The 270,116-nt window shown below is 43.4% G+C and overlaps 1 protein-coding gene across 1 annotated transcript; it reads right to left on the bottom strand.

Annotated features, from left to right (window-relative positions):
* Positions 1 to 58,077: 58,077 nt before the first annotated feature.
* LOC143982681 (bile acid receptor-like) lies at positions 58,078 to 190,141 on the bottom strand. The gene is made up of 12 exons (XM_077481607.1): positions 189,987 to 190,141; positions 102,109 to 102,238; positions 93,119 to 93,481; positions 89,941 to 90,081; positions 86,252 to 86,391; positions 83,504 to 83,608; positions 77,677 to 77,776; positions 75,749 to 75,877; positions 73,719 to 73,835; positions 70,513 to 70,626; positions 67,001 to 67,255; positions 58,078 to 58,426 (listed from the first exon to the last, which is right to left on the bottom strand). Exons 2-11 carry the CDS (start codon positions 102,200 to 102,202, stop codon positions 67,017 to 67,019), a joined length of 1,542 nt encoding a protein of 513 aa, XP_077337733.1. The 5' UTR covers positions 102,203 to 102,238; positions 189,987 to 190,141; the 3' UTR covers positions 58,078 to 58,426; positions 67,001 to 67,016.
* Between the last annotated feature and the right edge of the window lie 79,975 nt (positions 190,142 to 270,116).

Here is a 270,116-nt window from a genome sequence, read left to right as displayed (position 1 = left end):
CTAGGTTAGGGAATCAGGAAGTGAAGCGTTGCGGCTTCACTTCCCGGTTCCCTACTGCGCATGCGCGAGTCGCGCAGCACAATAGGAATTGTCCGCGTTGTCTCTGGGACCCGTGTGTGTCCCAGCAGATAGTGCGCAGGGACAGGAAGAGGCATAGACTCCCGTAGGAGTCTATGCCCGGAAGTGGGTGTAAATACCTGTCTTTGACAGGTATCTGCACCCCCCTCCCCCCTGAAAGGTGCCAATTGTGACACCGGAGGGGGGGAGGGTTCCGATGAGCGGAAGTTCCACTTTAGGGTGGAACCCCGCTTTAAGACGATAAGATAAAGAAAAAAAGATAAAAGATAAGAAAAAATACAGTACTTTTCAATTCATTTATTGATATATATAACTATACAATTATATATTTCTTTATATACTGTATATCTCCCTCTCTGTAAATACTGTACCCCCCTCGCTCTCTCTGTATACGGTATCTCCCCTCTCCTCCTGTATATACTGTACCCCCTTGCTCTCTCTCTCTTTATACTGTATCTCCCCCTCTCTCTGTATATACTCAATCCCCCCTCTCTGTATACTGTATCTTCTCTCTCTGTATATACTGTATCTCCCCCTCTCTCCCTCTTTATATACTGTATCCCCCCTCTCGCTTTCTGTATATACTGTACCCCCCTCTATCTGTATATACTGTACTCACTCTCTCTGTGTACATACTGTACCCCCCTCTCTCTGTATATACTGTACCTTATCTTTATATACTGTACCCCTCTGTATATACTGTACCCCTCTCTCTGTATATACTGTACCCCCTCTCTTTTTATATACTATACCCCCTCTCTCTGTATATACTGTACCCCCTCTCTCTCTGTATATACTGTACCCTTTCTCTTTGCATATACGGTACCCCCTCTCTCTATATAATGTACCCCCTCTCTCTCTCTCTGTATATACTGTACACTCTCTCTCTGCATATGCTGTACCCCCCTCTCTCTATATATATATATATACTGCACCCTCTCTCTCTGTATATACTGTAACCCCCTCTCTCAGTATATACTGTACCCCCTCTCTCTCTCTCTCTCTCTGTATATACTGTATCCCCCTCTATGTGTATATACTGAACCCCCTCTCTCTGTATATACTGCACCCCCTCTCTCTCTGTATATACTGTATCCCTCTCTCTGTATATACTGTACCCCCTCTCTGTGTATATACTGAACCCCCTCTCTCTGTATATACTGTACCCCCTCTCTCTCTCTGTATATACTGTATCCCTCTCTCTCTCTCTCTGTATATACTGCACCCCTCTCTCTCTCTCTGTATATACTGCACCCCCTCTCTCTCTGTATTTACTGTATCCCTCTCTCTGTATATACTGTACCCCCTCTCTGTGTATATACTGAACCCCTCTCTCTGTATATACTGTACCCCCTCTCTCTCTGTATATACTGTATCCCTCTCTCTCTGTATATACTGCACCCCTCTCTCTGTATATACTGTAACCCCCTCTCTCTGTATATACTGTACCCCCTCTCTCTCTCTCTCTCTCTGTATATACTGTACCCCCCTCTCTGTGTATATACTGAACCCCCTCTCTATGTATATACTGTACCCCCTCTCTCTCTGTATATACTGTATCCCTCTCTCTGTATATACTGTACCCCCTCTCTGTGTATATACTGTATCCCTCTCTCTGTATATACTGTACCCCCCTCTCTCTCTGTATATACTGTATCCCCACTCTCACTGTATATACTGTACCCCCCTCTCTCTCTGTATATACTGGACCCCCTCTCTCTATGTATACTGGACACTCTCTCTCTCTCTCTCTCTCTCTCTCTCTCTCTCTCTCTCTCTCTCTCTCTCTCTCTCTCTCTCTCTCTCTCTCTCTCTCTCTCTCTCTCTCTCTCTCTCTCTCTCTCTCTATATATACTGTACCACCCACTCTGTATATACTTCACACCCTCTCTGTATATACTGTATCCCCACTCTCACTGTATATACTGTACCCCTCTCTCTCTCTTTCTGTATATACGGTATCCCTCTCTCTCGCTCTCTGTATATACTGTACCCCCTCTCTGTATATACTATACCACCCTCTCTGTGTATATACTGAACCCTGTTAACCTTTAAAATCTATATTTCTGATTTATTAATCAGAAGATATGATATGGGTTTAAAAGAGAATCCTATTGACCAGGAAAAGAAAGGTTTAACATAACACCATTTATTAGAGTAAGTTACAAGTCTATCGGATATACAGAAAATATCTATAGTCTAAGGTCTTACATCAAGGAAGAAAATACTAGGTTGTAATATAATATTTACATGCAGGAATACAAAGTATATTCTCTAAGACAGTATATTTAGTCACAAGCATACAAGCATATTTAGTTACAAGCCACACCTTAACCATAATTACCCATCCTTACAGAGTTCCACTCGTGACCACTGCTTCCCAAAAAGAGACTGTTCCCTCCCCTTGGCTTTGGGTAAATCCCTTCATGCTGATTCCCCATTGGCTGCCTTAGCTTGGATCATGATTGGATGGCTCACTACATAAGTCGGCCCCCTTTCATGCAAATCCTTGTGACTAGGAAGAAGATTTAATTGGCTTTCCCCAGGAACTTAGCAATTGATTATGGTTGCCTCCCTTCATTGCATACCCCAGCATGGGGTCCTTTGAAGTGAGTAGGTGCAGAACAATGGGAGTGGCTCTCCATATGGTGTATACAAATCTCGGCCCCGCATTGTCTGCTCTTATCAAGCCCCTGGGGGGGGAGGCATGTTACCTGGCTTTCATAGATGAAAGCCAAATGAGATCTATTTCTAATTACAATATTTTACAGATATTAATGAAGATTTCACATAAACTCATAAGGCAACAGATGGCCCCTTGTGGCCAGTTGAGAATATGAGACTCGGCCACACATAGAATAATGGTTTAGGTGCAATCTTCTTTAATATTTGGAACGTTTGGCTTTGCCCTCTGAAATGAAATAAAACTCTTTGAGAAGAAGGGAAAAAAAACAAAAAACGTTTAAACTCTCCATCTCTACAGTTCACATTTCTGGATCCTAGTATCGGTAGTCCTCACTTGTTCTGAATGTAATAAGTCCATAATAAAAATCATAGGATACAAAATACAATAAAAAAACAAGAGGGTTAAAAAAAACATGAGGATCCTTGTTCCCAACCGTCCAATAATGTTAGTGCGAAAGTCAATAATGTCAATCTGGTCATGTTGCCCTTGCTTCTGGGACAGCCTTCCATGGTGATTCCCGTTGGATACCGCATACAGTAATGGCCTTTGGATCAGCTTTCCCGGCTAAGATTATACTTTGTTAATGTGGACAGAGGTAGAGAAAGAACACCACAAGTACATTTGAGACACATGCATTCAAATTAATGCTCGTCTGGTAAGTCTGAGCAGTTAGGACCTTTTATTAGAATTACCATAGATATACTGCGACATACTACTGCGACCCCTTTCTTAGTGACATGTGTAACAATTTGGTAACGCCCTTCAGCCAGGTGTCTGATTTCCATCCCCCATCTTTCTTCCTCCGTGGTCATATGCCTGCAAGTAACTTCTGCTGTATACCACTGTGTGTCTGTGTATGACCCTTCAAGTGTGCAGGGGGTTCTTGTTGCCATCGCAACTCACCACTAACTCCTGTTACTGAAGCTATGTTCAGTGCTGGTCCCAAACCTTGGGCACCGTCCTTGGCTACCATGTGTAGCTACTGCACGAGCCCTGCCTTTAGCAGGCTACGGAAGAGGTCATCACTTTAAGAGTTCTCATTGCAGATTAGGCAGTGTCGCCTACGCAGACAAACATGACTGGATTTCAGAATACAGATAGGTGTGATGTCACCAGTCACTAGTGGCTTCTGGAAAAATCTAAATAAAATACTCTTAAGTACAAATGTACTATACTCCCTGCTATTTGCCAATCACTATGAGTCTCACCAGTCCCAGTATATCTATATGATATTGACGCAATGCTCTTTGAACTTATTATGGCACAAAAAGAAAGAAATGAAAAAGAAAAATATATATCAATGACCACATCTGATGACTGCCCAACATTAGAACTGTAGAGAGGATTGTATGTCACATATACACAGAAAATAGTCACATGGCTGTTGCTAAAGCCTTATGTTACTATTGTCATGATAATAGCTACAATGACCTAAAATTATATAAAACAATTATCCAATGTCATAAGAGAAAAACAAAAACTGTTGGATACTCGACCCATCCCCAAAATGCTAAAGGGAAGCTTTTAATATTCTATATCAACATTTGTAATTGCTTTAAATGTTCTCCATATAATGTTCCCCATACTCCCCTCTTTTTTTTTTTTTTTATTTCACCATAGGCAAGCCAAACTGAAGAATCACCCAAAAAATTAAAATAAGGTGATATAGGAAGTAAAGAAAAAAAAAAATAGTTTTCTTTAAGAGAAAAAGTCGAAGGAGAAAAAAACAATAAAGAAAAAAAAACTATTCAGATTGAATGCTGCCTCAACCTTTAATTTGTTAAAGAGCCTTGAATCTGTAATTGTGTTAAACAAAATGATTGAATCTGCTTTCAAACATTGCGCAACACCCTCTCTCGGTGGTGATTAACATATTAATTGACTCTTAGTGCAAAACAATTTGCAAGTCAAGCAGGCCACAAAAATTTGTATTAGAGAGAGCAGGACCTCTGTTTATTGAAACAGACCGCCCTAAAGAAGTTAGAATTTAGTAAGGCCTGACTGTAATTAATTCCATTCAAGGCTTCTCCTTAAAACCAACATAAAATTGTTTTAAGGTCCTCATCTGTGTTTCACAATACTTTGCCCCATCTGCGTCCGATCATCCATCCTTGTTTGGGCAATTACCCTAAAATACAAAACTTAAAAATCATTAATAACACCTCACTGTACCTCTCTGAGAGGTTCATAATGGTCTACATACTAGTGGATTCTTGGAACCGACTTCCAGCCAAGGTAATGAGTCTATACTTTGACAGACCAAATATGGAAAAACTGGGAGGGTTTGTAAATACTTAAATTCTAAAATGACAACATGTAGATCTATAACCTTCACACATGTTAGCATCACATGAGTTAATTTGGAAGGAAAAACAAAACAAAACATAAGACCTACTGAATCCATAAGATGTCACACGGTGCAAAGTAATGTATCATTTAGTTTCCGAGTGTCAGAGTGAAAGAACTTTCACTCTAAGGCACAGGAAAGGAGAAAACAAAGATATACACCACATCCCTACAGTTCCTCATAGTTATAAGGATTGAGATTTCATACAATAGGTTATTTATTCGCAAGTACATTTGAACTTGTAAAAAAAAAATTATAAATTTAAACTGGTACCAGTATTGAGCTCATTTCCAATGAAAAAAAAAAATATAAAATAATCATAAACAGTACAACGCATGCGCATTAGTGTGATCACACATATTTATGGCCATAAAGCAATGTTGAGTACACCCCCTAAGAGAAAAAAAAAAAAAAAAAAAATCTTTGTTTACACATGGACAGTTCATACCCATGCATTCCATCACTCACACATACACATTCATTTCGATTGCATCCCATACATCCTGGATAGCACTTTGGTATTTGCAAATGAATTGTTAGGCGTTTCTGGCCTCTGGGAGAATACAAAGGAAAGTGAGAGGAAGAGAGAAAAAACAAAAACAATGGACTGTTATACCATACCTTTGTTAGGCGTGTATTTACGCATATGTACAGCCAATTTGTATGGACATATACTTTCCTGAATTCACTTAAACCTGAAAACAGATTACTTTGTAGAAGACAGTTATTAATCTTTCCCCCTTTTTTATTTATTTAACCTATTTAAAGCAAAACAAAAAATTTAAAATACATCATTCTTATGTGTACATTGGTAAATGGACAATGCCATTCCCACTTTGATCTAATGAAACTAAAATGCCATAGACCTCTAAAACGAATTTATATGTTGTATTTCATCTCCGCTTTTAGTGTACTGTTTTGGTTTGCGGTGGACGAGTTACTCCCTCCATTTCTCAAATTCAGGGAGTCAATGACGTTTCTTTTAAAAGATTGGAATTCTTTCACAAATTCATCCCTTTCCTGTTTAATTTGCCTAATCTCCTGCTGTAAGGTCTCATTCTCAGCCTTAATAGTTGAGGAAGGGATGTATGATTTTGTATTTTCATATTTATTACTCCTGGGCCCTTCCCCCCAGCGTGGTGAGTACACTTCTATGTCCCGCCTCCTTGTTGTATATTGCTTCTGTTTAAATATCATTTCACCAGAAGACACACAAAATTGAGAAATGTGGCCTAATAACCCACAGGTATAGCACTTTATCTTTTGTAAAGTATTAAAGCGTCTCTTAACAACTGGTGTGGTTTTGGGCTGAGAATTTTCAATGGCTAAAACCTGATGAACTGCTTTTCCTGTCTTCATAATAGATCTAGGGGTACTTACAAAAGAACTCTCACCTTTCAATGAGTTGTTGAAATTAACGCCTACTCTAGGCGGAGCTAGTTTTCTGTTGTCTGTAGGAATACTAAAAATGGTTGCATTACAATCTATGTTATGTGTAGATTGCCCCCACTGCCCTGGGCTGGGAGATGCCTTAACCTGATCACTATGCCATCTCACATCTGAGAGCTCCCCCCTCTGTTGCACATTGGTTGCGTGTGAAATAATGAGTTCATTATTTTTAATTTTGCCAATGTTGGGGAACTTATCTTGCTTCTCATTTGTGGATATCTGGTCCCCATTGTCTGGTGGGTATGTGACCATGGTGCATTCTCGATTTTCTTGTGGCTCTGCGATTTCTCCCATCGCCGTAGGAAAAGTAGAATTAGGATCGATATCCTCCTTTCCCTTATACTTTTCATATTCTTTAATGTCCCCAATTTCATAGGCACAAATAGGTGCCATAGTATTACCATGTTCGCATCTGCTGGCCATAGCTGCCTGTCCTTTAAGGATAGAAATTGTTTGTAGCAACTGTGACATTGTAATATTGTTATTGTAGATTGTAGCTTCAAATTGCTGTATTTTAGCATTCATAGCCATGCATGCTGCATACATGCCTGCCAAGGCTAGACCTTTGAGCTTTTTCTTGTTGTTTGTTTTAGCTTGTTCCTCAAATAACTCCTGGACATAAGTCCAAGGAGATGCTTTTAACTTAGCATCACAGGCAAATTTATTGCTCTTGTGTTTAAAAGTATAAGTTGCTACAAAATTTCCTAGACAAGACATGGCAGACATTATCAAGCTATACAATGCACAATTTGTAAGCTAAATTAAGTTAACTGTTGCCCTGTACTATACAATCACTTTGAGATTACCGTAAAGAAGTAGGGAAAACAAACAGAAACTCCCATTGAATAAAATTCAGAAAATGCAGTAAAGTGGAGAGGATAAATAAAAAAAAAAAAAAAAAAAAAAAATATATATATATATTTTCAGCTCTCACTACAACAATCCTGTTAGATTACTGGAGACACCCCAAATCTACTCACAATAGTTTGTAGTTTACCTTATCTGAGCCTACGCCCGCAGAACAATAGACCCGGGGAACAATAGGAACAATACTAAGGCCACAGGTATCAACTAGGGTGAATAACGCTTTCAGTTTACAATAGAAAGGTACACACAGCCGTGTTTACACCAAAGTTAAACCCAATTCAGTTTAAAATAAGAGAAAAAAAAAAATGAATCTACCACAAACTCGGATTACCAAATTTGTGGTAAGGTTTCATCCTTAAAAGAAATTTCAAGGTATAATACAGTATGCTAGATGCATCTTATTTACCCTATACTAATAATGTTTCTCAGATATTAGCTTCAGCATTCAGCAACAAGACTTCCACAGTTCTGTACTGTAACTGAAAAGCATGAGAATATTACTGCTTGTAAAATTCCACAGCTAAAATAAACAAACTACTCACTTGTAGCTATTTTCACTGTCCTATACACAAATATTATGCCTTTAGTGGACAGACCATGAAAAAAAAAAAAAAAAAAAAAAATCTGTTGAACCTTTTCAACAAAACCAAGACCGCACTCCAATTGGCGTCTTTCCAATGAAACCCATGTGCTCCCCATGCAGCACACTCAAACAATTGTTAGAGAGAGCAATGAACCTCGGCGAGCACCAAGGAATACAATAGAATAAAAATTAAAAATAATAACAAAAACTTTTCCCGCTAAGTTACTTCCTCCCCCTGACATGGACCGGAAATGTCAAGGTACATCCAAATAACTTTTTCAATTATAATTACGGGATATGAAGCAAAACAAAATATGTGGAGTATCCTCCCTCCTTTTTAGAGTTCATCTAATACCCACTGATACAAAAAAACATTTACCTGTATTTTTCCCTATATAGATTGGATAAGCTGACTCAGCTTAAATTCCCCCTAATAACCTTAATCTCTAATACACAAATTGTGGTATTATATTAAATACTTTCAGTCCTGTACTCAACTTCGTGGTCGCCACTGTTAACCTTTAAAATCTATATTTCTGATTTATTAATCAGAAGATATGATATGGGTTTAAAAGAGAATCCTATTGACCAGGAAAAGAAAGGTTTAACATAACACCATTTATTAGAGTAAGTTACAAGTCTATCGGATATACAGAAAATATCTATAGTCTAAGGTCTTACATCAAGGAAGAAAATACTAGGTTGTAATATAATATTTACATGCAGGAATACAAAGTATATTCTCTAAGACAGTATATTTAGTCACAAGCATACAAGCATATTTAGTTACAAGCCACACCTTAACCATAATTACCCATCCTTACAGAGTTCCACTCGTGACCACTGCTTCCCAAAAAGAGACTGTTCCCTCCCCTTGGCTTTGGGTAAATCCCTTCATGCTGATTCCCCATTGGCTGCCTTAGCTTGGATCATGATTGGATGGCTCACTACATAAGTCGGCCCCCTTTCATGCAAATCCTTGTGACTAGGAAGAAGATTTAATTGGCTTTCCCCAGGAACTTAGCAATTGATTATGGTTGCCTCCCTTCATTGCATACCCCAGCATGGGGTCCTTTGAAGTGAGTAGGTGCAGAACAATGGGAGTGGCTCTCCATATGGTGTATACAAATCTCGGCCCCGCATTGTCTGCTCTTATCAAGCCCCTGGGGGGGGAGGCATGTTACCTGGCTTTCATAGATGAAAGCCAAATGAGATCTATTTCTAATTACAATATTTTACAGATATTAATGAAGATTTCACATAAACTCATAAGGCAACAACCCCCTTTCTCTGTATACACTGTACCCCCTCTCTCTGTATATACTGTACCCCCTCTCTCTCTCTGTATATACTGTAACCCCTCTCTCTGTATATACTGTACCCCCTCTCTCTCTGTATATACTGTACACCCCTCTCTCACTCTATATACTGTACCCCCTCACTCTCTCTGTATATACTGTGCCCCCTTTCTCTCTGTAAATACTGTACCCCATCTCTCTCTCTCTCTGTATATACTGTCCCCTCTCTCTCTGTATATACTGTCCCCCCTCTCTCTTTCTCTGTAAATACTGTACCCCATCTCTGTCTCTGTATATATTGTAACCCCCCTCTCTCTGTTTATATACTGTACCCCCTCTCTCTCTCTGTATATACTGTACCCCCTCTCTATATACTGGACCCCCTCTCTCTCTCTCTCTCTCTGTATATACTGTACCGCCCACTCTGTATATACTGCACCCCCTCTCTGTAGATACAGTATCCCCACTCTCACCGTATATACTGTACCCCTTCTCTGTATATACTGTACCCCTTCTCTCTCTCTTTCTGTATATACTGTATCCCCCTCTCTCACTCTCTGTATATACTGTACCCCCTCTCTGTGTATATACTGAACCCCCTTTCTCTGTATATACTGTTCCCCCTCTCTCTATGTATATACTGTACCCCCTCTCTATGTATATACTGTACCCCTCTCTCTCTCTGTATATACTGTAACCCCTCTCTCTGTATATACTGTACCCCCTCTCTCTCTGTATCCCCACTCTCACTGTATATACTGTACCCCCTCTCTCTCTCTCTGTATATGCTGTACCCCCTCTCTCTCTGTATATACTGTAACCCCTCTCTGTATATACTGTACCCCCTCTCCCTCTGTATATACTGTATCCCCACTCTCACTGTATATACTGTACCCCCTCTCTCTCTATCTGTATGTAGCGGGGTCTCTTTAAGAACTATAAAACGACTGTTCCCAGAACCCCGCTGGTTCCCAGGATGCTTTGAGTTATGCCCCAGAGACTTATGGGGGAGGAAATATAAGGAGGGGGAGAGGCCTAGTTCGCTCTTTTTGGACACCCCCCTCTCTTCAAGCAAGAGGAGATCTGTGCTGAACTGCTGAGGCACAAGGCCTGAAGCCTGGGCCTTGTGCTCTTTTCCAAAGAGCTCTCTGCCAGCCTAGTTGCACCTGAGAGACATTTTCTCATTCCTTGCTGCTGTACACCAGAAGGATTGAAGACTCGGAGGTCGGTGGATTCCTGTTCCTAGACGAAAAGGCAGAGAAACCGGACTTGGACTTGTCCGGGTGGTGAGAGCTGTTTAAAGACAGATGCTTTATCTTTATTATTCGTTTGGATTACAAAGTTGTTCTTCAAGTGCACCACCGAAAGATTGCTAGCGAATATTGTTTTACTGAACTTCCATCTAGATCAGTCAGGCCTGACTGCATAGGTAGACAGTGCTGGGTGTTTACCCATGTGGGGAAGTAGCTGAAAAAGGGCAGCGCTAGAGTTGCATAGCAATACTTTATTATGCTGATTACTCTGTTTATCTTTATTACTGGTTACTGCAGGGACCTGATTATGTGTTGCAATCCAAATGTTTGATTCATGTTATTCCTTTTATAAAAACAATAAGTAAAGTCAGTTATATACTTTCAAAGATTGTCTATGAGCTTGAGTTACCCACGCACGCACACACACATATTTAGAGTATAAGTGATTTAATGTGTATTGCTAGATACTAACTGTGCCAGAGTGGGTAGTGCAGATTGCCAGGGGGTTGGCGGAGCTGTGCTCAGGACCCAAACCAAACTTGCGGCCCTCTTAAGTGAGGGTATCGCTATACGTGGGGGCTCGTAAATCCGGGATTTCTGAGACAGCGGTGAACACGCCAGAGGTACCGGCATGGACCCACAGGGAGTCAGAGCATGGTGTGAAGCGGCTAAGGCCGAACCAAGTCAGTCAGTGGTCATTAGCCTCCCAGGGGAGAAATGGTCGACAGAGACCGTAGAGGAGTTAATGAAGTCAGTGTCCCCAGACCATGAACCATGCGTGATGGAGATAAAATCAGACCCAGACATCTCATATCAGTATGCGCTAGTGGAATACTGGGATGGGATGCCGGAGGCTTGCAAGCGCAACCGTGTACGGACACAAGACAACAGATCCTATAGGTTGGCGCACGCAACAAAGGAGGAGCCATCGCCAATGGGATCACCGCAGGCTGCGGCCCGTACCTCACCCGAGAGTCTCAGATCAGCACCGGCCACCCTTAGCGCAGAACTGTGTGCTGTCCTGGGGGAGATTGTGGCCCAGTGCAAGAAGGATCCCACAGATTACCCGATGTCGGGGTACAGAAAACTCCGGATGTTTTCAGGGAGGAAACCTGTACCTTCGGAAGAAGAGGGATTTGAAGATTGGTTAGATAGCGCAACTCAGGCACTAGAGGAATGGGAAGTTCCAGAGAGCAGAAAGAAGCAGAGGATTGTGGAAAGTCTAAAGGGGCCTGCTCTAGAGGCCGTTCGCAACCTGAAGATGAGCAGGACAGACTGTAATGCGCAGGAGTACCTAGATGTACTACAGACTGTGTTTGGTGGGACAGAGAAAATCTCTGAGCTTGCTTATCAGTTAGAGCATTGCTACCAGAAGAAAGGTGAAAAACTATCAGACTACATGGGACGTTTAGATAAAATCCTGCATAGAATGATCCTAAAGAAGGGGATCAGCCCAGGAAAAGTAGATGAGGCCCGTGCTCAACAGGTACTGAGGGGAGCTCAACCCATGGATCCTATTGCATGGACACTGCGTGCCCGACTGGATGGGAAGAATCTGGAGTACACTGACCTCATCCGAATGATCAGAGAGGAAGAGTCCCTACTGGAAGAGAAAAGGGAAGAACATCTCACCGAGCCCGTCAACCAACCGGTAGCAATAGTTACACCGGCCATGACTCCCGCTAGAGATAAGGAGCTGGACACTTTGAAGTTACAGATGTCCCAGGTGATGGAGATGTTGACTGCTATGATGGCAAAAGGTCAAGGGGGAGCCGAGAAACCAAGTCCTAGGAGGGAGTTGTTTCCAGATACACCAACACCAAGCCCCACTCGAGACCGAGAAGAGATGCTATGCTACAACTGCGGGGGCAGTGGCCACTTCGCCAGTAGATGTTCCAGTCCCAAGAAGAAGAAGATAGATAACCGCCAGCCGGCGGGAAACTTCAGAGGGCCCCAGTGAGGGAGTCAACCGGGTGCCCATGCCTTTCAGTGAACTCCAAACTGATTAGAAGGAAGAGAGAGAGAGGAAACCAGACCCCTCAGAAGGAATGTCTACAAATAAGAGACAATAACATCCCTCAGCGGGTTTGTACTCCCATTACTGTGGGGAGGGTCAATGCATACCAGGCTCGAAAAAGAGTAAAGTCAAAAACCAACTGGATGAAGATGGGTCCCCAGAAGAGGGTGGCCTCAACCCGGCCCTTCCCAGAAGAATTGGTCGGCCCGTCCCCCACTGTCTCCATCCAGGTGGAAGGAGTCTACACGAAGGCCCTCCTGGACACTGGAGCTCAAGTGACTTTGTTGTACAGAGACTTCTATGATAGGCACTTGAGCCATTTGCCTATACAGAAGATAGAAGAGCTGGAGATATGGGGCCTTGGAACTCAGAGTTTCCCCTACGATGGTTACCTGCCCATAAAGCTGACCTTCGATCCATCTGTGGCAGGGAAAACGGAGGTGTTTGACACCCTGGCAGTTGTGTGTCCTAGACCAGGGGCCAGCAAGATGTCCCTCATCATAGGGACCAATACGGATCTGGTGCGAAGACTTCTGACCCCTCTAGTGGAGACGAGTAACCATCAAGATCCCAATATCCATCCCATGCTGAAGACAGCCTACCAACGGTTGGTCCTAGAGCAGAAGACCCCAGGAGAGGGGATAGGGAAGGTGTGGAGACTTGGGAGAGAGGGAGTGGTGCTGCAGCCCGGAGAGGTAGCCTGCCTCAGGGCCACGGTGAAGCTTACCTGGGAGCAGCCTGGCCCCTTTGTCATGCTGGAATCCGATCCAAGGGAGGATCACTCAGGCCTGGAAGTGATACCGGAAGTGATTTCAATCAAGGCCCTGAAGAAGGCTCGAGGAAGAGTCCCAGTGAGTGTGAGAAACCCTACGGAGAGACCCATAGAGATCCCTGCCAGAATGCTGTTGGGGCAGGTGAGTCCTGCGGCCCCAGTCAGCTGGTCTGAAGTAAAAGGAACGGGTGAAGGAGGAGATGTTTGGGAAAAACTTTCCATGGAGAACCCGGACCTACCTGGAGCCTGGAAGGAGAGAGCCAAGGCCCAGCTGACTAGATGGGAGAGGATTTTCTCAAAGGATGAGTTTGATGTTGGATGTGCCAGGAGTGCCACCCACCGAATCCGCCTCCAAGAAGACAAACCCTTCAGGGAAAGGGTTAGGCGGGTCCCTCTAGCTGACCTGGAGGATCTGAGGGAGCAGCTTGCGGAGTTGAAGAAGACTGGTGTGATTCGGGAGTCTAGAAGTCCCTATGCCTCCCCCATAGTGGTGGTCAGGAAAAAGAATGGGTCGTTGAGGCTTTGTATTGACTACAGGACTCTCAACAGGAGGACCATCCCTGACCAGTATACCACACCGAGAATAGAGGATGCCCTACAGAGTTTGGCTGGTGCCAAGTGGTTCAGTGTAATGGACCTCAAGAGTGGGTACTACCAAATCCCCATGCACCAGGAAGACCGAGAGAAGACAGCTTTCATAACCCCAGTGGGATTCTTTGAATTCAACAGAATGCCTCAGGGCCTGTCTGGAGCCCCTGCTACCTTTCAACGCCTCATGGAGAAGACCGTTGGAGACATGAACCTCATAGAAGTCCTTGTGTACTTGGACGATGTCATTGTCTTCGGGAAGACTTTGGAAGAACATGAGGCCAGGTTGGAGAAGGTGTTGAGAAGACTCAGCGAAGAGGGACTCAAGCTTTCTCCCGAGAAGTGCCGGTTTTACCAATCCTCTGTGAACTATCTGGGACACATAGTGTCTGAAAAGGGAGTGGCTACAGACCCTGAGAAGTTGGAGGCAGTTACCTCTTGGCCAAGACCGACAACAGTCACAGAGCTCAGATCTTTCCTGGGGTTCTGCTCCTATTATAGAAGATTTGTGGATGGGTTTGCCCGGATTGCCAAGCCACTGAACGAATTGCTCAAGACTGAAGGAGAAGAGGATGGTTTGGGACCCAGGAGGGCCGGTGAGTCGGTTCAAGATCAGTGGAGCCCAAGGTGTGAAGAGGCTTTCCGAACCTTGAAGAGGAGCCTTACCACGGCCCCAGTCCTGGCCTATGCCGACCCCACCAGACCATATGAGCTACATGTCGACGCCAGTCATGAGGGCCTAGGCGGAGTGCTCTATCAAGAGCATGAAGAGCAGCTGCGACCAGTGGCCTATGTGAGCCGGAGCCTGACTCCCTCGGAGAAGAACTACCCCACTCATAAATTGGAGTTCTTGGCCCTCAAATGGGCAGTAGTAGACAAACTGAAGGACTATCTCTATGGGGCGGAGTTTACCGTAAAGACAGATAACAATCCTCTGACCTACCTCTTCACTACTGCAAAGTTAGATGCAACCGGACACAGATGGTTGGCTGCATTATCCGGATTCAACTTCAGTCTAAAATACAGACCAGGGGCTGGAAATAGGGATGCAGATGCCCTGTCCCGAAGATCTCATGTCATGGTCGATGACTGGGAAGACTGGACTCAGGTAGCACCGGAAGGAGTGCGAGCACTCTGTCAGGGTGCTGAGTTTCAAGCAAGAGGGGGCTCCAGAGCAGAGGAGATAGGAGTCACCACAGTGGGAGTCCCTCAACCCTACTGTGGGGTAATTCAACTAGCAGAGGAACTCCTGCCAAAGCTGTCCAGAAAGGAGCTGAGCTATGACCAATTGGAAGACCCCATGGGGAGATTGGTCCTTGAAGCTTTGGAGAATGAGAATCCAGAGGGACTTCGACATCACCCTTCCAAGGAGGCTCGCCTGCTGAGGAAAGAGTTGGATAAGCTACAAGTACATCAGGGAGTGGTCTACCGAAGGGGCCCCTCTGATAACTCAGAAGATAAGTGGCAGTTGTTTCTCCCAGAGAAGCACCGAGAGACGGTACTAATTGCCTTACATGACCAGCATGGCCATCTAGGGGCAGAGAGAACTTTTCAGCTTGTCAGAAGCCGGTTCTATTGGCCCTGTATGAGGGCAGAAGTGGAGGAATATTGCCGTTCTTGTGCACGATGCATCCAGAGGAAGACTCTACCCCATCAAGCTGCCCCAATGGGCCACCTACAGAGTCAGGGTCCAATGGATCTGGTGTGCATTGACTTTCTCTGCCTCGAACCCGATTTGAGTGGATTGGGAAATGTTCTGGTGGTAACCGATCATTTCACCCGTTATGCCCAGGCTTTCCCCACCAAAGACCAAAAGGCCTCCACTGTGGCCAAGGTGCTCATGGAAAAATACTTTGTCCACTATGGATTACCACAGAGAATCCACTCAGATCAAGGAAGGGACTTTGAGAGTCGTCTGATCCGGAACCTACTGGACTCATTGGGAGTAGAGAAGACCAGGACTACACCTTATCATCCACAGGGAGATGCCCAACCTGAGAGGTTTAATCGGACCTTACTAAACATGCTTGGAACTCTAGAGACAGAGAAGAAGCAACACTGGAGCCAACACATATCAGCTCTGGTGCACGCTTACAACTGCACCACAAGTGATGTGACGGGTTACTCCCCCTACCGGCTCATGTTTGGGAGAGAAGCAAGATTGCCGGTGGATCTGGCCTTTGGCATTTCCCTAGACCATGCCTCTGCTACCTCCCACAAGGGATATGTGGACCGACTTAGACACAATTTGAAAGTGGCCCATGAACGAGCTCAGGCGGCCTCGGACCAAAGGGGAGCCCGCAACAAGAGGAACTTCGATCTGAAGGTTCGAGTGCAAGACCTGCAGCCTGGGGACCGTGTACTGCTACGCAATCTGGGGATCCCTGGGAAGCACAAGCTTGCTGATAGATGGAGATCGGAGCCCTATGTCATTTGCAGAAAGCTACCTGGATTGCCTGTGTATAAGCTAAAACCAGAGGGGAAAGTGGGGCCCTTGAAAACTTGGCACAGGAATCATTTGCTCCCGCTTACTGAAGCAGTCAGAATACCTCCAGTGAGAGATCCACCTGAATCTGTTTCCATTCTGGATACCCCAGGACCTAGCACTCGGTCTCAGACCTCCCGGGTTAGAGATGGACAAGATTCCCAACAAGGTGAAGGTGGAAGAGGAGAGCTTGAGTGGCTGTGGCCTTCATCAACTCCAGGAAATTCTGCCATAGATCTCCCACCTACTGAGGATACACAGGATGGGACACTGAACCCAGAAGCTACAGAGTTCATTCCATCTAGTGGTGTGCCTGAAGGCTGGGAAGATATCCCTAGCATTTACTCAGAAGAGGAAGGAACTGATGTTCCAGAACCAGTGATGCTGTCAGAATGTGTTCCTGAAGTAGAGCCTGTGGCACCAGAGCCTGAAGTCCCAAGAGAACAGAGAGCTCGCCGAGTTGTGAGACCCCCCAAGAAGCTAACCTACTCTCAAATGGGAGAGAGCTCTGAGGACTCTGTTGTGACTGCTAGAAGAAGTGCTGAACGCTCTAATCCTTCCACTGACCATTTGGTGGAGGGCAACCCCAGCTCACTCTCTGGCACAGTTAGGCAGGCCACTCATGTCAGTGTGACCTGTGGGACAGGGAATCCCACCTCTGAGTTCTGGTGGAAATTCCCTGTACCAACATCATACTCAGCACTTTCAAAATTGGTACAGGATATGTGTTAAAAGTTTATCTTTGGGGACCAAAGAGTTTAAGTGGTGGGAGTGTGTAGCGGGGTCTCTTTAAGAACTATAAAACTACTGTTCCCAGAACCCCGCTGGTTCCCAGGATGCTTTGAGTTATGCCCCAGAGACTTATGGGGGAGGAAATATAAGGAGGGGGAGAGGCCTAGTTCGCTCTTTTTGGACACCCCCCTCTCTTCAAGCAAGAGGAGATCTGTGCTGAACTGCTGAGGCACAAGGCCTGAAGCCTGGGCCTTGTGCTCTTTTCCAAAGAGCTCTCTGCCAGCCTAGTTGCACCTGAGAGACATTTTCTCATTCCTTGCTGCTGTACACCAGAAGGATTGAAGACTCGGAGGTCGGTGGATTCCTGTTCCTAGACGAAAAGGCAGAGAAACCGGACTTGGACTTGTCCGGGTGGTGAGAGCTGTTTAAAGACAGATGCTTTATCTTTATTATTCGTTTGGATTACAAAGTTGTTCTTCAAGTGCACCACCGAAAGATTGCTAGCGAATATTGTTTTACTGAACTTCCATCTAGATCAGTCAGGCCTGACTGCATAGGTAGACAGTGCTGGGTGTTTACCCATGTGGGGAAGTAGCTGAAAAAGGGCAGCGCTAGAGTTGCATAGCAATACTTTATTATGCTGATTACTCTGTTTATCTTTATTACTGGTTACTGCAGGGACCTGATTATGTGTTGCAATCCAAATGTTTGATTCATGTTATTCCTTTTATAAAAACAATAAGTAAAGTCAGTTATATACTTTCAAAGATTGTCTATGAGCTTGAGTTACCCACGCACGCACACACACATATTTAGAGTATAAGTGATTTAATGTGTATTGCTAGATACTAACTGTGCCAGAGTGGGTAGTGCAGATTGCCAGGGGGTTGGCGGAGCTGTGCTCAGGACCCAAACCAAACTTGCGGCCCTCTTAAGTGAGGGTATCGCTATATGTATATACTGTACTCTCTCTCTCTGTATATACTGTACCCCCTATCTGTATATACTGTACCCCCTCTCTCTCTTTCTGTATATACTGTACCCCCTCTCTCTATATATACCACAACTCCTCTGTTACCCCTATACTGTAACACAGCCCTCTGTATACTGTAACCCCCCCTATCTGTGTATACTGTAACCCCCTCTCTGTATACTGTATTCCCCCTCTCTGTGTAGTGTAACCCCCTCACTGTATACTCTATCTCTAAACTTCGTCCTATCCTTTCTTTTTCTGATGCTGAAAGGTTGATTCATGCCTTTGTCTCCTCCAGGCTGGATTATTGCAACGCACTTCTCATTGGGATTCCGAGAAAGAGCATGCAGAGGTTGCAATACGTTCAAAACTCTGCAGCAAGGATCCTAATGAGAGTGCGGAAGCATGAGCATATCACTCCAATTTTAAAATCTCTTCATTGGCTGCCGGTCTCTACAAGGATTGAGTATAAGGTCTCTCTTCTTGTCCATCAATGCATACATGGACAAGCTCCACATTATCTTAAGGAACTTCTTAGATTGCAAAATCTACCGCGTTCCCTTCGCTCAACTAATTTGAATTGTTTAGAGATTCCAAAAACTAGGTTGAAAACCATGGGAGATAGGGCCTTTTGTGCTGCTGCCCCACGTCTGTGGAATGCTTTGCCTGATAGTTTGAGGGTTTCTCAGTCTACTGAAAATTTTAAAAAGGGGTTGAAGACTTTTCTTTTTAGCAAATATTTTGTAAATTAAGCGGTTTGTTTGTTTTTATTGTAATTATGTAGCACTTTGAGGTCTTTTGATGGAAAGTGCATTATAAATAAAATGTATTATTATTACTGTAACCCCCCTCCCTGTATAATGTATTCCCCCTCTCTGTGTAGTGTAACCCCCTCTCTATGTGTATACTGTAACCCCCCTCTCTTTGTATACTCTAACCTCCCCTCTGTCTATACTCTAACCCCCTCTCTGTGTATACTCTAACCCCCCCTCTGTGTATACTCTAACCCCTCCTCTCTGTGTATATGCTAAGCCCCCCTCTGTGTATACTGTAACCCCCCTCTCTGTGTATACTTTAACCCCCCCTCTGTGTATACTCTAACCCCCCGTGTATACTGTAACCCCCCTCTGCATATACTTTAACCCCTCTGTGTATACTGTAACCCCCCCCCCCCTGTGTATACTCTAACCCCCTGTGTATACTGTAACCCCCCTCTGCATATACTTTAACCCCCCTGTTTATACTGTAACCCCCCTCTGTGTCTACTCTAACCCCCCCCTCTGTGTATACTCTACCCCGCCCCTCTGTCTATACTGTAACCCCCCCTCTCTGTGTATACTCTAACCCCCCTCTCTGTGTATACTCTAACCCCCCCCCCACCTTAACAGTGTGGTTCTGGCTGTCCATCACGTGTAGTCTCTCTGCAGGCTGCAGCCAATGGTCGGGTGTAGTGTGGCCCCTGAACGCTAATCTCCACGAGTGTCAGTCCAGGCCCCGCCCCCTCCCTGCTCCTTCCTCCCATTCAGCAGAGCGGCCAGCACAGCAGTGTGTCTGTGTGCAAACAGCTGTGCGCTGCTGGGGGGAGATCAGGGCTTGATCGGCACTGCAGGTAGAGAAAAGCTGTGACCGCAGCCCAGAGTTGGAACCGGCAGCCCCTGCCTGCGATCCGGGGACAAAACCGGGGACGGTCTTGGACCGGGGACCATGTCCACACTCCGGGGACTGTCCCTGGAAACCGGGAACGTCTGGTCACCGTAACCCGGGTGCGCACTCTCTGCTTAACCGCTTAAAGCGGAGGTCCACCCACTTTTGAGAGGTGTGCTTAACCACTTAAAGTGGTTGTAAACCCTCTGGGACCACTTTAACCTACAGGTAAGCCTAGATCAAAGCTTACCTGTAGGTACAAGAAATATCTCCTTAACCTACACAGTTAAGGAGATATTTTACAAAAACCGGGCACCGCTGTCTACAGCGTATTCACGCCATAGACAAAGGCACAGGCGCACTGAGCACACCGCGAGTGAAGGTGAACGTGCCGTCACTGACGGCTCCCGTGCGCATGTGTCAGAGTGACGTCATCGCGGCTCCAGACAGACATAGCGCCGGAGCCGCGATACCCAGAAGTCACTCTGGGTATCATTAAGATGAGGGTCAATTCGGGGGCTTTGATGCCAACATAGGCTATTCTCCCATATATTCAAATCGTCCTACACAAAGAAACAAAGAGGAATCTTAATTGCGATACGTAACACTGTTGACTTTCAACTCCAACAGTGCATCACAGACACTGAAGGTCGTTGCATCATCTTACTTTGCAAGATCAACAACATAGTGTATACTTTGGTGTCCCTGTATGCTCCAAATCAACGACAGAAGTCCTTCCTCAAGAACCTATGGAAAAAGGTTAAGTCCCTCCAACAAGGGCATATTCTCTGGTGTGGAGACTTTAATCTTGTCCCAGACTCCCACATGGACTCTACAGCAGGGTGTAAGAGACATGCATCGCCACTGAACGGATTTCTCTGTTCCAACGACTTTGACGTGTGGAGGTGTTGTCATGCAAGTGAACGCGACTACACCTACTTATCACCGCGTCACAACACCTACTCACGTATCAACTTTTTTTTAACTGACAAATGTTTGCTTCAAAAAATCTCAGCCTCAGCAATCCACACTACCACCTGGTCAGACCACGCCCCTATCAGTATCACTATTAATGCCAGCTCACACCAACCTGACTCACGTCTATGGAGGCTTAATAGCTACCTCCTTCATAATCCATCCACAGCCAAACTTATTCAGCAACACATAGAATAATTCTTCTCTATCAATTCTCACTCAGTGTCTGACCCGGAGGTGGTGTGGAACGCCCACAAGGCTGTTATCAGGGGTATCTTCATTCAGGTGGGGGCCAGAGAAAGGAAAAAGAGAACACAACAACTAGACAAACTCATGGCCGACCTTGCGGCTGCTGAGTCCCTCAACAAACATAACCCCTCCCCCGCCACCCAAACAAAAATACTCCGCCACGAGCTGCGGTCCTTATTATTAGAGTCATTTGAAAAATCATACACTAAATTAAAAGCAACTACTTATTCCACAGGCAACAAAGCGAGCAGACTGATGGCCTTGAGAGTAAAAGGCCACTAAACCAAATCCAAAATACCCTATGTCTATCACCCCCACACTAAGGAGAAAATACTAAAACCCAACGAGATAGCAGATGCATTTAGTGCATACTACAGCGACCTTTATAATATACAGAAAGATAAAGTCACCATCCAACCCACCCAAGAAGAAATACTTAAGTTCCCAGCACAACTAGACCTTCCCGTAATATCACGAGCCAGCCTCAATGACCCCTTCACTGTCCCTGAAATAGAATACACGATCAATAAACTTCCGAATGCTAAATCCCCTGGCCCGGACGGATTCAATGGGGAATACTACAAAAAATTCCATCAAATATTAGCCCCTACACTCTGCAAAGTATACAACTCAGCGGCAACATCCTCCACTTTCTCCCCAGAAATGCTCAGTGCAATAGTGATAACACTTCCAAAACCCGGAAAAGAACCAAATTCGCCCCAAAACTTCCGCCCCATATCCCTACTTAATGTTGACATCAAAATCTATGCAACAATGATTGCCAACAGACTAATAGACATTCTCCCAGATCTCATACATAAGGACCAATCAGGATTCACGAAAAGCCGTCAAGCCTCTGATGCCACCAGATGAATGATAGACATCATTCACCATGCAACACACACTGGTACCCCCTCTGTACTCCTGTCCTTGAATGCTGAAAAAGCATTCGACAGGGTACATTGGGGGTACCTCTCATCAGTACTGGAGAAGTTCGGATTTGCGGGACCCATTTACAGTTGCATCATGGCATTATACTCCTCCCCCTCCGCCCGAGTTTACTCAGCAGACTCACTCTCATCCCCGTTTGGGATCTCCAACGGCACCAGACAAGGATGCCTACTATCCCCCTTAATATTCAAGCTCATAATGGAACCCCTCGCACAGTCCATCCGAACAAACAAACAAATCACAGGAATATCCATAGGAGAGAGAGAACATAAAATAAGTCTATTCGCAGATGACGTAATACTCATGATTTCTAACTCCAACACCTCCCTCCCGGCAGTCCAGAGGACGTTAACGTGGTTTAGCGGAGTTTCATACTACAAAGTAAATGATACAAAATCTTATATTTTGAACTTGGGTCTTGATGCCCCTACCAGCTTAATCTTACAAAGCCATTTCCCATATTCGCGGGCAGACGAGAGCATCACTTACCTGGGAGTACAATTTACTAAAACTACCGCTGATCTATTCTATCACAATTTCATCCCCCTTCACAATAAACTACAAATAGATCTCAGCAGACTGGCGTCCTTTGAACTGTCGTGGATGGGCCGCCTTGCAGCCTTCAAAATGCTCCACCTACCCCAGGTACTATACCTTTTTAGAACTTTGCCGATCACTATACCTAACAACTTCTTCAGGTCATTACAAACTATCCTTTCCTCCTTCATATGGCAAGGCAAAAAAGCTAGAAGCGCACATAAACATCTAATCAAACTCCGCTTAGCTGGCGGGACGGGCTATATTGACTTTCAGGACTATTACATGGCCTCCATACTCACACAGACAAGGGAATGGATTGCTCCCTCACAACACACTTTATGGGGACAGCTGGAAGCATCACTCACCCCTTGGAAGAACTTATCCGTCTGGCTACTTTCTAATTCACGCCCTCCTACAACAGCTTCACACTTCCCCCCTGCGATGACTGCCACAGTCCGGGTCTGGAACAGATTCCTACGCCTCAATCTAAACTATCCCAACAGAGCCACATTAAAAACACCACTGCTCGTTCTTCAGAATAAAATGGATCTAGTATCCTTCAAAAAAATGGCAGGACAGGGGTATATCACATATTGATGACCTCTTTGCTAATAATCACCTCAAACCCCTCCCTGAACTACAAAAAGAATACCGCCTACCCGGCTCAGACCTCTACTTATACCTTAGGATCAAACATTACCTTCACTCTTCACCTTCCTGGTCATGCAAAATCCCTCATCCTGCTTGGATATTTCTTACAAACCCATCATGTAAACACAAGGGCATCTCCCTCTTTTATACCTTGCTTCAACAGAAAAACGTATTCATCAAATCTGCTTCTATGCTTAAATGGAAAGCGGATCTAGGACACATCTGAACAATGGACCAATGCAATTAAGGCCACCTATCAAACCACTAACTGCTCTACCCTATGGGAATTGGCCATTAAACTAGTCCAAAGGTGGTACTTGACCCCAGAAAGGATGTCAAAATTCTCTGGACAACTAGACGCGCATTGCTGGAGGCAGTGCGGTAAAAAAGGGGACATGCTCCACACTTTCTGGAGCTGCCCTAACTTGACATCCTTCTGGGAATCAACATGTCAACTATTATCTGCAGTATCCCACAATACAATAACTCCACACCCTGATCTAGCATCCCTATCCCTGAACTTGGACCAATATCCGAAACCACTGAGACACACCATATCCCACATTCTGATGGCAGCAAGGCTGTGCATAACTAGAAGGTGGAAAAACCCCACATCACCAACTCTGGCAGAAGTAGCGAGCACAACCCATTTACACTATATATATGAACAAACGATTGCACGCAGCAACAGCAAGAGAATCCATGCTATCCAAATATGGCGCCCATGGTCAACTTGGACCACAGAAACCAATACTCTACCACTAGAAGAATGGATTCCCCCCACCTCTATTTGATGCTAGACTTCCTATTAGAAAGTTATCCTCTCCAATCCCTGTATGTAAATGTGTTGTACTGCCGATACCCTCGTAAAATGGTTTAATAATAGATTGTCTTTCACCAAAAGTGGGCTGAAACAACGAATCGATTACTATTTTCATAATCGATTAATCGGCCAGTAACATAATGGGGTTAAAAAAAAAACCTAAAATGAGCCCTTTATAGTACAAAAAGAGCAAATAATCGCTACTGTAAATATTAAGCCGCGTACACACGGGCGGATTGTATGGCCTACTTAGTCCGTCATACAATCCGATGGACAGTCCGTCATACTTTCGAATGAACGGACTTGACCACACACGGATGCACAAACAGTCCGTCGAAAGCTTGCGCGATGACGTGTACAGCACGTACGACGGGACTATAAATAGCAATACACAGCAATGCAACCTTTCGCCGTGTAAATCCTTTCTGAGCATGCGCCATTCTTAGTCCGTCGAACTAGCCTACTGACGAGCGGATTGTCCGCTGAAACCAAAGTATGACGGACAGTATTACGGAAATTCCGAAATACTTAGTACGCCAGACTGCACGCTGAAAAAGTCCACTGAAGCCCACACACGAGCGGACTGTCCGCTGAAATGTGTTTCAACGGACTAAGTTGGCCTTACAGTCCGCCCGTGTGTACGCGGCTTTACTTTCACTGTTCTACAGTAAAAAAATGAACCCCTTACAGTAGTGATTATCTGCTTTTTTTGTACTATAAAGGGCTAATTTTAGTTTTTTTAACCCCATTATGTTACTAAACTTAGTCTTAGACCTGGTTCACATCTATGTATTTATTGGTGCTTTCTACAGAAATGCACTACAGTTAATTTACATGGATTCCTATGGGACACGTTCATATCTGAAAGGGTCAGACACTTGTAACGCAAAATGGTGCTTTATTGGTTCAATATACTTCAATGGAGAAGCTGCAGAAAAGCATGTAGTGCATTTTTGTAGCAATTTGTGTTTTTTAATCTACCCAAAAAAATGGGCAGATTAAAATTTTTATCTGCCCAAAAAAAAGCAAAAATGCAAATTGCAGTAAAATCACGTGCGCAAAAATCTAAACGCACAGCCTTATGCTGGCCACACAGATCAATTTTCAGATGAGAATATTCAGATGAAAAATCTTTGTACATTCGCTGAATGAAAGAATTTTGTTTGAGATTTTTACTTGTTTTTAACATTCTGTTTTTAAAATTAATGTAATTTCTGAACGAAAACCACAAACACTGTTTGAAAATTCCTTTGACTAAGAAGTTTTCTATTATTTCCAAATTTTCCTGTCACTGTGGTTGAAAATGAACGTCAATTTGACCCACTTTTTTTTTAAAGGTTATTAACCAATTAATCGATTAATCAAAACAATAATCGGCCAACTAATCGATTATGAAAATAATCGTTAGTTGCAGCCCTACACACATCACACTCCAGGGGACTGTTCACCCTCCAGACACAGTATTGATCCCGCAAGGGGTGTCTGGGTGGAGAACAGGACCCTTGTCCCACTTCGGTAGCTCTCTAATGCTCCAATACCCAGGGAGGACCACACAGGGAGGCAACAGAGGGTCGCCACCACCAAGCAATGTACAGCGTTTTTACCGTAACAGAATTTTAGAGGATTTATATATGTCAAGACCGATGTAAAATATTTTTGTCATTGCATTACATTAGTTTCATGTATTATGCTTAAACTCAATAAAAATGTATCTTTTAAAAAAAGAAAAGTAGATTAATATTTGCTTTTCTAAGACTAAACTGCCTCTCCACCAATCAGGAAGCACGGAGAGGTGGTTCAGTCACCTGATTGGCTGAAGGCACGGGCAATCCTATTGGACGCCTAGCAGACTGGAAGAAGAGACGCACGAGAAGCATGGAGGACACAGGAGCCATTGCCTGTCCCACAGCTTGCCACCGTCACCCGCTGCCTGACCCGCCACCAAGATGGGGTAAGTGCCAGTCAGACAGCGGATGGGGCGGTGGGTTCACAGTGAGGCTGCATTTCATGGGGCACAGTGGCTGCATTTGATGGGCACAGTGGCTGCATATGATGGGCACAGTGGCTGCATTTGATGGGCACAGTGGCTGCATATTATGGGCACAGTGGCTGCATTTGATAGGCACAGTGGTTGCATATAATGGGCACAGTGGCTGCATATGATAGGGGACAGTGGCTGCATTTGATGGGAACAGTGGCTGCATATGATGGGCACAGTGGCTGCATATGATGGGGCACAGTGGCCAATTGATGGCACAGTGACTGCATTTGATGGACACAGTGGCTGCATTTGATGGGCACAGTGAGGCTGCAATTGATTTTTTTTTCTCAGAATTTTGCAGTTTGCTCCACCCCAAAAATGTTGAGCATCAGCCGCCACTGCTAGTCTTTTTATTCCAGAGGAACCCTTGAAATTTTTTCCAAATCTCAGGGAACCCCTACTAAATTGATTATATCTGTAGCTCACTATGCATTAGTATAGCCATCACGTTGTAGATATAATATTTATTAAAGAATAAATAATGCTGAGTATTTAGCAAATGTGATACACAGAGGGCATCATTTTTTTAACAACTCCTTGCGCTGTACCCAGTATTATTTTTAGGAAAAGCCTCAAAATGGATAGAACTAGTTCCCCCACAAACGGGGTTTTTAGGCAGCAAGAGACAGTAATAGAAGTCAATAATAGTAGTATAAAAGGTATTTTAATATTAATTGGTAAAAACAAACATGAGCTTCACCTGAATGAACACTTGAATAACAGACAAAATCATGTAAATAAAGTACATATAATGTCACATGGAAGTAAAATAACAGACACAGCTATGTTACACTGTATAGGTAGATAACAGTGAGAGCATAAAACTAACGCGTTTCAACCCCAAAGGGGGTCTTCTTCAGAGATGGTGGTCTGTTAAAAGAAAAACAAGATTACACTGAATAAATGAATCCAGTGTTATACATGTTGGGGATACCCAATATTAATTTAAAATGGTTTACCCAATAATGTACTTCCAGGTAGGTAAGGTGGATTATAGTGCTTCGGATAAGATTCCCCCATAGGGCAATGTCTCAATTTCCTTTACGCATCTTGAGTGGTACCTGGTCCGTATATGTTGCCAAGATGCCAGAGGGAAGAGGAGGCAGCGTCACAAACCCACTGGCGTGACTCGCGGGAGGTCACACTGTTACCTTGCCCCCAGAAAAGGAAACTCCGGGGGGGTAGGTGCGAGTAAGGGTACACCGAAGATATGGTGAGTCACACCTGCAGCGAGAACCCAACAACAGGCAAAAAATTAATTGATTAAAAGCAAGAATTATTTAATATTGGAAACATGGAGTGCATATATGGTATGAGGTTAATAATATCATATCCTCATTATGTATGCCAGAAGTTGTATACATATATATATATATATATATATATGCACCCCCAATTGTCCAAATGTCCATATAGCATGCTTTCTAAAGCCAGGACAAAGAAAGAAAAAAGAGAGGGAGAGGGGGAGCCATGCCTGGGAGTCCAAGGAGCCTGGGAAAGAGGGGAACGACGGAAAAGATGGCCAGAAATGAGCGAGTGGATGTGTGCCGCTGTGTGAGCCATAATACACAAGAGAAAGGGGATGGGGAAAAGAAACAAAAGGAAAAGGGGAAATGAAAAAGTGATAAGGAGTGGACTAGTGGAAACAGTGTGAGTGTAAGCACTCAAGCAAAGAAAGAAAGAATGCGCAAAGGAATAGTAAAAAAGTGAAGAAAAATATAAAAATCATGCAACAAAAAAGACCACATGCGAAGGTGTGCAAAAACAAGATGCGCTGAAATAGGTGACAGTAGTGGGGGACATAATCAATAAAAGTATCAAGTGCATGATGGTATATACATACAAGAAAAGTGTATATGTGTAGTATGTGAGAAAATACCAAACAGATATATTAGCCTCATTAGTAGTGATGGCCGAACGGTTCGCCCGGCGGTCGTTTCGCGGCGAATTTCCGACTTTCGCCGTCCGCGGGTTCGAACGCCTTTTTCCGTCGTTCGCCCCGGCGGACTTACGTGTTTAATGTATACAAGAACTTTAACCTTTCGTGACACGTTTATCATGTGTTACAGGACAACCAATTGAGACATGACAGCTCATGGACACTTGGACATTCCCCCTAACCTATAAATACACCCGATCCGGTGGCCATTTTACATTCTTTCTTCTGTCACTGTAGGGAAAGGATCCTGTGTGGAGTAGGGACAGAGAAAACGCTAGCTATTTGGTACACAAAAGTTCTTTTCAGGACTGGTATAGGTGTTAGGTCAGCAGCCTGAGTTTCTTTTGTCAGTTTAGATAAAGGGACAGAGCGCTGTATGCTGCTATTTTAGGGACAGCTCAGCCAGATTAGTCTTTCTTCATCATCATCATCATCATCATCATTAGCTGTTACTATCAGGTCCACAAAAGAGCTGTTCCAGCTAATCGTTCCAGCCTACTCTTTTTTGCCAATTTGTATAGGGACAGGCAGGAAGCAGTGTGTCAGGCAGTGAGGATAATTTTAAAGACTTGCTGTTACTATTAGTTCCACAAAGGTTCTTTTCAGGACTGGTATCAGTGGTACGGTAATAGGCTTGTACACGTATAATATTCTTTCTTCCAAATATAGAAAGAATATTATACTTGACTGCTGCCCTTCTGCTGCAGTCTGCTAATCATTCACAACTCACTTGTTCCACAAAGCTCTTTATCAGGACTGGTAACTTGGTCTGTCTAGGGTGCTACGGTACATAGGCTTGGGTGCGGTACAGTCTGCTGTTCTGTAAGGACCGCTATCGGTCCACAATACATAGGGTTGCCGTGCACTACTGCTGACCGCTGCCCTATACTGCAGCAGTCCTTCAGCGGTATAGGGACTGACGCACAGTCTGCTAAACACTAATACACAACCTGCTTGGTCCACAAAAGTTCTTATAAGGACTGGTAACTTGGTATAGGGTGCTACGGTACATAGGCCTGAGTGCGTTACAGTCTGCTGTTCTGTAAGGACCGCTATCGGTCCACAATACATAGGGTTGACGTGCACTACTGCTGACCGCTGCCCTATACTGCAGCAGTCCTTCAGCGGTATAGGGACTGACGCACAGTCTGCTAAACACTAACACACAACCTGCTTGGTCCACAAAAGTTCTTATAAGGACTGGTAACTTGGTATAGGGTGCTACGGTACATAGGCCTGAGTGCAGTACAGTCTGCTGTTCTGTAAGGACTGCTATCGGTCCACAATACATAGGGTTGCCGTGCACTACTGCTGACCGCTGCCCTATACTGCAGCAGTCCTTCAGCGGTATAGGGACTGACGCACAGTCTGCTAAACACTAATACACAACCTGCTTGGTCCACAAAAGTTCTTATAAGGACTGGTAACTTGGTATAGGGTGCTACGGTACATAGGCCTGAGTGCAGTACAGTCTGCTGTTCTGTAAGGACCGCTATCGGTCCACAATACATAGGGTTGCCGTGCACTACTGCTGACCGCTGCCCTATACTGCAGCAGTCCTTCATTGGTATAGGGACTGACGTACAGTCTGCTAATCACTAACACACAACCTGCTTGGTCCACAAAAGTTCTTATAAGGACTGGTAACTTGGTATAGGGTGCTACGGTACATAGGCCTGAGTGCGTTACAGTCTGCTGTTCTGTAAGGACCGCTATCGGTCCACAATACATAGGGTTGCCGTGCACTACTGCTGACCGCTGCCCTATACTGCAGCAGTCCTTCAGCGGTATAGGGACTGACGCACAGTCTGCTAAACACTAACACACAACCTGCTTGGTCCACAAAAGTTCTTATAAGGACTGGTAACTTGGTATAGGGTGCTACGGTACATAGGCCTGAGTGCAGTACAGTCTGCTGTTCTGTAAGGACTGCTATCGGTCCACAATACATAGGGTTGCCGTGCACTACTGCTGACCGCTGCCCTATACTGCAGCAGTCCTTCAGCGGTATAGGGACTGACGCACAGTCTGCTAAACACTAATACACAACCTGCTTGGTCCACAAAAGTTCTTATAAGGACTGGTAACTTGGTATAGGGTGCTACGGTACATAGGCCTGAGTGCAGTACAGTCTGCTGTTCTGTAAGGACCGCTATCGGTCCACAATACATAGGGTTGCCGTGCACTACTGCTGACCGCTGCCCTATACTGCAGCAGTCCTTCATTGGTATAGGGACTGACGTACAGTCTGCTAATCACTAACACACAACCTGCTTGGTCCACAAAAGTTCTTATAAGGACTGGTAACTTGGTATAGGGTGCTACGGTACATAGGCCTGAGTGCAGTACAGTCTGCTGTTCTGTAAGGACTGCTATCGGTCCACAATACATAGGGTTGCCGTGCACTACTGCTGACCGCTGCCCTATACTGCAGCAGTCCTTCAGCGGTATAGGGACTGACGCACAGTCTGCTAAACACTAATACACAACCTGCTTGGTCCACAAAAGTTCTTATAAGGACTGGTAACTTGGTATAGGGTGCTACGGTACATAGGCCTGAGTGCAGTACAGTCTGCTGTTCTGTAAGGACCGCTATCGGTCCACAATACATAGGGTTGCCGTGCACTACTGCTGACCGCTGCCCTATACTGCAGCAGTCCTTCAGCGGTATAGGGACTGACGCACAGTCTGCTAAACACTAACACACAACCTGCTTGGTCCACAAAAGTTTTTATAAGGACTGGTAACTTGGTATAGGGTGCTACGGTACATAGGCCTGAGTGCAGTACAGTCTGCTGTTCTGTAAGGACCGCTATCGGTCCACAATACATAGGGTTGACGTGCACTACTGCTGACCGCTGCCCTATACTGCAGCAGTCCTTCAGCGGTATAGGGACTAAGAGTTTTGTCACAGGGTGATTTAAAAAATGACAGGCAGAGGAAGAGGCAGGCCCTTCCGCAGGGGTGGTAGGGGTAGGGCAGGAGCAACAGCCTTGAGCCAAAGTGGGAAGTTGCAGAAGGTGCGTTCAATTACTTTAAAGGACGCACCAGACTTGGTTGAGTGGCTCACTCAGCCTTATTCTTCTGCACCCTCCTCATCCTCTCGATCTGCACCCTCTTCTTCACTCTCTGCTATGTGCACCCCCAAAGACACTACCACCAACAACACCACCACCACCACATACCTTCCGCTTGAGTGCAAATGGGGGCCTTCATGCTCCAGTGTTTTAATAGGGACCCCCGTATAAAAAGCATGAGGGTCAAGGACCAGTACTGGGTGGCAACGTACTTAGATCCCCGGTACAAACACAAAATGGCGGAAATGTTACCGCCGTCGCAGAGGGCTGTCAGAATGCAGCACTTCCAGGCCTTGCTTCGAGAAATGCTGCATTCTGCTTTTGCGTGCGCTGGCAGAGGAGCAATTCCCACTCCCAGAGAAGGATTTGCGGGTACCAATCCAACAGCGCCTGCAAGAAGAGGCCGGTTTGAAGATGTGTTGGTGACTTCGGATATGAGGTCATTCTTTCAGCCGACCCATCGACAGGTGTCATCCGGATCCAGCATCAGGGAACGCCTAGACCGTCAGGTGTCCGACTACATTGGGTTAACGGCCGATGTGGACGCTCTGAGGAGTGATGAACCCCTAGACTACTGGGTGGGCAGGCTTGACCTCTGGCCAGAGCTTGCCCAATTTGCAATCGAACTGTTGGCTTGCCCCTCATCCAGTGTCCTGTCCGAAAGGACGTTCAGCGCAGCAGGGGGGATTGTGACCGATAAGCGTACTCGCCTAGCTCACGACAGTGTTAACTACCTCACATTTCTAAAAATGAATGAGGCATGGATCTCGGAGGAATTCAACACATGTGATCAGTAGACCATGTATATGTCTATAAACAATTTTTGGAATCAAGCACACAGACCTTCTTAATTCATTTGGCTCACTTCCCTGACCCAAAAAAGCACACCGTACTATATGCCCCTACCCTCCTCTTTGAAGAGGTTGAGCGGTGTCATATTTCTACTGGGGCTGCTTATTATGAGGGGTTCCCACCATCCCTGTGCTGTGCTGACTTCCTCCTGGGTGTTCTTATTATGAGGGGCTCCCACCATCCCTGTGCTGTGCTGACTTCCTCCTGGGGGTTCTTATTATGAGGGGATCACACCATCCCTGTGCTGTGCTGACTTCCTCCTGGGGCTGCTTACGGTGCTGCTGTCAGCGCTGTATGTCACGGAGCTGCTGTCAGCGCTGTATGTCACGGAGCTGCTGTCAGCGCTGTATGTCACGGAGCTGCTGTCAGCGCTGTATGTCACGGAGCTGCTGTCAGCGCTGTATGTCACGGAGCTGCTGTCAGCGCTGTATGTCACGGAGCTGCTGTCAGCGCTGTATGTCACGGAGCTGCTGTCAGCGCTGTATGTCACGGAGCTGCTGTCAGCGCTGTATGTCACGGTGCTGCTGTCAGCGCTGTATGTCACGGAGCTGCTGTCAGCGCTGTATGTCACGGAGCTGCTGTCAGTGCTGTATGTCACGGAGCTGCTGTCAGCGCTGTATGTCACGGAGCTGCTGTCAGCGCTGTATGTCACGGAGCTGCTGTCAGCGCTGTATGTCACGGTGCTGCTGTCAGCGCTGTATGTCACGGAGCTGCTGTCAGCGCTGTATGTCACGGAGCTGCTGTCAGTGCTGTATGTCACGGAGCTGCTGTCAGCGCTGTATGTCACGGAGCTGCTGTCAGCGCTGTATGTCACGGAGCTGCTGTCAGCGCTGTATGTCACGGTGCTGCTGTCAGCGCTGTATGTCACGGAGCTGCTGTCAGCGCTGTATGTCACGGAGCTGCTGTCAGCGCTGTATGTCACGGAGCTGCTGTCAGCGCTGTATGTCACGGAGCTGCTGTCAGCGCTGTATGTCACGGAGCTGCTGTCAGCGCTGTATGTCACGGTGCTGATGTCAGTGCTCTGTATTACGGTGCTGCTGTCAGTGCTCTGTATCTCCTGCACCCTCTTGTTTGCCTACCCTGGTCCCTGACCTTCCCTCTCCTCCATTGCCTTCATTAGCTCCATAGTCCTGAATTGTCAGAACAATTTCCCAAATAAAAAAAAAATGCTTGTAGTTATCGATCCCAAATTCACCTCATACATGTATTATGCTATTGTCCAGGTGGTGGGACTACGTGCTACCCCCTAATAATTACCCCGTGGCCGCAAATTCGACCTAAAGGTTTGCGAAATTCGCCTCCCATTGAAGTCAATGGAGCCCGCGGCGAACGGTCGTTTTCGCGAACGTTTGTGTCCGTTCGCGTTTCGCGTTCGCGAAACGTCCCGTCGGAAGTTCGTCCATCACTACTCATTAGAACAGAAAAATCATGTGTCTAACTGTCATGTGTTCTAATTGATGTATATTTTATTATTACAGTTTGCATATTTGCTTTGTTCAGGCTCTTGATAGAGACTTATATTTACATGATAATAGACGCCATTAAACTTTGTAGAGTATTATATAACTATACAACTCGATTGGTGAATTTTACTTGGCTTTTTGTGATGCTATGCCCCGACCTGCCACCTACCTTTCCTTTTCCCCCACCTTTGGATCTTCTCCCACTTCACAAAAACAATTTTAAATTATTATTTATTTATTATTTTTTTTTTTTTCCCCTCTCCTTCTCTTCCTTCATGCTCCTCACTCCCACACTCCCCATCCCTTTCTCAGTCCTGAAGATCCTCGGTGGGTGCTCAGGAGGTACCTGGCTAGTCTCGGCTCTTGACATCGCTTAATTATTATCTTATAATATAATAATTTTTCCTTCCGTTGAGAATATGTCTCTCTTCCCTCGAAATCTATAATGGTCCTTTGCCAATTTACAGTCCAGAGGTGGGGAGGAGACAATCGGATCTGCCCCCTGTTCTGACTCCCCGGCAAGGGTAGGAGTGGCTTCTGTCTGTATTTTACGGACAGACCTCTCCACTAGGTTCCCCCTCCCCCCTTGCTGAGGGATGGTGGACACATATTCCCTTGCCGGCGGCATCCTCGGACACTTCCGGGCGCACACCTCACGCGCGTCCGCTCGTTTGGGCGGACGTGCGTGACATATACCTCGCGTGCGTCCGTTCGATCGAGCGAACGTGCGTGACGTTGTGACGCCACGTGTTTGCGACGGAAGCGACGTCGTTTCGGGGCCGGTTTCCGGCCTTCCAGGACGCCGGGGCGGCCACACGAGGCTGATCCTACTCAGGCAGCCAATGCGTTCGGGATACACCGGTTGATTGGTGGGCGTATGCACCTGTAGCCAATCTCCAGGCTTTATATACAAACCTTCCTTCATAGGAGGTGCACACTCATCCAGGAGGAAAGAAACTTGTACCTGTTGTTTGGTGAGCACTTATTTTTCCTTTGTATTTGACCTATATTTGGTGACGAACTGCACCAAAATAAGCCTTCTCACTGGCTGTTTAGTATGCGGACTGATCTAATTAATTTACAGATCGGACCTCAGAAAACACGTTGTAGGGACTGCGCCAGTTACCCTTTGTGGACTAACGCCTAAGTCGCCGTCCCTCATCTTTACCTTCTGGAACAGTCTCCCATTAGGTCTTACAATCCTGGTAATAATCTCACCACTTGCCTGGCTGTTCTAATGAGGCTAATATATCTGTTTGGTATTTTCTCACATACTACACATATACACTTTTCTTGTATGTATATACCATCATGCACTTGATACTTTTATTGATTATGTCCCCCACTACTGTCACCTATTTCAGCGCATCTTGTTTTTGCACACCTTCGCATGTGGTCTTTTTTGTTGCATGATTTTTATATTTTTCTTCACTTTTTTACTATTCCTTTGCGCATTCTTTCTTTCTTTGCTTGAGTGCTTACACTCACACTGTTTCCACTAGTCCACTCCTCATAACTTTTTCATTTCCCCTTTTCCTTTTTCTTTTGTTTCTTTTCCCCATCCCCTTTCTCTTGTGTGTTATGGCTCACACAGCGGCACACATCCACACACTCACTCAATTCTGGCCATCTTTTCCGTCGTTCCCCTCTTTCCCAGGCTCCTTGGACTCCCAGGCATGGCTCCCCCTCTCCCTCTCTTTTTTCTTTCTTTGTCCTGGCTTTAGAAAGCATGCTATATGGACATTTGGACAATTGGGGGTGCACATATATATATATTGTGAGGGGTTAGCTCGGCAGCGGGTGTGTGTGACCCCCTGGATGGGTTCACAACACAAAGTCAGGCACAGCAGACAGCGGTGTAGGTTCAAAAAACAAAAGATCCGGTTTATTTATGCTCCATGCAGTGATACATATAACAGCCAAACAAAATAAAACAAGAAAATAAATCCTGGTCAGCTTGACCTCTAACTACACACATAGACTCCCTGTCTAACAACTGGGTACAGCCTTGTGCTGTACCAGTCCCTGCCTTTGTTGTAAAGGTTTTGCCACACAGGCGTTAACTCACCGCACAGTACAGGTGACACACTCCCCAGTCTATACAACACAAAACTGGTTCCAGGATGGAGCATCTCCCTATGCATGCTGGGGTTTTTTGTAGAGGCCTTAATGAGCCCACTTGCTTCAGCTGGGCTCATTAACTCTTCCCCTCTAATTGTAAAAGTCTGCATAAAGCCTGAATCTAGGACACACATATTTACCATCCTGGATACAACCAGGTGACTTCACCTGCCTGCTGCCACATACCCCCCCCCTCTTGTTTCAACCTTGGGGTTGTAACACCAGCAGTCAGACACGCATGTATCTGAGACAAAGCATCCACATTCCCCATTTTAACACCAGGGCGATGCTTAACTGTAAAGTTAAATTCCTGTAGGGCTAGGAACCACCTATTTACTCTTCTATTGGTCTCCTTGTTCTGAGCCATCCACTTTAAAGGAGCGTGATCAGTCACCAGGTCAAAGTGCCTACCTAGCAGATAGTACCGAAGGGAATCTAGAGCCCACTTCACTGCTAAACATTCCTTCTCAATCGTGGCGTAATTTACCTCATGGGACTTTAACTTCCTGCTGAGGTAAATGACTGGGTGCTCTTCCCCGTTCCAGACCTGGGATAACACTGCTCCTAACCCAACGTCTGATGCATCAGTTTGTACAACAAAGTCCTTAGAGAAGTCTGGTGAGTACAACACTGGCTGGCTACATAAGGCTGTTTTTAAGGACTGAAATGCTTCCTCAGCCTCTGGGGACCATTTAACCATAACCGACTCTTTCCCTTTTGTCAGGTTGGTGAGGGGCACAGCCTGAGAAGCAAAATGGGGAATGAATCGTCGATAATAGCCAGCGATTCCCAGAAAGGCTCGTACCTGTTTCTTGCTGTTGGGACGTGGCCAACTCTGTATGGCCTCGACTTTATTGACTTGGGGTTTTATCACCCCCCTCCCAATAGTGTACCCAAGATATTTGGCCTCCTCCTGTCCAATGGTACACTTTGGATTGGCCGTAAACCCAGCTTCCCGGATAGAGTCTAGGACTGCTTGTACTTTTGGCAAATGTGAGACCCAGTCTGTGCTATGGATAATCACATCATCCAGGTAAGCTGCAGCATATTTATGATGGGGCCTCAGAATCTTATCCATTTTCCGCTGGAATGTTGCCGGTGCATTCTGTAACCCAAACGGCATTCTCTTATATTGGAATGCCCCATCAGGGGTTACAAACGCAGTTTTCTCCTTGGCCGACTCGGCCAGGGGAATTTGCCAATACCCTTTGGTGAGATCAAGAGTTGTCATATATCGGGCTGTTCCCAGCCGGTCAATCAACTCATCTATACGTGGCATGGGGTAGGTGTCAAATTTTGTAACTTTATTTAATTGTCTAAAATCGTTACAAAACCGCCAGCTCCCATCAGGTTTGGGCACTAGTACGATAGGACTGGACCAGTCACTCTGGGACTCCTCTATCACACCCAATTCCAGCATCCTTTGAACCTCCCCACGTATTGCCTCCCGTCGGGCCTCTGGTATTCTATAAGGTTTTAGTTTTACCCTTTCTCCTGGCGGGGTGATAATGTCATGCTCTACGCCAGATGTTTGTCCTGGAAGCTCAGAGATAATCTCTTTGTTACGAAGTACAAACTCTTTAACCTCCTGTTGTTGGGGTTTCGATAAGGTGTCTGCTATTCCAACCTCAGGAACTAAGCAATCAGGCTGTACTTGTGACAAAGTCTCTGCGACTAGGGATTCCCTATCCCTCCAGGCTTTCAGCAGATTGACGTGATAGATCTGCTCCGGCTTTCGCCTTCCTGGCTGTCTAACCCTGTAGTTCACCTCACTCATTTTTTCAATTACTTCATATGGACCTTGCCATTTGGCCAGAAATTTGCTTTCAACCGTAGGGACTAGCACCAAGACCCTATCCCCCGGGGAAAAAGTACGGGTCTTGGCCCCACGGTTGTACACTCTCTGCTGTGCTAACTGCGCTTGGGTTAAATGTTCCTTTACAATTGGCATTACCTGTGCAATTCTATCTTGCATCAGGGCGACATGCTCAATCACACTCGTGTGAGGAGAACTCTCATTTTCCCAAGTTTCCTTGGCGATATCCAGCAGCCCTCTTGGGTGTCTCCCATAGAGCAACTCGAAGGGTGAGAAACCCGTAGAGGATTGGGGTACCTCCCTAATGGCAAACATCAGATATGGTATTAGACAATCCCAATTCTTTCCATCTCTATCCACCACCTTCTTTAACATTTGTTTTAGGGTTTTGTTGAATCTTTCAACCAACCCATCTGTTTGGGGGTGATACACAGATGTACGCAATTGCTTCACTTTGTACAACTTGCATAATTCTTTCATAACCCGGGACATAAAGGGTGTACCTTGGTCCGTAAGCAGTTCCTTACAAATACCCACGCGGCTAAAAACAAGAGATAGCTCTTTGGCTATGGTTTTGGCCGAGGTATTTCGGAGAGGAATTGCTTCCGGATAACGGGTGGCATAGTCCAAAATAACCAAAATGTACTGATGCCCCCTAGCAGACTTCATTATCGGACCTACCAAATCCATTGCGATCCTCTCAAAGGGGACCTCAATGATAGGAAGAGGTACCAGTGGGTTACGGAAATGTGGCATAGGTGCCGACTTCTGACACACAGGGCAGGAGGAACAATACTTTTCTATTTCCTTCATGACCCCAGGCCAATAGAATCTCTGCAGTACCCTCTCTCTGGTTTTCTCTGTCCCCAGATGACCTCCCAGAATGTGTCCATGAGCCAATTCTAACACCAACTTCCTGTAAGGTTTGGGCACTACAAGTTGCTCAATGGTTTCTTCTGCCCTTTGAGCCACTCGATATAGCAGGTCCCTTTCCATAGTGAAGTAAGGATAAGGGCAAGTCTTATCTGGGTTCACAAACTCGCCATCTATTTTCACCACATTTTCCCGTGCCTTTATTAGGGTGGGGTCTTTTAACTGTTCTGTGGCAAAATTTTCCCTGTGAACCTCAAGATCCGAAAACTCCACAGACGGCATGTTTTCATCTGAGGATGTTGGCTCCTCCCCAGTTTCTCGAGTTTCCCCCGCCAATACCGACAAGGGAAATTCAGGAGAGTCCTCACCACTCCCAGAGGAATTCTGGTCATCTTCCTGGTTTATAGGGGCACCAATGGGGGCCTCAGGACAATCCCAGAGTTCCCAGAATTTTGGAAAATCCCTTCCCACAATAGCATCATGTGGTAAGTGAGCCACTAACCCCACCTGATGAGAGAGGTTACCTTTGGGGGTCTCAAAAACACTGAAGTTACAGGATACTCTCGGGTGTCCCCATGCACACAAATAACAGCCACCCTGTTCTTCCCAGAGACCTCTGTAGTAACTAATTCAGCTTTTATCAATGTTACCAGGCTACCTGAATCCAGCAACACATCAACATGTCTACCATTAATACACATTTTACATAAATGTTTCTCAGGTCCCCGAATGGCAGTGCATGCAACTGTCGCAAACAGCGACTGACGTCTCTCCCTTATAAAGTCACATTGCATAGGCTCATCCACAACTGGGCAATTGGCTGCAATATGTCCCTCTTGCCGGCAGCGGTAGCAAATAATCTTTTTCGCTGCCTCTTGCAGCATGGGCTTCCTGGGCTGCTCCCGCCAGACCTTAGGTAGAACTCCCACCCTCTCACTCTCTCCACCCTCACCCCTTGGAGTCATCTTACCCGCCACTGGGAATGATCTGGTCTTAGGGTGGAAAGTCCGTGAGTCCCTGGAGGAGGTGGTCAAGTTCTCTGTAGCCAAGTACCTCTCAACCAGATCCACAAGTTTATCTGCATTTTCTGGGTCTCCATGGCTTACCCATTTTTGGATGGCAGTAGGAAGAGCTCTCAGGAAACGATCCATAACCACACGTTCCACAATGTTTGGTGCAGTCAAAGTCTCTGGCTGCAGCCACTTCCTGCTCAGGTGAATGAGATCATACATTTGAGACCTGGGAGGTTTTCCAACCTGAAAAGTCCAGTTATGCACACGCTGAGCCCGGACGGCCAGGGTGACACCCAGCCGTGCCAATATTTCTGCTTTTAGCACCACATAGTCTTTTGCTTGGTCAGGCTCTAGGTCATAATAAGCTTTCTGCGATTCCCCAGTTAACAGAGGGGCCACCAGTCCAGCCCATTGCTCCTTAGGCCACTTTTCCCTTTCAGCAGTTCTTTCAAATGTGGTCAAAAACACCTCCGGATCATCCTCTCCAGTCATTTTTGTCAGTAAACGGCTCACACCAAAGGATGCGGTATTATTGTAACCACTTGCTTCATTGGTCTGCGGACGTTGCTGTATTAATGTCTCTATTTTCTGTTGAAAATTCTGCTCTTGCTTCTGCAACAGGTCTATGAAGCGGGCTTCAGATCGCTGCTGGGCTTGTTGCTGAGCATCCAAACTCTGCTGGTGAGCCTTCTGCTGATTTTCCAAACTCTGCTGCAAAGTTGCATTTATCTGCTGCTGGGCTGCAAGGCTCTGTTGTTGAGCTGCAAGGCTCTTTTGTAAACCTGCATTTGTTTGCTGCTGATTTGCATTTGCTTGTTGCTGGGTTGCATTTGCTAGAGCCAGCTGTCTCAGTATCTCCTCCATGCTGGCCTTAACAAAAAAAAAAAAAAAAAAGTGCCAAAATTCTCCACCAACTGTGAGGGGTTAGCTCGGCAGCGGGTGTGTGTGACCCCCTGGATGGGTTCACAACACAAAGTCAGGCACAGCAGACAGCGGTGTAGGTTCAAAAAACAAAAGATCCGGTTTATTTATGCTCCATGCAGTGATACATATAACAGCCAAACAAAATAAAACAAGAAAATAAATCCTGGTCAGCTTGACCTCTAACTACACACATAGACTCCCTGTCTAACAACTGGGTACAGCCTTGTGCTGTACCAGTCCCTGCCTTTGTTGTAAAGGTTTTGCCACACAGGCGTTAACTCACCGCACAGTACAGGTGACACACTCCCCAGTCTATACAACACAAAACTGGTTCCAGGATGGAGCATCTCCCTATGCATGCTGGGGTTTTTTGTAGAGGCCTTAATGAGCCCACTTGCTTCAGCTGGGCTCATTAACTCTTCCCCTCTAATTGTAAAAGTCTGCATAAAGCCTGAATCTAGGACACACATATTTACCATCCTGGATACAACCAGGTGACTTCACCTGCCTGCTGCCACAATATATATATATATATATATATATATATATATATATGTATGTATACAACTTCTGGCATACATAATGAGGATATGATATTATTAACCTCATACCATATATGCACTCCATGTTTCCAATATTAAATAATTCTTGCTTTTAATCAATTAATTTTTTGCCTGTTGTTGGGTTCTCGCTGCAGGTGTGACTCACCATATCTTCGGTGTACCCTTACTCGCACCTACCCCCCCGGAGTTTCCTTTTCTGGGGGCAAGGTAACAGTGTGACCTCCCGCGAGTCACGCCAGTGGGTTTGTGACGCTGCCTCCTCTTCCCTCTGGCATCTTGGCAACATATACGGACCAGGTACCACTCAAGATGCGTAAAGGAAATTGAGACATTGCCCTATGGGGGAATCTTATCCGAAGCACTATAATCCATCTTACCTACCTGGAAGTACATTATTGGGTAAACCATTTTAAATTAATATTGGGTATCCCCAACATGTATAACACCGGATTCATTTATTCAGTGTAATCTTGTTTTTCTTTTAACAGACCACCATCTCTGAAGAAGACCCCCTTTGGGGTTGAAACGCGTTAGTTTTATGCTCTCACTGTTATCTACCCATACAGTGTAACATAGATGTGTCTGTTATTTTACTTCCATGTGACATTATATGTACTTTATTTACATGATTTTGTCTGTTATTCAAGTGTTCAGGTGAAGCTCATGTTTGTTTTTACCAATTAATATTAAAATACCTTTTATACTACTCTTATTGGCTTCTATTACTGTCTCTTGCTGCCTAAAAACCCCGTTTGTGGGGGAACTAGTTCTATTTGTATCTACTTGGGGTGAGCAGCACCCTCCTAGCTCTTTACAGCACTGTGTTCTTCTTTGAAAGCCTCAAAATGATTAATAATAATAATGGCCAAAAGACAGACATAGAGAGCAAAAATTGTGGTGACCCTTTACATTGTGGTTAATATAGTGCACCTTACATTGGTGGTCAGACAGGAGATCTATCCACCATTGCCCAAAGAACCTATAGCAACTTCTGAGAGAACCCTAGTGTTGCACAAAACCCTGGTTGAGAAAGGCTGGTCTAGGCAATGTAGTGTTGACTTCTATGGGCAGAATGACATGAGTATTGATGAACCATGGAGAAAGTCGGGAACAACACAAGAGCATGGAGAGATTAAGTGAATTATGACACTTTTTACTGGTATTGTTAGTATGACTACCTAAAGTCAGTCTTAATTTAATCCTCCCATAATCCCAGAATTAAAACATGGTGGGAACAGAGAACAACAAAAAACAAACATACATACCTACTCACCTCACATCGCATTTGTGTGATGCTGCAGCTGACCCCCAATGGCTCTAAGCCCAAGAACTGTGCGATCACATTATCACTGATCATTCAGTTCTTGGAGCTGAGAGAGGTGACCAGTGGCGTCCCGTCCACTAGGGGTGCACGTGTGCCGCCGCCCCTAATTCATGTGTCCAGCCCCCTGATCTACATGCAGGGGCACCGGATGCATAAATTCCAATGGGGGGGTTTAAGCACATGATTAGAGCCAGAAGCTCTAATCAGCTTTAAAAAAGGGTGGTCTTGGGGCACAGAGCACTGTGCTCTGAGCCCACCCAGCTGTGTTACAATAGCAAATGAATATTCGCTATTGTAACACTGACTCTCCTTCCGGCCAATCAGGAAGTGGGTCATGACCCATCACACGATTGGCCGAAAGGAGAGCCGATCGGATTGGCCAGCTGGAGGTCACGGAGGAGAGGAGGGGGAAGACGCACGCAGGGGAACCGAGCAGCAAACAAGTAGTATACATAGTTTTACATTACTACTTTCCTGTCTTGCAGCCCCACCAATAATTTTTATCATCCTGCATACTTCTGATTAGAGATGGCCTTGCGGTTCGTGACGAATTTTGAGCGTCCACGATACGCTAAACCGGCAGACTTCTGGCGCTGTTCGCCCGGCGGACATATGCGTTTACATTGTGAAAGAACTTTGACCCATGATGACACATCCATCATGGGGTACAGGACAGCCAATTGAGACATTTCAGCACATAGACAATTGGACATTCCCCCTACCTTATAAATAGACCTGATCTGGCGGCCATTTTACATTCTGTCTTATGTCAGTGTAGGGAGAGGTTGCTGTGTGGAGCAGGGACAGACTGTAGTGACACAAATCGCTAGCTATTAGGTCCACAAAAGTCCTTTTAAGGACTGGTATAGGTGTACAGTATATAGGGTTCTGGTGCGCTTCTGCTGACTGCTGTGCTGATGATTGCTGAGTGTACTGCTGACCGATTCTGCAGCTGTCTTTTGTCAGTGTAGGGACAGGACGCTGTGTAGAGCAGGGACAGGACACTGTGTGGAGCAGGGACAGTCAGTTTAATCATTAGCTATTACTATTAGGTCCAAAAAGGTCCTTTTAAGGACTGGTATAGGTGTACAGTATATAGGGTTGTACACATATAATATACTTTCTTTCAAATATAGAAAGAATATTATACTTGACTGCTGACCGATTCTGCAGCTGTCTTTTATCAGTGTTGGGACTGAGGGACAGTCTGGAAATCACTAGCTACTAGGTCCACAAAGGTCCTTTTAAGGACTGGTATAGGTGTACAGTATATAGGGTTCTGGTGCACTGCTGCTGACTGCTGTGCTGCTGATTGCTGAGTGCACTGCTGACTGATTCTGCAGCTGTCTTTTGTCAGTGTAGGGACAGGACACTGTGTGGAGCAGGGACAGTCAGTTTAACCACTAGCTATTACTGTTAGGTCCACAAAGGTCCTTTTAAGGAAAAATATAGGTGTACTATTTGGTGTGCAGTACATAGGGGTGTAATACACGTATAAAATACTTGCACATATAGAAAGCATAGTATAGTGCATTTCCACTGTGCAGCATTGTGACTGCTGAGCGGTTCAGCAGCGATACTACAAAGAGTGACAAACGCAATTAAAAAAGAAGTATTGGGGGGGCGTGGCTTGCCTTGAGAGGAGATGGCCACCTAAATCTTTCACTCCGTCAGACCGTCGCCTCATTATACCTTTTAGGGGATTTTAACCGAACGAAAAGTATCTTCGATTATGGGGAATGCCTCCCGGAATACTTTGGCATCCCGTTCCAGATCACCGAGAGGTAGCAGAGGTCAAAATATTCGACAATTACCGGAATTATCGAGGTCTCTCAGGCCTAATATGACCGCTTCCGCAGCGGCCTCCTCACGTTCTCCTCAGGACATCGTTCTCGCGCCCACTGAAGTCAATATGGCAACTAGTCAGTCAGCGACACAAAAACCAACTATACAGGATCTCCGAGCGGTTGCAACGGACATTAAGGATACACTTACCGCTGCCATAACGGATCTCAGACAAGAATTACAGGCAATTACGAACAGAGTGCTGAAGATAGAACAGCAATCCCACAGACAGCACGATTCAATCGTTCGGATATCCCGCACGGTTGATACTCATACTGCTCAGCTGAGGGAGGCTCAAAGACACGTTGAAGATTTAGATAACCGTGGCAGAAGACATAACCTTCGGGTGAGAGGAATTCCAGAGAGTGTAGAAAATGCACAGCTTACTGTTACGGTGTCCTCTTTATTTAACAAATTACTAGACAGGCCTGAAACTGAACTTATAACAATGGACAGAATTCATAGGGCACTTAAACTTAAAGGAAGGGATTCTGAACTACCCAGAGATATCATTTGCTATGTCAATGATTACCAAATAAAGGAGTCCATTCTTAAGCAAGCCAGAATTAAAGGTAAAATAGATTTTGAAGGCAAGCCAATTTCAATATATCAAGATTTATCTGCAATTACACTTAAGAACAGAAGAGACCTGCGCCCTTTATTAGGGATATTACAAGCCAGGAATATACCTTATCACTGGAAGTTTCCATTTGCACTTTCAGCAACTAACCATGGACACACGGCGCTGCTACGGGTACCAGAAGATTTAGATTCATTTTGTAGAATCCTTGATATCCCATATACTGAAGTTCCTAACTGGTATGCTGAATTTAATAGACAATACATACAGGGACAGCCATATATGGAAGATCATATGGAGACCCAACCTACGCACTTCAGACGCCAAAGATCACCATCCATAGTTAGAATGGGACCAAATCCGACTCAACAACATAATTCTTATAGTCCAACATCTGCCCCTCTACCACGGAGAGCACGCAGAGATCGCCAGTGAAAATTATAATGGATAATTACTATAGATCATCAGAATTCATGGTTACACCTTTACCTAAATTTCTGAAATGATAAATAGAGATTTACCCGGAATGCAATTGATATATTTAAAATACCATTAGTACTGTTTGATTTAAAGGAAAAACCATAAAAGTTATCTTCTCTTATATCTAACTATCCCAGTATATATATACGAATAATATTTCACAAACCTCAACTACTCTTCATATACCCCAGGTACTTATTGCTTTTACATCCTTCTCAAAATGACTAACCTATCTGAATTGCCATTAGAAAAATCAACTATGAGTATCTGCTAGAACAGACGATTAACAGTAATGTACAAATACAGGATTTTGCAGATGAAAAAATCCTATGGATCGCAAGTCTTCAACAGCATATGGGAACTTATTACTGAAGATTTTTGACTTTCACAATATACATTACATATAAATGGTATTAAACACGGCCTTCTGATAACAAGATACTTCAGCAAACTGTAGAAAGTTTCTAGCAACAAAGACCCCCATAAGATACTTTTGATCTCAAGACCTTACCCCCAATGCTATACCACACATCTGAGTAGTTGAGAATATATTACTTTAGGCCGCGTACACACGGGCGGACTGTTCGCTCAACTTTGTCCGCTGAACAGTGTTTCAGCGGACAGTCCGCTCGTGTGTGGGGCTTCAGCGGACAGTTTCAGCGGACAGTTTGACAAACAAAGTTTTTCGGAAATTCCGAAAAACTGTCCGCTGAAACTTGGTTTGAGCGGACAGTCCGCCCGTGTGTAGGCCACTTTCGAAATGAGCAAACTGTTCCCGCTCGGAGGAAAGTCTGCTCATTTCGAGCGCGTCTCCAGGTAGGCGGGGCCCGCGAAGGAGATGTCGCGGGCCCCGCCGCCTGGTATGGACTTAAAGGGGAACCCCAACGCCGAAAAAAATCGGCGTGGGGGTCCCCCCAAAGTTCCCAACAGACCCTTGTCCGAGCACGCTACCCGGCCGGCCAGGAAAGGGGGGCGAGCGAGCGCCCCCCCCCCCTCCTGAGCCGTACCAGACCGCGTGCCCTCAACATGTGGGGTGCCTTGAGGAAGGGGGGGCCGCGCGGCCCCCCCACCCCAAAGCACCTTGTCCCCATGTTGATGAGGACAAGGGCCTCTTCCCGACAACCCTGGCCGTTGGTTGTCGGGGTCTGCGGGCGGGGGGCTTATCGGAATCCGGGAGCCCCCTTTAATAAGGGGGCCCCCGGATACCGGCCCCCCACCCTATGTGAATGAGTATGGGGTACAATGTACCCCTACCCATTCACCTGTAAAATAAAAGTACCCAAAAAAAAACACAACACACGAAATAAAATATTTTATTGCACAGCTCCGGGGGTCTTCCGTCTTCGGGGGTCTTCTCGCCGGACTCCTCCGCTATCTTCTTGTAGCTCTTTTGCTAGCGGAGGAGTCCGGCTTTCTTCCTCCCCGCCGCCGGCCTCTTCTCCCGACTTCGGGGGTCTTGTCCCCCTCTTCGGTTCTTCTGCCGGGCCACCGCGCCTTCTTATAGCTCTTTTACAGGCGGTGGCCCGGTCTTCTGTCGCCGCTGTCGCCTTCCGGTCGCCTTCCGTTCTTCTTCTTGTTCTTCTTCTTCTCCAGGAGATGTTGACACGTCGCTCTCTCCGGCCGGAGAGAGCGACGTGTCAACATCTCCTGGAGAAGAAGAAGAAGAACGGAAGGCGACCGGAAGGCGACAGCGGCGACAGAAGACCGGGCCACCGCCTGTAAAAGAGCTATAAGAAGGCGTGGTGGCCCGGCAGAAGAACCGAAGAGGGGGACAAGACCCCCGAAGTCGGGAGAAGAGGCCGGCGGCGGGGAGGAAGAAAGCCGGACTCCTCCGCTAGCAAAAGAGCTACAAGAAGATAGCGGAGGAGTCCGGCGAGAAGACCCCCGAAGATGGAAGACCCCCGGAGCTGTGCAATAAAATATTTTATCTCGTGTGTTTTTTTTGGGTACTTTTATTTTACAGGTGAATGGGTAGGGGTACATTGTACCCCATACTCATTCACATAGGGTGGGGGGCCGGTATCCGGGGGCCCCCTTATTAAAGGGGGCTCCCGGATTCCGATAAGCCCCCCGCCCGCAGACCCCGACAACCAACGGCCAGGGTTGTCAGGAAGAGGCCCTTGTCCTCATCAACATGGGGACAAGGTGCTTTGGGTTGGGGGGGCCGCGCGGCCCCCCCTTCCCCAAGGCACCCCCCATGTTGAGGGCACGCGGCCTGGTACGGCTCGGAAGGGGGGGCGCGCTCGCTCGCCCCCCTTTCCTGGCCGGCCGGGTAGCGTGCTCGGACAAGGGTCTGTTGTGGACTTTGGGGGGACCCCCACGCCGATTTTTTTCGGCGTTGGGGTTCCCCTTTAAGTCCATTCCAGGCGGCGGAGCCCGCGACGTCTCCGTCGCGGGCCCCGCCTACCTGCACACGCGCTCTAAATGAGCGGACTGTTGCCTCGTGTGTGGGCGAGTCCGTTCATTTCAAAAGTTGCGCGGACTTAGTACGACGAACAAAGTTTGCCTTATTTGTCCGCTCAAAAAGTGCCGTGTGTGGGCGTGTTCGTTCATTCAAAAGTTTGAGCGGACTGTTTGACGAACTTAGTTTCGGCAGACAGTCCGCCCGTGTGTACGCGGCCTCACTTGTTTCTGATGCCCTGATAATTATTATTTTTCTTTTTTTTTTTTTTTTTCTTCAGGTGTACTGTTAGGCAGGTTGCCTTTAATTGATTTTCTTTTAATGATATATAGCATTTATAGTTGTATTAACTATTGTTTAACTAATTAACTCTTTATTAGTTATTGAACAGGTTTTCTTTGAACATACTCCGATGATTACAATCGGAAATTAATACATTAGATATTATTTTAGGGTATTTTTGCTCTCCTATATATAGGTAAACTCTAAACCTATGGAAACTCCTAATTAATTTATATGATTTACATAGTCTTATTTTAGCTGATAGTAATCTTTTTTTTTCCCTTTTCTCTTCTCAGGTTCTCTTCTAATAGCAATTTACTTAGATATTCACTTTTATCTATTGTCATAGACAATTAGTTTTTCATGGTTGACCACTATGCTTCGTTAATTATATACTGGTAGACGGATATATAATGGTCATGGTCTTATACTTCTCGTTTCTCATGATTAATTTAGATATATACCCCGTACTACGGATTATATACCCCCAATACACAATATAATTTGCCATTTTGAGGCTCTTGGTTTGATGGTTCCCCCTGATTCATTAATCTCGAAAGGTAATCACGTACCCCACAAAGTGGATTAGTGTTACATACTTTATTATTTCAATTCCAACTGAGAATATCCAGTGCCCTTCCCCGGCAAATATCTATCCCTCTTGTAAATAGGTGAGCGGGATCTCACCTATAGCCGGATTTCCATACAATCCCCTATACTCTAATCTAATCATATTATAACTTGTACCAATAGTTGTATAATAACAGATTTCTGTCACTCAAGCTCAAAATCGACTCAGGTCAATATACCCATTCATTGTCATAATTAACATATCACTTATAGTAGAATTTTTCTCATTTAATTTTGCGATTCTCTAAACTGTGTCTGCTTTTTCTCTGCCACACTCTATTACAAACAAAACAGCAATGATACCTACCTACTCTTCGTCTACCCCCACTTGCCTTAAATTAATTTCTTTAAATGCAAAAGGTTTAAATTTACCGGAAAAAAGGAGCCAATTGCTCTACACTATGAAACGTGACAAAGCGAATATCATCCTACTACAAGAAACTCACTTCCGTACAGGATCGGTACCTAAACTTGAAAACCTATATTATCCCGAAGTTTATCATTCCACGACACCTGAATCTAAAACCAAAGGTGTATCGATCCTATTGGCCAAAAATTGTCCTATACAAATAATAGATAAACTGATTGATGAAAATGGCAGATTTATTTTTCTGAAAGGAACATGCAATGGTCGAAAAATAACGTTAGCAAATATTTATGCGCCAAATAATAAACAAGTACCCTTCTTTAAGACTCTCATTCAAGATCTCACTTCCTTCCAAGAGGGAACCCTAATTCTGGGTGGTGATTTTAATGTTTCCCTAAACCCCCTTTTGGATACCTCAAATGGGACTTCATCCCTCCCATATTCTGCTCTAAAAAGTATTAAAAATGAAATTCAATCCCTATTATTACATGATACCTGGAGATCTTTATACCCTGATTGTAAAGATTATACATTTTATTCTAAACCACTTGATAAATATTCCAGGATAGATTACTTTTTCTTAACTCAGAATGATTTAACTTTCCTTCAAAAAGCTTCTATTGGTCCCATGTATCTTTTAGATCACCATCCAATAATTATTGAATTATCCTTCCCAGAAATCCATCCACGCTCTCCCATTTGGAGACTTGATCAATCACTATTGACTGATACTGATACTATCAAACATGTAGAACCTAGATTGCAACAATACTTCAAGGAAAATGAGGTAGAAGATACCTCACCCCCTATAATTTGGGAGGCACATAAATGTGTCATAAGGGGAATATTCATTGCAGCAGCGGCTAAATGAAAAAAAGAAAAATTAAAACACTTCCAAGAGTTAACTAACCGGATTCTTCAACTAGAGAAAGTCCATAAACATTCGCAAGCTGTAACAGTAATGAATTCATTAATTGAGACTAGAAAGCAACTTCTTACCTTATTAGATAAACAAACTAAACGAAAATTTATATTGACACAAAAAACATACTACGAATTTGGTAATAAAGCTAGCAAAACTCTGGCAAGGGCTTTACAATCAAAAAAAGCTAAAACGACAGTCCATGCCCTTTCAGATACCCAAGGTCGTAAACTACTTAATACTAATGATATAGCTGATCAGTTCAAAAATTGCTATTCTCAACTGTACAACCTTTCTACCCCGAATTCGCCTTCGAAAGATATGCCGAGATCACAAATGATTGCGGATTTTCTTTCAAAATTTGGACCCACTCCCATCACAGCTACCCAAAATCTAGAATTGGATAGACCACTAGATATGGAAGAAGCAAAATATGCACTATCCATGATGAAACCTGGAAAAAGCCCAGGTCCAGATGGATTGAATGTTGGTTATTATAGAGCCTTTAGTGACTTTCTCACACCTATCTTTCTCAAAACTTTTAATACTTATGACACACTCATCACTCCTCCCAGAGACTTAACATCTGCCCACATAACGGTTATCCCGAAACCTGGGAAAGATACTCTGCTTACTTCTAGCTACAGACCTATATCTCTATTGAATGTAGATCTCAAATGGTATGCAAAAATTCTAGCTAACAGGCTTCTCCCACTAATTCCCCAACTAATACACCTAGATCAGGTGGGTTTTGTTCCTGGTAGGGAGGCCAGGGATAATACCCTTAAGGCTCTTAACATTCAACACTATTTATCCACTTCTAAGGAGAGGGGATTCTTCTTATCATTGGATGCGGAGAGGGCGTTCGATAGAGTGGCCTGGGATTATATGACGCAAGCCTTACAAGCAATTGATCTCCCGCAGCGAATGCTTAACTTTATACACATGCTTTATTCTAATCCCACTGCATCGGTAAGGATAAATGGCCACCTATCGAACGCCTTCTCTATTTCAAACGGAACGAGGCAAGGTTGCCCTCTATCCCCCTTGATCTATATTCTTACATTAGAACCTATGTTGAGATGTATTAGGCAAAACCCTGACATTAAAGGAATAAATATAAAAGGCCGTTCCTACAAATTAGCGGCTTTCGCCGATGACATCCTTTTATTCCTTTCTGCACCTCGTATAACACTACCAAATCTCCTTAAATCACTTACATATTTCCAACAACTATCCAACCTCCAAATCAACTTTGCAAAGTCTACTGCTCTGAATATTTCTCTTACATCAACACAATGCAAACACTGCCAAAAAAATTTCCAGTTTAAATGGAATACACACTCTATTACTTATCTGGGTATCAACTTAACCTCCAAAATCTCAGATTTATATATGGCAAATTATATACCCATACTTCACTCCATAATTTCTGACTTCAAAAAATGGTCAAATAATTAATTTTCCTGGTTTGGTAGAGCGGCCATAGTCAAAATGAATATTTTACCTAGACTGCTATATCTCTTTCAAACAGCTCCAATTCAAATACCCAACACATTTTTCACATCATTTCGCACAGCTTGCACAAAATTTATTTGGGGGTCTATACGCCCACGAATAAACTTTATGAAACTCACTTGTCTGAAATTAAAAGGAGGTATAGGTTTACCTGATATTAAAAAATATCAACAAGCATGTCAGTTGACGAGAATCATTGACTGGAATATACACTCTCCCAATAAAGATTGGGTCCAGTTGGAAAATTCTTTGGATTCCATTCCAATTGCTCAAACTCCATGGTTACCAGTTAAGCATATTCCTAAAGTATATAAACTCCATCCTTTAATTAGTCCGTCACTTAGCGCTTTCAAACAAACATGTTCCAAATACCTGCTCTCATCAAATACAGGGCTTATGACACCACTAAAAATGAATCCAGCATTTTTACCTGGAATGTGTTCTACATTTTTAAATGATATCTGGCCACAGTCAACGGTCAGATCCTTGCTTTTCTTTGAAGGAGATAAAATCATCACCTATTCCAAATTACAAGCTTCTATACATCCTAAGTCTTTTCCTCAGGAGACATATTTACAAGTTAAACAATTTCTAGATATAGCATCTAAACGTCCCGATTGGGCCCGAGTTCTTACCCCTTTCGAAAAGATGTGTCTTAAAAAAGAACCACAAAGACATCTAATTTCTTTTTCATATACGTTACTTTTCTCCGACTTGGAATCCACGATTGATGGTAGAGCTGCCCAATGGGGTAGAGATTTATCCCAAAATATCACAAGCAAAGACTGGGAAACGATTCATAAAATTGCACACAAGGGCTCTCTGAATGTATCTGCACAGGAAAATGCTTATAAAATTATATCGAGATGGTATAATACACCAGTAAAATTAAATCGTATATTTCCAACAGTTTCCCCATTATGCTGGAGATGTGGTACAGAACCTGGTTCTCTCCTTCATATTTGGTGGTCTTGTCACAAAATACAACCTTTCTGGAATAGCATACATAAATTTATCTATCATATCACTACATTCAAACTGGAATACACACCTGCACAATTTATGCTACATCACTCCACTAAGCATTCCAGCAAATATATGGGATCTTTACCCATGTACTTAATCTCAGCAGCAAACATGTGTATACCATGTAAATGGCGTTCTTCTGACCCACCTACCATAAAAGATTGGTTTCTTCGTATCCAAAAGATTGCAGAAATGGAGAATCTCATTCACCAATCCAAAGATACTCCTTCCAAATACACTAAAACGTGGTCAAGCTGGATATGTTTCACGTCAACTGACACTTATAAAGATCTGATCAAGTAACCATTATATGTATTTCAGATTAACTTTAGACGTTATTATTCTGGGATGTTCAGGAAGCTGGCTTCCGTTATTACAAACTCAATATAAGTGTATATTATAAATTCTTGATTCTCTTCCGAAAATATTTATTATTTACCTAATTGGAGCAAACATATTTTTCTTCTGTGCTTACAATTTTTGCTTGTAATTTAACTAATGAGTGACAGGCTAGATGACTTTGATAGTAGACTTTCTAGAAACTACAGATTATATCTTTCTTCAATAAGAGTTAGGGGATTTCCTTTCCCCCCCCCTTTTTTTTTATTTATTTATTTTTTATTTTTTATTCCTATCCCCCCTACCCCAATATTTTCCCCCTTTATGGTGACTCTTATGGTCACTTTATGGTGATAGCATACTGCTCTTAGACATTAAATATATTTTGTTTATTGGATTTTTTCTTTTATCAAGATCATTTTGCAATGTTTATATAATTTTTCTTAATTTCTTGTTTCATGATTGAATGTTTGATTATATAAACTCAATAAAAAAGTTATGACAATAAAAAAGAAGTATTATAACTGGTGTGATAGACCAGTGGCCCCCAAAAACGACAGATTGAAGCGCGGTGTTGTATACCTTCTTCCACATATATACTGCACTTCTCTAGAGACTTTTATCACAGGGTCATTTAAAAAATGAAGGCAGAGGAAGAGGCAGGCCCTTCCGCAGGGGTGGTAGGGGTAGGGCAGGAGCAACAGGCTTGAGCCAAAGTGGCATATTGCAGAAGGTGTGTGCGATTACGTCAAAGGATGCACCAGACTTGGTTGAGTGGCTAACTCAGCCTTACTCTTCTCCACCCTCCTCATCCTCTCGATCTGCACCTCTTCTTCACTCTCTGCTGCGTGCACCCCCAAAGACACCACCACCAACACCACCATATACCTTCCACTTGAGTCACAGGAATTATTTTCCGATCCATCACAAGACATTGCCGATGCGCAGCCACTCTTGGCATTGGATCAGGAAGAGGAGGTAGCAACAACCGCCACTCGGCAGTCTGACAACAGTACCCAGATCAGCCCAAGGAGGAAGGAGGTTGGTCCCCGGTGTTGCTGCCTACTCCGAGATCTCTAATTATAGCGGTGGGGAAGGTGACGCCGATGATGACGTGTCTAGTGATGTCACGTGGGTGCCCACAAGAGAGGAAGAGGAGGCGAGTTCAGAGGGAGATATGGACTAGCAGATAGGGAGGAGAAGCAGGCAGAACTTAGATTGCACAGGAGAGACAAAGCAGGCTGCTAATGTATTAGGAGCGAGGCATCAACCATGTACGGTCACATCTGACGCTCCCAGGAAGCCGGCACATAGCTCCGCAGTGTGGGCTTTTTTAACGTGTCCGCTGCTGACAATAGTGTTGCCATCTGCAGCCTTTGCAGTCAACGCATAAGTCGCGGTAAGCCCAACACTCACCTAGGGACGAACGCCTTAAGAAAGCACATGAGATGCCATCACCGAGCCCAGTGGGAGCAACGGATCACACAAAGCCACACTCCAGGCTCTCACTGTCCAGCCTCATCTTCTATTTCTCCTCTCTCCTCACAATTGTCCTCCACTCCACCTTCCATCATGCCACCCTCACGTTTTTCTGGAAAAAGGCAGACTTCCATGGGCCAAATTTTCGAGTGTAAAAAAAATTATGACGCCGGATAACCCTCTTGCCCAACGGTTGACGGCTGGCTTGTCAGAACTGATAGCCCGCCAACTACTGCCATATAAACTGGTGAACTCGGAGGCCTTTAGAAAATTTGTGGCCATTGGAACACCACAATGGAAGGTCCCAGGAAGGAAGTATTTCTCACAGAAGTGCATCCTAGAGCTATATGGCCATGTTCAAGTGCAAGTGAATGTATCTCTGGCACACAGTGTCGGTGCCAAGATACATCTGACCACAGACATATGGTCTAGCAAACACGGGGAGGGAAGTTATATAACTTTTACTGCCCACTGGGTGAACCTTCTGACGGCCGTCAAGCATGTAACCCGTGGCATCCGTGTAGATTTGGTTTTACCACCACGGATTGCATGCAGGCCTGCCTCTTCTTCTCCTCCTCCTACTCCATCCTCCTCCCTCTCCTCCTCGGCTGACTCCTCCTTTTCCGCTGCTAGCGTCTCTTCTGCTGAGCCACCAAAGCTCCCCAGAACCTATTCGACATGCCAGATGAGACGTTGCCATGCTGTGCTGCGTCTGTCATGCCTGGAAGCCAAGAGCCACACTGGCCCTGCACTCCTTTCAGCTTTGCATTCACAGGCAGATCAGTGGCTAACACCGCTCAATTTGACAGTTGGTAAAGTGGTGTGTGACAATGGTGCCAATCTGCTTAGCGCCTTGTAACAGGGCAAAATTGCACACGTGCCATGCATGGCACACATCTTAAACTTGGTCGTGCAGCGATTCGTTGTCCAATACCCTGGGGTCCAGGACATCTTGCGGCAGGCAAGGAAAATCTCGGCCCATTTCAGAAGATCTTACACGGCCATGGCTCGTCTTGCTGACATTCAACGGCAACACAATCTGACGGTCAGACGCCTTATTTTCGATTGCCCGACGCGATGGAACTCAACCTTCTATATGCTTGATAGGCTGCTCCAGCAGAAACGTGCAGTTAACGACTACTTGTACGAACTCTGCAGCAGAACAGGTTCTGGGGAGCTTGGTTTTTTTTCACCGCGCCAGTGGCTGCTCATGCGCGACACATTCAGACTTCTGCGGCCAAACTGGTCAGTCGCAGCCATGGCGTCATCAGTGACATGGTACCTTATGCCTTCTTTATGGATCGTGCATTGCGTTGTGTCATTGATCAAGCCGTGGAGGAGCAAGAGCAGGAAGATGCTACTCTATCTGAGACAAGTCAACAACAGGAATCTGAAGAGGAGTCAGAGGAGGATCGTGCCGGGGCGGATGAGGAGGAGCAAGAAGAGCATGCTTTAAAGCTTTCTGGGATCTCTGTTGTTGTGCGTGGATGGGGAGATTAGAACGAGGAGGACGACATTATCCTGGATGATGAGCAGGAGCCAGTCCACTACACCGCTTCCAGTTTAGTGCAAATGGGGCCTTCATGCTCCAGTGTTTTAACAGGGACCCCGTATAAAAAGCATAGGGGTCAAGGACCAGTACTGGGTGGAAACGTACTTAGACCCTGGTACAAACACAAAATGGCGGAAATGTTATCACCGTCGCAGAGGGCTGTCAGAATGGAGCATTTCCAGGCCTTGCTTCAAGAAATGCTGCATTCTGCTTTTGCGTGCGCTAGCAGAGGAGGAATTCCCACTCCCAGAGAAAGAGTGGGGTGGGGGGTACCAATCCAACAGTGCCTGCAAGAAGAGGGCGGTTTGAAGATGTGTTGGTGACTTCTGATATGAGATCATTCTTTCAGCTGACCCATCGACAGGTGTCATCAGGGAACGCCTAGGCTGACAGGTGTCCAACTACATCGGGTTAACGGCCGATGTGGATGCTCTGAGGAGTGATGAACCCCTGGACTACTGGGTGGGCAGGCTTGACCTCTTGCCAGAGCTTGCCCAATTTGCAATGGAACTGTTGGAACTGTTGGCTTGCCCCTCGTCCAGTGTCCTGTCCGAAAGGACGCTCAGCGCAGCAGGGGGGATTGTGACCGATAAGCGCACTCGCCTAGCTCACGACAGTGTTGACTACCTGACATTTATAAAAATGAATGAGGCATGGATCTCGGAGGAATTCAACACATGTGACCCGTAGACCATGTATATGCATAACTCTATAAACGATTTATTTAATCGAGCACACGGACCTTTTTTCTACCTTTGGCTCACTTCCTTGTACAAAAAAATCACACCGTACTATATGCCCGTACCCTCCTGTTTGAAGAGGTTGAGTGGTGTCATATTTTTGGGTCCTGCAGCGAGTTGCTGGTATCAGTGCTGCTGTCAGTGCTCTCTATCTCGGTGCTACTGTCAGTGCTGGTGTGGTGTCAGTGCTCTCTATCACGGTGCTGGTGTGGTGTCAGTGCTCTCTATCTTGGTGCTGGTGTCAGTGCTCTCTATCTCGGTCCTGGTGTCAGTGCTCTCTATCTCGGTGCTGGTGTGGTCTCAGTGCTCTCTATCACGGTGCTGGTGTCAGTGCTCTCTATCACAGTGCTGGTGTGGTGTCAGTGTTCTCTATCTCGGTGCTGGTGTGGTTTCAGTGCTCTCTATCACGTGCTGGTGTAGTGTCAGTGCTCTCTATCTCAGTGCTGGTGTCAGTGCTCTCTATCTCGGTGCTGGTGTGGTGTCAGTGCTCTCTATCACGGTGCTGGTGTCAGAGCTCTCACGGTGCTGGTGTTAGTGCTCTCTATCACGGTGCTGGTGTCAGTGCTCTCTATCACGGTGCTGGTGTCAATGCTCTCTATTACAGTACTGGTGTCAGTGCTCTCTATCACGGTGCTGGTGTCAGCGCTCTCTATCACGGTGCTGGTGTCAGTGCTCTCTATCTCGGTGCTGGTGTCAGTGCTCTCACGGTGCTGGTGTCAGTGTTCTCTATCTCGGTGCTGGTGTCAGTGCTCTCACGGTGCTGGTGTCAGTGCTCTCTCACGGTACTGGTGTCAGTGCTCTCTATCACAGTGCTGGTGTCAGTACTCTCTATCATGGTACTGGTGTCAGTGCTCTCTATCTCAGTGCTGGTGTCAGTGCTCTCTATCTCGGTGGTGGTGTCAGTGCTCTCTATCTTGGTGCTGGTATTAGTGCTCAGTCTCTAGTGCAGTGTTGGTGTCAGTGTTCTATCTCAGTGCTGGTGTCAGTGGGGGAGATAGCAGCGGAGAAGCCAATCAGTAGGCAGTGCCAGCACCATGGCTTAGGATCACTGGACTGGCACCTCCACCGCAGTGGAGCCCTGCATAGGTGAGGGTAAGGGCCTGGCAGAGGGAGGGGCTCAAGCACAGGTTGGCACACTGGGACACTGGCACAGGACTGAGCTGCCCTGACTGTGGCACTGATCATCTCCTGCACCCCCTTCATAGCCTGCCCTAACCTTGCCTCTCCTCCATGGCCTTCATGCACTCCTGAGTCCTGAATTGTCAAAATTTCACAGATAAAAAAAGAATGCTTGTCATTGTCGATCCCAGATTCACTTAATACTTTTGTTATGTCAGTGTCCATGTGGTGGGACTATGTGTGCACAGCTAGTAAGTATTTTGTGGCTGAAAATATGACCTGTAGGTTTTTAAAGTTCGTCTGCCATTAAAGTCAATGGGGACCGCCGCAAACTTTGCGGTTTCGTGAACTTTTGGCCACGTTCGCGAAACGTCCCGTCGGAAGTTCGTCCATCAATACTTCTGATATTGGTGGATACCTGGTCCCTCACTGTGCTCTGTGGTTCCTTCTGCTGGCTTCTGCATCACTGCTGTATTCGGTAGGGATGTAGAGGCCAGCTTTTGCAACCAAGGGACGCACAAGGGTTGGATTCAGAAAATGTTTATTTTTTCAAGACAGTGAAATTGGGCTGGGTGGGCAGCAGGGCAGATGGATAAGTATTACTAGTTTATTTTGTAGGGAGTGCATGTCTTGAATTTTTAAATCTAGTGTCAGAGTAATTTTAATGACGTTATCTTTTGTAATGTCTATAAGTCAAAATAGGATATAAGAAATATTCATGGCTTTTAACCCACATTTTTTTTTGCCAAAAAAAAGAATTGCAATGATTTCAAATATTTAGTCATCTTTTTTGTGCAGTTTAAAAAAAAACATATTTATTTTTATTATAGTTTTAGTAATAATTAGCTTTATTCATAGACAACAATTAAAATGACTGACATTGTTAAAGTAGAACTAGAGTCATCATACAAATGAACTAGTACATTTACATAATCTTAGGTTATATACACTTACAAAAGGTTTTTGCTTGACTGTGATCTGCAGCATACCTGAGACAAGAAATATTTTATTTGACAGCTTATTTGAAATTGCAGCAAAACATTTATGAAAAATTGAGGAATATTTCAGTGGTGGCCAAGCTGTGTATTGTGTAAAGTCTACTTGGCTTTGTTTCCTATGACAAGCCCGATACTTTTATTTCTCCTCATTTGATTCTGTCGATCCATGACTTTAGGAAACCTAAAATACAATGACAACATGAATAAAGATGGCCATAGGACACAAAAGTTAGAAATACCCTGGGGCTGAAAAATTACAATTAGTGATTTCTGTTCACAATTTTCTGAAAAGTATGTGAAAATCTGAAAAAAAAGTTCCTTATGATCGGTCAGCCCTGCCAACAGTTGATATTAATATAATGCAGCCTTCCTCAACCTTTTCAAAACAGAGGAAACCTGGAAATACAATTTCTGATATCAGGGAACCACTGCTAAAAATGACTATATTTAAACCTCATGATACATTAGTGTGGTGATCAGTGGTAGGATGCTCCTTACACTTGTGGTCATTGAGAAGAATTACCCCCTTAGAGATTGCTCAAAGAACCCCTAGGAACCTCTGGAGGAAGCCCAGTATTTCAAGGAACCCTGGTTGAGAAACCCTGACCTAATGTGTAAAGACCTATGCATGTCAAGGCAACAGGTTTACTTCAATGATCAACACCACCCCCCCCCCCCCCCTCCATCCCCAAACTGCTCACTCTTTCCTCACACACACAAACACATGTATACTCACCATACCTTCACTCCCCCCCACTGCTCTATTTGCCTGCCTGGATAAAATAAATATGCCTGGTACTTCAGGTTAAAAGAAAGCATGAGAACCACTCCTCTTCCTTGTATGATGCAGCGCTGAGTTTCATAGAGCAGGGGTCTCCAAAGTACGGCCTGTGGGTCACATCTGGTCTGCTGCAAGATTTTAGCTGGCCCACAGTCAGTGGCGTATCCACAGGATTAGTGCATAGACTGAGTATTCAGATCAGTTGGTCTCTGCCTCTGATGGGGGCCCTGATGTGTGTGCGGTGGGCGAGGGGGGGTCAGCACTGATAAGAACCCTGATGAGCCCTGATACGAAAGACTCTGATATGGTGACTCTGATGGAGACCCTGATGTATGGAGGAACTCTGATATTGAGCTTGATATTAGGGGGGCTCTGTTGTGATGGGGGCTTCTGATGTTAAGTTTTTTCTTGCCATCCCTTTATTTGTTCATTTAAAGAGGAAGCAAACTCTCCCACTCTGATTCTTCTATTCATTTAGTCCATTATAATAAGTAATTATCAAATTATAGCCACTGTAATCCAGCCCAAATCGCAAATGACTTAATGTTTAAAGAAACTTTAAAAAACGTATTTCCAGGGGTAAGGCAGCGCCATCTTAAGTATTGTTTTCTGAGTCCACAGTAGAGTGTATTTCCGCCCTTACATTGAGCACTTCCTGTACTGTTAACCAAGCCTTCTTCTTAATCCAACGTTTCTATGGCAACCCTGCTTCCCTGCTCATAGCTGACTTGTTTTATTACATAGTACATAGCCAATTATCTAGTGTTTGTCTATGTCAGTCTTATTAGCTTCAGCTGATAAGACTGCAGTAATGCTTTAAGATGAATGTAAAGAAGTTATTCCTGCGCCTAATCAGGAAGAAATATAGTTTTTGTACCGCTGCACACACTGAAAAAAAGGGTACTTGAACCCCAATTAAGGATCAAAAAAGGCAAACAGTAGTGGTGCGCGGTACTAAAATTCCCTAATCTAGTACCGCGCACCACTACTGTTTGCCTTTTTTAATGCTTTAAGATGCCTTTTTTTTCCACTCCATGTGATGTCACATGGTCACATGGGGTGTAGGAGGAAGCTCTGAGTGATTATGCAGTCTTGTGAGATTTCAGTCTTGTGCCATAGGAAGTACTGATAATAGATAGACAAGCACACAGAGTGTGCCGTAAATCATGGGAGATATGGGCATGCTCTGTGACGTCATTCTAAAGAACAAAAAGTATTACAACAATACTATGCAAGTAAGGAGATATCTACAAGCAGTGTTCATTAGGGTTTTTTATGCTGATTCACATGGGACAAAGTTGTGAGGGAGAGTTTACAACCACTTTAAATTGTATTAATTAATTTATAAATCTGATTTGGAAAAGGGTCCTTTGCTAATTTGGTGCAATTCTGTCCCCACAGAATATGCAAACCACATCCAAATAGCATCCAAGTTGCATCACATAATCATATTGAAAGTCAAATCAAAATCTGATTGCAGCAGTGTGAACCTTGCCTGCATCCTTAGCTCTATGCAAGTTTTGACTAAAACAAACTTCCAAAGGCTTCCTGTGTTTTCTTCTGTGGGATTATGGAATGGCAGAGAAGTGAAGGAACGTTAAAGCGATAGTAAACCGCAGTTAAAGAAAAAAATCCCTCTGCAATGGCAATGTCATAATGTGCTAGTATACATCGCATACTAGCACATTATGAGAGACTTAGCTTAAAACGAAGCCCTCCAGTGGTGCGCTGTCACCGCTGAGAGGGCTTCCACCGTCACCCGAGCTTCCTTCCCGGTTTGCTGCCTCCGGCCAGGGGCGCAATATCATCAGTCGATGGCATCGCAGGAGTCGCTATTTATGGCACAGGCTCTGAAGGTCCGGTATTCAGAGCGCATGCACCGGTGATGTCACCGGCTGCATGCACTCTGAACATCTTTTAAACAGTGCAAGTTTAGGAGATATTCAGAGTACCTACAAGTAAGCCTTATTTTCGGCTTAACCACTTCAATACAGGGCACTTAAACACCTTCCTGCCCAGACCAATTTTGAGCTTTCAGCGCTGTCCCACTTTGAATGACAATTGCGCGGTCATGCTACACTGTACCAAAATTAAATTTTTATAATTTTTTTCCCACAAATATAGCTTTCTTTTGGTGGTATTTGATCACCTCTACGGTTTTTATTTTTTGCGCTACAAATAAAAAAATACCCAAAATTTTTAAAAAAATATGTTTTTTTTGTTTCAGTTTCAAAACTTTGTAAATAAGTAAGTTTTCTCCTTCACTGATGGGCACTGATGGGGCTACACTGATGGGCACTGATAAGGCGGCACTGATGGGCACCAATGAAGTGGCACTGATGAGGTGGCACTGATGGACACTGATATGTGGCACTGATAGGCGGCACTGATGGGCGGCACTGATGGGCGACACGGATGGGCGACACGGATGGGCACTGATAGGTGGCACAAATTGGCACTGATAGCTGGCACAGATTGGCATGGATGGGCGGCACAGATGGGCATGAATGAGCGGCACAGATGGGCATGGGTGGGCACTGATAGGTGGCACGGATGGGCACTGATAGGCGGCACAGGTGGGCACTCATAGGCGGCACAGGTGGGCACTCATAGGCGGCATTGGTGTTATACTGTACTAATGGATGCCAATCAGTGCCAAACAATAATGCATGCCAATCAGTGATGCCCATTGTGGGCACTGATTGGCATCCATTATGGGCACTGATTGGCATCCATTGTGGCACTGACTGGCATCCCTGGTGGTCTAGGGAGGATTACCTTTTGCTGGGCATCCCTGGTGGTCTGGTGGCATCCCTGGTGGTCCAGTGTGGGCATCCTTGGGGGGGCTGTGCTGATAATCGATCAGCACAGACCCCCCCTGTCAGAGGAGCAGCCGATCGGCTCTCCTCTACTCGCGTCTGACAGACGCGAGTGAGGAAAAGCCGATCACAGGCTCTTCCTATTTACACTGTGATCAGCCGTGATTGGACACGGCTGATCACGTGGTAAAGAGTCTCCGTCGGAGACTCTTTACCGAGATCGTAGTTGCTGGGTGTCAGACTGACACCCCGCAACAACGATCGCCGCGATGCGTGCCCCCGGGGGCGCGCAGCGGCTCATAATCCTGATCACGTCATATGACGTCCGATCAGGATTATGCAACCACTTTGCCACCGTCAATTGCCTATAGGGCGGGTGGCAAGTGGTTAATAAAAAAAATCAATATACAGTGCTGCACTCCAAAATTAGAGTGCTACAGTATTAAATATAAAGTGCTATATCTACTAGATCATATTCATGTGGAAATAATCATTAAATACATACATAAAAAGACAATGCATAAAGAATCTACTATGCAAAATAATAAATGAGTGATAAGTATTCCATGTGAAATAGATAAAAAATTCCTTCAATATAGTGCGTGCACCAAAGACAATATAAATCTAAACGTAAAGCACAGCCCGCATACGTGAGCGCAGCGTAGGAGCAGGGCTGGCATGAAGACAGTGGACTGCAGCGATTGGCTGGGGGGCGGAGTCAGCGCAAGGACGTGTGCGCGCTCTACGCCCCGGCGTCAGTGGAAGCTGAGAAGTTAACAGAGGAGGATGGCGTCTTCACTGGGGGACCTTGTCCACCAGCTATGGGCCGCGGCGGCGGCTAACAGGGAGCGGTGGCTCCAAGAACAGGTGGCGGCTGCCCTCGGGGGGGACCCGGACAGTGCAAGAACGGAGGGGGAAGGCTCGGCCCGGGCGCGGCGGTCCCGCCCGCCGGCCAGGTTCTCCCCTGATTACCCCAGGGCTCCAACACTTCGCCATGCGGAGTCCGCTGGCCCCGCCCCCTACGAGCCGCCCGCGAAACGGCCAGCCCGGCGGGCAGTGGAGGCCTCGGGCCGCGGATGGGGGGTTGGGCGCAGCTCAGTGGGGTAGGTGGCCGGTCCGGCGCCGGCCTCCATCAGCGCGGCTGTCCGCCGCGAAGAGGATCCGGGCCTGTCTCGTAGCGCAGCCGCTGCGGGGGCGGGGCTACGCCGGCGGAGGCAGTTCCGTGCTGCCGGAGGGACTGCGTGGGTGACGGAGGACGAGAATCCTGTGGAGCGGCGGCCGCCATGCCACAGTGAGCCCACGGCTGCAGAGGCGCAAGTGAAAGGCCGGGGAAGGCAGTGCTGAAGTCGGCGGTGGGGCGGAGAAGAGGACGGCCCAAGAGCAGTTCTTCGGCTGCCCAGGCGGGGCCCCGTGGACGGATGTCGCCAGGGGATGGAGCAGCTGCCCAGGACCGGTCGGAAGGCGAACTGTCGTCGTAAAGTGCAAGTGCCAAAAAAGTTCACAGTGAATAGTATCTTCAAAGAGGGTGCTGGTGTTCAGAGTGCTGGATTTCAACTAGCGTAAGTGACAATGTGATTTGGGTGATCATTTTCTTCAGTCCCTTTGGGAGTGGTGTGCAGAGAGCGGGAATGCTGAGAGTTCCAGCCCCTTCTTATTAAAAAGAAGAGAAAGAAAACACATATCGATAAGAAGTATCCACCAGGCTCCATACAGATCGTAACTGATAAGGAAATACTTAGGGAGATTGTTTTCAGAACCCTAGAATCTGGATCACTTTTGGCTATTGTTACCTGTTATCTTACAGCGATAAAGTAAGGAGCCACTACACCAGGGGCGGACTGACCATTTGGTCACTCGGGCAGTGCCCGAGGGCCCCGAGCCACTAGGGGCCCCATCAGGGTTGCCAGCTTCAGTAAAACCAGGGACAGTATGTAAAAATCTGTGTTTTTTTTTTTTAATCTGTCTCTGAAATGTCCCTTACCGACATCCCTTTGGTCTAAAAATCCTGAGATTATAGCTGCCCCACCTCTCCAGTACCTTCTCAGCCAATAGAAACATGTCTGTGTATACTTTGTGTACATGTATGTGTATACTGTGTGGGGGGCCCATAATCTCCTATTGCGCGGGGACCTCATGAGTTGTCAGTCGGCCCCTGCACTGCACCTTTAGGTGGAATTGCACTGAAGAAAAGGATCACCCAAGTCACATTGTCACATATGCTAGTTGAAATCCAGCGCTCTAAGAACCAGCACCCTCTTTGAAGATACTATTAACTTTTTTGGCACTTGCGCTTCATTACGTTTAGATTTATATTGTCTTTGGTGCATGCCTAGATTGAAGGAATTTTATCAATTTCACTTGGAATACTTATCACTCATTTATTATTTAGCATAGTAGATTCATTATGCATTGTCTTTTTATGTATGTATTTAATGATTATTTCCGCATGAATATGATCTAGTGTATATAGCACTTTATATTTAATACTGTAGCACTTTAATTTTGGAGCGTAGCACCATATATACATTTTTTATTATATTTTTGTTGGGTGGTGTTTGACCCTGTTGGTGCTTGCTGCAACCAAACAACTTAGGCCCATTTCACACGGGACGGATCAGTAATGATCCGCCCCATGATGATCCGCTTGCTCAGCGGGGATCGCTCCGTTGTCGCCACGGAGCCGGCAGATACAGGGTGATCCCCGCATACTGTGCAGGGACCGCCCTGTCAGCTTGCCGCTCTCCTCTATGGGGGATCGGATGAACACGGACCGTCTGTCCGTGTTCATCCGATCCGCTCTGCAGACGGATAGAAAAATAGGATTTTCCTCTGTCTGCAGAATCGGACAATAGCGGTGGCGGACAATAGCGGGTGTCTGCGGATGTTTATCCGCAGACACCCACTATCCCATAGGAATGCATGTATGTCCGTATTTCATCCGCAAACGGTAGCGCGGGAATACCTATTGTATCTATCTTATTATCAGCTTGCCTTTAGGTATAAGTGGCAAAACTGAGTTTACTACCACTTTAAGTATAACCTGGGGGAGCAGCTTTTGGGTAAACCTGTTGCTTAGCCAGGCATGGGCAAAATATAGATTCAAATTCAAATGGTTATTTCAAGGAATTAATATTTCAGTTATGGGTAGAAAATGGTAAGCTAGTATAGCTACTGGCTTTGTAACTCTAGGGGAATACAGATTTAAATTAGTTAAAGAGTAAGGCCCTATCACTGAAATATTCTCCTATACAAGAAGGGCCGTAGGCATAAGTAATAAGCAAAATAAGCTGCTATGATGTAGAGATATAAGTAAACATTATAAATAGAAACAGCAGTATTAGGCATTAACACGCAGTGAAAAGATACATTATTTTGTACAATAATATGAACACATTCACATACTGTATGTAAGTAAAAAATGAAAATAAAAATACATACAATGGATCCCTATAAGGGTTTTTTCCACTGAGTTTTGACAAAAACTGAATTTTTTATCACTGATATGGTACTATATTTTTTCACAGGGAACATAACAGTCTATTTTAATAGTCATATATTACATGGATGGGTTTTATATCTACTTTAATTCCAATTTCTTTTTTTTTTTCTTCTTTTTCCCATCTCTTAACATCATATTTCGCAGTCAATAAACAACAAATAACAAATATGTAAGTGAGATGTAATGCCTTCTCTTTTAGGAATACTGCCTTCCTAAACACTTAGGGCTCATGCACACAGGACGTTTTTACATAGCTCCCAACTGTCCCTGATCTTGAGGGACTGTCCCTAATTTGGAACAAAGTCGCTCACTGACAGCTATGGCCTTGCGGGCATAGAAGAGAAGTAACCCAACTAGAGTGCATCCTGCTACTGTAGGGATAAGCTGTTCTATCAAGCCCAGCATACAAATTGACATAGAAGGTTATAATGGTATGGTGGTGACCTGGGTTATGAATGTCAATATCTCTTTCCAGTACCCTACAATAGTCGAGCAGGTCTAGAAAATATGGGCAAAAATCTCCAGGAGTCCCCCCTACAACGCCAGCACCCCGGGGGGGGGGGGATAAGGATTAATTTTGTATAGTCTGTGTGGGGTAATAAACAGGCGTTTTTTGCGCTGTTGTAGCGCTGGCGATTTAAAAATGTCCTGTGTTCATGAGAAAAACGGGGGGTAGGGTGCGCTATGGGGACAAAATGTTTTAGGAAAAAATGTACTTAAGTCACTTAAAGTCGCTTAGGATTAGGATTGCGCTCCAGACGACGTCCAATGACGAAATGCGTAGGGATTGGCCTAATGTACACACTCTCTCCCACAAGGCGGCGGCGGTGGTTTGTGATGCTTATGAACGAGTTTTATTCTGTGTTTATGAAACGAGGAATTGAATGCCAACCGGACCAGCACCACACAGCGACACAGGGGCTCACACTGTGAATGCAAGTTAACCCCTGCAGGGGCAGGGGAGCTGGTGAGTGCGGCAATTTGCTTTAGGCACGGAAAAATGCACCGGTTGAGACTCAAAACACACCAGGCACTGGGCACAAGTCACTCCTATTTGAACTTTTGAAAAAATCCTTTAACCAAACTCCTTTTTGCACGAAAGTCATTTTGAACATTTTTGTTTTACTTTGTATTTTTAATTTTTTGCATCTTGTGATTTTCAAAGAAATTTTCCTAATGTGTATATATTTTCTTTGACTTTGAAATGGCTGTTGAAATAAGATGATTTAAAATGTATAGGCTGTAAATGCACGTATCTTGCACTATAGCACGAAAGCACCTTTTTTTGCACTTTTTCGCACAGTTATCAATTTTATTAATTTTCAAATGTTTCCTTTATATTTTCAGTATTTTGAATTTTGACCTAACATATTAGAACATGCAACACTAGCATTTTAAGATAATATTTTAGCATGCTATTTCTTGCATAGCCATAGGAGAGCGCCATAACTATCACCTTGATATTTATATGTCCTGTGTTCATGAGCCCATATTAATATGCACTGTAGCTATATGCAAAAAGGATGTTTACCATAACCCATTTATCTTAAAAAATACCACATAATTTTTCAAAAACATATTTGCCTTAAAATGCCCAACAGTTTAACAAATAGATTTACATAAATTAACAACAATATGAACTAAGTCTAATAGTACATTTTGAATTTGGAGTTCATTGTAGGTCCCAGCCTCCATTGATTAGTGAGGTAAGTTTAGTGTCTCTCATTTTCCATGATATCAGCACTTCTGAGTGGTTGTGATTAAGGGTCCTTAGTTCAGTTAGACGGCCAGTCAAGCGTGCAAAATGCTGAGGATCTTCAGGATGATAAATTTTGGAATACTTGTGTAAAATTGCTAGTAGTGGTTCCTGCAGTTTATCAACACAAATTTTGTTTTTTAGGAATGGACGATCTATAAAAAAAGGAATAGCGATGACAGGAAATTGTGATTGTGAAATAATGATGACAGGAAAAATACAGCTATTTAAAATAAATGCTTTCTTATGGGGAAGAGTTGAATGTTTGTCAGGTTGCTGTCTGGGGAAAACAATCCCCTTACTTCCTGTACCCCATCACTACTTTATGCAGGAATTGACAGAAACCTTCCCATTCCATACACAAGCCGCAAGAAAGACCCCTTCATTTTAGTAGACATGTGCGATTCGTTTCGTACGAATCTCAAATTCGTACGAATTTCCCTAAATGGGTACGTTCGGGAGGATCCGAAATATGAATTGCCATGCGTCCGAATTCTGTACAAAATACGAACTTTTGTTTACGAAATCCGAAGGAGGAAGTCAGCACAGGGATGGTGGGAGCCCCTCATCTAACGAAAATTCGTATTTCGGATAGGAAATTTTTCAATGGAATTTCGTATTTCGGATAAAAACCAAACTTCCATCAGCATCGACTGTCATATTGAGGTATATTTTTGCCGTTAAATTCATCGTAACGAACGTTCGTATAAGTTAACGAGCCTAACGACAATTCGTATTTCATACGAATTGAAACGGATTTTCGGACACGAAATACGAAGTACAAATTAATTTTAATACGAACCATAACGGAACAGAACGAAACAAATTTATTGACGGTGCCCATGTCTATATTTTAGTGGAGTCATAGTATCTGTCAGGTATTTATTGAGGACTGGCATCATTTTAACCAGGTTGGTAAAGCAGTAAGTGTCCATTTTAGGAGTTAATCCTAAAGTCTAAGGCAGGCCATAGATGATGCGATTTTTTAAGGAAAGAAAATTGCTTGATCCACCCATCAATGCAGTCAGTGTTGATAGGGGAATCCGTACCGCAGAGCTATTTTGTTCTCCTGGCGGGGGGAGGGCGCAAGGAGCCATCACTGCTGGGATGACACAGTGATAATTGCTAGCGGCTATAGCCATTGGCAATAATCGCAAGTTCAAATCTGACATGCTGGTTGTACCCAAGGCGATCGATGGATCGACTTGGGTACAATCAACCTGCCTATAGCTGCTTCGAATCTCGGCCGATCCCTGCTGAACCATCTATGACTGGCTTAAAGTGATACTAAAGTCTTTTTTTTTTTTGTTTAAAAATAACTTACCAAGAAGAGGAGGCTCTGGGCTGCTCTGTGCAAAACCACTACACAGAGCAGCCCAGATCCTCCTCTTCTTGGGTCCCTGGCTGGTGCTTCTGGCCCCTCCCTCCTGCCAAGTGCCCCCACTAGTTCATCTAACACTCCCCTCCCCCCAGACTGACAATGCTGCTGTCCAAATGTGCCCCCGTGCCCCTTTATCCAGAGTGGGGGCTTAATACAGGAGGTGTGTTACTGGCCAGATCACCAGGTGAAAACAGAGGGGGTAAAGCCTAAAAATGCAAATGTAGCCACCAAAACTAAGGATTAAAATTACATTTTAGGTTTAATACCACTTTAAGCTTTGAAAATGAATGTTGTAAATTAATTTGTTGCCATGCACAACTGCTCCAGATTCTGGCTGCTCAAGTCTTAGTAAATGTATCTGCTAGGCTTAAAATTTAGGGGTGATGGTATACAGTGCCTTGAAAAGTTTTCATACCCCTTGACATTTTTATTGGGATTTTACGTGATAGACCAACACAAAGTGGCACATAATTGTGAAATGGAAGGAAAATTAAAAATGTTTTTCAAAATTGTTTACAAATAAATCACTGAAAAATGTGGGGGGCATTTGTATTCAACCCCTTTACTCTGATATCCCTAACTAAAATCTAGTGGAATCAATTGCCTTTGGAAGTCACCTAATTAGTAAATAGAGTCCACCTGTGTGTAATTTGATCTCAGTATAAATACAGCTGGTCTGTGAGACCCTCAGAGGTTCGTTAGAGAACCATAGTGAACAAACAGGACCATGAAGGCCAAGAAACACACCAGACAGGTCAGGGATAATGTTGTGGAGCTGTTTAAAGCAGGGATAGGTTATTAAAAAAAATATCCCAAGCTTTGAACTTCTTACAGAGCACTGTTCAATCCATCAACTGAAAATGGTAAGAGTATGGCACTACTGCAAGACATGGCCATCCACCTAAACTGACAGGCTGGGCAAGGTAAGCATTAATCAGAGAAGTAGCCAAGAGGCCCATGGTAACTCTGGAGGAGCAGCAGAGATCCACAGCTCAGGTGGGATAATCTGTTCACAGGACAACTATTAGTCATGCACTCCACAAATCTGACCTTTATGGAAGAGTGGCAAGATTAAAGCCATTATTGAAAGAAAATCATAAGAGGTCCTGTTTGCAGTGTGTGAGAAGCCATGTAGGGGACACAGCAAATGTGGAAGAAGGTGATCTGGTCAGATGAGACCAAAATTGAACTTTTTGGCCTAAAAGCGAAACACCATGTGTGGCGGAAAACTAACACTGCACATCATCCTGAACACACCGTCCCCACCGTGAAACATGGTGGTGGCAACATCATGTTGTGGGAATGCTTTTCTTTGCCAGGGACAGAGAAGATGGTCAGAGTAGATGGGAAGATGGATAGAGCCAAACACAGGGCAATCTTAGAAAAAAACCTGTTAGAGTCAGCAAAAGACTGGAGACTGGGGCAGAGGTTCACCTTCCAGCAGCACAACGATCCTAAACATACAGCCAGAGCTACAATGAAATCGTTTTGATCAAAGCATATTCATGCGTTAGAATGGCCCAATCAAAGTCCAGACCTAAATCCAATTGAGAATCTGTGGCAAGACTTGAAAATTGCTGTTCACAGAGGCTCTCCATCCAATCTGACAGAGTTTGAGCTATTTTGCGAAGAAGAATGAGCAAAAATGTCACTCTCTAGATGTGCAAAGCTGGTAGAAACAACCCTAAAAAAGACTTGCAGCTGTAATTGCAGTGAAAGGTGGTTCTACAAAGTAATGACTCAGGGGGGGTGAATACAAATGCACGCCACACTTTTTTAATTTTTTTTGTAAAAAATGTTGAAAACTATTTATAATTTTCCTTCCACTTCACAATTATGTGTCACTTTGTGTTGGTCTATCACATAAAATCCCAATAAAACACATTTACGTTTTTGGCTGTAACATGACAAAATGTGCAAAATTTCAAGGTATATGAATACTTTTTCAAGGCACTGTACACACACTTACATACACATTTATTTATTTTGTGCTCAGTATAAAATAAGGATTTTCTTTTTTTTTTGGTGTACCTGAAAAGAACACTGTTATTGCAAAAAGTAAAGCATATTCCGTTTCAGTCATGTTAAGAGAGCCCATGCTTCTGAAAAAATTAAACAATGGAGTAATAAATTCATCTGTAATATCTGGAAAATAAACAAAAACATTATGACACATAGATTAACAAATTTTAGCTAGGAATAAATTCTTTACATACAGTATAAATGTGGTAAAATTGTAATTTTACTTTTATTACCTATCTTCCTTAATTGGCTCTGGAAACAGTTCCTATTTTACTAATGTGTAATGCCCTCTCTTCATTTGGTTAGTGCAATACTGATACACAGTGATTGAACATGAAAAAAAATTCTACCAATTAAATTAACTTTTGGATAGGAAGTGTGAAAAAAATAAAAAATAAAATAAAAACACACAAGGTCATAAAATTAGCCACACAGAGAGGCTCCATTCACACTGGACTTAAAAAAAACACCAGTTCCCTTGGCACAATACAAAACACTCATATAGAGTGTTTTTTTTGTACATATTTAGATACGTTTAGGAGATTTTAGCGTTTTTTTTTCTGGCAGAAAGCGCCAAAAAGAAATGCAAACCAGAAGTGTTTTTTTTCCTGCCTCTAAACATTAAGCTTAAAATATGCCTTTAATCGCCCTAATGTGCATGGACACATAGGATAACATTGAGCTTCTACTGTACAGGCAAAGTACAAAACCGTAGAAGCAGCGATTTTTAAGCCAGTGTGCATGGATCCAGAATGTGTTTTGTTTGATTCAAGAAAGAATTCTCATTCTCAGCTCGTTCTCAAAGGAGAACTCTGACTTCCATCCTCCAATCATGTTCAAGCAAAAATGCTTTTTTTTTTTTTTTTCTTGCATGTGATTGGGTTTTCCTTGTAAAGTGAAGCTTTACCTTATTTACTAAGCTTTGGTGCAATTGCAAAAGTGCACAGTCTATTTGCCTTGTAAATCAACACCTGTGTGTCTATAATTAAAAGTTCTAAAGTAGGCGAATAGTCTTGCAATGTGTATTAAACTGTGGCCAGCAGGTGGCACAATTGAGCCTGCAACTGAATGTTTTTCTGCACAGGGTTGAACTGCTTTGTTCTGAGCAGTATGTGAATTGTAATCTTCTACTATTCACAATATGATTCCCTGCCTGCTAGATCACATGGACTGGCTAGATAGATTTTCATGGTATATTTTTACAGTGGCATCATTTCTATGCAGAGTTTTTAAATAACAATATACTTTAGGCATCATAGCTGAAATCTGCATAGAAAAACTCTGCATGCCCCTCGCCCCCATTCTTTAGGTAGCATGCAAAAAATCAGACCTTAGATGCATTGCGGTCCCCTCATTACACTGTCTGAATTTTGGTTTTGCGTGGCACTTTTTCCTTTTCATTTTCTTCCTATAGTCTGCAGTAGAGCACAGACATGACCACATGCTCCATAGAGATGAAAAGAAGAAAGCCTGTAGACATGCTTGTGCTCTAGAACACAGACACAGGGAACAAGATTAAAAGAAATTGCTGCCTGGTACATTTAAAAGCTAGGTTTGAACTGAAAAAGTGGACTGTGCTGCACCTGAGGTCTGATTTCTTGTTTACTCTCTAAAACTGAACAGAGCACCAGGTATGATCTTTTTTGTATATTTATATTGTTTCAGCTTGGACCAATGTAAGCAGTGGCGGTTGGTGGTATATGTTTTGGGGGAGACCGATTGACTGGGGGGTGAGGGGGACCCGACTATCCAATGCCAACCCTTCCCCTGGGAAAGCGGTCGGGTCCCCCACTTCCCCACCCTCTGGGTCAGTCAATCGGTCCCCGCATTTTCCCCATGTAGATTGCAGGCAGCGGGCCTCTGCGTCTTTTCCTTCCCTGGCTTCATAGCGGCACGGCTTCCCCTGCGTCTCCTCCCTCCTCCTCCTCGGTGGCCAATAGGATCGCTTCTCCTCTCGGCCAATTGGGTCGCAGGACCTGCTTCCTGAGGTGGGATTGGCCGGGAGGAGAAGCAGGCAGACAATAGCGTATATTAATTTGCTATTGTCACACAAGTGGGTAGGCTCAGGGTTCAGTGCTCTGTGCCCCGGGCCCACCCTTTTTTGAAGCCAATAAGAGCCTCAGGCTCTAATCACGTGCTTCTAGAAAAAAAAGCTCCCATTGGAATCCATGCGTCTGGCATCCTCCATGTAAATTAGGGGCCAGGCAAACATTGTAGTACTTGGTGCTACTACAGTAATAGTTGCTATCTTCTGGGACCTGTGATGGTTAGACTCTCCTTTGCACACTGACCATAAGGGTTTGCTTGCTCAACACTGCAGCCATTCACAGAACGCCTTTAATTTATTTTTAAGAATATAAGGTATCCTTTGATTGGATGAGAACACCTTGTAATCATTGAAAAAATACAAGATGTTCTATGAATAATGGCAGTACTGGGCAAGTGACTCCTTGTGTTCTAAGCCCACTCAGGATAAGACCCAGAAGGTTGCAACTATCACTGCAGTTGCACCGATTACTACAGTAATTGTCAGCTTCCCCAAAGGACACTCGGGTATATGCATACTTACAATAGTACACACTGGAGCAATATAAATATGGAATAAATATCATACTTTGAGTTCAGTCTTAAAGCGGAGGTCCACCCTAAAGTGGACCTTCCGCTCATCGGAACCCCCCCCCCCCTCTGGCGCCACAATTGGCACCTTTCAGGGGGGAGGGGGTGCAGATACCTGTACAGTACAGGTATCTGCACCCACTTCCGGGATAGCTCTCTGCGGAAAGGGGCGTAGATTAGTGCCCCGCTGCCTGCTGGGAAACACACAGATCCCAGAGGCAGCGGGGACCGTCCTTATTGCGCAGCGCGACTCGCGCATGCGCAGTAGGGAACCGGGAAAAGGAAGCCGAAAGGCTCCATTTCCTTATTCCCATACCCAAGATGGCGGTGGCAGCACCCAAGAGACGATCTAGAGATCGGCTTCGGGTGCCGACATCGCGGGCGCGCTGGACAGGTAAGTGTCACTATTTTAAAAGTCAGCAGCTGCAGTATTTGTAGCTGCTGGCTTTTAAAAAAAAAAAAACCCGGAGTCCCGGCAGACTCCCGCTTTAAAGAGGGGGAAAGGGGAACCCACATAGAGTTTTATGTCTAAAGGTAGACCTGCACAAACACACACACACATCAAATTATATTAAATAGCAAAACAACACATATCAAACCTGGGTTATACTGTGGAATATTTTGGTGAGGAGGCGTTTCTATAGAATACAGGGGACATCTGTCAAAATCCTGAATATGGTAATATTCTGTTGAATGGCTTTGGTATCTGAGAAGTCCTGTAAGAAAAGTTGTACTTACAATTAGTCTATCAGATGGGTCAAATGTGTTAAATTCTTTAGACTATTTTTTGTATATGTAAAATGTATTATACTATATTCATATTTTATTAAAAAACATAGTTTGGTATGTTATTGAACTAAATGGTTTTGATGAAGCCATTGACGCAGAAAGTTAGGTCAGGCCTTTTAAAGAAATTGTCATGTATCAGGTGGGACCAGAACCGCATGGACAGCAACAGAGGAAACCAAACGTATATTAAGTGAAAATATTGTGATTTATTTAAGATAAGTGAAAATATGAACACAATCACCTCCAAATATAACACAGTGCACAACAAACCAATTCATAGACAGAGACCCACAAATAACAATAATCAGACAGGTATATATATAATAATGGGGAATACCGGAATCATAAATGTAGCTACACCAGGGTCACCAACGGGAGATCAGCAGATGGGAACAGGGAACAAACAGGACAAAGAGAGGATGGATGGATAAGGCTGTAGCGCAAGGGTAAAGGTAACAGGGTCAAAGGAGGGACATGTTCAGGTACAGGGCACAGGGTTCAGGTACAGAGACAGGATCAGCTACAGAGCTCTCAGGTTCAGGTCAGGGCTCAAGGAAGATATCAAGGCAACTATGTGTGTGTGTTGCTGGGTATTTATACACATCTTCTGCAATCAGGCTCAGTTGATGACTGATTGCAGGAGTTGATGTCGGCTCCACACTGCCAAGAATCACCCGCTGGTGGACGCCAGTACTGCAGCCCAAGGATCAAATAGTGCCACCAGCAGGAGAAAGCTCCCCTCACAATTCCAGACTGCCAGGAGACACCTACTGGTGGACATCAGTACTGCATGCCAAATGTCTGCCAGTGCCACTAGCAGGTGGAACCTTTTCTGACAGAAATACTCCTAGCACAAGGATTAATTCCAGGGTATGCTACTGTTCAGTAGTGGGAACAGCTGCAGTCATTGAACTCTTCATGATGACAATTTTAAATGCATGGAAACATAAATTAAATATTTTCATATTTAAAACACCTATGCATATTACCACAATCCTTGACAATGTAACTAATCTTGCCCGTGGGCCTACTTTAGTCATGGTTAATAAACTAGACATATGTATTTAGCACAACACTTTGATGGTGGCCCGGGATGAGTTGGGTATAGCTGGGTATAGCCTTATTGCGTAAGTAATTTAGAATTAGCCTGTCGTTTGACACTTTCCCTCTCTAGAGGGCATTATATATTAAATGGTATTTATCTGACTTTTCAGCAATTACCATGGATTTTACTCCCGAATGATTGGCTACAATGCCGTGAAACGCATTGAGTGTTCAAATATGAGTGCTGAGACATGCTTGCTTAAAGATGCATTTTTAATATTGGTGCCTACTATTTGTAAATGTATCATGCAAATTTAATTTTTATACTCTGTATTTTATATGAGTTATATTTATTCATTCTGTATTGATTATATAATTTTATGTCCATCAAAAACTTGTATTTGTATTAAATATGTTATATATTTGCTAAGTATATCTTTTTTGATTACAATATAATATTTTTGGAATATGATTGATATTGATACATTAATTTATTACATTCATGGATTACACTATGAGATTGAGATGCTAAGCCAATTCAGATAGATTTAATATTCTGTGCAGTAGTATACACATTGACATGCCTCATGTAAAGTCCCATTTTCTTTCTTTCTTTCTTTTTTTATGTAATATGTAGGGTTGGAGGCATGTCACTGTTTTAACATGTTTTATCTTTATTCAGCCTTGTGTTATTTAATCCAATTTGGTTGATTTATCTGTCCACCGCTCTGTTAGAATAAAAGGAAGAATTATCAGTGGTATAAAACACCTGTTTTATATTTTCCTTCCTACTTACCATCATTATTTTGTAGTAAACCTCCTGCAACTTGCAGATTATATATTTGTGCTGAGCGTAAAAAGGTTGCTTCAACTGTGGAGCCTTTTAGAAGAGCAATCTGATCATCATGATCCAGTAATTCAAAACCTGCAAGAAACAAATATCCAGATATATCAGACTTGCAGACTTACTTAAATTATGGAGATGGAGGAGATAATCAATGGACTATGAGTGTGGTAATGTAATATCGCTTCATTGAGAACTACAAATCTGCCAGGTGAACAACCCTGTGATTTAGGTAAGGGGACAGAGGGGTAACTATATTTGTAATTACATAAATAGTTACATAGTTAGTCAGGCTGAAAAAAGACCATACAGTTCAATCGAGGGGAAAAAAAAACATACAATCCTATATACACAACCCTTCACCCACAGTTGATCCAATGGAATGCAAAAAGCCCCAGCAAAGCATGCTCCAATTTGCTCTAGCAGGGGAGAAAATTCCTCCTTGATCCCCCAAGAGGCAATCGGCAATAGTCCCTGGATCAACGTTACCTAATGTAATAGTATCCAGTTATATTATGTACATTTAGGAAAGGCCTTTTTTTTAAGCAAGCTACTGAGCTAGCCAGAACCAGCTCTTGAGGGAGTCTAATATAGACTAATCTAATAATAATTCCTAGGGACATTCAAGTACATGCATATAAAGCATAGTCAAATGGCGGCTGTTGTAGGTTTAGTGTACCATAGCAATGGTGATCATACCTGAATACAGACCCTATCCATAAAAGCATTGCGGCCATATGCCCCTGGGCCTCTACTACTGATTTGCAGCAACATATATCAGTGGGATATGAAATGGCCGTTACTGAGTAAAAACCTTTCTAAAGTTTGAGCTGCAGTGTGTGACAGGGAAGAGTAGAGGAGGAATTTCTGTATCTCAACATTTGTGTTTGGAACTCCCATTTTCTGGATGTTCTCCACAATGTGTTCTCCTCATCAGAACCATATACTTTTTCTCATGCTATGAACAAGGTTGTATGCAGAAATGCGTCAGCTGTTTTGAATCTTGACCTTCATGTAGCAAATAAAGATTTTCATGGGATTCTGGAGTTGCCGGCTACAGCTTTCTTGGATATACATTCTCTCTACAGATGGATCTGAACTTCTCATGTCTACCACACCAAGACCCCAGAGGGAACTGACATGAAAGCAAGTTAAAAACCCATGCCAATTGTTATTGTTTCCTATAAATGGTGACTGCTTATCCTCCCTCCCCAATCCCATAGCATAAAAAAGGATCACAGTCGGGCCATGCATTGTGTTCCCAGTACTCAATTGCTGTCTCTGATGCACGCCTAGAGGTACATTGCAAGTCTTTAGTGGCAATGCATAATACTTATAAAAAGAATATTTAAAATCAAGACACCCATTGAATGGGCCATGTGATCTGGAACACTGAGCTTTATTTGCCAACAGTGCAGAAAACACTATATATAGTAACTAAAAAGTACATATCTTACATTACAGTGTAGGAAGGTAATAAACAGTGTGATCCTCCCTCAATCAGTTGCCTCAATGTAACAATTAGTTTAGGTTATGCCCAAATAACTAGCATTTATAACATTGAAAGAGCTTGTTATCTCAGGGATATCCCCTAACATGGCTGATATCCCTGGTGTTCATGGTGTTCATGACATACAGTACAATTAAAAGAAAACTGTGAAAGATCTTGCTTTTCTCTTTAGATAAAATGCAATAAATAATGAAATAAATGTACAAAAAAATAAATAAATAAATATATATATATATATATATTTATATTTAAAAAAATCAATCTTTGGATAACTGATGAATTCAGAACATAGTGGTATTAGTGACCAATACCATATATATTACAAAAAATGTGTCAACAAATTGCAACTGTGTCACATAAATTAACACACCTGGTAATTTTTTCGTAAATTCCACAAGCATTTGTACATGCAACACTGCTGCTTCTGAGATATGGTAAAATATCTCTTCTGGGTTTGCTGATTCTTCTAGCTGAGCCAAAACCAACAAAAAGACAAACAAAAGTAGATGTCAGAATTGTTTAAGTACATTTAAAATGAACAAACGAAAAAATAATTCCGATTACTACCAATAAGAAACATTGCGTGTTGAATGCCTGATTCCCCCATTATTCTCTGTGGCTCCTCCCACCAGCTCCATATCACTACAGCATATAGTATGTCGGTAGTAGTTGTTGGATAGTCAGTCACTAGATTATGAATATGTATCTAACTTTAGACAATCCCAGGTAGGAGAGGCCCAGAAGGTGTGGCTAAGGAGAAGATACATTGTAAATTTTTAAGAGGGTCTGATCAGAGCTCTTCTGCACTGGGATCCCTCGAGTACCAGGGCTAGCAACCACTGAACAGGGAAAGGCGACTTGAATATTTCCAGTAGGTTTATCACTACACTTTATTAAAACTTTGGCCAGTATTGACCAACAGCAGAAGCAAATACAAAGAATGTTTTGCACTGTAGGCAGTAACAGTTTAAAGGTGGAGCTTTTTTTGCCTGTACTTATGGATCAGAGGAGTACAGGAGCCCACTGTCAGCTGATGTCACAGAGCTCTGAAAAGATCCACCCAGATGCCTGGACTGGCAGCTGGCTCAGCCTCTCAGCGAGCTGCTTGGAGACTGAGTGTCAGGGCTGGGCTCAGCACTTCCTTCTCTGAGCTGACCGCTCAGCTGTTGGCTAATTGCCAGCTCCTATCTCTCCACATTTACTCAGTGTTGCTGATATCTTGCTCGACAGTCCTGCCTACTTAAGCCGTTCAGTCCTGAGGAGCTCTGCCTTCGCAACATCACAGAGACGCTCTCCTGCATTCCTGTTAATAGACTTGCTTGGCTGACATCCCTTCTGACTACAGATCCTGCTTGCTGTTTTAATACGCTCAGCTCCGGCTCCCTTATGTTTGGCTTGTTTGACTATCCATTCTGGTTCCTGAACTCTGGCTATGTTTTGACTATGCTTGTTCTATTTACTTTTATTATTAAACAAGTGTGATTTAACTGTACTTCTGTCTTGGTCTGATTTCATGGTTTCTGACACTGAGCCAGCCACTCCTGCCCCTTCCCCAGCCCAGTGCTTCAGTGAGTGCTGGAGGGGAAAAGCAGAGAGCCAGCTCCCTGCAGCCTGAAGACCGAGAACTAAGGCCCCTTTCACACTGGGGAGCTTTGCACGCAATACAGCGCTAAAAATAGCACATGCAAAGCACCCTGAAACAGCCGCTGCTGTCTCTTCAATGTGAAAGCCCTTTCACACTGGAGCAGTGTGCTGGCAGGACACCAAAAAAAGTCCTGCTACCAGCATCTTTGGAGCTCCTCCACTGCTCCTGCCCATTGAAATCAATGGGGCAGCACGGCTATACCGCTGGCAAAGCAGTGCTTTGCGGTCGGTTTTAACCCTTTCTCGGCCGAATATCGCTGCTAAAATGATGGTAAAGTGGCGCTAAAAATAGCGCAGTTTTACCACCACTCCCGCCCCAGTTTGAAAGGGGCCTTTGCGAAGCGATCTTCTGTGTTTGATCGCTTAGTTCTCAGTCTTAGAGCCTCCATGGGAAAAGTATTCATACCCCTTGAAATTTTCCACATTTTCTAATGTTACAACCAAAAATGTAAATGTATTTTATTGGGATTTTACATGATAGACCAACACAAAGTGGCACATAATTGAAGTGGGAGATGAAAAATGGTTTTCAATTTTTTTTAGAAATAAATATCTGAAAAGTGTAGTGTGCATTTGTATTAAGCCCCCCTGAGTCAATAGTTTGTAGAGCCACTGCAATTACAGCTGCAAGTCTTTTTGCGTATGTCTCTACCAGTTTTGAACATCTGGAGAGTGAAATTTGTGCCCATTTTTCTTTGCAAAACAGCTCAAGCTCTGTTAGATTGGATGGAGCGCATATGTGAAGAGCAATTTTCAATTCTTGTCACAGATTCTCAATTGGATTTAGGACTGAACTTTGACTGGGCCATTCTAACATATGAATATGCTTTTATCTAAAGCATTCCATTGTAGCTCTGGCTGTATGTTTAGGGTCGTTGTCATGCTGGAAGGTGAACCTTGGCCCCAGTCTCAAGTCTTTTGCAGACTCAGGTTTTCTTCTAAGATTGCCCTGTATTTGGTTCTATCCATCTCCCCATCAACTCTGACCAACTTCCCTGTCCCCGCTGAAGAGAAGCATCCCCACAACATAATGCTGCCACCACCATGTTTCACTGTGGGGTTGGTGTGTTCAGGGTTATGTGCAGTGTTAGTTTTCCGCCACAGATAGCGTTTTGCTTTTAGGCCAAAAATTTACATTTTGGTCTCATCTGACCAGAGCACCTACTTCCATATGTTTGCTTTGTCCCCCACATGGCTCCTTGCTGCAAATAGGATTTCTTATGGCTTTCTTTCAACAATGGCTTTCTTCTTGCCTCTCTTCCATAAAGGCCAGATTTGTGGCGTGCACGACTAATAGTTGTCCTGTGTGACAGATTCTTCTACCTGAGCTGTGGATCTCTGAAGATCCTCCAGAGTTACCATGGGCCTCTTGCCTGCTTCTCTGATTAATGCTCTCCTTGCTCGACCTGTCAGTTTAGGTGGATGGCCATGTCTTGGTAGGTTTGCAGTTATGCCATACTCTTACCATTTTTGAATAATGGATGGAACTGTGCTCTGTGAGATGTTCAAAGCTTGGGATAAGTTTTTATAACCTAACCCTGCTTTAAACTTCTCCACAACGTTATCCCCGACCTGTATCCCTGACACTTGCCACTGTCACCTGACACCCATATGTAGCATGTAACTTGCCACTGTCACCTGACACCCATTTGCAGCTTGTCACTACTTATGCTACTTCTGGCAGCCTCTCCCCAGCGGCATCCGAGCGGATACGAGTGGGCAGTGAGAGGCGATGTAACTATCTCTCTGCTCATCCATGGCTGCAGCTCTGTCAAGTGTAGCCTTCGTGGCCCTGCTGTAGGGTGTGTGCGTGCGTCGGTGTGCGTTGGCGCCAAGCAGCCTACTTAAGTGTCCCCTGCGGTGTACTCGGTGCTGTCCGATCTGCAGCTTCCTGTGCCTTGATATAAATACAGAAAAAATCAGCGCAGTACAACCCCTTTACGAAAAGCTGCTGAACACCAAGGATCAATTACCAAATCCCAAAATACAATATATCAAACAGATGGTACAGCGCTCTAACTAAAATAAAATGATTACTAACATATTAAAATTAATAAAAAGTCCAAAGATAGCTTTTGAGTCAAAAAGTCCACGTGAGGAATCTTCAGTGGTATACAGTCAGTTCATGCATAAAGTGACTTAGTGCCAAGGGGGGGACCACCACCAATGGTAAAATTGGCTGCTCACCTCATCGTATGGACCCTTTAAATTACAGAGGGTCGTATGCACTTAAATATCAACTCATCCAATCGCTGTACTCCTCTCCGACAATATCCGACCGATTCACAAACGAAAACACAGCTTTCTCCCATTCAGAGTGAAATGAACTGACACGTTCGTGGAATACCCACACTGGATCGGTATATAGCAGTATTCACAATTCCTCAGACCATGTGGATAGAAAGACAGGCCATAGTGCTCTCCATAGAAAAACGTTTTAATGATGAATATACATAAAAAACACACTTACAATAACGAAGCTTCATACGATCTTTAAAATGATCAATGACCGCGGGTGACGTCACGTGATCTCCGTCCGGACGGAGATCACGTGACGTCACCCGCGGTCATTGATCATTTTAAAGATCGTATGAAGCTTCGTTATTGTAAGTGTGTTTTTTATGTATATTCATCATTAAAACGTTTTTCTATGGAGAGCACTATGGCCTGTCTTTCTATCCACATGGTCTGAGGAATTGTGAGTACTGCTATATACCGATCCAGTGTGGGTATTCCACGAACGTGTCAGTTCATTTCACTCTGAATGGGAGAAAGCTGTGTTTTCGTTTGTGAATCGGTCGGATATTGTCGGAGAGGAGTACAGCGATTGGATGAGTTGATATTTAAGTGCATACGACCCTCTGTAATTTAAAGGGTCCATACGATGAGGTGAGCAGCCAATTTTACCATTGGTGGTGGTCCCCCCCTTGGCACTAAGTCACTTTATGCATGAACTGACTGTATACCACTGAAGATTCCTCACGTGGACTTTTTGACTCAAAAGCTATCCTGTGCCTTGATACCTGTGACTTTTGCTTGTATTCCTGACCTCCTGTTTATCCGGCTCGTCCCTTGGATTATCCTGTCTGCTGCCTGCCCTTGACCTTGGCCTGTCTCTGACCTCACATCTGCCTGCTCCTTTGTACCATGCTGCCCGCCTGTTGCCTACACAGCTTGTGACCCGGACTTGAACTTGCTCATCCCTATGTTGCACCGTCTGCCTGCTGTCATCTGTACCTGTGGCTGGACCTGCCCACCATCTCCTGCTTGCATCTGCACCTGCATCCAGCTGTGAGAGACTGTCTACCTGTTTGTACCCACCCATTAGATCTCTTCTCCAGCATCCAACCCGCCAGGCTCTCATACCCATCTGCGCTCCCGTGCCTCCTGTCCACCCTACCAGGGGCCGTGAACTAGACCCGTAAGGGAGACCTTCCCCTTCTATCTTGAGCTCACCTGTCAGGTACGTGAGTCTGACAAGGTCTGACTACAATCGTCAATATCAGTAATATCGGTACGTTTCTGATCGATACCAATAATTGTTTTTTTTTATGTCGGCCCTCGATAATTGGCCACTCCGATAATCGATAATCAGTCAACCCCAATATACTACTATATACTATACTGCAACTGAGTAAAATTTCCTGGCCTTGGACTTGCCCTAGCCTTTGATTGGACAGTGAAGGAGAAGCAGTACACTAATGAGTTCATCAATCTCTGTTTTGTATAGTATTGCTCTTCCCCCTTCTAGTTTGAGTTGCTAATTGTAGCCAATTACAGAAGGATGATATCAAGGGAGGATAAAGTATGTTTGCTGAGTGGTTGAAGTGATAGCTTTCCATATCTACCCAGAGATCAGCTATACATTATAAGCATATATTTACAAATGTCGGGGGCACTGTTAAAGTAGTTATAAACCCTTACATATACCCAGTGAAGTGACTGGCCCAAGGTAATAACCAGCAAGGAAACAAATTCTCCTACATAAGTACCTGTTTATCTGCAGTTTATCTGCAGTTTTCTCTAACCGCCATACAGTACAAAGTCCAGAATGTTACAGCATGTCTGAGCTTTCAGAAAGCAGGGGGCACAGAGCTGAAGTTACACTCTGCAGATTTCAGTGAAGAGAGCTGAGAGTTGATTGGAGGGAAGGAACATACCTCCCCTTCACACAGCACACAGAAACAAAGCTTAGGTTGTCAGTCACAGTCTGTGTGCTGGAGCTCCCTCCCCATCACCTTTTTTACCTCTTTATTTCAGGAAAACTTGTCAGAAGTGACTTATATAAATAGCAGAGGAACAAAGCAGAAGACAGAAATGACCCTTAGTGCTCTGAACTTAGAATAGTACACACTATAGAAGGATATGTTTTGTGTATATTATATTTTAGAGGTTTACAAGCACTTTAGGAAATTAAGCCAGCATTAAATCTGAGCCCCTTCATTGAAATAATTAAGTACTATTTTAGGTAAAAGGTATAGATTAGCAATTGTATTGATGACTTTTGAGGATGCATGTACTTTTTTGACTGTAATAACACAACAAATACTTACAAATAACTTGTGATCATCGAGCGGGATACCACATTTTTGGTAAGCGGCTACTATATGATCAATCAGCTTACAGTCCTCAGCAGTCAGTTCCAAACGAGGTATAACCTGTTGAATGTACAATATTTTTAAATATCTGTGCACTTTTCTTCACTACTCGCCAGTCACAGGCATTTTGTAGTAATTAATTACAATGCAGGATTAGCAGTCCTACATTGTACATGAGGACATTGAGGGCCCACTCACACCAAGGAGCAGAGTGCTAGTTGATGGGGATAGAAATATGGTAAACTGTCTATCCCTCTACTCCTAGACAAAATGAGCATGTAACCATTGCAGAGCAGGGGAGCCCCACTGCTTAATGTTTAGTTTTAAAGTGATTGTACACCTTGTACAACCACTTTTACCTACATGTAAGCCTATATTAAGGCTTACCTGTAGGTGCTGGAAATATCTCCTAAACCTCCACAGTTTAGGAGATATTTACAAATAAGCTGAGCGCCAAGGACAATGTCATCGGCGCATGCGCACTTTAGAAAGGGCACATTGTGCCGTTTCTAATAGGGGTCATTCGGTGACTGACGGCTCCCGCACGCATGCACGTGAGTGACGTCACACGACTCTGGCCAGTCACAGAGGCGGGGTTCGCAGCCCCGCAAGGAAGAAGGGGGAAGATGGACACTCCCTGCCAGTGGGGACAACGGTGACATTGCAGGCTTCGGTTTCAGGTAAGTGACACGTAATGGGCTACTATGCGATGCATAGTAGCCCATTATGCTTTACCTTTGCAGAGAAATAGAGAGGAAGTAAAACCCACCAGGGTTTACTTCCTCTTTAAGAAGAATACATTAACACATGTTCTTTGCATTGTAAAGCCACTTTCCATTCTTGAAAGAGCATTAAAATGGATAATCTGTGTGTTATTCTAAGTTTAGCTTTCTGTATGCATTCTTTATTCATTACAGTTACTTATATAGCACTGTCAATTTACACAGCGCTTTACATATATATTGAACATTCACATCAGTCCCTGCCCTCAAGGAGATTACACTCTAAGGTCCCTAACTCATATTCATACATAAAAAAACTAGGGCCAATTTAGTCAGGAGCCAATCAACCTACCAGCATGTCTTTGGAGTGTGGGAGGAAAGCGGAGTACCCAGAGGAAACCCACGGAGGCACAGGGAGAACATGCAAACTCCATGGATGGGATTTGAACCGACTAAAAATAATGTTTTTAAAACATTTTTTTTGTTTTAGTTATGTTGATAGGGGAATGGCCTAATTCATTTACCTTATTATTGTTGGCCTCACAAATAACTAATAAAGCTTCTAATATCTTGGTTATTCTGGTGACTTTTAGCTGACTCATGTCATTGGAATGTTATTGTTAATGGACCAAGTCCTTGAGGGGTTATAGTGCAAAGGGAGTTGGCCAGAGGTGGTCTTTTCAAGTACAATATTACCACAGCCAAATCCTATAAGACCTTTGTCTCTTCAAGCGTCTGTGGTCACCTGTGCCATGTGCGTAACAGCAAACCGGACCCATGGCGGAGAAAAGCATCTTTAGTTAAGTATTCTTGGTATATATTCTTTATCTTTATCTGTATCTGTCATTACTTTAATAAATGTTATACTTTTAAGTATTTGTGTTATCAATCTTTACACATATTGAACACAATCCCAAAAACTTGACAAAACACATTTCAATATAAAAAATGGCATAAAATTTTGAAAGCTTCTATTCAGTTTTAGACTATCACATTTTCCCTCTTTCCTTGGCTCATTTGTTCTAAAAAGACTCTTTTCTTATAGAGCTCAGTAGCTAAAGCGGAAATGTACTCTATGAATGAGTCATAACGGTGATTTCACTCCCTTACTCCCTGTCCCTTAGAATGTCCCTTTTTTTAATACATAACTTATTTGTAACAAAGTTGAAATACAAACATAGGGGGTTATTTACGAAAGGCAAATCCACTTTGCACTGCAAGTGCACATGAAAGTGCAGTCGCTCTAAATCTAATGCCGCGTACACATGACCGGACTTTTCGACATCAAAGGTCCGACGGAACGATTCCAGCAGACCATTCGATCGTGTGTGGGCTGCAGCGGACTTTTGATTTGCAAAAATCCGTCAGACTTTAGAAATGGAACATGTTTCAAATTTTTCCGCCGGAACTCCGCTGGACCCAGTTCCTACCGAGAAATCCGCTCATGTGTATGCTAGTCCGACGGACAAAAACCGACATGAGGGCAGCTATTGGCTACTGGCTATGAACTTCCTTATTCTAGTCCAGTCGTACGTCATCACGTTTGAATCCGTCGGACTTTGGTGTGATTGTGTGTGGCCAAGTCCGTTTATTCGGAAAGTCCATCAGAACTCTGTCAGAACTCCGCTGAAAGTCCGTTGGACCTAGTCCCTCGAAAAGTCCGGTCGTGTGTACGCGGCATTAGGGGTAGATCTGAAATGAGCGGAAGCTCTGCTGATTTCCTCATCCAATCATGTGAACGCTAAAATGCTCTTTTTTATTTTCCTTGCAAGTCCCCCTTGGATCTACAGCGACTGCACTTCCAAGTGCACTTTCAGTACAAAGTGTATTTTCCTTTAGTAAATAACTCCATAGTTTCCCTTTGATAGAACAGAAAATGCACAGGAACCAACAATCATGCATTCAGCTTAGGTTTATCATTTTGATAAGAAGGCCTATGGTGCATATCCACTGGATCTGTCAATATGGAACTATCTCTTACTTTTGCTGGTTTTGTAGTTGACGTTACTTGTCTGTTATCACATCCATCATCTTCCACTTTCACATTACGAAAAACTGAATTGTTTTGTTTACAGTTTTTTCTGAGCCTTTTCGATTTGCATTGCACTTCGGTCAACAAACCTAGCACAAAACACAAAGACATATCAGGTATAATTAATTATATTTAAGACACATTAGATTAATGTATTACTTTTGTGACTGCATCTTTATTAAGTTAACAATACAGAGGGGGTTATTTGCGAAAGGCAAATCCACTTTGCACTGCAAGTGCACTTGGAAGTGCAGTCACTCTAAATCTAAGGGGTAGATCTGAAATGAGTGGAAGCTCTGCTGATTTTATCATCCAATCATGTGCAAGCTAAAATGCTGTTATATATTTTCCTTGCATGTCCCCCTCGGATCTACAGCGACTTTACTTCCAAGTGCACAGTGGATTTTCCTTTAGTAAATAACCCCCAGAGTGTCAAATATAATTCCATGCTATGCATTATACACAGTTTTTTTTTTTTTTTTTTTTTAGGGGGCGGGGGGGGGGGGGGGGGGGGATGTATGGTACACCAAAACAGCAAACAAACTACAAATGTTTTATGAAAAAAAAAAAAAAAAAAAGCGGACAGCTAGACCACTTCCTTGAAATTAAAAAAAAAAAAAAGACGAGGAGCTAGACATCATATATTTATGGAGTGACATTTATAAACGTTACTCCAAAAATAGCCCTTGGTTGTCTGTTTCACCTGTTAATGAAGGTGTACCAAGGCTTCTGGTTGGCTCGGTTCACAAGCACAGTTTGCATGGATGCTCCAAATAGCTCTGCACCCTCTGATTGCTGTAATTGTTAATAGAAGACATCAATCGCTGTGAACACAGATGTAAACAGACATGTGTTTACATCTGATAATACTCCCCTTCCTCTTACAACGAATAGAAACAGGCAATAAAGAATATAAGAGCAATTGCTTAGTTTTTGTGATGGAGGCACACACACCACAGTAGCAGTAAGAATCTTTTTTTTTACTATTTCACAACCCCTTCTCTCCTTCCTTTGTAAACGTCAGCTTGCCTTTCTATGTGACAAAAACTTTTAGGTGATTAAGTTGGGAAAATTGCATGAACAAGCTTTCTGCTCTATACTAGACCACTTGATTTTTTAAATAAATAAATTCTGCGGATTATGGACTCCAGTGTTGACTTTTTCAAGTACAAAGTTGCTTGAATGAGTTTTTGTCAGGTAAAGTATCAGAGAATTTTAACAAAAAAAATGGCCTGACAATGATGGGGTATTAAACTCAAGTGAGTAAAAGTGATTTAAAAAAAATTGTCCAACAAATTCAGAGAAACCATTTCCCTACCACCCTTTAACCACTTAAGCTCTGGAAGGTTTTACCCCTTTCCTGACAAGGCCATTTTTTTTTCGATACAGCATTGTGTTGTTTTAACTGACAAATGTGTGGTCGTGCGACACTACTTAAATAAAATTGATATCCTTTTTTCCCATAAATAGATCTTTCTTTTGGTGGCATTTGATCACCCCTGAGGTTTATATTTTTTGCACTTTGACTGCTTGCCAACCAGCCACCGTCATTTTACTGCGGCAGGTCAGCACGATCAGGATAGCAGGCACATGCGCCGCCGGAGTTGCGCGCACGTGGCCACTGCTCAGCGGGGGTGCCGATGCTTGTAGCCAACAGTCGCGATGACTGCCGGCCACGAGCGATCACGGGCACGAGAGGCAGAACAGGGACATGCGTAAACACACAAATCCCTGTTTTGTTCTGTGAGGTGTGACAGATCGTGAGTTCCTAATAGCTAGGAACCATGATCGGTCATTTCCTCTAGGTCAGTCCCCTCCCCCTACAGTTAGAAACACACACAAGGAACACAGTTAACTCCTTGATCGCCTTCTAGTGTTAACCCCTTCCCTGCCAGTGACATTTTTACAGTAATCAGTGTATTTTTATAGCACTGATTGCTGTGTAAATGTCAATGGTCTCAAAAATGTGTCAAAAGTGTCCGATGTGTCCGCTATAATGTCGCAGTCCCAATAAAAATCGCAGATTGCCACCATTACAGTAAAAAAAAATAATAATAATAAAAAAAAAATGGAAATCTATCCCCTATTTTGTAGATTCTATAACTTTTGCTCAAACCAATCAATATAAGCTTATTGCGATTTTTTTTTTAACCAAAAATATGTAGAAGAATACATATCCGCCTAAACTGAGAAAAAATGTACAAAATATTGGGGGTTATTTAGAGTGCAGTCGCTGTAAATCTGAGGGGTAGATCTGAAATGAGGGGAAGCTCTGCTGATTTTAACATCCAATCATGTGCAAGCTGAAATGCTGTTTTATATTTTCTTTGCATGTCCCCCTCGGATTTAAAACGACTGCACTTCCCAGTGTACTTGCAGTGTACTTGTAGTGCAAAGTGGAGTTTCCTTTCGTAAATAACCCCCATTGTGTTTTTTTTCAAAATAGTTTTTTTTTGTTTATATAGCAAAAAATAAAAACCGCAGAGACAATCAAATACCACCAAAAGAAAGCTCTATTTGTGGAAAAAAAGGATGTTAATTTTGTTTGGGTGCAGCGTCGCACGACCACGCAATTGTCAGTTAAAGCGACACAGTCCCGCATCGGAAGAGATGGCCCAGTCATTCAGCAGCCAAATCTTCCGGGGCTGAAGTGGTTAAACAAAAAAGGCCAACAATTTTTTTCATTCTGCTATAAAACATTTCCAATACATTTAAAAAAAAAAATCTATTATATTAGGCCAATATGTATTCTGCTACATAATTTTGGTAAAAAAAAATCCCAATAAGCGTATATTCACTGGTTTGTGCAAAAATTATAGCGTCTACAAACCATGGGGTATATTTATGGAATGTTTATTTTTGGAATGTTTATATATATATATATATTTTATTTTTTTACTAGTAATGGTGGCGATAGTCAATTTTTGGTGGGACTGCGATATTGCAGCAGAGAAATTAGACACCTAACTGACACTTTTGACACTTTTTGGGGACTAGTGACATTATTACAGGGACTATGTGTGCTTAACGAGAACAACCACTGTATTGCATTATTCTGAATCTTTTAAGCATATATTGCTACTGATTTTAAGCTCAAACTTAATAAATTTTTGTACTACTAACTTTGTACTTCAATTAATTGTATTTTGTTAATTAGCACCGCAAAAATCCCTAATTTCCCTTCCTGTCCTTTGATTCATGTTTCAAACTTTCAGGGATGAGGTGCCATCTTTGTTAGGTGTTGCTTGAGGTTGAACCATCAAAATTATTCCATTATTACAGTGATCAGTGCTAAGAAAATGCACTGTCACTGTACTAATGAAATTGGCAGGGAAAGAGTTAACATCAGGGGCAATCAAAGGGTTAAGTGTGTCCCTAGGGGTGCTTTCTAACTGTGGGGAGAAGTGCTTTGTCTGGGGAAAAACAGAGATCAGTGCTTAGCAGAAACACAAGATCTCCATTTTTGTTTAATGTGCCAAAAGTTGTAGAGGAAGAGGGGATGAGGCAGAAAAACAGATGTTCGCATTTTAGGTGAAGTTGTGCTTTAAATTGGCTGCTGCTTTTCGGCCTACATTTGTATCAGCGGAATTAATATTAGCAAAGATTAATTTAATGCGTTAATGTTATGTTTAACTCACATTCTGCGAGCATACCAACTGCCTTGCACTTCTTCAAACGACACTCTTGACATTTTCTCCTCATGTACATGTCCATTTCACAGTGTCCACCATTCTTACATCGGTATACAGCATTTTTGGTAATGCTACGGCGGAAAAAACCTAAAATAGTTAAATATTTTATTAGTGATGAAAAAAAATACCAAAATTGTGTTTTCCCAATTAAAAAAGTAAGACTATATATAATGCAAACATAGACAAAATACCCCTAGAAAGTACAGAAAGGAAGATGTGTATTTAAGTTGAACTTGGTTTTCACTGGGGCTTTACAGCCTTCTTTTATCACTGCCACCAGTAAGGGTTGGTTCATATTGGGACGACTTGTCAGGCGACTTAGCCGCCTGACAAGTAGCATCCCATTCTGTACAATGGAACCATTCTAATCGGAGCGACACAAGTCGGTCCGACTTAGAAAAAGGTTCCTTCACGACTTTGGGGGCGACTTGAGGCAACTTGCATTGACTTCTATACAGAAGTGGTTTTGCAAGTCGCTGCAGCGGTCGTGTCCAGGTCGCCCAAGGCAGTCGCGCTGCAAGTGGTGCTGCCTCAGTGTGAACCGGACCTTAGAACTATATTGATGAACACATTTCATAATTTTGTGGTTCTATGTAAGTCAGTCTGAAAGAAATATGAATTCTTTTGGTCAATATACTAAAACAGACTGTAAGTGGAATAGCAAAATCACTGGCATTCAGTTTGAACATCTATTCTTCATATTTGGTTGTATAGTTTTAGTTTATCAAAATTTGACATTTCGTTATTTTTTTAAATGTAGTTTTCCTAAATTAGGGGCACCTTTAAAAAGACATTCATTGCACATTCAAGAGAGACATTGGGGTTACATATGCCTTATTCATAATCCAGCAAACATCACATTCATTGTACATTTACCACACGTGCTGAGGTAGTGGACCTTTGGCAAAAGGTGATACCCTGTGAAGACCCCGTATCTATAGTACACACCGCGTGCCTTTACAGCTTTGGTGCTTGAAAGGTGAACTTATTTAATTAATGTTTCAGAAGGTCAAAGGGACCTTCTCCTCCTTAGTGATGCTACCAGCTCAGCACATAAAGAATGAGAACTGGTATTCCTATTCCCATGATAATGTATTTTGTATTCTATCAAATATCAGCTAATGCCAGCAATATTACAGGAAACCATCATCTCTTGAGTTCCCTTAAAAACTTGTTTTTCAGCTAGAATCCCCTTAAAGCTCCAGTTCCAGCTGAGGTGTTTGGAAGGTGTTTGGAAGGTGAAGATCTTGCCCATACATTAAGTATTCTGGTCATGAGAGCACCGAAGAGGAGAATTACCAAGCCCATGTGCCTGGTTGGTCTGGTTCATATACCCTCTAGCCTCCAAGTGCTTAACCTGTGGAACACCACAGATTTGGCACCCAAGAGACCAATAGCAAGAACCTAAACATAAACATTTCCACTGTCATTGAAAAATATGCAAATCTATTCAGATAATTAAACATTTGGCAGTCATAATAGTAACATCTGACTAGTTGTCCCTTATCATTTGTCTAGTCTATGCTCCTTCATAGGTTACCAAAGAGGCAAAGGAGCTCAAGGACTGAAGGGAAGTCACATGAGGGCCATTATATTAATTGCACAGGTAATGGCAATTGGTTCAACTAGAGCGAACAGGGTATGAATAGGGAGCCATGGTAACTGAAGCACATTGACCAGCACTTACTGTAGGAGCTTTTTGAATTCCCTAGCTGATTCAGGAGTTCATGTATAAGAAATGTTGAAAAACATTGTAATCTAACTGTATGTCTGCCATTGTTGGACCAGCACATTACATTCAATCTGGGTGGGAAAATTTTTTTTTTTTTTACCTGCAACAGTAAAACATAAATTGCAAATGTTGTTTAAAAGTCTATCTTCTGAAAACCATTTAGTTTCCATGGGTTTTGAATGTTCCATTTTTGTCTTATTGAAATGTTTTAATAAAAATTACATTCAAACATAATTTTGTGTCCAAAACGTATTAACAGCATAATATACAGGGTCCCTATTTTGTTCATGAAGAATGACTCAGGAGGTAAGGACAATTTATATTAAAAAAATATATTATTTAAAATTGTATTAACAGAGCAGAGTCCCTCCAGTATCATAGTTTTATTACAAGTTGGTGCTGCTTGTAGGTTTGTTATATCTTTCGTCTTTGCGTTACAGATTGACATTGCTGTTTCCTCCGAAGTGATATTCACTTTTGAAATGAAATCACCCTATGGACAGAGTAGTCTTAGATTGGCATATAGTTTTAAATTGACTTTAAAGCGGTTGTAAACCGCTGGACATTTTTTTACTTTTACCCTGCAAGTTAAAGCTGTAATATTCTAGTATGCATCTCATACGAGCACTTTATGTTAAACTTACCTTACCTTAAAGCCCTCCCGCGCCAAGATATCAGAGCTGAAGGCGGCTTACATCTTCATTAATTTTGCTTCAGGGTTCGTGGATTCTGACTCTGTGACTGGCCAGAGCCGCAATGAATCACTCCCACGCATGCACGCAGGAGCCACTGTTCACGGCACAGAGCTCTGAAGGAATGGACCGTTCTTTCAGAGCGTATGCGCCAGTGATGTCACTGGCTGCATGTACAGTAAATATCTCCTAAACGGTGCACGCTTAGGAGATATTTACACTACCTATAGGTAAGCCTTATTATAGGCTTACCTATAGGTAAGAGTCAGTGATGGAAGTTAACTTCCACTTTAAGTAAAATACATAATTAAAGTCCAAATGTAGCTAACATTTTTAAACAATTAAAGCATTTTTTCTTATTAGGATAATGAAATGATTATCTTTCTAATCAATATATAAATGCTTATCTTTCTAATCACATCAGCACTGTAATATGGTAATATGTAATATGTAATATGGTTTGACCTATTCCTGTAACACACTTTTGCTGGTCAGTTTGGCCTGTTACAGGAAGAGGTAAAAATAACAGAACTTCTGCCAGGATCATAAGGTAATAATACTCTGATATAGGTTGATCTCCTAAAAAAAAACTGTTGTGTTATTGCTGGTGATAGACTGACTACATCATATACAGTATGTCATTTTTATTCCCAATTCATTTCTTAAATGTTTACTTTGTGATACTCAACCATTTGCTTACCTTTACATCCTTCACAGGTAAGTGCGTTGTAGTGATAACCCGATGCCTTATCTCCACATACCACGCAAAGTTCTTCATGCCCTTTCATCCGAATAGTAGAATGACTAATCCTGGGCCTCTTCATTGTAGAGTACATATCTTCTACGCTATGAGTCATGTTGGCTGGAGGTTTATTATAATCACAGGTGCTCAGGACATACTGGCCTTCCCCATATGTATTTTCCAGACTGTATGTACTGTAATGGCACTGGGAAGATGGGGATTGCAACACAGGTGAATAAGGCATATTTGTATACTGACAATATGGAGTCGCCTGGTAGTCTGAATCCGGGAGTTGATAATTAATGTGCTCTGGCAGAACATCTGTGAAAATAAACATAGCAAAGCTTGACAATGCAATACTTTTTTTGCTGATCAGCCTCGGCATAGCTTAAATGAAATTCCAGTGCACAACTTGCAATGAAAATCTTTTAGCCTGCATGGGTTCAATCTATCCATGATAGTAATTAGCATTATAAGTAACTTAGGACAGATAGATAACCTGCACACAACCAAATACCAAACCTTTGTTGAGAAAATAATGGTGTGAACTTATCATGCTGATACATCTGTGTTATAGTGAGGGTGTGCAACAACATTGTAGTTAATTCTTTTCACACTGTCAGTCTTGGACGGAAATTATCCCCAATCTCTAACATTGCAACTCCATTAGTAACAAGTATGAGCTAACATTCTTAACATTCTAGGCCAGTGTTTCTCAACCTTTTTTCAGTCATGGCACCCTTTCAAATTCTGTACAATCTCAAGGCACCCCATTCTAAAGCATAAAAAAACAAAACTACTAGTTTTAAATAACACAGCAACATATACACATGGACACCCAGCATTAGAGGTGATTTATTTTACAAAATAAACACACCTTTGAACACTGAAACAGACTAGTATTCCAATGATTCTCTTCTCCCTCAATTTCTTTCCCTCAGTCAGCTAATGTGACCCTGGTGCTAATGGAGATGGGCGTGAAGGGAAAAACAAAAAGGATGCTGTACAAGCACTCAGCATCCTTTTTATCAACCGGTGATGTCATTGGTTGTTAGGACCCTGGTGGTTGGAAGGTTGTAAAAGTGCACAATGGGAACCTGTGGCTTTCCAGAACTAAAAGGCAGGCTTGATTTACACATTGGCTTTTATACAGTTTTTGGACAATTGTTAGGCCTTTTGCCAAGGCAGCCCCAAAGAAACCTGAAGGTACCCTGGTTGAAAAAGTTTGGTCTAGTTTTTAAACATTCTTAAAGCTGAACTCCAAACTAACAAAATGATCTATTCTTGTCAATATAAACAAATTAAATCATGTAATTTTCTCTTGGTTTGATGGTATATGTGCTCCAGGCAGTGTATGTTGGGGAGGATGTTTGTATCGTTGTACAAATGTTTTGTATAACCAATGAAAAAAAAAAATATCTGATAAAAAAAAAATCTGAAAAAGCTAGTCAAACAACTAGATGATTTTAGATCTAGATTTAGTTTATGAAACATGTATGGTAGCTGATTTACTTGACCTAGGAATTTGTATTTCTTTCCCTCAAGTCCTCCATAAAGGTTAAACATTCTGTACCCAAATGCATTTTCTGCATTAAAGTAATACTAAAGTCTTGTTTTTTTTGTGTTTAAACATAACAAAGATTTTATACTTACCTGTTATGTGCAGGGGTTTTCTTTGGTGCTCCTGGCCCCTCCTTCCTGCCGAGCCACTGCTCTGCATGTCCATTCAGGCATGGAGCCACAGTTTAGCGCCACCCCTCTCTCTCCTCATTGGCTCACTGACTTAGTTTGACAGAAGCGGAAGCCAATGGCACTCTACTGCTGTCTCAGCCAATGAGGAGGGAGAGGCAGCTGGGTCTCTCCTGCAACACTGCACTGGATGGAGATGGGCTCAGGTAAGTAATAAGGGGGGCTGGGGGAGCTGCTGCACATAGGTTTTTTATCTTAATGCATAGAATGCATTAGGATAAAAAACTTTTTGCCTTTAGAACCCCTTTAAGGTAAAAAAAAACAACTACTATCCGTCTTAGCCCCCCTGTCCCTAAACAATTGCCTGGCTCCTGTCAAACCCCAGCCATGTCCCCAGCTCCAGCACCACTCCCTCCTTTCACTTCAGGAGAAACTGAATGGTTTAACAGCACTGTGTGTGCACAGAAATCACCCTATCCTGTCAGAAACATAAGAGGGTGCTTTCTGTGCAGTATCATTATACAGAGCAGGTAATTATAACCCCCCTTTTTTTTATTTAAAAAAAATTAGACTGTAGTATCACCAAATCACGCACCTGTACGTCATTTGGCTTCAGGTGGTGGAACCAGAGTAATGCCTGCAGCTGTAGGCATCATCCCAGTATCGTTTTTTAGCGCTGACAGTCGGCTCTCTTGTAATAACAACTGATGCGGTTAAGCAGTTGCTGGATTGTTATAACAAGCAGCAGTAGGGGACTCCCCCTCTCGCCACCTTCGGCTGCTCGCCCAGGCTCTCACTTCTGGTTTACTCGGGAAACAACGGTGCCAGTTTTCAAAATTCAAAAGTATTCAAAAACACTAATCTTGGCATTTTGAATGCTTTCAGACCACAGATCCCTTCCTAAAGAGTACCTGACACATGCCTATTGTTGTCACGAGGATGTTTTTATTGACAGCAATAAAAGTGCTAAAAAAAAATTGATTAAAGGGACAGTTTAAAAAAATAAATAAATAAGGAAAAAAAATTTACTGCGTCCCATCCCTTCGTGCTCACGCGCAGAAGCAAATGCATACGTAAGTCATGCCCTTTTTTGTAAAGATTGTTCAAACCACACAAGTGAGGTATCACCACAATCGTTAGAGAGAGAGAGCATTAATTATAGTGCAAGACTTCCTCTGTAACTCTAAACAGGTAATCTGTGAAAAAATTAAACCGTCACCTATGGAGATTTTTAAGTACCGTATTTGGTCGCCATTGCACGAGTGTACGCAATTTTAAAGCATGACATGTTAGGTATCTATTTACTCGGCGTAACATCATCTTTTATATTATATAAAAACATTGGCCTAATTTTGTTGCTTTGTTTATTTTTTTTTTTTTTTTTAATTAATTAAAGTGTATTTTTTTTTTTAAATGCGTTTGAAAGAACACTGAGCAAATACAGTGTGACATCAAATATTGCAACAACTGCCATTTTATTCTCTAGCGTCTCTGCTAAAAAAATATATATCATGTTTGGAAGTTTCAAGTAATTTTCTAGCAAAAAATACAGATTTTAACTTGTAAGCAACAAGTGCCAGAAAAAGGCCTGGTCTGCAAATGGTAAACCCCAACCTGTGACTGGACAGTAAAAGAAAAAGCAGCAGACTAATGAACTAATTTATGTTCCTTGTAAGCACATGAGAACCGAACCTTAACTGACTACCAGCTTAGCTCTGCAGTAGAAGGACTTGCAAGAGGCAGAGACCAAGTCAAATTCAGGAACTTACACTGCTTGCATTTAAGCTGGGTTCACTATTGCGAATTGGATGCGGATTTCTCTGGATCTAGTTCGCAAAGCAGGAGATTGTGACCGACTCTCTATAGAACTGGTTCACACATCTCCGCAGCGGCTCCAGTACGAAGTGCGCCTTTTGGGACAATTCAGGTCCGAATTCAGCCAAAAATATGTCAATTACCCTAGCAATAACTTTTATTTTAAATACATGTTTACTGGTTTTAGCAAAAAAGAATCACATGTCACACTTTCCATTACATGACAGCTTGAAGAAGAAATTTTCAGCATAATATCAAATCTAGCATACAGGTCTTCTCAAAAATATAATGCCATATGAAAAAATGCCATACATGAATGTAAAGTGTGAAAGTTTGCCATATAGCGCAACACGCATTAACAAAAGAGTTTAAATGTAGCTCCAAATACAAAAAAAAAGTACTAAAGCCTCCTTTTTGCATATTAGGGCTAATTCTTAATCAATGAACACTAACGTTTGTAATGACCTTGCATAGATAAAGGTTTTTCACATTGTATTGTATAGCACCTACATTTGTTTTGTTTTTTTGAAAATGCTGTTACTATATTATTTATAATAAGCAGATAAAAATAGAAAAAATAGGGAAAATGCAGTTTGTGTAACATATAATGCGTGTATATTTTTCATTAGTAATGATATTCAAAATGTTTTTTAATATACTATTTTCTGCTATTTATCCAGAACAGGGACCCAAAATATCCGTGGGGTTGATTTATTAAAACTGGAAAGTGAAACATTTGGTGCGGTTGTGCATGGTAGCCAATCACTCTCTAACTTCAGCTTGTTCAAATAGGCTTTGAGAAAAAAAACTGGTAGCTAATTGGTTTCTATGCAGAGCTGTGCCAAATTTTGCACACTTTAGTAAATCAACCCCTGTATGTATTTATACATACATTAGGACTGTTTGGTTGATAACCAAGTGCATATATTGCATATTTCTTGGCATATTTGAGTACTGGATTAGATTGACAGCAGCATTAGCAAATGGCTCCCACTCCTCTCCAGTGAGGAGAGAGCGAGAGTACCGTCACCAGTGGTGGCTGGTGCTCATTTCTCTTGCCCCCCCAGCCAGCTAGAAACCCTCCCATACAGCCAGCCAACCACATAATCCCCCCACCCCAGCACTCACGCGCTCGTTTCCAGCCAATCAGCAGTTAGGACTCGTGGCCAATCGGTTATTAGGACTCCCAGTCAATCAAGACTCAGGACCTGCTTCCTGATTGGCCGGGAGGAGAGACAGGAGGACATTAGCAAATATTATTTTGCTAATGTCACACAACTGGGCTGGCTTGGAGCCCAGTGCTCTGCGCCCCAAGCCCACCCTTTTTGAAACCGCTGACTCTAATCACGTGCTTCTAAATAAAGTGAAAGAAAACACATTGGAATCCATGCGTGTAAATGGGGTGGATGCATGGTTTAGGGGGCGGCCCCCCTGCGCCCCTAATGGACAGGCCGCCATTGACCGCTGCTGCTCTAGGGCACAGTGCTGGATCAAGATCAGGCCCAGGTAAGTATTTGGGGGGGAACTGCACATAAAAGTTTTTTTACCTTTATGTAGATAATGCATTCAAGTAAAAAAAATTGAACCTTTAAAAACCACACATTATTATCCTCTGTGGGCAGAGACCTGCCCTGTTGGACATTTACAATATGGCCATTGGGAACAGAACATATAGTAAATAAAGCATGTAGCTGTCTATATCTGAAAATGATGGTGCTTGTTAAAGTAATCAAGTGACTTCAATTGTTTGAGTTATTGGCCCAAAACAAAGATGGAAGTCAGGAGAGCCAACCCCACTCTGACTGATCATGCTCTGGGTTAGTCAGTGAGAAAGTATTAAATCCATAGGTAGCCAGGCACCTAACTTTTTGGGTCAGTAAGGGTAAGCCCCATATCTCTGTTAATAAAGGTTCCTTTAACTGCATAGCTCAAATGTGCTGTCTCATAATTGTTCAGTGTTACCAAGGATCCCAAATTTTAACTACAAAGTTGAACAGGATGTGTGTGCTGGCTGCATCTCAGCAGATGTTGGCTACGTGTGCAATAGATTATGACATACATAACTATGTTGTCTATTTCAGTTTAAAAATGTATTTGAACTACTATATGGTATACAAAAAAGTAGAAGTATTTTTATATTATGTGATTAATTTTAGTAAAGCAACTTTTTTATTATTTTGAGCCACAGGCAGCCATGTTGCCATATAATTTCAAAGAAATATTTCTCATGAAACCGTAATGCTTTTTTACTTCAGCCTGAACTTTATACATGGAACAGGATTTCTTCCAGACCGCAGAAGCATGTTTTTTTTTAATCTGTTTTAAAAATGCATTTTCAGTTTGACATGGATAACGCATGAATACCCACATTCCAAAGCAAGAAGCAAATGCTCCAAAATGTAAGCAGTTTGAAATGAAGCTTGTTACATTAAACACACTTAGGCTTTTCTTCATTCATTCTCCTTTTGGGATAAAAGTTTTGCATAAAATTAATAAAAGCTGCCCATAGTAAGCACCCCTGTCTGTGTTAAATGGTTTATCTTAACCAGATTTTTAAAGCAAAACTAAACCCACCAATGTATATGTTTCCAAATCAGTTACATTTAAGGCATATCAAATGACTGGTGCCATAGCTGATTACATGTACAGCATCATGGCATCTGTAGATCAAACGCAGAGGCTAAGCCCTTGTACACACGGTCAGAAATTCCGACCACAAAATCCGTCAGATTTTTTCCGATGGATTTTGTCCGAAACTGGTGTTGCATACACACGGTCAGACAAAGTTGTCGGAAAATCCGATTGTTCGGAACATGATGACGTTCGTTTGTTACGACGGGACTACGTTCAGCCTAGTAGCCAACAGCTTTGCTCTCGTAATTTGATCTGAGCATGCGTGGCACTTTGTCCGATCGGAATTCTCTACAAACGATCGAAAAAGTCTGATCGGATTTTGTTGTCGGAAAATTTGAGATCCTGCTCTCAAATTTTTTTCGGTCAAAATTTCGGATGGAAAAAGTCCGATAGAGCCCACACACGATCGGATTTTCCGACAATATAATCCGATCGGACCGTTTCTGTCGGAATTTCCGACCATGTGAACAAGGGCTAAGATTGCAGCTGCATTGGCTGTAAAGGATAGAAGGGATTAGATCTGCTTTAACTGCCACTTTTGTTTGAAAGTTTGGTCTGCTAAAGGGAATCGTAAAATATCAGACTTAAAGCATAGTTCCCACTGTTAAAATGTTTTTTTTTTATAATGCATATTTTTTTTTTCTGTAAGGCTTGTTTAGAGCACTCACCTTTGTGTGATTAATCGGCGCTCAATTGCCGATTTCTTAGAGGAATATATCTTATATTCCTCTATTGTGGCAGTTTCCATAGTGCTTGTAGGCATGTGAAGCCCACAAGCACTATCTTCCATGCTCTGGTGCAGCTGAGCGACCAGCATGCACTGCCTGTTCTCGCGCATGCGCCGTATGTACGGCGCAGTGGCGTACACTTATGACGTTGCCATCACAATGGGCATCGTCGTCTGAAGTGCCCACCCCTGTTGTGATGGCAACAAAGCCTGAAAACTGCCTCCCATATTTTGCAATGTGTGCTTTCACACTGAAGGGGGGTCTAAAGATGATAAAAATGGCCACAGAGGGAGTATGAGATGCATCTTGGTCTTGGCCAGACTATAAACCTGTAAACCTTTTATTTTATTCATTATATCCACATCTTCGCCTGGTATGTTGGGTGTTGGGGCACTCACCACACACATAATATTTATTGATCTAAAATATTTTTATTTGTAAATGATCAGCTGCTGTGTAAAACTGCACCACTTAAACCCCTTTCACACCGAGGCAGTTTTCAGACATTTTAACGCTAGAAATAGCTCCTGTAAAGCACCTGAAAACTGCCTCCCATTCATTGCAATGGGTGCTTTCACACTCAGGTGGTGCGCTTGCGGGACATTAGAAAAAAGTCCTGCAAGCAGCATCTTTGGGGCGGTTTCGGAGCGCCATATACAGTGCTCCCAAAACACCCATGTCCATTGCAAAGCGCTTTGGAAGTGCCGCAACAGGGGAGATTTTTACCCCTTTTTTGGGGGTTAAAACTGCCTGCTAGTGGCCGAAAAGCACCGCTTAAACAGCGGTAAAGTGCCGCTAAAACGAGCAGAGCTTTACTGTGAATACACGGGCGGCCCCAGTGTAAATGGTACAACATGCAATCATTTGAAAACATCAAATTTTACTTTCTTTTCATTATGTAAAGTTTTCAGTAGCATCTTTCACCCTAGAATCTTTGCTGCATGTGTTGTATGGTAAGGGTTATACAAATACTGGATGTAGTAAGTATTTAAAACCCATAAGTGCTATCATAAGCAAAGGAAGGCCTGCCTGTGAAGATAATAACAGGGACAGGGTTTCAGCATCCACATATACCATCATTTCAATCAGAAAAAAAAGAGGAACTTCACTCCCTTTCTGCTTTTTCAGCTTTTACCTGTAATGCTGGGCTCTAATTAGAAAACAAACCAAGGACTAATGCCAACTCTGCTCACCTGCCACTCGTGAATGGGCTTCGCCAGCCTCCTGGGCTATGTGAAGGGCATATTCCATGAGGCTAAAAAAAGTCAGATATGTCATTCAGGCCTAAGCCTAGGTGAGAATGGCGACTGGGTGGGTTTGGAGAATATATACATATATGTATTCACAGATCGGGACTCTGTGCAGGCCAGTCAAGTTCCTCCATCACAAACTCACTCTTCCATGCCTTTATGGACCTTGTTTTGTGCACTGGTGCACAGTCATGTTGGAACAGGAAGGGGCCATCCCCAAACTGTTCCCACAAAGTTGGGAGCATGAAATTGTCCAAAATGTCTTGGTATGCTGATGCCTTAAGAGTTCCCTTCACTAGAACTAAGGGGCCAAGCCCAACCCCTGAAAAACAACTCCACACCATAATCCCCCCCTCCACCAAATGATTTGGACCAGTCCACAAAGCAAGGTCCATAAAGACATGGATGAGCGAGTTTAGGTGGAGGAACTTGCCTGACCTACACAGAGCCCTGACCTAAACTTGATAGAACACCTTTGGGATGAATTAGAGCGGAGACTGCGACACAGGCCTTATCATACACATCAGTGCTTGACCTCACAAATGTACTTCTGGAAGAATGGTCAAACATTCCCATAGACACACTCCTAAACCTTGTGGACAGCCTTCCCAGAAGAAGTGAAGCTGTTATAGCTGAAAAGGGTGGGCCAACTAAAGCTTAACATAAAACAGCAGTCAGCACACATCAAAATTGTGTATCTAAATCTTTGTTTTAGGCATTTAAAAAATAAATAAAAGAGCTAATTTGGTCAAAATGTTAAATTGTATTACATAATCAAAAGTAATTGATCATATTTGGCAGCTTGGCAACTGCCTCTGGTTTTTTGACTCACCATAGTAAGGCAGCGGCTCAGCAAGACAGTATGCATCAGAAACTGTTACATAACTGTTTGCCATGGTCTGATCCGATCCTTCCCACTGTCTCATTAACACGTGTTAGTTAAGCTGTGCTGAGGAGAAATCCTGAAAATAAAAAGACAAAAGTCTAGTTTAACTATCAAATTCAGAATAATGTACAAACGTATCATTATGGGGATTTTCTGTTTAAAATTTCATCAATAAAGTTTATCACTTCTTATTTTGCTGTGCATTTCTAACTTTAACTATCTTGGTTCAATCAACTTTACATTTACCAAAACTATAATATAAGTCCCCCCCCCCAATTTAACTAATGTATTCAATCAATTTGTATCCAATTAGCCAAACTCTTGTACTACATAGTTGTTGGTAGAGCTAAAGGTGATTGTCCAATAAGATTGCAACATGTGTGGTGAGCTTAAAGTGTTTGTTACCCTAAAAAAAAACACAGAACCTGTTTCTATAAAGCATGTTATACAGCACAGTGCTTGTGCTGTGTAATTTTACCCCCTGCATCACCTAAAAAACCTGGCTGATCCTGCCTGGCTAGGCCCTCCCCCCTGTAAATTGACCACAGTTTATGATTGCTGCTGAGCCCTGACACTGTGGTCAGTTTACAGGCCTCCATCATCCACAGCCCTGTTCTGTCCTACTCAGTCCTCCTCTGTGCTTCTCTCCCCCTTCCATCCTGCTGCTGTTATAACTACCATAAAAAACCTCCCATCCCCTCTGTAACATAACGATTTGTGTCCCTGTGAATGTGCTATATAAAAAAGCTGCCAATTTGTACCTATATCAGAGCGTCTCCCAGTGGTCACGTGGCTCCTCGGCTCTCTCTCCTCTCTCCTCTACTCCTCCCCAGCTGACGTCAGTGGCAGTACTCGGCCCCGCCTGCCATAGCGGTCAGCCGGGTAGAGGAGAGAACTGAGAAGTCACATGAGTGTATAAATTGGCAGCTTTTTTTTACAACATAGGCACAGGGACACATACCATTATGTTACAGAGGGCATGGGAGGATTTTATTATATTGGCTAAACAACCACTTTAAGAAAAAAACAAGACAAATTATGGCTAAATAGCAGAAGAAATTATCTTTATATTTCTCTGTCTGACATACTTAGAAACATTTTGAGATGGAATGTTTTTTGATAACGAACAGTGGAAAGCAAACCCTTTTTTATATATATAGTGGAGAGGGAAAGTACAGCAAAACATGGACTAAAGGAAGTGATGTTCTTTTCCTAAACAGCATTATTAAACATACAGCTTCCTTTGTTGCTGCTAAGATTATTTTTTTTATTTTACTAACAATTTACTTTTTCCCTACCCCAGTCTGAGTGCTGCTGTACAGGGACTGCAAGGAGTTGTTGAGGTTATTCAGGTATTTAGAATGCTTGCATTTAAAATCATATTATTATTTTTATTGAATATAAAGCTGCATTACTCTACATTTGCCTGGAGTTCAGTTGTAGTTTGTTTGATGCATATATTAATTTGATGCATATATTTTTGTTTTCTGGGTTTTATTTAGTAAAATATGGTGAACAATTAGAAAAAAACATGTATTTTCTGTAATTTTTTACTGTGCAGTATTTACATAATGTGCAAAGTCCCAGATAGTTACGTCAAAATATTACTGACAAAATCTTCTGATTTAAAAAATACCACAGTATTATTTTTATGTAATGCCATTAAAGAATATGTTACACCAACATTTCTGATTCCTGATATGTGTCTTTGTGTGAAATAACTGGTGATCCTGCCAGTCTCTCTGCTTATCTATTCCGAACTCACCATGCTAGGCATGAGAGCATGTCCAGCCTAATGTAGTCAGTTTTATGGCTGTGTTGGGAGCACAGCTTGCATGTCCTCCAATGGTCAGACCTGTGCTGGCACGTCCCCCGTCCCCTGCACAGCTCCTCACTGGGAAGATCAGTGTACTGCTGTTTCCCCACTCTCGCCTCTCTAAGCCCCTTATGCAGCGGAGAACCGAGATTTTATGTGATCACTTATAAAAAAAGAAGGAGAAAAGGTATTTATATATTTTTAACATTTATAAACACAAATGTATTGCTTTTCACTTTAATTTTAAACCAAATGGGTTGTTCTATAAGGTAAGGGTTCACATATGCTTTACTTGGTAATGCTCAAGGGAACATTTGCATTTTCCCTTAAAAAAGTTTTCCTTTCAGCACTATTTTTTGACACACAAGTTGCAAAAAATAGGTTTGCATAACATGTTAGCATACATTAAGATAAGGTCAAGTTAGGTTGGTGAGAACATAATACAGTGGAACCTTGGATTGCGAATAATGTGGTTTACGAGCGTTTCGCAATACAAGTTTTTTTTTTTTTTTTTAATCCTGGCTCGATTTGTGAACGTTGTCTTGCAAGATAAGCAAGATTCAAGCCACTGGGGTGCACAGTACTACATTTGGCCAGAGGTGTGGGGGCGCCGATGATGCGCGGAGACGCGGAGTGTCTCCAAGCATCTCCAAGTGTCTCGGAGTGTCTCAGACGCCCACGCACCTCTGGCCACATGTGGTACTGCATACACCAGCGCCCCAGCACCTCTGGCCACATACAGTACTGCATAGACCAGCAGAGCTTCTTGAACGGATTATCTGAGTTTCGATTATTTCCTATGGGGAAACTCGCTTTGATATATAAGTGCTTTGGATTACAAGCCTGCTTCTGGAACGAATTATGCTCATAATTAGGGATGAGCTTCGTGTTCGAGTCGAACGCATGTTCGACTCGAACATCGGTCGTTCGTGCGTTCGCCGAATTCCGAACGTTTGGGCCGTTCGCGGCAAAATTTGTGTGGCCCACAATGCATTGCGATGGCGCAATGCATTGCTGTCTCACGATTGGCCAAGCATGCACTGTGACCCCGCATGCTTGGCCAATCGCAGCGCCAGTAGCGAGGAGAGCAATGGTTGGCCACAGGCATCCTGCCTGTGGCCAATCATAGCTCAGGCTGTGTAGTGCACGCCCCACACTATATAAAGCTGCCTTTCAGGCGGCCTCGTGTAGTGTTTGTTAGCATCTGAAGCAGTGGGTGTTCTGTGTACCTTCAACACAGTTACACACCAATCGTTTTTGGCTGATTTACTATTTTGCTCTTGTGTAGTGGTTACTGTCTGTGCCCTGACCGCAGTATACACCACTATATTCACCTCACCTATATAGCTAGTGATCTAGCTTTAATAATAGAGCTTGCAGTCAGTAGTGTTAGTGCGTGCTGTCTGCGTGCTCTGTACCCAGTACATACCACTATATACACCTACATAGCTGTTCTCTATTTGAGCCCGATTGTCATTTGCTGGAGTTATTGGAAGTTGTGTGTGCTTCCAGCACAGCACAGTATACATCTGTATATACCCCTTTAACTCTGCTGTTTTCTGGTTATTGTCTGCGTGCCCTGACCGCAGTATACACCGTGATATTCACCTCACCTATATAGCTAGTGGTCCATCTTTAACAATAGAGCTTGCAGTCAGTAGTGTCACTCAGGAGATAGTGCGTGCTGTGTGCCTGCTCTGTACCCAGTACATACCGCTATTATCCACCTACATAGCTGTTCTCTATTTGGGCCCGATTGGCATCTGCGGGAGTTATTGGAAGTTGTGTGTGCCTCCAGCACAGCACAGTATACATCTGTATATACCCCTTTAACTCTGCTGTTCTATAAAAAAGGCATCTGCAGGAGTTAGTGGGTGTTGTGTGCCTCCAGCACAATATAAACTACCCAACTACTGTTTTACCCAACTCCCTTCAGGCCATTACCATGTCTGGAAGGCCAGCAAGGAGAGGCAGACAGGCGCGAGCCGATAAAAGAGGGCAAGCAGGCTCTGTGTCTAGAGACAACAGTGCTGGTCGTGGACGCGGTGCATTGTCATCAGCACGTGGCCATGGGACATGCTTGTCCTTCTTTTCTGCAGCTGGACATGTTGAACCGCAACATGCCAACGACTTGGTAGAGTGGATGACCAAGCCCTCTTCATCCTCCTCATCCTCTCTCACCCAGTCTCAGGGTAGTAGAAAAGCAGCTGCCAACACATCGTCGTCCCTCCTCTCAATGTCATCATCAGTGACTCCTTCCCTAGACCCACCACGTCCTCCTGAGGAGTCTCCTGAACTCTTTGAGCACAGTGTTGGGTACATGCTCCAGGAGGATGCCCAGTGTTTGGTGGGCTCTGATGATGACACTCAGCTAGAGGAAGGCAGTAGCGTGAGCACAGAGAGAGGGGATGCTCAAGAAGGACAGCAATCTGGCAGTCATGTTCCACAAGCTGCAGCATACTGCCAGGTTTGCTACAGCGATGAAGAGGGAGGGGATGATGAGGGCACTGACTCCACGTGGGTGCCTGGAAGGAGGGAGGAGGAGGAGGAGGAGGAGGAGGCACATGTCCAACGAGGCAGGATGCCCTCCGGGGGCCAGCTTAGGGGCAGCACACCGACTGAATCACACCGCAGAGCTCCCCCTGCGCAGAGCGCTTCCTCTGCGCAGAGCGCTTCCTCTGCGCGTTATTCTAAAAGTTCTTTGGTGTGGGCCTTTTTTGAGTCGAGTGCATCAGATCGCACCGCTGCTATTTGCAACATATGTCTCAAGCGTATCTCACGTGGCCAAAACATCAGCCGCTTGGGCACCACATGCTTGACCAGACATATGTTGACCTGCCATGCAGCTCGTTGGCAAGCATACCTCAAAGACCCACACCAAAGAACAAAGCGGACCTCTCCTTGCTCCTCATCAGCTGGCATCTCCAACCCCACTAGACCTTCAGTCCTCTCTGAAACCTGCTCTGAGAGGAATGAAGGTGTAGAATTAGGTGTGTCACAGCCAAGTGCTTCCGGGAACTCTGCTAGTGGTACATCCACGTCCGATTATAGCAGACAAATGTCCCTGCCCCAGCTGCTGGACCGGCGGAAGAAATTTACTCCCAGCCATCCACATGCCCAGCGGTTGAATGCTAGCTTGGCTAAATTGCTAGCACTTCAACTGCTGCCTTTTCAGTTGGTAGACTCGGCCCCCTTCCGTGAGTTTGTACAATGTGCGGTTCCTCAGTGGCAGGTCCCCAAACGCCACTTTTTCTCACGGAAGGCGATTCCGGCTCTCTACCGGCATGTGGAAGGCAATGTCCTTGCCTCGCTGGACAGGGCGGTCAGCGGTAAGGTGCATATTACCGCTGACTCATGGTCCAGCAGGCATGGACAGGGACGTTACCTGTCTTTCACGGCCCATTGGGTCACTCTCCTGGCTGCTGGGAAGGATGCAGGACAAGGTGCAGTAGTGTTGGAGGTTGTTCCGCCACCACGCCTCCAAAATGCTACTATTGGTTGTGACACACCTCTCTCCTCCACCCCCTCCTCTTCTTCTTCCTCCATGGCCTCTTCCAGTGCTCTGTCCTCAGAACCAGCGGTGCTCCGTAGGCGTTCCAGGGGCTACGCAAGTACGCAGGCAAAACGATGCCATGCCGTGCTTGCGCTGGTTTGTTTGGGGGACAGGAGCCACACTGGGGCGGATGTTTTGTCAGCTCTGCAGGGGCAGGCCGAGAGGTGGTTGACGCCACGCCAGCTTAAGCCAGGAATGGTGGTTTGCGACAATGGCACCAACCTCCTCTCCGCCCTCCGACAGGGACAACTGACCCATGTGCCCTGTGTAGCTCACGTCCTTAACCTGGTGGTGCAGCGGTTCTTGGGCAGGTACCCCGGCTTACAGGATGTCCTGAAACAGGCCAGGAGAGTCTGTGTGCATTTCCGCCGATCATTTAATGCCTGTGCTCGGCTGGCTGAGCTCCAAAAGGAGTTGAACCTGCCCAAGAACCGCCTTATATGTGACATGCCCACCAGATGGAACTCAACATTGGCCATGCTGCAGCGGCTGCACACGCAGCAGAGGGCCATCAATGAGTACCTGTGCGACTACGGCACCAGGACAGGGTCAGGGGAGCTTGGTTTTTTCTCACCACGCCAGTGGGGCATGATCAGGGATGCATGCACTGTCCTGTCACCATTTGAGGAGGCCACAAGGATGGTGAGCAGTGACAGTGCATGCATCAGTGACACTATACCTCTTGTCCACCTCTTGGAGCATACGCTGCGTGGAATAATGGACAGGGCACTTGAGGCAGAACAGAGGCAGGAAGAGGAGGACTTCCTTGCCTCTCAAGGCCCCCTTTATCCAGACAGTGTTCCTGCTGTGCCACCCATCACACAGGAAGAGGGTGAGGAGGAGGAAGAGGAGGAGGAGGATGATTGTGTCAGCATGGAGGTGGAGGCTGGCACTCAGCATCAGCAGCAGCAGTCTTATAGGGATGATTTACAGTCCCAAGAAACACGTGGACTTGTACGTGGCTGGGAGGAGGTAGCTGCGGATCATGTTGTCCTTAGTGACCCAGAGGACTCCGGACCGAATGCCTCAGCTAACCTACGCTGCATGGCCTCCCTGATCCTGCAAAGCCTGCGGAAGGATCCTCGTATTCTTCGGATCAAGGAGAGGGACCATTACTGGCTGGCCACTCTCCTTGATCCACGGTACAAGGGTAAGGTTGCCGACCTTATCTTGCCATCGCAGAGGGAGCAGAGGATGAGACATCTCCGGGAGGCCTTGCAGAAAGCTCTGTGCAACGCGTTCCCAGAGACTGGGAGGTCACAAACTCCTGGTCCTGGACAACGTGTTGCTGAGGCATCAGTCAGAAGGAGCGGTGGAGAAGGTGGCCGTCTGACTGATGCTTTCAGACAATTTTTTAGTCCGCAGCCCCAAGGTATGATTGGTTCCAGCACCCATCGCCAGCGTCTAATTTACATGGTGCAGGAATACCTAGGGGCAAGGTCAGACTTGGACACCTTTCCCACTGAAAATCCTCTGGCTTACTGGGTCTTGAGGATGGATCACTGGCCAGAGCTTGCACAGTATGCAATTGAGCTACTGGCCTGTCCTGCATCCAGCGTTCTTTCGGAACGCACCTTCAGTGCTGCTGGTGGCTTTGTTACCGATCACAGGGTGCGCCTGTCCACCGAATCAGTTGATCGACTGACCTTCATCAAGATGAATCAGTCTTGGATCACCCACAGCTACCAAGCACCTGAAGCTGATGTAACCGAATAATTTTTTTTGAAATACCACATCCCTTCAAGACTGCCTATGCTGATGCTGAGTGACTGTCCTGTTATGTTGATTGTCTATCCTCTTCCTCCTCCGCTGATATGTTGGAAGAACATTTTTGGTTCTGGGTGATGCCAGCAGCCCAATTTTTCTGCCCCTGTTTAACAGGGGCGTTTAAGTACAATTTTTGATGCAATGCTTTGCAGCAGGGCTAATTCCTGCAATAAAACTAGAGTATATGGCAGAGGTTGCAGTGTGATGGCACCAGTGCCTAAGGCCCAATTTTTCTGCCCCTGTTTAACAGGGGAGTTTAAGTACAATTTTTGATGCAATGCTTTGCAGCAGGGCTAATTCCTGCAATAAAACTAGAGTATATGGCAGAGGTTGCAGTGTGATGGCACCAGTGCCTAAGGCCCAATTTTTCTGCCCCTGTTTAACAGGGGCGTTTAAGTACAATTTTTGATGCAATGCTTTGCAGCAGGGCTAATTCCTGCAATAAAACTAGAGTGTATGGCAGAGGTTGCAGTGTGATGGCACCAGTGCCTAAGGCCCAATTTTTCTGCCCCTGTTTAACAGGGGCGTTTAAGTACAATTTTTGATGCAATGCTTTGCAGCAGGGCTAATTCCTCCAATAAAACTAGAGTATATGGCAGAGGTTGCAGTGGGATGGCACCAGTGCCTAAGGCCCAATTTTTCTGCCCCTGTTTAACAGGGGCGTTTAAGTACAATTTTTGATGCAATGCTTTGCAGCAGGGCTAATTCCTGCAATAAAACTAGAGTGTATGGCAGAGGTTGCAGTGTGATGGCACCAGTGCCTAAGGCCCAATTTTTCTGCCCCTGTTTAACAGGGGCGTTTAAGTACAATTTTTGATGCAATGCTTTGCAGCAGGGCTAATTCCTGCAATAAAACTAGAGTATATGGCAGAGGTTGCAGTGTGATGGCACCAGTGCCTAAGGCCCAATTTTTCTGCCCCTGTTTAACAGGGGCGTTTAAGTACAATTTTTGATGCAATGCTTTGCAGCAGGGCTAATTCCTGCAATAAAACTAGAGTATATGGCAGAGGTTGCAGTGTGATGGCACCAGTGCCTAAGGCCCAATTTTTCTGCCCCTGTTTAACAGGGGCGTTTAAGTACAATTTTTGATGCAATGCTTTGCAGCAGGGCTAATTCCTGCAATACAACTTGAGTGTATGGCAGAGGTTGCAGTGTGATGGCACCAGTGCCTAAGGCCCAATTTTTCTGCCCCTGTTTAACAGGGGCGTTTAAGTACAATTTTTGATGCAATGCTTTGCAGCAGGGCTAATTCCTGCAATAAAACTAGAGTGTATGGCAGAGGTTGCAGTGTGATGGCACCAGTGCCTAAGGCCCAATTTTTCTGCCCCTGTTTAACAGGGGCGTTTAAGTACAATTTTTGATGCAATGCTTTGCAGCAGGGCTAATTCCTGCAATAAAACTAGAGTGTATGGCAGAGGTTGCAGTGTGATGGCACCAGTGCCTAAGGCCAAATTTTTCTGCCCCTGTTTAACAGGGACATGTAATTACAATTCTTGATATAATATTTCACAGGAGGGCCCCTTCCTGTGCCCACCCAGAGTAACTGTGAGGACTTATAGTGTTGTGGCACCAGCACCACAACCACCAAAGGTCAATTTTTCTACCACTGTTCAACAATGGCATTTAATTACAATTCTTGATATAATTGTTCACAGCAGGGCTCCAGCGCCCACCAAGAGTCACTTTGAGGGCTTACAATGTTGTTGCAAAACCAACACCTTGTTCTGCCATTTCTGCAGAGCATATAGGGCAGGCCCCTACTTTCAAACATCCAATTTACAAACATCTCCTACTTGCAAACGGAAGGAGACAACAGCAAGTGAGATGAAAAAAGATGGACGACAAAACAAATTATACAGGGGTGATAACCCTTCCCTATGTTTTCCAAAAAGCTTAAAAATATTTTTTTTGACTGGAGCTACACTTTAAAAATGTACCAGTTGAAAATTACAAACAGATTCAACTTAACACAACAAACCTACACAGTCCCTGTCTTGTTTGCACCGCCTGTATACTTCTGTTCTGAGTATATAGGGCCTGGGGGCCACACACATTTCCTTTTTTTAATATGGGTACAGGGTTCCCCTTAATATGCGTACAAGACCCAAATAGGCTGGTAATGGGCAGGGAGGGCTACCCATGCCATTTTTCTGAATGATTTTCAACCATATTGCAGGAACCAGATATAACATTAAAACCGCAAGCAGTTTTAAATGGTGTTATTTCCGCTTAATGTCATTTTGTGCAGGGACTGTTCTAAACACGGGAAACACGTGGCACTTCACAGGCATACTACAGACACCCATCAGGCACCATATTTAAAGGAATATTTCACTTTTTTTTTTCACTTTAATCGTCATTAAAATCAGTGCTCCCACCAAAACGGTAGTTTTTAAAACTTTTTTTTGCAGTGACCCATGTCCCCTGAGGCAGGAGGCAGGTCGCCAAACCCTTTTTAGGACACTATCTTGCATATTAGCCGTTAAAATTAGCACTTTCCAATTCGAACGTTCGAGTCCCATAGACTTCAATGGGGTTCTAACGTTCGTACCGAACGCGGGGGTCGTTCGCAAGTTCTGGTGCGAACCGAACCGGGGGGTGTTCGGCTCATCCCTACTCATAATCCAAGGTATTAATGTATTAGCAGAATGGTAACATATTCACAGGTTAGTGAACAGTACAAATGCTAATAGCATTGCTTCCATTTAGGCCTTATGCATACTGGGCATTTAACCCCAATGCATGGGACCCCACTACCATGTTGGCACCACTGTACCATCCAACCTCAGCAGCTTTCAGCCTCTTATAGTGATTTACAGGCTACCAGCAGTGGGGCTGGACAGTGGGCCTGGGCCTTCCTCCCACATCTAAATACCAGTAAACATAAATGTCAGCCAGATTGTGTATACTTTTTTTTTTTTACATCATCTCAGTGATTTATTGCTGGCTGCATTCCACCAGGAGCCAGCAATAGGTCACCATAGCAGTGCTCTATTGTTGTATAGAGTGGCAAGACAGCTGCATCAGCTCTGTCCTTGCCTCCAGATTGAAAGGAAGCACTAGAAAGTAATAAGGTTTTATCTATCATCATCCTAACAGGATAGTAGGACATTTGAGTGTCTATATTAGGGATGAGCTTTGAGTTCGAGTCAAAATCATGTTCGACTCGAACATTGCCTGTTCGCTGAACAGCGAACAATTTGGGGTGTTTGTGGAAAATTCAAAATGCCACTGAACACCCTGTAAAAGTCTATGGGAGAAATCTCAAGTGCTAATTTTTAAGGTTTATATGAAAGTTATTGTCATAAAAAGTGTTTGGGGACCTGGGTCCTGCCCCAGGGAACATGTATCAATGCCGTTTTTTCGGGAGTAGTGATTTTAATAATGCTTAAAGTGAAACAATAAAAGTGTAATATTCCTTTAAGTTTCGTACCTGGGGGGTGTCTATAGTATGCCTGTAAAGGGGCACATGTTTTCCGTGCTTAGAACTGTCCCTGCACAAAGTGTCATTTCTGCAGGAAAAAAAGTAATTTAAAAGCACTTGCGGCTATAATGAATTGTTGACTCCCCGAAAAACAGAGAACAGTCATTGAAAGTCATTGATAAAAAAAAGCGTGGGGTTCCCCCCAAATTCAATTACTGGGCCCTTCAAGTCTGGTATGGATATTAAGGGCAACCCCGCGTCAAATTAAAAAAAAAATGGCATGGAGCTCCCCCCAAAAATTCATACCAGACCCTTTATTTTCCTGGCAGGCCGCAGGAAAAGAGGGGGGATGAGAGAGAGCCCCCCCGGACCATACCAGCCCACATGCCCTCAACATTGGGAGGATGCTTTGGGGGTCTGTGACCAATCAAAGCACCATGTCCTAATGTTGATGGGGACAAGGGCCTCATCCCCACAACCCTGGCCAGTGGTTGTGGGGGTCTGTGGGCGGGGGGCTTATCTGGAAGGGGACCCCCAGATCCCTGCCCCCCCATTTGAAATGGTAAGGGGGTACAAATATACCCCTACCATTTCAAAAAGGAAGTGTAAAAAAATGTTAAAAAACACACACACACACACACCATTGGGAAAAGTCCTTTATTAAAAATAAAAAAAAATGTAAAAAAAGATTCCAGCGGTGGTAATCCACTCTTGCTATCCAGCAATGGGTGATCTGATCCAGCGATGGGTGATCTCTCCCAATGGTCCAGCTCATCCATCCTGTCGCCACCGGAGACACTGCAGGAATCCCAGCAGCCTGACACTTCTTAGCTGAGGAGGAGGGGGCCACCCGTCACCTGATCCCGCCCCCTTTGACGCAAGGGGAAAGCCGGGCTTATATATATATATATATATATATATATATATATATATATACAGTGCCTTGCGAAAGTATTCAGCCCCCTTGAACTTTTTAACCTTTTGCCACATTTCAGGCTTCAAACATAAAGATATAAAATTTAAATTTTTTTGTGAAGAATTACCAACAAGTGGGACACAATTGTGAAGTGGAAAGAAATCTATTGGCTAATTTAAACTTTTTTAGCAAATAAAAAACTGAAAAGTGGTGCGTGCAAAATTATTCGGCCCCTTTACTTTCAGTGCAGCAAACTCACTCCAGAAGTTCAGCGAGGATCTCTGAATGATCCAATGTTGTCTTAAATGACTGATGGTGATAAATAGAATCCACCTGTGTGTAATCAAGTCTCTGTATAAATGCACCTGCTCTGTGATAGTCTCAGGGTTCTGTTGAAAGCGCAGAGAGCATCATGAAGACCAAGGAACACACCAGGCAGGTCTGTAATACTGTTGTGGAGAAGTTTAAAGCCGGATTTGGATACAAAAAGATTTCCCAAGCTTTAAACATCCCAAGGAGCACTGTGCAAGCGATCATTTTGAAATGGAAGGAGTATCAGACCACTGCAAATCTACCAAGACCTGGCCGTCCCTCTAAACTTTCAGCTCAGACAAGGAGAAGACTGATCAGAGATGCAGCCAATAGGCCCATGATCACTCTGGATGAACTGCAGAGAACTACAGCTGAGGTGGGAGAGTCTGTCCATAGGACAACAATCAGTCGTACACTGCACAAATCTGGCCTTTATGGAAGAGTGGCAAGAAAAAAGCCATTTCTCAAAGATACCCATAAAAAGTCTCGTCTAAAGTTTGCCACAAGCCACCTGGGAGACACACCAAACATGTGGAAGAAGGTGCTCTGGTCAGATGAAACCAAAATCGAACTTTTTGCCCACAATGCAAAACAATATGTTTGGCGTAAAAGCAACACAGCTCATCACCCTCAACACACCATCCCCACTGTCAAACATGGTGGTGGCAGAATCATGGTTTGGGCCATCTTTTCTTCAGCAGGGACAGGGAAGATGGTTAAAATTGAGGGGAAGATGGATGCAGCCAAATACAGGACCATTCTGGATGAAAACCTGTTGGAGTCTGCAAAAGACCTGAAACTGGGACGGAGATTTATCTTCCAACAAGACAATGATCCCAAACATACAGCAAAATCTACAAAGGAATGGTTCACAAATAAACGTATCCAGGTGTTAGAATGGCCAAGTCAAAGTCCAGACCTGAATCCAATCAAGAATCTGTGGAAAGAGCTGAAAACTGCTGTTCACAAACATTCTCCATCCAACCTCACTGAGCTCGAGCTGTTTTGCAAGGAAGAATGGGTAAGAATTTCAGTCTCTCGATGTGCAAAACTGATAGAGACATACCCCAAGCGACTTGCAGCTGTAATCGCAGCAAAAGGTGGCTCTACAAAGTATTAACGCAAGTGGGCCGAATAATTTTGCACGCCCCACTTTTCATTTTTTTATTAGTTAAAAAAGTTTCAAAAATCCAACAGATTTCGTTCCATTTCACAATTGTGTCCCACTTGTTGGTGATTCTTCACAAAAAATAAAAATTTTATATCTTTATGTTTGAAGCCTGAAATGTGGCAAAAGGTTAAAAAGTTCAAGGGGGCCGAATACTTTCGCAAGGCACTGTATATACACACATATATATATATATATATATATATATATATATATATATACACACACACAGTATCTCACAAAAGTGAGTACACCCCTCACATTCTTGTAAATATTTTATTATATCTTTTCATGTGACAATACCGAAGAAATTACACTTTGCTACAATAGTAGTGTGTACAGCTTGTATAACAGTGTAAATTTGCTGTGCCCTCAAAAATAACTCACAGCCATCAATGTCTAAACCGCTGGCAACAAAAGTGAGTACACCCCTTAGTGAAAATGTCCAAATTGAGCCCAATTAGCCATTTTCCCTCCCTGGTGTCATGTGAATCATTCGTGTTACAAGGTCTCAAGGGTGAATGGGGAACAGGTGTACTATGGTGTTATCGCTCTAACTCTATCATCCTGGTCACTGGAAATTCAGCATGGTACCTCATGGCAAAGAACTCTCTGAGGATCTGAAAATCTAGATGGCCTAGGCTATAAGAAGATTGCCAAAACCCTGAAACTGAGCTGCAGCACAGTGGCCAAGACCACACATGGTTTACCAGGACAGGTTCCACTCAGAACAGGCCTCACCATGGTCAACAAAAGAAGTTAAGTGCACGTGCTCAGCCTCATATCCAGAGGTTGTCTTTGGGAAATTGACTTATGAGTGCTGCCAGCATTGCTGCAGAGGTTGAAAGGTTGGGGGGTCAGCCTGTCAGTGCTCAGACCATACACTGCACACTGCATCAGATTGGTCTGCATGGGTGTCGTCCCAGAAGGAAGCCTCTTCTAAAGATGATGCAAAAGAAAGCCTGCAAACAGTTTGCTAAAGATAAGCAAACTAAGGACATGGATTACAGGAACTATGTCCTGTGGTGTGATGAGACCAAGATAAACTTATTTGGTTCAGATGGTGTCAAGCGTGTGTGGTGGCAACCAGGTGAGGAGTACAAAGACAAGTGTGTCTTGCCTACAGTCAAGCATTGTGGAGGGAATGTCATGGTCTGGGGCTGCATGAGTGCTGTCAGCAGTGGGGAGCTACAGGTAATTGAGGTAACCATAAATGCCAACATGTACTGTGACATACTGAAGCAGAGCATGATCCCCTTCCTATGGAGACTGGGCCATAGGACAGTGTTCCGACATGATAACGACCCCAAACACACCTCCAAGATGACCACTGCCTTGATAAAGAAGCTGAGGGTAAAGGTGATGGACTGGCCAAGCATGTCTCCAGACCTAAACCCTATTGAGCATCTGTGGGGCATCCTCAAACAGAAGGCGGAGGAGCGTAAGGTCAATAGTATGTGGTCTTCCTCATAAGAATACATTATTCCAGTAATTTCTATTGCAGCATTATTATGACAAATATTCAGTAGTAACATGCATCCGCTCTAGCAGAGGCTGTAAATCATATCCAGCTTTAGGTAAGTTTCTACAAGTACCCAGTGAAGTTACAATCTGAGGTCTGCATTGCTATTTTAATTTTGCCTAGGAAAACAAGGGGTGTAATTTCCAAGCCAATGTTTTAATTGTATCCTTTAAGACTATTTAGGAATCTTCAGAAGCTAATGACTGCAGATTATTGTTGCTGCCTTCTGTGGGGGCTGTTGATGTTCATTAAAAATACAGTTTTGCAATTATATTAGGAGCCTGTAAATATCTTCCAGATCTTAAGCCAAAGACACATTTTTGTATGCATGCCAAGAAGATTTGGAATTCTGGCTTGAGAAATAGAAGAATGGAGGAAGTGGTAATGTGTTTAAAAAGAAAACACAATGTCATGTTTCAGATTTCTGTAAACCCCCTTTCTCCCTGCAGTAACCTTTTGTGACTGTTAAAGAAGTCAAATACAGTATAAAAAGATCATCTGTAATATTATTCTTTTACAAAAGGTTTTATTACGATTCAATCCAATAGATCGGATCAACAATGAGGTGGTTACAATGTTTATGAGACTTACAAAAAGACAAATGCCATAAAACAAACTAATCGACAAAGCACAAAATACAAAATTGCGTTTCAAATTCAATATTACGGTTTAACAGAAATCCATAAATCACTAAATGAGTGGAGGTAAGTGTCTGATAACAGTACATGTTGACTTTAGGTGAGGACATCCAGTTGAACATGGTTAAACATAGCATCTGTAATATTATTCATATAAGTTGATAAGTTAAGTGAATCTTCATTGAGGATGTGGCTAACAGATTTGCAAGGATTAATGTTTTCTCAAACCTGGGGTGCTATCTGAGTTCTTCTGGGGTGCTGTTGCAAATGCCCAAAAATTGTCCCAAATTTGTAATTTTGGTGGGTCAACCAAGCATGCCAACAAAGCCACAGCTTTTTATTGTGCAGCATTACCACCTTGGACTTCTTGAAGGCCAGCTGTCGGTGACATATAAACCAATTGGGTCAATGGTTGCTAAGGAGCATATTGGGAACTTGCATAGTACACACTTCAAAGACCCACGCTTCTTCTTCCCAGGGTTGTCTCCACTCATTCAGAGTGATCCAATGGAAATGTTATTTCATCTTTTGTGAGCATGAAAAAACACTAGTGGCAGTGAAATGTATTAAATATGGAAATATAGAATTTAAAAAGTGTACTTAGTAGTGATGTAAAAACGTGTATTGCCTTAACACAGCTTTATAAATTAGGCAACCTTTCCTTGGCTTCATACTTAAGGAAAGTGTAAATTTAAAGCAAATGGTAAAGCTGAATTGCAGACAGATATAAACGACATAAATGAATGCAGTTATATATTTAATAATAAATCATTAAATGTATTTCACATACATTAAATGTATATTTCTATGTAGCAAGTATTCTTAAAGTGGTTGTAAACCCTTACAAACCACTTTGACCTACAAGCAAGCCTAGATTAAGGCTTACCTGTAGGTCCAAGAAATATCTCCTAAACCTACACGATTTAGGAGATATTTACAAAAAGACAGGCACTGCTGTCTACTGCGCATGCCCGGTAGACAGCGGCGTGCAGGCGCACTGACCACGCCGCATATCACAGCGATATGCCGCTCGTGCCTGCTTCCGTGCGCTTGAGCAGGAGTGACGTCATCGCGGCTCCGGCAAATCACAGCCCTGGAGCAGCGAGACCCGGAAGTCACTCCGGGATACATGGCAGAGGTGAAGATAAAGGAGGAGGACCGCTTCGGGGGCTTTGTTCTCAGGTAAGTTATTCATAATGAGCTAGTATGCTATGCATATTAGCTCATTATGCCTTTGCCTTGCAGGTTGCATTTTTTTTTTTTAAAGTGCCTTTACTTCCTCTTTAAAAAAGTTACTAAACTTGACTCTATATCAGCCTTTTTGCAATATACAGCAGCACACTGATGCACAGCGGTAGGGGCAAAACTGGGAAGCTCATCAGGTAGGGCTGCATGCAAATGTTTTAATAAGAAACATGTTGATAGAAGGAGAGAAGTCAACAGGCTGCGATTAAAGAATATGACTATATATTGTAAGTGTAAAAAAAATGTTATACCATATATCTGAAAAAAAAAAAAAAAAGTTAAATAATAATGACTGATATACTCTAAATATGCCCTAGACAAATGTGATGTGGTCATTTTACTATTCTTGTAGCTAATCTGTGCTCTGCCCTTTGTGTTCCGAGATGCTCAAACCTGCCATAATTCTTGCCCAAACAAACAGCAGTGCATGTGCATTACTCCGATCCTTTCCTCTATTTAGAGTAGAAAGGATTAGCCTAATCAGAGGGATGGTGAAAAATATCTCTGATGATTGTCTCCAGCACTAGGGGGTGCCCACTATCCCACAGGAAGATCTTTAAACTAGCTGGAAAATCTTAACATGAAAGTATTTGATTTAGTAGATCATAGTAGGCCAGTGATGACGAACCTGGGCACCCCAGATATTTTGGAACTACATTTCCTATGATGCTCCGCTACACTGCAGAGTGGATGAGGATCATGGGAAATGTAGTTCCAAAACATCTGGGATGCCAAGGTATGCAATCACAGTAGTAGGCCATAAAGATGCAAGCAATTCACAAAAACAGGAGCATCCCTTTTACTTATCAGCCCACCTATGACCATCCTTGATCACGTTCTGAAAGTCAAAGTATCTGCATACTGCAACAATCAGGGGTGAATATCTACAAATGACAAAACAGTGGATACTTTTGCTACACATTATTACATAAATGTGTAATATTCTTAATAGATTTCTGTAGATGTAGCAAGCAAGGGGTTAATATTCTAGGGAGTTAGGAACACAAGGTGGACCAAATGGCATTTATCTTCCCTTATGTTTATGTATGCAAGCATTCATATCTAAGCCCCTGAGAATGTTTATACACAACTCATACATTGTTTTTTAAGTATGAGAAACGCTCTTGCTATGGACAGCTCCAATTAGTTAAATGAACGGCCGGCTATTTGTATTAATTACCAACATTTATATGCAGCACTATGCGCATCATTTTTAACCCCATGTTGTTTGTCTTTCTATTTCTTTGAGCTTTAGAGTCACTTTGAACAACAAGGAATGTTTTGCTACTATGAACATCTTCACTAATCAGATGACCTGGTAATGAATTCTCTTGCCTCCCACTAACTGGCTGTTTAATGTATCTTTATTAGATTATCCCTAAGGGTATTAGAAGAAGTTGAGGTTAGTTGTGATGTTTTTAGAGGCAGCAGAGTTAAAGTCACATTTCCACGAAAAAGAGATTTTTTATAAGAATGCGCTTCTACTGAAAGCAGATGAAGTTAAAAAACAATGTCATAGGCAATAAATAAAATCAGGTTAAGTAAGATGAACTGATAGTAAGGAAGGATCGTGGGGGGTCTTTTTCACAAAAAAATGTGAGATAGCAGCTTTTAAATATAATCATTTCCTTTTAGAGGTCACCTAAATTCATCTTAATAATTTAACAAATTGTAATCAAATTTGTAAATGTTAATTGCATTAAAATATAAACAAATAAGCAAAGCCAAAGAAGGATATTCTAAAGGCAGGTAAATTACACTTCAATAGACATAAGAGTTTCCAATCTTAAAAAATAATCAGCTAGGTGAATCATCAATTATACAGTATGTGTACCAGCAAAAAAGTCTTAGACGTCCATAATCTGCAGAAAAGTTTATTAACTGCATGGTATATCTTCAGCTAGTCGCCAATTCCCTATACATAAAGTTGTTACTGTGTTCTATGTGAAGGGTGTGTGTCCCTTCCCCCCAATCAGCTCTCAGAGCTCTCCTCACTGAGCACTGCAGAGTGTAACTACAGCTTTGCACCTCCTTTTTTTCTGACAGTTCAGACAAGCTTTATAAATTCTGCCCTTTTAACAGGTGTTGAGAAGAGAGGACTGCAGATAAACAGACACAACTTATGTAGGAGGATTTGTTTAATCTCTGTGTATCACTTGAGGATGGCCACTTTATTGGATATATATATAAGGGATTACAATCACTTTAATACAGGAAAGACATAGTATTCCTCCTCTGTATTAACCACTTGCCAACCGCCGCACGCCGATGTACGTTGGCAGAATGGCACGGGCAGGCATATTGGCGTACAGGTACGTCCATGCCTTCCCGCGGGTGGGGGGCCCGATCGGGCCCCCCCCTGGTGCCAGCGGCGGTCAGATTCCGTGCAGGAGCGATCTGGGATGAGGGGGCGGCCATTCATTCATGGCCACCCCCTCGCGATCGCTCCTGACGAATAGAATGCTTCCCCTACATCACTTCATCTCCTGTATTGTAAACACAGGCAGAGGAAGTGATGTAATCTCTCCTCGTGTCGGTCTTTTTCGTTCCAGCACCGAGGAGAGATGATCAGTGAGTTGCACCAACACACTACACTAACAGTAGAACATGCCAGGCACACTTTCACCCCCCCTTCACCCCGCCTTCACCCCCCGATCACCCCCCCAATCACCCCTGCACCCCCAGTTACAGTGACACCAATTGCATTTTTTATTTTATTATTGCATTGGTGTCATTTGTGACTGCAATAACTGTTAGGGCAGTTAGGGTTAGCCCCCTTTAGGTCTAGGGTACCCCCTAACCCCCCCCATAAAGGTTTAACCCCGTGATCACCCCCCGTCGCCAGTGTCACTAATAAGCGATCGTTTTTCTGATCTCTGTATTAGTGTCACAGGTGACGCTAGTTAGGCAGGTAGGTATTTAGGTTCGCCGCAGCTTTTTATAGCGCCAGGGACCCCCATATACTACCGCATAAAGCCCCCTGATTGCCCCCTAGTTAACCCTTTCACCAGTGATCACCATATAACTGTTACAGGTGACGCTGGTTGGTTGGTTATTTTTTATAGTTTCAGGGCACCCGCCATTGATTACCTAATAAAGGTTTAACCCCCTGATCACCCGGTGGGTGATATAAGTTTGAGGGTCAGATAGGGTCTGTGTCGCCCCAGGCAGCGTCAGGTTAGTGCCAGTACCGCTAACACCCACGCGCAAAGCATACACCTCCCTTAGTATAATAGTATCTGAACAGATCAATATCTGATCTGATCAGATGTATATTAGCATCGCCAGCAGTTTAGGTTTCCTAAAAACGCATTGTTAGCGGGATCAGCCCAGATACCTGCTAGCACCTGCGTTTAGCCCCTCCGCCAAGCCCAGCCCACCCAAGTGCAGTATCGATCGATCACTGTCACTTACAAAACACTAAACACATAACTGCAGACAATTAACTCTGTCGTCCTCGTGGAGACCCTGCATACCACCTTAGAAAGCCTGAAGGCGGTGCTTGGCTTTCGGGGCCCCGTACGCAGCTAGGCTCCCAAAAAATCCCACACATGTGGTATCCCCATACTCAGGAGAAGCAGCAGAATTTATTTTGGGGTGTCATTTCACATATGCCCATAGCATGTGTGAGCAATATATCATTTAGTGACAACTTTGTGAAAAAAAAAAGTTTGTAATTTTCCAGCAACTTGTGGCAAAATATAAAATATTCCATGACTCTCAGCAAATAGCTTGGGGTGTCTACTTTCTAAAATGGGGTCATTTGGGGGGGTTTTGTGCCATCTTGGCATTTTATGGCCTTCAAAACTGTGATAGGTAGTGAGGAGTGAAAATTACAAATGTATGCCATTAGAAATCCTGAAGGCGGTGCTTGGCTTTCGGGGCCCCGCACGCGGCTAGGCTTCCAAAAAGTCGACCACATGTGGTATCCCCGTACTCAGGAGAAGCAGCAGAATGTATTTTGGGGTACAATTCCACATATAACCATGGCATGTGTAAACAATATATCATTTAGTGACAACTTTGTGTAAAAAAAATAAAAAAATTTTTTTGTCATTATTCAATCGCTTGAGGCAAAAAAATAAAATATTCAATTGGCTCAACATGCCTCTTATCAATTTCCTTAGGGTGTCTACTTTCCAAAATTTGGTCATTTGGGGGGGATTTGTACTGCCCTGCCATTTTAGCACCTCAAGAAATGAGATAGGCAGTCATAAACTAAAAGCTGCGTAAATTCCAGAAAATGTACCTTAGTTTGTAGACGTGACAACTTTTGCGCAAACCAATAAATATACACTTATTGACTTTTTTTTTACCAAAGACATGTGGCTGAATACATTTTGTCCTAAATGTATGACTAAAATTGAGTTTATTGGATTTTTCTAATAACAAAAAGTAGAAAATATCATTTTTTTTCAAAATTTTCGGTCTTTTTACGTTTATATCGCAAAAAATTAAAATCGCAGAGTCAATCAAATACCTTTAAAAGAAAGCTCTATTTGTGGGAAAAAAGGACGCAGATTTTGTTTGGGTACAACATTGCATGACCGCGCAATTACCAGTTAAAGCAGCGCAGTGCCAAATTGTAAAAAGACCTCTGGTCATTGACCAGCAAAATGGTCCGGTCTGAAAGTGGTTAAAAAAAGTCTTGCCTGCCACTTAAATTTGTCATTTTTTTCTACCTACAGCTCTACCTACAGTTCAGCTTTAAGAGACAAATGAATAGCTCAAGATACCATTGTCTCTATACTAGACAAATTTTTCAATGATCTCATGAAAAACAAAATGTCTGCATATCCCATTAGGACTACCTGAACTACCTATAGTCTGATTTTTTAAGTCCTAAATATCAATTTCTGGAATGAGGCAAATGTCCCTTCTTTAGGCCTGGTACATAGCACTATATCCAATGTTTAATTTAGTTGAAAGAAGTGTTCATGTTATAATGTTTAGTGTTCTTCCTGTAAATTAGTGCATTCTATTATTATTTTTTTTTTGGAAAAAAACAACTTTATTGAGAAATATATGTATGGTACATATATGAAGTATTAATAAACTGATACAAAATAAAGTACATACAAAGGCACAACATTCTTGGTTGTTAGATCTATTGAAATCGTATAGTCTCAAATACCAGGTGTTAATAGAACATAAACTCACCAAGGAGAGAGAGACCACGGGCTATGTACTCTGTTATTGTGAAACATGAAGGAGAATGTCAGGTCAAGTACACATTTCCCCATCTGCCAGCCATCTATCACATACTTTCTCATACTTGAGAGGACATCCTCTGTGTGTGTAAATCAATTTTTTGTATGGAAGAGTGTCACTGATCTCCCTTTTCCAGCCCTGAAGTACAGGGAGTAGGGCCTGTATCCATGTCCAAGCTACGGTCTTCCACAACAGAAATAGTGTATTATGCATAAAATTGGCAAAGGACTTGTCTATGTTTGGGTCTGGCAATAGTCCAAGTAAGCATTGTTTTGGCTCTAGAGTGATTGGTGACCCCATTTGATCAAGTAGAAAGCGGATCACTTGCATCCAGAATGTCTGGATAACTGGGCAGGCATTAGATACGTCCTGTGTATAATATATACTTGTGTTAGGCGATCTGATAGTTTAGGGGATACCTTTTTAACATCCTCCAAGATTTCCTCCCAATCCTCATCTTCTATCACTCCAATATCTGCTTCCTATCTAGTTTTAGCTTTATAGGCTAGGGTTGTGGTGCTAGGGAGGCAAATGGTATGGACATGTGTACCCTTAACCATATATAACCAGAGAGCATCTGATGTATAAAACTCATCAGAGGTAGGTAGCTTGAATTTAAAAAAAGGGGTAACCAAAAAAAGAACAGTCAAAAGGTAGAAAAAAATTCTAAGGGGGCCACTTCTTCTCTGAGAAGTGTGTAGGGTATAGGAGCCATAAGAGTATAACACAATTATGGTGTTGCATAGGGGACCTCTTGCATTTAAACAAATAAAATGAAGCAATAGCGTCCAGCATATCATCTTGTAGAAACTTCACGTTGAAATGCAAGTGGAGGAGCTTGAGGGACATTAAGTTATACTTGTCATGTTGATCCGAGAATGTCTCCAGGAGTACCGATCAGGGAAAGGAGGAAGAGCAGCGTCACTTCCCTAGCATAGGGTAACCGTAAGTGGAAACCCCAGTATGGTCAGGGCCAGGGATTTAAAGGCAATCAACAGGAGAGAAATCATTCGGTACTCCCTTAGGCACAAAAAAACGAGCGGACAGTACTCACATCAGGCAGCAAAAGAGACGTGGTCAGTCACAGCGGTCGCGTTGATCTATCCAAGTGAATGCCGGATCAGGGTCCTCAAAGAAGTGGACACAGCCATCACATTCCACTCTCAGCCATGCAGTGTACAGCATGGCATACTTGAGGTGGAGAACACGTAAGCGCCGTTTAAAATCCTGGAATCGAGACCTCTGATGTTGCACTTCATCGGAGAATTCCGGAAAGACAGCCACATGTACATTAGTGTAAGGAATATTACCTTTTTCTCTGGTCATTTGGAGTATCTTGTCACAGTCTTTGAAGTTCAAGAATTTCGCAATAAAGGTACAAAGGGGGGCCCCTTGAGGTGGAGGACATTCAGGGATGCGATGTGTTTGTTCCACAGCAAACATAACTGGGAATGCCACTCTGCCATAGGTGGAAATCAGTAGGTTCTCAAGGAAGCCTGCTGAATTAGTGCCCTCCCCAGATTCCAGGAGATTGATGAATCTGAGATTACATCTGCAGAGACAGTTTTCCATGTCTTGTTTTGCACTGAGTTGCTGTAGTTGCTGCTTTACATTTTCTGTGGTGTGCTGGGGGGATGCAGAATATCTTCCATCCTACTGATACGTGTCTCACCTTTGGAGGTTAGACAGATCTTGTCTGATTAAAGAGACATCTATCTTTACCTCCTCTATTTTCATTGTAAGCATACTTTGGCACAGGGCGATGGCTTCCAGTACCTTATTTGTAGCCGCCGCTGATTGTTCTGAGTCTGACAAGGCACAGGTGCAATCTTCGGCCTGTTGGTCCTTCTCCTGTCTGCAATATTTTGCGAGCTTGTTGCTGGCCTCAGTGGCTTTTTTTGGTGGAGACATATCCCTGAGGTAGTCGGGTATCCCCAGGGGAGAAACAGGAGTGAAGAATTCACAAGAATAGTGTCAGGATATGGAGTACAGGAGTATCAGCAAGCGGGGCTCTCACTGTAGGCGTCATACTCCATCGCACTCCAGGCCACTCCCTTAGTGCATTCTATTTTTAACCCTAATGTAAAACAAAAGTATTATTACAGAAACAGAAAAAATATTTGTTATTTTCCCTGACATGGGTAGCACAATTTTATTTTCAAAAATAATGCTGTGTATTAATTAATTTATTTTTGTTTTATAACTTTTGCTGATTGGTGTAGATGTCTGAAATTGAATATGTCCAGGGGTATAACCAGGATGTGTAATTTGTCTAAATATTTGGTATTGAGAAATGTTGTTCCCCTATCAGAAAGGAGGTGCATAAGAGCACCTTTTACTCCAAATTTGCACATTTTGCTGTACATGTAGAGAAAGATTTTTTCCCTATTTTAATGTGGAAAACACAACAAGCCTAAACTAGTGGGACAGATGCTTTAGTGTTTTGGTGTTTGTCACACCTAAGCACTTGTTTTAGTTTATATTAATGCTATACATTCCAATTTCTGCTCACAAAAACTTAATTCCACCATGGCTAAGTTAATATAGTATATAAAAACATGTGTATTTGGGAAAAGTTGGAAAACAGGTTTTGTCCACTAAGCAAAATACATTTTTTCCCCATAACTGTACATATCCGTTGACAATATACCAATAAATATAGAGCCACGATAAAGGGAGGTAGGGTGGAAAGATAACAGTACAGGAAAGAAAAGGAAGGTGTTGGTTGTAGAGGATGACAGGTCCCATGGGGACACTTGGCTAGCCCCTTGTCCCCAGCAGTAGGGAGCATTAAAGTGGATCTGTTGCTTAGACCTGCAAGGAAAAGCACAAATTCACTCTAAGCTGTAATAAATGTACGGATGGAGTACTGTTTTATAAAACAAGAACAGTTCAAACTAGTGTTTGCTTAGGAAAAGATATAAGGGTTGATTTACTAAAGACAAATTGGCTTTTCACAATGCACAAAATGTTCCCCTTGCATGGGAATATTCTATTAGCTTAGTGAATGAGGTAAAGCTTTGCTGACTTATTTCATCAAGTTACATGCAAGGAAAAATACTCTTTTTTTTTTGTTTTTATTTTCCTTGCATGTGGTTGAGTATGCTTTGCAAACTAAATTTTCGCCACATTCACTAAGCTCAGGGAACTTTCCTAGCAAATTGAGCTGTCTAGTTGCCCTTAGTAAATCAATCCCATATAGTTAACTGATGTATTGCCTTGAACAATATGCATATAACATTCATGAAAAAGAAGTCTGAAAGGTCCAGTTGTATGGTGTTATAGCTGGATAGAGGAAATACACAATGTAGAATGACTACTCAATGAGCACAAAAACACACAAAGTGCTGATTATAACTGTACAGCTCTCAAGTTATTAAATAGTTTGTTTGTTAAGAACTGTATGGGAGCCAGCCTATAAAAGAAGCTTACATTTGCAGAAGGTGGTATGTTCATTTTTTACTTTTTCAAAGAGTTTTGGGTGCCACCTTAACCCACCCCCAGATGCCAGCTCCAGAGTCATCACAGTGACCATCGAGGAAGACATGCGATATAATACACCCAGAAGTGCTGGAGACTTCTACACCCAGAAGTACTGGTGCAGTGTCCCCAGAGCTCTTTAAAAGACAATAGATTTAGCAGACTTCTTTTATTGGCTGGCTCTCAAGATTTAAACAGTGTGACATTGTAACTTTTGTTACAAATCCTCCTTAGAAAACAGCAGCTCTATTTCAGATATTTTAGACTTTTGATCAACTATCTTGAGCAGCTGAGAACATATTCCTATTTCTGTTGAAATATTTTTTATTGGCTATAAAAAAACAACAATGATGCCTACACAAAGGCTAGAACAGGGGTCTCCAAACTACGGCCCTCTGGGACTTTTTTCCGGCCTGCAGCTTGAGTTTATTCTGAAGCTATGTTGGGGAGCAGGACGTGAGCTGCATACTCAACCCCTGGCAGTATGTAGTGCTGGCCCCGCAACCCGAAAAAGCCAGCCAACTCAGCGCCTCACTAAGCAGCTGTTTGCTAGAAGTATTCGACAAGACACCGGCTAGAACCTGCTGCACCTCCTAGCTCCCTCCCCACTGTCAGTTTGCATACCACGTGCCTGTGTAACAGCCGGGCGGGAGTTGGAAGATACAGCAGAGCTGCACTGAAGCTGGGCATCAATATTACTGGGACTAAAATGTGAGTGCTGTGGGGGGACTCTCTGATGTGGACCCAAATGTGGAGAGGTGGCTCTGATGAAGGACGCAAATGCTGAAGGTGGCGCTCTAAGGGGGACACAATTGTGCGGGGGTCTCTGATGGGGACATTAATGTGTGCATGGGTCTCTGATGGGGACATTATTGTGTGTGGGGGGTCTCTGATGGGGACATTAATGTATGTGGGGGTCTCTGATGGGGACATTAATGTGTGTGGAGGATATCTGATGGGGACATTAATGTGTGCGGGGGTCTCTGATGGGGACATTAATGTGTGCGGGGGTTTCTGATGGGGACATTATTGTGTGTGGGGTCTCTGATGCAGACATGAATGTGTGTGGGGGTCTCTGATCGGGACATAAATGTGAAGGGGTCTCTGATGGGGATACAAATATGGAAGGGGGATCTAAGGGGGACACAAATGTATGGGCAGTGTGTGTCACAGTAACGTGTAAGGCTCACTGGAAGTTTATCCCCGTGCATGAGATTAAGGCAGTTAGGTTTGATGGGAGGTGCTCCATCCAGCTCTCCTGTCAGCAGCCTGTCAAATTATATTCTATTCTGCTGCTGCAGATTAATTTATAAATATATGTAGCACTGACTCCCGAAGGAGCGGCTGATTTGATTTGGGCCTGCACTCTAGTAACAAAACCCCACTAACTTACCTCAGTCCCCTTGACACAGCTGTGGTGCAATACAATACAGTACAATATAATATATCACAATATACTTGTATTGTCCTCTCAGGATCCACTGGCTCCACCTGCTGGGAGAAAACAATACTCCACACAACGAGGTAATTAACCAAAGTATATTTTACTATATATATTTGTAAATAGGTGATTACAACAATTGTACTGTCATCCAACATAGACTGACAGGACAATAAACCTTGGTAAAACAGTTATAAACAATATATATATATATATATATATATAGGAGCTCCCCCCTACTTTTATAGCTATGCGTGAGATCTCACTTAAAGTACTCAGTCTTTATCTTCGGATCTTCGATAGCAATGATAACTCCATATAAATTTGTAATCCAAGGTTAAAACAGTTAAAGTTGAATTAAGGATGATCCTAGTGTTGCTTCCACAAATATAATACAGTGCTTGGAGTGTGATAGTAAGTAGGCCTTATGCCTGCCTAGCGTCAGTTGCTATACTCCTCCTCCGTGGGACTAAGTATCCCAGCGAGGCCTGTATACAAGTCTGACTAGGTGCAATGGTTTAGAAAACGGTGGGTAGCAACCCGCTCACCAACTGGATTGAAACCTTGGTATGGTAACTTTGGTCCGGTAGTTGCAGCTTGCTTCTGCGTCAGCCAGCTCCGTCACTCCGTCCCTTTCTGACAAGTGGACCTGGTCCTCCGATGCTCAAACGAGTGTCTCTGGATCCTCTCAATCCCATCTCTGAGTCGCTGGCACTTCAGGTCACTCACACAACCGAGCAGGGTTGTGCTCCGCACAGGCAATAGGTCTCTTCCTCCAGGAGGCCTCTGCACAAGTCCCCACAGGCAGGCCATGTGTTCCCAAGAGACCTAAAATGGCCGCTCAGGGTCCTTTTATTTCCTACCCAGCATGCAATGCAAGAGAGGGTGTCCTTGGGTAGGTCACTCAGCATCCTGGGTAAAGGGGTCAACTCTCCAATGTAAATAACAGTCACTTCCTGTAAATAATTCAATGCTTGAAAGCCAAAAATCATTTAAGTTCACTTTCAGTATTTGGCTGCTAGATGGCACCAAAAACTAAGCTATAGGTAGAACCGTCCATAGACTTTTATTATAATTCCAATACACATCAGAAGACAAGGATACCAGTGCTACATATATATATATATATATTTTTTGGCCCACGAAAATATAAAAAAGCTAAAATGTGGCCCTCAAAGTAAAAAGTTTGGAGACCCCTGCTCTAAGTCAATGACAGTGGCTCCTTCTGAGCTCTGCATTTTTTTTATTCATTCAACCTGATAGAGTTTACCAGGCTTTAGCCTAATTATAAACAAGTAAACTTGTAAATGCTAAAATGCGAGGCAGTGGGGGCATCAGTCAAGTTTATCATTGCCTTATCTGGTATTGTAAATATAATGATTTACTGAAGATCAATACAAGTTTAACTTTATCTATCCATAGCGGATGACATTTTGGACAAAGTGTCATTCATGTGTAAATTTAGTTTTTGCCTCAGAACAGTAGTGGGGTTCTGAGGGTTAATTATGTAGATTAACTTTGACATCAGTTTGGCTGGGCTATGTTAGAGTTCTGCTTGGTCATCTGTACAGTGAGGTGCACATGACAAGCCAGAACCAGGCCTGGTTGAACGTTTTGGGTATCAACTTCCTCGGAACCAATCAGTGGGTGTGCCGGGCCCCGCTGAGGAGTCTGGGAAGGGGTACTTAAGATGTTGAAGTCACGTGTTCAGTAGGAGTTCGTGAGGCCTGAGCGGTCTGTTCTTGTTTTCCTAGACCGGGGTAGCCCCGCGAGGGGTCCCGGTCACAGGGCATTCGACGCCCCACAACATGCTTCTGTTGGTTAGCCCCAATAGACCCGCCTGGTCTGGGGTAGGGATCCGTCTGTTCCCGAGTCTAAGAACCATCAGGTCTGAGGCGCAGTAACTGAGGGAGGATTCAAGATGTCCGGGTGTGCTCTCGGCTTGGAGAGGCACCACAGCTCATGAAGGTGACCGGGGAGAACTCTTCGGAGGAGGGCCAACAAGCTGAAAAGGACTTTATTGGTGTCAGTGTCCAAGTTGTTGGGTATCAACCCTGGGAACCCCTAGACGTGGAAGAACAAGCCAAGCGGAGGTAACCGGTAAGCCCATAAAGTTAAGGCCGCCCTACAAGGGGTTATGGCCGCTACATATCTAAGGTAAGTAGAAGGAGTACTAACCAAACCAATGCACAAACCACATTTAGGAAGAGGAAACACAAGACAGATACCTGACAGATAGGAAAAACATAGGGAGTGACAGATTTCTAGTTTCTGAGTATGTCTGTAGGCTAAGTCTATAAACCTGAACATACAAGGATTGATCTACTAAAGCAAATATGGGCTGTTCATTTTACAAGTGAAGTTGCACTTTGCAAAGGAACTTACCCCAGAGCTTACTGAATGTGGTAACATTTGTACTGATCCAGGTATAACTTGCAATGCTGCTCTAAGCTGAGACAAAGATCTCCCTGCCGATTGCAGTGAAGTGAGCAGACGCCTTTGCACCATTCAGGGATGTAGACGCATCAACAGAAAAAGGAAAGACATTAGGCTTTTGCCGAAACGTGTCAGATTTATTGTTTTACTGTCACTTTGATGTACCAATAAACGACACTTCAAGGATTACAGTGTTGCCGGCTCTTCTTACTACTATTGCATCAACAGAAAAAGGAAAGAGTACTGCTCATCGACCCGGTGCATGAATATGTTAATGAGTGTGGCCTCAGCCAGTGCTGCTCCAGACATGCGAGTTCCTTCCTTTCTCTGTTGGTAATATTTGTACTTTGCAAAAAATTTCCAATAACATACAAGGCAACTAAAAAAAACTTTTGCTCGTTCCATTGGAAAATGGACGTCAGCTTCACCTCATTCACTAAGCTCTGGGGCAAATTCCCTTGTAAAGTGCAACTTCCCTTGCAAAGTGAACAGCCTTTTTTTACCTTTGGGCCCTGCTCATATTAGTGCAATCTCTCCTGCTTCTGCCATCATTCCGCAATGTACAACAATAGAAATCACATTATTCTCCATGGTACCCATTCATATCAATGCAACATGGTGCAGTGTGATTTTTGAAATAGGTGTAGGTGCTACTTTTAGTGCAGAATCGTGTGTTTTTGACCCAATAGACTTCAACAGGAGCTCATGAAAAGCACATGAAAAACTTGTGTACATGTGTTTTTGATGCGTTTTTGGCAGGATCTTGTGTTTAACAACCAGTCTCCTTCTTCTACATAAAAACACATAAAGCATGAAAACACATAAAAAACGCACTACAAAAACACGATGAAAAACACATGATTATGCAGCAGTAGTAGTGTGAACCTAGGCTTAGTAAACCAAGCTCTGTATCATGTAAAGATATTGCTTATTTTCTTACTGTTTATTATATAGTATAATGTTGCATATTTTCCATTCATTTGTAAAATGTTTCAGTATTGTTTTTAACATGTAACCCTCAATTGTGTTTATTATAAATAAACTGAATTAAAAAATACATATTTGCACTACTTTTAGAAGGATGTCACTCTGTCATAACTATAGAATACTTTCCAACAAATGGGTAACTGTTGTCAATTCTTTTCTGTTAATGGGAAAAAAATTAAGAGAGATTTTGTCACAAATCTTATGTAATTAAATAAATACAATTAAAGAGAGACAATCCCTATACTCAAATTAGCTTATTTTAAGGGGGATTATGTTTTGCATGTGAAATGTCTTAAAATAAATGTAATTACTCATTTTTTAATAATACTGTTAATACAGGTGGGAAGCAGGATTTCCCATGAACCCTGTTAGATAGTGCTGGAGGGTGTGGTAGAGAATTACCATTTCCCTAAGGCCGCGTACACACGCGCGGACTGTTCGCCCAAATTTGTCCGTCAAACAGTTTCGGCAAACAGTCCGCTCAAAATTAGCATGGACGGACATGGCCACACACGACGGACGAACAGTTTGCTGAAACCGTGCGCGATGACGTGAACGGCACGTACGACGGGACGAAAAATACGACGTCCTATACACTGCATTATAACTTTCGGCGTGTAAATCCTTTCTGAGCATGCGCGGAACTTAGTTTGACGAACAAGCCTACACACGAGCGGACTGTTCGCTGAAACAAGGTTTCAGCGGACAGTTTTTCGGAAATTCCGTAAAACCTTGTTCGTCAAACTGTCCGCTGAAACTGTCCGCTGAAAGCCCACACACGAGCGGACTGTCCGCCCAAACACTGTTCAGCGGACAAAGTTGGGCGAACAGTCCGCGCGTGTGTACGCGGCCTGAGCGTCATCAGATATGGGTCGAACTATGCACTAAGACTATTCACTAATATTTATATTGATCGTGCAAGCATTTAAACAACTACAGCAGCAACTAGGTAACAATGCGTTGATTTCACTACAGAAGATAGAGCGTTGTAATGCTATCAAAGTAAATGCCTAAATAATAGTTCTACTGGCAGGATCAACATGTATTTACAAAAGGTTCCAGACAAGGCTGGATTAAGAGCATTATGGGACTGGTGCTGAAGATTTTGGTGGGCCTTAAGGGCTGTGCATTGGCATCCAACCTGAAAAGAAAGGGTGCAGTGGTACAGGCCCAATGCTTTGTAAGTCCCAGGCTTTCATAAAAGCCCTACATTGGCACATGTGGCAGGCCTTGAGGTGAGGTTGAAGGGAACAGCTGTGCAGACCAAACACAACACTAAAGAACCTGAATAATTGGCTCCCATTAGGACTCCCCACAGTGCCCATTATAAATCCCACCACTCAGCCTAGGTGGCGCATGCAGAATGCTGGACCGGTCAGGCCAGGGGAGATCTCTCCCTATCGGCCCATTGCTTTCCGTGCGCGGCCTGTTCTTTTCGGGCGGATGGGCCCAGGGCTTTTCTTCTCAGAAAATAGGTGCAGGAACCCCCCCTCCTGCAGGGGAGCATGCCACGTCATAGTGTAGGTGTGGTCAAATTGTACAATGGGAGGGTCTTAAATGGACATTGTTCAATAAAACCAGGAATGCATAACACAGGGTTCAGAAGAGCATAATACACAGAGAGCTGGGTTCAGGAGAGCATAATTCATAGAGTGCTGGGTTCAGGACAGCGTAATACACAGAGCACTGGGTTCAGGAGACTGTAATACACATAGCACTAGGTTCAGGAGACCGTAATACACAGAGCGCTGGGTTCAGGAGACCATAATACACAGAGCGCTGGGTCAGGAGACCGTAATAAACAGAGCACTGACTTAGGAGACAGTAATACACAGAGCGCTGGGTTCAGAAAAGCATAATACACAGAGCGGTGGGTTCAGAAGAGTGTAATACACAGAATGCTGGGGTGCTACCCACCAAAATACACAGAGCACTGGGTTCAGAAGAGCATAATACACAGAGCGTTGGGTGCAATAGAGCGTAATACAGAGTGCTGGGTTCAGAAGTTTGCTATGAAGACTTCTGCCCCCACATCCATAGCTCACTCTGCACCCTACTCTCACAGATCTCTGCAGTCTGCAGACACTTCCTACCCCTCCCTCAACAGCTAAGCACTGCATTCTGCTGCTTCAGCTTTGAGTCCTGCTTTCCCACTGCCTTTACCTTTGCACAAAAAGTCCCCTCCTCCCCTCACCTCCCCCTTTCCCCTCACCTCACCCCCCTCACCTTTGCACAAAGGGAACCCCCCTCACCTCGCCTCACCTCGAAAGCAGTCAATCTCAGCCTCCCACACAGTCCATTTAAAAAAAACTTTACTCCCTCGGTCTCTGCTACTGTGCACTTCAGTGACTCTCATCCTACCCCATCCTACCCCCTATCCTATCCCAAAGTGTCACTTACAATTTTACTTCTTCTTCTCCTCTTCCCTTCTCTGTCAGGGTCCCCCAAGGTTCTGTTAGTGGACCTCTCCTATTTTCATTCCCTGAGTCAGTTGATTGCCTCCCATGGCTTTCAATATAATTTCTATGCTGACGACACCCAAATCTATCTCTTCACCCCTCCATCAGTCTTCTCACACATCACTAACTTACTAACAGCCATATCTGTCTGGATGTCACACCAATTCCTCAAACTCAACTTGTCTAAAACCAAGCTCATAATATTTCCTCCCCCACGTGCTCCTTCCCCTGACTTCTCTGTCAAGAGCAATGGCACAACCATCCACTCATCCCCACATGTCAGGGTGCTAGGTGTTATTCTGGACTCTGAACTCTCCTTTTGGCCCCACATCCAATCACTGTCCAAAGCTTGCCGCCTCAACCTCTGCAACATCTTCAAACTACGTCCCTTCCTAACCAATGAAACCATAAAGCTCCTGATTCACTCCCTGGTTATCTCTTGCCTCGACTACTGAAACTCCCTCCTCATTAGCTTACCTTTAAATAGACTATCCCCCTTCAGTCCATCATGAATGCTGCTGCCAGACTCATCCACCTTAAAAACCGCTCAGTGTCTGCTATCCCTCTCTGCCAATCCCTCCATTGACTGCCACTCGCCCAACAAATTAAATTAAAAATACTAACAATAAGTTACAAAGCCATCCACAACTCTGCCCCCAGCTACATCACTAGCCTAGTCTCAAAATACAAACCTAATCGTCCTCATCGTTCCTCCCAAGACCTCCTGCTCTCTAGCTCCCTCATCACCTCCTTCCATGTTCACTTCCACTTTTTTGGCGATCCCTCCACCTAACAACTTCACTTATATTTTCTTCATCAGCTCATCCCCACAGCTATTACCCTTTTGTATCACTTGCCCCTCCCTCCTAGATTGTAAGCTCTAACGAGTAGGGCCCTCTGATTCCTATTATATTGAATTGTTTTGTAATTGTATTGTCTGCCCTAATGCTGTAAAGCGCTGTTCAAACCGCTTGTGCTATATAAATTGTGTATAATAATAATAAAAATAATTTGTGGCTCTGCCTCTCCTTCACTAGACAGCAGCAGTGGCCGGCAGAGAGATCATCCAGTAGGGGGCATCAGCATTCGAGCACCAGGCTGTTTCTCAGCCAGCAAGCCCTCTAATGCCCATAACATATCCATGCCCGGGCAGCTGTGTCTGTATCCGCTCTGAATGCTGTGCAGGGAGGTTCTGAGGGAGCAGCTCGCTGTCACTTGTAGCACAGAAGCCGGGCTTCTGTATTTACAAGTGACAAAAAATATCGGTGACAGTGAATCTGGCCAGCCAGGGTCTATATTATGATAGGGGCCTGTTGCTGCAGCACCAATAGCCCCTGTGTTAATCCGGCCCTGGTTCCAGAGTCTACTCAAAAAATTTAGATCTCAGTGTTATTCGTACAGGCAGCCTACTGTACATCACATATGTGACTTTATAGTCATAGTTATGCTTTTAAAGCAATTCAGTTATGTACTGGTATTGGGTTACGCAGTCAAAAAAATTAGCATTAAACATGACAGCCCCAGTTCATGGATCCTGGGAAAACAGCTTAGCAATGGCATTGTCATATTTATACTGACAGTTTCCCAATAATAACAATTATTTTTACCATAACTTGCTATAGACTGTGGTTTGTAAGTTAAAAAAAAAAAGTTTTATATGTTTATATCAAAGCATTGTTTAATACAGCTACATCTTTGTATATGTAAAGGCAATTAAAATTCTATTTTATTGTTTTTTTTATTGTTATTATTATCATAATTACTGTAATTTACCTTCTGTTTAATTAATACATTTAGTAAACATGAACAGAGTTGGCTGTAAACTATTTTGACAAAAATCCAAAGACATTCAAATATCTAAATGATAATATATTTTGAAATTCTTAAATAAACAAGCTGATTGAACATAATATAATGTCAAATGAAGTTTTACCAGAAGCACATTCTGTACTGTGGGTGGGTATCAAGAAAAGATAAGACCTAAAACTTGCCAAATATTCATCCATGGAAGCTATGTGGATAGTTTGAAATAATAAAATGTAAGTACTACTGTGTTCTGCATCTGCTAAGGACATTTAATATACAAGATTGAAGCTCATGTGTAGTCTTGTCACATAGATACAATAGTACTTCTGCACTAAGGTATGCTACCAATCCTCTTGGGAAAATTCCCTTTAGGCTCCAGCACACAAGCTAGGTCATGGTCTTATAGGAAACACTTAGCCTTGCCAAGGAAGAGGGGACACCCTCAAAATGTGTTAACATCTGCAGAACTCTGGGACACTTGGCCTTTCCGGAGGAGTGATATCAATTCTGGTTATTCTGTCCAATTCTAGCGGAGTTCCGGAAGGAAAATTTAAAACATGTTCTATTTCTAAAGTCCGCCGGATTTGTGGCAAGCAAAGGTCCAATGGAGCCCACACACGATCGAATTGTCCGACGGACTAGTTTCGTCGGACCTTTGCTGTCAAAAAGTCTGGTTGTGTGTACGTGGCATAAGAGTCTTGCAGTTATTTACAATAAATATGAGGGAGCTGCATTTTTTGCATATTCCTTGATTTTTGCTGCAAATTACATTATGTTCATACAAACTCCTAACTGTTTCAAACAATGAAATATGAAACACTCAACAACTCAATGAACTATTACTGTGCTGCTTTCTTATCACGGGAATCTAAACCACGAGAATTAGGAAGTCATAAATCCACAGAAAGATGTTTTATTTACACTAATGTTCCATTGCTAAACATTAATATTGTCTATATTATAGTATTACAATGATTCAAGTATGCAAATAAATTGATTTAATAAAGTAATCAAAAGCTTAATACTTTGTATAACAGTCTTACTACATGTAACATAACCAGTAAATAAGCAGAGCCAATCTTATGCAATTTGTTCTAAATGTTTTTACAGCATTTTTCTTTTAAAAAAATGGGACAATTGGAGCTAAAAGAGCTTTTGTTCATATTTTTATTTTATTTTATTAATAATAATATTAATATTGTCTTGCACTTTTACAAAATAAAAATATACTCACTTCAGCCTAGGTCTACACCAGTGCTGCTGGAAAATCATGCTAGAGCAGGGCCCTATCGTTCCTCCTGTATTGAATTGTATTGTAACTGTACCTTCTGCTCTCATGTTGTGAACCGCTGCGCAAACTTTTGGCGCTGTATAAATTCGGTATTATAATAATAATCATTTTTATGCACACTTTTTTTTTTTTTCCAATTAACGATTTTTATGCAAAATACAAGTATGCAAAATGAAAACATCAACAGTACATAATCTTACAGGAATCAGTACATGCCAAAAATACAGCGGTAGGGTGAACATACAAAGCGCAACTTTAAATTGCGGGATCCACTATGCCAAGTTTGAGAGATAAGTATTAACAATTACTGGCACACATGGCCCTACAGCAGTAATCGGCCAGGTACACAGAAAACAAAATCGTAGCACATAGAATTAATAATGGAAAGGAGTAGCGAGAAAAGAAGATGAGAAGAGTGGGGGAGTAGAAGAAAGAAAAAAAAAGGGGGGGGGAGAAGGGGAAAAGGGGATGAAGGATTGGATGGGTAGATAGACTACTGTCCCGGCCCCCAGGCCAGCTCACCTCGTGTCCTCCCGAAGATGCCAGCACCCCCAGATCACATCGTGTTCGTCCAGCCTATCTCTCATCCTAGCCGTCAATTTTTCCATCAGTTCAACATCTTTAATTCTGGTGTATAGGGCCTCTTGGGACGGGGGCGTGTTTTTTTTCCAATTTAGGGCTATTTGACAGCGGGCTGCTGTGAGTATATGTCGAAGTAATTTCCTGCACGGTTTGGCTATCTTCGGATGAGATAGACCAAATAGGAAAAATTTTGGTGTGAAGGGTATAGGTGTTTCAAAGAGGCGGATCAGTAATTGCTGGATGGAATTCCAGTAGGAGGTTATGAGGGGACACGTCCAGTAAATGTGGAAGAGGGAGCCTCTTTCGCGCTGGCACCGCCAGCATCGGTCAGAGGTGGAGGGATATATTTTATGTAGGAGATCCGGAGTCTGATACCAAAAGTAGAGGATCTTATAAGAAATTTCTTTATAGAGAGTACATACAGAGCTTTTGGCTGCCTGCCTTCAGACTGTCTGCCACGCCTCCATTGGGAGTTCCTCCCCCAGCTCCCTCTCCCACCTCAACATGTACGTGTGCTTGCCCTTCGTGCTCGTTGGGAATGCGTTAAGAAGCTCATATATATCTGATATTAAACCCCTACGATTACGCCCTTCAAGTATTATCCGTTCAAACTGAGATGGAGGAGAGAATTGCAGGGTAGGGGCTATGGTCTGGGCAAAGTGTCTAATCTGTAGGTAGCTGAAGAGGGGCTGTTTTGGCAGATCATGTTTGGTCTGGAGCTCTGGGAACGGCAGCAGCCTACGGGTTACAGGATGTACCAGGTGACCGAAGTGAAACAAGATTCTAGAGGACCCAAGGCCAAGACATCTGGTGAGTGAGGCTGGATGGGATCTTGGGGTTGTAAAGGAACGAGTTCATAACCAAACATTTTGATTGCAGTAGCCCAGGGCTAGACAACCTGCGCCAGAGCTGCCGAAGGTGGGACATCGGTCCTAGCAGTCGGTTGGGAGGTACCGCCATGTTCATGTTCCATAGGAGGCTATTAGGATGGATTGGGGCCAACCATATTTTTTCAATCTGCAACCATTTATTATAGGACCGCTGGGGGAACCACGAGAGCAACCCCTGTAATTGGGATGCTTGATAATATTTCACTAGATTTGGGAATGCCAGGCCCCCATCAGCCCGGGACGCGGTCATGACAGAGCTTGGTATTCTATGTTTCCGATAGTTCCAGACATATCTCAACGCATCACCTTGGAGCTTGCGTAAGTGGGCGTAGGGGACGGGGATGGGTAAGGTCTGAAAGAGATAGAGGAGCTTCGGCAGGATAACCATCTTAATAGATGCGATCCGGCCCAGGAGAGAGATCTGGTGGGGCTTCCATTTTTGGATAAGAGCTCTTATCGAGTTGTACAAGGGTGGGAAGTTGGCATGATATAAAGTGCTATAAGAGGGAGTGATATAGACACCCAAGTATTTAAGAGAGACGGATTCTCATCTGTAGGGAAAAGCGGACTGCAAGTGTCCGACCTCCGCTGCCGGCATATTCAGGGAGAGGGCCCTAGATTTTGCTGCATTTATCTTGTACCTCGATAATCCCCCATAGGCATCCAACTCAGCGTGAAGGCTAGGCAGGGAGATCCTGGGGCGGGTCAGTGTCAGGATGATATCATACGCAAACAGGGACACCTTGAACTCCTCGCCTCTCACCAAAACCCCCCTAATGTCTGGGTTGCCCCTAATGGCAGCCGCCAGCAGCTCTACGCACAGTGCAAAGAGCAGAGGGGAAAGAGGGCAGCCCTGGCGGGTGCCATTAGTAACCCGGAATGTGGATGAAGTGGCAAACGGGGTCTTAACTTGGGAGGTAGGGTCAGTATAGAGATTGTTTACCGCCTGGAGGAAGGGTCCCCTAAAGCCCATGTATTTATGCACACTTTTGATGCATTTTCATGCTTCATTCGTTTTCTGTTTTTTTTTTTTTTTTTTTTTGTAGAAGGAGAAAACTGGTTATACACAAAACTCTTGAAAAAAAAAACAACAGAAAGACATGTACATGTGTTTTTCATGTGCGCCCATTGACATAGATGCCAAATCTATGGGGCCATAAATGTACTATACTGCACCTGCACCTTGTTGGATTGACTGCATCATGTTGCATTGATGTGAACAGGCACCATAGAGAATGATGTGATATCCACTGTCAAGCATTGTGAAGGCAGATGCAGCAGACATTGCACAAGTGTAATCAGGGACTTATCATTGTTATTGCCCCCAAGAGATGTATTGATTCAAAATCCAACTTTTGGCTTAAATGACAGCCAGCATCACCAAGCCCCCTTCCTGTGAGCACAGGTTTGTGGCTGGGGTTGCTTCATCATGTAGCCTGGGCAAACAGTACTCCTGGACTGTATGGTGCTTAACCTAGGAGAATGACCACTCACCATCACCACTGTCAACAATGACAAATAGTAGGATGTGATAATATCATGAAACCAGTTTGAAGACTGCAGGAAAATATATGTATAGGGATGAAGGGTCAGGTATGGTGATAGGGGAATCTGTAGTTCTGCTTTAAAACTTCACAATAACATCACAGATTGCTGAGGTGACTGTATTGTAGGACATCATAGAGAACTGTTATTGGAATGGTGATTTTTATGTATAGATATATATGTATTGTTTCCTACGTTTAATGAAAATCTAAAAACTGTTTGATTCTTTTATATCTGTTATAATAAATAGCCATTTTTTACAAAATTTGTATAGCTGGTGGAGAAGTTGGGATGTGAATTGGGAAATAATGATAATGGTAGCATTTCAGCCTAGGCTCCAGAGATGATGTAGTAAGCAATGATCCTTGGTGGACAGGTCATGATGCATTTACAGCAGGGGTGGCCAACCAGACGAAGACCAAGAGCCACATTTTTTACAGAGTTACCGCAAAGAGCCACATCATACGCATGGGCACACATGAACATCACCCCATCCCTTCCTCATACACACATACTTTTGCTCAGCTGGATTTATTGTAAATATCACACACTGTTTTAACACTACAAAGACCACAGGTCAGTAATCTTCCTTTGAAAGTACATCCATGTGACAGAAGACAGCAGCTCATCTAATTTCCAAAATACAAATTGTCTTACAAACAGTGAACTGGTCAGGATAACAATAAACAGTTAATGGGTCTTCTAGCCTGAACTAGCAGTAAATTCTTCCAAAAAACATCACAGAAAGCATGCAGCACACACAGAGCTCTGGATAAATAAGTGAAAAGAAGCTGAAATGGTTAACAGCCAGCAGTGTGTCACACTATCAACAGACAGAGAATGTGCTGAGCAGATCTTATCAGTGTTCAGGTGAAACCGTTATTAAAAAAAAAAAAAAAAGTACAGAGCAAGACAGAGGGAGAAGGGAGGACAGATCAGTAACCTGCACACTTGTGGTCATACCTTTTTGTATCTCATCGGCTTCAGATACAGCGTGTTTCTCCTTCATCTGCCCCCCTTCAGCCTCACTCCAGCGCCTATGTATTCAAATGTGGTGGGCTGGGGACACTACATGCTGATTGGCTGTTGATGTGTGGGAGGAGTGGAGAAGTGCAGAGACTCGGGCTGCCTGTCACCGCAATGAAACAGCCCGAACGCAAGAGCCGCAGGAAACCGATCAAAGAGCCGCATGCGGCTCGAGAGCCGCGGGTTGGCCACCCCTGATTTACAGTATAAATGTACAGTAAGGTTTTTTAAACTGTTTGAATTTTAATAAACTTTTTTTATATGGAAAGAACTATGGGATTGCCATATACAATGCCTTGCAAAAGTATTCATTCTCCTTGGCTTTTTACCTATTTTGTTACATTACAGCCTTTAGTTCAGTTTTTTTAAATGTGAATTATATGTGATGGATCAGAACACAATAGTCTAAGTTGGTGAAGTAAAATTCAAAAAATATATACATAAAACTATTTTTCAGAAATTAAAAACTGATAATTGGTATGTGCGTATGTATTCATCCCATTTGTCATGAAGCCCATAAAAAGCTCTGGTGCAACCAATTACCTTCAGAAGTCATAGAATTAGTGAAATGATGTCCACCTATGTGCAATCTAAGTGTCACATGATCTGTCATTACATATACACACCTTTTACACACTAACGAAAAACTGCCATGAAGACCAAGGAACTCTCCAAAGAAGTAAGGGACAATGTTGTTGAGAAGTACAAGTCAGGGTTAGGATATAAAAAACAAAAACAAAACTTTTATGATCCCTAGGATCAAATCTATCATAACCAAATGGAAAAACATGGTACAACAGCAAACCTGCCAAGAGACGGTCGCACACCAAAACTCACGGACTGGGCAAGGCGGGCATTAATCAGAGAGGCAACACAGAGACCTAAGGTAACCCTGGAGGAGCTGCAGAGTTCCACAGCAGAGACTGGAGTATCTGTACATAGGACGACAATAAGCCGTATGCTCCATAGAGTTGGGCTTTATGGCAGAGTGGCCAGAAGAAAGCCATGAAAGTCATTTTGAGTTTTTTGAAAAGGCATGTGGGAGACTCCCAAAATGTATGAAGGAAGGTGCTCTGGTCTGATGAGACTAAAATAGAACTTTTTGGCCATCAAAGAAAACGCTATGTCTGGCACAAACCCAACACATCACATCACACAAAGAACACCATCCCCACAGTGAAATATGGTGGTGGCAGCATCATGCTGTGGGGATGCTTTTCAGCAGTTGGGACTGGGAAACTGGTCAGAGTTGAGGGAAAGATGGATGAAGCTAAATACAGGGATATTCTTGAGCAAAATCTGTACCACTCTGTGTGTGATTTGGGGCCAGGATCACCTTCCAGCAGGACAATGACCCCAAAAAAAACTGCTAAAGCAACACTTAAGTGGTTTAAGGGAAAACATGAAAATGTGTTGGAATGGCCTAGTCAAAGCACATACCTCAATCTAATAGAAAATCTGTGGTCAGACTTAAAGATTGCTGTTCACAAGCGCAAACCATCCAACTTGAAGGAGCTGGAGCAGTTTTGCAAGGAGGAATGTTCAAAAATCCCAGTGGTAAGATGTGGCAAGCTCATCTAGACTTATCCAAAGCGACATGGAGCTGTGATAGCCGCAAAAGGTGGCTCTACAAAGTATTGACTTTAGGGGGGTGAATAGTTATACACATAGACTTTTTCTGTTATTTTGTCGGCTTTTTGTTATTTTCTGCTATTTTTCTGCTATTTGTTGTTTGCTTCACAATAAAAAAAAAGATCTTCAAAGTTGTGGGCATGTTCTGTAAATTAAATGATGCAAATGCTCAAGCAATCCATGTTAATTTCAGGTTGTGTGGCAACAAAACACGAAAAAATGCAAAGGGCGGCCTGCGTGCCCCCTGATTATGAGACTCACTGGATCAGTGGCCATCAGTGCTGCCTTATCTGTGCCCATCAGTACTGACTTATCTGTCCCCATCAGTGCCACCTTATCTGTGCCTATCAGTGCCGCCTTAACTGTGCCTATTAGTGCCCATCAGTGCAGCCTATCAGTGCCCACCAGTGCAGCCTATCAATTCCCACCAGTGCCGCCTCATCAGCGCATATCAATGAAGTAGAAAAATTACTTGTTTGCAAAATTTTATAACAAACTATTAAACATGATTTTTTTTTCAAACTTTTTTTGTTTGTTTAGCAAAAAATAAAAGCCCCAGCTGTGATTAAATAACACCAAAAGAAAGCTCTATTTGTGGGGAAAAAAATGCTAAAAATTAAATTTGGGTACAGTGTTGTATGGCCGCGCAATTGTCATTCAAAGTGCGTCAGCACTGAAAGCTGAAAATTGGTCTGGGCAGGAGGGGGGTTTAGGTGCCCAGTAAGCAAGTGGTTAATGACTTCTAGTAGGTAAATAATTTTTTTTTACCCAATCTTATTTTTCTTGTTCTCCTTTTTTTCCTCTGATTGCTTAACCTCCCTGGCGGTATTCCCGAGTCTGGCTCGGGGTGAGATTTCAGTACCAAAAGCGGTAACCCCAAGCCAGACTCAGGATCGCATCACAGGATCCATGTAGAGGTTACTTGCCTTGCCCCCTGGATCCTGCAATGTCTTCCCGCTGAGATCTGCGAGCCACCATGTCTTGCTCGATCTGTCACAGTGCCAGGCTCCAGCGTTGCGACGCACGGGAACGGAGTTCGGCACCAAATTCAAAAAGTAAAAACCACAGTATAGATACAGTATACTGTAATCTTACAGAATACAGTAATGTATCAAATAATTGAATTAAAAAAAAAAAATACAAAAAAAACCCACTAAACACAAAAAAAGACACAATACACATGCAAAATATAGCTCTGCGGTGTTAACAGAAACAAAACCAACCTGTAGCAAAGTAGCAAACAATTTGGGAAAATTAGGTACAGTGAAATTAGTGGTCCTTATAGGAACACCATGTATGGCTACACTGTTGGCCCCAGAAGAGTCGCATGTGCTACAATAATATAATGCTCCGTGTTCAGCTAAATGTATGCTTATCAGATAAATAAAGCCTTTTTAATTTATCTTAATTTAATCTGCAATCCAGTTCAACAAAACCTCACTGCAGCAAAAAGATATACATTTTGGGACAATATAAATTTGAACCAGTAAAATCACCAATCAACTTGATCTTTTACTAGACTTAAACGGCAAGTACTTTGTACTGTTTAATATTTACAATTCCTACACAGCAAAGTAAGGCAAGGGAGTGTGTGGAGGCAGTGCAGAAAAGTGATGGATTTTTTGGCATCCTGTTATCTTTAACAGCAAATATTTGTTTGAAACATAAGCAAGTTAGTGAATCACAGCACTGTTATCTTGCTGATCAGCTTGACAAGTTGAGTACAAAGTCTAGATGAATTTAAAACTAAATGGAATTTTTCACTTTCCTAATACACTTCCTTGACAAGAACTTCCCAGTTTACTGACTTATTCAAAAAGTTAACATATGCATACTGTATGTAAAGTACATTTAAGCATAGTCATTTTAAATAAACGTAAGCTTATGCCTCTAACTATGATGTCTATTGGATGTAATAAACACCTATGTATAAATACTCCTACAGTGTGTTGCTATAATGTATTGAAAATTCAAAATTCTGAAGATTATTTTGTACATTTCTCTTACTAGTGTCTAAGAGGAAAGGCAAAACCCTATCTTTGACATGTAACATCAAAACATATATCCCCATATGGAGATTTGCTCTTTATTCCTGTTCTGATAATAACTGTAGAATTTTAGACTCGACGCCTTAGGCCGCGTACACACGGGCGGACTGTTCGCCCAACCTTGTCCGCTGAACAGTGTTTGGGCGGACAGTCCGCTCGTGTGTGGGCTTTCAGCGGACAGTTTCAGCGGACAGTTGGACGGACAAAGTCTTTCGGAAATTCCGAAAAACTGTCCGCTGAAACTGTGTTTGAGCGAACAGTCCGCCCGTGTGTGGGCCTGTCCGCTGTACTTTCGAAATGAGCGGACTGTTCCCGCTCGGAAAGTCCGCCCATTTCGAGCGCGTGTACAGGTAGGCGGGGCCCGCGAAGGAGACGTCGCGGGCTCCGCCGCCTGGAATGGGCTTAAAGGGGAACCCCAACGCCGAAAAAAATCGGCGTGGGGGTTCCCCCAAAGTCCACACCAGACCCTTGTCCGAGCACGCTACCCGGCCGGCCAGGAAAGGGGGGCGAGCGAGCGCGCCCCCCCTCCTGAGCCGTACCAGGCCGCGTGCCCTCAACATGGGGGGGTGCCTTGGGGAAGGGGGGGGCCGCGCGGCCCCCCCACCCCAAAGCACCTTGTCCCCATGTTGATGAGGACAAGGGCCTCTTCCCGACAACCCTGGCCGTTGGTTGTCGGGGTCTGCGGGCGGGGGGCTTATCGGAATCCGGGAGCCCCCTTTAAGAAGGGGGCCCCCGGATACCGGCCCCCCACCCTATGTGAATGAGTATGGGGTACAATGTACCCCTACCCATTCACCTGTGAAATAAAGTACAAAAAAAAAACACAACACAGGGGAAAAAATATTTTATTGCACAGCTCCGGGGGTCTTCCGTCTTCGGGGGTCTTCTCGCCGGACTCCTCCGCTATCTGTGTGTAGCTCTTTTACTAGCGGAGGAGTCCGGCTTTCTTCCTCCCCGCCGCCGGCCTCTTCTCCCGACTTCGGGGGTCTTGTCCCCCTCTTCGGTTCTTCTGCCGGGCCACCGCGCCTTCTTGTAGCTCTTTTACAGGCGGTGGCCCGGTCTTCTGTCGCCGCTGTCGCCGCTGACTTCCGTTCGTGTTCTTCTTCTTGTTCTTCTTGTTCTTCTCCAGGAGATGTTGACACGTCGCTCCCTCCGGCCGGAATGCCAGAGCCGCGCTGTGCGGTCACTTATATAGTGACAATGGGGCGGGGTCACATGGTATATGTCACATGGGTTGGTCACATGGGTTGATGTCACATGGGGACTATGACATCGTAAGGGGGCGGGGTCACCATGTGACCAACCTATGTGACATATACCATGTGACCCCGCCCCATTGTCACTATATAAGTGACCGCACAGCGCGGCTCTGGCATTCCGGCCGGAGGGAGCGACGTGTCAACATCTCCTGGAGAAGAACAAGAAGAACAAGAAGAAGAACACGAACGGAAGTCGGCGGCGACAGCGGCGACAGAAGACCGGGCCACCGCCTGTAAAAGAGCTACAAGAAGGCGCGGTGGCCCGGCAGAAGAACCGAAGAGGGGGACAAGACCCCCGAAGTCGGGAGAAGAGGCCGGCGGCGGGGAGGAAGAAAGCCGGACTCCTCCGCTAGTAAAAGAGCTACACACAGATAGCGGAGGAGTCCGGCGAGAAGACCCCCGAAGACGGAAGACCCCCGGAGCTGTGCAATAAAATATTTTTTCCCCTGTGTTGTGTTTTTTTTTTTGTACTTTATTTCACAGGTGAATGGGTAGGGGTACATTGTACCCCATACTCATTCACATAGGGTGGGGGGCCGGTATCCGGGGGCCCCCTTCTTAAAGGGGGCTCCCGGATTCCGATAAGCCCCCCGCCCGCAGACCCCGACAACCAACGGCCAGGGTTGTCGGGAAGAGGCCCTTGTCCTCATCAACATGGGGACAAGGTGCTTTGGGGTGGGGGGGCCGCGCGGCCCCCCCTTCCCCAAGGCACCCCCCCATGTTGAGGGCACGCGGCCTGGTACGGCTCAGGAGGGGGGGTGCGCTCGCTCGCCCCCCCTTCCTGGCCGGCCGGGTAGCGTGCTCGGACAAGGGTCTGGTGTGGACTTTGGGGGAACCCCACGCCGATTTTTTTCGGCGTTGGGGTTCCCCTTTAAGCCCATTCCAGGCGGCGGAGCCCGCGACGTCTCCTTCGCGGGCCCCGCCTACCTGTACACGCGCTCGTAATGGGCGGATTTGCCTCCTCCTTACGTGGGCGAGTCCGTTCATTTCAAAAGTTGAGCCAACTGTTTGGCAAACAGTTCGCTGAAACAGTCCGCTCGTGTGTGGGCAAGTCCGCTCATGCAAATTTTGAGCGGACTGTTTGCCGAAACTGTTTGCCAAACAAGGTTGGGCGAACAGTCCGCGCGTGTGTACGCGGCCTTACTTTCAGAATGGATTCTCCTTGTAGTTTTGCTGTTTACTTTAATTAGATGTTTAGCTGATGACTGCCATGTCCAGAATTTAAAGAGGAGCTGCAGTGTATAATTTGTAATAAAAACATCTTTGCCATTCTGAAGCTTCCCCCCAAAAACTTTGCATATTATTTTATATATACTTTGATTCTGTATTTGCCAAATATGCTGCAGAATTCTCCCTCCGCTGATCCTGACTGCATCCATTTTAACTGTGGGCAGCTGAAGCTGCTGCCTGTTCACTTTCTGGATCTACACAGACACACAGAGGCACACCCCCAGCTCTGCAGCTCTCATTGGCCCTCTTATGACTCCTCCCCCTCCATTCCTGGCAAACTCTCACGAGAGTGAGAGAGAGAGAGAGAGCTGTACATGATGTCATAAGCCTCGGCTAATGAGCAGACAAGAAACAGGAAGTAGGCTGTATAAGGTATTTACTGGCAGAAAAAAAAAATGTTTTACTATCCAAAGTTAAAACAACAAGGGCAGAGGATTTGATAAATGGAAAGATGAAAAAATGGCTAAAGTTCCGCTTTAAAGTATATGTACAGCCAATTTAGTTTTTTGTTGATTTGGATAAAGTGAGGAATGGATAGGAGGATAGGACTTCTGTCAGGTTTTTTTATTGTTGGAGAGATTCCCACACTTCCTGTCTGCTAAAAAAAAGGTTATCCCCAGGGCAGGAATTGAGGGTAAATTTCTCTAACAGCAACACAGACAGAAGTGTTTTTTATTATTATTATTATTTATTTAAAGGTAAATAGGGCAATCTTAGAATATTTATTAGCTTTTTATCAATGTCTCTTATTCTGAACACATGGAGAGCATCATCATATGATGCCCTGTACACACGGTCGGAAATTCCGATGGAAAAAGTCTGATCAGATTATGTTGTCGGAAAATCCGATCGTGTGTGGGCTCTATTGGACTTTTTCTGTTGGATTTTCCAACACACAAAGTTTGAGAGCAGGATCTAAAATTTTCCGACAACAAAATCCGATCGCATAAATTCCGAACGTGTGTAGACAATTCTGACAGACAAAGTGCCACGCATGCTCATAATAAACTAAGAGACTAAAGCTATTGGCTGCTGGCCCGTTTATAGTCCCGACGTACGTGACAACTTTGTGCGACCGAGTGTATGCAACACAAGTTTCAGCCAAAATCCATCGGAAAAATTCAGACGAATTTTGTGGTCGGAATGTCCAACCATGTGTACAAGGGATGAGTGGTGTGGCAGTGATCAGGGATACTGACTGGTGACACATTACCAGTTATAGCTGCAGTTCCAGACAACATTAAAGGGCCTGGGGAGACCATTTTTCCCTGAGCTTGGTGTGACTTCTGTTTAGTGGTCAGGGAGATCTGGTAAGCAGGCTATCTACTCACTTGGGTGTGAAGCTGGATCCACTTAATATGAAGGATTTTTTTCAGGATTTCCTCCTATGTAGCTTATCATCTCTATCCACATGGATGGGTGTTACCTCCTTGTCATTTATGGACTTGAATCTCAATGGGACTCTGCTTTAGTTTTCTTTCACTTGATAAATTGACTAATATTTTCACTAGCGCTGCACCTATTTTGCATATTTTATAAATGTCAGTTTACTGGTTGCAGATTTTCTCTCACTTCATGTCTGGTAAAACATTGATCCCAGAACAGAAAGTGAGGGGAAATCTCTTTCTTTTTTTTAACATAATTTTTTATTTTGCTCTTCAGCAAAGCACATAGTACAGTACAACAACAAATAGTGTGCCACACATGGCGGATCATAAACCTTCATAAGCACTTAACAGTAATAACAATGAAAAAATGTAAATACACAATTGGAACTGTGTTGTCTTGTATATTTCTGTTACCATTAGAAATCCGGTTACATGGAAAACGTTAGTTCCGAACAAGGCCCCTAGAACATACAATTCAAGAACATGCAATACTAGTGTGTAAACAGGGGTCCGACCCATGTAGGTTTAAGCCAAAAGAGCATGTTTTTTTTTTCTTTGCTATAAAACCTAAATTAAAACATAGATGGGGATCAGGGAAGAATGTGTTGGAAAAAAGGAAAGGGAAGAGGGAAAGCAAAGAACTGGTGCAGGGGCTGGTGCTTGCTCAAGAAGCCAAAGGATACCAAGGATTTAATCACTACGGAAATCTCTTTCTTACTGTGCCCTGGATAGCAGAAAAACATGAAAGCAGTTCTAACCTTCCCCATTCTATCCAAAACAAGAAAAAAAGTTTTAGGTATAGATGCTCTTGAACCTTTTCACTGCCAAAGAAGTACAGAAATACCACGCCAATGGCAGCACTGGCTTGTAAATAAATTCCCTGCTGCTATAGTAGCCAGTGGATTATTTCAATTTTATATCTATATATCCATTTTAAGTAATCTTTAGGTCGAAAAATTTGCATTTTAATACATGTGCAAAAAAATAAATGGCTCTGGTAGCAAAGAGGGTTGAGACCTGCATGTGGAATGCAATAGAACAAAACAGAAAAGAAAGTAGTAGCATTCACACAACATAAAGTACATGTACGGGTGCATTAACCATGCATCTGTAGACCCCTGACCAGGAACAAGATGCAAGACCACTGGAATACCAGAGCAGGCAACAGGAACATAGAAAGGATACAAACTAGGTATCCAAATCATGGTGCTATCGTAGATAATCTATCAACAACCTGTAGCCAGGTGCCATGCCATTTATGTTAACCCCCTGGTCTTCCCCTCCCCCTCCCATGCTGCGGAGGTCTGTGTAAGCAGCAGGATGTGTGTGCAGCAGCTGCCTCTCACTCTGAGCTTCCCTGATGTGAAGCTTTAGAGCAGTTATGAGTGATCCTCTGCTTGCTCCCCCACCCTCCGGACAAGCATCAGAGGGACCAATCAGGAAAGGCTGGAGGAGGATCAAGGGACATGTAGTTTCCTTGGGAGCACTGCCCACTAAAAGTAATAAAGCAAGACCTACAGCGCCCCACCAAACCCCGCAGGAGAAGGAGCTGCATTTTCCCAGACTTTACAGGACCGCCATGAGGGAGCCTGGAGAGTGCACATCGCTGTCCAGTGTGCACCACTGCACTACCACAGCTAGATAACAGCAGCCTGAGCGGGATACAGAGTGCTGAGTCCAGGTGTGCCGACAGCCAGAGGCACCTAGGTGAAAAGCAGAGAGTGGGCTAATTGCTGTATATGACAGGATGATGAGCTGCAATATTGCTGGGACTGGTGAGCTTCTGCTTTGGGGGTTTACTATCTGCTGCTAGAGAGACTGAGCTCTTTCAAAACTGGCTCTACAGCCATCTAGTAGCCTTAATACTGCCTGCAGTTTTGACTGGAACTATTTTCATATGCACCAACAGTACAACTGGGCTCTAACACAAGCCGTCTGAAGAATTAGAACTAAAGACTGTACCTCTACACAGAGAACCTCCCCTACTGCTTACACTAAGGCCGCACACACGGGCGGATTGTCTGCCCAACTAAGTTCGTCAGACAATCCGACAGACAGTCCGTCCAACTTTTGAATGAATGGACTTGACCACACACGATGAACAGACAGTCCACTGAAAGCTTGCGCGATGACGTGTACAGCACGTACGACGGGACTAGAAATACGACGTCCAATACACTGCAATGCAACCTTCGGCGTGTAAATCCTTTCTGAGCATGCGCCATACTTAGTCCATCCAACTTGCCTACACATGAGCGGACTGTCCGCTGAAACCAAGTTTGGACGGACAAAATTACGGAAATTCCGAAAGACTTAGTCCGCCAGACTGTCCGCTGAAAAAGTCAGCTGAATCCCACACACGAGCGGATTGTCCGCTGAAACACGTTTCAGCGGACTAAGTTGGACAGACAGTCCGCCCGTGTGTACGCGGCCTAAGGCCGAGTACACACGGGCGGATTGTCTGCCCAACTAAGTTCGTCAGACAATCCGACAGACAGTCCGTCCAACTTTTGAATGAACGGACTTGACCACACACGATGAACAGACAGTCCGCTGAAAGCTTGCGCGATGACGTGTACAGCGCGTACGACGGGACTAGAAATACGACGTCCAATACACTGCAATGCAACCTTCGGCGTGTAAATCCTTTCTGAGCATGCGCCATACTTAGTCCGTCCAACTTGCCTACACACGAGCGGACTGTCCGCTGAAACCAAGTTTGGACGGACAAAATTACGGAAATTCCGAAAGACTTAGTCCGCCAGACTGTCCGCTGAAAAAGTCCGCTGAAGCCCACACACGAGCGGATAGTCCATCCAACTTGCCTACACATGAGCGGACTGTCCGCTGAAACCAAGTTTGGACGGACAAAATTACGGAAATTCCGAAAGACTTAGTCCGCCAGACTGTCCGCTGAAAAAGTCAGCTGAAGCCCACACACGAGCGGATTGTCCGCTGAAACACGTTTCAGCGGACTAAGTTGGCCAGACAATCCGCCCGTGTGTACGCGGCCTAAGGAGTACCTTTCAGGGCACCATATCCTAGCCGTTCTCCTAGAGTGTACTCTAGACTAGACTAGACAGACTGTTGTCTGATCTTTTGCATTGGTTCTGAGCATGCCTGTTTGTACTTTGTACAAAAGTTCTATGGTTTTCTGTACACACGATCAGACTTTGCTCCATCTGACTTTTGTTGCCAGAAAGTTTGTCCGTTCGCACAGCCAACAAAAGTCCGATGAAAACCAAAAAAGTTTGTCCGATGGAGCGTACACACAGTCGGATGTTGCTCCAAAACAGCTAATTTGCATGTTTGTTGTCAAAAAGTCTGATCGTGTGTATGGGCCTTTAGGGGGTTGATTTGCTAAAATTAGAAAGAGCAAAATCTGGTGCAGCTTTGCATATAAACTAATCAGCTTTCAGATTTTTTTTGTCAAAGCCTAATTCAACAAGCTGAAGTTAGAAGCTGATTGGCTGCCATGCACAGCTGCACCAGATTTTGCACGCCACACCAGTTTTAGAAAATCAACTCCTGGGTGTACTCAACTGATACAGAGTTATAGAACTTTACTGGTAAACAGAGGACTATAGAAATAAAAAAAAGTACAAAAGTATTTATTACAACATTTCATTGAAAACACAGCTTAAAACCATAGGAGATTAATCCTAGTCATTGCAAAGAAACCATTAGTACCATTCAGAAATATCTCTGCCTATTATTGTCTAGAAGGTTGACACTCACGCTTGCTTTTTCAGGACCTTACTTCCTTGGATTCTGAAAGTGAATAGTCTAAATATGGCTTCTAAATCACAAAGATTGGCTGCAGAGTGGTGGCGAGCATCATAGGCCCTAGTTGTAAAGCGCCTACTTGTCACTAAGCTGGTCCACACACATGGAATCAATAATCATTCAAAGAAACACTTCAGCCACATCAAGCTGCTCCGTGTCCTTTAAAGATATCTGTCACATCAATGACTATTAATTACTGTTGTAGTTTACTATGTGATGAGTAGGGATTTGTGAAATTGAGTTTTCATTTTACTCAGAATTGTAGTAAAAATCTAAAGATTTAAGCAAAATATTGCCATTTAGGTGAAATGCTGTGTAGTCAGTATGAATGGGGAAATAAAGTTGGTTTTGGTAGTTTTTTTTGGGTGGAATGGGCTTTAAATGGCTCCTGAGGGGTATGAGAACCCCTTTTAACTATCCTGAAACAATCTTTTTGCCTATCTTACTCTAACTTAACATTACCCTTAACATTTGATACCGGTGTTTGACTGCCCATTAACCATACTCCAAAAAAGACTCTTGCATGCACGGTGTGAGACCCCACTATTCGATCTGCATAGCTAATCTATATTCCATACCTATAGTAAGCACACTGAATGTGCCTTTTGTTCACACTTCTTCATTCAAGCCCTCAGTATGCCTGGCCAGCAATCCCACTGAAACTAATATCAGGTGGTCTTGACTTACCTAAAATGCCTTAGCTAAGGCACATATGCATGCCATATTATATACCTCTTGATGTGGGCATTGGCAACCCCTCAACTGCAACCCCCAAATCCACAAAATAGCTACATCTTTATAATATGCCTCTACATTTCCTACACCCAGTTGAAGGTTCTCTATGATGTGCATGCCTTAAGTTGAGGCACCTGCACAGTGCCCCCATGCCATTCCACATACAGGTAAATTTCAGCTGCCCACCCCAACATCTTTGGCAAACATTCTTTCAGGATTTCCACTTAAGAGGACACCAACATCCAGCACAACTTTACCAATAATAAGGTGCACAGACCCCTCCAAATGTTACTCCAAACTTCCCTGGTGACATTAATACATGTAGATACCCACATGTGGATATGCTTATGATTACCAGATAAAAAGAGTTACATATGATTTGTATGACAAAGGTAGCATATAAGATTCCTGGTCATCCTGAATTTTCTTATGCTACGTACACAAAACCGGACTTTCCGGCAGAAAAGGTCAGATGGAATCATTGCGTTGGATATTACGATCGTGTGTGGGCATCATCAGAATTTTTTTCTTCAAAAATTCCAACGGACCTAGAAATAGAACATGTTTCAAATCTTTCCGGTGGAATCAATTTCTATTGGGAAAACCATTAATCTCTATGCTAGTCCGACGGACCAAACACGACACAAGGGCAACTATTGGCTACTGGCTATTGAACTTCCTTTTTCTAGTCCCATCGTATGTCATCAAGTACAAAACAAACAGACTTTGGTCCGTTCGTGTGTGGGCAAGTCCGTTCGGTCGGAAGTCCATTGGAACTCCGTCAGGAAGACCGTCTGACCTTTTCTGACGGAAAGTTCAGTCGTGTGTACGCGGCATTAGAGTATACATGAGCAATTTCTTGAGTGAGACTAGCTGGAACTTATTGTTTCTTATTTCCTTGATGAGATCCTAATGCATTTCCTATTTCATCAGCACTCTTGGTCTTACGAATTATTGCATAATCTTGACTAGAGTACTGCAATACATGTCACTTCTATGGGAACCCAAAAGTCCTCACCCGTCTCCCACAGTATCAAAGACAAATTAGTAAACTATTACTGACCCCCAGGTAAGAGACGCTGTTTCCCCCATGTATACTCAAGAGTGTGATAGTTCATATGTGTCATATTCTCTGCTGGACACATTTCAGTTCACAGAGAATATGTTGAGAGTCAAACTTTCACATATGGTTGTTATTTAAATTGTTCCACTCTCTAAGTCACTAAGTCCACCTACTCCCATTCTCACACACTACCTCCTCTTCATTTTACAACCTATACAGTAGACACAACTGCCCTTTAGGTCACAATGTCAACTTTAAATCTACTCTCTCTTAATGTTAAGGGGTTTCATTCACTAAATAAACAAACCCTTGTATTTGCCAATTCCATTCCCTTCATGCCTTCATGAAACACGTTTCTCCTAAACATCTGCACCTAAATACCTTTATCCCCAAGTATTTGTTGCAAACAAGTGAAAAAACATAGGGAAGGGTAATAACTGGCTTCCAAAAATCGACTCATTTGATTTGCCAATACAAAAGAAAGGACCCTTCAGCAAGATACGGTATCTTAAATGACCTGGCCTACTTCATGCCTTAGAAGTCACAGTGGTGACTTATCACTTCCCTAATTCCAGTCCAATACCCTTTCTTAGTTACCTACTCCAAACAGTAAAAGTAGGACACTCACAACGCTTAATTTATTGTTACACTTTTATAAGGAACAAATCAGACAGTTAACCCATTACTAACACCTCTTCAATATCATTCAGATCATTGTCAGCCCAACGCTTCCTGGTATACAGAAAAGGGGGAATTCCACCCCACTTTGTCAGTCAACACCTCATATTCTCATTCGCATAATACCAAGGTCAAGAATTATCACATTCTTGTACCCTATACTGCAAAAATCGCCACAAAAGGCTACTCCTGATCAGACCACTGTGCCATAATTCTCACCATAGCATTGTTACAGCCCACAAATACTAACCTTTTGTTGTCTCTAAATGATGTGTTTCCCTCAAATCCCACAACTTAGTCTATTTATTTCTGCCACATCCAAGAATATATAATACTTAACCACTTCCCTAAGGTGGTATCCTTATACCTTTATGAGCAGCTCAAAAATCAGTAATGCATCCGGTTAGCCCCACCACAGTTAAGGTAAAGATGAGCTCATCTACAGCAAATGGAAACTATCTTCTATCAAAGAGCAGATGTTTTCCAACATCACCACATCCCCCAAAACAAAAACCGAAAAGCCAAAATTAAAATTCAGCTGGTCCAGCAAGAACCGGCTGAATTTTGATCAGTCTATGGGCTGGCTGGTTGTACTGAAATCAATCAATTGATCGACTCCAGTACAACCAGCCTGTCATATATTTTTTTCCACACAATCGCTGCCCACAGCTATAGCCACTAGCAGTGACCATTGTATTGAACATCCTTGGAGCCTTCCCCACCGGTAGAACACAATAGAGTTGGGGAAATCAAGCCATTTCAAGACATTTTATTTCCTTCAACTTTTGGTTGTCAATTTGGGGAGAGGGCAGCGTTAGATTAACAAAGCCACCACATCTAAGAACTGGTAAGCTGCAATACATAACATTTTGTGTACGCAGGTTTAATACTGCTTTAACACCTTTCTGCCTGGCCTATTGTAAAATGACAGCCAGGCGAGAGCACTGTTGTTCTGACATCCTCCCAGGATTCCGCCTCACACAAGGCCCACAGGAAATGCGTGATCTGTCACTTACCGTGTCCACCGGACTGGCCAGCTGCAGGCACCATGTGACCGCTGTGCCCAATCACAGTAGATCACATGACAGTTGTACACAATGAAAGGCTTTGTTACATGCCTTTCATTGTGTACTATTGTGGTGAGCTCTGTGATTGGTCATAGTCATCACATGGTAGAGACAGGGTCAATCACAGCACATCTGTACCATGTGATTAACTGTGGCCAATCACAGCGAATCATAACAGTAAACACTGAATGAGTCATTTTCATTCAGAAAAAAATGGTTGCTTATAACTGTAAAATTCAGAGTTCTAAGCAACCATAGTGTATAAAAAACACCTGATCACTTATGGTAACACTGTAACACTGTATTGCTCTGGTCACTGTATGTAAACAAATTGTAAAAAAAGTTTTTTTAAAAAGAGATTTAAAAAAAAAAAATTCTTACTGTCCCTAATCCCTGCCACACTAGTTATATGATGATGCTGTATTGCACTGGTGAAAGTATGTAAAACATTTTTAAAACTCATTTTTACAAAAAATTGTGACACAAAATTACAACTTCAAAAAACTCCCCATGCCTCTTACTAAATATCTTTGACTGCCTACTTTCCAAAAAGGTGACATTTAGGGGATATTTGTACTGTCCTGGCATTTTTGTTCAAGAAATGAGATAGGCCATCAGTACATTAGGATTGATCAATTTCCATATATATATATATATATATATATATATATATATATATATATATATATATATATATATATATATATTACCTTGCAAAAGTATTCACCCCCTTGGCTTTTTACCTATTCTGTTACATTACAGCCTTTACTTCAATGTTTTTTTAAGTATATATGATGGATCAGAACACAATAGTCTAATCTGGTGAAGTAAAATTAGAAAAATGTATACATAAAAAAAAAAAATAGAAATTAAAAACTGATAATTGGCATATATCTATTCTCCCTCCCTTCAATGCTCCCTACCTTAGATTTAAAGCAGTGTTCCGCCCACCACTGCAACAATGAAAAACCAGCAGCTACACATACTGCAGCTGCTGGCTTTTAAGACAATTACCTGTCCTGGAGTCCAGTGATGTCGGCACCGCTGTTTCCATCAGCTGTCAAGTGCTGCCGCCACCATTGCGGGTAAGGGAACCCGGCAGTGTAGCCTTGTGGCTTAATGCTAGGAACCCTAATGCGCATGAGCAAGGCTCCGCTCCTCTTTCCTACTGGCCCAGTGACAGGGGGAAGAGGAGGGAGCCAAGCCGAAATGTCAATATCCATGGCTGTGACTCCCAGAACTAAAAGACAGGTATCCTGTCCCCCCTCTCCCCCAATTGTGGCACCGGAGACGGAGAGTAAGCAAATGAGCGGAAGTTCCACTTTTGGGTGGAACTCCGCTTTAAGAAATGCAATTGATTCACCTTTATGGAAATATCCTTTTCATATGAAAGATGGGGTTTTGGGTGTCTGCCTTAAACCTTTCCCTAAGAGCATTTGTCAAATATTCAAATTATTTAAGTTTGGGATTGGTAGGTGGGCAATACAGGGATGCCCCTTGTTTCCCAGCTTTTGCTTTGGCCCACATAATTAAGCTTAGCTTATTTGCCAGCAATGTCATTTTGTTTGTGCAATCTTCTCCTAGGTGCTAGGATTGGTTAGATTTAGTGCTGGCTCACTGTATTCAGTGGAGCTGTGTGTGTTTTGTTAGGTAAATTTAGCTTCGCTTTCTGAAACCAGTGTGGCTGTAATTATTCTGTTAAAATTAGTTGTAGTCACTGTAGCTGCCTCTAATTAATTAAGTTGGTTCAGTGTTTTCAGCTGCTGCAAGTCTGACTTGCTGCCTCTGCCTTTCAGAGAGCTGTAGAATTCTCTGGAACATAGATGTGGATCTATGCAGATGGCAGTATGAATATTTATTCAGCCCTGGCCAATCCCAAGAAGCAGGGACCTGAAGGCTGCTGGGAGTCTGCATAAATACTTTGAGGCAAAAGGTTCTGGGTCTTTTCCTGCAGAGTATTAGTCCAGCCTGGATGGCTTGCTGCCCTCCAGGGAAATGCTGCCATGTGCCTGTTGTTTGTGGGGCCTCAGGTGGGTGACCCGAGGGCCTCTATGTGAAGCTACAGAGAACTGACTCAGGGGCTGTTATCTGAAGATCTAATCTGGTATTATTGGAGAAAGGTGTAGCTTGGAAGTTGGAAGGAGGAAGCCAACCGTCTGTGGACATTTTGTGAGTACAGACTGCTGTGAGAGATCTTAGAAACTTTTGGGCTGCTGCCACCCCTCTGGTGTTTGTGTAAAGGGGACATTCTAAAAAAGCTGTCTATCTGATTCTATGTGAAGAGCGTTTACCCAAAAATAATAACAATGCAATGGGTTTGTTGCTGATTACTAAGTGTGTTCAACCACCTATCCAAAATCAATAAGTCAAAAAGTGCAGCGCAACTACAAACTATATCTCAGAAATGAAGTACAAATAGTGCTTTACAAAAATAAGCATAGAAAACATAAAAATATTCATACATGTGAAATTTTCAAAATATCAAAAGTGCAAAAATAATTACTCCATGTGCATATGAGAAATTAATAATCAAGCAATTAATACAGTTCCCAAATAAGTGTCTCGCCTGTCCATGTAAAAACGAAAAGTAATTATCCTGCACGCAACATGCGTGCTCCAAATGACATCCTTCACCACGGTGCACCACCACCTCTCAATGCTGTCCCTTACCTCTACAATTCACCTACGCAAAGCTATAGCACCCAGTAATCTGGGCAGAAATCTCCACACAGTTCCTCCAAACAATTTGTATTAAGTGTGAAACATTTTAATGACAAAGACTCCAATTCCCCTCAGTGCAGGAAAGGCAATAGATAGACTTTCATGGTGTAGTATCACAATATTTTCTCAATTTTTTTAAATAAATAAAAACACAAACAATCAAAGTGCACTTGTATCATCCAGTGCACTAGATAAATTTGCATAAGAACATCTTTCTTTAAAACATCATTGCCCCCTTAAGGCAGAACATCCTTGGAAAGATGCTTGAGATAGCCAAACTCACACTTCTGGGCATGATGACATCAAGCGGCCCTGCCTCCAAAAGGATTTCGGCACGTGACCAGTGACTTAACCATAGGTATGGATGTGTGAGCTGTACATTTAACTGTTCCACTTTAAAGCCAAGCACACAGTTTTCTATAAGCAAGAACTTCTTCTTCAGTTTTTCAGAAAGGAGTTTATTGTCCTTAATGTGTACATAGTTCTGTTTTTGGAGTATCCCACTCAACTCTATCCCAGTTACTGCAAAAAAAAAAGAAAAAAAAAACACAACAAAAAAAAAAAACCCCTAGACTGGTTGTTGAGTAAAAGAGTGACTTTGAACGTGTGTCTGGCTGCAGGGCAATCCACTGGGAAAAGAACTTAGGCAAATTTCCATTGGCTCCTTCGGAAGTAAGTGTTTCTTGTGGGAGCTCAGTCTAGGATTTTCCCAAAGTGTATCACAGCGGTTGTTATTAGTATCTGAGGGAAACCGGAGAGACTGTCAGTGTTGCTGCCGGAGTTGTGTGGATTGTGGAGAGGCAATTGGGATGCTGGATTGCGGGAAGGCAATCAGTGTGGCTGAAGTTCAGCCATAGAAATTAACTATAAATTACATGGTACCTAGAAGATTACATTATACCTACTGAAGCAGATTAGCCAGTGTTATCCCTTATTACTTATGTAACTGCTTCTATAAGTGCGCTGAGCCAGGTGCCATTGTTCCTTTCTGGTGGACATGCCCCTTGGTCCAGATATTCTGCACTAAAATATATCACAAGACCTGCAGACATTCTGAAAACAGCCTGAAGAAAGATTCCTACTCACATCCTCAAGGCTGCAAAACAGATGGTGCTTAAATCCCGGGAACATGAGATCTCAAATGACAAATGAAAACTTACAGCCAAACTCCTATATAAAATGACCATGTTTCAAATGATATGGGAGCCATGGGGCATTTAGAAAAATGTGGACATTATGTGGGCACTGATAGCTGACAAGGAAAGCACATACATTTGCATACAATGCAGCTGTAAACAACTAAATAAAAAATTACCGTATATACTCGAGTATAGGCCGACCCGAATATAAGCCGAGGCCCCCAATTTACCCCCAAAAAAACTGGCAAACTTATTGACTCGTGTATAAGCCGAGGGTGAGACATGCCTGTCCATCCCTGTGTGTGTGTCCGTCCATCCCTGTGTGTCCGTCCATCCCTGTGTGTCCCTCCATCCCTGTGTGTCCGTCCATCCCTGTGTGTCCGTCCATCCATCCCTGTGTGTGTGTGTGTCCATCCATCCATCCATCCCTGTGTGTGTGTGTCTCCATCCATTCATCCATCCATCCCTGTGTGTGTGTGTCTCCATCCATCCATCCATCCCTGTGTGTGTGTGTCTCCATCCATCCATCCATCCATCCCTGTGTGTGTCTCCATCCATGTGTGTGTGTGTGTGTGTGTGTGTGTGTGTGTGTGTGTGTGTGTGTGTGTGTGTGTGTGTCCAGCCTACCTTTGTCCCGAGCCTCCGTCCCGTGCCTTGCCTCCTTGCCTCCGTCCCGTGCCGTGCCTTGCCTCCTTGCATCCGTCCCGTGTCGTGCCTTGCCTTGCCCCCGTCCCGTCCCGTCCTGTGCCGTGCCGTCCCGTGCCCTCTTCGTCGGCGGCCATTGTAAAGTTCAAAAGCTGCGCCGCCGCCTTCGCCTGTGATAGGCGGAACACTGAATTTCCCAGCAGCCTGTGTTCCGCCTATCACAGACGTCGTATCATCCTCGTCCGTAGTACGAGGATGATACGATGTCCGTGATAGGCGGAACACAGGCTGCTGGGAAATTCAGTGTTCCGCCTATCACAGGCGAAGGCGGAGCCGGAGGCGCGGCTTTTGAATAGAATGGCCGCTGTCTGTCTGCTCGACACGCTGATCGAGCGGGCAGACAGCGATGACTCGAGTATAAGCCGAGGGGGGCACTTTCAGCCTCAAAAAAGAGGCTGAAAATCTCGGCTTATACTCGAGTATATACGGTACCCATTTGGTTACCTACCTTCTATCTTTGAATCAAAATTGTTTGTAAAAGCCAAATACGGTACTCATCATGATGATAAAAGTCATTGTAGTTCCATTCACACCGCGGCTAATCTGCCCACAAAACAGAATGCCATAGTGTGAATGGAGCCTAAATATTATATAAATGCATGTGTCTGGATCTGTTGCACAGACCTTCTCTGCAACACAAAAAGAGACTTTACTTGTTTGCGATTTCATACCTGACTCTCCATACCCTCTGGTAATTGCAACAATCTGATATTCTCCTATCACTGTCCTCCCTGCAACCTCTCTAACACCCCCTTTCCTCTCTCTGATCACAACCTTATCCTTTTCACACTTTCCCTGTCTCCTACCTCCCATGCTGCTAACCTGCAAACCACTATCCGCAGGAACCTTTGCCACCTCAACCCTTCCCTTCTTCATTCTGCTACTGACGGCCTATACAACAAAATCGCATCCCTGTCTTGCCCAGATCTAACCACTTTCATCTACAACAACATGCTGTCATCCTCCCTGGATGTACTTGCTCCTCTTTCTACAAGCAGAACCAGATCTCATCTGCCTCAACCCTGATGACACCAGAAGTCTCAAGAGATACAGCTGTGCTCTTGAGCGAGCGTGGCGTAAAGCTAAATCTCTGCAATATCTGCACTTTATCTTCTACAAATCTGCAACTTCTCAAATACAACTCCTTCCTCCACACTGCTAAACGAACCTACTACAACACTCTCATCAAAACTCTATCATTAAAACGTTGTCAGCTAGTTTCTGCCTTTAATTCCTTACTCCAAACCATATCTTCAACCTCTCCCTCTCCTCTGACACCTTTTTCTCCCCGTTCAAACATTCACTGGTTACCCCAATACTTAAAAAACCCTCACTAGACCCCACCTGTTTGAATAACTTAAGACCCAGCTCCCTGCTCCCGTTTGCCTCCAAGCTCATCGGCCGAATGAGTTGCTACCTCACTGACAACAACCTTCTCGATCCCCTACAGTCTGCCTTCCGCCAACAACATTCCACTGAAATTGCCCTACTAAAACTCACAAACGACCTACTAACTGCTAAAACCAACAGCCAGTACTCCATAATCATACTCTTGGACTTCTCTGCTGCCTTCGACACAGTTGACCACCTGCTCCTCCTCATCAAACTCCACTCCCTTGGCCTCAGTGATTCTGCTTTATCCTGGTTCTCCTCCTTCCTATCTCAGCGCACTTTCAGTGTCACTTACAACTCCATTTCCTCCGCTCCTCTTCATCTTTCTGTTGAGGTACCCAAAAGGCTATGTCCTTGGGCCCCTATTCTCTCTCTATACCTCTGCCCTGGGCCAGTCGATAACCTTCCATGGCTGTCAATACCACCTCTATGCCAACGACACCCAGAACTATCTCTCCACTATTCAACACACCCCCTTGATCTCCTCACGTATCACAAACTTACTGAATGACATATTAGTATGGATGTCACACCACTCTCTCAAACTCAATCTTTATAAAACTGAGCTTGTTATCAGGGATCAAGTCCTAGGAAATAAAGTGTGGGAACTGTCCCAAGATCCCCCCCACCTCAAAAATACAAAAGCGTGCGTGTGTATAATATACATACTCCTTTTTTTAACAAAAAAAGTGCAACATCTATTGTAAAGTGCCAGTTTACAAGGACACCTCCAAAATTCACACGCTTTAAACAAATGAAGAACAGATTTAACAACAAAATAATTTAACTTATATGCTATACTAAAGAAAAAAACACCACAATGTGAGTGGTTCAATGCAGACTCACTGTACCCATCATTGCAGCCTCACTGTGCCCATCATTGCAGCCTCACTGTGTCCATCAATGCAGACTCACTGTGCCCATCATTGCAGACTCACTGTGCCCACCAATTCAGACTCACTGTGCTCATCATTTTAGCCTCACTGTACCCATGAAAAGCAGACTCACCTTTGCCCATCATTGCAGCTTCACTGTGCCCATCATTACAGCCTCACTGTGCCCATTAATACAGCCTCATCAAGCCCATTGTTGCAGCCTCACCATGCCCTTCATTGCAGGCCCCCCCCCCCCAGCCCAAGGTGGGAAGCACTGCAAGCCAATGGGAATTTGCAAAAATCTAAACACATAACGTCCTTCTCAGTGACGGAGTGTAGTGTGTGTGGTACTGCAGCAAGGGTTAATAGATTATTGGGCACTTGCCAAGCTCACGCTGTTCACTGCAGGATTGTTGGACTCGGACTGACTGACAAGGTTCTATACCGCCAGGCAGCATTGAACAAAGCAGGAGCGGCGCCTGTAGTCCCGCCCACCGCTATAGAGTGGTGGGCGGGACTACGGGTGCCTCTCCCAGTGTGCTTGGTGCTGCCTGGCCGGGTGGGCGGGACTACGGGCGCTGCTCCCGCTGTGTTCAATGCTGCCTGGCGGTATAGAGCTGTGTCAGTCTGAGCCCGATGGTGAACAGCGTTAGCTCGGTGAGTGCCCAAGGATCTATTAACCCTTGCAGCAGTACTACACACACTAAACTCCGCCACTGACAGGGACATCATATTTTACACAAGAGGAGGAGGGCCCGCTGCAGCCACAGCGCAAAGGCAACGTCGTTCTTGCTGTAGAAAAAGTACAGGAATGATGTCCCCATGCTTTCCTGCAGAACTTGAGCCCTGCTTTAATTTCCCTCCTTCCTGGTCCCCGCCCCATGACTTTACCATTAAGCTCAATGGCACAACCATTTGTCCCTCCACACATGCCAGGATGCTGGGTGCAAACCTTGACTCTGACCTCTTCTTCAGCCCTCACATACAATCACTGGCTAAATCTTGGCGCCTTAAACTCCATAACATCTCCAGTATTCGCCCCTTCCTGACTAATGAGACCACAAAACTCATTTATTCAGGGAAGGCTACCCCACACCCACCTTAGAACTGCCACCCCATAAAATCACCCCCGCACAGCTATTACCCTTTGTACCACTTCCCCCCTCCCTTTAAAATGTAAATTCCACAAGCAGGGCCCTCCTGTCCCTTCTGTATTTAACTGTATTGTAATTGTGCTGTTGCCCCCCCCCCCCATAATGTAAAGCGCTGCACAAACTGTGGGCGCTTTATAAATCATGTATAATAATAATCTGTATGTGATCTGCATGGTTGTAATTTGTAGTTATGGAATACTTTTAAATTAAGATGTAAATTGTTATTATAACTCTGCCTCTGCTTTCAATATTGTGCAACTGAGATGTCCAATGAACATCACAATCTAATTTGAACAACGCATTGCAAACTCTACAATTTTGGCATGTAAGTTCCTCTTATAGACTAGTTCTTTTATCTCCGAGAGTAGAAAATATGAATAACTGTCCATTCACAAGCTCTGGTTGTTTTGTTTGTATTTTCTTTTTGTTACTTTTGTATCTTTACCAAAAGTTTTTATATGGGTTAAATATGATGTGACTGCCTCTATTTTTCTATATACCTTATGTACAGTGTATGCACTGTTGGTTAATATGCATATCTTTTTATTATATTGTACAGTCATTTTATTTCCTTCAATTAAAAAAAAGACTAAGTTCACTTTTTTTCATAAAATAGTCTATTCACTCAGGGGGTTCCAGTAGATATTAAAAACTGTTTAGCTCGGTAAAATGTCCATTCATTTTATTTTTCTCTGGAAATCTAGCCAAAAAAAACTCTCAGTCAGCAACCCCTACATCCTGCCTTGTTGCTAGGGTGGGAAAACTATTGGTCTTTGCTTTTGTATCCAATGGTTTTCACATCCTAGCAACAAGTCAGAATATAGTGGTTGCTAACTATGAGTTTTTCAACCAGGCTTCCAGAGGACTTAAATGGCCTACAAGTATGACACTAAAATAAATGAACATTTTATAAAGCTGCAGTTTTTTTATTATCTACTGGTGCTCCTTGACTGCATAGATTATTTTCTGGAATAGAACTTTTATAAACTGGAAGGTGTACTTGCTGGTTGATGCACCTCTAGTAGCAGGCAGAAAACAAAAAAATGAATACCTTCCAGGAGAGAAAAGCTCCTCCTTGTTCTTGACTGAGGACATCCATATAGCCAGCTATTAAAATAGTATTAAACTCAAAACCAAAAATGTAATATACTACAGCTTACCAATCCTTAGATGTGGTGGCTGCATTCATTTTCTTTTTTTAGGCTTTTTTTTCCTCTGTTTTTACGTGGTGATCTTGCCAGTAACATTCTTCCTGTATTAAAGTGCCTACACTCTCAATAAAGGAGCACAGAGACACCTTTGGACAGCAGCATTGTCAGTCTAAGGAAGGTAGTTGTTAGATTCAGTATCAGATTTAAATATACTAAAAAACTGGAGCCACACTCCAGCTAAAACTTTATATCAGTTAAAGGAACTGTGTGTTTTCCTTTTGGGATAAAGATTTTACATAAATAAAAGCAGATCATTGTAAGCACCCATGTCAGTGTTAAATGTTACATATGCAGGACAGTTTCTGTTGAAAAACAACAGCTTTACTAGCTAGATCACTAGGTGAAAAGAGAAAGTAAGCCTACAAAGAAAACAAATGGAGTCACCACATCTAATAATTGGTAAGTTGCAATATAATAAATGTTTGTGTTCTCTAATGCTTTTGATTTTTAAAAAGTGGCCCCGTTGTTCCGGGCAAGCTGGAAGTGATGTTAGGTCATCACTTACAGGTTGCCGAAGCGGAGAGCTGATCATAGCCGATCAGAGCTTTGTTCGGGTCTCCTGGTGGGATGGGAGAGCCAGAGCGAGCTGCAGAAGGTGGCGGGAGGGGGGGAACATCCCTTCCCACTGCTTGTAAAAGCTAGTTAGATGCTATTTGCTAATATTACTTATACAAGCAAACCGGCCTGCCGGCTCTAAAAAAAACGGTACTAGGGTAATGCCTGCAGCCAGGCATCATCCCAATATAACCACCTGAAGTCCAGTGATGTATGGGATACTCTTGTTACTGTTAATTTCTACAAATAAAGGGCTTACGTTTGGTGATTTCAGATGAGCCTAAACTTTGCCAGCATTCACACCTTAGAAAAGTGTAAGTTGAGCATATTTATGGTGATTTTGAACCTTTTTTTTTAGGCATTTTTTAACGTAATACGGGCATTTTTGCACATATATCAAGATTTAGGAGTTTGTTTCCTAGGCTGGGCAAGGAGAGGAAAGTAGTTTTATAGAAGGAGAGAAAATCATGTGAAAAACATACTAATGGCACATTTACAGGCATTCTAATTGAAGGATGCATAGGACGACAGAGAATAAAAGTGCGAACAGGCACAATTAAAAAGAATGGGATTTTGCATAGTCAGCCATAGTAAGACATAATCAGATATAGTCTGAAACAAGCACAAATGCATTCAAGTGTGAAAGGAGATTGAATTAAGCTTGATTCACACTTATGCATTTTTAGTGCTTTTTGCATTTTGCAGATTTGCACTACAGCCCATTTAACATGGTTTCCTATGGAACACGTTCTGTACTGCAAATCTGCAAAATGCAAAAAGCCCTAAAAAGCATAAGTGTGAATCCAGCCTTAGTTAGCTTTACACATAGAACTTTTAACCAGGTTTAAGGCCTGATTCACACCCGTGCATTTGGCAGATTTGCACTACAGAATGTGTTCCACAGGAAACCATGTTAAATGGACTGTAGTGCAAATCTCCAAAATGCAAAAAACACTAAAAATGCATAGGTGTGAATCAGGCCTAACACATTTTTCTACCTAAATCCATATAGAAAAATGTTTAAATCTTGGGAGAAAGTTGTACGAATCTTGGTTGAAAACATTTAAGCATAGACCCCATAGTACTGGGAGCTTGTCTGAGAGCTAAAGCCTAATATTGTCCTAAATTACCCAAACTCCCCACACAGTGTACACAAAATTGGTCGATCTACTAAAGGCAAATAGGCAGTTCACTTTTAAAGGGAATTAGAACTTTGGTATTTTCCCTTTATTTAAATGTATATTTATTGAAAAAAATTTAAGCAGTACAAAAGAGTTGTAAATACGTTGCAGTAGTCAGTAACATTGGCTAAACATAGTAAAAGCAACATTTTACAGGTTTCAAAAAAGTAAAGTAAAAGAAAAAACTGTTGTAAGTACCATACGAGACAAGAAGGAGGATACACCACGTATCTGTATACAATAATAATTGCACAATAAAAAGGAAAAACAAAAACCCAATGTGTGGGTAAGGGTGGAAGGCACTGGTCTGATACGCTATGATATATTAAACACGATGTCAGATCCCCATGGGGCTACTCTAGAAAGGGTTGGCAGAGGGGTCAACAGAGGGTTCTGGGTTGAATAGAGAGATATCCCAGGGATCCCATATCTTGAAAAATTTAGGCAGGGAATCATGAACTACTGCCATCAAATGTTCCATCCTACGCATCTGAGCAATGGATGAGACCACTTGTGCTTGTGTAGGAGGTATAGGAGAGAGCCAATGGGCCGGTATTACTCTTTTGGCAGCTAGGAGTATAAAAGCTATCAGTTTTTTAGCACATTTAGGGACACCCGGGATCGGAAGGCCTAGAAGGTAGTGTGTTGGATTCAGTGGGATAGCTTTCTTTAATACTGATTGGAGAATGGATTGAACCATAGACCAAAAAGGTGTGATTCGTGGACAGTCCCAGAAGATATGGTAGTGCGTGCCTACATCCTGTAGGCACCTCCAGCATAGGTGGGATAGTGAGGGATCATATTTATGTAAAACTTCAGGAGTCCTATACCAAAACATCAATACTTTATAGGCAGTCTCTTTCTGCTCTACACATCTCGAGACTTTGGAGATGGAAGTCCAGATCTCCTGCCACTGAGAGAGAGATATAGCAGTGGGTAGAATCTTGGCCCATTTCCGCATATAGAGGTGAGAATCCAGAGTTGGGGGTAGTGAGTCATGGAGAATCTTGTATATAGAGGATATGAGACATTTCTTGTGGGGACCCTGGGTACATAAGATTTCAAAGGCATTAGATTTCTCTAGGCTCATGGCAGGAGATATGGAGCAAAAATAGTGTTTAAATTGGAGGTAGGCAAAAAAGGACTGTTGTGGAATTTCAAATTTGTTTTGAAGGTCTAGAAAGGGCAAAAGTTTGCGGGTCACCGGGTGGACCAAGTGGCGAAGTTGGAAAATGCCCGTTTGAGACCAAGGAGTCATAGCCACCTTAGAAAGACTGTCAGGTATGTTTGGGTTGTGAGTAACATTTAAAAGGGGTGGGCAGGAGGAAGAGAGAGAGAATTCTTGTGGCATTTTTTCCAAATATCTAAAGTAAATAGCATTGGTTCTAGGCTTATGCGTTTAAGTTGTGACATAGAAGAGGATAGGTCGGACCATAGCATAGAACAAGGATGAACAGGGTCGGTGACACTCATCTCTATCTCTGCCCAACGACTCGTTGCAAAATAAGATGACCAGGAGACCGTGGCAGATAAGTGGACCGCATAGTAATACCTTACAATATCGGGAGCTCCTAGGCTCCTAGGCCATGTGAGCGTGGAGCAAAGACAACCGTGTGGGCAATTCTATGTGCTTTGTTTCCCCATATAAATTTAGTAAAGGGCCGCTGAATACTTCGAAGCTGAGACATGGGAAGAGCAATAGGTAAGGTTTCGAAAAGATACAGAAATTTGGGGAGTATAGTCATTTTGAGAACATTTATCCTACCTAAAAGGGACAGAGGGCACTCCATCCATTTACGGAGTAGACTGTGCGTCTCTGAGATTAAAGAGAGGAAGTTGGCTTGGTATAGTGTGCGGTAGGACCCCGTTAAATGTATGCCTAAATATTTGAGTGAATCAGAGCGCCAATGATAAGGGAAGGTGTTTTGTAAAGAGACGAGAAGTGGGGGAGGAATGTGAATGGGGAGGGCTTCAGTCTTAGCTGTATTAACCTTATAACCTGAAATTCTGCCGAACGTATCTAATAGGGCGTGGAGGTTGGGGAGTGAGGTGTGTGGTTTTGTTAAAGTAAGCAGCATGTCGTCCGCAAATAAAGACAGTTTATATTCCTTCCGTCGCAAAGAGACCCCCCTTATTGTCCGGGTTTTCCCAGATGCATGCAGCCAAGGGTTCGAGGCACAATATAAATAACAAGGGGGAGAGGGGGCAACCCTGTCTAGTACCATTACCGTGTGTAAATGTCGGGGATATGAAGGATGCCAATTGAACTTGTGAGGTGGGACGGGAGTAGAGGGCCTGGAGAGCCGATATTAAGGAGCCCGAAAAACCGTAACGCGCAAGTGTGGCAAACATGTAGGGCCAACCGAGCCTATCAAAAGCTTTTTGGGCATCTAAGCTAAGGATAAGGGCAGAGCGAGAGGTTTTATCAAGCAGATCAATTAAATCAATGGCACGTCTAGTGTTATCGCCTGCTCGCCTACCCAAAACAAAACCCACCTGATCGTTATGAACAAGGGTGGGGATCATAGAGGAAAGTCTGTTGGCTAAGATTTTAGTAAAGATTTTATAATCCGAGTTGAGTAGGGCTATGGGTCTGTAATTATCTGGTAGAGACGGGGGCTTGCCTGGTTTCGGAAGGACTGATTTTCCCTTTAATTAATGAATGTGGGAAACTGTTCTGACTTCCATCATCCAATCAGGTGCAAGAAAATATATATATATTTTTTTTTATTTTCCTTGGTTGAGTAGCCTTTGCAAAATACATTTTCCCAACATTCACTTATGTAAATGAAAATTCCTCTTTGAAGTGAACAGCCTATTCGCCTTTAATAAATCAATGTCCTATATATGCCTGTGGAAAGATTTGTGCTATAAATTACTTGATGGCTCCTCTGAGCTCTTTCAGCTGCCAACAGCCAAACAAAGCTGTCACAGCCATACAGTCACTGTTAAAGGGCAGTATGTTCAGACAGATGTGCTGATTTGCCCACATTACCTGTCAACTTTTGGCAGGACTTGTGCTGTGTCTGGGTGCCAGAAAATAAAGGAGACAGAGAAACTAAAGCTGGCCATATATGGATCAAAATTCAGCTGGTTCAGCAGGGACCAGCCGAATTTCAATCCAACTATGTCCGTTCTCTTTCATGAGAAGTAGACTTACTGATGATACCATGTATGGCCATCTTAACAGGTGACTATAATGTAGAGTATACACAGCCTGAAAATCAGCCGGTTCAACAGAAAATGGCTGACTTTTGGTCTTTTTGTACTGCTGTCTGTTCAACAGAGGCTGGTCCAATGTCTTGCATCTGTTGAATGGTCATGCTGGAAAACCAGCATATAACCAGTGTTTGCGACCAATGGCTGCAGTACTGATCTGTGTATCCTGGCAGGGGGGGCGGGGGGCAGGGTCCCCATTGTCAGAATACAACAGTTCAACAGAAGCTGGTCCAATGTCTTGCATCTGTTGAATGGTCATGCTGGAAAACCAGCATATAACCAGTGCTTGCGACCAATGGCTGCAGTACTGATCTGTGTATCCTGGCAGGGGGGGCGGGGGGTAGGGTCCCCATTGTCAGAATACAATAGCACAGCAAGAGAGATCCCCGCATCACACAGTGTTTGTGTTGATGCAGGGATCTATCAGTTTTTTTTTCTTTCAACACACTGAATGTACAGTATATATCCAATTTAACACAGCTTTGCCTATTAGAGCTGATTGAAGACAGGGGAGGTGTTGTCGTGCAAATGAGCTCTATTTTACAATGTAATAACTGTGTAAATGCATGAAACTGCATCAAATATATAACATTGAATATGTCAATTAAAGTTTATAAACATAATCCCTTTGCTTGCTTTGGTGGAAACAACAATTATAAGATAGAAACATTGAAACATATGTAGCCCCTAATGAGCAGTCTCTATTGTTTTTGTAAATTTAAGTTTGTCTGAAGCTGCAGTTTGGCTCAGACGAATTATGTCAAAGTTCTGGTTTCTGTACCAGTTCAGCTGAGTTGTGCTAGTTTCCACTTGGCCATGGGTGTTGCTGTCACCACCGGTAAGTGTTGGAAATGCAACAGGCTGAATGCATTGGGTACCCCTTTTACTCAGAAATAGCCCAGTGGTAGTGGTTCACCTGCTGCGCATTCTGGGTAAGGGTACTTAAGGTACACGCCCCATATTTTTGGGGTTTGTTATCCAGACCTCATGGCCCTCCTGGCCTGAGGTGTGTGCTGCCTGTTTCTATGTCTTGGAGTCGGCTGGCCTAAGGCTTTGTAACTGAAAGGGTGGGCCCAAAAGTCTTGGGGCCTACCAATCCATGGGTGGTCCTGTGCTGTCTTGCCTGCAGGGAGAAGCCAAGCAACTGGAGGATCCAGGGAAGGACTTTTTCAGGAGAGGTCCGAGCAACAAGGCTGGTATCTCTGGAAGAGCCTGGAGACTCAGTTGGAGGATGCATCCCGGGTCATCTATCACACAGTATTGCCGGATCGTCTGAAAGAAACTGGCACTGTGTGACAGTTCTTTAATTTCTCAACAAGTTGCTGGTTGTACTTTCCTGTGGCAGAGGATTGCACAACGCTTCCTTTATACACTCACAAGTAGGGACGAGCCGAACACCCCCCTGTTCGGTTCGCACCAAAACCTGCGAACAGACCTAAACTTCGTGTGAACTTTAGAACCCTATTAAAGTCTATGGGACTCGAACGTTCACAATCTAAAGTGCTCATTTTAAAGGGTAATATGCAAGTTACTGTCCTAAAAAGTGTTTGAGGACCCGGGTCCTGCCCCAGGGGACATGGATCAATGCAAAAAAAAGTTTTAAAAACGGCCGTTTTTTCAGGAGCAGTGATTTTAATAATGATTAAAGTGAAACAATAAAAGTGTAATATTCCTTTAAATTTCGTATCTATAGTATGCCTGTGAAGGGGCGCATGTTTCTGCTGCTTAGAACTGTCCCTGCACAAAGTGTCATTTGTGCAGGAAAAAAAGTCTTTTAAAATCACTTGCGGCTAAATTGTCGGCTCCCCGTAATACAGAGAACACTCAATGAGTGACGTTTCTTATATTAGGAGGGCGGGGCCACTCGTCACCTGACCCCGCCCCCTCTGACGCTGGTGAAGGGAGCCAGGGGTTCCCCAGTGACGTATGGGTGACCCCGCCCCCTCTGATGTAACGGAAACCTGCGTTACATCAGAGGGGGCGGGGTCACCCACACGTCACTGGGGAACCCCTGGCTTCCCTCTCCAGCGTCAGAGGGGCAGGGTCAGGTGGCCCCGCCCTCCTAATATAAGAAACGTCATCGCTGGGATCTCCGGAGTCTCCGCAGTGGAGACAGAAGAAGGATGTATGGACAGCGCTGGACTGAGAGATCCCCCGTCGCTGGATATGATCATCCATCGCTGGACCCCGGAGATCCGTCGCTGGATAGCAAGAGTGGATTAGCACCGCTGGAATCTTTTTTTTATTTTTTTTATTTTTAATAAAGGAATTTTTCAAAAGTGTGTTTGTCTTATTTAACCATTTTGACACTTTTTTTGTGAAATGGTAGGGGTACCCCCTTACCATTTCAAACAGGGGAGGCCGGGATCTGGGGGTCCCCTTGTTAAAGGGGGCTTCCAGATTCTGATAAGCCCCCCGCCCGCAGACCCTCACAACCACCGGCCAGGGTTGTGAGGATGAGGCCCTTGTCCTCATCAACATGGGGACAAGCTGCTTTGAGGGGTCACAGACCCCCAAAGCATCCTCCCAATGTTGGCCTGGTACGGATCAGGAGGGAGGGGGGGCGCTCTCTCGTCCCCCCCTCTTTTTCTGCGGCCTGCCAGGTTGCGTGCTCGGATAAAGGGTCTGGTATGGATTTTTAGGGGGACCCCCACGTCAATTTTTTTTTTTAAATTTGATGCGGGGTTCCCCTTAATATCCATATCATACCTGAAGGGTCTGGTATGGATATTTAGGGGGACCCCCACGTCAATTTTTTTTTTTAAATTTGACACGGGGTTCCCCTTAATATCATGTCAGACCTGAAGGGCCTGGTAATTGAATTTAGGGGAACCCCCAAGCTTTTTTTTTTTTATTTATTTTTTTTATCAATGAATGAATGAATTGTCGGCTAATACAGAGAACACTCATTGAGTGTTCTCTGTATTACGGGGAGCCGACAATTTAGCCGCAAGTGATTTTAAAAGACTTTTTTTCCTGTACAAATGACACTTTGTGCAGGGACAGTTCTAAGCACCAGAAACATGCGCCCCTTCACAGGCATACTATAGATACCCCCCAGCTACGAAATTTAAAGGAATATTACACTTTTATTGTTTCACTTTAATCATTATTAAAATCACTGCTCCTGAAAAAACGGCCGTTTTTAAAACTTTTTTTTGCATTGATCCATGTCCCCTGGGGCAGGACCCGGGTCCCCAAACACTTTTTAGGACAGTAACCTGCATATTACCCTTTAAAATGAGCACTTTAGAGCACTTTAGATTTCTCCCATAGACTTGTATAGGGTGCTCCGGCTTTTCGAATTTGCTGCGAACAGCCCAAATTGTTCACTGTTCGCTGAGCAGGCGAACAGGCAATGTTCGAGTAGAACATGAGTTCGACTCAAACTCGAAGCTCATCCCTACTCACAAGTGTGTGGCAGAAACTTTGTTCGAGCATCTCACCGGCTGCTAGGTCAGAGAGAGAGGCCTATCCGGTGATAGCTAGATCCAGCCTCCGGAAACTGTCTGTCCTCTGGATCAAAGAAATACCTCTAACCCGCAATTACAAGGTACCTGAACTCCCCTTAACCCTCTATTTCAAAATAGTTTATTTCAAATAAATCTTTGGAAAAAGGACTAAGTGTCAGAGCCATATTCTTTAATCCACTCTACAACGGGACCCCTAAAACGGACACAGTGAGCAACTGAGGTAATGGTAAGCCCAACAAAAAACCAGCAGCTCCTTCGGGGGTCAGTGCTATACATAGAAGAGTGAAAGCATAAAAAGACCAAATGGTCCACCGAGCCTCCATTAGGACGATGATGAAAAAGTGCTATTTATGATGGCAGTCATGTACAGTCACAGTTCCAGCATTCTGTTCTCTGTTAGAAGGACCTCCAAAACACTTACATAGGAGCAACCGGAATTGTAGTGTATAGTAACTATATATAATAGGACTGGTGTGCAACAGCAGGCACAGTAGCTAATCTGTTGATAAACCACTTGAGCCCGGAAGGATTTGCCCCCTTCCTAACTGACAATTGCGTGATCGTACGATGTTGTACCCAAACAAAATTGATGTCCTTTTTTCCCCACAAATAAAGCTTTCTTTTGGTGGTATTTGATCATCTCTACGGTTTTTATTTTTTGCACTATAAACAAAAAAAGAGTGACAATTTTGAAAAAAACACAAAATTTTCTCCTTTTCCTATAATAAATATCCCCCAAAAAAATGTTTCCTCGGTTTAGGCCAATATGTATTCTTCTACATATTTTTGGTAAAAAAAAAAAAATGCAATAAGTGTATATTGATTGCTTTGCGCAAAAGTTATAGCATCTACAAAAAAGGGAATAGATTTATGGCATTTTTATTATTATTTATTTTTTTACTAGTAATGGTGGTGATCAGCGATTTTTATCGTGACTGTGACATTGTGGCGGACTGATTAGACACTTTTGACACTTTTTTGGGACCAGTGACATTTATACAGCGATCAGAGTTAAAAATAGCTACTGATTACTGTATAAATATCATTGGCTGGGAAGGGATTAACACTAAGGGGCGATCAAGGGGTTAACTGTGTTCCCTAAGTGTGTTCTAACTGTGGGGGGTGGGACTGACTAAGGGAGGAGACTGATCGGTGATCCTACTTAGTAGGAGCAGACGATCTGTCTGTCTCCTCTCCCCTGAAAGAACCAGGATTTGTGTGTTTTCACACACATATCCTGGTTCTCGCTCTGTCACGAGAGATTGCGGGTGCTGGGCGGTCATTGCGCCCACCAGGCATGTGCATCAGCTCTAGTAACACGCTGCAGGCATCTGCTAAAGCATCTTAAAGAGCCAACGTACAGCTACGATGGCTCATAAAGGGGAGCCATCCTGCCACAGTATAACTGTGGTGGCTGGTCGGAAAGCGATTAAGAGCAATTTTGTTTTTTTGTGCCTTCTTTCTCACAAACTAGAATAACGTGAGAATCAAAGGCCCAATGTGCAAATCTTGGCTTAGTTTGTAACTCAATATCCAGAGATTAAGTTTAAATTACATACTAGCATTTACCAATGTAATATCAAGAAATGTAAACACAATTTTTTTTTTTTAAATAAACTAAGTAATCCTCCAAAAATCCAGCCATGGAAATGTTTAGAATCAAATACTTATTTTTCTTTATTAACATATTTTACGTTTTTTAACTAATACTCCAAATAGTGATTGCTTAGTAATTGAAATAAACATTCTTCCATCAATGTAAGCAGCTTGTTTACATGTAAAGTAGTGACATATTCTGCATAATATTTATTTGAGACATGAATAACTGTGTCCAATGGTTTACATTTAGTGAAGCCATTATCATTTGTGCCGTCATTTATCAAGGATATATATTACATAACATATCATTTTGGCTGTAAAAGAAAAGACTGAGGGTACTCTAGAATGAAAGTTACCTAAGATAAATAAAAGGTATTGCTAGGTTTTACATTCTGTGTCAATATTTGTTTCTTAGTTAGGTGGGAATTTTCCTTTAAAGCCCAGCTCCAGGTCGGTAAGTTCAAATCCCCAGCTACTGAGATCCTCATGCCAAACACTACTACTCTAAAATAATTTAATTTTAAAAATATTGCCATAAATGAGGTTTAGGAGTTACTGTGACAACGGATGCAATATGGTGTGGGGCCTGTTGGGGGGGGGGGGGGGGGGATTGGCGGGGATACAGTGTTAGTGTATGTACTTTACATATAGTGGAGTATATACTAAACAGTATAGTGTGCATATAGTACCAGTGTGGAGCCAGATCCAGTATAGGACTTACAGTACAATGTAGAGAGTGGAGCAGTGTATGGTATAGGATCTAAAGTTGTGTAAATAGTGGGGCCAAGTGGAGTATGTGGTATTCAAAATAGAGAGTGGAGCAGGGTGCAGTGTAAAATAAACAGTGAAAATAGACAACACAGTTTACAGTGTGGGAAATTGTTGGGTATATAATATGCAGTGTACAGAGTTTACATAGTATAAAACATACAGCATAATGTAATGATTGGAGGAGTGTGAGGTATGCAACACCCAGTGCACCAGGTGTTGCATTGTGGATTATAGAATGCATGATACTGTGCAGGGGAATCTCTAGTATAATCTAAACCTATCCTGAGAATAGTTTGCAGCACTTAGCATGTAGGACCCTGCTGCAACCAATTCTCAGGATAGGTTTAGATTATACTTAGTTCCTCACTAGAGGTCCCCACTCCCTGTCCAGCTCAGAGATAATGAGTGGTAAGGTATTGAGATAGGGAGTACTGTGTGAAGCAGGGAAGAAGACAGTGGTTAGTACAAACTGCTGTAGGATACTTGGGGCCTGTTACCAATAGATATGTAGAGCATATGTTTTGGTCTTGTCCTTTGGGGAAAATCCACCTATGTGGTGACCATAAAGCTGAAGGAATCAATTAGAGAGAGCCCTGGAGAGGGCAAAGTGTTGTATAGAGTTGTATCAGCTGTATTTTATGGAATCATGAAGAATTTGACTGTTGTAAGCTACATAGCGTTGAACTATCAAATACCATGTTGCATGGACTGTTATGATGCCTATTGCACAAGTAAAGAAAAGCTCGAGCAAGAAGTAGACTGAGCCTCATCATTTCAGTGGCTTATACAGTGCCTTGAAAAAGTATTTTGTCATGTTACAATCAAAAGCGTAAATGTGTTTTATTGGGATTTTCTGTGATAGACCAGCACAAAGTGGCACATAATTGTGAAGTGAAAGGAAAATGATAAATGATTTTCATTTTTTTTTTTACAATTATGTGAAAAGTATGGCGTGCATTTGTATTCAACCCGCTTTACTCTGATTCCCCTAACTAAAATCTAGTGCAACCAATTGCCTTCAGAAGTCACCTATTTAGTAAATAGAGTCCACCTGTGTGTATTTTAATTTCAGTATAAATACAGCTGTTCTGTAAAGCCCTCAGAGGTTTGTGTTATAGAACCTTAGTGAACAAACAGCATAATGAAAGCCAAAGAACACACCAGACAGGTCAGGTTTAAAGTTGTAGAGAATTTGAAAGCAGGGTTAGCTTATAAAAAAAATATCTAAAGCTTTGAGCATTTCACAAAGCATTCAATCCATCATCCGGAAATGGAAAGAGTATGGCACAACTGTAAACCTATAAAGACATGGCTGTCCACTTAAACTGACAGGCAGGACAAGGAGAGCAATATTTAGAGAAGCAGCCAAGAGGCCCATTGTAACTCTGGAGGAGCTGCAGAGATTCCCAGCACAGGTGGGAGAATCTGTCCATAGAACAACTATTAGTCATGCACTCTGCAAATCTGACCATTATGGAAGAGTGGCAAGAAGAAAGCCATTGTTGAAAGAAAGCCATAAGAAGTCCCACTTTCAGTTTGCAAGGAGCCATGTGAGGGATACAGCAAACATGGCAGAAGGTGCTCTGGTCAGATGAGACCAAAATTGAACTTTTTGACCTAAAAGCAAAATGCTATGTGTGACAGAAAACTAACACTGCACATCACCCTGAACACTCCATCTCCACCGTGAAACATGGTGGTGACAGCATCGTGTTGTGGGGATACTTTTCTTCTGCAGGGACAGGGAAGCCAAATACAGGGCAATCTTACACACGAGCAAATTTTCCATCAGAAAAAACTTGGATGGTTTTTCCGATGGAATTCTGCTCAAGCTTGGTTTGCATACACACGGTCACACAAAATTTTGCTGAACTTTCGACCGTCGAGAACGTGGTGAGGTACGACACTACGACGAGCCGAGAAAATGAAGTTCAATGCTTCTGAGCATACATCGATTTGTTTCTGAGCATGCGTAGAAATTTTGCGCTTAAGAATTTGTACAGACGATCGAAATTTCTGATTGGAACTTTTTTCCGACAGAAAAATTGAGTACCTGCTCTCAATATTTTGCTGGCGGGAATTCGCCCAGCAAAAGTCCGATGGAGCATACACCTGGTCGCATTTTCCGACCAAAAGCTCTCATCAGTCTTTTGCTGGCCAAATTTCCGATCGTGTGTACGGGGCATTAGAGTCTGCAAAAGACTTAAGACTGGGGCGGAGGTTCACCTTTCATCAGGACAAAGACCTTAAACATACAGCCAGAGCAACAATGGAATGGTTTAGATCAAAGCAAATGCATGTGTTAGAATGGTCCAGGCAAAGTCCAGACGTAAATCCAATTGAGAATTTGTGGCAAAATTGTGGTTCACAGATGCTCTCCATCCAATCTGACAGAGCTTGAGCTATTTTGCAAAGAATTTCACTCTCTAGATGTGCAAAGCTGGTAGAGACATACCTAAAAAGACTTACAGCTGTAATTGCAGGTGGTTCTACAAAGTATTTACCCAGGGGGGCTGAATACAAATGTACGCCACACTTTTCACATATTTATTTGTAATTTGTAATCATCATTTTCCTTCCACTGTACAATTATGTGCCACTTTGTATTGGTCTATCACATAAAATCCCAATAAAATATATTTACGTTTTTGGTTGTAACAAAATGTGGAAAATTTCAAGGGGTATGAATACTTTCTTCAAGGCACTGTATCTAGGGAATGAAAAGGAAGTGTGGACACTGGTTCAGGCAGGGGACTGGTGGTATTTGGAAGAAAGTGTGCTGGCCTGACTGGCATTGGGGATGAGTTCCCATATTATTGCATAGTATTTGTGTAGTCCCCTCATAAAAGGCCTTTCCAGCTAAAGCTCAGATAAGGTTTTCAAACCCCCCAGCTGAAAGTATTCATGTAGGCCCCTGGTGTGGTAACTGAGGTATCAACTGCTTCTAGGAGGCACAACATGCACACTGGGTGTTACATACACACTCTTCCAATCATTACATTGTGCTGAGTGTTCTATACTGCATTCTATTACACTCTGTACAATGTGCATTATATTTTAAAGAATGATGAGATCCCCTGTATTGTCCCCTATTGTTCTATCTACACAATTCTGCACATTATGTAATGCAATATATACAAAACATTATGTAGTGCATTGTTAGGTATAGTAATGCAACACAGTACTTAAAGTGAAGACCTATGGAGTGCACATCATACAGCAGTGTACACAGATTGATGCTAAGTGCAGAATATAACCACAAATACCAGCCTCACTAGCTATGATTATTTTGTGATAATGTAACAATTACAAAATAAAACAAATTAACACATATTGTGCAAACAACAATCCATTAATATAAGCAAATAAAAACCAAAGTGTAATCTTTAATAGAATATGATTGAAGAATGGGGAATGGGACTCTTTAGGTACCAAGTAACAATTTAAAAAGTTCTAAAAATATTGTTTATTCACAAAGCTTTAAAATGTTACCATACATATAAAAGATTGCAATTAAATCCATCAATGGTTATCTGCATCATATATATGTTCCATTAATGAAGATGTCTTGAATATCAGCCTGAAAAACCTCAACGTATTTCAACTCATAGAGAGTCTTCATCAGGAGATTACAGTATATTCTAAAAACTAAATACACATAAGTAACAATAGCAATATCAAAGACAGTTCCAAAAAAAGGAAGAGACACTTACAAACCACTACAAATAAACTTACCTACACAAAACCAAATGATGCCTTGGTAAAAAAGAGAGAGGATGCAAATCCAAAAGAGACCCTGAAGAATGGGTCCCTGGTAACATTGTAAAACTTTGTGAATACAGAATATGTTTTTTAAACCTTTTGTGGTTACTTGGTACCCCAAATAGTCCTATTCTACATTCTTTGATCATAAAAACCAAAGTGGTATGCGCTCTTCAAATAATGTGTACCAAATTCAATAATATCATATCAGTCCCATAAGTTCAATTCAAATAAATATAATCAAAAGTGCTTAATACAAAGATTAGTGCTTGGAAATCAAAAGTTCAGTGTCTATTCAGTGCATTTATCCTTTGATTAGCTTTTTAATGTGCTCCACCACCAATCAAAAGTTTTCACCACCAAATGCCCAAAAACACTCACCAGATGGAGTTGCTAGTATATATCAAAAACCAGCATACACGCTCAAATCTATAGATTTCATCAGGATCTTTAGGATACTTTTCCAGCACGGCACCTCTGCAATACGTCACATTAAACCCAACTCCTTTCATAAACATCAAAGAGAAAGGAAGAAAAAGGAGGCTTTTATTGCACAATATTGTCCATTTTATTAATACAAATTTAAATATTCACCACCCGCTTACATTAAAAAGTGTCTTCACCAACACTAGTATAAAACACATTAGGATGTCAATACAAGCCGTCTCCAGCTGCTCTCCTATAGCTGAAACCTCTAACCCGATCAATTGTGATGGCGTCACATCCCTAACCACGCCCTATGCCTTCCCCTGGAAGTTGTCAAGAAACAAAAGCATAGGGCATGGTTTGTGAAGATGATAACATTGCAGTTGATCAGGTTAGAGCTTTCAGCATTAGGAGAGCGGCTGAAGCTGGCTCATTTTGACATCCTAATGCATTGTATACTGTGGATTGGTGTTGGAGCACATTAAAAAGCAAATTAAAGGACAAATACACTGATTAGACACCGGACTTTGGAATTTCATCACTAATCTTCATATTAAGCTCTTTTGATCATATTTATTTTAATCAAACTTATAGGGCTGACATGAGATTATTGAATTTTGTATACATTGGGTCTTATTTACTAAGACTGGAGAGTTCAAAATCTGATGCAGCTGTACATGGTAGCAAATCAGTTTCTAACTTCAGCTTGTTCAATTAAGCTTTGACAAAAAAACCTGGAAGCTGATTGGTCTCTATGCAGAGCTGCACTAGATTTTCCACTCTCCAGTTTTAGTTAATCAACCCCATTATTTGAAGAGCACATACCACGTTGGTTTTATTTGTTTAAAGTAAGATGTTTATGTTTTCACAATATGTGTTACTCTGTTTATTTTTGTAATTGTTACATTATCACAGAAAAATCATAGTTAGCGCTGCTGTTCATTGTTTGTGGTTAAATTTGGGAGTTGACTTCTCCTTATTGGCAACTGCTACACTGATTATATATGTTTTCAGTTGTGCAGTTCACAGGTTTTTTTAATTTAAGTGCAGAATAACCTGATGCTGAAGTGTGGACTGCAGTATGCATGGTACACTGAAGAGTAAATGTGTGTTATACAAACATTTCAAGTACAATATTCCCAAACCTGAGACTGCCCTTCAAAATAACAGACAGTTGGCAAATATGAGTGCTCTAAGCACAGATGTACACATGTAGACTAGCATAATAAAAGAGTAGCTCTGAAATGAGTAGGCAGAGTTCATGATGAGTTGTCACTCAAAATTACATCAATATGTTTTCATGCTGTAGCTTCCTCATAGCTTTTTACTCTGGCCACCCTTGTACCCTGCTAAGGGTAGAAACTGGTGGACCTCATATAAACACTTAAATGTATGTAACCATTCTCCCAGGACATCTGTGTGTTTTTCATTTCCAGACACTGTCCATGCCTATTGCACATACTTACCTTCACTTCACTCCCCCACTGGTTGTGTCTTGGATCACAACCAGGTCTATGGTCTGTCTTCTTGTCCACATTTGACAGAGCTGGAAACCAAGCACCAACGCTGGAGGCGATTAAAGTGGTTGTAAACCCTCTCCTATACCCAGTGAAGTGAATAGCCTCAGATGAAACACAGAGATGAAATAAATCTCCCTACATACGCTTTACATGTATATGTGCGTCTTTCCCTTTTTAGACTCTTTGGAAAGTGCAGGTCATGTTAGAAATCGTGTTTCCTCATTCAGCAGTGGGTGTGGAGTCTGGCCTTACACTGTGTGGGAGCTGAGTGGAGGAAAGGGACACACCTCCACTACACATAGGCAGAGGAATGAAGGAACATGCAGAGCTGTACTGTGAATAGACAAGCTCTCTGCTTATCTACCTCTAAGCTCCCTCCCCGACACAAATTTTCAGCTGCTGTTAACTTGTGTGTCGGAGAACTTGTCAGAAGTGATTCTGCTGATAACAGAGGAAAGGAGCAGCAGAAAGACATGCCACTTAGAGCTTTGGAGACGAATAAGTAAACACTACAGATATATGTGCCTAGGTCTAATTTTAAATGGGGTTTACAACCACATTACAACTTTACAACCACTTTAATGCTCTTACATACTTAAAAATACTTTCTCCACTTCCGGAAGCCAAATGGTGCAGCAGAGCATAGGAAACATCAGTTGAGTATGTGCTGCTGGTGGGGCCACCGGTAAAGTGTACATATTTCTTTGCCCCGTGTTTTCAAAGAACAAATTTTCTTTAACCCCAGGAATCCTGGTAGGTACTGTCATGGTATTCTCCCTATCGTCTTTCCCCCCTGCATCCCGCTAACACAGCACTGAGCATAAGCTAATGATTTCAGGATACTTTTCTGCTGCCGATGCCCTCAGACTCTACCATGTGACTGTTAGGCTAAAAATGCTGAAAAACAACCAGGTCAGCTGGGAGGTCCCCCCCCCCCCCCCCCAAGAAAACTGAGAACCAGCCGCCACTGGATAGATACAAGATTAAAAGAGAAGAGGAGAGGTAGTGTTTGTGATGGAGGCAAATTACATATTGTCAGGAAATTAGAAGCAAGGGATAAAACTGGACTTGATCATAGTTGAGCAGGGACTATTGTACATGACAGAGAAACCAAGTAAACCAAGGACAAATGAAGGAAAAAATAAATAACATAGAGAACTGTACTTTAGGCAGAAATGGGAAGAGAGGAGGAAATGAGTGAGGAAGAAAGCAAGCAGCTAAAATAAAAAAGAGCCAAGAGAGCATTGGCCACACAGAAAGGAGTAAAACCTCAACTGCTAGTGGAAGGGTAAAGAATTGGCAATGGAGGAGACTCGCATTGAAGAAGAGCGTTGGCGGGGGGGGGGGGGGGGGTGTCATAACACACTAAGGTAGAAGGAATGGGGTGAGTGAGGTTACATGTGAACCTTCACTAGGAAAGACAGGAAAACAGATACAACAGAAATGTAGAAATGTGCTGACAGAAAAAAAAGACCAAGTGATCCATCGAGTCTGCCCCATTTTTTAAATGTATGCTTTGTATTTGTTTGGGGGTTTTTTCTCTCTCTTTACCTAAGTATAGATTTATGTTTGTCCCAAGCATGTTTGAAACCACTTACGGTTCACTGATCTCTGCTGGAGGTCTATTCCAAGTATCAACTTACTCTTTCAATAAAATAATACTTTCTAAGATTAGTTTTGAATTTTCCTCCTGCTGGCTTGAAGTCATATCCCCATGTTCTTGATTGTGGCCTCATATTAAAAATACTGCCTTCCTGAACCTTATTCACCTCCTTCATGTATTTAAAGGTTTCAGTCATATCTCCCCTTTCCCTGTTTTTCTCCAGACTGAATATATAAGGTTTCTGAACTCTCCCCTGAGGTTTTTAGCCCTCAGACCTTTAACCATTTTTGTTACCGGTCTCTGGACTCATTCTATCCTATCAACATATTTTTGTAAGTGAGGTCTCTAGAACTGGACACAGTATTCTAAATGAGGTCTAACTAAAGATATAGGGGAACCAGGACTTCCTTGTTCCAATCCCTCAAGTGATGCATCCTAGAATTCTATTCACTTTTTCCACTACCTAGACACACTGTTTGCAATCTTATGAAATAAGTGCTCCCAAATCTTTTTCCTTTGTGGTGCTAGCCAACACTGTACAACCCCCCCCCCCCCCCCCCTCCGAATGTTGTACTCTGTCACTAACTGACATTTTTGACACTTTGTGGGAACCAGTGACACTAATACAGTGATCAGTGCTATGCAATGTCACTGTACTAATGACACTAACTGGGAAGGGGTTAAACATCTAGGGTGATCAAAGGGTTAAATGTGTGCCTAACCAGTGTTTTTGTGTACTATGTGTGCAGCTTTTACTAAGGGATGTGGTGGATTTTATTCCCTTATTTCCCCTTGCAGGGAAACAAAAACTACCACACCCCTGCTGGCAGTCATTGCTTACATACAGTATGTAGAGCTCCATCGTGTCTCCCCTCGCTAATCAGCAGGTGCCATACATGGATCAAAATTCGACTGGTCCAGCCAGAACCAGCCATATTCCAATCCATGTATGGGCTTGCCAACTGTACACAAGTTGATTTATCGATCGACTTGTGTGCAACCAGCCTGTCTGGTTTTTTTAATGAACGATCAGTGCTGCCACTGATCGTTAGCTAGCAGAATACAATAGATGAGTGGGGTTGATTCCCCCATCCACATTGTATCTGCAGATGGAGGAATCAGTACATTTTTGTTGTTCAACCCCCCCCCCATGTATCTTGTATGGTCTACCTAAGAGGGTACAGCAGCAGAGTGACAATGCTGCAGTGATTTTACAGCAGAAGAGTGTTGTTATCCTACCAATGAAAGTGCCTATTCAATGTTACTGTCAGAACTAACAGGGAATTTACAAAATGTTGTAGGTAACTAGACCCTTCAGGGCCCTGGTGCAAGAAACCATGAAGGGCCCCTCTGACCCATGGCCATGACCCTAATGAAATCATGGCCTGATCGCAAGTGCGACCTTTGCGGCCCTGGTAGTTTTGCCACTTATGTCTGTACTTTTTTTTTTTGCCATTTTAATTTAATTTTTTGTACAATTTTACTTTTTACAAGTCTTTTAAGAGCCCCATTGGGAGGCTGTTGTGAAATATCAGGGGTCTAAATAGACGCAGCCCTCAATCTCCATTCCTGCAGCCTGAGCTGCACAGAATAAATGGATAGGAATAGCACAGAGTACTAGCTTCCGTTCATTCACAAACTGAAATAGAGTAAACACAGTTTACTCTGTTTCAGTTGTGATAGGACAGAATCAGTGATCAGTACTGATCACTGTCTCTTTCCATTAAGAAAAGGAAGGGGTTCGGTAAGTACAGAGCTTCCCATTCATTCACAAATTGAAATATAGTAAACACAGTTTACTCTGTTTCAGTTGTGATAGGACAGAGTCAGTGATCAGTAATGATCACTGTCTCTGTCCATTTAGAAAAGGAAGGGGTTCGGTAAATCACATATTTACCAACCCCTTCCTTGCTCTCCATCCTGACACATCCCCCACAGCAGCTAGCGGGAGAAGGGTGGGGCAAAGCCAGAAGCACACAGGGGGGCATCAGGACCTAGATAGGGAGGGCAGTGGGGGCAGCACGCAGAGAAACCGATCCCCCCTCCATTTTCCTTTTGCAGCCACTGAATGCCCACAGAAGGGAGAGGAGGAGAAGCAGGCTTTCAGCGGCTGCAAAAGGAAAATGGTGGGGATTGGTTTCTCTACATTCCATCCCTGCTGCCTCTCCTTTCCATGTGTACAGGGGGGCCACACAGGCCTCCTGGAGCATTGAGCTGGGTTGCAATTGTGACCCCTGTGTTTATGTCCCTGTTCTGAGGCTATCTAGAAAAACAGAGGGCCTAGTCTTACTGGTATGAACGGCTTATGTCACATATATGATTTTTTACATTAGTTTGACACAAGTTCTACTTGAAGTCAAACTTCAACAAAAAAGGTATTAAAATACTTAAAAGCATGTCACCCTTACATCCATTAACAATTAAAGTGGAACTATGAGCAAAATAAATATGACATATGATGCAGTCTGTAGCTAGCAGTAACACATAGCATTTTTGGTTTCTTAAAGTTGAATTCCAGGTTTACTATTGCTTTAAATAAATTGTTTGGGCCAAGCTGGATCAAACTAATTATTTACATACCAGAACAGTCTGCCCATTGTGGCTGATGTAACAAGCTGTAATAGCATTGGCTACATACAGTAAGAAAGTGTTCTGATAGCAGTATGAGATGTATTTTGTCTACAGCCAGGTATGGATTTAATTGGTCTTAGTACATCCCTGCCATTCAGGAGAGGCCTTGTATTTTAATCAATTAATACAAAGCTTCCTTAATGTCATAATCTCCACCTCGGCCAACCTTGGACTTTGAAGGCTAAATTAACTTTTTCCAGTAAATAGCCCATGCAGTCAAAGGACCTCATTAGGTATGAAAAAACTGTACAAAATGTAAAATTCGCGTCAGGTTTTTTTGTAATACCTGTAGGCTTTTTTGTCCCCCCCCCCCCCCCTTTTCGCAGAAGCCCTGCCAAAAAACTCCCAGCTAGCTATCCCCAAGTCCTGCTTCATTAGGACAATCTCCCCCACTATTGTGTGAAACCCATTGGGGTGAGTGAAAACCAAAGATTTTTGAGTCTAGTAACAAGGCAGGACGTGGGTATTGGTAAATGGGAGGTTTTCAACTTGGCTTTCGGTGGTCTCAAATAGCCTACAGTTATCACAATAACATTAAAAAACATTTTACAGTTTCACATTTTTTTAAATAACTACTGGGGTCCCTTGACTGCATATGCTATTTTCTGGAAAAGGTGAGCTTAGCCTTTAAGTAAACAACAAATTAAAGCTTAACTCCAGCTGATATGTTTGAAGCAGTTACAGCAACAGATTTAAAACATATAAAGGAAAGATAACCCCTGTCAGTGTTATATGGTCTGTGGTAACAACTCTATAACCTTCAGTTTTGCTGGACAGCTTTATCGCAATATAGGTGTAGAGGAAAGTATAAATAAAGGCACGTAAAATGAAAAAAAATATATATATCTTGCATTTTGTATATTACTATTACAGATATTAATCCAATATGGTTCCATATATATATATATATATATATATATATATATATATATATATATATATATATATATATATATATATATATATATATATATATTGTATAGTGTATAGTGCTATCAACAACATTACAAGCATTTAAGCCTAAAATGTAACCTGCTCATTGGCAATAAAACAACAAAACATTATGTGAGCAAATGAGAGCCTCAATTATGCCATTTGGTAAAAAGTAAGTACCTAGTCCCTAAGCTTGCTCAAAAAGTAATTAGTAAGTGTACTTAGTAAAAACACATTCTATGGGTGACCTTGATAATGTTCTTTATGTGATAAGCACTTTTATTTTGCATTTGATTGAAATAAATATAAGAACATAATTAAAATATAAAAGATAATGATAACTTTTGAAGTACCATAAAAACATAAGTTACTTTTTGGCATCTAAAATATTAGGAGTTACAATTATGATTAAAACAGAATGCATCACAGAAATAATAAATAAGATAAACAGCTTTTAGCACGGCTTTAGATTTAATAATGTTTGATCTAGGTGTAAAATTCTAAAACCACTACCATTTCAGTGGTTATGTATAGTACATATCGATGCTAAGCATACTGAGAAGACACTTGCATAGACAACAGGACAGACTAAGCAAAATACTAAGGTAGACTCCAGGTAAATTGCTAAATACATAGTTGAAATACATACATGAGAACTATCTTACCTGCAAAAGATTAAAATGTCTGTCAAACTAGTCTAGTAATGATAGCATTCAGGAAAATAAATTCAATAAATATATATATATTTTTTTAGAGGGTTTAATTTACAGTTTTCTCTGCCTTTGCAGAGGGGTTGGACTGAGGGGTTACAGGGGTTGGAAAAAACTATTAAGCTACTGGGAGTGTTTACAATGCTCAGCTTTTATTTTATTTAGGGGAAAAAAAAAACGTTTTCCCAAAAGAAAACAAAACCTGTTGCCGTAACTTAAAAAGTGGTAGCTTTAAATGTATTTGTTACCTACAGTGTGTAAAGCCCATTTAATACACCACTGTTCACAAGGTGACAACATTTTAATTTCATAGTGTGACGTGGTTTGTCTCAACCCTGGTAATTGCCTCTTTTGGTGGAAAGTATGACATGTTAAAAGAAGTGGAAAATCAACAGACCTACTGACAGGATCAACCAGTAAAAAACAGGTTACACAGGGGACTTAGTTACTCACTGATCACTTTTTAAATAAATATGCTGCATTCATTGGCATTTTTTAACATCTCCCTGGTGTTCAGCTATAAGAGGACAACCATATTTTTAGTACTATATGACTTTTTTTCACATTTGCAAATCAGATTTCTCTTCTGAGTTTTAAATCATACATAAAAAATAATACAACATTTGTCATAACCCAATGGGACCAAGAAAAAAATGGCTGTCTACTTTCAGGTTGAGTTTAGCAATTTTTTAGTTCACTTTCCCTTCTAAAATATTAAAGATGAGTAGTGTCCAACCTAAAAAAAGCACCATTACATTTATTACATCATGTTTTCAATCTGCTAGACAATAGTTAATAGAAAATGAATTCTATAATTTGTTAAGAATTATTTAAGCTCATGTTTTAGGCTATAGCAGAAAAATGTATCTATTAATAATATATTTAGGACCATCAATATGCATGAAATAAAGTACTTGACTAAAAATCCAGGGTCACTTATGTATGTTTCAGGTATTTATAACATTTTTGTATCATTTCAGTGATGTGGTAATTCTCAAAGATCCTAGTGCTATAGGGATCCTCACAGCTATATGAACAAACTCTATATCTTTTACCCATGTATTGGGAATAAACACTTTAAAATCATACATCATACTAACAGCTGCAACACCCACTTCAGGACAGCTACAACATGTAAGATTGCAACAATTAGTCATTGGAAACAGTAAAAAGATAACTAAGGTACAACCACACACCACATGAATTACTACCAGTAGTTGCTCCATTTATATTTTCCACCTCAAAATAAACTTAAAGATGGGCTCTAAAGGCCTGCAACAACTTTTGTGACATATATACATATAAGTTAAATCAATATATCTGTATATTATAGTAACATCATTAATTATTATTATTAATAATAATAATAATAATAATAATAATAATAATAATAATAATAATATAATAAGAGCCCAGCACATAACTATGCTTACTAATAGTTAACTGATAAATGAATAAATCAAGCTTATATTTTACTATACATTTATGTTATTTTTAATACAAATGGTACCGTATATTATATTTGTTGCAAAAATTATGAAATATTATGTATTATATTACAATTAGAATAAAAGTAAATAGTATGAAAAAAGAAGTAGACTTGTTACACTAATAAAACATATTTTAAAATATAAAACATGAAAAATGTTACAAAAGTAAATCTAACACATACTAAAAATAAAACTACACTCAATAAATAATCAGCAGATTCAGGACATGTAAATGTGAAATAAAGGAATGTTTATTGGAATAGGCTAAAAAAATAATTAAAAAAAATATATACATGGACTTTTTGTACTTGTAATTGCGCTATAACTTTATACATAGTATGCACTGTACTTACATACAGTTTGGATGAGCACTGCTATCTCCAGATGTAGGCACCACTTCAAGCTGGAAAGCCTAATTAAGCCTGATGTCTTTTTCGTGGCTATTTATCAGTCTCTGTGCATATACTAAGGCTCCAGACGTTCTGCAAAGTCCACAGCTTCATCAGCCCTCTCTATAATCTCACACACCAACTTCCCACACAGCCCTCCCTCTGGGTCACTGCAAGGGCAGCGAAACAGACATAAATCAAATAAAAAGTGGATCATTGGGGACAGAGGCTACAGGGACCCAAACGTCACACATTCCCATAGTCCTTTTGCTTGGAGTGAAGAAATAGTTATGCTCTTTTGCCCAATTGTTACAAAACTTTTACCTACTTAACAGACAGTAGCAATTTCTATGGCATGAGAATGGTTAAATGATTACATGCTGCAGTTTTTGTGCATGTGCATAATATATACTTTATCTTTATACAATATATATATATATATATATATATATATATATATATATATATATATATATATATATATATATATATATACATATATATATACACACACACAAAAACACCTTTTTGCAAGCCGTGATGATGTCATGTGTTGATTTGTTTTTATAGTAAAGGCCATTTCCACAAAAATACCCTTCAATTAACTTTTTGATCTCATTGTGCTACCACAGCCCAGAGTGCCTTATAGATGAGGCTGTGGAAAATGGTTTTACAGATGGAAGGAGAAAAAGGGTAAGTAGTAAACCCTATTCCAAAGGCGGTAAGTGGAAAACTGCGCTTAATACCAGAACAGACCATTATGAGTACCTCGTAATGCCTTTTGGCCTTTGTAAAGTCCCGGCAGTTTTCCAGGAATTTATTACTGTTGTCCTTAGAGATTTGTTGCAGTTATGTGTGGTGGTTTATCTTGACGATATCCTCATATTTTCCAAGTCCCTGGAGTGCCACCACACAGATGTTTGTCCTGTGCTTCAGAAACTAACAGAGAACAATCTCTATTGTAAATTGGAGAAGTGTGAATTCCATTGTGAACAGGTTAAATTCCTGAAAAAAATATATATTAGACTCAGCGCTTAGGATCAGAGACGGGTTGAGTGCCGCTACCCTAATATAATGACGGGTGATATTACACTATGACCCACAGCAGTATACCACCCTCACTTTGCTTACACACAGAAGTAGTAATTTTTCATATGTGACATAATAATAGAAATACTGTAACAGGTATAACACATAGAAAGATGGTAAAAACTATAAGGCCTTGAACTTAAAATTCCCATAGATAACTACATCCTAAGTGTGAGATGCCACACCAAAAAAATTAAAAAGTAATATGAAAAATGAATATATAATATCAGATATCGAAAAAATATATATATCACATTTAGTGTAAAAAGTCAATATATGTGTTAGTGAAAAAAATTCCAGAGAAAATTCAATGGGTTTCCAGTAGGGGTGCAACGGCTCGTCACCGATCCATGATCTGAACAGGTCACCCTGTTCGGATCGTCACAGAACGCAATCCATGGAGCGCTCCGCGGATCGCGTGGCTTTGGAAAGGGTTAAAGTATCGCAAAACGAAACAAAATGGATTTTTAATTTAGATACACTTCAACCAGCAGGCCTAAACATAGACCTAGATCTTAACTGTTTTCTGACTCATTTTTAATAAAACCCCCTCTTTTTTTCCCCCCTCCTTCTCCCTTTTTTTTCCTTTTAAAAAACACGTTCAAAATATAAAAGAATTTCCGTTTTTTGGTCTTAACCCCTGAAATAATGTTTGTAGACTTTCCAGTTTTTTTTTTTTTTGGGGAAACGTAAATTGGTAAGGGATAATGATTTAGAAAGATACTATTTTTAATATTCTATTTCTAACCTATTATGCGAAACCCAATCAGCTCTCTTTGATTATAATTCCCATCACATATTTGTTATCAATTTCTATGTCAACTTTTATTTTATTTTTTACTCATACAAACATTGTATTTTCTCATAACATGTGGAGACATCAAATATAACACAGGTTTACAGTATATTTTTTATATATAATAAAAAATGGTTTTAATTTTTATCATTTATTTTTATTTTTTATTATTTTTTATTTACATGTTATTATATTTTTTTTATTCATTTATATTTTTTTCATTCAATCATTTTAATTCTATGTTTATTCAAATTTTTAATAATTTTATAGGATTATGTAACATTAAATATAAGAAAAACCTTTTAGCAAATATTTTATACAGTATATGGTGTGATGCATGTATATCATTTTAAGTCATTATGGATGTAATATATATCTGAAGGCATATGTTAGAATAGTAAACATCTGGCAATAGAGATACTGCTGAATTGCAATGTTTTTATTTATGGGATGCAGTGTCCCGACTATTCCCTTCACACGGCCAGTAACCATCTTACATATAGGGAATCTCAAATTGGCATTAATCGGCATATGCACATTTTAAGAGGACATTTTTCCAGTATAATGGTAACCAGATCGATCAGTGGTTTACCCTGTATAGAAAGGTTACTTTTGACCTTAACAAATACGGCTGCCGAGGGTTCGTGCATTCGCGCTAGGGACACTACACCCTATATAAGATTGAGAGGTGTAGCAATATGGCCGTTCCAGATGACGTCTTGATGACGAAACGTGCAGGGCATGGCCATAGTACGTCTCCTCTCTCGATCAGAGTGGTGTAGCTTGTTCAAGCCGGCGTCAGCTGTAATATTGTTGCATGCTAAACATACTGGCAAATGTGAGTACAACCTTTAAATCAAAAAATTATAACTCTAAAACAATACTACACTATGGACATTCCTCTTTTTATATGGAATAACTGGATAAGGGGCTGCAATATGCTGAAGTAAGAAGGTTCCAGCAAAACACCTTAAAGCGACACAGGGGCTTACACTGTGAATGCGCAAATACCCCTAAGGGGTAAGGCATCTGGTGAGTGCAAAACTACTACCTGCACGGAAAGCGCACTGACACCTTCTTTCAGCACATCAAGGATCGATTACAGCACCCGTCACATTCACCAAAATAATTGTCCGTTGTGCACAAGTCACCTTTTTTAAGTTTATAGACTATATTACAGTTTTTAAGCATATTTAATTTATATATTCAATTTAATTTATTTATATATTTGCATCTAATCTCATATATCAAGTCAACATATATATATATATATATATATATATATATATATATATATATATATATATATTTGTTTATTTTTTTAGGGGGTCTAACATGTTTTTTCTGGTTTTCTGTGGTCTTTTGTGGTCCTTTTTTGTCACACTATTTAAGAGATCAACTTGGTTATCATTTCTATATTGGCCAAATAACACTAGCGCTATTTTTTATTATTTTTTATTTTTTGTTTTTCACTTCAACCACTATACATATTTATTTACATTTTTAATTATTCAATAACACCTAAATAAATAGGTTCCTTTCACTAGGGGTAGGTTTTCACAATTGTTTTTTTTTTAAACATAAAAATATATATTTTGTTCGGCATTTTTAAAACCTAGTACAGAGGGTCTAACATATAAATAATTTTTTCCACACATGGCTCACACAAATAAATAAGCACTTTCATATAGGGGTAATAAGTGAGGTTATTCATATTTTTATTTTTATTTTGTTATATTTCTTTGGGTTATATATATAACATTTCACCAACACCTGACAGAAAGTCTAACACAGCACTTTGGTCTCAAGCACTCAAAAAATATATTTTAATTTTAATTTAATTTCAATTTAATTCTTGGAGTTTGAACCTCGTAAAAAATTTTCAATTACAAATTATTCTGATAGTCTGAGAGTAATTTTCCCTAGCACAATTTTCTCTTTAGCAAAGTAGAGGGCAATGCCATTTCTACTTTCCTTTTTTCTTCATCCTTTATTCTACCTATGGGTAGAAGTAAACTGTAGAGGCAGCTACAACCCTCCAAAGTATAAAAATGTGCATATACATATACATTTTTTTTCATTTTTTCTATATAATCCGTATCGCAGTATCATCCCTCTTTTTCTCTGGAAAGGCCAAGGCTTTGGCCTAGCTCCGAAGCTGCGGCCATCTTGGTACACCCGGCTGAGGTGGCTGTCTCGTCAGGAAGTAACGTTTTGTCACCGCCATCTTGCTACACCTCAACTCCTGCACAGTAATGATAGAGTGAGAAGGGGGCAAGCGGACATCTTCTTACACACACCAGAGTTTTAACATTAAAATGTAAATTTTAACATTTTGTTAACAAGCCAATCTGTCTTTGGAGCAATTCCTACATTGCTATATTTCTGACCATCATAACAACTGTTCAGACCTCTTACCATGGGCGAAATTCGCTCACAATAGTGCCTTATATTCTGTTTCCCAATTGTCCCCATTTATGGTGAACTATGGTTTCGAACCTTTCATGTTGCCTGACTCATTTGTTCCGTAGTGTATTCCTGTGTTAGAGGAGCATCTCCATGGTCTTCGTTCCACTTTGGCACAAGTCCAGGAGGTTTATCAACATGCTAATGATAGGTACAGACTCCATGCTGACCACAGATGCCTGCCTGCCCCTTCCTACCAGGTTGGGGACAGGGTCTGGCTGTCATCTCGCAACCTCCAACTTCGTGTTCCCTCTCTGTTCACACCGCGGTTTATTGGGCCTTTCCATATTCTTCGCAGAATTAACCCAGTGGCTTACGAATTAGACCATCCTTCTAATATGCGTATCTCAAATGTATTTCATGTCTCCTTAACTTTTGGTCTGCAACCACTTTACCACCTCGGTGCCTCGTCCTCACCCTGTACAGTTTGAGAACCATGAGTAGTATGAAGTACAGTCCATTGTTGACTCCCGTAGGTTCCGTGGGCGCATACAGTACCTGGTGCATTGGAAAGGGTACGTTCCGGAGGAACGATCTTGGGTCTCATCCTCGGACGTACATGCCCCTGTCCTCCTCCATGCCCATCACTGCCGTCTCGTCAGCGTACATCAATCAAGGAGAAAAATTACCTGTTTACAACGTTTTATAACAAAATATAAAAACTTTTTTTTTAATTCTGTCTTTTTACATTATTTTAACAAAAAATAAAAACCTCAGAGGTGATCAAATACCACCAAAAGAAAGCTCTATTTGTGGGAAAAAAAATTGAAAATTTAATTTGGGTACAGTGCGACAGCGCTGAAAGCTGAAAATTGGTCTGGACAAGAGGAGGGTTTAGGTGCCCAGTCAGCAAGTGGTTAAACAAGTGTTATTTAACTGTACTTCTGTCTGAGTCTGATTCATGGTTTCTGAAAGGCAGATGGTGGATATATAGGAAAATCTGCATGATTAAGAGGCGGTAAGAAACATGTTAGGGGTGTGGCCTGGATGATTTGAGCTGAGGCTGCTTTTACCTGCTAACCACTTGGGCCGGGTGAGGTGTGCGGCGGACAGTCTATGCCTTCCTATGTCTTCAGCATGCTTTGGGCCTTAATAGACCTCTCCTCAGCCTGCACCCTCACTAGTCAGTTGAATCCAACTCATTAGACCCTGATAGCCTGAGCATGGCCCCTAAGGATTTATCGTGGATTGCAAGACAGATACACTGGGGTTGTTTTACTAAAGGAGTAGAATGTGTTCACTTTGCAAAGTGAGTTTTCACTGGTGTTAATTTGGTCAGGGGACACACTTTTGGGCACCTTTGATGTCATTGTGCTACGTGCTTGGTGTCCAGTGTTCCTTTAAGGAGGATTGGGCTACCTCCAGGCCCACTTGTTCATCTATAAATTGGAATGCATATGCTCCCACTGTAGAGACGCTCATAAATTCAGTAGCGTTAGGACTGCAAGCATACACAGGGTCTTGCAGCTTATGCATGCATTTGAAAATACGTGCTAACTAAACCCCTGTTTTTAAAGCAGACTATTGGACAGGTTAATTCAGTTGGTCAGCAGACTGATTGGTGAGTTGAGATATGGAATTTTCTGTTTTTGTCTTTTGTACTATTGAATGCTTCATGATACCTGGGACCTTTATCATTCCTCCTCTCCAGAGGGACTTCCTGACCAACAAGGTTGACTGGAAGCATTGCTGGCTGTTCCCTATCTTCATGAGGACCTTGTCCCCTAGTGTTATTCACTAGCACCTGCTACTTCTTGAAGTGCTGGACCTTGTGTCTACCCCAGCGTCCTTTCTTGGCATTGTGGGCTCCTCCCATTGTAGGATGCTCAAACAACCTTTCCTGTTGCGTGTCATCATTTTGAACCCTTGAAGTCAGAACCTTTTGGTCAGATAGGGCTTTACAGGTGTCTATCACTGGTTGGCCGAGAAGGATTGGGAGCTAATGAGAGAAAAGGAAACAGTGTAAAGAGAGTGTTCCTTCAAAAAGCCATGATGAAGGTAAACGGGGAAACTTCCTGATTGTTAATGAATGGTCCAATGACACACAGGTTCTAGCAAGGGTTCAAGCTATCTGTTATCTGGAGGCATGGCTTTTTAGCTTGAACTCTTGCTAGAATGGTCTTCATGTGTGTCAATTGACCCTTCATTAACAATCAGGAATTTTCCCTGTTTACCTTCATCATGGCTTGTTGAAGGAACACTCTCTTTACATGGTTTCCTTTTCTCTCATTAGCTCCCAATCCTTCTCGGCCAACACTCTATTGATAGAGGCCTGGACTACGGCCAAGACCTCAAAATGATCCATATGGAAGAGGAAGTCTTGAGCATGACCTATCAGTCTCTTCAAGTGAATAGCTAGGCCTCTTGCCCAGTCCAGTGGGCACACTACTTACTGGGGTGTCTATATACTGGGACTTCAGTCTGCTTTCCCAGAGCAGATTGTCTGTTTTGATAATGGGTCCTGCTGTGAGTTGGCTTCCTCAGTTGGAGTCTCTGGGACATCACTAGGGATGGGCTGAGCACCCCCCCATTCGGTTCACACCAGAACATCTCAAACAGGGAAAAAGTTGTACCGAATATGCAAACTCTATTAAAGTGTATGGGACACGAACATGAAAAATCAAAAGTCCTCATTTTTAATGCTTATATGCAAGTTATTACCATAAAAAGTGTATGGGGACTAGGGTACTGCCCTGATGCAAAAAATTTTTTTTAAATGATTTTAAAGGAGCAGTAGGGCCCCTCCAATGTCCATACCAGTCCCTTACCCGAGGATGCAGCCCAGCAGGTCAGGAAAGGGGAGGGGACTAGCGAGGGCCCACCTCCTGAACCATACCAGGCCACATGCCCTCAACTTCGGGGGTGCACTTTTGTGTTTCCTGTGGTTATTACTTTTTGACACTTTTTTGGTGAATGGGTAGGGATACGATTTTTTTTGGTGTTGCATCATTGTATTTACATTTATGTGTGCATTTTTGACTTAATTATCCCATTTTTAATTTATTGTGATATACCATTTTGGTTTGACGGTCAGTGGGAGGAAGATGTTGTCTATGCCTAGCCAAGTCCTGAGGTAACCTTGTGGGTTCGATACATAGACGACATCCTCCTCCTATGGGATGGCAGCGAATCTGATCTTTCGGATTTTATGCATTCCCTCAATACCAATGATAGGGGTATTCATCTTAACTATGAGACCAGTTTGGAAAAAATTCACTGTTTGGACCTTACCATTTCTGCCGGTGGGGAGAGTTTTATTACATCTACATATTTTAAACCCGCCAACAGAAATTCTTTTATTCCAAACGACAGCTGCCATCATGAATAGTTAATGTGGGCTACTGGCGCTACCTCAAATATATATATTCAAAGTATTAGGATTATTAAAATAACCATTAGTGGCCCTCAGGCCTAGAATATATCCAGATATATTTAATACACCTTATGCCAACTAGTGTAGGTTAAACTAAAACAATCCCTTAATAGTTAATCCAAAAAAAATGAGTGATATCTAGACCCCAATAAATGGGTGTATGACAGCTGCCATCATGCCTCTTGGCTTAGAGCCAGTATCTAAGACTAAAGTGCAGTTGCACTGAACAGAGTACCTTTCTGGCTCACGCACAGGTAGACCCAAAGATTTGTGGCCAAAGGATATGCTTTAGAATCTCTTAATAATACCATTGATCAGGTTAATAAAGTTATTGAAGGAAAAGATGGGTGGTCGTGAGAACGACGCTTTCCGTAATCCATTTATTACCAATTTTTCCTATTAGCACTCAATGTTTATACACATAATAAATAAACATTGTCATATCCTCAAAACGATAGGGTACTTAAGTAATTTTTGCCGAACAAACCTCAGGTGGTTTTCAGGGGTGCCCCATCCTTAAAGGACAAACTGGCTCCCAATATTTTGAACCCTCCGATTATAAGACACACTTTCTTATCTGAACTAACTGGTTATTATCAATGTATAAGGTGTCAGGTCTGTTCAATAAATGGATGTAGAACCAGAAGGACTACGAGTTTTAACTCAACCCGTATGTCTAGGAGTTTTGTCATTGAATCATTCATCACTTGCTCCACTGTTGGGGTTGTTTATATGCTCCAACGTCCATGCAGCCTGCAATATGTGGGCTGGACTAAGCGACCATTGCAGGTACGCTTAAATTAGCACATAAACAACATAAGTAAGGGCCTCACCAAACATTCAGTGTCAAAGCATTAGCTAATTGTACACAAAAGAGACCCATCTAACACAATTTTTTTAGGCATCGACAAATATAGACCCCAGGGGAGGGGTAGTTGCCTAGTTAGGAGCATATCCAAATTAGAGATGTCGTGGGTACATAAGATTAAAAGCTACATCCCTTTTGGTCTGAATATAGACGTTGATATCAATTCTTTTATTGACAACGCCTAGTGACATATTGACAGCAGAACAATTTTTAGATATAGAATTATATACATGTGACCGTAGAGGTTTTTTAGGATTTTTAATTTTTATTAATATTCTTTTATTTTAATCACTGTTTTAGTCAATTTGGAATATGTGTTTATATTTTTGTGAACTCGGTCTGTGTCCCGGGGAACCGTGGATTATGACTCGGTTAAGGGAAGATGATTTTTCAACTTTTCAAATCCCTTTTGTTTTGAACTATAATTAAATCCAATACATTTTTAATTTAATCTTAAATATAATTTTTTTTTGGCCCGTTCCGATATTTTGACTGATCGGCACTCTGTATTGCATTGTGGTAACCTGTGATTGGTGCTCCGATAGCGCTGATAGCAAATGTATTTGTTTAGTAGCACTTTAGTCTATGTGTGAGCACACTGGGGTTGATCATGTTAAATTAATTTAAGGTTATCATTACAGTTTTTGTAGTTGGCAGTTTACGCCACTCATGCTGATTGGTTGTACATGGATGTTTAGGATTGAGTTGTCCATGTTTACTTAGTGATATATGGGCGTTTTTCATTTGCCCTTACTGCACACATATTCTAATATGCACGTAGGCTGACCACTTAGTCCCGGAGTCTACGGGCTTATCGAGGCCGGCCAGCTCGATCCCAATTTATGCTATATTTTATCTACTCAAATGTAAGTGTTCATTTGTCTCTTGTTGTGCTTAAATAAATGTGGAAGGTTTTACACTATGTGAGCCTTGTTGTTGTTTTATGGGGATCCCATTATCGTGCTTGACTCAACCTGTGTGAGGACCACTATTGCAGTTGCTGAGGAGTTCAGTATACAACACAGAAATCCCTGGATGGGATAATAGTCATCTGTACTTGTTGTCCCCTATAACAAGGGAACATTGAGAACTGGTAAGCGGCAGTGTTTGCTGTGGTGGAGGCATCTCTCATCTTTTTCACACTTTATTGGTGTGGTCAGTTATGTCACCATAGAAGAGCCAGCATTTCACCCTGTATAGACTATATCCCTATTATTCTGGCCTCAATTTTTTGATTACAATTATCTCACTATTATCACTGATGATGTTGTTTTTACCTTTATGCCTCGTACACACGATCAAACAATCTGGTGGAAAAGTCCGGCGGACTCAAGTCCGCTGGAAAATCCCCCCCCGTGTGTAGGCTCCGGCGGACTTTTTTTTACCCAAAAGTCCGGCGTACTAAGAAAGTATTTTTGCACTCCAATCTGTCCGCCGGACTCGCATTTCGGTGGACAATCCGGCCGTGTGTGTGCCAGTCCACCGTACTTTTGAAATGAACGTACTTTTCCCGCCCGGAGAAAATTCTGCTCATTTTGAGCGCGTCTCCAGGTAGCAGGGGCTAGCAAAGGAGGCGTCGCTGGCCGCATCACCTGGTATGGACTTAAAGGGGAACCCCTACGCCGTAAAATCGGCGTGGATGTCCCCCCTAGGCCCATTTCAGCCCCTTATCCGAGCACGCTACCCGGCCAGCCAGGAAAGGGGGTGGGGACGAGCGAGCGCCCCCCTCCTGAGCCGTACCAGGCAGCATGCCCTCAACATGGGGGGTGCCTTGGGGAAGGGGGGCCGCACAGCTCCCCCACCCCAAAGAACCCTGCCCCCATGTTGATGAGGACAAGGGCCTCTTCCCGACAACCCTGGCCGTTGGTTGTTGGGGTCTGCGGGCGGGGGGCTTATCGGAATCCATGAGCCCCCTTTAATAAGGGGGCCCCCGGATACCGGCCCCCCACCCTATGTGAATGAGTATGGGGTACAATGTACCCCTACCCATTCACCTGTAAAAAAAAGTAAAAAAAAACACACAAGGGTTAAAATAGTTTATTGCACAGCTCCGGGGGTGTTCTGTCTGTCTTCGGGGGTCTTTTCGCCGGACTTCTCCACTATCTTCTGCTAGCTCTTTTGCTAGCGAAGGAGCCCGGCTTTCTTCTTTGCCGCCGCCCTTTTCTTCCGACTTCGGGGGTCTTGTCCCCCTCTTTGGTTCTTCTTGCTGGGCCACCGCGCCTTCTTCTAGCTCTTTTACAAGCGGTGGTCCGGTCTTCTGTCGCCGCTGTCGCCGTCTTCTGTTCTTCTCTTCTTCTCTTCTTCTGTTCTTCTCTTCTCTTCTTCTCTTCAGATGTTACCTCGTCGCTGCCTCCGCTCACAATGGCAGGGACGCGGCGCGCGGCGACTTATATAGGGACATCACCGGATGATGTCCCTGCCCATTATGATGTCACAGTCCCAGCATCCTCTGGGACTGTGACATCATAATGGGCGGGGACATCATCCGGTGATGTCCTTATATAAGTCGCCGCGCGCCCCGTGTCTGCCATTGTGAGCGGAGGCAGCGACGAGGCAACATCTGAAGAGAAGAGAAGAACAGAAGAACAGAAGAACAGAAGATGGCGACAGCGGCAAAAGAAGACCGGGCTTTCCTCCACGTGTGTGGGCAAGTCCGTTCATTTCAAAAGTACAGCGGATAGTCTGGCGTACTTAGTCCGCTGAAAAAGTGCCATGTGTGGGCAAGTAGCTCGTTCGGAAAGTCCGGCGGATAGTCCAGCAGAAAGTCCGCCAGACTAAGTCCGCTGGATAGTCTGCTACGTGTGTACGCGGCATTATTGATCACTTTATACTGACCATCCGTTTATCTTTAGTCATTTTTTAATTGTCACTATTTATATCATATTGTTATGCACTATATTTCATAGATATTGTGCTCCTATTACACTGAAAGTTTTTTTGGTGTTGCATCATTGTATTTACGTTTATGTGTGCCGCTAACTGACCAGAAAGTTAGGCAAGTAACTGAATGGGTGATGTTCAGGCCAAATTTATGCTTGGCCCAAACCGTTCGCTCATTCCCAGTGAACTCAGTACTCAATGCAGGAGAAAGGGCTAGATCCAACACCACCTTTATGTGAGACTTTATGTGAGACTGGGGAACCAGTGTATGAACCCCATATGTTGGGGGAGGTATGATAAAAAACATGAGGCTTTGCAATGCAGCGCAGCAAAAATTATCCCCATTCAACTGGATAGAACACAATGCACGCAGTTGTGGTGCGGCAGTGTACTCACTAGTACAGTGAGCTCCTCCTAAGCTCCCTATTTTATTTTTTTTGTTCAGCCCGCTGGGTTGAACTACACAAAACTTACCATGTAAACCAGGCTTTAGATCTCATTCATATGTTCTGAATGGCTGTGGAATGGCAAATATACCATGAATACCTACAGCCAGGATCCCAGATGTTCCAATTTTTGTCAGCTGCTCACCTGAATGATGGACTGAAAAGAGTCACTGCTGTTAACATGTATCTGCACATCCAGTGGTTCCCATGTTTAAGCTCTGGGGGACAAAGCAAAACACATTGGGGTGTGGCCTGGCGAGAACCAGGGCTGAGGTAGTCTCTCCCATCACTACTACATTACTATAGGACTCCAGGGATCTAGGATGATCGGCTCCAGGGATTTTTTTTCTCTCTTCTCTTTAGTGACTACAGGAGCTGGGATGAGCTCCATCCCTTGCTGGCACTCCTGCAGCACATTTGGTATCATCTACATTACTCCCCACATCAATTGAGCCTGAGCGACACACTAACAAACTTTGGGTCACAGTGGTTACCCGCTGTTAGGGACACATTTCTGACCCTGGGTGCAGAGAGATTTTATCCAAGGGCACAAATGTATCCCTACCTGCAGGTAACCACTGGATGTGCAGATACATGTGGATACATGTTTACAGCAGCAGACAGCCTTGGCTCTTTTCAGCCCATCATTCAGGTGTACAGGCTAAGCAGATATTGGAACATCTGAGATCCCGGGTGCAGGTATTTGCAGTATACTTGCTGGGCCATGGTCATGTAGGATGTGAATGAGACCCAAGACTGGATTTTAACTAACCTTACTGTGCAAGTTGAATAGGTGCAAGGGGCAACATATTGTGGTGGGCAGTAAATTCAGTGATTTATTTAAACCTTAAAAAACTGGGTCCTAAGAAATTGTATGAAATGTTTTAAGAGATGAAAAAGAAATATTGCACTGCCTACCACAGGATGGTTGGTGCCCTTTGCACCTGGTCAATATGGTTGGATTGTATTCAGTCTTAAACTGTACTAAACCCAGCTTTTGAACTTGTACCTACAAGTAAGCCTATAATAATGCTTACCTGTAGGTACAGTGAATAACTCCTAAACTTGTGGTGTTTAAAAGATATTCAAATGGTGCATGCGCTCTAAAGGGATGGTATACCACTTGGTTGTACTTCTTCTCGAGCAGAGTGCAGTTCGTTCTGCACTTTTGTGACCCATTTTTAGCTGACAGCCAGTTATAGCCTGCTGTTAGCTGACAAGGCTGTGGAAATATCCTAACTTTAAAGTCAGGATTCACCCAACTGCCTGGACCAGCAGCTAGACAGCCGCTCCTGACTTGTCCACAGCCTGGCATTCCAGTGAGCTTGGGGAGGGGGGCAGAGCCAGGGACTGACAGTCACCACTCTTTGCTCACTGAAGGCTGAGATCTGAGTGACCAGCGGTCTTTGATCACTCTGTTGTTTGTTGCTTGGTAGAAGCAGCTGGGGACAGATGCAAGATTGGATCAATGCTCCATCCACCTGGGTAAGTATAATTTAAAAAAATCCACATCTCTTTTAAAGGAAAAAACACCCCCCTCTCCCTCCTAAGAACCCTCCTTCCCCAAGCAAAGATGTCCACTGTAAAAATATCTCCCTCCCTCAAATATCCCCCCAAAAATTAAACCCCCCTGTCTGTAAACCAACCCCCCAAAGGAAAAATATCTCCCACCATCAACACCCTCTCCCCCAGCAAAGATTCCTAATTATGAAGAAAATCTCCCTTCATCCAATCAAACTCCCTCCCAGAAGCAAAGCCCTGCCATTAACCACCCCCTGTAAACTTCTCTACAAGAAACTCCCCCCTTCTCCAAAAGCAAACCTGCCCCCCTTTCCTTAACCCCCCACCAAAAGAAACTCCCCCAGGCTGGAATTCTCACTTCCATAGTTGCCAATATTGTAAAAAAAAAATCCAGGACACTTTTTTGGCTGTAGGCCGAGTTGTATTATAATTAGGGGGCGGGGCATGTATTTGTAGGTGTGGCATATGAAAAATTTAAAATGCGCCGCAGAGGAAAATGGGCGTGGTTTGCGCAAACTAGTGTGCATGGCTTAAATAGGCATGGCTCAAAGGGGTGTGGTTAGAGTCTGAGATGAATGCGGGATGGAGAGGGAAAGGGGGGAGAGGGATGGAGGGACAGCAGCCCCAGATCCTAAACCACAATAGAAATATGTGTTTTCCAGAGTTTGACAATCAGCAGATAAAGATAATCCAAATACCTGGTGTTAGAGCTTCAATCATCCCGGCGCCATGATTGTTATGGTGTCAGGATGATTGAAGCGCATTATTTCTATTATTACATTGTAATATAAAATTAAATCATTCAGCTCACCATAATGCAGAATCAGTGCGAGCCATTAGCGTGTCACTAGCCACGTTGCCTGCCACCAGATGCCATCAAGTGCCCCCAGCAGAGTCCCTCCTTACATCTGGTGCCTCATTAGAGGAGCCTTCCTCACATCTGTGTCCCCAGCAGCGGAGCCCCTCCTTAGATCTGTGTCTCCATCAGCGGAGCCCTTCCTTACATGTGATGTCCCCATCAGTCCTCCTTACATGTGGTGTGCCCATCAGTCCTCCTAACATCTGTGCCCCATCAGTCCTCCTAACATCCGGTGTCCCCATCAGTCCTCCTTACATCTGGTGTCCCCATCAGTCCTCCTTACATCTGGTGTCCCCATCAGTCCTCCTTACATCTGGTGTCCCCATCAGACCTCCTTACATGTGGTGTCCCCATCAGTCCTCCTAACATCTGGTATCCCCATCAGTCCTCCTAACATCTGGTGTTCCCATCAGTCCTCCTTACATCTGGTGTCCCCATCAGTCCTCCTTACATCTGGTGTATCCATCAGTCCTCCTTACATCTGGTGTCCCCATCAGTCCTCCTTACATCTGGTGTCCCCATCAGTCCTCCTTACATCTGGTGTCCCCATCAGTCCTCCTAACATCTGGTGTCCCCATCAGTCCTCCTTACATCTGGTGTCCCCATCAGTCCTGCTTACATCTGGTGTCCCCATCAGTCCTGCTAACATCTTGTGTCCCCATCAGTCCTTCTAACATCTGGTGACCCCATCAGTCCTCCTAACATCTGGTATCCCCATCAGTCCTCCTAACATCTGGTGTCCCCATCAGTCCTCCTAACATCTGTGTCCCCATCAGTTCTCCTTACATCTGGTGCCCCCCGTGACATCCAGACTGCCCCACTGTGGCCCCCCTGACATCTAGACTGGCCCTCCGTGGCTCCCCCCTGACATCCAGACTGGCCCCCCCGACATCCAGACTGGCCCCCCTTTGGCCCACTCTAACATCCAGACTGGCCTACCTGACATCCAGACTGGCCCCCCTGTGCCCCCGTGACATCCAGACTGGCCCCCCTGACATCCAGACTGCCCCCCCTGACATACAGACTGGCCCCCCGTAGCTCTGTCAGGGCTGGCTTAGCCCTTCCTCCTCTGGGCTGGCCGCTCAGCTGTCGGCTAATTGCCAGCTCTCTTCTCTTTCCACAGTTACCAGCTGTTCCAGATGAAGCTCTTCTGACCTGCCTACTTAAAGCCTTCCTGCTCACTCTTTCCTTTGCCTTCACGTTGGTCACATCACTAGGAACCATCTCCTGCTGTTTGTTTCAAGACTGGCTTGCTGACATCCCTCCTGGGTTCTATCCTGCTTGCGTAGAATAAAAAGGTTATGGCGCTAAACCCTATCAATGATGTGATAAGTTAACCTATCAAAACCTGGTGTTTAATTTTTTATATAAAAAGATTTTTTTTTTTTTTTTAATTTTTTATTTTTTTCTTCTTTTCTTTTTTCTTTTTATATAAAAAAAAAAAAATTTAAAAATTAAACACCAGGTTTTGATAGGTTAACTTATCACATCATTGATAGGGTTTAGCGCCATAACCTTTTTATTCTACACTTTTCATTTCCCTCTCCTCCCTATTAAGGAAGTGAGGGCTTCAGGCACAGGCAGCTCTAACCCAGTATATTTTCTTTTCTTTCTTCACTTTTTATTTATTTACTTTTTTATATTTCTATCCCATTGGAGATCTAGTTTTGTTTTGGTTTTTCCATAGCGTGACTTTATTTATTTATCTATCCTGCTTGCAGTTGCTCTCCTTGGATCCCTGACGTCTGGACTGGCTGATTACTGGATCTGGTTTATGAACTTTGGACTGGCTGACTACCCGATCTGGCTACTGGACTCTGGCTATGCTTGACTATGCTTTTTCCTATTTACCTTTTTATTTTTATTAATAAACAAGTGTGATTTGATTGTACTTCTGTCTCTGTCTGTTTCATGGTTCCTGACAGGCTCCTCCACACAAAGTTGCTGCGTGGATAGAGACTGAGCTTCGGCGCCGCCCATCCCGCGCCCCTTTCCATTACAGGTCACAGAGACTGGCAGTGGGGTGGGGGGTGGGCAGCGCCACAGCTCAATGTCTATTGTAGCCATCCGCCAAGCCTACTTCTGGTCTTCTTGAAAATGGCGGCCAGCGGAGACATTGTCTCCCCGCCGGCCGTGGACCTCTAGCGGCCGGCAACGAAAATCGTGAATTACCAAATTCCCCGGGACATTTCCCGGGAAACAATTAAAATGGGTAAAGGGTCCTAATCCCGGGAATGTCCTGGGAAATTCGAGACAGTTGGCAACTATGCACTTCTTCCTTCCCAAAACAGAAAATCGATGCCTTTCCACTTACCAGACGTTAGATTCAGCACGGCACAGAAGTAGGAAAACTTTTGCATCCCCAGTATCCCTTCAGCTGTGTCATATGATACTTTGAGAAAGAGTCTAGGAGTTCTCACAACTGTGCACTGTCAATTGCTGGCATCTGAGACCTCGCAGTAATTTCATGCTTTTCAGGGGGACCCCTTATTAAACTGAAGGGGTGGTGCACAATAGAAAGGGGGCTAGCTGCTGCACTCCGAAATTTTCATTGCTTCCACTGTGCTGATGCTGAGGTTAAACAGCATTCTGTGGATTTGGCCAGGATGCTCTGGGGGGTGTGGGGGGGGGGGGTTGAACACCCCTGACCCCCCTTATCTACACCCCTGGCTGCAATAACAGACTTGGTAAGCATACAGTAAATCTGGAAAGTATTGACAGCGCCTCACTTTTTCCACATGTTGTTATGTTACAGCCTTATTCCAAAATAGATTAAATTCATTATTTTCCTCAACATTCTACAAACAATAAAGAAGTTTGTTTGGAATCTTGTTTGAAATTTTTGCAAATGTATTAAAAATAAAAAACAACAATATGTACATAAGTATTTACAGCCTTTGCCATGACACTAACAATTGAGCTCAGGCGCATTCTGTTTCCACTGATCATCTTTGAGATGTTTCTACAACTTGATTGGAGTCCACCTGGGGTAAATTCAGTTGATTGGACATGATTTGGAAAGGCACACACCTGTCTGCATAAGCTGCCACAGTTAAAGAGGAAGTAAACCCTGATGAGTTTACTTCCTCTTTCATTCCCTGCAAAGGCAAAGCATAATGGACTACTATGCATCGCATAGTAGCCCATTATGTGTCACTTACCTGACACAGGAGCCAGCGAAGTCGCCGCTGTCCCCTGTAGTCCGCTGCATCCATCTTGTTGGTGGGGTCTCGCAGCTCCGCCGCTGTCATTCGGTGAAGCCGCGATGACGTCACTCCCGCGCATGTGCACGGGAGCCGACACGCGCGGCAGCTCTGTCGTGGAGAATGCCGCGCTCAGTGCGCCTGCGCGCCGCTGTCTAGACAGCGGTGCCCGTTTTCGGGCAAATATCTCCTAAACCATATAGGTTTAGGAGATATTTCTTGGACCTACATGTAAGCCTTAATCTAGGCTTACCTGTAGGTCAAAGTGGTTTGTAAGGGTTTACAACCACTTTAACAGGGCATTTTAGAGCTCAAACCAAGCCATGAAGTCCAAGGAATTGTCTGTAGACCTCTGAGACAAGATTGTATCGAGGCACAGATCTGGGGAAGGGTAAAGAAACATTTCTGCAGCATTGAAGGTCCCAATGAGCACAGTGGCCTCCATCGTCCATAAATGGGGGAAGTTTGCAACCACCAGGAGTGTGGTCTGCCTGGCCAAACTAAGTAAGCGGAGGAGAAGGGCCTTAGTCAGGAATGTGACCAAGAACCCGATGGTCACTTTGACAGAGCTCCAGCGTTTCTCTGTGGAGAGAGGAGAACCTTCCAGAAGAACAACCATCTCTGCAGCACTTCACCAGTCAGGCCTGTATGGTAAAGTGGCCAGACAGAAGCCACTCCTCAGTAAAAGGCACATGACAGCCCACTTGGAATTTGCCAAAGACACCTGAAGGACTCTCAGACCATGAGAGACAAAATTCTCTGGTCTGATGGACCAACGATTGAACTCTTTGGCCTGAATGGCAAGCATTGTGTCTGAAGGAAACCATGCACAGCTTATCACCTGGCCAATACCCTACAGTGAAGCATGGTGGTGGCAGAATCATGCTGTGGAGATGTTTTTCAGCAGCAGGAACTAGGAGACTAGTCATGATCAAAGGAAAGATTAATGCAGCAATGGACAGAGACATCCTTGTTGAAAACCTGTTCCAGTGCACTCTGGACCTCAGACTGGGATGAAGGTTCATCTTCCAACAGGACAACGACCCTAAACACAAAGGAGTGGCTACAGGTAGGCTTGTGCAATTCATTTCGTAACGAATCGAAATTCGGCCGAATTTTGCATCTTTCGGACATTCGGATGCATCCGAATGTCCGAATAAAAAAATAACAAATTACAACGAATACGAAAGAAATATAACGAATGAATTCGAATGAAGTCGACATGATTTATAAATTATTTCAACCACATTCGAAATTATTTCAACATGATTCGACATTATTTCAACTGCATTCAAAATGATTTCAACATGATTCGGCATTATTTCAACCGCATTCGAAAATATTTTGTGACCCGACTTTAGGGCCATGTATCTCGGGGTCACTTGGTGCTAGACACTTCAAATTTGGATATGTTGTAATGCTAGTATTATTTTGTTTGCATACCAAATGTGGGGTTTCTAGCTATAAGTGACCCCGAGATATGTGGTCCCAAATTCGGGTTGCAAAATGTTATTAGTTACTAGAGCAGAGAATGGCATTTTGCGACCCGAATTTGGGGCCACATATCTCGGGGTCACTTATATCTAGAAACCCCAAATTTAGTATGCAAACACAATGGTACTAGCACTACAACATATCCAAAGTTGAAGTGTCTAGCACAAAGTGACCCCGAGATACATGGCCCTAAAATCAGGTCACAAAATATTTTCGAATGCGGTTGAAATAATGTTGAATCATGTTGAAATAATTTCGAATGCATTCGAAATTATTTCAACATGATTCGACATTATTTCAACTGCATTCGAAATGATTTCAACATGATTCAACATTATTTCAACCGCATTCGAAAATATTTTTTGACCCAACCTTAGGGCCATGTATCTCGGGGTCACTTGGTGCTAGACACTTCAAATTTGGATATGTTGTAAAGTTAGTATTATTGTGTTTGCATACCAAATTTGGGGTTTGGGCTAGCTATAAGTGACCCCGAGATAAGTGGCCCCAAAATCGGGTCGCAAAATGTCATTCTCTGCTCTATTAACTATTAACATTTTGCGACCCGATTTTGGGGCCACATATCTCGGGGTCACTTATAGCTAGAAACACTACAACATATCCAAATTTGGAGTTTCTATCACCAAGTGACCCCGAGATACATGGCCCTAAAGTTGGGTCACAAAACATTTTCGAATGTGGTTGAAATAATGTCGAATCATGTTGAAATCATTTCGAATCCGGTAGAAATATTTTCGAATTTCCTTGAAATATTTTCGGATGTGGCCGATTTTTTGAATTCGGTAGAAAACTAAACGAAATCCGAAAACGAATTTAAGGAAGTTAACGAATATAACTAAACGAAATTAATGAATTAACGAATTAAAACGAAACGAAACTAAACAAATTTTTTCCTTTTGCACATGTCTAGCTACAGGACAATTCTGTGAATGTCCTTGAGTGGCCCAGCCAGGGCCCAGACTTGAACCTGATTGATTATCTCTGGAGAGATCTGAAAATGGCTGTGTACCGACACACCCCATCCATCCTGATAGCGCTTGGGATGTCCTGCCAAGAAGGATGGGAGAAACTGCTCAAAAATAGGTGTGCCATGCTTGTAGCATCTTCCTCAAAAAAACATGAGGCAGTAATTGGTGCCAAAGGTGCTTCAACAAAGTATTGAGCAAAGGCTGTGAATACTTACTGTATGTACATTTATTTTTAATGAATTTGCAAAGATTTCAAACAAACTTCTTTCACATTGTTATTATGAGGTATTGTTTGTAGAAATTTGAGGAAAATAATTATCCATTTTGGAATAAGACTGTAACATAACAAAATGTGGAAAAAGTGAATGTTAAAAATGTGGAATGCTATGTAATGCGAATACTTTGCGGATTCACTTTATGCTTCCTCAGATCACATTCCATAGATTTTTATACTATAGTACAATTGGCAGCCATATGTCCCGATCCTTAGCATAGCCAGCAACCAATATAACATGACTCCTTCTAGAAAGTGGCTCCTTTTTGGGCTGGGAGGCTGTCAATTACGTTGAACCAATGGGTGCCACATAATTGACTCACTCCCAGTATTTATAAACTTGTTCATCCCCTAGATACACAGGAACAGTCTTTCTCAAGATTTTTCTGTTTCCAGGGATGACCAGCTTGAAGGAAGAAAGTCCATTGTAGCTGTATATGACTCAACAAGAGACACCAGCTCATCCACACTCTCAGGGTCTATATGCCTAATCCGCTGCTGTATCTTAACAGGGAGACTCTGATGTAATGGTCACAGACTACTTCCTCTAGAATCTAAGCAGACGTGAGTACCTCAGTGTAGCCCTGTTCTGAGACACACTCTAAACTACATCTGCACAGACCAGGCTGTCACTAACAGTGTCATACATGCAGCAGCCACTCACACACAGCCAGTGCTGTAGCTGTTCTCCTTCTCCTTGCCTGCCAGTAAGGAGAGGAGGGGAGATATAGACAAAACACTGAATGTTTCCGAAGCTGCATGCACCAGAGAGAAAGCCATAGAAAAGCTCGGCCCACCACCAGGGAAAGCAGAGAAAGCAGTAATGTTGTTGCTGTGCAGCCTAGGAAAGGACAAAGCCTGCTGGGAGGAGCAAGGATTTGTGGGAGATATAGCTACATCACATGATGTATTATTAATTACATGGCTTCCTTGATTTGTGTCTAAATATCTGCCTACAGTTCAGCTTTAATTGCATCTGGTGATCCAGCCAGTAAGTCTGTTGTTTTTCAACAGAACAAGCTCTCTTGCAAATGGAGCAGTTTAGAGTGCTGAAACTGGCAGCAGTAGTCTCTGTCCAGCATTCTTCTACTGATCAGCACAGCATCAGATAGCTCCTGCAAACTCTAGCCAGACACCACTGTCCCCCCTTCACTGCAACTTTGGGTGCTTTCTCTCAGCTGCCCAGGACTTATACTGGTTGCAATAGCACATACAGTGGCTTCATCCCTGCATTCTGCCAGCTAGTGGCACAACAGAGCTCTCTTTTCAGCAGCCTAGTTAACTGTCCTCTTGCTCTCTTGGATCAGCCAATCACCCTCCTCTGGATACAGTCAAGATGGCTACCTCCTGCACTGGAGACACTCCATAGATGAGTATTGGAAAGTTGTTTTCTCATGGGTGGCTGCTGCACTTCTGCATTAATTTTTAACCCTGTCCACATTGCAGAAGTATAATACAGCAGTAACAAAGGTAGAAATACAACTGCAGTTACCAGCTACAGTCCAGGTTAAATAGAGAAGACAATAAAATGTTTTGGTGGGAGATGACCTTCTAAGTGTATCCATAGTTACAACTTGTGGCTTAAAGGGGTTGTAAACCCTTGTGTTTTGTTCACCTTAATGAATCCTATGGTATCTACCTAGGATACCCATGATACCTATGGTATGGTAATACCTATGGTATCCTAGGTAACCCCCCAGGGACAGCACTTCTCCTAGGGGGTTATCTGATGTGGGGAGGAGCCGCGAGAGCCACCGGGGGGACCCCAGAAGACGAGGTTCGGGGCCACTCTGTGCAAAACAAGCTGCACAGTGGAGGTAAGTATATGTTTGTTATTTAAAAAAAATAAAAGGCGAACCCTTACAATCAATTAATTTACATCATTCCACTCATTTGCTGTTGTGTTTCGGGTAGAGGAAGGAAGGAGAAAACTCCTGAATGGAACAAAAAAAAAAAGAATTAATTTACAGATACACAGAATAAACATTATGCCTTAAACATAACATCAGCGCTAAATTAAAAGTCCTCAATAACTAAGTCCATATATATGTCATTTTCAAACATTCACAATCTTTTCAAGTCCGAAACGGCACATTCTGGTTAGAAGTCCATTGAATCAGAAGGGAAGTCAGACGCCAGAAGTGACATCATCACACATCAGAAGTGCTGTGGCGCCCGTCTTAACTGAGGTTTACAGGTATTTTAACAAGCATTTGTTTACATAGTTACATAGTTAGGCAGGTTGAAAAAAGACCAGCTAGTTCAACCGAAAAAAATTATAATCAGGTTTGTTTGACAACTTCTGTCTTTCATGAATCCATACTGTAAGTGGATTTTGTACATTAAATATTGGATTTTAACTATACTGCTGTACTATTGACCTTTTTAAATGTCTTGCATGAGAGAGTCCTAGTATTGAAGAACGGAGGATGTGGAGAAGTGCTGATATTTCAACTTTACTTATGAAGGAGCGCTTGCTGAATAGCATTTTGGCAAGGTGCATAGTGTGACCGCAAGGTCATAAGTTGGTTGAAGCCACTGTTTTCACAATGGTTATGGCAATGGATTATGTGTGATAATGTGAGTGATATGACACTATTGCATGGTTTATAATTTAAAGTGGTTTTACACTATATATCCATTTTCAGTTTTTGGAGGCTTTTATGTGTAATTCTGGACACAGGAGGGAGAAATCCCCAACAGAGAGGATTGTTTGATGGCACATTTGGTAAGATATATAGAGTGATTGATGCACCATTACTTGCACAACAGAGTGAGAACCGGGCTTACTCACTTTTGTGAGTAGCATGAATTATAATTTGTGGTGATTAAGTTATTTTCAGTATTAAACTATGTGCTTATATTTCCTTTTTGGGAGCTTCTGATGCCCATTTGGAGAAAGGGGAGAAAGAATTCTTCTGAAGGGGAAAGAAAGACACAGATGAAAAGCTGCATTGGAGTTTTATGGAGGCTTTGTTTGAGAAATAGTAGGTTAAGGGTAAGTACCGTATATAAGAACACGTCTTGTAATTCAGTGGAGATTTGATATGATTTTGATGTAGGCACATTACAAATGCATTGATAAATATAACAAATGGGTTAGACTATATTAATATTAATACAACACTATATGATATTCTTCTTTATTTGAGATTTTTTTCACCTTCTCGAGCAAAGCACCACAATTGATTCATACACAGAAAGAACGGTGTTGAAGTTTTTGGTCTACACCAGACTTGAAAAGATTATGAACTTTTGAAAAGACATTTATATGGACTTAGTCATTGAGGACTATCAATTGGTAAAGATTTTATGTTTACTGTATTTCCCCTCTGGGATTGTGGGGCTCATTCAACTGCTGCTAGTTAAGGGATATATTGGGGTAATACCTAGTGCGCTAAATTGTATATAAACATTATGCCTTACAGAAATTCAAAGTCCCCTGGGTAAAAATATTTCACTGATTTGACTTGATGCCTGGGATCTCTATTTAACGAACACAATTGCTCAAATGCTAACAAATATCCCTACATACCAATACTTATATAAATGCTGAGCACAGCACATTGTACATTTTAAAACCTCTAAGACATTTTACTTTTAGTCAAGAACAAGGAATGTAACGATCTCTTGAAATCCAGAATCAGTGGGCGTGTTTCTCCTTGATGGCAGCATTTCCTGAGATTTGTTAATGGGTCAAAGGGCTAAAAGGAACTTTTGGCTTTTTAACAGTTAAAGGAAATCATTTTAGCGGCAGCTGGTTTATTTCTTAAGAACTGTCCCATCCCTGCTTGATCCTAGTTCACTCTGTTTACTCCATCTCAGTAATTATTCTTATCATGCCTCATTAATGAAACATAAACCACCTAGTTTGCTCGCTAATAAGAATCTGATAAATACATGTTAAACATGCACTTCTGTTTTAAGAAGCTACCTGGGATGAGACGGCCCCAGATAATTAGCTGTAGCTACTGATAACTTTATACAGTATATATGCAAAATAATGTTTGCATGGGTTGATCCTAATGTTCAGATACGTATTATATAAGGTCACATTTATACATTTTATACTGGATGATTGTCAAAGTGAGATGTGCATAATTTAGAATGCTTAAATACATTTTAACTTATCATTCCTTAAGCTGGGTATATATGTTCAGTTTATTTTCGATCAATTAGCAGGTTGAAGGAAAAAAAATAACAGATTCCCACGTCAACACAGTAATGTGTAATGCAGGCATCTCGCCTGCTGACTATTGTATTTTGACAAGAGGAACATCCCCCCTTCCAGAATACACAAATCTGCAATTGTAGTCATTGGCTGCAAGAGCTGATTGAATGCTGGTTTTCCAGCAAGACTGTTCAACAGAAGCCAGTCTTTCAGGAAGCTAATACAGCTAGTGTTCATTCTCATGCAGCTAATGGTCATTCCCAGTGGCGTCACTAGGGTTGGTGTCACCTGGTGCAGACCCCCCATCAGTATAGAATCCCCCCTTAGTGCAGACCCCCCATCAGTATAGAATCCCCCCTTAGTGCAGACCCTCATCAGTATAGAATCCCCACCTTAGTGCAGACCCCCATCAGTATAGAATCCCCCCTTAGTGCAGACCCCCATCAGTATAGAATCCTCCCTTTAGTGCAGACACCCCCATCAGTATAGAATCCCCCCCTTAGTGCAGACCCCCCCATCAGTATAGAATCCCCCCTAGTGCAGACCCCCTATCAGTATAGAATCCCCCCTTAGTGCAGACCCCCCCATCAGTATAGAATCCTCCCTTAGTGCAGATCCCCCATCAGTATAAACCCCCCCTTAGGGCAGACCCCCCATCAGGATAGAATCCTCCCTTATTGCAGACCCCCCCATCAGTATAAAATCCCCCTTATTGCAGACCCCCATCAGTATAAACACCCCCTCTTAATCCAGACCCACCCCCATGAGTATTGACACCCCCCTTAGTGCAAACCCCTGCAGTATAGACACCCCCCTTAGTGCAGACCCTCCCATCAGCATAGGCACCCCTCTTGCCTCCCATAGCGCCCCCCCATACATCCATCTACTTATAAGTAGACATATAAGTGTGCAGTACAGACTTCAGAACAGCGTGGCCGCGGACATACACACACAGTGGTGTGCCCCTCGGGCTCCTCTTCCTCACTGGATGTAAACAAAGAGGAGGAGGCGGCTTCAGCCCACTCCACTGGGGACACAGCGAGGCGCAGATCATCAGGGCAGCGGCAGTGTTAGCGGCCCCACAATCCACGGGTGTCACCCCTCTGGCGGGTGTCACATGGGTGCGGCCTGCACCCCCCTGCCCCCACCTAGCAACGCTACTGTTCATTCCCATGCAGCTTCTGCTAATTCATGTGCAGCTAATGCCAATGCACTTGTACCAGCACACAGACAAGCTCAGGCTAATATCCAGCATGCACTGACATGTAGGCTAATTTCTGTGCAACATGCGCACTGGCTTCAAATTTTCTGTTTAAAGGAGACCCTGGTGTGTGCTAATCACTGGATGTTCTTTAGAATTTGTAAAAAGGAAAAAATAACACAATAAGGGAGCCCCCAAAGCTGCATAACCCATAAGTATACAACAAAAACACAGAAAATTTCCCCAGGGGTTTTTTAGCAGCAGAGAGTTGGTGTAAAGATAGTTGATGTAAAAAATAATTTATTTGACAAACAATAGTAATTCCAAATGAACAATAGTACATCATCCATATAGGTAGTGCGACAAATACAAACATGGAACATCACTCATAGTAAAAAACTCTATGTACAGGCATGGTTTGCCAATTGTATTCATAACATATGTATCACCATGAAAAACCCCGATGCATTTCGACCCTTGAGATTTCCGGTCTCTTCAGGGGGATTTATATTCTAGGGAAATGTCAAAATATCTAATTAAAGACTTTGGACAATATAAAAATATATATAGGTATAGTATTTCAAATTAAGCAAAAATATATCTCCATGCATATAGAGATATAGTTACCAATGGGTGTATGAGGACATGAGGACGTGTCGCATGAACTGGCATTGCAGGATTATAACCATCCAGTGATCCCATCGCTGCCACATGTTCCCCCCCTGCCCTCTGGCTGGGTGCATAGTCCACTGAGCTTACAGGGGGCCACGTTTTAGGACCCAGAGAGGAGGATGGGGGGTAAGACACCTGCAGATGGACATGCAAAAAACTTTTTGTAAGTCATCATTAAATAATATTAGAGGGAGTATATAGAAGTGCTTGGCAGTTATAGGCTTATTACTTGGTAATTAATGAATTCATATTGTAAAAGAATTAAGCTAATTAATATAGCATGGCGTAGTTTCTTCATTAGTTATATTAATTATAAGAGGGATTAGCTGACAGTGAAAAAAGGTAGGTGAGGGATAGGGTGTGGAGATGTGATGGGTGAAGTGAAAATGCATAATGTGAAGTACACTGATGACGGGGCAAGAGGGATGTGAAAGTGAAAATTTCTGTGTTCTTTAGAATTTATGTGACCCGTGTTCCTGCTTGCTGACTGGTCTTCCGTTGCTGACCCGGCTTGTTCCTAACCTTGCTCTGTGGATTCTGGATACTGACCTTGGCTTGCCTCTGACTATTCTCTGCCTGGTTCCCTGGTACAGACATCGGCCTGCTCTTGGAATTTGCTCTGCCGGATTCCATGTTACTGAATACAGGTTGCTGATGGACCTTGCTCTGCCTGCTTCCTGTCCACGCTGCTGCCTCAATGTGTATGACCCTGGCTCACCTTGACAATCATCTGCTACCTAGCTACCGGCACCCGTGCTTCTTTGAGCCTTGTACCTCTGTCATCACATTCAGGAGTACTTGGACCACAGCCGCAAAGGGAAGCTCTCTCATCAACTCAGCCTCAAACCAAAGTACATGACACGATCGTTAGACTGGCTATTGTTGAACAAAGAACGGTACAAATGTGGTGGCTGAATTTGTTTCTTATTGTTAGGCTTTTTTACTATTATTTTCACCTGATGATGGTTCTCACCTGCTGTATCATATCTGTGGCAGAACAGTGTTGTCACTCTCAAACAGGAAGTGTGTTTGGAGTACAGAACTGACCCTCCATTCCTCATCCCTATAGCGCAGGGGGAGGTTTTATCTAATTAACAGAAAGTAATTGGGCATCGATAACACTGCTTAAAATAATATTACAAAGTGCAATGGTGCTGTCTATGTCCAGGGGCATACATCAATACCCATGCCACATCAAATACATGCAAGTACCAGCGTATACCTGCTTACAGATCCTGTAATTGGTTTCTTTGAGCAGTCAGAGCTTTCGGGCGGGGAAATAAACCCAATTTTTACAGATACGGTACTAGGCGCCCACATGTAAAAGGTCTAAACCACCTTTTTAGATACATTATAATCTACATATAAAGTATATAGATGGGAGATGTATCATAATAAATGTCCTCCAACAATTACTTTATCTAAACAGGTTTGCGCTTCCTGCTTCTCAGCGCTCATGGAACTATCTGTGCCCTCTGTCTTTGTAATACAATTTTTTAAACAGATTGTTTAAAAAAATATTGTAGTTAAGAGACAGAGTACTTAGAAAGTCCTATTATCACATGGCTGGCTGAATGAGAAGTACAGGCAGCACTAGGTTGTGCAATATGCTGCCCAAAGGTGTCTGCATAGTTCCTTTGTGACATCACTCAGCAGGTAAATAACCTCTTGACACCAATTATCTGTCTTACAAGTTCCCACTCAGCACCAATGTAAGAGCAGCTCTTTTGTAGAAGGCACATATCACTTAACACCAAGTGTTGTATGGGCACTGACTACTAAACACTAGTGTTTTAACCACTTCGGCCCTGGAAGATTTTACACCCTTCATGACCAGAGCACATTTTACAATTTGGCACTCTGTCGCTTTAACTGACAAATGTGCAGTAATGCAACGCTGTACCCAAAAGAAATTTGCGTCTTTTTTCCCACAAATAGAGCTTCCTTTTGGTGTTATTTGATCACCTCTGTGGTTTTTAGTTTTTGCGCTATAAACAAAAAACAAGAACAACAATTTTGAAAAAAAAAATATTGTTTACATTTTGCTATAATAAATATCCCCAAAATATATAAAAAAAACGAATTTCTTCATCAGTTTAGGCCGATATGTATTCTTCTACATATTTTTTGTAAAAAAAAATCACAATAAGCATATATTGATTGGTTTTATGCAAAGGTTATATTGTCTAAAAACTATGGGAAAGATTTATGGCATTTTTTACTAGTAATGGCGGTGAGTTGTGATTTTTAGCGGTACTGCAATGCTACGACGGACAGATCAAACACTTGACACATTTTTGGGACCATTGACATTTATACAGCGATCAGTGCTATAAATAGGCACTGATTACTGTATAAATGTCACTGGCAGGGAAGGGGTTAACACTAGGGGAGATCAAGGGGCTAAATGTGTGTTCCCTCAGTGTGTTCTAACTGTGGGAGGATAGGACTGACTAGGGGCGGAGACATGTCATTGTTCCTACTTAGTAGGAATAAACAATATGTCTCCTCTCCCCTGACAGAACAGGGATTGTGTGTTTACACACATAAATCCTTGTGCTGGCTCTTGTTTATGCGATTGCACGTGGCCAGTGGCAATCGTGACCGCCGGCCACACGCATCAGGTCTCCCACCCTGGAGCGCGGCCACCTTCTGGCGGCTCTTGAATGTAAACCCGTACGGGGTTTCATGCAGTGGTGCCATTCTGCCCCCCGTAAAAAGACATGATCCGGTCGGGAACCGGTTAAGAGACACTAAATGTTAATATTGAAGACAGTGACCACTAAGCACCAATATTTAGAGGTTACCTCAGCACTGACCATTAACATTTAAAGGGTAACTCTCACCTGACCCCCAATGTTTTAAGAAGACACTCATCACTGGCCACCAATGTAGCAAGCACCTACTCCAAGCACCTACTCCTAACCATTTCAGATTGTTAGCTACTGTATGCTGTACATCACATAGTGCTGACTGCTATACTCTGTAAATTATGCTGTACATTAAAGCGGTGCTTCACCCAAAAGGGGTAGCTCAGCTTATTTCCCCCCTCACTTTGCTGCCATATTTGGCACCTTTCCAGGGGAGGGGGATCGGGTACCACTCCCACTTCCGACTGACTTTGCCACAGTGAACTTATCCGGACTTTTGGCCCCCCTTCCTCCTTCCCCGCTGCCATGCCATTCACAAAGTGCAGTGAGCATCACACATGCGCAGGAGGGAACCAGCTGTGAAGCTGCAAGGCTTCACTGCCGGTTTCCCTTATCTGAGATAAACAGTGATCACAGGTTAATTGGCTTCACTATAAATAACACAAATAGGAAACATAAGGGGAATACAAAGACACTGAATTTCAAAAGAGCCAACTTCCCTAAACTATGAACCTTGCTAGAAGGCATAAATTGGGATAAAATCCTAGGAACAAAGAACATGGAGGAGAGATGGGTTTGATTTAAGAGCATATTAAATAAGCGCATTAGCCAGTGCATCCCATTGTGTAATAAATTTAAAACAGCGAACAAAAGTCCTGGATGGCTTAACTCCAATGTAAAAATGCATATAAAAGCAAAGGAGAAAACCTTCAAAAAATACAAGGTTGAGGGATCATCATCAGCATTCAGACTTTATAAAGAATGTAATAAGATACGTAAGGGTGCAATTAGGGTGGCTAAGATAGAACACAAAAGACACATAGCGGAGGAGAGCAAAAAAATCCCAAGAAATTCTTTAAGTATGTAAACTGTAAAAAAGGGAGGACAGACCATATTGGCCGCATTAAGAAAGAGGAAGCACATCTGATTACAAAGGATGGGGAGATGGCAAGGGTATTGAATTTATTCTTCTCCTCAGTATTCACGAGGGAATCGGAAGGCATTAGTAACCAAAACTGCAGTGCTTATCCTCATGACACGTCACAGGAAAAACTGCAGTGCTTATCCTCATGACACGTCACCCTCATGGCTAACAGAGGACAGAATTAGAATTAGACTTGGCAAATGTAACATTAATAAACAGGCCCAGACTGGGACAAAAAACAGGCCCGGGCAATTTAGAGTGAGCAGCCAATTTTCCAGCAACCACCCGTTCGCGAGGGCGGTTGGTGACGGGATAATCATGGAGTCGGTCCTCCGCATTCTAATTTGGCATTGTGATATAAAGGGGACAGCACTGTAAAGGAAACTGTAATGATTACAGTCCCCCTTTTCAGTGCAGTTCCCTTTTCATCACAGTGCCCCTACCAATCACAGCGCCCCATCACAGTGCCGCTACCAATCACAGCCCTCCATCACAGTGCCTCTACCAATCACAGCGCCCCATCACAGTGCCCCTACCAATCACAGCCCTCCATCACAGTGCCCATACCAATCACAGACCCCCATCACAGTGTCCCTTGCAGTCATGCCCCCCTCTCTGCCTCCCCTGCGCAGTCCTACCTTTGGCAGGGCAGAGGCAGGATTCAGCCTGTGTGTCCTCTACAGGCTCTCCCACCCCTCCAATGATGTCATCCTATCAGCAAAGTAGGGCGCAGGAGGAGCTGTAGATCTGGATCCTATTAACAAACGGGTGATTACCCACTTGTTGATCTGAAAATAATCCCGCTCTCTGTGCAGATCTCCAGCCAGTAGAGGACACACAGGCATAGCCGCATAGTATCCCCCTCTCTCAAGCACTCTGTATATCAGATCTATGTCAGTAGATCACTCTCTCAAATAATGATGGGGTTGGCTTTAAATGCTGTGATCATCTTTTTTCATCTATAATATTTTAGGTTCTCATATTTTTCTTTTCTCCCCTCTTTCTGGGTTTTTATTCTTCGTGTTCTTTCATTTTTATCCTTTATTTATTATTATTTTTATTTCTTCTTTTTTTTCCTTTTCTTTTTATTATTATTTATATATTTTTTTTATTTTTTTGAATTTTTATTTTATTTTTATATTTATTAATATTTTTATTTTTTCACACTTTTATTTTTTTCTTACTTAGGTAATTTTCTTAACTTTTTTTTTAAAGTTAATTTTCCAACATTTTTCTCAGTTTCACCTTATCCTCTTAATTTGTCTATTTTTCCCACTAATTTTTTCCTTTTTTACTATTCTCATTTCTCTATCTTTATTCTTTTTTATTTTTCACTCATATTTTTCTCTTATTTTCCTCTCCTTTGTCTCTTTTTTTTTTTTTTCCTCTCTTTTTCTTTATATATCCCCACTTTTTTTCTATCCGTTCTTCTTCCCACCTTCCCCTCTTCTTCCCCCTTTCTTATTTCCTTTTTGCCGCCATTTATCTTTATCTATTTAGACTTTGCTCCTGTATCCTCCATTACTCCCCGGACTGCCTTCTCATTTACCTGTTTTCCTTCCTTGTGTCTCCCTTCCTTGTATACACTCTGAATTGGCTTGACGTCAGCATGTTTACGTCCATTCAAAGTGAAGAAGAAAGTAATCTATCTGCCTGGCGTCATCCGGTTTCATTTCATCATCGACACCAGCCCTGGCAGCGTCCCGTTGCCTAGCAATCGTCGGCCGCAGCGCGCATGCGCGTACAGCGATCGCTGTTTTAATTGGATCCGACTTGGTGCCTAGCAACCACGGATCCCTGGTCAGTGTACAGATCTCCGGTTCCTCCATCCCCTGTTCTGCTGATAGATGACATCGTCGGTAGGGGAGGAGAGCCTGGAGAGGAGACACAGGCACAGCCGCACAGCGGGAGGTGAGCAGGGGCCGCGGCCTGTGTTAACCCTCTCCAGGCCGCGGTCACCGCTTACCTCCCGCTGTGCAGCCCGGCCATCATCAGGCATCAGAGCACGGCCCCGAGGTTGAGCCCAGCGGCCCCGAGGTTGAGCCCGGGCCTGTTAATAAATCACCGGGACCGGATGGCTTGCACCCGAAAGTACTTGGAGAACTCAGACAATATCAACAATGACAATTGCATATGGTGTAAAAGTATATGTGTAACGTCCACAAAGTAATCAATTAAGTGTCCAAACAAAATAAATGATCAAAAAATTGTGCATGTGAATCTTCCAATTTTTGACAAACAGCAAGGAATAGAGCTTCCACCACCATCACCTGCCACACATCCTACGCACCAGAATCCCATGACACCCATTACAGGTAGTCATATGTGCCTGTGGATAATGCCACTGGAAAAGCCTCACAGCCACAGCTCCGATCCAGACAATCAGTATCAGGGTTCTATGGGACCTAGTACAGGTCCTCATAAATGCTTGTAGGAAATGCCAATGTATAATTAGACGTTGATGTCTCTAACACATGGTTGTGTTAGCTGATATGGAGATTTCATTTTAACCTATTTTAAACAAAATTTTGGAATACATTTTGATAAACTTCACCATGAAAGCCCTTTTAAAACCTTGGATACCTGTTTGGATTGATGCTGTGGTTATGAAAATGTTTACATTGGAATTTCATACATGCGTTTATAAGGTCCTGTACTAGGTCCCAAAGGATCCTGATTGTCTGGACCGGAGCTGTGGCTGTGAGGCCTTTCCAGTGGCATTATCCACAGGCACATATGACTACCTGTGATGGGTGTCATGGGATTCATGTTGAGTAGGATTTGTGGCTAGTTATGGTGGTGGAAGATCTATTCCTTGCTGTTCGTCAAGAATTGGAAGACTCACATGCATCATTTTTTGCTAATTTATTTTGATTGGACACTTAATTCATTTGTGGACGTTACACATATATTTTTACACCATATACAATTGTCATTGTTGATAATGTCTGATGCACTATTAGCACTTGCACTTTAAAAACTAATCTTGGGAGAGCACGGTTCTAATTAATTAATTTTTAATTAATTAATTTTTACCCAATTTATTTACAAAGGGCTGCTCTCATTCTTATCATATATAATTTTTCACAATAATATTATTATTTTATTTGATTTGGTCATTTGCACAGGTTTGGTGATGGATTTATACCTCCACACACAGACACACTTCCTTCATTAGTTAGAGAACTCAGTCAAGTAATTGCCAGACCATTGTTCCTAATTTTTACTGACAGTCTACGGACTGGAATGGTACCATCGGATTAGAGAAAAGCTAATGTAACACCAATATTTAAAAAGGGCCCAAAATACATCCCTGGGAATTACAGACCAGTTAGCCTAACATCAATAGTACACAAGCTCTTGGAGGGGATGATAAGGAACTATATACAAGATTTTAGTAATGAAAATGGTATCATTAATCAGCATAGATTCATGAATAATCATTCTTGCCAAATCAATCTATTAACCTTCTATGAGGAAGTGAGTTGCCATCTAGATAAAGGAAGGTCCATAGATGTGGTGTATCTGGATTTTGCAAAAGCATTTGACATAGTTCCCCATAAACGTTTACTGTACAAAATAAGGTCCGTTGGCATGGACCATAGGGTGAGTACATAGATTGAAACCTGGCTACAAGGGTAAGTTCAGAGGGTGGTGATAAATGAGGAATGGTCATGGGTGGGTAGTGGGGTCCCACAGGGTTCTATGATGGGACCAATCCTATTTAATTTACTCATAAACGACCTGGAGGATGGGGTAAACAGTTCAATCTCTGTAATTGCAGACGATACAAAGCTAAGCAGGGCAATAACTTCTCCACAGGATGTGGAAACCTTGCAAAAAGATCTGAACAAATAAATGGGGTGGGCAACTACATGGCAAATGAGGTTTAATGTAGAAAAATGTAAAATAATGCATTTGGGTGGCAAAAATCTGAATGCAATCTATATACTAGGAGGAGAACCTCTGGGGGAATCTAGGATGGAAAAGGCACAGGGGTCCTAGTAGAGGATAGGCTCAGCAATGGCATGCGATGCCAAGCTGCTGCTAACAAAGCAAACAGAATATTGGCATGCATTAAAAAAGGGATTAACTCCATTAACTTTTTTATGGTAGATTTAGCAGGGAACATGCTTTTAAATCAAATAGTAATAGGCCCACTTTCACTAGCAGATAGAAATTGGCCAGTAGTTTGTTGTAGCTGTCCTTGTTCTCAATCACAATTTCTATCCAACTCTCATTTTACTGTAGCTGCTGACTTTTAATAATAGGGCATTTACCTGTCCAGGTATCCTGCGATGTCGGCACCCCAGTCGATCTTCGGATCGACTCCCATGTGCTGCCGCCACCATTCCTGGTAAGGAAACATTTTGGCTTCACGGCAGGTTCCCTAATGCACATGCTCAAAGTGCGCTGCGCTTTCTAATTGGCCCAGCGGCAGGGGAAGGAGGAGGGGGGCTGAATTCCTGGAAGGTCTGGCCATGGCCCATCTCTGGAAGTGGGGAAGGGGACCTGTCAAAAACAGGTCGTTCCCCCCCCCAAAAAAAAGTGCCAAATGTGGCATCGGAGGGGGGGGGGGGGCAATTGTATAAGCAAGAGTTCCACTTTTCAGTGAAACTCGGCAGCAGGATATTTTTAAAGTGGGAAAATTTGCCAGAATGTACTAGAGAAAAAGAGTTTAGGCAGGTGTTTTACTGCAAGAATTAGGAGACCTAGGATGACACAGAAGTGTAAAATTTGCCATCAGCGGGACAATTTTAGATTGCAAGGCTAGGACCAAAGAAAACAGCCTGGGATTTTGCTACAACAATTTAAATACTGAACAGAAAACAGTAACATAAATCTGGGCAGTAGCAGGACGCTTTTAATCAAGGATATTAGGTCAAAGTTTACTAAAGGCAGGCTAGTGTTTTAGAGACTACAGATGATGCAGTAGTTTAAAATTGGCAAGCAGCAGAACAATTTTAATGAGGGGGCTAGGCCCAACTTTACTAAAAAGGGCACAGGTTGGGGTTTTTAACTAGAAGAAATAAGATGCAACAAATACAACAGGGTAAAATTGGCCAGCAGCAGCACAGCTTTAATCATGGATAATAAGCCTCACTGATGTATGCCTAACTTTTATTGTATCTCTGAGAGTAGGGGGTCATTGAAGGTGAGTGATATAACGTAAGGTGGTTTTACATTGTTTTTGCACTTAGTTTGGTTTCCTTTCAAATGATGCAGTGCTGTGCTGTAAACAAACGGTAGCCTAAAGAACAGATGGTCAGTATAGTGAATGCTTTGCTTTAAGCACCCAAACTTATAAAAGGGCCTATTAATAAAAGATAAAATAAAATAAAAATGTAAACACCCAAAATACAACCCTGCAACAAAAGCCTACTTGCAACAAAAAAAAACAGTTTACCCTAAAATAAAGGCCCTATCAACCTAAAGCAATTCAATATTCCTCCAGATTGAATTAAAACCATCAAATATCACTCCTGAACCAAACACAATATTACCTAGGCACACGTTCCTGAAATGGCTATTTGGGAATACTGGGTGCTGTAATAACCACAGGCTGGAAACTGTAAACAATCCAAGTGGAGAAATGTCATCAGCACACCAAGGATTCCTTTAAAAAGGTTCCAAAGCTTTATTTCCTTGGTCAGATGGTAAACATAAGGCAATGTTTCGGAACACAGGGCCCCTTCTTGCCGACTTGCCCCCAATAATAAGAATAGAAAAAGGAGCAAAGGGGTTCATTGCTTAAAGAGCTAGCAATTAGAATTAGAGTACAGTTTGCTAACTAACCCTAATCTCTTCCTATGCAGTTTGTTAGCTTTCCCTATCCTTTCCTTACAGCAGCTGCCAATACACTGACACTATGGCTGTTCTGTACCCTTCCTTATATAGCAAAGGGGCTGGCTTATCCAAAAGCCCCCTTATTGGCACTTCTAAGCCTGTCAGCCATAGTTCAAAGGCCATGCAGTGCATTATGTTTAAAAAAAAGAAAAATATCCCAGGAGAATCTGCAGAAAAATTTACCAGGATCTCAAATCTTAAACCTGCAGTATTCGCCTTGAACCCATGGTAGCAGCAAACCCGAACCTTATCCCTATTTGTAACTGGTTGTAGTTTTCTTGGTTATGATATATTGTTCATTTATAAGGCATGCATACTGTTCTCACCATTTAGTTTTCCAGAACCTAGATAGTGTCAACATGATCTGCATTCTCCACATTACTATATCTTACTTCATTTAAAAATAGTAATTCAAATAAATAAACATCATTTTTATATGTCCGAAGAAAGTAAAAGCTTTGTTTCTACAGCAACCCCTCAGCACTTTTATGGAAATGTTTAAAATATTGCAGATGACATATGTTAGAAGAAAAATATAGCCAAAAAACGATGTAATCTTCTGTAGATTTTTTTTCACACATATATCAGTAGGGTCCTTACACAGCTTGATCAGATCACTTCTGCATGGGCAGATATTTAGTATCAGCTAGAGAATTTTCCAAATATTTTAGCTTCTCATCCCATGATTCAACACTATACTCAAGAAAAGCTTTGTAGAAGAAAGAGCATGGGCTTTCTTAAACTGATACATTTACAAAAGCTTTTAAATCACCACAAGCATTGTGTTTAACATCAGCTATTAGTTACAGATAAAATGGTTATAGTTGTTTTATCACTGATGCATCTGCACTGGGAACATTCAGATGCAGCTCTTGAACTTGACCCAAGGTTTCAACTTATCCTTTATTTCTCATGTGTTTAATGGAGTGATACTATTAAATCATACTAGTTTTACTTTTGCTAAAAGATGTTTCCATCCAGAACTTAAAATATTTCTTCTCCATCTGTTTCTTCAATTTGCCGTGCCAGTGCCACCCCTTCTAGCTATCTCTCCTAGATTTGTTTTGCTGTTTGTATGCCATATTTTCTTCCAGGCTGCATCTTTGACCTGCTCCCCCCCAAACCCTGAGTTGTTTCATCCTTGGCCTGTATCTATTTAAGCCTGTCAATTTCTATGAGCCTCTACTGGAACACTGTAGTTAGTTTATTGTTTGTTTCTCTTATCTGTTTAGCTCTGTGACTCCTTGCATGTATTTTTGTCTTGAATGATGCTATTGATGGCTCTTGCTTAGTTACTATGTTGTTTGTCTTCAGTTGCCTTGCTGATCATGACATTGCATCCCCTCATCTCCACCTCATCCAAACAGAGAACACCTTGTAATAATTAAAAAAATATGAGGTGTTTTGTAAATGATGGCACTGCCAAGTGAGCAACCCCCTGTGTGCAGGGTGGAAGCTACTCATCACAGGACCTGGAAGTCTGTGGCTATAACTATAGTAGCACCAACTAATACATTGATTGTCAGCTTTCCCAGTGGCCCCTGAGGCATGATATATGCATATTTACTTTAGCACTATCTAGCTAGCGTGCTAGCTGCACATAGTTTAGTTGTTAGTGTAGGTAAATTGGCTTGGCTGAGAGCCAGGTCTGGGCTGAATCTGGGTCAGGGCTTAATGACTCAGGGAGGCTGATTGACTTATCTGAAAGATTTTCTGGTGCCTCTCCCTGTTTTCTGGAACCTTGGAGAAGGTTCTAGATGTAGTAGGTGGTGTCTAAAAGGGTCTGTCATGCATATTTATGAGGACCCAGGCCAATTCCCAGCAAAAAGGGTCTGGAAGGGGGAAGCTCACCCCATAAATACGTATACGTCATGCAGCAGGGGCAGTTGGGTGAAAGACCCCCTAGTCTGGGGGGATGACCTTGGGTCTGGGGCTCAGGCACTGAAAGATTCTCCCCTACAACACACAAAGCAAACCCTTCCTGGAGGCACGGGAGCAAGTGAGAGAACAGCAGGAGCAGATCAACATGTCTGGGAAATCTCCTGAGAGTCAGCCGGGTGCCTGGTGAGTGTCAGTCTGGAGGACTGTGGAGAGAGTGTCAGTCTGGAGGACTGTGGGCAGAAGTTAGCCTAGGGAAAGGGGTAGCTGCAGCCAGGCGGGTTGGTAGTGCCTGAAGAGGTGATGCTGGGAACAGTGACCACATAGAGGAAGTGCTGGGAAAGTGTGGGCTGTGTCACCCTATCTGCTCTCAAGTATAGGAGCTGCAAGTCCCTGCCTGTAATGGGCCTTTGCTACAAAATGACTACAGGGTGACACAGCTGGGTACTGTAAACAAGAGAGTGCTGGAGGAAGAAGAGGAGCTGTACATAGGACTGTATATAGGAGAAGTTGTCTCTGAAGTTTGTTTGAAGTCAGGTGGGCATAACATAATTTCCAATCCTTATCCAAGTTCATATCCCTCAATAAAACAAAAAAAAAAACAAAGTCACGGACTGTTCTCTAACTCTGGAGTGACTGTGGAAATTAGGTGTGCCTGGCTGTGCAGGGTGGGGGATCCCAATCTACTTGCGGCTCCTTAGGGGATGCGCTACATTACATTGATCAAAGTTGGCCCAGTGGTGTCCATAGAGGTGACACTGAACCCATAAATGTGCAATTGCTTCCAGATCTAATCATTATGAGCCGAACAGTAAAATGAGCATATCTTGGGTAATCTATGCAACAATAAAGCTGACCATAATTCCAGGTATAATAAAGATGAATAAAGCAGGAGTTGGGCTAGCTTGTTCTCATAACAACATACTTTGACTTACACCATGTCACATACAATTCAGAGCTATTATCTTTGCATAGTTTGTGGAGCATGCGATCCTGGCTGTAATCGGATAAATGAGGAGGTTGTAGGGGCCCAGTTGCACAGATAGGGGGCACTGGTCACATCTATGGAAAAAACCTGTTGGAGACAAAAATAAGGTGAGTATTACTCCTTATCCTTTTAACCCCTATACAAGCATTTACCCTTGCAGTGTAGGTGGCCCCACTGCAAGGTTATTTTTTTAAACCCATATTTCAGGTTTAAAGTTGAACTCCAGGCAAACAGCTTAATACACCAATGAATACCTATATAGAATCTGTATTAACTACCAAAGCATTTGCATTTATGTTCATCTAGTCCTGAGATTTACACAGCCCTGCCACACAGCAGACCTGCTGTTTCACAGTAACACGAACAGGTCACCTCTCAGGGTTCAACCTCTGATTAGACAGTGAAGGAGCAGGAACAGACCTGTGACATAATCTCTTTCCTCCAGTTGGGAAGTTTCTTGCGCATACATGTGGGCGGCACAGTGGTGTAGTGGTTAGCACTCTTTCCTAGCACTAAAAAGGGTTGCTGGTTTGAATCCCAACCATGGCACTACCTGCCTGGAGTTTGTATGTTCTCCCTGTTCCTGCATGGGTTTCCTCCGGGTACTCCGGTTTGCTCCCACACTCCAAAGACATGCTGGTAGGTTAATTGGCCCTAGTATATGGATTGTGAGCTCCTTAAGGGTAGGGACCAATGTGAGTGTGCAATGTACAGGGATAGGGACAATTGTAGACACTCACTCAGGTTGAACTGGATGGACTGGTGTCTTTATTCAACCTTACTAACTATGTAACTATGCATACATGTGCATGCAGGACACCTGATTGGCCCTCTGTACTGCCCCTCCTCCTCCTACCCTTTGGTAATCCCCTATTCAGGGGATTACCAAAGGCTAAAATGAATTCTAATTAAGGGATTTATACTAGCTGATGTAACCTCCCTGGTGGTATGATTATGTCAGATTTTTGCGTCTCAAAGCGGTACAATTATTTTGCATAGAAATTTGGCGTTTTATATTGTAGGCCTGTAATTATTAGCAATAACACACTTAAATCTGTCCAAACAAGAGTCTAGTAGATATCTCGGGTATGATGAAGTTTGAAACACAAAATTATAAATTATAATATAATAAAAATAATATAATAAAAAATTATTTAAATATAAATAATTATAAAAAAAAAATAATATAATAATAATAAAATACATTTCCCAACGATTCACTATTGCTCAATTCTGCAAGTGTTCTAATTTATTATCACTGTTTTCTAGCTGGTCTAAAACCACTTTTTACTTAAAGGGACACTTTTTGGCTGCTATGGACAATCTCCAGTTTCCAGGCAGAAAGAACAGTATATATCATATAAAACTGCATGCAGGGCACTAGGGACAAAAGGGATGTGAAATAAGTTCATAAAGTACACTGTACTGTATGTGTTATGATTTTTCACCTTTTTGAATTTGTTGCCGGGCTCCACCCCCGTACATCGCGATGCTCGCAGGGAACGGAGCCCGGCACAGAGAGGCATCAGGTGGAGAACAGAGCCCACAGACACAGCAGTGGGACATTGCAGGATCCTGGGGACAAGGTAAGTATAACGTACCAGGATCCTGCAATGCAGTCCCATGGCTCGGGGTTACCACTAATGGTACTGAAATTTAACCCCGAGCCACACTCGAGAAAACATCCAGGGAGGTTAACCAGTTCCTGCCCGGCCAATAGCAGATTGACGACCGGGCGGTCGCTCTCCGATCCTGACTAGAAGTGACATGACATTCTGTTAGGAAGCACCTATTACACTGCTGCGGGGCCACGCAGCAGTGTGATGTGCAGTGATGTAAGTAACTCAGTTAAAATAAACGGAGTTACTTAACGCAGTTACTTTAGAGGGTAACAAGTAATCTAACTGATTACTCTTCTCCTCATGGTAACGCCGTTCCCATTACTTGGGCGGCGTTACCGCAATTACATCTACCGCCCGGGACCAGGTAGACAGGACTAGCAAAGGAAGTGAATGTCGCCGCCTCCATCAGCGAGATTGACACCTTGGTATGGATTTAAAGGGGAACCCCTACGTCAAAAAAACGGCGTGGGGGTCCCCCCAAAGCCCATAGCAGACCCTGATCCGAGCACACAGCCCAGCCGGTCAGGAAAGGGGGTGGAGATGAGCGATTGCCCCCTCCCCCCTCCTGAATCATACCAGGCTGCGTGCCCTCAACATGGGGGGGTGCTTTGGGGAAGGCCCCCCCACCCCAAAGCACCTTGTCCCCATGTTGATGAGGACAAGGGCCTCTTCCCGACAACCCTGGCTGTTGGTTGTTGGGGTAGGTGGGCTAGAGGCTTATCAGAATCCGGGAGCTCCATTTAATAAGGGAGCCCCCAGATTCCAGCCCCCTACCCTATGTGAATGAGTATGGGGTACGATGTACCCCTACCCATTCACCTGGAGAAAAAAGTGCTAATAAAAAAAAAAACACAACAGAGGTTTTTAAAGTACTTTATTAGACAGCTCCGGGGGTCTTCATCCGACTTCGGGGGTCTCCTCCTCTATATTCTGCTCTTTAACGCTAGCTCTTTTACTAGCGGAGGAGCCCGGCTTTCTCCTTCGTCGCCATCCAGGGGTCTTCTTCCAACTTCGGGGGTCTTCTTCCAACTTCGGGGGTCTTGTCCCACTCTTTGGTTCTTCTGCCAGGACTCTGCTATCTTCTTACAGCTCTTTTACTAGCTTTGGCCTGGTCTTGTCGCTTGTCGCTGCCACCTTCTTCTTCTTCTTCCTTCCAATGTTGACACAATGTTCTCTCTGGCCGTAATGGCAAGGACATGTTGTGCGGCGACTTATATAGGCATAAGGGGTGGGGTAACCGGGTGAGAACATGCTCTCAAATTTTTGCTGGAGGGAATTCGACCAAAATTCCGATGGAGCATACACAGGGTCGCATTTTCCAACGAAAAGCTCTCAAACGTCTTTTGCTGGCCGAAATTCTGACTGTGTGTATGCGGCATTAGCCTGCCAAACTCGCCCATTTAATGGGAATGCACTGCAACCGCAAGCCAAAAGCTTGACACACAGTTGCGACAGGGCTTTGCAATGTAAAATTTCCGTTAACGAAAAAACATGTTAAAAAAAAAAAAAACAGGCATCAAGAAGCAACATTAGTGCCTCCTGAATGTCTGTCTACTGCACTATGGTAGATTGCTTTTTACTAACAAGTTAATTACTTCTTATGAAAAGCAATTGCATTTTTTTTTCTGAATATTGTTATGAAGCTAAAATAATATAGTTGCTTCCATTAATATTATTGATAACTAGTTCTAACTTTTCAAACTGTGTGCTTTTTTTTTTTGGTGAAGCATGTTTGAAAAATGAAGGAAATAAGGACTACGTGGACAAGCGCCACAGCTGTGTACATCAGCTATTTATCAAAAAAAGAACAGCGATTAGTAAAATGTTGAACTACATGTGCATTTTCAGGATAGTTGTATGAGGCTGACGTTAAGAGATACATGATCCCCTCTCTAGTTCTCTCTGGCCTTTGTCCAGTGGAAGTTTATGTAAAGAGCAGAATATATTGCCCAGATACATAAACACAAATTGCACAGTGTCACTGGTGTATCTTCCTAGTTTGTCAAATGTGGTTAATTAGCATGATAGATGAATTAATGCATTAAGCTACCCATTTCTCTTCCCTTTTCCTCATTATGGATCTTACTAAAAAACGTGAGGAAGTTAGCCTTTTTTTTTCTTTTTTGTAATGTCCGCCAAGAAGGAAAGTTTTGCTTTTCCATTATAGAAAAAGAAAGAAAGTACATCAAACTTTAAAGTATTTTGACTTGAATATCTAATTATTGGATATAAACCAAATAAAGGAAAGTACTGAGATAAATATTCTTTCTGAATATTATAGAAGTTTGGCTCTCATGCTGATACACTAGCTTTTGTACATTCTGAGAGACAATGGTCTGAACAAGCGTAAAGATCAGTAGGTTTGACTCACTCTGACCTTACTTCAGGCATGTACTGGCCATCAGGACTACAGGAGTTTCCCGGTGGGCCGATGGCTCAGTGGGCCCGTTTGAGTCACAGCCTCTCATAGCACGCTGTTCCCCACTGGCTCCTCCTTCCCTCCTGTCCACCCCAGGTGCTTGTACATGACATCATCCGGGATGGACGAGAAGAGCGGAGGGGCTGGCAGAGAGCAGCGCGCCATGAACGGTCTTATTGCAGGCATTGAGCGAGGCTGTGTACTATTGGCAACACTTGGGAGGGGACAGCAGAGGCAGTGAGTACAGATGTCTCCCTGTGTCCTGCACCTCACACTGTGTCCTCCACTCCCCACGGCGTCCTGCACCCCCCACAGTGTCCCCCTATGTCCTGCACCCCCATGGTTTCCCCCTGTGTCCTCCACCCCCCCCCCCCCCCCCCCCCGGTGCATTACCCAATTAAAAAGGTATTTGTTAAAATGAAAAAAAATTAAAATAAAATGCATACTCTCAAAAGTTCAAAGGTTTACAGCGTATAAATGGAAGGATGCCATGAGGTAGAAAGTGCAAGTGCTTCTAAAACCTGGCATTAAGCATGCGGCTGCACCCCCTTCTTCAGAGCTGTGCTCTAAACAATGAAGTTTGCATCCCCCTGCCTGCTCCCAGATTCTGTATGTGCACAAATGTACCACAGGACTTTGGGCCTGAAGTGGGCCCTGCATCACAACTGTGCAGGCACGGGTTTCCCGAAAAAACATGCACAAAGACTGCTATTATAAAAGTTCCAAAACTTTTGATGTTTTGTGCATGTGTAGGAAATCTCCTGTATGTGCATAGATGTGTTTAGGGACTATGCCATCTGTGCACATGCCATATTGGCAGCTCTGGAAGGGAAGCGGAGCCACTAAAGAGGAAGCTGAAAATCCTCCTTAGGGCTCATTTACACTTGCTTCAAAATATGGCTTCGGACAAGCTTTTTTAAAGCTCTCTCAACGCCAGTCAAAACCCCTGTCACTAAAGAAGATGGTTAGCTTACAGTCCTGTTTAAACCTTGCTTTTGCTTTGCTTTGCCTTGGCTTCACTTTAAAAATTATACTCCATATTGCGTTAGTGGTGCTTGAAAGTCTTCAAAGCCTCCATAGAAGTCTATGAAAAGCTCGCTTGAAGCACCTGAAGCTTTTGAGTGACTTTAATTCAGCTTTAGCTTCACTTTGTTTTGGAGGTGTTGCAGGTATGAGATGAGATATCAACACACACACATAGCATCTGCCAAAGCAAAAGAAAACCACCAAAGCATCATTGAAGCACCACCAAAGCATCATCGAGGCATCATGGAAGCCCCACTGAAGCATCATCGAAGCACCACTGAAGCATCATCGAAGCAACACAGAAGCATCATTGAAGCATTATCGAAGCACCACTGAAGCATCATTGAAGCATCTTTGAAGCACCACTAAAGCATCATCGAAGTACCTATGAAGCACCGTCGAAGCATCATTGAAGTACCACCAAAGCATCATCAAAGCACCATGGAAGCATCATTGAAGCATTACTGAAGCACCGCAGAAGCATCAACTAAGCATTATCAAAGCATCATGGAAGCACCACTGAAGCATCATGGAAGCATTATTGAAGCACCACCAAAGAATCATGGAAGCATCATCAAAGCATCAAAAACACATTATAAAAGCATGTTGAGACAAGAGGCAGTTTAATGTGTGTTGAAGTTTAAGTTGTATAAATGAGCCCTTAAGGAGTTGAGAATCTTCATTCAATAAGTTGTCCAATTGTGTGGAAAAAAAAATAGATTATTTTATTTCATCTGCACATAATTGGGTATTCAAAGTGAACACAGCTACAATGTATTAGGTAAAGATGAATTTGTAAAATATAATTAAAGGCAAGACTGTTTTTTTGTTTTAGGTAGCAAACCTGTCAGTTTTATATCGCTGTATATGTCCCCGTTCTCTATGTGTCCTGTTTACAATCATGAACACAAGTGAAAGTAATGCCGTGTACACACGATCGGACTATCCGCTGGACAATCCGCCCGTGTGTGGGCTCCGGCAGACTTTTTCTTTCCAAAAGTCCGGAGGACTTAGAAAAAAGTTTTGACCCAAAATTGTCCGCCCGTCTTTGTGCTAGTCCGCCTGACTTTTGAAATGAACGGACTTGCCCACACAAAGTCCGTTCATTTTGAACGTGGCTCCAGGTAGACGGAACTATGTCGCCGCCTCCATCGGCGAGATTGACACTTCGCTGGCCCCGTCACCTGGTATGGATTTAAAAGGGAAGCCTACGGCAAAAAAAACGGCGTGGGGGTCCCCCACAAAGTCCATAGCAGACCCTTATCCGACCACGCAGCCCGGCTGGTCAGGAAAGGGGGTGGGGAAGAGCAAGCGACCCCCCCTCCTGAGCTGTACCAGGCCACGTGCCCTGAACAGGGGGGGTGCTTTGGGGAAAGGGGGGCCCTGCGTCCCCTCCCACCCCAAAGCACCTTGTCCCCATGTTGATGAGGACAAGGGCCTCTTCCCGACAACCCTGGCCATTGGTTGTTGGGGTCTGCGGGCGGGGGGCTTATCGGAATCCAGGAGCCCCCTTTAATAAGTATGATGTACCGCTACCCATTCACCTGGTGAAAAAAAGTGTAAATAAAAACACAACACAAGTTTTTAAAATAATTTATTAGACAGCTCCGGTGGTCTTCTTCCATCTTGGGGGTTCTTCTCACCGGACTCCTCCACTATCTTCTGCTCTTTTACTATCTCTTTTACTAGCAGAGGAGCCAGGCTTTTTAGTTGTCACCGCCGCCGCCGTCCGGGGGTCTTCTTCCGACTTCGGGGTCTTGTCCCGCTGTTCTGGGGTCTTGTCTTGCTCTTTGGTTCTTCTGCCGGGCCTCCGCTATCTTCTTATAGCTCTTTTACTAGTGCTGGCCCGGTCTTCTGTCACCGTCACCTTCTTCTCTTCTTCTTCCTTGCGATGTTGACACGACACTCTCTCTGGCGCAATGGCAGGGACGTGTTGTGTGGCGACTTATATTGGGACAAGGGGCGGGGTCACCGGGTGATGTCACATGGTGACCACGCCCCTTATGATGTCACAGTCCCAGCATCCTCCGGGGATGTGACATCATAAGGGGCGGGGCCACCATGTGACATCACCAGGTGACCCTGCCCCGTGTCCCTATATAAGTTGCCACACAACGCGTCCCTGCCATTGAGGCCAGAGAGACCGTCATGTCAACATCGCAAGGAAGAAGAAGAGAAGAAGAGAAGAAGGCGGCGTTGACAGAAGACCGGGCCAATACTAGTAAAAGAGCTATAAGAAGATAGCGGAGGCCCGGCAGAAGAACCGAAGCGCAGGACAAGACCCCAGAAGAGCGGGACAAGACCCCGAAGTCGGAAGAAGACCCCTGGACTGCGGCGGCGGCGACAACGTAGAAAGCCGGGCTCCTCCGCTAGTAAAAGAGCTAGTAAAAGAGCAGAAGATACCTGAGGAGTCCGGCGAGAAGACCCCCCAAGATGGAAGAAGACCACTGGAGCTGTCTAATAAATTATTTTAAAAACTTGTGTTGTTTTTTTATTTACACTTTTTTTCACCAGATGAATGGGTAGGGCTACATCATTAACATAGGGTAGGGGGCCGGTATCTGGGGGCCCCCTTATTAAAGGGGGCTCCCGGATTCCAATAAGCCCCCCGCCCGCAGATCCCGACAACCAATGGCCAGGGTTGTCGGGAAGTGGCCCTTGTCCTCATCAACATAAGAGCAAGGTGCTTTGGGGTGGGGGGACCGCAGGGCCCCCCTTTCCCCAAAGCACCCCCCCCAGTTGCGGCCTGGTACAGCTCGTCCCCACCCCCTTTCCTGACCAGCCGCGCTGCGTGTTCGGATAAGGGTCTGCTATGGACTTTGGGGGGGACCCCCACGCCGTTTTTTCGGCATATGGGCTTCACCTTTAAATCTATACCAGGTGACAGGGTCAGCGAAAAGTCCGGTCTTGTGTGGGCAGGTCCACTCGTTCAGAAAGTCCACCGGACTTCAGCTGCAAAGTCCGGCGGTTTGTCCGCTGGATAGTCTGATTGTGTGTACGTGGCATAACAGAAAATCAGAAATTTTGAGATGATCTCAGAACCGAATTAGTAGAGATATCTTCCAATGGGGTGCCTCATTCTAGGAGGATTTTGTCTCACTTCCTGTTTGGCTATGGGACAGGAAGTGAAGAGAAATCTTCCCAACCGGACACAGATGGCAAAAGTAAACTTGACAGGGGTTACAACCCTCCCTTACTATATTTAAAATGAAAAAAGGATTTGCTTTTAGTTCTACTTTAAATCAATGCTAAAGCTAAGAACGTTTGTGGCTGATCTGCCTAGGAAAGGCAACCTAACCAGAAGCTACATGCCAAGTGCTTAGAAACCAACAATATTAGCAGAGATTGGTAATCAATCTGAAAAGGGTTTATCATACACAGGTTGTCTGCCAGCTAAGTTGCCTGCTCTAGCATTTAGCCTTTCACCCTCCTCCCTTTCCCTCCCTTCTTGTTAATTCTTTTTCTTTTAAAGGAAAATTATATTGCATTTCAGAACATTTTAGTTTCCTTTGTTTTAAGTTCTTAAAGCGGGAGTCCACCGGGACTCCGCGTTTTTTTTTTTTTTTTTAAAAGCCAGCAGCTACAAATACTGCAGCTGCTGACTTTTAAATAGTGACACTTACCTGTCCAGCGCGCCCGCGATGTCGGCACCCGAAGCCGATCGCTCGCTCGTGCCGCCGCCATCTTGGGTATGGGAATCAGGAAATGGAGCCTTTCGGCTTCATTTCCCGGTTCCCTACTGCGCATGCGCGAGCCGTGCGGCGCAATCCAGACGGTCCCCGCTGCCTCTGGGAGCTGTGTGTTTCCCAGCAGGCAGCGGGGCACTTGCTGAAGGGGGCGGGCGCTTGCGGAAAGGGGCGTAACGTACGCCCCTTTCCGCAGAGAGCTAGCCCGGAAGTGGGTGCAGTTACCTGGATTATCCAGGTAACTGCACCCCCCTCCCCCCTGAAAGGTGCCGATTGTGGCGCCAGAGGGGGGGGGGATTCCGATGAGCGGAGGTCCATTTTAGGGTGGACCTCCGCTTTAAACTGGTGTTGTTTTTTTTTACTATGCATATACTGTAAAATCATTAATTTCAAGATAACCATTATTACAGGATGGTAATACAGTGCACTCAAAAGCATATAGAACACAAGAAAGCGGTTTGTTACTAGACTATCTCTCCAAGAGAAACTTTTGGGGGAGGCACACAGAGTCGGGGGTAGAGGAGGTCACTCTTCATACTTCATTCAGTGGTGAATGCATGCCATCTGAGCTTGAGCAATGGTTTTCAGCAAAGCGGGTAAAGCAGTATTAAACCCAAAATCAAAAATGTGATATATTGAAGCTTACCAATCATTAGATGTGGTGGCTGCATTAGTTTTCTCCTGGTGATCTGGCCAGTAACATGATAGTGCCCCCAGTCTTGATAAATGAGGACAGGTGGACCTATGGACAGCAGCATTGTCAACCTTGGGGAAGGACGTTAGATGGACTAGCAAGTTAGATGGACTAGCAAATTGAAACCAAATTTCAGCCAATACTTTATAAGCAGTTACAGCACACAGTTTTTTTCCTTTTGAGATAAATGTTTTGCGTAAATAAATAAAAGCTGACCATTGTAAGCACCCCTGCCAGTGTTAAATGGTTTGTCTCATCCCTGTAACTGATACATTCTGCTGGAAAGCTTTTACTTTTGACTTACTGGCTGGATGACCAGATGAAAATGTAAGAAATGATAAGCTGCAATATAATAAATATATGTAAATGTGTGAAAAGCTCCACATGCTGGGTGTAAAGAATAAATATGATGTTTGCAGAGCGATTCACTGTAACAGCGCTGACCAATCAGAATCTCTTTGATCCATACCAGAATGGATGATTGATGTCAGCACAGCTTACTTCATTCACTAAGCTAAACTCCTTTCTTAATCCCCTGTTCATATCGATGCAATTTGACAAGTCAAATTACATGCCAAATCGCAACCTATTGCCAGCAACGGCACTGTCCCAATCGGCACAACAGCGACTTTGGGGCACCGCACCAATTTCCAAAAGTAGTTCCTGCACTACTTATGGCGACTTTGGGGACGATATCAAAAGGCATCTGTGCATGCACCCGCATAGATATCTTTCAAATAGCCCCCTAACTGGCACTGAAATGCGGGTTTGAAAATGTGCAAGTTTAGCTGAACTCGCATGATTTCAAACCTGCGTTCAGTGTAAACGTACCCCAGATCCTCAAAATTTGTCAGTGATTTGCACTGCAAATATCTTAGTGTTTCCAGTATAACTCTCAAAGTAGTATCATGGGCAATCAAAACTATGAGCATGATATAAGGGAGATATATACAGTATCTCACAAAAGTGAGTACACCACTCACATTTTTGTAAATATTTTATTATATCTTTTCATGTGACAACACTGAAGAAATTACACTTTGCTACAATGTAAAGTAGTGAGGGTACAGCTTGTATAACAGTGTAAATTTGCTGTCCCCTCAAAATAACTCAACACACAGTCATTACTGTCTAAAATGTCTAAAATTGAGTACACCCCTAAGTGAAAATGTCCAAATTGGGCCCAATTAGCCATTTTCCCTGACTGGTGTCATGTGATTCGTTGGTCTCAGATGTGAATGGGGAGTAGATGTGTTCAATTTGGTGTTATCGCTCTCACTCTCTCATACTCTCATACTGCTCACTGGAAGTTCATCCTGCCATCTCATGGCCAAGAACTCTCTGAGGATCTGAAAAAAAGAATTGTTGCTCTACATAAAGATGTCCTAGGCTACAAGAAGATTGCCAAGACCCTGAAACTGAGATGCAGCACAGTGGCCAAGACCATACAGCAGTTTAACAGGACAGGTTCCATGCAGAACAGGCCTCGCCACGGTCGACCAAAGAAGTTTAGAAAACATGCTCAGCATCGTATCCAGAGGTTGTCCTTGGAAAATAGACATATGCGTGCTGCCACCATTGATGCAGAGGTTGAAGGGGTGGGGCTCAGCCTGTCAGTGCTTAGACTATACGCTGCACACTGCATCAAATAAAAATAAAAAAATGAAAAGAAAAAAAAATTGATGTATTATGTATTATTATGGAGATGTGATGAAAAACAAAATTAATATTATTCATGAGATCACGAGAAATAATAAAGAAATCAGTTTGTAATAAAATTACTTCATTCTTCTAGCATTCTAAAGAAGAAGAGAAGGCGCTGCATTAAACTATTTAAAAAATTGCAGTGTGACGAATGTGCTATCTCCATTATGATTGGTCGTTTTCTTGTAATTCATTCTGAGCATGCGTGGCACTTTGTGCGTCAGAATTGTCTACACAGGAACGGAATTTGCGCGTTGTCGGAAAATTTGAGAACCAGATCTCAAATTTTGTGCGACGGGAATTCCAATGGCAACTGTCCGATGGAGCCTACACACGGTCGGAATTTGCGACAAAAGGCTCCCATCGAACATTTGCCATCGGAAAATCAGACCATGTGTACGAGGCAGAAGAGGTCTCCAGTAGCAACCTGTGAAGCTCTAGTGAACTCCATGCCCAAGAGGGTTAAGGCAGTGCTGGAAACTAATGGTGGCCACACAAAATATTGCCACTTTGGGCCCAATTTGAACAATTTCACTTAGGGGTGTACTCACTTTTGTTGCCAGAGGTTTAGACATTAATGGCTGTGTGTTGAGTTATTTTGAGGGGACAGCAAATTTACACTGTTATACAAGCTGTAAACTCACTACTTTACATTGTAGCAAAGTGAAATTTCTTCAGTGTTGTCACATGAAAAGATAGAGCAAAATATTTACACAAATGTGGGGGGTGTACTCACTATTGTGAGATACTGTATAAGCATCATGAAAGAAACCAAATTATCAGTTACCAAATGTAATATAATGACAGTGTATATGCCAAGTGACATTTGCAATTCAGGCTTATTCCCCGTACGCACGATAGGATTTTCTGAAGGAAAATATTCGATGGGAGCTTTTTGTCAGAAATTCCGACCGTGTGTAGGCTCCATCAGACATTTTCCATCGGAATTTCCTTCACACAAAATTTGAGATCTGGATCTCAAATTTTCCGACAACAAAATCCGTTTTGTCAGAAATTCCGATCGTGTGTACACAATTCCGAAGCACAAAGTTCCACACATGCTCAGAATCAAGCAGAAGAGCCGCACTGGCTATTGAACTTCCTTTTTCTCAGATAATTGTATGTGTTGTACGTCAGAGCGTTCTTGACGTTCGCAATTTCCAACCAACTTTGCGTGATCGTGTGTATGCAAGACAAGTTTGAGCCAACATCCGTCTGAAAAAATCCACGGATTTTGTTGTCAGAATGTCCGATTAATGTCCACTCGTGTGTACAGGGCAATACAATGGTGCAGTGGTGCCCTTGTCTAAAATTATGGCCATAGTATATTACCCTAAGCTTAGGGAGCAATTTGCAAGAAGCATATGGGCTCTGTAAGATGGGACTGAGACTAATGCCCCGTACACACGAGCAGATTTTCCATCTGAAAAAACTTGGATGTTTTTTTTAAAATTCTGCTCAAGCTTGGCTTGCATACACATGGTCACACAAAAGTTCTCTGAACTTTCGAATGTTAAGAATGCGTGACGTACAACACTGCGGCGAGCCGAGAAAATGGAGTTCAATGCTTCCAAGCATGCATCGAATTGATTCCGAGCATGCATAGGAATTTTGCGTGTTGGAATTTGTACAGACAATCGGAATTTCCGATTGAACTTTTTCCGACTGAAAAATTTAGAACATGCTCTCAATCTTTTGCTGGCCGAAATTCCGCCAGCAAAAGTCAAAAGTCAGATGGAGCCAGGGGCGTTGGGGGGGGCAGAAGCCCCCCGAATGGGGCTCCCGAAAAGCCCAGAGTCTCGGCCATTTTTTTTTAAATGATTAGCCCGAGTCCACCATGAAAGTGCAGTGCCCAGTTAGGGGGCGGAGTGTATATCCGGCGTCACGTTACACACAAGGTGCACCGCCGCCCGTGATCCCAGGATTGACGGTCCATCATAGGCTTTGCGCTGTCATGATGGGCAGATCAGTGTGACCGAGTGCGGTCAAGTGCTGGCGAGTGTAGCCGAGTCCTGCCGAGTGTGGCAGAGTCCTGCCAGGTGTGGCCGAGTCCTGCTGAGTGTGGCCGAGTCCTGCCAAGTGTGGCCGAGTGCCATAGCAGGTCCCGCCTTCTGGAGCCTGCACTGATGGATGATGGATGTCCCACTGGTCCATTGCTGGGACCGTGGGACATGTGACCTCCATCATCGGAGATGCAGGCTCCAGAAGGCGGGAATTACAATGCAGCCGCCGCGCCACATCCCTGCTCGGCGCTCGGGCGGGTGGCTCTCCTCTCCTCCTCTGACGACTGCCTGACTGACTGCCTGCTGTGAAACCGCACACCACGGCTGAGATGAGGTAGGTCAGACAGCGAATGTAAATGTCAGTGTTTGTAGGTCAGGCAGGTCAGTGTAGGCAGGTCATTGTAGGTAGGTCAGTGTATGTAGGTCAGTGTATGTAGGTCACTACCGTGAGTGTAGGTAGGTCACTACCGTCAGTGTATGTAGGTCAGGTAAGTCAGTGTATGTAGGTCACTACCGTCAGTGTATGTAGGTCAAGTGTATGTAGGATGTAGGTCACTACCATCAGTGTCTGTAGGTCAGTGTATGTAGGTCAGGTAGGTTACGGCCCAGCCAAAAAAAAAAAACAGCGTCACATACAACACCCCTGTTTCCGCCCCTGGATGGAGCATACACACGATCGCATTTTCTGACCAAAAGCTTGCATCGGACTTTTGCTGGTGGAATTGCCGATCGTGTGTACGGGGCAAAAGATTTTGGAGTAGGGGTGGTAAAAAGAGGTACAGTAGCTCAGTTTTACAGCCCCCCACCAGCTGCTCACCCAAATTGTAACAATACAGACAGACAGGGCTGTACACATGGCGGGGCTGCAATGCTTTGCTTCATGGGCACATCATTTTTAACTCTGGGGTATTGTATATGTTTGGAAATTAAAAAAAAGAACTAAAAAAAAAAACAATCAAGATGCAACAATAGTGCCTCCTGAACAATGGTCCTCCACTGCTATACTGCCCTTTGATAAGCAATCTACAGCAGACTGCTTTTCAGGGGGCGGTACGAAGTACTGCTAATGTAAAAGAAAGGTGTCTAAAGGTCTTCTGAACCACAGGATTTGGGACTGTCATGTATTTACATCACATAATAATTAAAGAAATAAATAGGAAATACAATAGCTTGCAAATAACACAACACAGCCGTTGTGTACCCTGTAATCAGACGGCTTGACAATTATCTTTATATACTCTAAAATGAATTTGGCAAGGGTAAAGCTACTGTTGTTGAATCATTAAAAAAACAAGATTATGTTACAGAATATATAATCCAATAGGCAAAAAATTTAATTGCAACACAGTAGGCGTTACCCTTACAAAGCATACACATACATATACATCAATTACAATACATTCCTTTACTTAGTACATGACAAGCAATTCCACCGAAAATTCTCTCTGAGATGTTATAGAAACATCAGTCATTTCTTATGGCAAACAGTCTTTCCTCCCACTGACCACAGCAGTTTGGCATTAAAAGCATTAGAACATTAACCCTTGCTGACCTCATTTTTTACATTGTACATTAGACTTTTCTAAGTGGTTTTAATCTGTGAGATATACAGTGGTGGTGTTCAGTGGCAAAGTAATTGTCATAAGGATTGAGTGAAGTACATGGATGAGTGATAAGATGTAATATGCAAGAGAAGGAAATCCATCATCATGTAGTCAAATATGTGACATTAGGCTTTATATCGTAAAATGTAGGGTTCTTATTGCTGCACTGTCAAGCTGTTGCCAAAACAATTGGGGAAATACAACTTTTTTAAACTCAAGAAAAAAAGCTAAACTTATCAATGAAAGGCTGCTATTACAAAATAGTAGCAATGTGGATTGATAATCTCAAAACTGCACTAAATTATGTTTTGCTGAGTGTGTTTGTTTTTTCTTCCTTATCCCCCTTATCCACTTCCCTTTTTTACCATTTGGGGTGTTTTTTGGTTATTATTATTTATATTATTTGTATCATTTCTAGATTGTAAGCTCTAACGAGCAGGGCCCTCTGATCCCTCCTGTATTGCTTTGTATTGTAAGTGTACTGTCTGCCCTCATATTGTAAAGCGCTGCGCAAACTGTTGGCGCTATATAAATCCTGAATAATAATAATAATTTTTTGCTATTGGAAATTTTTCCTGTTGTGGTAGTATAATGCCCCGTACACACAATCGGATTTTCCGACAACAAAACCGTGGATTGTTTTCCGAAGGATGTTGGCTCAAACTTGTATTGCATACACACAGTCAAACAAATGTTGGCCCAAAATTCCGAACGTGAGAATGCGGTGACGTACAAGACATACGCCAAGCCAAGAAAAAGGAAGTTCAATAGCCAGTGCATCGCCTTCTGCTTGATTCAGATCGGACTTTAAGACAACAAGTTTTGTTGTCGGAAAATTTGAGAACCTGCTCTCAAACATTTGTGTGTGGAAATTCCAAAAGCAAATGTTCAATGGAGCATACACACGGTCGGGTTTTCCGACGACAAGCTCACATCGAACATTTCCCGACCCTGTGTACACGGCATTAGTGTTTTGCCGTCATGCTCTTAATCCCCACACCTGCCTCGTGGGAGAGATAACACACGCCTCTGACCATGTTGCACCTCTTCATGGTGATTGGACCAATAATTGGATTATTATGATATTTGCTGGCACTACTTTCAAGCAAGATTATCTACTTCATACTGTTATGTATTATGTTTTACTTTCAGCTCCCCTCACCTCCTGAAGAAATGGGGCATTCCCGCAAAATGCATCAAGCAGGGGTGTGCACAGCCCATTGCATTAGAGTGTGCAACTCAAAGCTTAAACACATTTTTTAGGAGCCCCGTTAGGGGGCTTTGATGTAATATCGGGTTTAAACAGGGGGAATCTGCACACCACAGGGTAGCACCCCGGGCACACCTGGCACACACTGTGCGCACACCTATGGCATCAAGACTGAACAAGACTGCCTACTCATTAAAGACATCTTATTTGTTATTTTACTTTTAAGCTGTGAACTTGTCAATTTGATATGTTAAGTAGTAATGGACGAACTTCCGACGGGACATTTCGCGAATGCAAACCGCGAATGTAGTCAAAAGTTAGTATATAGATAGAGATAGGGAGCACTGACACCACACCAGCACCGTGATAGAGAGCACTGACACCAGCAACTTGATAGAGAGCACTGACACCAGCACCGAGATAGAGAGCACTGACACCACACCAGCACCGTGATAGAGAGCACTGACACCAGCACCGTGATAGAGAGCACTGACACCAGCATCGAGATAGAGAGCACGGACACCAGCACCGTGATAGAGGGCACTGACACCAACACCGAGATAGAGAGCACTTCTGCAATTTCCTTCTTTGGCTCAACCCTGTTGCTCCTGCCCTACCCCTACCACCCCTGCAGAAGGGCCTGCCTCTTCCTCTGCCTGTAATTTTTTAAATGACCCTGTGACAAAAGTCTCTAGAGAAGTGCAGTATATGTGGAAGAAGGTATATAACACCCCGCTTCAATCTGTTGTTTTGGGGGGCCACTGGTCTATCACACCAGTTATAATACTTTTTTCTAATTGCGTTTGTCACTCTTTGTAGTATCGCTGCAGAACCACTCAGCAGTCACAATGCTGCACAGTAGAATTGCACTATACTATGGTTTCTATATTTGAAAGTATTTTATACGTGTATTACACCCCTATATACTGCACACCAAAAAGTACACCAATAGCAGTCCTTAAAAGGACCTTTGTGGACCTAATAGTAGCTAGCTAGTAGCTAGTGAATTGCAGACTGCCCCTGCTCCAAAAACCAAACTGTCCCTACACTGAGAAACGACAGCTGCAGAATCGGTCAGCAGCACTGCATGCAGTGCACTATAATATGCTTTCTATATTTGAAAGAAAGCATATTATACGGGTACTACATCCCTATATACTGTACACCTATACCAGTCCTTAAAAGGACCTTTATGGACCTAGTAGCTAGTGAATTGCAGACTGTGAAACGTCAGCTGCAGGATCGGTGAGCAGCACTGCATGCAGTGCACTATAATATGCTTTCTATATTTGAAAGAAAGTATATTATAAGTGTATTACAACCCTATATACTGTACACCTATACCAGTCCTTAAAAGGACCTTTGTGGACCTAATAGTAGCTAGTTAGTAGCTAGTAAATTGCAGACTGTCCCTGCTCCAAACACCAAACTGTCCCTCCCTACACTGAGAAAAGACAGCTGCAGAATCCGTCAGCACTCAGCAGCACTGCAGTGCACTATAATATGCTTTCTATATTTGAAAGAAAGTATATTATAAGTGTATTACAACCCTATCTACTGTACACCTATACCAGTCCTTAAAAGGACTTTGTGGACCTAATAGTAATAGCTAGTTATTTGACTGACTGTCCCTGCTCCACACAGCGTCCTTTCCCTACACTGACAAAAGACAGAATGTAAAATGGCCGCCAGATCAGGTCTATTTATAAGGTAGGGGGTATGTCCATGTGCTGAAATGTCTCAATTGGCTGTCCTGTACCCCATGATGAATGTGTCATGGGTTAAAGTTCTTCACAATGTAAACGCCAGAAGTCCTCCAGTTTGGCGAATCGCGAACAAGCAAAGTTCGCCGCGAACCGACCGCCGGGCGAACTGTAAGGCCTTCTCTAATGTTAAGTGTCTATTATGTCGCCTACACACAACTGGACTTTCCGGCAGAAAAGGTCCGACGGTCTTCCCGACTGAGTTCCAACGGACTTTTGACGGAGTTCCGATGGAGTTCTGACCGAATGGCTTTGCCCACACCCGAATGGGCTAAAGTTCGTTCCTTTTGAACGTGATGACTTACGACGGGACTAGTAAAGGAAGTTCAATAGCCAGTAGCCAATAGCTGCCCTAGAGTCGTATTTGGTCTGTCGGACCAGCATACAGACAAACGGTTTTCCCGATAGAAACTGATTCCGTCAGACAGATTTGAAACATATTCTATTTCTAGGTCCGTCTGAATTTTTGAAGAAAAAAGTCAGATGAAGCCCACACACGATCGTAATATCCGACAGAATGATTCTGTCAGACCTTTTTTGACGGAAAGTTCGGTCGTGTGTATGCGGCATTAGTCTGTGAGAAATATTTGAGGGAGGTCCATCTTATTTTATAATATTGGCTTTGTTGCTTACTGCAATGTTTTTAGAATTAGTTTGGTATAATAAAATGTATTGATTTGATTTGATTTTATTTGTTCTTGCTGGCCACTTAAAAGTCCATTTTGCTCTCCTCTTTTATGACTATGTTTTGCTGAGTGAATATTGAATTTTCTGGCAATAGAAATGTTAGGGGTAATTTACTTTAAAGTAGAACTATATGCAAAACTTTTTTTTCATTTTGGATAGAGCAAGGGAAGGTTATAACTCTTGTCAGATTTTATCTTTGTCTTATTGTTTCTTATGCCGCGTACACACGGTCAAACTGTATGACGTACTTAGTCTGGCGTACTTTCCGCCAGACTGTCCGTCCGACTTTCCGAACGGGCTACTTGCCCACACACGGCACTTTTTGAGCGGACTAATATGGCGTACTAAGTCCGCCGTACTATCCGCCCTACTTTTGAAATGAACGGACTCGTCCACACACGCGGAGGAAAGTCCGCTCATTTCGAGCGCGTCTCCAGGTAGGCGGGGCCCGTGAAGGAGACGTTGCTGGCCCCGCCACCTGGTATGGACTTAAAGGGGAACCCCAACGCCGAAAAAAATCGGCGTGGGGGTCCCCCCCAAGTCCACAGCAGACCCTTGTCCGAGCACGCTACCCGGCCGGCCAGGAAAGGGGGGCGAGCGAGCACCCCCCCTCCAGAGCCGTACCAGGCCGCGTGCCCTCAACATGGGGGGGTGCCTTGGGGAAGGGGGGGGCCGCGTGTTGATGAGGACAAGGGCCTCTTCCCGACAACCCTGGCCGTTGGTTGTCGGGGTCTGCGGGCGGGGGGCTTATCGGAATCCGGGAGCCCCCTTTAATAAGGGGGCCCCCGGATACCGGCCCCCCACCCTATGTGAATGAGTATGGGGTACAATGTACCCCTACCCATTCACCTGTAAAAAGAAGTACAAAAAAAAAACACAACACACGAGATAAAATACTTTATTGCACAGCTCCGGGGGTCTTCCGTCTTCGGGGGTCTTCTCGCCGGACTCCTCCGCTATCTTCTTGTAGCTCTTTTGCTAGCGGAGGAGTCCGGCTTTCTTCCTCGCCGCTGGCCTCTTCTCCCGACTTCGGGGGTCTTGTCCCGCTCTTCGGTTCTTCTGCCAGGCCACCGCGCCTTCTTATAGCTCTTTTACAGGCGGTGGCCCGGTCTTCTGTCGCCGCCGCCGCCTTCCGTTCTTCTTCTTAAAAATGATGTGCCCCGCTTACCTGGAGACGCGCTCGAAATGAGCGGACTTTCCTCCGGGCGGGAAAAGTCCGCTCATTTCAAAAGTACGGCGGACTGGCATACACACGGCCGGATTGTCCGCCGAAATGCGAGTACGACGGACAGAATTTCGAAAAAACCGAAATTCTTAGTACGCCGGACTGCACGCTGAAAAAGTCCGCTGAAGCCCACACATGAGTGGATTGTCCGCTGAAATGTGTTTCAACGGACTAAGTATGCCATACAGTCCGCTCGTGTGTACGCAGCATTAGCCAAACAGGAAGAGGAAATCCCTGAATTAGTGTCCACATTGGAAGGTGCTTCCTCTATTACTTTTCTGGGGACAACCCAGTGGCGGAATTATAGGGGTCGCTGAGATCGCCAAGGCGACCGGGCCCCATGCCTCAGGGGGCCCTTGAGGGCCCCCCTGTATATCTGAAGGAGACCGAGCTCCTCGATCTTCAGTCGAAGTGTAATTGGCACTGTGCAGGAAGCTCTGAGTCATCACACTGCTTATAACTAAAGTGAAAGCAGTGTGTGCTCTTTGTCTCCCCCTACAGTGCAGTACCCGGCAGGAAGAGGTAAGATAAAGCACTGCCGTTTTTGAAAAGACTTTATGTGTGTGTGTGTGCATTTGTGTGTGTGTGCATGTGTGTGTGTATGTGTGTGCATGTGTGTGTATGTGTTTGCATGTGTATGTGCATGTGTGTAGATAGTGAGCGGGCGGGGGCACACTGGGGGCATTCAAGGGCACACTAGCAGAATTTGATGGCACACTGGCAGCGTTTAATGGCACAATGGCTGCAATTGATGGCACAGTGGCTGCAATTGATGGCACAGTTGTAGCATTTGAGGGCACAGTGGCAGCGTTAAATGGGCACAGTGGTAGCGTTAAATGGGCACAGTGGCAGCATTTGGCACAGTGGCTGCAATTGATGGCACAGTGGCAGCGTTTGATGGCACAGTGACAGTATTTGAGGGCACAGTGGCAGCATTAAATGGGCACAGTGGCTGCAGTTGATGGCACAGTGGCAGTGTTTGATGGCACAGTGACAGCTTTTGATGGCACGGTGGCAGCGTTTGATGGCACAGTGGCTGCAATTGATGGCACAGTTGTAGCATTTGAGGGCACAGTGGCAGTGTTAAATGGGCACAGTGGCAGCGTTTAGCACAGTGGATGCAATTGATGGCACAGTGGCAGCGTTTGATGGCACAGTGACAGCATTTGAGGGCACAGTGGCAGCGTTAAATGGTCACAATGGCAGCGTTAAATGGGCACAGTGGCAGTGTTTCATGGCACGTGGCAGTGTTTGATGGCACAGTGGCAACTTTTGATGGCACAGTGGCAGCGTTTGATGGCACAGTGGCTACAATTGATGGCACAATGACAGCATTTGATGGCACAGTGGCAGCGTTTGTTGGGCACAGTAGCAGCATTTGGGCACAGTGGCTGCGATTGATGGCACAGTGGCTGCATTTGAGGGTACAGTGGCAGCGTTTGACGGCACAGTGGCTGCATTTGATGATTTTGTTTATAAAAAATGTTGTGCCACCCAAAAATTTTGAGCACCAGCCGCTGCTGTTTAGATGTATGTATGCACATTTTATGTATCTGCGTTTAATCCTGCACACCCCCCCCCCCCCCCTTCCCATATTAGAGCTGGGCAATTTTCTAAAAAAGAAAATTTGTCATTTAAAAAAAAAAAATTTGATTCACAATTCGAATCCAGGTTTTTTTTATGGACACCACGTCAGTCCTGAGGAGCTGCGGGCAGGAGTTTTTAGGTGAAGCCGTGGCTTCGTCCTAGTCCATGGGTCCAGCCTCAGCCCTACCCCATATGTGTACAATCAGAACTGTTTTTTTTTTTTTTGCTTGTTCAAAGTACCAACAAAAAAATGCTATTCCTCTGAAAAGCGATCTGTGCTCATATCGCTTTTCAGAGGCATTTGACAGCTGATAAAGGGGCAATATGTTGCCTCCTGACCACCTGTTTTAACCCCTAAATGTGATTGTAAAGGTTTGCTTTTTTTTTTTTTTTTTAATACAAACATGTTATACTTACCTTCACTGTGCAGCTCGTTTTGCAGAGAGTGGCCCCGAACCTTGTATTCTGGGGTCCCTCTGTGGCTCTCGTGGCTCCTCCTCTTATCAGACAACCCTGTAGGAGAAGCGCTCTCCCGGGGGGGTTACCTTGCAGGCACCCCCGACGCCCGCGTCATTGGATTTGATTAACAGCAGTGGGAGCCAATGGCTGAGCTGCTATCAATCTATCCAATCAGGAGCCGAGAACCCCGGGCAAAGGAAGAGCGCATCTCCACCTGGTGAAGTTCCAGGGCTCAGGTAAGTAAAACGGGGGGGGGGGGGGCTGGGGTTCCGGTGACTGCCAGGTGTTTTTTCACCTTAATGCATAGGATGGATTAAGGTGAAAAAACACAAGGGTTTACAACCCCTTAAATGCATCATCACTATGCTGCAACTGCATGCAATGCACAAAGTTGTAGAAGGGTTGCAGTGCAGCTCCATTCACATAGGGTGCCCTGACTGGAAAAAGATTGAGAAACACCGACATAGAGGAACCGGTATCTCCATTTTCCTCCTGCAGCCGCTAAATGCCTGTGGGAGGGAGAGGAGGAGAAGCGGTGGCAAATGGAGAAATTGGTTCCTTTACATGCAGCCACCCTGTTGTTCCGCCACCAAACTCGGAGTAAAGGGCCCTGTCAGGGGGGCCCTTCATGGTTTCTTGCATCGGGGCCCTGAAGGTTCTAGTTACGCCACTTTTACTTTCACTTTCAATAATAATGTTAGACAGGACAAATAGAGAGAGTGAATCTCCTTAACAGGGGCACATAAAGCAATAACAACGGACAGGTGTTATCTTCATCTCCACTCCAAAAGGTAAAAAAAAATGTTTTGCCTTTAGTTATACTTTAAAACGGAGTTCCACCCAAAAGTGGAACTTCCCTCATTTGTCTCCTTCACCCCTCCGGTGCCACATTTGTCACCTTTTTGGGGGGGAGCAGATATCTGTCTTTGAGGGATCGGCTCCCTCCTCCTCCATCCTCTTTGCCTTGCCACCAGGCCAGTAGGAGAATGCAGCGGTGCCTCGCACATGCGCCGTAGGGACCTGGCGTGAACCTGTAATGCTACACTGCCAGGTTCCCTTACCCGAAATGGCGGCCGCCGCAGCCGACATTTGATGGAAACATCAGCTGCGGTGCCCACATAGCTGGACTCCAGGACAGGTAAGTGTCCTATTATTAAAATTCAACAACTGCAGCATGTATAGCTGCTGAATTTCCATTTTTGCAGGGGTGGGCAGACCTCCTCTTTAAGTAACAATTGAGGATGGTTTACATATTGCTATGCTACAAAGAAAATGCATCATCAGTCCAGAACAGCCACAGAATCCCAAATTACTTGCACCTCTGTTGTGCTAATCAATGAAAGTTCAAGATAAAGATAAGACAAGTCATAAAGAGAAATAATTTCTAGTTACCACACATGGAATATTCATACGATGTTTCAAAAAATATGAGGATGTTTACAGATTGTTGCCAGTTCTTCACAGAAAAGCAAATAGGTTACTACTTAAAAATTGTGTGGGGTCCAAAGAAAGTGGTAAGGACAAGCATGGTTCTATTTCCTATTGTCTAGGGGTCTGTGCTGATGTCTAAAATTACCAAAATATCACAAATATACCTCAAATGAGCAAAACTGGGTGACAATCATCTAATACAGCAGTCCCTGAACTATGGCTTGTGGGCTAATTTTCACTGGTTGTCTTAAGTTGTCCCTTGCAATGAGAAGGCTCTGCATGCAGAGCTTGCTCATTGCAAGCCAGAGGGATTACCATTCTGACCACTGATACCAATGAAGAGGCAGCATATTGACCGCTGACACCAATAATGGGACAGCATTCCTTCCACTGACACCAATGATAGGGAACCATTCCTCCCAGTAACCACTGACTCCATGACACAGAGGCCAGGGCATTTATTATTCCCACTGTCCAATGATGTGGAGTCATTTCTTAGTTCAGCTGCTGTTGGGGCATTTATTACTCCTATTGATGCCAAGACTATCTATTTTTTTTCTTAATATTCCATGTTGTTAATATATTTAGATAATATGTGCAACATTGTTACAGCCAATAGAGTATACATTTTTTTATTTTTTTTATATTTTAAAGTTGGACTTCTGTTTGTATTATATATATATATATATATATATATATATATATATATATATATATATATATATATATATTTATTATTTATTACTCCTATTGATGCCAAGACTATACATTTTTTTCTTAATATTCCATATTGTTAATATATTTAGATAATATGTGCAACATTGCTACAGCCAATAGAGTATACATTTTTTTTCTTTTTTTTATATTTTAAAGTTGGACTTCTGTTTGTATTATATATACAGTGGTGTGAAAAAGTGTTTGCCCCCTTCCTCATTTCCTGTTCCTTTGCATGTTTGTCACTTAAGTGTTTCGGAACATCAAACCAATTTAAACAATAGTCAAGGACAACACAAGTAAACACAAAATGCAATTTGTAAATGAAGGTGTTTATTATTAAAGGTGAAAAAAAATCCAAACCATAATGGCCCTGTGTGAAAAAGTGATTGCCCCCCTTGTTAAAACATACTATAACTGTGGTTGTTCACACCTGAGTTCAATTTCTATAGCCACACCCAGGCCTGATTATTGCCACACCTGTTCACAATCAAGGCATCACTTAAATAGGAGCTGCTTGACACAGTAAGGTCCACCAGAAGATCCTTAAAAGCTACACATCATGCCGAGACCCAAAGAAATTCAGGAACAATTGAGAAAGAAAGTAATTGAGATCTATCAGTCTGGAAAGGGTTATAAAGCCATTTCCAAAGCTTTGGGAATCCAGCGAACCACAGTGAGAGCCATTATCCACAAATGGCGAAGACATGGAACAGTGGTGAACCTTCCCAGGGGTGGCCGGCCGCCCAAAATTACCCCAAGAGTGCAGCGACGACTCATCCAAGAGGTCACAAAAGACCCCACAACAACGTCCAAGGAACTGCAGGCCTCACTTGCCTCAGTTAAGGTCAGCGTTCATGCTTCCACCATCAGAAAAAGACTGGACAAAAATGGCCTGCATGGCAGAGTTCCAAGGAGAAAACCACTGCTGAGCAAAAAGAACATCAAAGCTCGTCTCAATTTCTCCACAACACATCTTGATGATCCGCAAGACTTTTGGGACAACATTCTGTGGACCGATGAGACAAAAGTGGAACTCTTTGGAAGGTGTGTGTCCAAGTATTTCTGGCGTAGAAGGAACACTGCATTTCATAAAAAGAACATTATACCAACAGTAAAATATGGTGGTGGTAGTGTGATGGTCTGGGGCTGTTTTGCTGCTTCAGGACCTGGAAGACTTGCCGTGATAAAAGGAACTATGAATTCTGCTGTCTACCAAGAGATCCTGAAGGAGAATGTCCGACCATCTGTTCGTGTACTCAAGCTGAAACGAACTTGGGTTCTGCAGCAGGACAATGATCCTAAACACACCAGCAAGTCCACCACCGAATGGCTGAAGAAAAACAAAATGAAGACTTTGGAGTGGCCTAGCCAAAGTCCTGACCTGAATCCTATCGAGATGTTGTGGTATGACCTTAAAAAGGCCGTTCATGCTCGAAAACCCTCTAATGTAACTGAATTAGGACAATTCTGCAAAGATGAGTGGGCCAAAATTCCTCCAGGACGCTGTAAAAGCCTCATTGCACGTTATCGCAAACGCTTGGTTGCAGTTGTTGCTGCTAAGGGTGGCCCAACCAGTTATTAGGTTTAGGGGGCAATCACTTTTTCACACAGGGCCATGATGGTTTGGATTTTTTTTCACCTTTAATAATAAACACCTTCATTTACAAATCGCATTTTGTGTTTACTTGTGTTGTCCTTGACTATTGTTTAAATTGGTTTGATGTTCCGAAACACTTAAGTGTGACAAACATGCAAAGGAACAGGAAATGAGGAAGGGGGCAAACACTTTTTCACACCACTGTATATATATATATATATATATATATATATATGTATATGTGTGTTCTATATTGTAAGCTCTGACGAGCAGGGCCCACTGATCCTTCCTGTATTTAAAGTGTACTGCCTGCCCTCATGTTGTAAAGCATAAAGCTCTGCGCAAAATTATTGGCACTATATAAATTCTGAATAATAATAATTATATATATATATATATATATGTAACACATTATATGTATTATGTTATATTTTTGTTTGTTTATGAAGCTTGGTTTTACTTATAAAGATGTTCTATATCACAATGGCTAAATCTGTGTCTGTGGCGCATGTTCAAACCTTAATGCCATAAGTATTAACATGTTATTAGATTTTATCTCCAGGGGTATATAATGAGTTTGACAATTCTAGAGAAACGATTAAATCAGATGTCTCAAACTGGCGGCCCACCAGCTGTTACAGAACTACAAGTCCCATGATGCATTGCAAGGCTGACAGTTACAAGCATGACTCTCACAGGCTGAGGCATGATGGGACTTGTAGTTTTGCAACAGCTGGAGGGCCGCCAGTTTGAGGCCCCTGGATTAAATAATGTCAGCTAAATGTAGGAGATTATAGTCAACTAAATGGTATTGGAGATTTTAGTCGACTAACATACGACTAAAACTAAAAATTCAGATAACTAAAATATGACTAGAACTAAAATTGCATTTTAGTCAAAAGACTATGACTAAAACTAAATTTAAATTTGATGTAAAAATTAGCACTATTATTCTTATTGACCACAGATGGAGGCATCTATTACTCCCACTGACCTTTGACACATGGGCATTTTTACTACTCCTACTGACCACTTATTTCTGGGGCTTTTATTATTCCCACTGACCTCAGGACTTGTTATGCTCCACTGACATGGGTGTATTTTTCTTACAACGTAGGGGTGTTTTTACTCTCACTGAACTTTGAGATCGGGGGCATTTTTACTTCTACTGGCCACAGTCTGGTCGCCAAATAGTATGACTGACAGTGAATTATGCTTTTGTTTAAAAAGTCTAAGGACCCCTGATCTAATGTCTATGTTTACCTTAAGAGGCATCATTAGTTTGTGTCTCATACATAATCATGAAAAGTACATTACGAATAAGCTTATTTTTTTAAGTTTACTTAACAAACTACTGACAAAGAAAGAGGCGTCAGGTCCGCATCAGCTGAAGTGGAGGATGTTTACTGTAAAATAGGCAAACTGTAGATAAGAAGACAGATCAACTGATCCCTTCCACAACTTATCAAGAGGGGCGTTTGCTTAGATAAGCCATGATTACCTTAGGTCAAGGATGAACCAAGAGCAAACAAAAAGCTTATGCTGGTGGGCTACTGGACAGCATACATACTGACAGACAGAATGTTGAAATGGATAGTTATTAAATAATAAAAGTAATGGTAGCAATCAGTGTAACATTTTTCTGGTGATTTAAACAATACTTGCAATTATCTTAAAAGAAGTACTGGTAAAAAAAAAGTTTGTTAAAGTAATGTAAATGAAAATTTGAAGCATTTACAGCAGGTATAAAGATTTCTTTCATTTAAGGCCGGGTTCACACCGCTGCGATGCGGGAACGCCGCGAATCCGCGGCGTTTTCCCGCATCGCATTACTCCCGCCGGCAGTTCACACTGCCCTATGCGGACGGCTGGGAGTGTCAATGATATGTTAATGACACCCCCAGATCCGTCCGCATATCGCAGTGCGATCTGCTGACTCGCACAGGAATCGGATCGCATGGTGTGAACCCCCATGCGATCCGATTCTGTTGCGGACCAAAAAAAGGGTCCTGTGCGAGTTTGCTGCGGGAGCGATGCGAATTCAGCCATACTATCTGTATGGCTGAACTCGCATCGCTACGGAGATCGGATGTGATTTGCGGTGCGAATCACATCCGGATCTCCACCCGCAGCAGTGTGAACCCAGCCTCAAGGATAAGTTCACCTTTGTAAAAAAATAAATAAATGCACACCTTTTTGCAGGTAAAAAAAGTGCATTTTTTTTTTTTTGCTATGAGCCTGCAAAGCATTGCACTCACGAGCTATACAGGGCTCTTGCAGACTGTCTGTGTAAGCTGTCTGCTCATATCTCGTACAGGCAGGTAGTTACACGCTGACAGGAAGAATCAATGAACTAGAGCACTCAACGGCGCCCTGGTGGTTCATTGAGAACTCCAAGCCGACAGTTGCAAAGGCTGTTGGTACTTGTAGTTTTTACATTCACAGAACTCCATGAATGAATGACGTGGCTGGATGGGAGAAGTCCTGCCCAGATGTGTTTTTTTTTTTATTGTGACAGCGAGCGGGGGGAGAAAATCCCCCCGCTTGCCGTCAAAACAGGGGCCAGTGCTACAGTAACATGTTATATGGGTATGAATGTTATATGGACCAAATATGGGTGTAACATGTTACGAAATGTGAACTTATCCTTTAAAAGCCTGAGGCTGCAGGACAGTTTTTTTTTGGCAAAACCAATAATAAGGTGCAATATCTTTGTGCTAGGAACATCCTGTAACAATGGAAATGGCAAAGATAATCATCTGACAATACTGTTAAATTTATTTTATTTTTTTAAACAAATACTTTATACTGGGGTGTGACAACTCATGCCTGTCAGAGCTGAGCAGCAGAATGTGCTCCCATTACAGGGAGCGGCACATTGGGGGCTAATCCTCTCTTCTAGCACTCTAATGCCACGTACACATGATCACAATTATGGTCGGAAAAAGGTCTGATGGTTTTCCCAACGGAATTCTGACAGAATTCCTCTCAAGCTGTCTTGCCTACACACATTCACACCAAATTCCGACTGCCAAGAATACGGTGACGTACAACACGTATGACGGGACTAGAAAAAGGAAGATCAATAGCCAGTAGCCAATAGCTTCCATCTTGTAGTTGAATATGAGCATGCGTGAGTTTTTGCGTGTCGGAATTGCATATACACAATCGGAATTTCTGTCTGGAAAATTGAGAACATGCTCTCAAATTTTTGCTGGCGGGAATTCGGCCAGCTAAATTCCGATGGAGCATACACTCAGCTCTCATCTGTCTTTTGCTGGCCGAAATTCCGAACGTGTGTACGAGGCATAAGAGGGGCACTGCAGCACAGCCACACTGGGGAGAGCTGAGTTTCATAGTCAGGGGCAGCTCTTGCTGTTAGCTTTGGAGCTCGAGTTCTATTTCCCCTGTGGCTGTGCTGCAGCCTTGCTCCTAGAGTAGTATAGGACCTTCCTAGATAGGTGTTAGGTTTAGTTAGATTTAGTTCTGGCTCACTGTGTTCATCATTGGAGCTATATTTTTGTTGTTAGATAAATTTAGCTTGTCTCACTGTAATGAGTGCAGCTGCATGTGATTAGTTAGGTCTGTTCAGTGTTTTCACTGCTGCAGGTTTGATTGCTTTCTTTGCTTTCCAGGGAGACCTGTAGATCTCTATGGAACTTAAAGTGGTTGTAAACCCTTACAAACCACTTTGACCTACAGGTAAGCCTAGATTAAGTACCTGTAGGTCCAAGACATATCTCCTAAATGAATGAATTAAATATTTGTATAGCACACAACACGAACTGAATCGCCTCAAGACGCTGTGACGAGCTTTGATCATCAGCTAGAAGGGGAAGGTCTTGAGTTTTTTCCTAAAAGCCAGGTGGTTTTCTTCCAGGCGGATGTTGATTGGTAGAGCATTCCATAGCCAAGGGCCTTGGACAGCGAATCTCCGATCCCCCTTAGATTTGTACCGGGCTCTGGGCATGAGGAGGAGGTTTTTGTTGGCTGATCGAAGACTGCAGATTGGTGTGTAATGATTGATTTTCTCAGCTAGGTATTGAGAAGCGTCTCTATGCACGCATTTGTGGGTGAGGCAGAGGGTCTTGAATGTGATTCGATTTTTTATGGTTAGCCAATGCAGGCTCCTCAGGGAAGGAGAGATTGAACCTATACGGTTTAGGAGATATTTACAAAAAGACAGCCACCGCTGTCTACGGCGCATGTGCCGTAGACAGCGGCGCGCAGGTGCACTGGGCAGGCCGCAGATCACACTGATATGCCGCTCGTGTCAGCTCCTGTGCACATGCACGGGAGTAACGAATCACAGCGCCGGAGCAGTGAGACCCATGGCAGCGGCGAACATGAAGACGGAGGACCACTTCGGGGGCGTCGTTCTCAGGTAAGTTATTCATAATGAGCTAGTATGCTATGCATACGAGCTCATTATGCCTTTGCCTTGCAGGTTGCTTTTTTTTTTTTTTTAAATAGCCTTTACTTTTTTACTCTCACTGTGGAGCAAGGCAAATGAGCAAGATAAATATTTATACAGCCCTGACCAACTCCAGGAAGGATGCCAGGAGTCTGTATAAATGTTCTGAGATACAGGGTAGTCTTGTGTTACCCTGTAGAGTAGTCCAGCCTGGAAGACTTGCTGCCCTCTGGGCAGCCCTGCCATATGTGCTTGCTGCTCATGAGCTCTCAGCTGGGCTAGCTGAGGGGCCTGAATGCTAAAGTTACAGAGAGATGAGATCTGAAGATCTAGTCTTGTATTACAGGAGAAAGGTGTTGCATGGATGTTGGAAGGAGGAAGAAAGCAACCAACTTTCCTTGGACATTTGTGAGTATAGACTGCTGTTAGAGATCTTAGAGAATTTTAGGCTGCTGCCACCCCTCTGGTGCTAGAGAGTCAGTTGTGTGTTTGCGTGGACCTGTGCTAGTATGCATTGCAAACATAGCTTGTAAATGAAACTGAAAATGAAAAATGAAAATAAAAAGTTATTTAAAAAAAAAAATTGGAATATTCCTTTAAATTTCACACCTGGGGGGTGTCTATAGTATGGCTGTGAAGGGGCGCATGTTTCCCATGCTTAGAACTGTCCCTGCACAAAGCGTTATTTCTGCAGGAAAAAAAGTCCTTTAAAATCACTTGCGCCTATAATGAATTGTCGGCTCCCGTAATACAGAGAACACTCATTGAAAGTCATTAATAAAAAAAAAATGTAAAAAAAAGTGTGGGGTTCCCCCCCTTCAGGTCTGGTATGGATATTAAGGGGAACCCCGCATCAAATAAAATAAAAAAAGGATAACACACGGGTTGAAAATTTCCCTGTGAGAACACAGCAGTACAGTGGGGGAAGATTGCTGTAATCTAGGAATCTAGAAGAGATAGCAAAAACCTCCAGTGTGCATGAGGCCTAAGGCTGGATTCACACCTATGAAACTGTTGTACTCATGTGACACCTAGGGGCTCTCTTGTCTTGGCTACCTGGCCAGTCTTTAGGTTATTGACTGCTCTAGGTACCTCGAATTTGTTTCATATGCATTTAGGGGAAGAAAAAACAAAAAAGGTAGTCAAATATGTTTCCTCTAAGGAGCTGATTGCATAGTTAGTATGGCGACCTCTCCCTTCTGGCTTGAATGAAAACACCCATAAATTAATAAATAATTTTACATAAATAAGTAAAAGCTGATCATTAAAAGCAACCCTATTATTGTTAAATGATTTGTTTCAACCCTCTAAGGCTGGATTCCCACCTATGCCGTTTTAGTGCTTTGTGCATTTTGCAGATTTTCACTACAGAACATGTTCCATAAGAAACCACGTTATATTGACTACAAAATGCAAAAAGCACTAAAACTGCATAGGTGTGAATCCAGCCTTAGGCCTCATGCACACTGGATGTTTTTGCTATCTCTTCCTAGATTCCTAGATTCCTAGATTCCTTTGCCCCTGGCAGCAGTGTTTTGGCAGAAAAAAAAAAAAAAGAGCGTGTAACGTGCTTGGATGTTAATTCATTGCATTGGCCACAATAATAATTTATTCCAGCCATTGAAATAAATTAATGCTCAAGTGCTACACACAACTAGCGTTAACGCACTTTTAGACGCGTTAACAGATGTTAAGTGTTTTTTCTACCAAAGTGCTGCGCCTGGACACACTGGCAGTGGACTTTTTTTTCTGCCTCCTCTAAGTGCCTATGTGTGCATGGACACATAGGCTAACATGCTGGGATGTTTAGACCCCTTTCACACTGGGTGGTTTTGCAGGCGCCATTGCGCTAAAAATAGCGCCTGCAAACCGACCTGAAACAGCCGCTTCTGTGTCTCCAGTGTGAAAACCCCGAGGGCTTTTACACTGGAGCAGTGCGCTAGCAGGGCGGTAAAAAAAGTCCTGCTAGCAGCATCTTTGGAGCGGTGAAGTCAATGGGGCACCACGTCTATACCACCGGCCAAAGTGCCTCTGCAGAGGCCACCGGCAAAGTGCCTCTGCAGAGGCGCTTTGCGGTGGTATTTAACCCTTTTTCGGCCACTAGTGGGGAGTAAAATTGCCCACTAGTTGTGCTTTACCTCTAATTCACCTCCCGCCCCAGTGTGAAAGGGGCCTTAGAGGCAGAAAAAAAAATTACAAGTGTGCCTAAGAGCAGCATCAAAGATGTCCAGTGTGCATTAAAGGGGTTGTAAAGATTTGCGTTTTTTTTACTTTAATGCATCCTATGCATTAAGGTGAATAAAACATCCAACAATACCGGCTCCCCCAGCCCCCCGTTTTACTTACCTGAGCCCGTTCACCTGCTGCACTCGCCCCAATGTCCTCTTCCCCACTCAGCCTGGCCATTGATTGGCTAGAGTGAATGGATTAAAAGCAGTGCAGCCATTGGCTCGAGCTTCTGTTAATCACTTCCAATGACGCGGTGCTCGTGGGGGTGGCTATAGCCGCCAGCTGTATCACGGAAGCGCGCCCTCAACAACTAACCACCATGAGAGAGAGCTTGCATGAAGGTGGTTAGTTCTTGCGGGGAGGAGCTGAGACAGCCGCCGAGGAGACCAGGTTTGTCTTTACAACCCCTTTAAGCCTAAATGTCACTTTTGCTGGACAACTTGGCTTGTTAAAGGAAGTTCTTAGTATTATACAGGATTTATATAGCGCCAACAGTTTGCACAGCACTTTACAACATGAGGACAGACAGTACTGTTACAATACAATTCATTACAGGAGGAATCAGAGGGCCCTGCTCGTTACACTATCCGAAATATCGGCCGAGTGCACTTTCGAAAAATGAACATACGTTCGTGGGAGCAAACGATCACGCCATCAGGTAAGTAACGATTTTTCGAACAATAAATCGTTTATGAACATCAATGTGTAGTTTTTTAGTGTGGTTTTTGCATATAAAAAGGAAGTGTCAAAATGTGTTTGACCTCTCTACTGTGGCTTCCTGTGGTTCACGTATACGCACAGTGGAGCAACGTACGTTCGTCATAATGAACCCTGTGGGTAGTAGAGATCTACTGCACCACCTTCAATATGGATGTGGATGAGAGGACCATTGCCATAGTAATGCTACAGCAAGCAGAGGAGCCCAGAAGCAAAAGGCGAAGGTTATGGAGTAAAGAGTGGCTGAAGAACCGTGATGACTTCTCTCATATGAGATTGGTTCGAGAGCTGAAGGAAAACAATCCAGAAGATTATCGGAAATATCTGGGGATGCCTGTTGAGTCCTTTCAGCTGCTACTGAGTAAAGTGTCACCCCTCATAACAAAAAAGGACACAGTCTTAAGACCTAGCATCACAGCGGTGCAGAGACTGGTAGCAACACTTTGTTTTGTGGCAACTGGACGAAGTTTTGAAGACCTCAAATTCACCACTGGAATCTCTGCCCAGTAGCTTGGCCGCATCATACCTGAGACCTGCCAAGCCATCATAAGAATCATGCAAGACAAATACTTAAAGGTAATGACTAGTGATGGACGAACTTCCGACGGTAGGTTTCGCGAACACGAACCACGAACACTGCCAAAAGTTTGCGAACCGCAAAGTTTGCAGCGGACCCCACTGACTTTAATGGCAGGCAAACCTTAAAAACCTCCAGGTCATATTTTCAGCCACAAAATACTTACTAGCTGTGCACACATAGTCCCACAACATGGACACTGACATAACAAAAGTATTAAGTGAATCTGGGATCGACAACGACAAGCATTCTTTTTTTATCTGTGAAATTTTGACAATTCAGGAGCGCATGAAGGCCATGGAGGAGAGGCAAGGTCCGGGCAGGCTATGAAGGGGGTGCAGGAGTAGATCAGAGCCAAAGTCAGGGCAGCGCAGTCCTGTGCCAGTGTCCCAGTGTGCCAACCTGTGATTGAGCCCCTCCCTCTGCCCGGCCCTTACCTCCACCTATGCAGGGCTCCACTGTGGTGGTCCGGAGGTGCCAGTCCAGTGCTGATCCTCAGCCATGGTGCTGGCACTGCCTGCTGATTGGCTTCTCTGCTGCTATCTCCCTCACTGTCTGAAACCAGCACCGCAAAAGAGACTGAGCACTGACACCAGCACTGTGATAGAGACTGAGCACTGACACCAGCACTGAGATAGAGAGCACTGACACCAGCACCAAGATAGGGAGCACTGACACCAGCACCGTGATGGAGAGCACTGAGACCACACCAACACCGAGATAGAGAGCACTGTCACCAGCACCAAGATAGAGAGCAGTGACACCACACCAGCACCGTGATAGAGAGCACTGACACCAGCACCGTGATAGAGAGCACTGACACCACACCATCATGAGATAGAGAGTAGTGATGGACGAACGTTTCGCCCGGCGGTCGTTTCGCGGCGAATTTCCGACTTTCGCCGTCCGCGGGTTCGAACGCCTTTTTCCGTCGTTCGCCCCGGCGGACTTACGTGTTTAATGTATACAAGAACTTTAACCTTTCGTGACACGTTTATCATGTGTTACAGGACAACCAATTGAGACATGACAGCTCATGGACACTTGGACATTCCCCCTAACCTATAAATACACCCGATCCGGTGGCCATTTTACATTCTTTCTTCTGTCACTGTAGGGAAAGGATCCTGTGTGGAGTAGGGACAGAGAAAACGCTAGCTATTTGGTACACAAAAGTTCTTTTCAGGACTGGTATAGGTGTTAGGTCAGCAGCCTGAGTTTCTTTTGTCAGTTTAGATAAAGGGACAGAGCGCTGTATGCTGCTATTTTAGGGACAGCTCAGCCAGATTAGTCTTTCTTCATCATCATCATCATCATCATCATTAGCTGTTACTATCAGGTCCACAAAAGAGCTGTTCCAGCTAATCGTTCCAGCCTACTCTTTTTTGCCAATTTGTATAGGGACAGGCAGGAAGCAGTGTGTCAGGCAGTGAGGATAATTTTAAAGACTTGCTGTTACTATTAGTTCCACAAAGGTTCTTTTCAGGACTGGTATCAGTGGTACGGTAATAGGCTTGTACACGTATAATATTCTTTCTTCCAAATATAGAAAGAATATTATACTTGACTGCTGCCCTTCTGCTGCAGTCTGCTAATCATTCACAACTCACTTGTTCCACAAAGCTCTTTATCAGGACTGGTAACTTGGTCTGTCTAGGGTGCTACGGTACATAGGCTTGGGTGCGGTACAGTCTGCTGTTCTGTAAGGACCGCTATCGGTCCACAATACATAGGGTTGCCGTGCACTACTGCTGACCGCTGCCCTATACTGCAGCAGTCCTTCAGCGGTATAGGGACTGACGCACAGTCTGCTAAACACTAATACACAACCTGCTTGGTCCACAAAAGTTCTTATAAGGACTGGTAACTTGGTATAGGGTGCTACGGTACATAGGCCTGAGTGCGTTACAGTCTGCTGTTCTGTAAGGACCGCTATCGGTCCACAATACATAGGGTTGCCGTGCACTACTGCTGACCGCTGCCCTATACTGCAGCAGTCCTTCATTGGTATAGGGACTGACGTACAGTCTGCTAATCACTAACACACAACCTGCTTGGTCCACAAAAGTTCTTATAAGGACTGGTAACTTGGTATAGGGTGCTACGGTACATAGGCCTGAGTGCGTTACAGTCTGCTGTTCTGTAAGGACCGCTATCGGTCCACAATACATAGGGTTGCCGTGCACTACTGCTGACCGCTGCCCTATACTGCAGCAGTCCTTCAGCGGTATAGGGACTGACGCACAGTCTGCTAAACACTAACACACAACCTGCTTGGTCCACAAAAGTTTTTATAAGGACTGGTAACTTGGTATAGGGTGCTACGGTACATAGGCCTGAGTGCAGTACAGTCTGCTGTTCTGTAAGGACCGCTATCGGTCCACAATACATAGGGTTGCCGTGCACTACTGCTGACCGCTGCCCTATACTGCAGCAGTCCTTCATTGGTATAGGGACTGACGTACAGTCTGCTAATCACTAACACACAACCTGCTTGGTCCACAAAAGTTCTTATAAGGACTGGTAACTTGGTATAGGGTGCTACGGTACATAGGCCTGAGTGCGTTACAGTCTGCTGTTCTGTAAGGACCGCTATCGGTCCACAATACATAGGGTTGCCGTGCACTACTGCTGACCGCTGCCCTATACTGCAGCAGTCCTTCATTGGTATAGGGACTGACGTACAGTCTGCTAATCACTAACACACAACCTGCTTGGTCCACAAAAGTTCTTATAAGGACTGGTAACTTGGTATAGGGTGCTACGGTACATAGGCCTGAGTGCGTTACAGTCTGCTGTTCTGTAAGGACCGCTATCGGTCCACAATACATAGGGTTGCCGTGCACTACTGCTGACCGCTGCCCTATACTGCAGCAGTCCTTCAGCGGTATAGGGACTGACGCACAGTCTGCTAAACACTAACACACAACCTGCTTGGTCCACAAAAGTTTTTATAAGGACTGGTAACTTGGTATAGGGTGCTACGGTACATAGGCCTGAGTGCAGTACAGTCTGCTGTTCTGTAAGGACCGCTATCGGTCCACAATACATAGGGTTGCCGTGCACTACTGCTGACCGCTGCCCTATACTGCAGCAGTCCTTCATTGGTATAGGGACTGACGTACAGTCTGCTAATCACTAACACACAACCTGCTTGGTCCACAAAAGTTCTTATAAGGACTGGTAACTTGGTATAGGGTGCTACGGTACATAGGCCTGAGTGCGTTACAGTCTGCTGTTCTGTAAGGACCGCTATCGGTCCACAATACATAGGGTTGCCGTGCACTACTGCTGACCGCTGCCCTATACTGCAGCAGTCCTTCATTGGTATAGGGACTGACGTACAGTCTGCTAATCACTAACACACAACCTGCTTGGTCCACAAAAGTTCTTATAAGGACTGGTAACTTGGTATAGGGTGCTACGGTACATAGGCCTGAGTGCGTTACAGTCTGCTGTTCTGTAAGGACCGCTATCGGTCCACAATACATAGGGTTGCCGTGCACTACTGCTGACCGCTGCCCTATACTGCAGCAGTCCTTCAGCGGTATAGGGACTGACGCACAGTCTGCTAAACACTAACACACAACCTGCTTGGTCCACAAAAGTTTTTATAAGGACTGGTAACTTGGTATAGGGTGCTACGGTACATAGGCCTGAGTGCAGTACAGTCTGCTGTTCTGTAAGGACCGCTATCGGTCCACAATACATAGGGTTGACGTGCACTACTGCTGACCGCTGCCCTATACTGCAGCAGTCCTTCAGCGGTATAGGGACTAAGAGTTTTGTCACAGGGTGATTTAAAAAATGACAGGCAGAGGAAGAGGCAGGCCCTTCCGCAGGGGTGGTAGGGGTAGGGCAGGAGCAACAGCCTTGAGCCAAAGTGGGAAGTTGCAGAAGGTGCGTTCAATTACTTTAAAGGACGCACCAGACTTGGTTGAGTGGCTCACTCAGCCTTATTCTTCTGCACCCTCCTCATCCTCTCGATCTGCACCCTCTTCTTCACTCTCTGCTATGTGCACCCCCAAAGACACTACCACCAACAACACCACCACCACCACCACATACCTTCCGCTTGAGTGCAAATGGGGGCCTTCATGCTCCAGTGTTTTAATAGGGACCCCCGTATAAAAAGCATGAGGGTCAAGGACCAGTACTGGGTGGCAACGTACTTAGATCCCCGGTACAAACACAAAATGGCGGAAATGTTACCGCCGTCGCAGAGGGCTGTCAGAATGCAGCACTTCCAGGCCTTGCTTCGAGAAATGCTGCATTCTGCTTTTGCGTGCGCTGGCAGAGGAGCAATTCCCACTCCCAGAGAAGGATTTGCGGGTACCAATCCAACAGCGCCTGCAAGAAGAGGCCGGTTTGAAGATGTGTTGGTGACTTCGGATATGAGGTCATTCTTTCAGCCGACCCATCGACAGGTGTCATCCGGATCCAGCATCAGGGAACGCCTAGACCGTCAGGTGTCCGACTACATTGGGTTAACGGCCGATGTGGACGCTCTGAGGAGTGATGAACCCCTAGACTACTGGGTGGGCAGGCTTGACCTCTGGCCAGAGCTTGCCCAATTTGCAATCGAACTGTTGGCTTGCCCCTCATCCAGTGTCCTGTCCGAAAGGACGTTCAGCGCAGCAGGGGGGATTGTGACCGATAAGCGTACTCGCCTAGCTCACGACAGTGTTAACTACCTCACATTTCTAAAAATGAATGAGGCATGGATCTCGGAGGAATTCAACACATGTGATCAGTAGACCATGTATATGTCTATAAACAATTTTTGGAATCAAGCACACAGACCTTCTTAATTCATTTGGCTCACTTCCCTGACCCAAAAAAGCACACCGTACTATATGCCCCTACCCTCCTCTTTGAAGAGGTTGAGCGGTGTCATATTTCTACTGGGGCTGCTTATTATGAGGGGTTCCCACCATCCCTGTGCTGTGCTGACTTCCTCCTGGGTGTTCTTATTATGAGGGGCTCCCACCATCCCTGTGCTGTGCTGACTTCCTCCTGGGGGTTCTTATTATGAGGGGATCACACCATCCCTGTGCTGTGCTGACTTCCTCCTGGGGCTGCTTACGGTGCTGCTGTCAGCGCTGTATGTCACGGAGCTGCTGTCAGCGCTGTATGTCACGGAGCTGCTGTCAGCGCTGTATGTCACGGAGCTGCTGTCAGCGCTGTATGTCACGGAGCTGCTGTCAGCGCTGTATGTCACGGAGCTGCTGTCAGCGCTGTATGTCACGGAGCTGCTGTCAGCGCTGTATGTCACGGAGCTGCTGTCAGCGCTGTATGTCACGGAGCTGCTGTCAGCGCTGTATGTCACGGAGCTGCTGTCAGCGCTGTATGTCACGGAGCTGCTGTCAGCGCTGTATGTCACGGAGCTGCTGTCAGCGCTGTATGTCACGGTGCTGCTGTCAGCGCTGTATGTCACGGAGCTGCTGTCAGCGCTGTATGTCACGGAGCTGCTGTCAGTGCTGTATGTCACGGAGCTGCTGTCAGCGCTGTATGTCACGGAGCTGCTGTCAGCGCTGTATGTCACGGAGCTGCTGTCAGCGCTGTATGTCACGGTGCTGCTGTCAGCGCTGTATGTCACGGAGCTGCTGTCAGCGCTGTATGTCACGGAGCTGCTGTCAGCGCTGTATGTCACGGAGCTGCTGTCAGCGCTGTATGTCACGGAGCTGCTGTCAGCGCTGTATGTCACGGTGCTGATGTCAGTGCTCTGTATTACGGTGCTGCTGTCAGTGCTCTGTATCTCCTGCACCCTCTTGTTTGCCTACCCTGGTCCCTGACCTTCCCTCTCCTCCATTGCCTTCATTAGCTCCATAGTCCTGAATTGTCAGAACAATTTCCCAAATAAAAAAAAAATGCTTGTAGTTATCGATCCCAAATTCACCTCATACATGTATTATGCTATTGTCCAGGTGGTGGGACTACGTGCTACCCCCTAATAATTACCCCGTGGCCGCAAATTCGACCTAAAGGTTTGCGAAATTCGCCTCCCATTGAAGTCAATGGAGCCCGCGGCGAACGGTCGTTTTCGCGAACGTTTGTGTCCGTTCGCGTTTCGCGTTCGCGAAACGTCCCGTCGGAAGTTCGTCCATCACTAATAGAGAGCACTGACACCAGCACCATGATAGTGAGCACTGACACCACACCAGCACCATGATAGAGAGCACTGACAACAGCACCGTGATAGAGAGCACTGACACCAGCCCCGAGATACAGAGCACTGACACCAGCTCCGAGATAGAGAGCATTAACACCACACCAAAACTGTGATAGAGAGCACTGACATCATCACCGTGATAGAGAGCACTGACACCAGCCCCGAGATAGAGAGCACTGACACCAGCCCCGAGATACAAAGCACTGACACCAGCACCGTGATAGAGAGCACTGACACCAGCACCGTGATAGAGAGCACTGAGACCACACCAGCAACAAGATAGAGAGCACTGACACCAGCACTGACATAGAGACCACTGACACCAGCACCGAGATAGATAGAGAGCACTGACACCACACCAGCACCGTGATAGAGAGCACTGACACCAGCACCGTGATAGAGAGCACTTAGACCACACCAGCACGAACATAGAGAGCACTGACACCAGCACCGAGATAGAGAGCACTGACACCACACCAGCACCGTGATAGAGAGCACTGACACCAGCACCGTGATAGAGAGCGCTGACACCAGCACCGTGATAGAGAGCACTGACACCACACCAGCACCGAGATAGAGAGCACTGACACCAGAACTGTGATAGAGAGCACTGACACCACGCCAGCACCGTGATTGAGAGCACTAACACCAGCACCGTGATAGAGAGCACTGAGACCACACCAGCACTGAGATAGAGAGCACTGACACCACACCAGCACCATGATAGAGAGCACTGACACCAGCACCCTGATAGAGAGCACTGACACCACACCAGCACCGAGATATAGAGCACTGACACCAGCACCGAGATAGAGAGCACTGACACCACACCAGCACCATGCTAGAGAGCACTGACACCAGCACCATGATAGAGAGCACTGACACCACACCAGCACCAAGATAGAGAGCACTGACACCAGCACCGAGATAGAGAGCACTGACACCACACCAGCACCGAGATAGAGAGCACTGACACCAGCACCGTGATAGAGAGCGCTGACACCAGCACCGTGAAAAAAAGCACTGACACCACACCAGCACCGAGATAGAGAGCACTGACACCAGCACCGAGATAGAGAGCACTGACACCACACCAGCACCATGCTGGAGAGCACTGACACCAGCACCATGATAGAGAGCACTGACACCACACCAGCACCGTGATAGAGAGCACTGACACCAGCACAGAGATAGAGAGCACTGACACCAGCACCATGATAGAGAGCACTGAGACCACACCAGCACCGAGATAGAGAGCACTGACAACGCACCAGCACCGAGATAGAGAGAGAGCACTGACACCAGCACCAAGATAGAGAGCACTGACACCAGCACAGAGATAGAGAGAGAGCACTGACACCAGCACCGAGATAGAGAGCACTGATACCACACCAGCACCATGATAGAGAGCACTGACACCAGCACCATGATAGAGAGCACTGAGACCACACCGGCACCAAGATAGAGAGCACTGACACCAGCACTGAGATAGAGAGCACTGACACCACACCAGCACCATGATAGAGAGCACTGACACCAGAACCATGATAGAGAGCACTGACACCACACCAGCACTGTGATTGAGAGCACTGACACCAGCACCGTGATAGAGAGCACTGAGACCACACCAGCACCGAAATAGAGAGCACTGACACCATCACCTAGATAGAGAGCACTGACACCACACCAGCACCGAGATAGAGAGCACTGACACCAGCACCATGATAGAGAGCACTGACAC

This window comes from Lithobates pipiens, unplaced genomic scaffold, assembly GCF_037356315.1.
Source record: "Lithobates pipiens isolate NorthernLeopardFrog02 unplaced genomic scaffold, aLitPip1_a1.2 Scaffold_16, whole genome shotgun sequence".
Lineage (NCBI taxonomy): Eukaryota > Metazoa > Chordata > Amphibia > Anura > Ranidae > Lithobates > Lithobates pipiens.
This window is presented reverse-complemented; position numbering and strand designations above follow the sequence as displayed.

What these genes read in the sequence shown, in the direction of transcription:
- LOC143982681 (XM_077481607.1), bottom strand. Translation starts at nt 102,202, where the DNA reads ATGAGACAGTGGGAAGGATCGGATCAGACCATGGCAAACAGTTATGTA. An exon ending in CAACTACAAAACCAGCAAAA is followed by an intron (nt 83,609 to 86,251) that starts GTAAGAGATAGT and finishes TACATTCAACAG; the next exon opens with GTTATACCTCGTTTGGAACT. An exon ending in TTTACTACAAAATAATGATG is followed by an intron (nt 73,836 to 75,748) that starts GTAAGTAGGAAG and finishes CTTTTCTTACAG; the next exon opens with GACTTCTCAGATACCAAAGC.